At 42.0% G+C, this 288,358-nt stretch overlaps 1 protein-coding gene and 1 non-coding gene across 2 annotated transcripts; one reads left to right on the top strand and one right to left on the bottom strand.

The window, feature by feature from the left end:
• The first annotated feature begins 57,374 nt into the window (after positions 1 to 57,374).
• LOC126335975 (sodium channel protein Nach-like) lies at positions 57,375 to 269,725 on the top strand. The gene is made up of 12 exons (XM_049999452.1): positions 57,375 to 57,460; positions 74,992 to 75,162; positions 86,101 to 86,233; positions 114,067 to 114,106; positions 120,630 to 120,874; positions 134,514 to 134,688; positions 174,197 to 174,342; positions 191,834 to 191,975; positions 203,434 to 203,710; positions 249,255 to 249,414; positions 260,371 to 260,477; positions 269,487 to 269,725. Exons 2-12 carry the CDS (start codon positions 75,045 to 75,047, stop codon positions 269,723 to 269,725), a joined length of 1,782 nt encoding a protein of 593 aa, XP_049855409.1. The 5' UTR covers positions 57,375 to 57,460; positions 74,992 to 75,044.
• Positions 160,748 to 160,820, bottom strand: Trnar-ucg (transfer RNA arginine (anticodon UCG)). The gene has a single exon. It is a non-coding gene; the product is annotated as a tRNA-Arg (tRNA).
• Positions 269,726 to 288,358: the final 18,633 nt, after the last annotated feature.

The raw sequence follows: 288,358 nt of genomic DNA, 5'->3' as shown, positions 1-288,358 counted from the left end.
AGTTTGTAAGAAACAAATTGCAGTAGATGGAATGTGTTACTTTGACACTGGATATTTGGATGTCAGGTAATAAAAAAAGTGTTTTCATTTTGATCGCCGATACCATATAAGAAACGAAATGGCAGTCCAAAAGGTAGGCAAACTGCCCACAGAAGTGGACGCTAGAACAATTTTAATACCAACTCGGTTTGGTTACCGTATGTTAAGAGACAACCCGAGCAGGCATGAACGTGGCAAACGACGTCGAACGTTAATTTAGCTTTTCCTGTCAACTCGGTTTGAAGAAGCTTAGGGTGAACTCAGTTTATGAAACAGGCTAACTTGGATTGAGCTGTTACTTACTTGAGTTGAACACGTGGTATGGCGAGCGACGCTGAGTTGCGGTTTGTTTCGCACCGATCGAACCCGAGTTTATCCGAGTAATTTATCTATAACTTCATTAACCCCCCATGAACCATGGACCTTGCCGTTGGTGGGGAGGCTTGCGTGCCTCAGCGATACAGATGGCCGTACCGTAGGTGCAACCACAACGGAGGGGGATCTGTTGAGAGGCCAGACAAACGTGTGGTTCCTGAAGAGGGGCAGCAGCCTTTTCAGTAGTTGCAGGGGCAACAGTCTGGATGATTGACTGATCTGGCGTTGCAACATTAACCAAAACGTCCTTGCTGTGCTGGTACTGCGAACGGCTGAAAGCAAGGGGAAACTACAGACGTAATTTTTCCCGAGGACATTCAGCTTAACTGTATGATTAAATGATGATGGCGTCCTCTTGGGTAAAATATTCTGGGGTAAAATAGTCCCCTATTTGGATCTCCGGGTGAGGACTACTCAGGAGGACGTCGTTATCAGGAGAAAGAAAACTGGCGTTCTACGGATCGGAGCGTGGAATGTCAGATCCCTAAATCGGGCAGGTAGGTTAGAAAATTTCAAAAGGGAAATGGATAGGTTAAAGTTAGTTATAGTGGGAAATAGTGAAGTTTGGTGGCAGGAGGAACAAGATTTTTGGTCAGGTGAATACAGGGTTATAAATACAAAATCAAATAGGGGTAATGCAGGAGTAGGTTTAATAATGAATAGGAAAATAGGAATGCGGGTAAGCTACTACAAACAGCATAGTGAACGCATTATTGTGGCCAAGATAGACACAAAGCCCATGCCTACTACAGTAGTACAAGTTTATATGGCAGCTAGCTCTGCAGATGATGAAGAAATTGAAGAAATGTATGATGAGATAAAAGAAATTATTCAGGTAGTGAAGGGAGATGAAAATTTAATAGTCATGGGTGACTGGAATTCGTCAGTAGGAAAAGGGAGAGAAGGAAACACAGTAGGTGATTATGGATTGGGGCTAAGAAATGAAAGAGGGTGCCGTCTGGTAGAATTTTGCACAGAGCATAACTTAATCATAGCTAACACTTGGTTCAAGAACCATAAAAGAAGGTTGTATACATGGAAAAATCCTGGAGATACTAAAAGGCTTCAGATTTAGGAGTCAGGTTTGAAATTGTAGGACATTTCCAGCGGCAGATGTGGACTCAGACCACAATCTATTGGTTATGACCTGTAGGTTAAAACTGAAGAAACTGCAAAAAGGTGGGAATTTAAGGACATGGGATCTGGATAAGCTGAAAGAACCAGAGGTTGTACAGAGTTTCAAGGAGAGCATAAGGGAACAATTGACAGGAATGGGGGAAAGAAACACAGTAGAAGAAGAATGGGTAGCTCTGAGGGATAAAGTAGTGAAGGCAGCAGAGGATAAAGTAGGTAAAAAGATGAAGGCTGCTAGAAATCCTTGGGTAACAGAAGAAATATTGAATTTAATTGATGAAAGGAGAAAATATAAAATGCAGTAAATGAAGCAGGCAAAAAGGAATACAAACGTCTCAAAAATGAGATCGACAGGAAGTGCAAAATGGCTAAGCAGGGATGGCTAGAGGACTAATTGAAGGATGTAGAAGCTTATCTCACTAGGAGTGAGACAGATACTGCCTACAGGAAAATTAAAAAAGACCTTTGGAGAGAAGAGAACCACGTGTATGAATATCAAGAGCTCAGATGGCAACCCAGTTCTAATCAAAGAAGGGAAGGCAGAAAGGTGGAAGGAGTATATAGAAGGTTTATACAAGGGCGATGTACTTGAGGACAATATTATGGAAATGGAAGAGGATGTAGATGAAGACGAAATGGGAGATAAGATACTGCGTGAAGAGTTTGACAGAGCACTGAAAGACCTGAGTCGAAACAAGGCCCCCGGAGTAGACAACATTCCATTAGAACTACTGACGGCCTTGGGAGAGCCAGTCGTGACAAAACTCTACCAGCTGGTGAGCAAGATGTATGAGACAGGCGAAATACCCTCAGACTTCAAGAATAATATAATAATTCCAATCCCAAAGAGAGCAGGTGTTGACAGATGTGAAAATTACCGAACTATCAGTTTAATAAGTCATAACTGCAAAATAATAACGCGAATTCTTTACAGACGAATGGAAAAACTGGTAGATGCGGACCTCGGGGAGGATCAGTTTGGATTCCGTAGAAATGTTGGAACAAGTGAGGCAATACTGACCTTACGACTTATCTAAGAAGAAAGATTAAGAAAAGGCAAACCTACGTTTCTAGCATTTGTAGACTTAGAGACAATGTTGACTGGAATACTCTCTTTCAAATTCTGAAGGTGGTAGGGGTAAAATACAGGGAGCGAAAGGCTATTTACAATTTGTACAGAAACCAGATGGCAGTTATTAGAGTCGAGGGACATGAAGGGAAGCAGTGGTTGGGAAAGAAGTGAGACAGGGTTGTAGCCTCTCCCCGATGTTATTCAATCTGTATATTGAGCAAGCAGTAAAGGAAACAAAAGAAAAATTTGGAGTAGGTATTAAAATTCATGGAGAAGAAGTAAAACCTTTGAGGTTCGCCGATGACAGTGTAATTCTGTCAGAGACGGCAAAGGACTTGGAAGAGCAGTTGAACGAAATGGACAGTGTCTTGAAAGGAGGATATAAGATGAACATCAACAAAAGCAAAACGAGGATAATGGAATGTAGTCAAATTAAATCGGGTGATGCTGAGGGAATTAGATTAGGAAATGGGACACTTAAAGTAGTAAAGGAGTTTTGCTATTTAGGAAGTAAAATAACTGATGATGGTCGAAGTAGAGAGGATATAAAATGTCGTGTGGCATTGGGAAGGAAAGCGTTTCTGAAGAAGAGAAATTTGTTAACATCGAATATAGATTTATGTATCAGGATGTCGTTTCTGAAAGTATTTGTTTGGAGTGTAGCCATGTATGGAAGTGAAACATGGACGATAACTAGTTTGGACAAGAAGAGAATAGAAGCTTTCGAAATGTGGTGCTACAGAAGAATGCTGAAGATAAGGTGGATAGATCACGTAACTAATGAGGAGGTATTGAATAGGATTGGGGAGAAGAGGAGTTTGTGGCACAACTTGACTACAAGAAGGGACCGCTTGGTAGGACATGTTCTGAGGCATCGAGGGATCACAAATTTAGCATTGGAGGGCAGCGTGGAGGGTAAAAATTGTAGAGGGAGACCAACAGTTGAATACACTAAGCAGATTCAGAAGGACGTAGGTTGCAGTAGGTACTGGGACCTGAAGAAGCTTACACAGGATAGAGTAGCATGGAGAGCTGCATCAAAGCAGTCTCAGGACTGAAGACAACAACACCTTCATCAACGCACACGAACTGAACATTATCACAAGTCTTTCTTGAGAATTGCAAGCCAGAATACCAAGAATTGCGCCCTATACAGCAACTATCAAGCTCATGATAATATATACATAATCATCGATTGGGAAACCACTAATCCCGGGTTAGTTAACTAAAATCAATTCACTCTGCTCAGACACGAAAAAGAGCATATGTTGAATGTTATCTCAGTTTTTTATATTTTTTCCGTCGCAATTCGGTTTAAATTCAGTTTCCGCAAACTTTGAACCCAGTTAACTCGATTTGGTGTAAACCAGAGTGGGCCAATCACTGAAGTTCGCGTCATGTAAGACGGCAGCCCAATATTCAGCAGTTCTGTGCATCCCCCTCCACTAGCCACTGGCAGCCAACAATGTTCATTCTCTTTCTGAGCGGCTAGCCGAGAGTTACAGCTAGAGAGCGAGAATCTCGCTCCTACACACTGCACTGCTGCCGTACTTTGCGACAACCGCTTTATTCATTCAGCTGTCAATTTTGTTTTTGTTTCCTGTTTTTTCTTGCAGCAGTATAACTGTGAACGTGTATCTGTAAATATTTAAGTGCGATTTAAAAAAAGTCAGGTGACAGCAATAAAGGTGAATTACTTCACGAGCAGGTGACGGAGATTATTTACCGCACTTCTAACTTTTTCAAACATGAATCTGAAAGCAGATCTCCTTCTGTTGACATTTGAAAACACAAGAACGACCTCCAGAGCCATGTGATGTCGGCAAGAGAACTGTAGACGAAAGTGTCAGAGTTGTAGCGACCGTACAGGAAGTTGGTTTCGTGTTGCCTAGAAAGCATCGAAATCGCTAGGAACCTGTAACGTAAATAGATAGTTTTAATAACGATGTCTTAAAGTTCTCCATGTGAATGATGAATGCCCAACATCACAAAAACTTGTTCCAGTTATGCAGCCTTCAGTGGTAAGTGCTTCGTCAATGTAAAGAATTCTAAAAGACGTTGGTTTCAGATATGTTAAGAAGAGAAAGTACCATAGATGCAGCACGAACTATATCCCATATAAAGATTCAGGATACAAGAGAAGGAGGTAGTTCGTGTATTACCTTGATGAAACATGGGCCAGTTAGGATCATTCCAGGAAGATCTGGTGGAAAATGAGTGACGGTACTTGCGGTTTTAAAGTTTGGAATAGGTTCTCGGATAATTATTCTACATGCTGACTCTTCTGGTTTTGTTTATGAGAATAAACTTGTATTTACGTATAAGAAAAACAGCAGTGACTACCATTCGGAAATGAACGCTGTCGGTTTCGTGATGTGATCCACAATTCTTGTCATACCTTGTTTTGAGTTATAATTCCATTGTTACAGAGAAAAAAACCAGAAAGTCGGATATTTTTCCCCAACTTAAAGAATGAAAATATTAAGCATAATATAATCCAGATTCGTGCAGATCTCCTGCAGCTCGTTAATATATACAAGTCATGTCACGAAATGTACAAAGTTGACCTCCTTGCACATGAATAGGGTCACACAGTTTTGCGTTTACTCACGTGTCACTGCCAGTGTAACCCCATGGAATTAATTTGGGCAAAGGGTTTTTAAGGCTATTTAGGATTAGAAAACGCATTCAAGATAACATACGCTGCACTGCTTGGGGGTGAGGCAATAGACAACATCCTACCTGTAGCGTGGGCGCATTCTGTGCGGTATGCTGTAAGCTTCAGAAAGAAGAACTTGACAGGGAAATGATGGTGAATACACTCCTGGAAATGGAAAAAAAAAAACACATTGACACCGGTGTGTCAGACCCACCATACTTGCTCCGGACACTGCGAGAGGGCTGTACAAGCAATGATCACACGCACGGCACAGCGGACACACCAGGAACCGCGGTGTTGGCCGTCGAATGGCGCTAGCTGCGCAGCATTTGTGCACCGCCGCCGTCAGTGTCAGCCAGTTTGCCGTGGCATACGGAGCTCCATCGCAGTCTTTAACACTGGTAGCATGCCGCGACAGCGTGGACGTGAACCGTATGTGCAGTTGACGGACTTTGAGCGAGGGCGTATAGTGGGCATGCGGGAGGCCGGGTGGACGTACCGCCGAATTGCTCAACACGTGGAGCGTGAGGTCTCCACAGTACATCGATGTTGTCGCCAGTGGTCGGAAGGTGCACGTGCCCGTCGACCTGGGACCGGACCGCAGAGACGCACGGATGCACGCTAAGACCGTAGGATCCTTAGCAGTGCCGTAGGGGACCGCACCGCCACTTCCCAGCAAATTAGGGACACAGTTGCTCCTGGGGTATCGGCGAGGACCATTCGCAACCGTCTCCATGAAGCTGGGCTACGGTCCCGCACACCGTTAGGCCGTCTTCCGCTCACGCCCCAGCATCGTGCAGCCCGCCTCCAGTGGTGTCGCGACAGGCGTGAATGGAGGGACGAATGGAGACGTGTCGTCTTCAGCGATGAGAGTCGCTTCTGCCTTGGTGCCAATGATGGTCATATGCGTGTTTGGCGCCGTGCAGGTGAGCGCCACAATCAGGACTGCATACGACCGAGGCACACAGGGCCAACACCCGGCATCATGGTGTGGGGAGCGATCTCCTACACTGGCCGTACACCTCTGGTGATCGTCGAGAGGACACTGAATAGTGCACAGTACATCCAAACCGTCATCGAACCCATCGTTCTACCATTCCTAGACCGGCAAGGGAACTTGCTGTTCCAACAGGACAATGCACGTCCGCATGTATCCTGTGCCACCCAACGTGCTCTAGAAGGTGTAAGTCAACTACCCTGGCCAGCAAGATCTCCGGATCTGTACCCCATTGAGCATGTTTGGGACTGGATGAAGCGTCGTCTCACGCGGTCTGCAAGTCCAGCACGAACGCTGGTCCAACTGAGGCGCCAGGTGGAAATGGCATGGCAAGCCGTTCCACAGGACTACATCCAGCATCTCTACGATCGTCTCCATGGGAGAATAGCAGCCTGCATTGCTGCGAAAGGTGGATATACACTGTACTAGTGCCGACATTGTGCATGCTCTGTTGCCTGTGTCTATGTGCCTGTGGTTCTGTCAGTGTGATCATGTGATGTATCTGACCCCAGGAATGTGTCAATAAAGTTTCCCCTTCCTGGGACAATGAATTCACGGTGTTCTTATTTCAATTTCCAGGAGTGTATAAGCCTTGACCATGTCATCGTAAATTTACAATCAGAATGTTAGAAACAGACTCAAATAGAAGTGATGAGGGAATTAAGATGTAGACTTTGGAACAAAGTAATATTTTTTTAATTTTAAAGATTCGTGGCCGGCCGCTGTGGCCGAGCGGTTCTAGGCGCTTCAGTCCGGAACCGCGCGACTGCTACGGTCGCAGGTTCGAATCTTGCCTCGGGCATGGATGTGTGTGATGTCCTTAGGTTAGTTAGGTTTAAGAAGTTGTAAGTTCTAGGGGACTGATGACCTCAGATGTTAAGTCCCATAGTGTTCAGAGCCATTTGAACCATTTTGAAAGATTCGTGATTTAAAAATGTGATTGTCAACATATCAGCTGCATGCATAATAATGAGAACGTCCTATCCTTTTTGATTAGGACTTCGTATCTTTTTAATTATGCAGACTGTAATGCTTAACATATTGCCCAAGGAGAAGTTAAGCTTTTCCCACCATGTTGTATGTTCTAATAACATGCGGGAATGCAGCTGGATAAATTCGGCAGAAGTTCGATATTGCCGCAAATAAACCTCTGACATTTTCATGGCACGAACCGGATAAGGCCCTAAAATGACAGTAACTGTTACTTGTCGAGATATTTGTGGTTTTCGATGTTATCGGTCAGCATTCCCTGGAGTTATTAGCAGATGACGGTTAGTTGTTTACTCGTCAATGGATTATAAATGCGGTCTGTCACTGTAATGCCGAACACTTTAGTTTACACTCATAATGATCATTAACAACGAAAAATATGACAACTTACTGACCATTTTTACGATAGTCTTTTACATTAGTCTTTTCTACCACTAATTCTTTTTTACATGTAGTGATTACACTTAACTATAGTGAAACAAATCCATACACACACACACACACACACACACACACACACACCTTACACAGTTTTTAAACTTCTATTGAGTAAAAGCAGTTGTCAAGCAAATATAGTGATTTCACATTGTGCTTCAAGTTAATTTTGTAGTGCAGAAAATTTTTACTTATAATGCAGTTCAAACCTCAATAAATGATAATTATTGCAAGCAGTTTCAATGAGCTTGTCGTTAGACAATTGTCATAATTGTCATTTTGAGATAAATAGTACTTCACGTCTTCACAAAGCTGTGTCAGCTGTTCTCGCCTCTCAACGTCACACAGAGTAAATCTGTGAAGCATTGGACGCACACGTCGTGAAGACTTGAATTAATACTTCCCTCATGACAATTGATAGAAATTGGTTTTAATATTTATTATTCCCCTCATAGATTTGGACATATAATACGAAGTACCATAGCCAAACGAGCAGCTACGCAGTTCGGCATCGTAGACTTTGTTTCCCTGCTCTCTGCTACCAAGCATGTGCAGTTCACATCCGCCAAATGCTTCCTTTCCGCTCCCCTCTATGCACGGAAGCGCCGTCCCAGGTGACGCAGGCCATAGTGCCAGCGATGGTGTAAGCAGCTGATGCTGGCTTCCCTCATTACTCTGTAATGCAGGAACAGGACGTTACCGACAGTCACCGCGCCAATCGTCAACTTATAGTGGACAAATTGTACACATCCTCCTTCGGTTCCTTGCTGTAAAACCATATGTACCTAAGTAAAGACAGCACATAGTCGTTTGACAAGGTAAAATTCATATAGTGCGTTTTTGTCTTTCTGAATTATCTTCGTTAATAGGGCGTAATATATGTTACCTGGTCTCAAGACATAGGATAATGCAGCACTAATAATTGCGGTTCGTTCCTCGCTTTCTATTTGTGCATGAATCGTGAAGTAAGTGAATCAAGTGGATTATCTGTAAAGGGTAAATACACAGACTTGTTGCAGCAAGGCTTTTATCTTCGACTATACACTCCATAATGTGAACCGCTTTGAAGAGGACCGCAGCAAGTAAGTCGAAACGTCGGCAATTTAGTTGTCTTAGTAGTGTACAATAACACGCCCCAATGTTGTGAAATCTTACGAACTTATATACTCCGTATTCTGCCTGTTCCACTAAGACAGAGAGTGAAAAATCATGGCTGTACATCTCTTTGCGAGCTGTTATGTGCATGATTTTATCTGCGTGATCTCTGTGGGATAGATGCATCGGGTTTCATGTATATTCGTAGTTTCTGCCCTGAAAGAGCGTTTTTGAAGTTTTGTAAGCAGGTTGTCGCGAGATGTAGTTTCTCTTATTTCGAGGGTATGCATGTTTTGATATTTCAAAGTTTCGATAAAAATCTCTTGCCAGTTGGTCAAGCCTGTGACCATTCGCACTGCTGTTCTTCGTATCCCATAAATACGACCTGATTCCGGTCCCATACAACTAAGAATTAGTGAAGTATGGGCCGTATAAGAATTTCACAAGCACTGTCTTTTATAGACAAAGGGCTGATTCCTTGTATCCTACCAATGAACCGTTTGGGGAAGAACTTCCTCCCTGGCATCTATGTTGTGCATACCTCTCCTTCTTTCCCTTCTGTCTTCTCTGCTGTAGCCCCCTCTGCCGCACTAGGTCACCAGCATGTGTAGCCAGTCTGTGTGGTGGGGTTGTTATGTACCCATCTGGCTGGGATCCCCCTGACAACACAGCGTTCACACTTCTGATACCTGAGCAGTAGGCTCCCCATGCATGCCTAGGAGTGGTTGCTGGTCATTCTGGAGTATCAGAACTCCTGTCAACGGCTGCTGTAGCAGTCAGACCTTGCTGTGGCTGCGTCGCACCAGTGAGGAGAGACCCTGATCAGAGTGGGTGGTATCAGGGTAGATGCTTTGCGTATGAAACATATGACACTTCAAAAAACTGGCCGTTCATCTGTCTGCATCGCTTCAATTAGTAAAGTATCATTGAATGCTACTTCTTATGACCCTGTGGCCTTCCCTTCGCTGGCAGCACCCTGGGAGAAGGGTCAGGCTCGTGGGCACGAAACACTTTTCCAGGTACCAGATCTACACTTGGATGGCCGGAGACACACGCCCTGCCACAGAGCCGTTATTTTTTGTGGAAAATATCGAAGACAAGTTTGGTGAAGTGGAGTCTCTCAGTAAGATGTGGTCGGGTTCACTGTTGATCAAAACTTCTTCTGCAAACTAATCTGCAGCTCTTCATGCCTGTGATCATCTTTGCGATATCTCAGTGCCCATTACTCCTCACCAGTCTTTGAATATGATTCAGGGAGTTATTTTTCACAGGGATCTCATCCTTCAAACTGACGACAAACTCCAAGCCATTTTGGTACAATGGGGCATTCATTTGTTCAGCACGTGCAGATGGATCGTAAGGACAACCACTGGCGCCTTTATCCTTACTTTTGAGGATAATAACCTCCCTAAGAAGGCCAAGGTTATGTGTTACTGGTGTAACATGAAGCTATACATCCTGCCACCTATGGGATGTTTTCAGTGCTTGCATTTCAGACACATGTCTACCTTATGTATGGTGGACCATCTATGTGGAGAATGTGGACAACCACTCCATTAGGGTAGTTCCTGTGTTCCACCACCCATTTGTGTTGTCATGACTATCACTCTCCAAGCTCACCAGATTGCTCAGATTATAACAACTAAAAGAAGATACAGGAGTATAAGTCCCTTGATGGTTTATCCTACACTGAGGCTCTTCAGAACTATGACCGGTTTTACCTTATGTCAGTGACACCTGTTTTTGCCTCTGTTACGTCCTTTCCCCCTCCTCCTTCTTCGTCACCCCAGTCCTGATTCCCTCTCCTCTCCCCCTTCCTTCCTGCAGTTCCTGCACCATCCCCTCCAGGTATTGCTACCCCTCCACACCCAAAGAAGTGTACCCATTCTTCAGCACCTGCCAGTGATGAGGCTCCCTCCCAGGACCCCTCCCCAGACATCTCCCAGACTGGACGGCTGCTACCACAACTCGGCTGTGGGACACACAGTTGTGTGCCCCAAAGTCACCTGTTCTCTCTTGGTTCCAGATCTTGCAGACGTCAGCTTTCCCTCCATGTGCTGCACTCCTCAACCTATAAAAGAGAACAAGAAGAAACAAAAGTCCCAAGACAACGCCCCCTGGTGGCACGTGAGGTGCCATCTCCACCCCTCACAACCTGAGTCTGACCTCTTATTTATGGATGTCACCCTATTCTTGTTGGTGATAGATGATAACCCAGTGGTGTGACTGGCTCCAGCCCATTCGCTTCCCATTTGGATTCCCACTTTGTGCTTCTTAAATGGAACTGTAATGGAAACCTCTGTCACCTCACAGAGTTGCAATCCCTTATTGCCTTTTACTCGGCAGCTTTTGCTGTCCTCCAAGAATCTCATTTTACTGATGCTCACTTACCAACACTTCATTGGTTCTGTGCTTTCTGTCAGAACTGGGTCGGCCATTTGACAGCTTCTGATGGCGTTTGCACTTTGATCCATATTTGATGTTAGCACATGGATCCCACTTCATACCAAATTGGAAGCAGCTGCCATCCCCAGGTCCACTTGGACTCTGCTATTACAGTTTGCAATCTGTATCTCCTTTCTGACAGAGCACCTACATCTTCTGCCCTAACTGCCTCCTTCAGCAATTATCCCCTCCCTTCCTCTTCCTTGGGGGTCTTAATGCCAATCACGCTTAGTGGGGCCATGGTTTTTCAACTAGTCGTTTCTCCTCCTTGGGGATTTTAATGCCCTTTACCCTCTGTGGGGCCATGCTTTCTCATCTAGCCATTGGCTCTTCATTGACCAATCTTCTTGCAGACCACGTCCTGTGCCTTCTTAATGATGGTTCCCCTCTCATTTTAGTGTCACATATGGCACTTTGTCTGTCATTGATATTTTGCTCTCTTCCCCTCGCCTTCTTCCTTCCTTATACTGGTCATCATCGCCCACTTCCCATTCATTCTCTCATTCCCTTTCCGTCTCCTGATGACCAGGTTACCCCTCTGGGCTATCCATCATGCTGTTTGACCTCTATATACCTCCCAGGTCGTGTTTACACCTTCTTTGTCAGGTTGTATTGATGAAGTCTTTTGTGATCTGTCCAGTAAGACAATCCGCACTGCCGGCATTGCCATTCCCTGCTTGACAGGCCCTGTTCACCATTGCCTGGTACTGTGGTGGAGCACGATCATTGCCACTGCTATCATTGCAACTGCTATCATTGATCATCACCATGCCTTGCAAGATCTAAAGGAGCATTACCTTTAAATGTCTTCATGCGAAAGCCCGTTTCATAATCAAACAGAGCAAGCAGGTGTGGTGGGAACGCTTTGTCTCCTCTCTAGGTTCTTCTGTTCCTTCATCAAGGGTATGGGCTACACTCTGCACTCTCCAAGGTTGTCAGCGGCAGTCTTCCATTCTGAGCCTTGCCCTTCTGGGTGGCCTTTGTAGAGATCCATCAGTTCTTGTGGAACACCTCATGACTCATTTTACGATGGCATCAGCATCATCCTCCTATCCAGCCACCTTCCTACTCTGGAAACAATGGGTTAAAGCTTCCCACTTATGTTTTACCCCTTGCCAGGTGGCATTCTACAATGAACCTTTTACTGAGTAGGAGCTTCTTCTGGCCCTCTATTCTTCCTACGATTCAGCTCCATAAACTGATTCAGTCCATAACCAACTGTTTCAACACATCAGTCCTCCACAATGACAGTATGTGCTTCAAGTGTTTGACATTATTTGCCTCCAAGACATTTTTTCCTTCGAACGGAGAGACAGTATTGTGGTTCCTTCTTTAAGCCTAGCATGAATCCGTCGTTCTTGACAGTTACTGGCCAATTGGCCTGACTAATATCTCCTGAAAGTCACCAGAATGGATGGTAGTTCATCATCTCAATTGGTCCTTGAATCTCAGAACCTTTTATCTCCTTATCAGTGTGGGTTTTAGGAGGAACAGTCTCTGATCGATCAGCTGCTTCAATCTGAAACTGCAGTTCGGCAGGCATTTTCTCAGTGCTGCCATCTTGTCGGTGTTTTCTTCATTCTTTGTAAAGTCTACGACACAACTCGGCATATCACATCGTTCGTATGCTCCATGAGTGGGGTCTGTCCCACCGGTCATTCAGAGTTCTCAGCTCTGTGGGCCCAGGAGAACGGCGTACCACAGGGCTCCATATTAAGTGTCTTCCTTTTTCTCATTAGTATTAATGGACTTGTGATCTCTGCTGGGCCATTGGTTACCATTGCTCTGTATGTAGATGACTTCTGTATTAGAGCTAGCTCCCACTCAATGGCCTCTGTGGAACGATAGCCCCAGGGTGCCATCTGTTGTGCTTCCATGTGATCGCTCTCACATGGTTTTCAAGTCTCTCCCCTTAAATCGAGAGTGGCGCATTTCGGTCGGTGTACTATGGTCCATCCTGATCTAGAGCTCTATCTTGATGCCCAACACAGTTCCGTTTCTTGGCTCTTCTTTTTGACAACAAGCTTACTTGGTTGCCCCATATCCATCATCTGAAGGTTGACTGTTTCTGGAAATGCAAGGTCCTTCGTTATCTTGCCCACACCTCTTTGGGTGCAGATTGTTCATTCCGTCTCCACCTTTACTGGCCACTATTCTGCCTTGTTTGGACTATGGTTGTCAAGTTTACAGATCAGCTGCACCTTCCATGCTGCTCCTCTGGGACCCAGTTCACCATTGTGGTACTCTTTTAACCACTGGTGCCTTTCTCAGTAGCCCTCTTGATAGTCTCCTTGTTGACACTGGGTTCCCTCCCCTTTCGATTCAGCGGTCCCATCTCCTGGTTTCCTATGCCATCATAATCTGCTCTTTCCCTTCTCACTCATCCGATTTTATTCTTCTCACAGCTGTGGGCTGTCACCCACATTTACTGCTTGGGCTCCACCGTGCTTGTCTCTGCTGTGACTAACCATCTCCCCTCGCATTCCTCTTCCCCATGTTCTCTCCTGACCACCACTCCCTTGGTTAGTTCTTTGGCCTCAATTTCAGATGGATCTCTTCTGGGGTCCAGAAGCCTCCATCACTCCAATAGTGTTCCATTGTATGTTTCGAACGTCCCTTATGGGAGTTTCAGGATGCCATTTTTTATGCTGATAGTTCTAAATCCACCAGTCATGTGTGATATGTCTTCACGTTTTCTGTTGGCATGGAACACTATCTCTTGTGGTGTTTTTACTGCAGAATTAATGGCTATCTATTGGGCCCTCTGCTTCGTTAGACAGTTCTGACTAACCCAAGTTTTGTTACGTACAGACTCAATAGTAGCCTTCAGGCCATCACTTTGAAATTTTCCCACCTTGCCTTGCTCTCTGACGTCCAAAACCTTCTGGCTGATCTTGTTGATGCTCGTTTGGTTGATTTCCTTTGGGTTCCTGGCCACATAGGTATCCCGGGTAATGAACTGGCTGATCGTCTGGTTGGGGGGCAGCCACCAACCCCCATTCTCCATTACCCCTCTGGGGGGGGGGGGTGGATTTGCGGATTGTCGTCAAATACCCTTTTGCTCAATCTTGGGTTTACTCTAGGGAGACTACTCACTTGTCTAATAAACTTCGTGTAATCAAATAGACTCCCACCATGTGATGTTCTTCCCTCTATCTATCCTAGCGTGAGCCTCACATCCTCTACTATCTTTGTATTGACCATGCTCAGTTGACTCATGCTTTTTCCTCTGCAATGAGCTGCTTCCCCCCTCCCTCTTTGTAGTTGTAGGTATCCCCTCATGGTGATCGATATTTTGCTGGAATGCCCCTGACTTTTGACCTTTCCTACTAAATATGCCCTCCCACCTTCCTTGCCTCGAGTGTCAGCGGAGAACCCTCACATGGTTACGTATTTACTTGGTTTTCTTCATGGAAGTGGTTTTTCCTCTCAGATTTAAGTCTATGAATTTTCCTCTGGAATTTGAGTCCCTCAGTTAGTGTAGGCACTTGTTATGTGGGCCTTGCCCTTGCCTCCACAACAGCCAGGTTCATCCTGCCTTTTTCTCTACATTTTGTCTGGTCTGTTGTAAACTTTTGTTTCCCCTTTTCTTGTGTTTTCTTCCCCTGGCATTGTCCCCATTGCATCATGATAACATTATGGTGTGGGTGTCAGGTCTGGTTGGTGGTGGTGCTTGTGCCCCACTGCATGTAGTGTTTCAGGGGTGTTTCCACTCATCCCCTTCAGTTCATTTCTCTTCCTGCTGCCCTGAGGTTCCTTTTCCCTAACTGTTTGCCTGTTATCCCTTATCCTTGAATCGACTGTGCTGTTTGTGTTGTTCCTCCCTTGATTTCTGCCTCTTAGATCATGGGACTGATGACCCCTCTGTTTGGTCCCCCCCCCCCTCCATCAACTAACCAACTAACCACATCTGGATAACTTCACACTTGGAAGAAACATCTGAAAACTGGAAGAAGGACGAATCCTGACGATTGTACCCCAGGAGTCCAGAGAGGATGTGGTTGACTGCGATCAACTACAATAGCAGATGACCAGTACATTGTACAGGCAAGAAGGAACCCACAACAAACAGCAAGTGCAGTTACAACCACAACCACAATTAACATGACTGCAAGGTATGCAGTCTCACGTTACACTGTGGCATGGCGACTGGTTGGAGGTGGTCTCTTTAACCGATGACCAGCACGTAGTGTTCTATTGACACTCGCACATAGGTGGCACCACTTGTGATGGTGCTAAGAGCATTGGGATTGGACGGACGAGGAGTGCAGCCCTATGCTCTTCTCAAATGAGTGCTGATTCAGTCTCAGTATTGATTCTTGAGGTAACCTCTTATGTTGAGAGGTGGAAAAATATAATGCGCCCAGGAACACTGGCGAACATGACCATTTCGGTAGTCTAGGTATTATTGATAGGGAGGCATAATGCAGCAGAGGCACACTGATCTCCAAACCTGTCAACAAGATACACACACTAGTAAACGTTATTGTGACACTGCACTCTCCTCTCACATGCAACTTTTCGGTGTTGCATTTAGCCCTGACTTCAATTTTATGGATGAAATTGCTCGACAGCAGGGCGAAAAGATCTTGGAATGGTAGGATGTTCGGCCAGTGGACTAGCCCGTCCGTTCCCCCAACTTAAAACCCATCGAGCATGTGTGGAATGGATTAGGGAGACGTACTGTAGTGCGTCCACGTGCACCAGCGACCATCCAGGAGCTGTCAACGGTGCTGGTGGAGGTGTGGAACGCTCTACCACAAGAATTCCTCACCCATCCTGTGGCGAGCATGGCAACACGCTGCAGAGCGTGCATTGCCGTCCGTGGTGACCACACACCCAATTAAGACCTCTGTGTCCCATTTTTTAATGTCATGGGGACTATCACAAATCGCAGTGACTTCAGTGTAGCTATTTTCTTTGAGTAAAAGTATCATTTCTATTCGTCTCAATGCGTATTTCTTTCATTTACTTTGTAAACTATACTGTAGGAGTTCATTCTATGGGTGGTTTAAGGTTCATCGAATATCATGTGGAAGTTACTATCGTCCGTAAGTTTTCCACACCAATTTACGTGCAAACACGTTTTTACTTTCTCCTTTGTATCTTGTTTTTTGTGAGTGCCAAATAACACTAAAAATTATTTTCCTCGTTAAATATTTGTGACATTTCACTGTTGAAACTATTTTCATTAAAACACTGAAGCGCAAAAAAAAAAAAAAAAAATCTGGCATAGGCATGTGCATTCAAATTCACAGATGTGTAAACAGGCAGAATACGGCACTGCGGTCAGCAACGCCTATGTAAGACAACAAGTGTCTGAGACAGTTGTTAGATCGGTTAGTGATGCTACAATGGCAGGTTATCAAGATTTAAGTGAGTTTGAACATGGTGTTATAGTCGGCGCACGAACGATGGGACACAGCATCTCCAAGATAGCGGTGAAGTGGGGATTTTCCCATACGACCATTTCACGAGTGTACAGTGAATATCAGGAATCTGGTAAAACATCAAATTTCCGACATCGCTGCGGCCGGAAAAAGATCCTGAAAGAAAGGGACCAACGACGACTGACGAGAATCGTTCAACGTGACAGAAGTGCAACACTTCCGCAAATTGCTGTAGTTTTTAATGCTGGGCCATCAAGAAGTGTCAGCGTGTGAACCGTTGGACCAAAGATCTTCGCCGTCCGCTGTGGCCAAGCGATTCTAGGGGCTTCAGTCTGGAACCGCGCGACAGCTACGGTCGCAGATTCGAATCCTGCCTCGGGCATGGATGTGTGTGTTGTCCTTAGGATAGTTAGGTTTAAGTAGTTCTAAGTTCTAGGGGACTGATGACCTCAGATATTAAGTCCCATAGTGCTCAGAGCCATCTGAAGCATTTTGAAAGATCTTCGATATGGGCTTTCGGAGCCAAAGACTCACTCATGTACCATTGATGACTGCACAACACGAAGCTTTCCACCTCACATGGGTACGTCAACACCAGCACTGGATTGTTGATGACTGAAAACATGTTGCCTGGTCGGACAAGTCTCGTTTCAAACTGTCTCGACCAAATGGATGTGTGGGAATGGAGACAACCTCATGAATCCATGGACCCTGTATGTGAGCAGAGGACTGGTGAAGGTGGTGGAGGCCCTGTAATGGTATGGGAAGTGTGCAGCTGCAGTTGTATGGGGCCCCTTCTAGATACAACTCTGACAGGTGACATGTATGTCAGCATCCTGGCTGATCATCTGCATCCATTCATGTCCATTGAGAATTCCGGCGCACTTGGGCTATTCCAGCCAGATAATATGACATCCTACACGACCATAATTGCTACAGAGTGGCTCCAGGAACACTCTTCTGAATTTAAACACTTCCGCTGGCCACTAAACTCCACAGACATGAACATTATTGAGCGTATCTGGGATGCCTTGTAACGTGCTGTTCAGAAGAGATCTTCATCCCGTGGTACTCTTATGGATTTATGTACAACAATGCAGGATTCATGGTGTTATTTCCCTCCAGCACTACTCCAGCAATTACTTGAGTCCATGCCATGTCGTGTGGCGGCACTTGTGCTTACTCTCAGGGATCCTACATGATATTAGGCAGGTGTACCAGTTTCTTTGGCTCTTCCGCGTATCTGGGATGCCTTGCAACGAGCTGTTCAGAAGAGATCTTCATCCCGTCGTACTCTTATGGATTTATGGACAGCAATGCAGGATTCATGGTGTCATTTCCCTCCAGCACTACTCCAGCAATTAGTTGAGTCCATGCCATGTCGTATTGCGGCACTTGTGATTGCTCTCTGGGATCCTACTTGATATTAGGCAGGTGTACCAGTTTCTTTTGCTCTTCAGTTTATATTTATGTTCTTAATTATCCTTGATGTAAATTTCGTTTCTCTTGTGGGACAAGACCACTAGGAAAAATATCAGACGCTCGCGAAACCTTTGCAGTGTTTCACAAAAGCAAAGCAAACAACAAAAATACAGGTTAAGAAGACTGAAAAGCACAAAATCCACTACTGTAACAGACGTGTGTTCGGCGAGAATAGGTTAACTTGCGAAGTTACCAGACATCGCAGCAGATTCCTGTTTCTATACATTCGCAGTCTGCAGCGCACTAGCGCACTCAGGATTTTTAACTCTATATTAGGCGCAGTCAGATAATCACAAACGTCACTGTTCCACTAACAATGTGCTGCGTGGACACAACTAGCAGTTGGTTTTGGACAGAAAGTCACTCATGTGAAACAGACCTCAGCGTCAGATGCGCCGAGTACCTAATAGCAAGAATCCACACGCCTCTCCCCAAACCCTTCCTCCCTATGTCATGAACGTCGGCATTAGATCTCAGACATATGCAGAATCAGAGAAATATGTCAACTACAGTGCCTGACAAATTAAACAACCTGAAGGGGAAGAGGAAACGAAATGAAACTTCGCAGAAAGAGAGGATATCTCATGTTTCAGTGATTGCAAAATCACGTCAAATTTGCAAAGAACTTGTTAGTATGAGCCCTCTTATCAGTGTGATGTTGCACCTCCTCTGGTCTGGGTGCGTGCACTGTTGTGCCCTCTACTGGGGCAAACTGGTTCACATCTTTTTAAATGGTCCTTGATATCCTGGGTTCTGGTACTGGGATGGAGTTGACATTCAACACGATCCCATCAAATGTTCTATCAGTGACAGATATGGGGACCTTGCAGGCCATGGGAGTGCCTCAACATCAGCCAAACATTTGATAGAGACATGTGTCAAATACGAATGGGCACTGACCTGTTGAAAAATAGCACCATGATACTGCTGAATGAGAGGTAACACATAATGACAAAGAATGTTGGGTTGGGTTGTTTCGGGGAGGAGACCAGACAGCGAGGTCATCGGTCTCTTCGGATTAGGGAAGGTCAGGGAAGGAAGTCGGCCGTGCCCTTTCAAATGAACCATCCCGGCATTTTCCTGGAGCGATTTAGGGAAATCACGGAAAACCTAAATCAGGATGGCCGGACGCGAGATTGAACCGCCGTCCTCCCGAATGCGAGTCCAGTGTGCAAGCCACTGCGCCACTTCGCTCGGTACAAAGCATGTCTATGAGTTATCATTGTGCTATGAAAGTTCCAGTTACTACCAGGGGTGACATGAAGTCGTATCCGATGGTTCTCTACAACATGATGCGAGGAGTAACAGAGCTGTGCCTCCCCAAATCCAAGGGTACCTCTGTATTCACCAACGATGGCCATTGGGGGGAAGTGACGAATCACGATCCACCACTGAACTCAACGGGAAGCCTTTTATCAGCAGTCCATATTTCCTGGTGATGGTATCACTCTACACACAGCTGTTTGTCTGCTGGTGTTAACAGCAGCTTATGTATAGGATAGTAATTCCCTAGCCTGGTAGCTCCTAATCTCCAACCAGTGGTGTGGAATGACACAGAATGCTGCTGGTAGTCCATTATCTGTTCTTGCATGGCAGACACAGGTGTGAAGAGGTTATGCCATACTTGGTGCATAGTAAGGCGATCCTCGTTTGTGGTGGTCAGATGTTGACGACCGGAACCTTGACAACGAGTATGCCTGCCCTCATATTACCAAGAATATCAACTGTGGACCAGTGTCACATCCGAATGTCCCACTAATCTGGGTGTTGCAGTTTTCGAGCCTTGTCTTCCAGGTGGTTCACTTCTCTTGTCAGGTAGTGTAGGTCCAAACAGAGTTCGAGTGGATTTGCTCCTGCCCTACAAGAGAACCTGTACACCCAGAATGAGGGGGCTCTACCAGTGGTCTACTTCTAACAGTCTACTTCTGACCTCCACACCCTCTGATGGGATCGACGCTACCCAATACTGTCGACGCCATAACACTCCAAGTCTCAGAGTCGTCGGCTTTTGCACAATACGTGATTCATGTCTTTAAAAGGCTGACGAACTTCTCCAGAAACGTTTTCCTCAAATTAAGGCCCACATTTAATACTAGTGGACTTGTGTTAGCGAGGAACGCCTCCTTTCGTCGCTCGGAGTGGGCGCGTGGTTTGAGGCCTCATGTCACGAACTGTGCGGCCCCTCCCGCCGGAAGTTCGACACCTCCCTCGGGCATGGGTATGTGTGTTGTTCTTAGCATAGGTTAGTTTAAGTAGTGTGTAAGTCTATGGGCCGATGACCTAAACAGTTTGGTGCCTTAGGAATTACACACATGTACACATAATGCCTCCTTTACCTGTGCTTGTCTGCTTGTTATTTCCTCTTTACTTTTCCTATCACTCTTGCAAGATGCAGGATTGTTTTGCTTTATCAACTACGTGATCTCCAGTTTGATGTTAAGTTTATCACTTATCACGCTTCTGTTCAGCTGTGGCCAGTCATTGGAAAAAGACACAGGTCACACCCGTCTACGAAAAGGCTAGTACAAGTGATCGACAAAATAACCATCCAATATCCTTTACATCAATTTATCGTACAATCTTAGACCATATTCTGAGTTCAAACATAATGAGGTATCTTGGACAGAATTACCTCCTAAACGCCAACCAGTATGGATTTCGAAAACATCGATCATGTGTAACCCACCTTGCACTTTTCTCACATGACACACTGAAAGCTTAGGATCAAGACTGTGAGGTAGATGCTGTAATTCTTGATTTCCGAAAGCATTTCACTCAATACCACATCTACGCTTATTGTCAAAAGTGCAGTCATATGGAGCATCAAGTGAAATTTGTGACTGGATTGAGAACTTCTTGGTAGGTAGGATACAGCATGTTATTTTGGATGGAGAGTCATCGTCGAATGTAGAAGTAACTTCGGATGTGCCCCAGGGAAGTGTGTTTGGACCCTTGCTGTTCATGTTGTATATTAATGACCGTGCAGACAATATTAAGAGTAAAATCAGGCTTTTTGCTGATGATGCAGTTTCTGTAACGAAGCACTATCTGAAAGACGCTGCATAAATATTCAGTCAGTTCTTGATAATATTTCAAAGTGATGCCGAGATTGGCAAATTGCCTTAAATGTTCAGAAATGTAAAATTTTGCACCTCACAAGTGAAATCGACGATCACATAGGTTCTGTTGTGGGTAAAGCAGGTGGCAGACTTCGGTTTATTGGTAGAATACTGGGGAAGTGCAGTGCATCTACAAGGTAGATTTCTTAAAAATCACTCGTGCGACCTGTCCTAGAATATTGCTCAAATGTGCGGGACCCGTACCAGATAGGATTAACAGGGGATACTGAACGTATACAGAGAAGGGCAGCACGAATCGTCACAGGTTTGTTTAATCTGTGGAAGAGTATCACAGAGCTACTGAAGGAACTGAACTGGAAGATTCTCGAAGATAGACTTAAACTATCCTGAGAAAGTCTAGAAGTAAAGTTTCAAGAACCAGCTTTAAACGATTACTCAAGGATTATACTAAAACCCCATACATATCGCTCACATAGGGATCGTGAAGATATGTCAAAATAATTACTTCACGCACGGATGTATTCAAACAATTATTCTTCCTGCGCTCCATCCGTGAATGGAACAGGAAGAAACACTAATAACTGGTACAGTGGTACGTACCCGCTGCCGTGCACCTCACAGTTATTTGCAAAATATAGATGTGGATGTAGATTTACTCTTAATAAGTATTCTGTGCTGATTAGAATGTTCGTTCCATTCAACAGTTCCTTTCAATCTTCCTCACTTTCTCTGAGGATAGCAAAGGCATCACCGAATCTTTTCATTGACGCCCTTTCACCGTGTATTTTAATCCCACTCAGTAACCATTATTTTATTTCTGTCACTGTTTCTTCAATGAACAGATTGAGCAGTAAGAGACCTTAAGTCCTTTTTGGCGCAAGTGCACCTATCTTGGTATTTTATTCTTAATGGTCGTTTTTGGTTTTTGCACGCCGCCTTTCTCTGCCGCGTGCACTTATTTCTCTGTTGCTTTCAAATATCTTGCACTATTTTACGGTGTCGACACAGCCTATGAAAGGACTGGATTTTTAAAGTGTTTCTGCTGTCATGAAGCGTAACGCCAGAGCTGCACTCAGCGAGGTAGTGCAGTGGTTAGCACACTGGACTCGCGTTCGGGAGGACAACGGTCCAATCCCGCATCCGACCATCCTGATTTAACATTTCCGTGATTTCCCTAAATCACTTCAGGCAAATGTCGGGATGGTTCCTTTCAAAGGGCACGGCCGACAATCTTCCCCACCCTTACGTAATCCGACGGGACCAATGACCTCGCTGTTTCGTCTCTTCCACCAAATCAATCAATCAAAATCAGAACTGCTTCTTCGGTGTCTACACCTTCTCTACAGCCAAACTGATCGCTATGTAACAGAGCTTCAATTTCCTGCGCAATTATACTGTACATTATTGCGTTCAGCAACTTGGACGCATGAGTTGTTATGCTGACAGTGCGTCAGTTCTCGCATAGGGATGAAGCGCCAAAGAAACTAGTATAGGCATGGCTATTCAAATTGACAGATATAGAAACAGGCAGAATACGGCGATCCGGTCGGCAACGCCTATATAAGACAACAAGTGTCTGGCGCAGTTTTTAGATCGGTTACTGCTACAACAATGACAAGTTATCAAGATTTAAGTGAGTCCGAATGTGGTTTGTAATCGGCGCACTAGCGATGGGACGCAGCAACTTCAAGGTAACGATGAAACGGGGATTTTCCCGTACGGCCATTTCGCGACTCTACCGTGAACATCAGGAAACCGCAAAAACATCAAATCTCTGACATCGCTGCGCCCGGAAAAAGATCCTGCTAGAATGAGGCCAACGACAACGGAAGAGAATCGTTCAACGTGACAGACAGAAGGGCAACTCTTCCGCCAATTGCTGCAGATTTCAAAGTTGGGACCTCAGTAAGTGTCAGCGTGTGAACCATTCCAGGAAACATCATTGATTTGGACTTCCGGAGCCGAAAGCCCACTCGTGTACCCTTGACGCCTGCACGACACAAAGCTTTACGCCCCACCTAGGCCCGTCGACGCCGACATTGGTCTGCTGATGACTGGAAACAAATTGCCTGGTCGGCCGATTCTCGTTTCAAATTGTGTCGAGCGGATGGACGTTTATGGGTACAGAGACAACTTCATGAATCCATGGACCCTGCATGTCAGCAGGGAACTATTCAAACTGGTGGAGACTCTGTAATGTCGTGAGGATTGTGCACTTGGAGTAATATGGGACCCCTGATACATCTACACTCCTGGAAATTGAAATAAGAACACCGTTAATTCATTGTCCCAGGAAGGGGAAACTTTATTGACACATTCCTGGGGTCAGATACATCACATGATCACACTGACAGAACCACAGGCACATAGACACAGGCAACAGAGCATGCACAATGTCGGCACTAGTACAGTGTATATCCACCTTTCGCAGCAATGCAGGCTGCTATTCTCCCATGGAGACGATCGTAGAGATGCTGGATGTAGTCCTGTGGAACGGCTTGCCATGCCATTTCCACCTGGCGCCTCAGTTGGACCAGCGTTCGTGCTGGACGTGCAGACCGCGTGAGACGACGCTTCATCCAGTCCCAAACATGCTCAATGGGGGACAGATCCGGAGATCTTGCTGGCCAGGGTAGTTGACTTACACCTTCTAGAGCACGTTGGGTGGCACGGGATACATGCGGATGTGCATTGTCCTGTTGGAACAGCAAGTTCCCTTGCCTGTCTAGGAATGGTAGAACGATGGGTTTGATGACGGTTTGGATGTACCGTGCACTATTCAGTGTCGCCTCGACGATCACCAGAGGTGTACGGCCACTGTAGGAGATCGCTCCCCACACCATGAAGCCGGGTGTTGGCCCTGTGTGCCTCGGTCGTATGCAGTCCTACGCATACGACCATCATTGGCACCAAGGCAGAAGCGACTCTCATCGCTGAAGACGACACGTCTCCATTCGTCCCCCCATTCACGCCTGTCGCGACACCACTGGAGGCGGGCTGCACGATGTTGGGGCGTGAGCGGAAGACGGCCTAACGGTGTGCGGGACCGTAGCCCAGCTTCATGGAGACGGTTGCGAATGGTCTTCGCCGATACCCCAGGAGCAACAGTGTCCCTAATTTGCTGGGAAGTGGCGGTGCGGTCCACTACGGCACTGCGTAAGATCCTACGGTCTTGGCGTGCATCCGCGCGTCGCTGCGGTCCGGTCCCAGGTCGACGGGCACGTGCACCTTCCGCCGACCTCTGGCGACAACATCGATCTACTGTGGAGACCTCACGCCCCACGTGTTGAGCAATTCGGCGGTACGTCCACCCGGCCTCCCGCATGCCCACTATACGCCCTCGCTCAAAGTCCGTCAACTGCACATACGGTTCACGTCCACGCTGTCGCGGCATGCTACCAGTGTTAAAGACTGCCCTCTCGCAGTGTCCGGAGCAAGTATGGTGGGTCTGACACACCGGTGTCAATGTGTTCTTTTTTCCATTTGCAGGAGTGTAGATACGACTCTGACACGTAACACACACGTAAGCATCCTGTCTGATCATCAGTATCTATTCATGTCCATTGTGGATTCCGACAGACTTGGGCAATTCCAGCAGGTCAATGCGACACCCCACAAGTCAGGAATTGCTACACAGTGGCTCCAGAAACAATCTTCTGAGTTTAAACACTTCCGCTGGCCACCAGACTCCCCAGATATGAACGTTATTGAGCGTATCTGGGATGCCTTGCAACGTAATACTCAGAAGAGGTCTCCACCCCTTCGTACTCTTATGGATTTATGGACAACAATGGAGGATTCATGGTGCCAGTTCCCTGTACCACTACTTCAGACATTAGTCGAGTCTATGCCACGTCGTGTTGAGACACTTGTGCGTGTTCTCGGGGGCGCTACACGATATGAGGCAGGTGTACCACTTTCTTTGGCTCTTCAGTGTATCTGTCTTTGGTATTGTGTGGTTGATATTCTTCAAAATGTTTTTTGGTATGTCTCCAGCCTCGTAGGCTCTACACACTAATTTCAGTAACCGTATGACTGCCCAATGATATTAGGAATTCTTGAGGAAGGTAGAAGTGTCTTTTGATTCGTTTGGTCGCTGGTCTTTCAAATCTCTTTTAAACTGTCTCTCACATTGCATCCCGTATGTGCAGGGTGTTTAAAAATGAATATCGGGGTTATAACGCTTTACAATATTTATTACATTAAACTTATAGTTATAAATGATATGTCAAATGAAAGAGCAACTCAAACAGTCTTACAAAGAACCTTATAAATGTTCAATGTGGGCGCCATTTGTCACACGGCACACATCAAGTCTATAGCCGAGTTCTTCCCAAACGTTGATACGTGTGTCTTCAGTGATTGTAGCAACAGCTGCTTCAATCCGGTTTCTTAATTTAGGGAGGTCTGCTGGTAGCAGAGCACGTACACACGATCCTTGATGAAGTCCCAAAGGAAAAAATCCCATGGCGTTAGGTCGGGTGAACGTGGAGGCCATGCAAAGCAAACCCTGTCATTGGGCCCCTTGCGGGGTATCCAGTGCTTGTGCTATAGACTTGATGTGTGGCGTGTGACAAACGATGCTCACATTGCACATTAATAAGGTTCTTGGTAAAACTGTTTGAGTTGTTCTTTCATTTGGCATATCATTTATAATTGTAAGTTTAATGTAATAAATATTATAAAGCGTTAAAACTCCGATATTCATTTATAAATACCCTGTATTTCAAATCGATGCCCATTCCTGCTTCTCATAGAGCGGCGGTTCAGATCGCAGTCCGGCTAACCAGATTTAGACTTTCCGTGTTTTCCCTAGGCCTCCATTCGAGTATGGAGCACAGGAAAAATGACTGTTTAAATACCTCTGCGCGCTCTGTAATTAACCTAAAAAACTGTGTGTGTGTGTTTGTGTGTGTGTACACATGAGCCAGTGTGAAAATGGGGTGGAAGAGGAGGAGGAAACAATATCAAAGGGTTATATGTACAGTGGCAAAACAACGAAATAGCCTACGTAACAATTAAAGCAAACTAACAATTACAATAAATTAAATTAAAACTCTGAAGGCGCATTTACGGTGGTTGTCCTGCAGGAAATTAACAAACATTTGACACACTGTTCTCTAAGTACATTATTTGTCATTTTGTACATGTACTGCTGTTGTGAAAACACACTGTATGGTATCCAGAAGCGCGGATTATCTTCCTGAAAACTGGTTGTTTGATTTTTCTTGAGAGAAATACATTGCAACATTTGCAATAGTGTTTCTATGACACTGTTGGTCGTAATATTGGTGCTGACAGACGGGGTAAGTGTGTTCACCAATAGGCAAAACTGAAAGCCTGGTTTTATAAAGAAAAGCGATGGTCATGGAAGCAGACTGCGTTCTGCTCACGCCCTGGAATTGTGGCCTAAGTTTAGGGAGTGTAAGTTGCACCCTCTTCATTTTTCGTTTCCTGCATTTGCTAACGCAGATCTTGTAGTAGTTGACGTCACACCGCCTGTATCTTGCCAGACCATTGCTGCAAAAGAGACACACATTAATGCCGCCAGCTCATGAAGATGTAACTGGTGAATATCTTCAGATGCTCGAGTTTTAATCCATACATCGCCCGGCTCAAACACGGAGAAAATTTACTAGAGAGATGTCATCAAGATCTCGTTTAGATCCAGAGGTCTGATGAATTGGGGAAAATATAGACATTTTCCCAGGGTTAGGGTATGACCATTCTGACTGGATATGAGGAGACAGGGAGGCGGCGTCGCTCATTGTTTTCATCCCCTTACTCAATATTTTCATCGCATACAGCCAACTGCATCTGAGTGATTGTCGCGAATATCTTATTTTATCTTACTGAAATTGTGATGTGTCTCACACAGAAGGTTAATAGTGAATAGCAGAGGAAAAAAAAAATCGAAGTGATGTGTCAGTCTGTGAAGTAACGATTAATAAGCAGAAATACAGTTTTTGTTTTTCAACAGAGAACCAATAACTGGTCTCAAGAAACTCTTGTACGTCCGAACAATGAGAACTCCAAATACACATCGATAATGCGGCAGAGGTACCCAGTTTCATAGTTCTTGAAACCTACTGGCTACACAATACATCTGCAGCAGCTCTAGCTTTATAAATACGTAGTTTTTTTCTTCTCCCTTCTGTACCAGTCCTCAGGGATTGTATCTTTTCAATATTGAACAGTTTGTGTCAAAAACCAGTTTCGTTATTCAGTCCAGTATACGGCTGGAAAACAGTCTCAAACACGTGCATGTACGTAAGCTTGCACAAGCGATCGTAACTGAGAATCGACCGAGGCTCAAGCCTTGCACAGCTGGTCTGCTCTGGCGGGAAACTACTTTGCAGATGTGTGGTCCGAAGTGGCGTGGTCTGTTCCTTCGGGTGGTGCGGGCAGAGAATGTCAGCAGCTGGCAAGGGTCCACGCTTGCTCGAGAACTGGCCCGTTCTGGAGGAATGTAAACATGTCGCACTGAACGGGGACGCGCCAAAATAGTCTCCCAGTTCGAGGAAAAATAATAAAACAAACGCTTGTGTGGCTCAAAGCTGAATATTGCTCGAGTGTATGGGACATATATCAAGGCAGAGCGGCACAGGACATGGAGCGCATACAAAGAAGAATAGTGTGAATTCTCACTGGCTTGTTCGACTACAAATAGAGTGTAAAATACTCCAGAAGATGATCAGCAAATTGTTTTTCTCCCTAACTATAATACATTTTTTTTGCTAAACGTGTGAGAAGTGATCGCATATAGAAGGTGGACACACGATTTTATGCGGACTTCAGTTAACAATCCAAGTGGGAAGCGGTCCGGTTACCAAAGTTTTCTTGAAAGCGAACGTCCAACGCTACTGAAAGATGTTATTTTGACTGCGATAATGGCTATGTTCTTCCTACATGACAGGGTCACTTGCTCATTCATGACCACGTCACGTAAACCTAATATTCCCCGAAAGATGGAACGGCGGAAATGATCTCGTTTCATGGTCAAGATTCCCATGCCTTGTCACTTCCGATCTTTGCTTGTAGGGACGGTTGGATGGCGAATTCTGCAATGAAAAATTAAACATACGAGACTAATTGGTCGTTTGGATTAGGTACGGCGCTGCCCTCATACAAGAACGCCAACACAACTTAGAAAGAACTGCATGTGATGTTATCAAGAGATCTTGGAAATGCAGTGGATCCGGTGGTGAAATTTATGAAAGTCGACTTGGAGCTTAATCATTTGCCTTTGCTTAAAACCTTCTATGAGTATTCGTTTGGGTTCTGCATCCACATCGACGTCTCCATGACTACCCGGCAATTCACAATTAAGGATCAAACCGCTTTCACACGAATTCTCTACCGTTCCACTTTCGAACAGCTCGCGTGAAAAACAAACTCTCGTATCTCTTCGTGCGAGCTCTGATTTGTCTTATTTTATTACAATGATCATTTCTTCCTATGCAGGTGCGCACCAGCAGAATGTTTCCGCATTTGGAGGAGAAAGTTGGATACTGAAATTTCATGAAAAGATCTCGGCACATCGAAAAATGACTTTGTTTTAATGATTGTCACCCCAACTCCTGACACTATCTCCCTTATTTTGCAGTGATACAAAACTAACTTCCCTCTGGTGTGGCCGAGCGGTTCTAGGCGCTTCAGTCTGAAACCGCGGGACCGCTACGGTCGCAGGTTCGAATCCTGCCTCGGGCATGAATGTGTGTGATGTCCTTAGATTAGGAGCAGCAAATCGCCTATATCACTTCCTTGGTCAACCCCAGATTCCGTTTTACTTGATGATCTTCCGTCAATTAGTACGAACTGTGACCTTTCTTACAGGAAATCACGTACCCATTCGTATAAATGAGATGATACTCCACAGGCACGCCATTTGATTAGAAGTCACTTGTGAGGATCGGTATCAAAAGCCTTCTGCAAATCCAGCAGTATGTAAACAATCTAAGATCCCCCGTCTACAACGTTCATTACTTCGTGAGAATAAAGAGCTAGTTGTGTTTCACGAAAACGATATTTCTAAATCTGTACTGAGTGTGTGTCAACAGATCGTTTTCTTCGAGATAATTCATTATGTTCGAGCACTGTACATGTTCCAGAATCCTGTTGTAAATCGACGTCATTGATGTGGGACTGTAATTAAGCGGATTACTCCTATTCCTTTTTTCGAGTATTGATGTGATTTGTGGAACTTCCCAGTCTTTATATACGGATCTTTCGTTGAGCGAGCGATTATATATAATTGCCAGGTATGGAGCTATTATATCAGTATAATCTGAAAGGAACATGACTGGTATACAGTCTGGACCGGAGGCTTTGCCTCTTTTAGGTGATTTAAGCTGCTTTGCTGTACCGAGTATATCTACTTCTAAGTTAGTCGTGTTAGCAGCATTTCTTCATTTGTATCCTGGAAAATTTACGTCGTGTTCTTTGGTGAAGGAATTTCGGAAAATCGTATTTAATAACTCCACTTTTGGTACGAATATCATCGGTAACATTACCATCGCTATTGCACAGTGCCCTGTCCCTGATGTGCTTCACATGTGGCCAGAATCTCTTTGGATCTTCTCTCAGAATCCGAAAAAGACTTTCGTTGTAGAAACTATTAAAAGCATCACTTATTGAAACCCACACTAAATTTCGAGCTTCTGTGAAGCCTCGCCAATCTTGGGGTTGTGTGTTCTTTTAAATTTTATCGCTGCTTCTGTAACATTATTCTGACCTGTTTCCTCCGTCTTTTATCAGTTTTCTTGGTATAAATCTCTTAATTACTATCGATACTATTTCTCTGAATTTAAGTCACATCTCGTCTACACTTAATTCGGGAGGGATGGAGACTGTCTCTTAGGAAGTTGTGAAGCGAATTTTATCTGCTTTTTTAAATAGATGTATTTTGCGTTTATTTTTGGTGGATTTAAATGTTATGGTATTGAGTCTCGATACAACGACCTTGTGTTCACTAATCCCAGTATCTTGATGCCTCGTATTTGCTTGAGATTATTTGTTGATGAGAGGTCAAGTATGTTTTCGAAACAATTTATATTTCGAGAGGGCTCCTGAAGTAATCGCTCAAAATAATTTTCGGAGATAGCATTTACTGCAGTTTCGGACGATGGTTTATACCTTTGAGATGGCATTCGAGTTTTCTTTGAACCCTTAAGCAACTGTGAGTAAAGCGATCGGTAAAAGAAACCAATTATAATTTATTCCGGTTGTCACATATAACCTGTACCCATACTAACTCACGGAAACTATCTATTTCAATTTCGGTTCATGGTAAACTACATTGGTCTCCAAAATTAAAACAACAAACCTCTATTTCTCCTTCTTGTGTGTAATTCACGATATAAACATACTCGTACAAACTGTCAACCAGATGTCCGTACGATCGTGTTCTGCGTGAAAGGTGGCACTCCGGTCCATGAAAAACCATGCCAGCGATGACGTCAGGACACCTAGGAAACGAGATAGTGTGTGCCAGGTAGCCCCACATCAACAGTCGGTGTGCACAGTTGCAGACGGTGCAGTGTGGCACATAGAAGATGCCTACCAGACTGTCTGCGGTGGAGGGCCAGAGAAAGAAAGAAGTCAGACAGTCGCAAGCTTAAGTGGCCCGATGGCTTAGTGCGATCCTTCTGTTGTTCCATGGATGTGGCGACAGTGTGAAGAGACCGAAACTCTATCCCGAAGACCAGGCCAGATTTTACCACGTGTGACTCTAAGTAGGCTGTTTAGGTTTTTTTTATTGGTAACGCCACGTAGCGCTCTGGATGGTTGGTTGGTTCGGGAAGGAGACCAGACAGCGTGGTCATCGGTCTCATCGGATTAGGGAAGGATGGGGAAGGAAGTCGGCCGTGCCCTTTCAGAGGAACCATCCCGACATTTGGCTGGAGTGATTTAGGGAAATCACGGAAAACCTAAATCAGGATGGCCGGACGCGGGATTGAACCGTCGTCCTCCCGAATACGAGTCCAGTGTCTAACCACTGCGCCACCTCGCTCCGTAGCGCTCTGTATGAAGATCGCTGGCTGTGCAGTGTGCAGTCTGTGGCTGGTTGGCATTGTTGTAATACTCGCCATTGTATATGAAACGTCAGAAGTAAAGCTGTGAGTACCGGGCGTGAGTCGTGATATCAGAGCACACTCCGCTGCAGAGTGAAAATCTCATTCTGGAAACATCCCCCAGGCTGTGGCTAAGCCATGTCTCCGCAATATCCTTTCTTTCAGGAGTGCTAATTCTGCAAAGTTAGCAGGAGAGCTTCTGTAAAGTTCGGAAGGTAGGAGACGAGGTACTGGCAGAAGTAAAGCTGTGAGTACCGGGCGTGAGTCGTGCTTTGGTAGCTCAGTTGGTAGAGCACTTGCCCGCGAAAGGCAAAGGTCCCGAGTTCGAGTCTCGGTCGGGCACACAGTTTTAATCTGCCAGAAAGTTTCATATCAGCGCAAACTCCGCTGCAGAGTGAAAATCTCATTCGGGTAGAGGTTGATGGCGCTAAAAACATATTGTGTGTCAGTTTAAGCACAGTCTTGTATAATTGTTCTAAGGGGACGTTTCATGACTTTAGAAGAGAGGACCGTTATTTGGCTGTAAGGTCACGACGGTACCATCTTAGCTCTAGCTCTTTATGGCAATTGGCATGTGAACTCGCAGCATCCAGTGGACGTGTTGTATCGAGGCAAACGTGTAGAGATGGCTTCGGTAGAGTGGTCTTAATTGTCGGAGACCTGCTGTATGCCCACCTCTGAGACGTCTTCACAGACGGGAATGCCTAAAGTGGAGTCATCAAGCTGCGAGGAATTAGCCGAGCGGTCTACGGCGCTGCAGTCATGGACTGTGCGGTTGGTCCTGGCGGAGGTTCGAGTCCTCCCTCGGGCATGGGTGTGTGTGTTTGTCCTTAGGATAATTTAGGTTAAGTAGTGGGTAAGCTTAGGGACTGATGACCTTAGCAGTTAAGTCCCATAAGATTTCAGACACATTTTGTTGGAGTCATCAACACACAACCTGGAATGTCGAGCAGTGGGGCAATGTTGTTTTCACAGATGAGTCCCAATTTAGTTTGGAGAGTGATTCTCGACGGACTCGCATCTGGAGGGATGTGGAACACAATTTCTGGGCCCAAACATTATGGAAAGAGACCAATTTCGAAGAGGATCTCTAATGGCGGAAGCAGGGATTATGTTTGTCACTCAAATCCCTCTTCATGATATTGTACAGGTGAATCGGTAATGTGCTGTCAGACATCGTGACGATATCTTGGGACCTCATTTGCGGTTGTTGCCAGGTGCTGTGGGTCCAGACTTCGTGTTGATGAACGGCATTGCTCGACCTAATGGAGCAGGTGGTTGATGTTTTCTTGGAAATGGAAGATATTGCACACACGACATGGCCTGCTCGCTCTCCCGATTTGAATCCCTTAGAGCATGTCTGGGAAGCACTACTGAGACGGCTTGAATCACGTCAGCATCCACCAACCACTCTCCAAGACTGCCAGCAGCTCTGCAGGAAGAACGGGAGTTATTGCCTCAGCATGAGAGTGATGGCATCCTTCACAGCATGCCCCATCGTTTATCAGGCCTGTATTGCTGCCAGAAGGGGGTCACACCCAATACTGAGCATATTAACCAGTTTCGGGATGTGTGTGCAAATGCGTTAACTTGGAAAAAAACGAAGAACATTTGTATCTACTGCTAAGCATGTTGCAGTCGTTTATGTTCTGTATTCTTTACATTGTTTCTACTTTACTATCGCCTATTTATACTATACTGTAGCAAAATAAACGCAATATTGCAAAATTTCCGTGTGTTGTTTTAATTTTGGACACCAGCGAACCTGTAACACCAGCACACACGCCGCCGCCTTTCTGAACACGTTGGGTACTTTGCAAAAGTTTCGGTTGAACTTATTTGCATTTTAACAGCTGTATACCCGTAAGCAATAAAAATTGCACACATGTTACATGGGATATTGTACTCGAGTTAGTCTGTACTATTACCTCCTAAAATGTTTGCAGTTCCTCCTGAAACACCAAAACAGCATTATTGCATAGCAATTGTCGTCTTTTCATTTCCTTACTCCCCAAAAAAGCTTAACATTATATGAGGAAAAAAACCTGCAAACAGATAGACTTCACCGTAAATCAAACACACATGATCAACGTTTTTAGATACATATCTGATCTCTTTTTTCCTTGTTGTAATAAAATTTATGTAATTTAGAATAATAATACGTAGTTTTGACACCAATTTTCATTCAAGTGGCAAGAATAAAAAGTAGTGCAGTTGGTGTGATTCGAAGTCACACGCATCTAAGTGCACTACAATCTGAATGACCTGGCGTCTAGCCGCTGCACAGTAAACAAATGTTTTTCCACTCTAGTTTACCTGTAACACATCCAAAATACCGTCTCTTCTGGTTTCTCGGAAACTATTAGGATGCGGGTTCGGTATGTGTAATAAAATTGCGTCATTTTCGCCTGTGTTCTTACTATTCCGCCTGGTCAGAAACGGATCTTACACCATGATCTTTAATTTGAAAACAGAAGCGTTGTGTGATAAGAATTTCACAGGAGCTACTTTCAGTTGGCCCCCAAATAGCATGTCGATCATAGTCGAAATCGGTGGGACAGCCCTCTCCATATTATGTCAAGAAGCCAAGCAGATCAAGATGAATATCCCTCTCGTAACAAATAGGGAAACATCCTCACTACCGACATTTCGCCAGCAAGTAATAAGTGTGACACATGTAGAAAAGTCAGTTTCCCAACACTGGTACGCGAATGTAAACTGGAGAGCTATTCGTCATCATTGGGCTCGTTCGAATGGATAAGACGAAACCTGTATGAAGAGGTTGGGTTGTTTGGGGGAAGAGACAAAACTGTGAGGTCATCGGTCTCATCAGATTAGGGAAGGACAGGGAAGGAAGACGGCCGTGCCCTTTCAAAGGAACCATCCCGGCATTTGCCTGGATCGAGTTAGAGAGATAACGGAAAACCTAAATCAGGATGGCCTGTATGAAGATGTCATGCCTGCACAGAAAGATATGTGTAGCGTTAGGAGTTTCTTTTGGGGACGCTGTCATTGTTTTATGTATTTAAATTCAGCAGCCCGTTGAAATATTGGCCCTAGTACAGTTTCATAATGCTTGGCGTCACGAACTTAGCAACATGCAGTACCTGCCTTTGATCCTAATATACCACTGAAAATCGTTACTGATCTGCCTTAAATGTGCAATCCACAACATATATGTGATGATTTAATCTAAAAGTTAATTAACTGGTTTATCCTCACCTCAGTATACCTACACTGTCCATATAAAAACATTAATAGACACTTTTTCCAGAGACGTTCTGTTGCAGTTTTTCACTTTCTAAGAGTAACTATTAAAAGCAGAGAAATAATTTGGTAATGGTAATTCGTAATGCAACTATTTATCCCTTAGTACAACTACCTTTACTTAGTAAATTGAAAATTTCAGTTACAATTAATTTGTTGTCCCAGATCGAAATGGTTCCTTAGTACAGTGTGATATACTGAGCCACACGCTGGGCGCCAAATTAGCGGTAAACCAAATGATGTTGATCTCCATGCTGGATGCCAAGCTGAGATGTAACTCACGTGATATTGAGCCCTACGCTGGACATCTAACTTGTGGTAACTGGCGTGGTGTATGGAGCTCCAAAATTTTGGTAACTGACGTAATATATTGATCCCCACGTTCGTTTGGAGTCAAGATTGTGATAACTCACCTAATATAGATCCCAGTTTTAGATGCCAAAAAGTGTGTTAACCCTGTTTCATATCGAGCTTTACTCTGGGCCCTAAAACGTGATGGGAAATTTTAGCAGGGATATATGGAAATTTAATTAAATTTTTTTATACTGAGCGCCAAACTCGATCATAATCCAGTTCCGAAAGGTCGATTTCAGTATGTCCATCTCGGTCAAGTCAGGTAGGGCTCCTCCCAGAGTCCAAGGGATTTCATAATATACTATCCGTCACTGACCGAGTGACTCACTGGGTGGAAGCAACGCCCTGAAGTACATAGCGGCGGAAACAACGGCAAGAGAATTTGTTAATATATGGATATCATATTTGGCTGCCTGATCTCTGTCGTAATTAAACAAGGACTTAAGTTCGAATTGGCACTGTTTAATGAACTGTCGCGTTTGCAGCATATGACATTATGGCACAACAGATTATCACCTGCAAAGCAACGGACTAGTGGAGTTTATGCTTAAGGTTGCTCTCAGGTGTCACGGTGGCCACTGGACAGAGTAATTATTTTGGGTGGTGTTAGTTGTACACTCCACTTACAAAGATTTTTGCGAATCCTCGCACAAACGAAAAAATGGCTGACATCGAAGTAAGTGTCCAAGGAATAGAAAAGCAACTGGAATCACTCAACAGAGGAAAGTCCACTGGACCTGACGGGATACCAATTCGATTCTACACAGAGTACGCGAAAGAACTTGCCCCCCTTCTAACAGCCATTCATCGCAAGTCTCTAGAGGAAAAGAGCACAGGTAGACCCAGTCTTCAAGAAGGGTTGTCGAGCAGATGCGCAGACCTATATCCCTGACGTCGATCTGTTGTAGAATTTTAGAACATGTTTTTTGCTCGAGTATCATGTCGTTTTTGGAAACCCAGAATCTACTCTCTAGGGTCAACATGGATTCCGGAAACAGCGATCGTGTGAGATCCAACTCGCTTTATTTGTTCATGAGACCCAGAAAATATTAGATACAGGCTCCCAGGTAGATGCTATTTTTCTTGACTTCCGGAAGGCGTTCGATACCGTTCCGCACTGTCGCCTGATAAACAAAGTAAGAGCCTACGGAATATCAGACCAGCTGTGTGGCTGGATTGAAGAGTTTTTAGCAAACAGAACACAGCATGTTGTTATCAATGGACAGACGTCTACAGAAGTTAAAGTAACCTCTAGCGTGCCACATGGGAGTGTTATGGGACCATTGCTTTTCACAATATATATAAATGACCTAGTAGATAGTGTCGGAAGTTCCATGCGGCTTTTCGCGGATGATGCTGTAGTATACAGAGAAGTTGCAGCATTAGAAAATTGTAGCGAAATGCAAGAAGATCTGCAGCGGATAGGCACTTGGTGCAGGGAGTGGCAACTGATCCTTAACATAGACAAATATAATGTATTGCGAATACATAGAAAGAAGAATCCTTTATTGTATGATTATGTGATAGCAGAACAAACACTGGTAGCAGTTACTTCTGTAAAATATCTGGGAGTATGCGTGCAGAACGATTTGAAGTGGAATTATCATATAAAATTAATTGTTGGTAAGACGGGTACCAGGTTGAGATTCATTGGGAGAGTCCTTAGAAAATGTAGTCCATCAACAAAGGAGGTGGCTTACAAAACACTCGTTCGACTTATACTTCAGTATTGCACAATAGTGTGGGATCCGTACCAGATCGGGTTGACGGAGGAGATAGAGAAGATCCAAAGAAGAGCGGCGCGTTTCTTCACAGGGTTATTTGGTAACCGTGACAGCGTTACAGAGATGTTTAACAAACTCAAGTGGCAGTCTCTGCAAGAGAGGCGCTCTGCATCGCCGTGTAGCTTGCTCGCCAGGTTTCGAGAGGGTGCGTTTCTGGATGAGGTATCAAATATATTGCTTCCCCCTACTTATAACTCCCGAGGAGATCACGAATGTAAAATTAGAGAGATTCGAGCGCGCACGGAGGCTTTCAGACAGTCGTTCTTCCCGCGAACCATACGCGACTGGAACAGGAAAGGGAGGTAATGACAGTGGCACATAAAGTGCCCTCCGCCACACACCGTTGGGTGGCTTGCGGAGTATAAATGTAGATGTAGATGTAGATGTCTGCACCTCCCCAACAGAGATGCCAGATGGCGAGCTGCTCACTCTGCCCACAGACCACCGAACATTTTTCCATAAAATATTGACAGATTGTTACTATATCATGTTATGGCATGACACAGTCTGACTCACACTGCAGCCACCTTACTCTGACCACACGAAGTCATTAAATGAGGTACTAATATTTTCGACGTATTACTACATGGTAAGCATACTAGTGTGGCTGTGAAGCGCCTTAAATCCACATGGATTTGTGTCATGTCACTCATACACATCAACACACACGTCATTTCGGAACCCGATGGTACATCGCCCACTCTGAACACCAGTGATATGCTCGTGGTGAAAATCGACGTGATGATGATGTCGGTTTGTGGATCCCTCAACATTGTGGTCATCAGCGCCCATAGAATTTCCAATCTTTCCATTTGCAGTCTACCGCTACCCGAATGATGATGAGATGATGAGGACAAAACAAACACCCAGTCCCTGGGCGGAGAAAATCGCCGACCTGGCTGGGAACCGAACCCAGGACCCGTGATCCAGAGGCAGCAATGCTAGCTGCTAGATCATGAGCATAAAACTCGATGTACCGCTGTTTGCACTACGTGACATTCAGGTCAAGCTAATAGATAACTTGCTTGTGGTTGAAGGGAATCATGAGGAATGTGATGTCGACCAGCCGGCCGCGGTGACCGTGCTGTTCTAGGCGCTGCAGTCCGGAACTGCGGGACTGCTACGGTGGCAGGTTCAAATCCTGCCAATGGCATGGATGTGTGTGATGTCCTTAGGTTAGTTACGTTTAAGTAGTTCTAAGTTCTAGGGGACTGATGACCTCAGATGTTAAGTCCCGTAGTGCTCAGAGCCATTTGAAGTCGACAACGTCTTCACCACCAGATGTTTCACTTGCGGTTTACAAATCCCCAAGTGACTTAGAGATTCAGCAATGATCATGTTTAGTCTTTCGACTGAGCGTTTTCTCACCATTGTGGTCCCCAGAACACTACAATCGACTACTGCCATTTCTATGCACGTCACCACTCCCTCTACCTTACACACACGTGAAACAGCTTGACACTAACACCAACCATCACAGATCATTCCTCCTATGGCCGCGCACGCCAACCCCTACCAAACTTCGGCCAATACCACCTATGTTCGACGATGCATCATTGAGCTCTCTCTCCAAGGTCACCAAAAAACAGTCCAGCTGTGTCCTACACTTCAGCAAGCCACAGCGTGGTTGTCCATGTGTAGAGGCTTGAAGAGGATCACAGTGCCATTGGCTCCTGACCACCTAGTTCTACAGTGCTCCTCACCCCCCAGGGGGAAGGGTTTGGGGAGGAGTGGAGAGGTGCTCTGTGGGGACTTCCCCAGCGATACTGGCAGTGGAGGAGACAGCATCAGTACAGCAGATGTCGTAAGTGGAATATCTTGATAGTACAGAGTCAATGTGTTCTAAGCTTTACTCTTGTACGAAAGCGTATCGTGCTGTATCATGTACCATGTATCATGTACAATTTATTTGCAACCAGGCCATTATTAGTGGTTGGTATTATCCTTTCCCGGAATAAAATCCACGATTCAAGCATGCAACAGTTGAATAAGACAGGGAGGAAAGCAGTTGGGATGTTATCAAGTCAAACACACTCTAAGACAAGGAAAACTACGCACCGTGAAGGAATTATCCGAATGGGATGGAAATCGACAGATGTGTAGCACATGTACAAACGAGTAAATTACTATGATTTCAGAAAAATTAGACGACTTATTGAAGATAAAGAGCTTCATAAATTGAGCAAGTCAATAACGCATTGGTCCACTTCTGACCCTTATGCAAGCAGTTATTCGGCTCAACATTGATTGACAGAGTACCAAATTCTATTCAATAGGCGCGTTAGGGTTTGGCAAAACGAAGGCAAGCAGCAGAAACCTGTGCCATGTGGGGGTGGATATTATCTTGCTGAAAAGTAAGCCCAGGATGGCTTGCCATGAAGGACAACAGAACGAGGTGCAGAATATCGTCGAGTGCCGTAATGGAGCCGCGGATGACAACCAAAGAGGTGTTGCTACGAAAAGAAATGGCATCCCAGACCAACACTGCTAATTGTCTAGGAGAATGGCAGGCGACAGTCAGGTTGGTACCCAACCACTGTCCAGGGCGTCTTCAGACATGTACGAGGTGGGATCCAAAATTTTCGGGCCTGGTGCTGCCATCTGGAGAGTAGGAGTATTAGATCTTTGCCCCGCTAGGTGGCGAGAGCTGCATATCTGATGAGTCAGTGTGCGGAGTGGCATTCAGCTGGAAGGCTGTTTTGCGTGTCCACAGTGATTTCCGTAATACTCTTTGTTTGGTGAGTGGTGATTTTACGATGGATCGGCGAACATAACAGCGCGTGTGTATCAAATTCTGTGCGAATCTCGGGAAAAGTGTTACGAAGACCCTTGCTTGATTTACGGTTATGACTCAAAGACAAAGCAACAATCGTCCCGGTGGAAGAGCCCGGGCTCTCCAAGACCTAAAATAGCGAAACAGGTGAAGAGTAAAGTGAAGAGCTTGGTCATCGTTTTCTTTGATACCAAAGGAATTGTGCACAAAGAATTCGTCCCACCGAATCAAACAATGAATTCCGCATACTACTGTGACGTTTTGCGACGGCTCCGTGGAACGTGCGGCGACGACGGCCCGAACTTTGGCGTCAAGGGAACTGGCTGCTGCATCACGACAACGCACCCTGTCACACGGCGTTGCTCACCAGGACCTTTTCGGCAAAAAAAAAAAAGGCGGCTGTACACCACCCACCGTACTCGCCAGATTTGGCACCTTGCGACTTAGCGCTATTCCCAAAACTGAAACTCAGGTTTAAAGGCCGTCGGTTCGACACTCTAGAGAGGATTCAAGGAGCATCGGTAGCAGTAATAAACATCCTCAAAGAACAGGACTTCCAGAAAACGTTTGACCAGCGCCAGAAGAGGTGGGACTGGTATGTACGTACGAATGGTAATTGCTTCGAGGGTTATGGTGACCATTAATCCAAAGGTACGGTTTTCAACAGATGGTAGCACCAGTCCCGATAATTTTGGATAACACCTCGTATTCGGCCTGGAATCTATTGACAGCAGTAGAACTGTCTTCAGTGATGAGTCCCACTTCGAATTGAGTTCAGAGACCAGCGAAGACGTGTCTGCAGACGATACGGATAGTGGTGGGATACCAACCTGGCTGTCAATCGCCATGCACCCTGATAACAAGGAATCATGGTCTGGGATGCTGTGAGGCAGTGGGTTAAATATGATAGTTGTTGTATGGTCTTTGTTGTACGCCGTGTTTCTCATGCGAGCCTGGCAACTATTTTGGTGGTCAGCCAGAAAGCGATGGGCAACAAACATACTGACCATAGTTTCCAGTCTGCACGGCCACATTCTGGTCCAGCCCACTGAAAGTAATGTTTCTATTCTCTTTCTACATAGCGTCATCAGGGTTATGATTATAAGTGAAGGTATAAAATTCTAGCTCATACATATATTAAGTAAAGTATCTCTCGCCTAACACTCTAAAGTCACTATGTTCAATTGACAGTAAACTCTGTATTCTAAACAGCACAGCAGTTCAGAGGTGACTTCTACGGTACGTCCATACCAAATTGTCTTTCGCCTTGACTACTGATACTCAAATAAATGTTCGAAATAAATGGTCGCCACAAAAGTGGAAATAATAGCCACCCGTTGCCACGCGGATTTGTAATTATCACGGACGGCACACTAACAGTTACTTTAGCGAAAATCTAAGCGACCCAGAACGGTGTACAGTCCTCGCGAGTTCACTGTTAGTTATTACAGAAAATATGCGTTTAGTCAGAGTTCGTCTCTGACGTCATCAGAGGAAGAGCGCAATCCAACGTTTAACAGACGCGGATCTTACAGTGGCTGAGTGCGAAGTGAACCTTTTTCCTGCCTCTTGGGGGGGGGGGGGGGGGGGGGGGGAGGGAGGGGCGTTGCATTTATATATGTGCCGCAGCGGACGGCCAAGGGAGCATCTGCTGTCATCTGCCTTATGCACACGGCAGCAGCCTCTGAACGACAACTTTCTCGGACACAAAATCTTAAATAGCAAAATCATGAGTTAATTTAGAATCTTCTTAATTTTTACCTGCATTCTGGTAAGTTGTTCGAAATCACAGTAAAAGTTTCAGCTCGCTTGAATAAAAACTTTGCCTTCTAGAATTTTTATAGTGGAACTAACGGTAGGTCGTTACCTCTTAACTATGACTTTAATAGAACTTTTGCTGGCTGATGTTAATGCTAAACTTCTAAAATATGTTATAGCTCTATTATTTTGTAGGCTATATCATTTGCTTTAACCAATATTTTCTATCATTAAAATTACAGGTACTTAATCTACTACAAAAGGGTATATTTTAGTTTTCATTAAATTATTCAAAAACTATAAGTGGTAGCACAATTATACTATTATTTTGAAACTTGCACCACCTATTTATGACCTCCGTAGACACATTCTGACCAAATTCTGGCTTTCTAGCTTTATTATTTAGCGCCACTTATTTTTTTCTGAAAACTGTATTTTATTGAAAACTGTTGATTTAATTACCTTAAGACTTGACATTTAAAACGTTGTTTACGTTAAAGTACGTGTTGACAAAGTCTGAATGTAAAATTTTGACTTTTAGTTTTACACTTAAGTATGGTGCAATACTTGTACGTTACGCGCAGATGCGTTAAGGTGACGTGGCGCTACTAGCAGTGAAATGGGGTGAATCCCGGCACACTCACTCACCTCTGTATCTCACACACGGTACAGCGCTTGTTTCACGTCAGTGCTTTCATTTCGGAAGCAGGATCCCATTGGTTGTCATCCGCGACAGCCTTTCAGCACAGCGCACGATATTCTACGCCCCGTTTTGTTGCCCTTCATGGCAAGCTATCCTGTGCTTACATCTAAGTAAGATATTGCCTGTCCGCCCACGGTATGACTTTCTGTTGCTTTTCTCCATGGTTGCCATATCTTACCGTGCGCAGCATGGTCGTCGGATCTCTTTCCAATTGAGAACATTCAGAACATTATGCATAGGGCCTTCCAACCAGCTCAGCATATTGACAACCTAACGTGCTATCTGGACGGAATTTGACCGAGATCCCTCATAAATCATCCAGTATTTCTGAAATTCTAATCATTTGTTTGTCTGCACATGTAAATCACATCTATCGACTTCCGTCCCATTCAGATAATTCCTTCGTGGCGCATCCTTTTTGTTTTGTTGGAGAATGTGTAGCAAATAGAGTCACACGCGTCTTAGGAACACGAAAGTTAGATCCTAGGAAGCATTGATAACCCCCGGAATAATGGAACTTGTTGATGAAAGGAACAGACTAAAAAACAAAAGTCCTGATCACTATAAAGTAATAAAAAGCAAGATAAGAACAATGTGCCGCTTAGAGAAAGAAAGGTGGCTGGAAAAAATTAGCAAATAATTAGAAGTTTCGGGAACGTACCTTCACCGAAGAGTCAAGCAGTATATTGCTCCCTCCCACGTATATCTCGCGTAGAGACCGTGAGGATAAAATCAGAGAGATTAGAGCCCACACAGAAGCATACCGACAATCCTTCTTTCCACGAACAATACAAGACTGAAATAGAAGGGAGAACCGATAGAGGTACTCAGGGTACCCTCCGCCACACACCGTCAGGTGGCTTGCGGAGTATGGATGTAGATGTAGATGTAGATGCCGATTACGCTGCAGCAGCGGCACACTCAGAGAAAGAACTAAATAAAATGCTTCAGCTTTTAAAATCAAGAGGTAGCAAATCTAAAAATAAATGTTAAGAAAACAAAAATCATGGTTATAACAAGAAAGAAGATGGAGGAAGGCTGACATAAAAACAAGCGGTGAGTAACTTGAAGAAGTATGCGAATTTCGCTGTCTCGGTAGCATTGTGGAGGAAAACAATAGATGCCTCAAGGAAATCAAGTAAAAAATAACACTGGCCAAGAATTCTTCCAAAATAAGAAGAACCTTCTACTGAACAAGCACATGTGCTTCCAACTGTGATCTTTGAGTGGAGTATCCTGACATACGGATGTTGAATATGGAGGTTAGTGAAGCAGGAGAAAACTCGTTTCGAAGCTGTGGAAATGTGGTTCTGGAGGAGAATTACGAAAATTAGCTGGATTGACACAAAAAGGAATGAAATGGTTCTACGGGGAATGGAAGAGAAGAAAGAACTACTGAATGTTATAGGCCAGCGCAAAGAAAACCTTGTTGGACACTTAGTTAGACCTGATATTTTACTACAAAACATCTTAGAAGGCAAGATCGTTGGAAGAAAATGTAGTGACGGCCAAGTACATCCCATTTAAAAAATATGTTCAGTGAGATGGCATGTTCTTCGTACACAGAGATGAAGAATGGAAGATGTGGTTAAGGAAAAAAATCTGAGCTTTTAAAAGGAGAAGTTAACAAATATCTCTTTTTCAAAAATGTTTTTCTTGTTATTGACGGTCCGCATTCTGTATCCTGCCTACTTCAGCCATTATGTTACTTTGCTGCCAAAATAGCAAAACTCACTTTCTAATCTAATTCCGGAATGGGCAGTGTCGTGAAAGGAGGATATAAGATGGACATCAACAAAAGCAAAACGAGGATAATGGAATGTAGTCGAATTAAGTCAGTTGATGCTGAGGAAATTAGATTAGGAAATGAGACACTTAAAGTAGTAAAGGAGTTTTGCTATTTGGGGAGCAAGATAACTGATAATGGTCGAAACAGAGAGGATATAAAATGTAGACTGGCAATGGCAAGGAAAGCGTTTCTGAAGAAGAGAAATTTGTTAACATCGAGTATAGATTTAAGTGTCAGGAAGTCGTTTCTGGAAGTATTTGTATGGAGTGTAGCCATGTATGGAAGAGAAACGTGGACGATAAATAGCTTGGACAAGAAGAGAATAGAAGCTTTCGAAATGTGGTGCTACAGAAGAATGCTGAAGATCAGATGGGTAGATCACATGACTAATGAGGAGGTACTGAATAGAATTGCGGAGAAGAGGAGATTGTGGCACAACTTGACAAGAAGAAGGGATCGGTTGGTAGGACATGTTCTGAGGCATCAAGGGATCACCAATTTAGTATTGGAGGGCAGCGTGGAGGGTAAAAATCGTAGAGGGAGACCAAGAGATGACTACACTAAGCAGATACAGAAGGATGTAGGTTGCAGTATGTACTGGGAGATGAAGAAGCTTGCACAGGATAGAGTAGCATGGAGAGCTGCAAAACCAGTCTAAGGACTGAAGACCACAACAACAACAACAAATCTAATTCTTTTTCTACTGTCTTATTCTTGTTTTAGTTTTGTTAATGTTCACCTAACAACCTCTTTTCAAGACATTGTCCATTTCGTTCAGCTGATCTTCGTGGTGCTACACTGTCTCCGATAGAACTAAAAGGTCATCAGAGAATGTCATAGCCCTTATTTTTTTCTACTTGAGCTTTGATTCCCAAATTTCTCCTTGGTTCCCTCTACAGCTTGCTCAATGTATACATCGAGTAACATAGGGCCTGTCTCACTTCCTGTTCGACTATTGCTTCTATCTGAATCTCATCGACTGTAGTTTGGTTTTTAACTCTTATAACTTGAGAATTTTAAAGAATGCATTTCAGTCTAGGTATTCAGAAACTATCCGTAAGTCTACGTACGCTATAAACGTATGAAGACATGAGCGAGGAAAACGGACTAACCCTCAAATGTAAAAAGTCACCCCTAAATATCACATTAGGATATTTTTTATGGGTTAAATCAATGTCGACTTTGATAGTTCCCGTACACAGAAGCAGAAGGCAACAGTTATCTCTAAGTTTTTACATTTGAGGTGTTAGCCCGTTTTTTTTTTCGTTTCTTCGTATGTTTTCCTTCCATCTGTCTGCTGTGGTACGAACATAGAACATACTTTCAGTGTCCAACTTGGTATCTGTACTGTATATGACGTTTCAGTCCCCGTGTTTTTCCCTTCTACTTTGAGAATAAGAAGAATTTAGTCCAGTCATCATTGTCAAAACCTTTCTTGAGTGAACAAATACTGTAACCATAGATTTGCCTTTCTGTGTCTTACCTTCTAAATTGTAGTGTCAGTATTTCCTCTCGCCTTACTAAGTTTCTCTAAATCCGAAACTGATCTTCCCCGATGTTGGCTTCTACCAGTTTTTCCATTATTCTGTAAAAAATTCCTGTCAGTATTTTTCAGCCGTGACATATTAAACAGATGGGAATATTCACACCTGCCAGTACCTGTCAGCTGTGGTATTGGAATTACTACATTATGCTTGAATTCCGAGAGTTTTTCACCTGACTCATATGTCTTGCACACCAAGTGAAATTATTTTGTCATGGCTGGCTCTTCTAAGAGTCTCAATAATTCTGAGGGAATGATGTCTAGTCCAGGGGTCTTGTTGCTATTTATGTCTTTCAGTGCTCTGTCAAATTCTTCTCTTATTATCGCATCTCCCACCTCGTCCTCATATACTTTCTTTTTTGTTTTATAATATTGTCTTCAAGTTCCTTTGCCGTTGCATAGCCCTCTAAACAGGGTGAGATAGAAGGGTTGATAGCATTAGTGATTCTGAACAAAAAAAAATCGTAAGGACTTTTGCCCTGTTCCGAAAATTTTCCGAGCTAGAAGACATTTAACGTAAATCGTTATTTATATTCTGCATTATTCAAATATTGACACTGTTTACAACGTAGCACAGTAGTGTAGAGAAAGCTGATACGAACAAGTTGATACAAGACATTTCTGATCTATCAAGTCGGAAAACTACCTCAAATTGGGCTTCAAAAATTACACAAGCTACAGCGTATGCACATCGCGTGAGATGTTAAATATTCTCACGCTGCCTTCGCACAAACTATTAGCCCCCAGAAAAAAAATGAATAGGAGCTTTTTTTGGTAAGAAATTTGATGTACAGTAGTTTAATTTTGCATTGCGACACGTTTCCGCTGGTGGTGCTGTTTTCGAGATGTTGAAGGAAAGCATACAAAAGTGGTTTTAAATGTGTTCTTTCTCGGAAACCATTCGGAATAGGGCTTGTATCCATATGAAGTTTTTTGTCCACAATCGGTAATGCTATCACCACTCAAAGTACGTATCTTTGTTCCTGGCTCACACTGTATGTTCCTTCAACCTTTCAGCTTTCCGTCCTTTGCTTGGTATTGATTTTCCATCTGCACTCTTGATATTCACACAGCTGCTTCTCTTTTCTCCGAAGGTCTCTTTAGTTTTCCTATAGGCGGTATCTATCTTTCCCCTACTCATGCATTTTCTATAGCCTTGCATTTGTCCTCTAGCCGTATTTGCATCGCCATTTTTACTTTCTGTCGATCTCACATAATCTATAATGGCCAGTTCGGAGCCTGCTCTGGACACGTATGGAGCGTTTGCTGCGTGGCTAAGTGGACACCGCGCGTGACTTCACGAGCAGCCGCCCGCTCCGAACAAAAGGTCGCGTGAGTACGGTCGCGGTGGCAGCCTCATGAAACATTTACCGCCCTCCACTGGAGCACAGAAAGGTAAATACCGGCCATGGACTAACGAGGCGAGCGCACGCACAAGAAGGCGACTGCTGATCCACACGTCTCTCCGTCACGGCCGCTGCCAACTTTCTCCGCACGATCCCAGAACAAGAGTCCCCCTACACTTCCTGTATATCCACTCACTTACTAGTAGACCACTGTAACGTGCACGGAAAAAGGTACTTTATATTGTGTCCTTTATTATTGTTCATCCCCGTTCCCTTCACGAATGAGGCGTGGGAACAGTACCTTTCTTTGTGCCTATGTACTGTAGACCGATCCAGCTCGAGACACTGACGGCGTTTGCATTGTTGTCGGTTCCAAGTGACGTTTACGGTAAGCGCATGCACGCGCTCTGCACTTGAAATGGAAATGCCGCGTGGCTAGGGCCTCCCGTTGGATAGACCGTTCACCTGGTGCAACTCTTTCGATTTGACGCCACTTCGGCGACTTGCGCGTCGATGGAGATGAAATGATGACGAATAGGACAACACAACACTCAGTCCCTGAGCAGATCTGCTCTTGAAGAAAGCATGTGTATTGAAAATCGTGTCTCTCGCTTGCTATGCAGAATTTTTCGCTTACCAGCATCAGTCGTGCCAACTCGCAACAAATGGTATAAAAATTCACTAGATAATTCGCTACGATTACGGCTAATGCTTGCATTGGTTACGACATTCACGGCAGAACGCTGAGAACGCTATTGAACGCTCATTTGTTGTCGGAGAATGCATGACGTAGACGCGCAGAACAAGCCTAAACTCGACATTCATCGTTCGTTACTCCAACTATAGCCAATGTTGCTCTTACGCTGCTACGTAAACCTACAAGAGTTATTAGTTAAGGAATGGGATACATACACGTTGCTGTGCAGCCTACACGGTAAGCTATACTGTGGGAGTCACTTCCTCTCTGTTTAACCACCAGGGTAGCCACGAAGTTTCAGTTATCGTCTTGGAAAAATGAAGTTAAGCAATCAACTTTTTTTTATAAAAATTGAAATGAGATCGATACAGAAGACTTCCTTAGCCACCTGGTTTGACCTGATCACATCTGAAACACTTTCGCTGCTGCCGAAAACTATTCACCGCAAAATTCTCCATTGTATCAATGCGTTACGCCGTATCGTTTTGGGTCGTGTAGCGGTGTGATTATGTGACCTCCTTTTCGAAGTGATAATTAGAACTCTTATGTCTACCTCTCGCACTTTCTACATCCACATTACTCTACCTACTGTAGTCAAAGCCCAGTCTCCCTCCATAAGTTTTAATTGTAACAAGGTGACAGTGTGTTTATTAATAAACAATAACATGGACCTGTGTCTAGTGAAACGCTCAGCACGTTTCACTCCCCACCACCCACTGTCCAACAGTACACCCGTTATCAGTTCACTTTAGGGTACGACGCTATTCAGAGTACAATTCTGCGGCACTAAACTCAACATCAGATGCACATTGTGCCCTCGGCGAGTCAATCCGAAAGCATGTTCCGCCGCTGATGCAGTTTCAAATGAAAAAGCTATGTGAAGAACCTCACTTAAACTAGAATCATGCTTATTAAGAGTGCTAGTTTGAAGTTTCTGGTCAGGAGCTAGACGCACAAGCACAGACTGAATTAAATATTGGGCATAAGACGTGTTACATTCCGAGCACTGGAAATTACTCTGTCGAGTAAGACTTTATATGTCAGACAACGCAGATTTAGTTGACTGGTTTACTTTCTTTTGACACTGGGAGATCACAGTTAGTCTGACAGCCGCTATGTGCGAGTGCATCTCGCAATGAGAGAGCAATAGAACATGTAAGATATCGAATGACAAGCCAATAGCTTCTAGGAGTAATCATAATTTACGAACCAGCCCGTAAATGTGACTAGCTGAAAACATAACGAAGCAGACTGAATATTAGTAGCAGCGATGTTTATTAGCCTTGGAAAACAGCCGAAACTGTTGGAGATATGTATTCCTAGTTTCCTTCAAAATCATCACACTCAAGAAATTTAGACTCTGTCTCCGATGGCGTAGACCCCAGTGATGTTGATGATTTTGTCCTGCTCTACAATGCTCTTGTCGAAGTTACTCTGCTGTTTTTGTAATAATCTCGGTCTCTGTTTTTGCTGCAGTTACTCGTATTTTTATTCCAGTTCTTACTGTTGCAGCATGGGCGAATAAATCCAGTTACACAGTTCAGTCTCTGTCGTATTTTAGACACCAGCGAAGAGTTTCAGTTCCTCTTCGTTCCATGCTGGCGTGGCTGAGCTTTAGCGGTTACTGCTGTGGACACACTCGAAGGTTCTCACTACTGGATAGGTCTGTCAACTTCCCGCTGGATAACACACACTGGTGGGCAGCTGCAGCTTGAAAAATATGCAATAGCGTGGAATGACACTATAGGCGACCTCTGCAGAGGAATACTGACTACTAGGTTCGCCTGACGTATCTGCAGTTCGTGTCACCTCCCGAGGCTGAAGGGTAGTCTACGCAACAGGGGTTAAGTGTCGGGGTCAGAACACACCTCGAGCCAGATACGAGAGAGACGCAGCATTCTCTTCATTAGCAGCTGCTACAGTTGACTGACGTCGTCCACCTCCGTGCTGACCTCCACCATCTCCCTATTGGGCTTCAACTAGAGAGGAATAGTGCTCCATATCATAACCGAATCTGGTTCATGTGTTTGTGGCGGGCACCCATACCTTAAGTCCTTATTACATACATTGCATTTCCTAGTCTATATATCACAGTCACGTGACATTTCTGAATATGATATTTCCGCGTAAACGTTGAAATACCTTTTCACACATCCAGACCCCCTTGTAACGGTTTCTCCATATTTGCGAGTGCTGCGTGTGAGGTAACGGGCGAGTTGTGGCGCCCTGAAAATATTCTATGTTCGGAGTTGGGGCGGCCACACGGGTTGCTCGGCCAGCCGGGGACCGGCAGCAACCACGTGGTGCCGAACGTCAGCTGAGCAACACGGGTAGCCCCAGCGCGTGGTCCAGGTCGCGTGTCTGGGAATTCCATGTTGACGCTGTGACGAGGAATGTGCTTCGTGTCGAGGAAGGAGATTTGTATGCCGGTAGTGCCAAAGATGGCGGACTTTGTGAAACCATAATGGCAGACATTTCGCAGTTCGTATAGAAATTAATAGTAGCCAGATGAATCATGACACCTCAAAAAGAAACATATACATTTCCATTATCTGCACGAATATTCTGATGGTCCAATCAGATTTTCAATATCCTTATTAGTTTAAAGTTTAGTATCTGACTAAATTATACAAGTAACACCCAGTAACGAATTTCCGAAATCTAAACGGTTCGTCTGATTTTAACGATCGACGTGTCTTTAGAAAGCTATTAGTGTAAATCTAAATTGATATAAATTACAGGCACGTAGTTTGAACAGTACATGAGTTACTGGAGGTTAAATTGGCCGATTACTATCGATCGCGTCAGGCCATAAGTACTCAACAGTTACACGAAAAAAAAAGTATCAGCATGCTTATAAATATATTTATTCGCCTATGTCCTTGTTTATATTCAATATATACTATTCGTGAAGAAATTGGTTAAATATTTACTGTGTTTTAGAAAGCACAGAAGCACTAGGCTACTGGCCTATCTTTTGTTGCTATTCCTTTGATATTTGTTTATTTAATTTGTTTATGTATTTTATAATGTGTGTTAGAGCGTGTTTATGATCCAGCCATAGGAATATTTATTTAATTTCAAGTTTTTTAAATGTAAATCCAGTATTTCGAAGGTGTTTCATTATGTTTGTGTGGATACGTCGGCTTGTAGACATGGAGGGAGCGCTCTTGCCAGTCGCGGCGCTCGTTACTAAGACAGACGTATGGAGGTTGGGGAGGAGCATCGTTTCCGGTGAGGACACGAGGGAACAGTGCGGCGCTTAAGATAGTCCCGCAGGACACGGGGAGCGTGCTGGACGTTGTTTCCCTATTATTCAACTTATATTTTATTTAATTGCTGGACCGTCGACACCAATAAGTGTTTTGCGGAAATATACCACATTCTGAAAAGTACTTCTACTATCGTAGTCATCATTTAAAGTCGTTAAAATAGTACCTGCAGATTTTATTTAATTGAAATCTTTCATTTATAAATTTCTACGTTGCATTCGCAATTTCCGCGTGATAGGAACCTTCGGCCATTCGATTCATGTGTATATTTGTATTGTATACTGTCAACTCAGCATTATCTGGCTTGTAATGCGGCAACTACGTATCCCAGCCCCTAGGCAACGAAACCAGCCAAAAATTTTAATATTGCAACTCTGAGTCTGTGGGTACGTAGTTGAGAGTCATCACACCACCTCATTTCATCATCATATATTAATCTGGAAGCTCGCATGCAAAGCATCTCAGAGGCTGGGGGAGGATCGAGACCGGTGATTGGCTGAGCATGTACACATGATTGGGGTTCACTACACAGCCAGAGTACCGCAATTGGCTTTTCCACGATGAGACTGTTCGAAATGGATTCATACACGCGTTGTTTCAACAGTGACCCACCTATCTGCGTCCATTGCACACGCTAAAATGATCTTGGTTCATAATAAACGCGCAGTTGACAGTTCGCTCAATATTAAACACGGTCTTTCTGCAGGTCACTTCGATAGTGTGAACAGATTAATTTAAATGTTCTGTCTTTACACACCAGCCACGCCATCACGTCACCAACAGGCGTCCTACTCGTCGCCGCCTTAGCACTCGATTGTTCAGTTTCGATGCTCGAAAACACTGCTCTCTTATAGCAAATACACTGAAACATTATGTTCAGGTAAACTTTCTGTGCAAATGGTTCTTAACAGGTCCGTTGCTCTCCTTTGTCATGTTGACTTTGTTCTCTCATTTCGAGATACAATCGCATGTAGCGGCTGTCAGATAATGTTTAGCAATTGAAGGTTCCAAGTTCTAATGGGTAATAAAGTGAACCCTTTAATGAAGCTTAATAATGGCCTTTCGCAAGGATCAGTGCTAGCCCCTCTTCTGTCTCCCTGTATATGGCAGATCTGCCTAAGACAACATCAAGGAAATACAATAACGGTCACGATTGGGCTCTTTCTGCGACCCACGAAGACCTAGGCGTTACTGAACCTGTCTTAAGTGAAGATCTAGAAACTGTCGATAGATATTTCCGTAACTGGAGGTTACAGCCAAGTGCTGCCAAAACAGACATTACCAGCTTCCACCTTAACAACAAGCTCGCAAACAAGAAAATAAAGGTGTATTGTGAAGCGGAACATGGCTCTGGCTCTGAGGACTATGGGACTTAACACCTGTGGTCATCAGTCCCCCTGTACTTAGAACTACTTCAACCTAACTAACCTAAGGACATCACACACATCCATGCCCGAGGCAGGGTTCGAACCTGCGACCGTAGTAGGGCACGCGGTTCCAGACTGAAGCGCCTAGAACCGCACGGCCACACCGGCCGGCAAAGCGGTACAGCTGTGCCATAAAAAAATTCCACGTAATCTGTGGGTCACTCTTGACAGGACACTCAGTTAAGAGGAACATTTTCTGAAAATTGCCGATAAGATGAAGCCAATAAACAGCATCTTGCAGAAACTTTCTGGCACGACATGGAGATCATCATCTGCTCGTGGAATGGTGTTTCCTGTAGCAAAATATTGCGCTGCAGTCCGGATGAACAGCCTGTAGACCAGACTCGTCGGTACAAAGGTCAACCAGACAATACGCATCATCACAGGAACCTCCGGAAATACTCCGGTTTTCTGGTTGCCTCTTCTGAGCCGTATAGCTCCCCCATTTTGCGCCGTGAAGCTGCTCTCAAGCGGGAGTTTACAAAAATAGCTGGTGAACCTTACTTTCCTGTACTCTACTCTGTAAAAACAGCCTTGTCTCCCGCCACCCACCACTACGAGGTGCAAAATAACTTGTGAACGGCGGAGCAACAACAGCAGACCGATGGACAGAACTGTGGCACAACAACGCTACAGCAGAACAGCTGAAGGTGCCCCGCAGTTCGACCAGGCCACTAGGGTTTGAAGAGCATCGCAAGATCTGTCTACACTCAATAGAATAAGGACAAATAGTGGAAGATATGCTGACTCACTGTACAAATGGGATTTAACAACATCGCCCAGCTGTGACTGTGGTGTAAGACGACAAATTGTGTCCCCTCCTAAGTTTAGCTACTCGAAGTTTGACAGCTTCTTTTTCTATGCCAGTATCCGTTATTGTTTCTCCCAGATATTTAAAGCGTTTGACTCTTTCGATACATCCAATAATTGTGTGCAATTCTTTGATTTCCTTATATTTGTTAGACATGAATTTATTTTTTTCTTGTGATATCTGTAAACCAAATTTAGCTGCATGCTTTGCTACGATTGCTATTAATTTAGTTGCGTCTACTATATTTGTGGATTGCACAGCAATATCATCTGCAAAAGCTAGTGCATGTATCGTAAGGCCTTTAACTGATCCTCCAAAAGAAATTCCCTTTACTTTCTGTTGTGTCTGTTCTTCCAATGTCTCCCTCATAATCTTTTCCAAAGTGATGTTGAACAGATTTGGGAAGAGTCCATCCCCTTGTCGCAAACCCGTTTGGATTTTAAAACGTTCAGAAATCTTGCCTCGAAATTTGACTTTGTATTTGGTATCTGTCAGTGTTTGCTTTACTATCTCTCTACTTTTTCTGTCAATTCCAAATTCCTAGCGGACCGCTGGTGGCCGAGCGGTTCTAGGCGCTTCAGTCTGGAACAGCGCGACCGGTACGGTCGCAGGTTCGAATCCTGCCTCGGGCATGGATGTGTGTGATGTCCTTAGGTTAGTTAGGTTTAAGTAGTTCTAAGTTCTAGGGGACTGATGACCTCAGATGTTAAGTCCCATAGTGCTCAGAACCATTTGAACCAAATTCCTCCAGAGTTCTAATGAGGCTTTCTCTGTCTATGGAGTCATACGCTTTTCTAAAAGCAATAAACGTCGACCAGCACGTGTTCTAATTATGTTTTTAAGCTTGATATTTGCTCCGAACAGCTCGTTCCTTTTCTAAATCCGCCTTGATATTCTCCTATCTTTGCATCGAGAACTGGTTCAATCCTATATAGTAATATCTAGGAAAGAACCTTGTATGGATCGGATAGAAGGGAAATCCCCCTGTAATTGTTCACATCCACCCTTGACAATCTTTGGGATCTTGTCGGTTCTCCAAATTTCCTTAATAATTGTTCCGAGGTGTAATGCTACTTTTTCCTCACCTAGTTTCAAAAGTTCAGCTGTGATTCCATCTTCACCAGAAAATTTGTTGTTCTTGAGGGATTCTATGGCTTGCCGGACTTCATTTAGAGCTGGTGGATGTGATTCTGCAGGGATTTTTTCTGGAGTTTTGAATTCTGGTTTCTATGGAGGCTCTTTACATTTAACAAGGTCTCCGAAATAGTATGCTAAAATGTTGCAGTTTTATTGGACATTTGTACCTAATTTCCCTGATTTGTCACGAAAATTTAAACTGGTTGGTTCGTAACCTTTCAGATGTCTTTTGAAAGATTGGTAATAGTCTCTGGATTTGTTTTCAGTGAAGTACACGTGTATTTGTTTAAGGGATAGTCTTTCATACAGTCTCTTTTCGTTTCTGATTGTGTAGGAGGCTATTTTTCTACCTTCTCTGAACCTTTTCAGGTTGTTTTGTGTCGGATTCGATTTACATTTTTGCCATAGCTTTTGTCTGTGTTCCAAAGCTTCATGGCACTTTTCATTCCACCATATATTCTTGTGTTTAGTTTTGGTTTCATTATTTGACACTTCATTTCGTCCTATGTCTCACCTTGCAGTTTTGATTTGAAATAATTTTGAGGATCTGGCTCAATATTTCTGGTTTCAAAATGCTTTCTAAAAGGTTTATTATTATTTCTTCCTGATTTTGGGATGAATTTAATTATAGACTTAACAAGATAGTGATCCGTATCTATTTTGGCTCCTTTCTGTACCTTAATATTTTGAAGTGTCGTAAATTCTCTTCTATAAATGGCTATGTGGTCAATTTGGAACTCTCCAAGGAGTTGATACGGTTCTTTCCAAGTCTTCATCTTCTTGGGATGTTTCTTGAAGTATGTAGTCATAATTTTGAGGTTGAAGATTTGTCATAGTTCCACAAGACTTATTCCATTGTTGTTTGTCCTCTTACGCGCAGGGTATTTTCCAATGATGTTTTTGTATTTCTTATCCTTGCCGAGCTGCTCATTTAAGTCCTCGAGCAGAATGGTGACATTTTCCTTTAGAATCTTCTGAATCGTATCCTCTAGTTCTTCCCAGGAAGTCTGTACTTCGTTCGGATTTTTTGTATTGTCAATATTTGTTGGAGCATGAGCATTCACTAGCTTATACATTTTGTTTTTACATTTTATCGTCAATGTTGAGAGACTGTTGGACGTAGAGCTGAAGTTTGTTACGGACTCCGTTATATTTCTTTTAACAATAAAAGCTGTACCCAGTAGAGGGCATTTTCCAAAGATATACTCTGCTGGTTTTCCTTTATAAATTCTGTAATTGCCCGTTTCAAAAGAATTTTCATCAGTATAGCGAGTTTCTTGTAGTGCCAGAATTTGGATATTATGGTGTTTAAGTGCATGAGTCAGTTCTTGATGTTTTGCTGTTTTGATCAGTGAGTTAATGTTCAGTCTTCCTATATTACATTTATTCTTGAATTTGAGTTTTTCAGGTTCTTTCGATAATACAAGAGCAGAAACTACAGGCTCCCCAGAATCCGAAAGGCCTGCTTGTGACGTGAGGTCGAGAGATTTTACTCCCTGGGGTAATTTGTTTTCTTTTCCACTCATAATCCATAAAATCTGTAAGGTTGGAGTGGTGGAGCTTTCCGAAGATTGGTCGAGATACAACTGGAGCGTTAGTCCAGAGGGTTTGTGTTTGGTCTGCGAGAGCTATTTTATTTCGCTCAAGTCCGCTGGGAAGCCATTGAGGACCCTCCTATCCGCCACATGTGGACGCGCCACGTCGGAGTAGCACCTCTCTGCCTGTTACGTCAGGATATATATATAACGAGGAAAAAAGAAAAAAAAATAATGTTCCATTATAATTTTTTCAGCCATTTGAGTCATCATCTGTGATTACCAATTTACATAGGCGTATCAGCTCCCTTAATACATACATGCATTAAGTTCTCCTTCCTAACAAAGTGTTTGCTGTAAGCGCATAGTCCCATTGTCAGTCAGCATCTGCCCAGCATGCGAAGCATGCGCGCGCAACTCGACGTCCGTTACCGTCGCTGCTCGGTTTCGCGTGTATAATACAAAGTCAAGAGCGCCCGTGTCGTGCGTCCACGTAGTCTTTACTGCACAAAATCGTGAAACTCGTGTTCAGCGGCGTGACAACTGGTTTCCATATCAGTGGCCCGAGGGAAGTATTTCATCTCGTCGCTCACACTTATTCAGTGGAGATACGAGACGTGCATCCGACATCCGCCGACAAGGTAAGTTTCTTGCCGCTTCTACGACGTTGTCGAGCACAGAAAACAATGTTATACGAAGTATTGTCGTTTTTTATCTCATCACGCGCACACCCACAAATCTCATTGGCCCACTTTGCAGGCATAGTATGCTTTTGCTCTTTGTTTTTGAGCCTCTTTCATACCGTTGCATTACACAAAAATTTCTGGAGTGTCCTGTACACATACTATACACATGACAGAAAAATAAATAAAATTACAACTACAAGAATAAACTTATCCTACTCATTTGCTGATATGCCGTTATCGTTGCTTATATACATTGTAGTCCGATTGTCATTTCGTTTTAGTACATTCTGTTAAATCATAATTTCGCTACATTGTTCAGTTCCAATTATATAAGTACAATTTTTGTTCTAGTTAGTTTTACATTCTTTACGTAACATTCATACACTAATAGATCCTTTTCTTGGCATAAACTGACATACATTTCACTTCAATTTATTGTGACTTCTTGTCGGATCATATTTACCAAGTTCAAACAATTAAAAAATGTAAACAATAGTCGCTACAACAGATTCTACGTGCTGCTTATATAACGTATATAACTACACGTGGCCTCGCCTCTCTAGCATTCTCCTGGAAGGATCTACACACTACAGGGTTGAGGAAATTTCGCGGAAAGGCATTTATGTGCTCAGTTACGTCTCGTTGTTGGTCTTAACTGTGTTCCGAAGAACAAAATAGTTTGTTGTTTATGAACACAACCCAAAGCTGACTATACCAATCGTTTCGAATACTTATTCAGTGCTTAGAGTGCACCTCAATATTTACTGATTATGTTTATCTTATAAGGGATAACCGTTTCATTTGCTGAGGTATACAGAGGTGTATTATCAATACTATATGTCAGGTACAATGGGCGTAAAACAATGTTTATATAAGTAGCTAACGTGTTCAAAAAAATTCAATGTAAATCAGATGTTTCACGCTTTCTTGTGTAGTCGACGCTCACAGTAGTTAGGGTTCGACCCCTTGATTATTTGGTAGTGCTCCACCTTAGTTCAGCATGGTGATATGTGACGTACTGCAACTGTATTCTTCTACACATATTTTCATACTATCACATTCATACATATAATAAATTACAACTGTATTTACTTGTGGTGAGGACCTTTCTTATGTTTATATGGCACCTAACACTCGACAAGCATTTATCTTTCTTCACTTTAGAACGTGTCGTTCACACTTATTCAGTGGGGATACCAGCCGTACGTCCAACATCCGCCGACAAGGTAAATTTCTTGCCGCTTCTACGACGTTGTCGAGCACAGCACTGGAAGAAAAAACTTAATACCAACTTAAAACTAAATCTTCATAGGTAAGTGTACAGTGGCTCAATGATCACTAATACCTCTTTCTTATGTATTCATTTACTTCCGGGTGCGGTCGTGCAATCAAACTCATTTAATGTCATGTATGCGTCCCTACCTACCTTGCAAATCTGAAAGATAAAGTGTATTATCAGCGTGGTGCGACCTCTTATTCAGTTCGCACTCATATTGTACTCGCTTGTTTACCTGGAGCAGGGATTTTCTGGCCCCTTTCATTATAATTAGTACGTGTACGTTATATACTTACATTTGTAAATATATAGACATAGTGTGGGGCCTACATAGTAACTTAGCTTCAGTAAATATTTCGTAGTTTAGGATTCCCTTCCGTGTATATAATCCCTCAGTTTATCTTTTGTGTATTGTGTAGATAGCCGGCCTTGTGACCGAGCGGTTCTAGGCGCTTCAGTCCGGAACCGCGCTGCTGCTACGGTAGCAGGTTCGAATCCTGCCTCGGGCATGGATGTGTGTGATGTCCTTGGGTTAGTTAAGTTTAAGTAGTTCTAAGTCTAGGGAACTGATGACCTCACATGTTAAGTCCCATAGTGCTTAGAGCCATTTGAACCATTTTTGTATTGTGTAGATATTCGTAGTTGTAGTATAGACTCTCTCTTAATTTTCTTTGCCCCAGTTTATGTAATAGGCTTTAAAATGCTAGTGCAGGCTGTAGCTTATAGGGCTTGTTGGTTCTGAGTGCTCCATCCCTTTCAGCTGTGCCTGGCGCGAACGCGCTTGCGGTTTGTTGACTTTTCTTCCCACTGCTCATGCGCTGCTTCGCTCTGCTACCACTAACGCCGCGACGACTTGTGTATTGCAGTGCGCGCTACCGTGTTTCACAACTTTGTTTATTCATTTACAACTGGGCTACGCGCAAGGCGTAGCGTTGTGTTTAAAGTATCGCCATCTCTAGACACACAAAAGTAAAGTTCTTCCTTCTATATCCACTTACCTTATCATTTATACATATGACATACAAGAAAAAACCTAAACAAACATTTTCCGTATCAACTAACAACAAACTCTGGAATGTGATTTACCAGCATCCTAAATTTAATGTTAATATACATATGTACAACGAAGAGGTATACAAATGGCTGCATACCCTCTTCTTCAATATATAAACGTTCTCTAAGTCTTTATGTGGCTCTTGTCTTTACCCGTGTTCACTTGTGCCAAACTGTATGCTCCCGGGTAGGGTATTTTTGTAATTATGTATGGGCCGGTGTATAGTAATTGCCACTTACGGTTCAGTTTTCCAGTTTTTGTAGATTTGGGATGTGTGCTAAGTAACACCTTTTGCCCTATGTAAAACTGTGTTGTACGTTTCAGCTTCTTGTCGTAAATTCGTTTCCTACATTTGGCCCAGGTTTCAAGGTTAATTACTGCTTGACGTATTTTATCATCCAGTGATAATTCCGGTATCGGTATCTCGGGTAAAGGTTTCTCCCATTCGTCTACCTGTTTGCAATTGAACATCAGCTCATTTGGTGTAAGTCCAGTGGATGTATGGGAAAGGTTGTTAACAACTTGTGAGAAAGGAGTGACATATTCAATCCACTTGGTATGTTTACGAGGTATATAGGTCTTCACAAACTTGTTGAATTCCTTTAACACCCTTGCTATCGGGGACGCTTCGGGATGAAATTTGGATACTAAAATGTGTTTCATTCGGTTGGAATCTACAAACTCTTTCCATTTACTTTCCACAAAATATGAGGCATTACCTGTTAACATGACTTCTGGTTTTCCTACTCTTACAAAATAATCCTCTTTAATTCGTCTTATTGAACTGGTTGTAACTTTCTGTATAGCATACAGTTTTACATATTTAGTGAAAATATCATACAGATCTACTATATATTTTACTCCCCCTTTACCTCTGGGATATGGTCCCACCACATCTAATGTACCTTTTCTAAAGGTTTCTTAGCCACAATGGGATGTAGTTCTATATGTTCAGAGACGTTAGAATGTTTTGCTTTCGGTCAAACAATACACTTTCTTACTACCTGTAGTATTCTTCGTCTAAGGTTGGGGAAATAAAAATATTTATCTATTTTATCAGTGCATTTTGTTGAGCCATAATGGCCCCAAGCATTGTGTGCGTGTAAGATAAAAACATCCACATATTCCTCTGGCAAACACACGCTCCATTTCTCTAGTTCTGGAGGTTTCCTATGGAACAAAACGCCTTCGTAAATAGTGAAAAACCTTTTTAATTTTTCATTGCCGTTACTTCCAAGTTTTGCTCTTACTTTACTCCAGCATGTGTCTTCTTGCTGTAATTGCTCCACATGTTTGCACATGTGCACAAAGTATGATCGGAATGTTTTGTCCTCCATTAAAACAGCTCTTATTTCACCTTCCTGCCCTAAAAGATCGTTTAATTCCTCTAAGCCTTGTGGTAGTCGAGAGCATTAGCTATTACGTTTTGATTCCCTTTTATGTGTACTATTTCAAAACCGAGTTCTTTAAGATACATACACCACCTGGCTATCCGTCGGTACAGCAATTCACAAGTTAACAAAAACGATATGGACTGATGATCACAGTACAGTTTTGCGTGCTTATCCAAAGCAAATATTCAAACTTTTTAAAGGACCAAATTACACACAAACCCTCTAACTCCGTGACTGAATATGAATGTTCAGCTTAGGATAAGGTGCGACTGGCGAAGCTAATTACTTTAGGGATGAGATTCCTTCTTCTACCATTTGGAAAAGGCATGCACCTAACTGTGAGAAGATGCGTCGGTTCATAAACAAAATTTTTTTTTCATGTCTGGTTGAGATAAAATATTATCATTTAATGAGGCTCGCTTGATATTTTCGAAATCCGTTTGAAGTTGTTTGTCCCATACCCAAGGTCTGTTTTTCCGGAGAAGATTGAGTAAAGCATCACTATTCATAAGTTGGTTGGGAGTGAATTTCCTGAAAAGTGACACTAGGCCAAGTATGAATTTAATTGTTTCTTGTTTTGCGGAATAGGGCAGTTCTTAATGGCATCAAATTTTTTAGTATCTGGCAGTATGACTTCCGAAGAGATCATGTGTTCTAAAAATTTTACCTTTTCTTGTCCAAAATTAGATTTATTGAGATTTGCTGTTACACCATACTCGGAAACACGGCTCAATAATTGTTCAATTAATCTTAAATGTTCTACGCAAGTGGGTAGGTCGTCCACGTATACTGTGACCTTACTCAAAAGTTTGGGTCCTAGCACTCTGTCAAGTGCAGAGATAAATACACCTGCACTAATGTTCAATCCAAGCGGTAATACTTGAAATTCGAAGCTCCTGCCCCCACATACTAAGGCGGTATACTTCCGATATTCTTCATGTAGTTTTATTTGCCAATATGAAGATCAGAGGTCAATTATAGTAAGAAATTTAGCACTATGGTATTTCATAAGCTGTTCCTCAAAATTGTCTGCACGTATTCGTACAGGTACAATAATCTTATTAATACGTCGTGAGTCGAGGACAAAACGCACCTTGCCATCTGGTTGACTCACAGCCAAGATAGGACCACAATAAAGGTAAAATGATGGTTGCATTATGTTCCATTCAGGCATCCTGTTATGTTATTTCCCTACTGCTTCCCTCTTTGTCCAAGGTATACGGTATGAGGTAGAACAAAACGTTTCGTGAGGATACACTTCCATTTTGTACAAGAAATCCTTAATTATACCTGGTCTTTTTTCAAATACATGTACATAAGCAAGTATCAGTTCCCTAAGTTCCGCTTGCTGTTCCTTAGGCAAGCACGTTGATAGGTAAGTGTACAGTGGCTCAATGATCTCTAATACCTCTTTCTTATGTACCTTTCTGTTTATTGTGTTAGAGTTTGTTTGTTCTGCTGACGACTGTTCGCTACTGTATGTGTTGACAAACATAACTATAGGATTTACCAACTGAACTTCAAGATTGTGAGTAACTTCAGTCTTACATCTATTAGTATTTCCCCTGATCAGGTCTATTTCAAATAATAGGTCATTTACAGTGAAATGACATTGGCCCTCGAACCGCGCGACTGCTACGGTCGCAGGTTCGAATCGTGCGTCGCGCATGGATGTGTGTGATGTCCTTAGGTTAGTTAGGTTCAAGTAGTTCTAAGTTCTAGGGGACTGATGACCACAGCAGTTGAGTCCCATAGTGCTCAGAGCCAACATTGGCCCTCTCCTATATCAGTTTGTACTTGGTATGTCCATATGGGTTAACCAATCAGCTATTAATTTCTCTACTATCAAAAAACTGCATCGTACAGAAAGCTGTCCAAATTGTACGGGAATTAAGGCTTGTATCTCGACTGCTTTCGGTTTCTGACCAATGGCAGTTTGTATCTTGCAAATTTGCACTGCCATTTTAGGTATACGTCTACGTTCCTTCAATTCTTGAAAGAATCCCTATGACACCAAATTAGTCGTAGCACCTGTGTCAAACACAATGGGTACTTCAAGATCAAATATTTTGGCTTTAACAGTAGTTTGTACCTCGTCCTGTGTTCAGTTTTTCTGCGTACCCTCAGTACCTTGATACAGATCATCTCTTACATAATTACCATGATCAATTGTCGATCAAGTTCGTGCCCCCACTCCCCTCCAAGGTCACAGAACGGGGCCCCGTGACCGGTTCAAGTTTTCCTGAGTCACGATGGCATCGACCTCTAGATTAGGCGTAACTTCGACTATGTTCAGCCTTGGTGTATGGTTGTCCCGAGAGGCTCTCCACTGAAATGCTTTTTGCCTTTGCGTGTTAGTCAGCATATGTATTTTACTTTGCTGGCCGAATTGCGCTGCTTGTGCGTTATTCGGTTGTCTGTTATTGTTTGGCGCTTGCCAAGCGATCGGCTGATTATTGCCGGAAGCTTATGTCAACATATTGTGAGGCTAGCCGCTACTCGCCCAGTGTAATTGTTTTTGCTAAACTTTTGCCCATTTCTTTTATATCCACCTTTGTATTTACGGCTCTCTCCAGTGCTGTTGTACTTGTTGTTGTTGTTGTTGTTGTTGTGGTCTTCAGTCGTGAGATTGGTTTGTGCAGCTCTCTATGCTACTCTATCCTGTGCAAGATTCTTCATCTCCCAGTACCTACCGCAACCTACATCCTTCTGAATCTGCTTAGTGTATTCATCTCTTGGTCTCCATCTACGATTTTTACCCTCCACGCTGCCCTCCAATACTAAATTGGTGATCCCTTGATGCCTCAGAACATGTCCTACCAACCGATCCCTTCTTCTTGTCAAGTTGTGCCATTTTATATTCTCTCTACTTCGACCATCATCAGTTATTTTACTCCCTAAATAGCAAAACTCCTTTACTACTTTAAGTGTCTCATTTCCTAGTCTAATTCCCTCAGCATCACCCGACTTAATTCGACTACATTCCATTATCCTCGTTTTGCTTTTATTGATGTTCATCTTATATCCTCCTTTCAAGACACTGTCCATTCCATTAAACTGCTCATCCAAGTCCCTTGCTGTCTCTGACAGAATGACGTCGTCGGCGAACCTCAAGGTTTTTATTTCTTCTCCATGGATTTTAATACCTTCTCCAAATTTTTCTTTTGTTTCCTTTAATGCTTGCTCAATATACAGATTGAATAACATCGGGGAGAGGCTACAACCCTGTCTTACTCCCTTCCCAACCACTGCTTCCCTTTCATGTAACTCGACTCTTATAACTGCCATCTGGTTTCTGTACAAATTGTAAATAGCCTTTTGCTCCCTGTATTTCTCCCCTGCCACCTTTAGAATTTGAAACAGTGTATTCCAGTCAACATTGTCAAAAGCTTTCTCTAAGTCTACAAATGCTGGAAACGCAGGTTTGCCTTTTCTTAATCTTTCTTCTAAGATAAGTCGTAAGGTCAGTATTGCCTGTTCCAGTATTTCTACGGAATCCAAACTGATCTTCCCCCAGGTCGGCTTCTACTAGTTTTTCCATTCGTCTGTAAAGAATTCGTGTTAGTATTTTGCAGCTATGACTTATTAAACTGATTGTTCGGTAATTTTCACATCTGTCAATACCTTCTTTCTTTGGGATTGGAATTATTATATTCTTCTTGAAGTCTGAGGGTATTTCGCCTGTCTCATACATCTTGCTCACCAGATGGTAGAGTTTTGTCAGGACTGGCTCTCCCAAGGCTGTTAGTAGTTCCAATGGAATGTTGTCTACTCTGGGGGCCTTGTTTCGACTCAGGTCTTTCAGTGCTCTGTCAAACTCTTCACGCAGTATCGTCTCTCCCATTTCATCTTCATCTACATCCTCTTCCATTTCCATAATATTGTCCTCAAGTACATCGCCTTTGTATAGACCCTCTATATACTCCTTCCACCTTTCTGCTTTCCCTTCTTCGCTTAGAACTGGGTTTCCATCTGAGCTCTTGATGTTCATACAAGTGGTTCTCTTATCTCCAAAGGTCTCTTTAATTTGCCTGTAGGCAGTATCTATCTTACCCCTAGTGCGATAAGCCTCTACATCCTTACATTTGTCCTCTAGCCATCCCTACTTAGCCATTTTGCACTTCCTGTCGATCTCATTTTTGAGACGTTTGTATTCCTTTTTGCCTGCTTCATTTATTGCATTTTTATTTTTTCTCCTTTCATCAATTAAATTCAATATTTCTTCTGTTACACAAAGATTTCTACTAGCCCTCGTCTTCTTACCTACTTGATCCTCAGCTGCCTTCACTACTTCATCCCTCAAAGCTACCCATTCTTCTTCTACTGTATTTATTTCCCCCATTCCTAACAATTGTTCTCTTATGCTCTCCCTGAAACTCTGTACAACCTCTGATTCTTTCAGTTTATCTAGGTCCCATCTCCTTAATTTCCCACATTTTTGCAGTTTCTTCTGTTTTAATCTACAGGTCATAACCAATAGATTGTGGTCAGAGTCCACATCTGCCCCTGGAAATGTCTTACAATTTAAAACCTGGTTCCTAAATCTCTGTCTTACCATTATATAATCTATCTGAAACCTGTCGGTATATCCAGGCTTCTTCCATGTATACACCTTCTTTCATGGTTCTTGAACCAAGTGTTAGCTATGATTAAGTTGTGCTCTGTGCAAAATTCCACCAGGCGGCTTCCTCTTTCATTTCTTTGCCCCAGTCCATATTCACCTACTACGTTTCCTTCTCTCCCTTTTCCTACTACCGAATTCCAGTCAATGATGACTATTAAATTTTCGTCACCCTTCACTATCTGAATAATTTCTTTTATCTCATCATACATTTCATCAATTTCTTCGTCATCTGCAGAGCTAGTTGTCATATAAACTTGTACTACTGTAGTAGGTGTGGGCTTCGTATCTATCTTGGCCACAATAATGCGTTCACTATGCTGTTTGTAGTAGCTTACCCGCATTCCTATTTTCCTATTCATTATTGAACCTACTCCTGCATTACCCCTATTTGATTTTGTGTTTATAACCCTGTATTCACCTGACCAGAGGTCTTGTTCCTCCTGCCACCGAACTTCACTAATTCCCACTATATCTAACTTTAACCTGTCCATTTCCCTTTTTAAATTTTCTAACCTACCTGCCCGATTAAGGGATCTGACATTCCACGCTCCGATCCGTAGAACGCCAGTTTTCTTTCTCCTGATAACGACTTCCTCTTGAGTATTCCCCGCCCGGAGATCCGAATGGGGGACTATTTTACCTCCGGAATATTTTACCCAAGAGGACGCCATCATCATTTAATCATACAGTAAAGCTGCATGCCCTCGGGAAAGGTTACGGCCGTAGTTTCCCCTTGCTTTCAGCCGTTCGCAGTACCAGCACAGTCAGGCCGTTTTGGTTATTGTTACAAGGCCAGATCAGTCAATCATCCAGACTGTTGCCCTTGCAACTACTGAAAAGTCTGCTGCCTTTCTTCAGGAACCACACGTTTGTCTGGCCTCTCAACACATACCCCTCCGTTGTGGTTGTACCTACAGTACGGCTATCTGTATCGATGAGGTACGCAAGCCTCCTCACCACGGCAAGGTCCGTGGGTCATGGGGGGGGGGGGGGGGGCTGTTGTGCTTACTGTTACCATTACCATAGGTCTGTGAGGGGTAAGGTAGCCATCCGTGTTTACTTGTTGGTCCGTAAATCTCTGTGTCGCTATCGGCGTATTAACAGGCTTCGGTTGTACTAGTCTCTCTTCGTATATTAAATCTATTGAGTCCAGTACAGATAGAAAGTATTCAGCGTCGAGTTCCGGAATGGTAATGAGTTTTTCCCTAACGTGGACAGGAAGACGACTCTTTAAAATTTTCAGCACGTTTACTTGAGATACCGGGTTAGTCCACTATCTGGTTTTATTCAAATATTTTTCGAAACAGGCCCTTAACCCATTAAGTCCCAAATTATTTTTTTAATTGATTTTTTTATTACTTAATTATAATGTAGATAGTGTATGAACCACAATAACTACAAAAATAGCTAAAAAATATTTATACGTGCTCATATAATGGCCGTCCTCAAAATAGTACACTGGGATCTAACAGTATCGTTTAACATACTAAACTGTATTCTAGTCTCAACTATTTATTTCTTGTGAAATGGTACAATCCACTTCATACACAGTATTACACGGCATTTAACACAATATGTTTTTGGCTTCCCGTTGCATTTAGCTCTTACACATCTTCTTTGTGTGCTTCTTTTGTCAATCATATGACTAATTCCATCGAGCCTGATGTCTGGTATCACTCTCAACTGACTCGATGGGTATTTCATTGGACGTCCAATATTCGGTTTTCCAGTGTCCAATATCAGATATGTAACTGTAACAGCACTTCTGAAATCCAGTAAATCCTGTGAATTTTTTCCCATGTACTAGTCTGTAGAAGAGTCAGGCATTTACGAGGGCCATTTCCAGCAAACGTGTAATAGGACACAGTACCACTTTTTCCCTCTAATAACCGTCGCATATTTTCCAACTAACCAGTCATGGTGGTCAACACCTCCCATGTACGCGTTATATGACTTCAAAACGGCAGGTTGTTGCACTTGTGTCTTCCTTCTTGCTTGTCTTGGATCTTGGACCTACTGATAACAAACAGACCCGAACTTTTCGACTCTGTAAGTGCAGAACAGGGAATCAGTGATCATAAGGCCGTTGCAGCATCCCTGAATATGGAAGTTCATAGGAATATAAAAAAAGGGAGGGAGGTTTATCTGTTTAGCAAGAGTAATAGACGGCAGATTTCAGAGTACCTAAGAGATCAAAACGAAAATTTCTGTTCCGACTCTGTCAATGTTGAGTGTTTATGGAAAAAGTTTAAGGCAATTGTAAAATGCGTTTTAGAGAGGTACGTGCCGAGTAAAACTGTGAGGGACGGGAAAAACCCACCGTGGTTTAACAACAAAGTTAGGAAACTACTGCGGAAGCAGAGGGAGCTTCACTCCAAGTTTAAACGCAGCCAAAACCTCTCAGACAAACAGAACCTAAACGATGTCAAAGTTAGCGTAAGGAGGGCTATGCGTGAAGCGTTCAGTGAATTCGAAAGTAAAATTCTATGTACCGACTTGACAGAAAATCCTAGGAAGTTCTGGTCTTACGTTAAATTAGTAAGTGGCTCGAAACAGCATATCCAGACACTCCGGGATGATGATGGCATTGAAACAGAGGATGACATGCGTAAAGCAGAAATACTAAACACCTTTTTCCAAAGCTGTTTCACAGAGGAAGACCGCACTGCAGTTCCTTCTCTAAACAAACGAAAAAATGGCTGACATCGAAATAAGTGTCCAAGGAATAGAAAAGCAACTGGAATCGCTCAACACAGGGAAGTCCACTAGACCTGACGGGATACCAATTCGATTCTACACACAGTACGCGAAAGAACTTGCTCCCTTCTAACAGCCGTGTACCGCAAGTCTCTAGAGGAACGGAAGGTTCCAAATGATTGGAAAAGAGCACAGGTAGTCCCAGTCTTCAAGAAGGGTCGTCGAGCAGATGCGCAAAACTATAGACCTATACCTCTAACGTCGATCTGTTGTAGAATTTTAGAACATGTTTTTTGTCCGAGTATTATGTCGTTTTTGGAAACCCAGAATCTACTCTGTAGGAATCAACATGGATTCCGGAAACGGCGATCGTGTGAGACCCAACTCGCTTTATTTGTTTATGAGACTCAGAAAATATTAGATACAGGCTCCCAGGTAGATGCTATTTTCATCGACTTCCGGAAGGCGTTCGATACAGTTCCGCACTGTCGCCTGATAAACAAAGTAAGAGCCTACGAAATATCAGACCAGCTGTGTGGCTGGATTGAAGAGTTTTTAGCAAACAGAACACAGCATGTTGTTATCAATGGAGATCCGTCTACAGACGTTAAAATAACCTCTGGCGTGGCACAGGGGAGTGTTGTGGGACCACTGCTTTTCACAATATATATAAATGACCTAGTAGATAGTGTCGGAAGTTCCACGCGGCTTTTCACGGATGATGCTGTAGTATACAGAGAAGTTGCAGCATTAGAAAATTGTAGCGAAATGTAAAAAGATCTGCAGCGGATAGGCACTTGGTGCAGGGAGTGGAAACTGACCCTTAAGATAGTCAAATGTAATGTATTGCGAATACATAGAAAAAAGGATCCTTTATTGTATGATTATATGATAGCGGAACAAACACTGGTAGCAGTTACTTCTGTAAAATATCTGGGAGTATGCGTGCGGAACGATTTGAAGTGGAATGATCACATAAAATTAATTGTTGGTAAGGCGGGTACCAGGTTGAGATTCATTGGGATAGCCCTTAGAAAATGTAGTCCATCAACAAAGGAGTTGGCTTACAAAACACTCGTTCGACCTATACTTGAGTATTGCTCATCAGTGTGGGATCCGTACCAGATCGGGTTGATGGAGGAGATAGAGAAGATTCAAAGAAGAGCGGCGTGTTTCGTCACAGGGCTATTTGGTAAGCACGATAGCGTTACGGAGATGTTTAGCAAACTCAAGTGGCAGACTCTGCAAGAGAGGCGCTGTGCATCGCGGTGTAACTTGCTCGCCAGGTTCCGAGAGGGTCCGTTTCTGGATGAGGTATCGAATATATTGCTTCCCCCTACTTATACCTCCCGAGGAGATAACGAATGTAAAATTAGAGAGATTCGAGCGCGCACGGAGGCTTTCAGACTGTCGTCTTCCCGCGAACCTTACGCGACTGAAACAGAAAAGGGAGTTAATGACAGTGGCACGTAAAGTGCCCTCGGCCACACACCGTTGGGTGGCTTGCGGAGTATAAATTTAGATGTAGATGTACCGCGTAGCTGGTCCCAAAGGTTCAACTTGGTCAAAATTTGTCTCAATTGTAGAAACGCATCTGTTGTCGTGCCATCGAACAAATAAGTCTTCACCATTTCTGTCGAGCTGGTAATCATAGTTTCCTCACTGTGTCTGGTTCGTTGCCATTCAGTAGTGGACAGTCACCGACTCGATTCTCTCTGACAGTCCCAGTTGTTTGAAAACCCAAATTTGTCTGATGAATCAGAAGATCTCTACTAGTGAAGAATTTGTCAAAGTACACACAATGATTCTCGGGCTTTTCAATGCAGTCCAACATGTTCAGGACTACTCTAGATCCCAATAGTAGGTCATCCCTTGCAGTATCTTCTGGATTCTTTCCACAGTATAAATCAAATTTGAAACAGTAGCCAATTGCTCCACAAAGAGACCACAACTTATAGCCAAAGCTAATAGGCTTGTCTCGGATAAAATGTCCATCTGGAACTGTATTATTTACTAATGGGTAACATATTCATAAATATTCTTACATAATACGCTGTAAATTGCAAAGTAACTTCATATCCTCTAATTTATATATAAAAGAGGGGTCATTACACCCCAGCAACAAAATCTGGAAAAATTACCACGTTCTAAAAAGAAAAAAAAACAGCAATAGCAGAGTTTCATATTGGAACGTGCAGCAATACAAATAACTGAAATGATAACACCAAGTCCCAGTGTCCTATTTCGAGTACACCAAATTTTATAACAATGGAAAACAATGAATGTAACTCCAATTGAGCTAACAATGAAAGTAGTTTAAAAGACACATTATTGGCTATAAATAATGGCAAAAAGATCTTTGCCACATATTTAAAATATTACTAAATTGTCGATAAAGTAAATACCTGTAGTAACGAAAAGTGTGCCTTAGTATTCAATAATGAATTAATGGTAGGATTTATTGCTTTTAATTTCCTCTTAGCATACATTTGTTATAAAAAGCATCAACAAATGACATAGAACAGTAATAGATGCAAATTAATAATTTATTGTGTATTTATAAATAAATAGGACACTGGTACTTAAAGGGAAAAGCTTCCGTACTTGCTGTTGAACGGATGTGGGTTGAATACTTCACGCCTGAGCCTCTCTCGCACTTCCTCAGGCCAATACTTATCCAGAAATGCCCTCTCAAACTGTAGTGCCAACGCCGGCCGCTGTGGCGGAGCGGTTCTAGGCGCTACAGTCTGGAACCGCGAGACCACTACGGTCGCAGGTTGGAATCCTACCTCGGGCATGGCTGTGTGTGATGTCCTTAGGTTAGTTAGGTTTATGGAGTTCTAAGTTCTAGGGGACTGATGACCTCAGAAGTTAAGTCCCATAGTGCTCAGAGCCATTTTTTGTAGTGGCAACGTTCCGCCATGTCCGTAGCCTATAGCATAACGACACCCCGTGTGTTAAAAAAAAAAAACAAAAAAATGGCTCTGAGCGATATGGGACTCAACAGCTGAGGTCATAAGCCCCCTGGAACTTAGAACTACTTAAACCTAACTAACCTAAGGACAACACACACATACATGCCCGAGGCAGGATTCGAACCTGCGACCGTAGCGGTCGCGCGGTTCCAGATTGTAGCGCCAGAACCGCTCGGCCACCAGCGGCCGGCACCCCGTGTGTATCCAACAACAAATCTAATTTTATGAGCTTCGGTCCAGGTACGAGGTAAAACATTTCGAAATGCTCTGATAAAGACCACAGGGTGTGTTCCCTTCCCTTCGGAAGTAAATGTTGGAAATTGTCCCTCATCTGCAAATAATGTTGAAAAACACGTCGCACGGCCAGTGACAGGCGTGTTTATGTTCGCTTGTGGGGCAGCGCATGGCAACCGCGCTTGCTCGACAGGTGCAGCTGCCGGAAAGTGTTGTTGCATTGTGCTACCTTCGCTATTTTCATTCGACGGGCTAACCCCGTATTGTGGGTAACCAATGAAGGTATCTAAAATCATAGGTTTATTTTCCATCATACGTTGTTTTGGAATGTCAGTAGTTTTAGCAACACTGCCTCATAATCTTTCCCCTGCTTCCTTTAAAACCGAGTCTATTTTAGCTAAAATTTGACTTTCTTTCTCTTTTAGAGCTTGTTCTACGGTATCTACGTAAATTTTGCATTCTGATACTACTTTTTCAGCAAGGGTGCATCCCTTATCCAGCATCCCGGCTTCAGCCTTTTCAGTTATTTCCTTTACATCTGCACATAACTTATCTCTCTGTTTTTTGGGAAAATCTGACTCTAACCTTAACTGATCTACTCTTAGACTCAATTTTGTGTATTTCTGTACGTAGGTTTCTGCATACGTCTTACAACTCGCTGACTGCGTTCGTCACATTTTTTACCGACGCATCCACTTGGCATTTCGTCTCCTGAGTTTGAGAATATGCTTCACTAAGGTTTTGCAACTCACCAGCAAGTTGTTCCTGTTTACAATCTACGGATGTTACTTTTTCAGTTAATGTATATTGCGGGACATGTCGGTAATTATTTCTTGTTTTAGTTATTTACCGAGCTCTGTGAACTTACCGGATAATTCGTCAGATAATTCATAGTTTTCCTCACCTCACTGAACTGTTGACTAATACTATTCTTGAAATCGTTAAATGCCTTATTTTGCTGTGTAAACTGTTGTCCTACATTTTCCTGTAATTCTTGTTGCTTTGTAAGCTGTCGTGTTATTAGTTGAATGAGTTGTGTCAAATTGTGTGTGTCACCAGTATTTACGTTGTTTTCGTGAACTGTTTCCTGCTCTTGCGTTCGCGACGTGGTGAGCAAATAGCCAGAGGAAGTTTCGCTGTCGCGCGCTTCAGTTTCACTATTTGGAAAAATGATTCCAGGTGAGAACTGAGAAACTGTCTCATCGAGCGTCATAAAAGTGAGATAATTGGAAGGCAAAGAGATTATTTATTGTGTGAGAGACGGCGCACAACGCTGCTATATAAGCATACAGCGTAGCAGCTTCCTACCTTTACCACTGAAATCAGCTTTCCCGGCGCGTCTTGTTCGTAGGCAGTATTTAATTTTTACTTAGCTCCTTCACGCTGTAAATATTTCCAATCTCACGGACATGTAACAAACGTAACAAATGCCTCATTAGTTTCTTGTAACGACAAAAATGGATCATTTATTCAAAAAAAAATTTATCTCGACAATTTAAAAGTCTGTTCACATCCCACTCGTCGGGTGAACTATAACTGGCGTTAATATAAACAGCCCTTCAAGATTACGTACATATATTCAGTATCTAACATTAGTAAATTTGAGTACATCCGTTTTGTTATCGCTATTATGCTTGGAGATTGGTATGACAATACTGGCTCCGGATCGCCCCTCCTCTGCTCACACGAATTCTTCTTGTTAGCTTCGATCCTCTTGATGCAGGATTTGTCGGCGCGTCGCGGGGATATGAAGACGGGTATGGTCGGCAAGAATGAATGAATGAACTTTACTATCTCGATATGAGTTTTTAATATTTTCTAACGCACAATTAGAATACACACTTCTGAACAATACCAGTGCGGCAGAACTCGTCACACGTCCACCCACTAGATGAATCTAAAAAATTGAAGAACATCTCTGTTTTTCTATATTAAGGTTATCTATGATACAGAATTATGAACGAGGGAAAAAGAAAACAAAGACAAAGTAATAGCAATAATAGTATGTTCCATTATATCCTACGACCTTCTGTGGCTCGTAAATACTTGAAATTTATCAAAATATAATAATGACTTTCCTTCCTATGTGTCAAATACCTGCATATTTATTTTTAAAGAAAAAACATTTCCTTGTGTGATGTGATGCTAGCCATATGCTAAATAGATAAATATGTTTAGACAGCTGTATAATTTGAATGTATAGACATTTAGTACTAAATATAATGAACAGAAGAAAATAATAAAGGAAAATATAATTTATATAAGCTGCTTAGAGGCATACTTTTACACAGAATATCAAGTGACATATTTCAGTAAGATAATGTGAGACCTCACACTGCGGTTAGGAATGTACGGGTCTTAGACTGATCTGCCCAGTCCCCTGATTCATTCACCGCAGCACGTCGGGTATGCAATGGGAAGAGCAGTCTCGATCCAGCGATCTTCATGAACTGGCAGCACGAGTTTCAGGCATGGCAAGAAATTCCTCAGAATGACCTTTGGAGGCTGTTTGCTTCCATGTCATGACGAATGCAAGTATGTCGTCTTGCCAGTAGAGATCACACCGATGCTGATGACGGAAATAAGTTCCGAATGGAATCAAAGTAGTATGTTTTAATACTCGTTACGTGATGAACATCTCCACGAAGGTTGATAAATAGCGGACTGCTGCCCCATGGTAGCTGACACTTTGCATTTCCGTCGAACTATTTTGAAACGTGTTTCTGGCGTCTGTTTGAACTACCTCGCAAACACATTACCGTTCTAAGCCTGTGACAGAAATATTCTGATGTAGCGTCATTACACTGTCGCAATGTCATTTATACAGCACATTCGATAAAAAATAGCAAGGGCCACCCGTGCATGTGTACCAGGATGTACTGAACTACATCTCTACGGTATGCGTTGATATTTGGACTAGGTTTTGTTTAATATCTCGGCTTTAGAACTACACTCCTGGAAATGGAAAAAAGAACACATTGACACCGGTGTGTCAGACCCACCATACTTGCTCCGGACACTGCGAGAGGGCTGTACAAGCAATGATCACACGCACGGCACAGCAGACACACCAGGAACCACGGTGTTGGCCGTCGAATGGCGCTAGCTGCGCAGCATTTGTGCACCGCCGCCGTCAGTGTCAGCCAGTTTGCCGTGGCATACGGAGCTCCATCGCAGTCTTTAACACTGGTAGCATGCCGCGACAGCGTGGACGTGAACCCTATGTGCAATTGACGGACTTTGAGCGAGGGTGTATAGTGGGCATGCGGGAGGCCGGGTGGACGTACCGCCGAATTGCTCAACACGTGGGGCGTGAGGTCTCCACAGTACATCGATGTTGTCGCCAGTGGTCGGCGGAAGGTGCACGTGCCCGTCGACCTGGGACCGGACCGCAGCGACGCACGGATGCACGCCAAGACCGTAGGATCCTACGCAGTGCCGTAGGGGACCGCACGCCACTTCCCAGCAAATTAGGGACACTGTTGCTCCTGGGGTATCGGCGAGGACCATTCGCAACCGCCTCCATGAAGCTGGGCTACGGTCCCGCACACCGTTAGGCCGTCTTCCGCTCACGCCCCAACATCGTGCAGCCCGCCTCCAGTGGTGTCGCGACAGGCGTGAATGGAGGGACGCTTCTGCTTTGGTGCCAATGATGGTCGTATGCGTGTTTGGCGCCGTGCAGGTGAGCGCCACAATCAGGACTGCATACGACCGAGGCACACAGGGCCAACACCTGGCATCATGGTGTGGGGAGCGATCTCCTACACTGGCCGTACACCTCTGGTGATCGTCGAGGGGACATTGAATAGTGCACGGTACATCCAAACCGTCATCGAACCCATCGTTCTACCATTCCTAGACCGGCAAGGGAACTTGCTGTTCCAACAGGACAATGCGCGTCTGCATGTATCCCGTGCCACCCAACGTGCTCTAGAAGGTGTAAGTCAACTACCCTGGCCAGCAAGATCTCCAGATCTGTCCCCCATTGAGCATGTTTGGGACTGGATGAAGCGTCGTCTCACGCGGTCTGCAAGTCCAGCACGAACGCTGGTCCAACTGAGGCGCCAGGTGGAAATGGCATGGCAAGCCGTTCCACAGGACTACATCCAGCATCTCTACGATCGTCTCCATGGGAGAATAGCAGCCTGCATTGCTGCGAAAGGTGGATATACACTGTACTAGTGCCGACATTGTGCATGCTCTGTTGCCTGTGTCTATGTGCCTGTGGTTCTGTCAGTGTGATCATGTGATGTATCTGACCCCAGGAATGTGTCAATAAAGTTTCCCCTTCCTGGGACAATGAATTCACAGTGTTCGTATTTCAGTTTCCAGGTGTGTATGATGCATGCTGATAACCATGTCGTGACGGTAAAGAGCACTTCAACTACTTCAGCAGGCGGATATATCAGACCCGAAACGGTGTCTATATTGCTGAATAAAACATTTGCAGATTATAATGATCAGAGCACTGTTTCCTCCACCATATAATATGCCACCATGTACTGAAACTGTGTACCATAAAAAAACATGCATCCCTAAATATCCGTATATAGCAGCTTTTCACCGCTTTTATCTGTCAATTATTTCAGATCTACCGCGATGAAAGGCAATGACAAGAGACAGTTGAAGACATGGAGGTGAAATGGCCATTCCTACACGGCCTACGCCACAACGACGACGAGCGCTTCACAGACAGAGCGCGCCTAGGATTCGGGCTTTGGTGGTACGGCTGCAGCGGAACCTTCGGCGTCATTTCTACGGTAACTACCAGCAGACATTGTGACATTTGGTGGTGAACAGTTTGGGACATAATGATTTCGAATTTTGTAAGGAACACTTGTACACAAACGCGATATTAGTAAGAAGCATCCTGTCAATGGATGCGAATAGTGTAATACCACAGCTGCACACTTGGTTGCAACGGCAGTTGCAAACAAAACACTGCGTGAGGCCATAACGAGCTGTTGCCTTCGCGGTTATAGTCACTGAATCCATCCCAAGCACCCCTATATTTTCCTTTTTGGTCAGTCTCGTGCAGAAACCGAATGCAACACATAGAAATCATAAATATAAAATTCTGTACTTAAAAATGTATTCTCGCCTAAGGATACTAAAATCCGAACGTTTGTGCTTACACAGATACACTGCTTAGGCAAAACAGTTACCACTTGGTTAATAGTGTGTTTGTCCAACTTCGGGCCACAGATTTTTTTTTCTTTTTTCATGAGCCCTCTTCTGACTGGTTTGACACGGCCCGCTACGAATTTCTGTCCTATGCCAACCTTCTCATATCCCTTCCCTTTGCAACCTCCGTCGTCAATTATCTGCTGGATTTATTCCGGTCTCCGTCTTCTTCTACATTTTGGCCCTCTGCAGCTCCCTCTAGTACATGGAAGTTAGTCCCTGGTGTCATAATGTGTCCTACCATTCTGTCCCTTCTTGCCAGTGATTTCCATATATTCGTTTCCTCGCCGATTCTGCGGAGAACCTCATTCCTCAGCTTATCAGTCCACCAAATTTTCAGAATTTACGTGTTGGACCACATGTCAAATGCTTCTGTTCTCTTCTGTTCTCTTCTGTTCTCTTCTGTTCCGGTTTTCCTGCAGTACATGTCTCACTGCCATACAATGCTGTGCTCCAAACGAACATTCTCAGGAATTTCTTCCTTAAATTCAGGCCTTTGTTTGATACTAGTAGACTTCTCTTGCCCAGGATTGGCCTTTTTTCCAGTGCTATTCTGCATTTCATGTCCTTCTTGCTCAGTCCGTCGTGGGTTATATTGCTGCCTAGGTAGCAGAATCCCTTATCTTCATGTATCTCGTGATCACCAATTATGATGCTAAAAAAAAAAGGTTCAAATGGGTCTGAGCACTATGGACCTTAACATCTGAGGTCATCAGTCCCCTAGAACTTAGAACTACTTAAACCTAACTAACCTAAGAACATCACACACATTCATGCGCGAGGCAGGATTCGAACCTGCGACCGTGGCGGTCACGCGGTTCCAAACTGAAGCGCCTAGAACCGCACGGCCTTTCCGGTCGGCTTATGATTTTAAAACTTTATCTCCTTTCTCATTTCTGCAGCTTTAATTACTGTCGGCTTTCTTCGAATTACTCTCAACTCATATTCTGTACACATTAGTCTATTCATTCCATTCAGCCGGCCACGGTGGCCGAAATCTTCTAGGCGCTTCAGTCTGGAACAGCTTTGCTGCTACGGTCGCAGGGCATTGATGTGTGAATATGTCCTTAGCTTAGTTAGGTTTAAGTAGTTCTATGAATAGGGGGCTGATGACCTCGGATGTTAAGTCCCATAGTGCTCAGAGCCATTTGAACCATTCCATTCAACATCTGCTTTAATTCTTCCTGTCTTTCACTGTGAATAGCAATGTCGTCGGCTAATCTTAACATTAGTATCCTTTGACCTTGAAGCTTATTTTCCACTCTTTAACCTGGCTGATTACAGTGAACTAATATAAGGTGGCGCACGAATAAACGGCCTCGAGTACAGACTGCTTGCCAATTACGCACGATGTGTTGACCGCTACGTGCAGAATAGATAAACATGTAGTAATTAGGCAGTGAACTCCCTAATCGAGTGTCTGGTGGCACATTTTGTAAAGAGAATATGATACTTCTGCAATATTATTTCAGTGGTACAGGGTGGCGCACGAAAAGTCGGCCCCGAGTACTAGACTGCTCATTGTCGCCCACCAATCATCGTCTATTGTTTCGAAGTTGTTGTTCGCATTAGGTTTTTTTTTTATTTCTTTACTGTCTAATTATTACTTGTTTATCTATTCTGTTCGTAGCGGTCAACAAATCGTGCGTAACTGACGAGCAGTCTGTACTCGGGGTCAGTATTTCGTGCGCTACCTTATATTATTTCACTGCGATCAGCCACATAACGCTACAGTTGGCTGACCGAGAGGTTTTGCAGAATCACGAAAATTACAGGTGTGTGAGAATTGTTATGAATAAGAACTCTGTACTTCAGGTGGGAGGCAAGTGCCCCTTCTTGTCCTCTTTCATCCTCATTCACTTATGCTACTAATTTTTCATAAGAGCCATATAACAAAAACACAAATGAACGGTGAACGAGTATAAATGAACGGTTTCCAAAAAAGAGGGATTACTAGTGAACTAGTTCCCAAGGATGAACGAGTTTGCCCATCTCTAGGTGTTCTTACGTAAACAGACTGAGGAAGCCAAAGAAAAATATAAAGAAATCTGAAACGAAACCTACAAAATAGTAAGGCACACACACAGACCCTCATGGGATACATTGATAAGCAGAATATAACATGGCATACACGGTAGACAGGAAGTAGCACAGGCTTATGGAATAATAGTCTCAGTTATGCGACTGGATTCGTGATTTCCTGTCAGAGAGGTCACAGTTCATAGTAATTGACGGAGAGTCTTCGAGCAAAACAGAAGTGATTTCTGACGATCTCCAAGGCTGTGTTAGAGGCTCTCAGTTGTTCCTAAGGCCGGTATTACACTATCAAATTTCTTTGTCAAAGATTTGATCAAAGATGTGATCAAATATTCGTCAAATATATTTGACAAAGATCTTTGACGTGGCGCTAAAAAGGAGTATTACACTGTCATCATACTTTTCGGCAAAGTTCAAGATGGCTGACAACAACTTGTTGTCAACAGCAGTTGCATGTACCACAATTGTTCTGTGTGCACATGCGGAAGAGAAGCGGGGGAAAAAAAGTAAACGTATCTGGGTGAAGGCGTGGGTTTTACGACAACACGATAAAAGCATTCAACAAAACTTGTTACGTGAGCTTGTAGTGGAGGACGTCAAGTCGTACATCAATTGCTTAAGAATGGTGTCTCACGTTGTAAAGCACCTCATCAGCTTCATAATCTTTATTAATTTTATAGATGTCAGTACACACCAATTGTATTTACCGGCAATGTTTATAAAAACACTACAGATGACAGAACGCTGCAGCGATGCTAGCGCTCCACGTGGTAACATGTCACATTGCAGAGAACAGAAGACAAGCAACTTCTTTGATCAAATCTACAGCGATGCCCTAGATTTGATCAAATATTTGGCGACATTTGAGAAAGTTTCCTATTACACCCTCAAATTTCTTTGACAAAGATATTGGACAAATACATTTGATAGTGTAAAACCGGCCTTATCTTCATAAACGATTTAGGAGACAATATGAGCAGCCGTCTTTGGTTGTTTGCAGATGATGCTGTCTTTTATCGTCTAGTAAAGTCATGAGAAGATCAATACAAACTGCAAAAAGATTTAGATACGATATCTGTATGATGCGAAAATGTGAAATTGACTCTAAATAATGAAAAGTGTGAAGTCATCCACATGAGTGCTAAAAGGAATCCGTTTAACTTCGGGTTGCATGATAAATCAGTCAAATCTAAAGGCCGTAAATTCAACTAAATACCTAGGAATTACTACCACGGATAACTTAAACTGCGAAGAACACATACAAAATGTTGTGGATAAGGCGAACCAAAGACTATGTTTTATTGGCAGAACACTTAGAAGATGTAACATATCTACTAAAGAGACTGTCTACTCTACGCTTGTTCGTCCTCTTTCGGAGTACTGCTGTGCGTTGTGGGATCCTTACTGGGTAGGATTATTGGAGCACATCGAGAAAGGTCAAAGAAGAGCCGCACGTTTTGTATTATTGGTAAATAGGGGATAGGGCGTCACTGAAATGATGCAGGATTCGGGATGGACATCATTAAAACAAAGTCGTTTCTCGTTGCGGTGGGAGCTTCTCACGAAATTTCAACCACCAACTTTCTCCTTTGAATGTGGCGCCGACCTACTTAGGGAAAAACGATCATTACAAAATAAGATAAATAAGGGTGTTCGTTTTTTCCGCTCGCTGCTTGACATTGAAATAATAGAGAATTATTGTGAAGGCCGGTCGATGAATCCTCTCCCAGGCACTCAAGTGTAATTTTGAGAGTATCCATGTACATATAGATCTAGATGGTCAGGCATGGACGATGAGGGCCAATACAGGCTGTTTTTTTCCACCAATGGCAAGAAATGAAGCTAGCCTAACACAAATAAAAGATATCTAAACCCCTTATCCTCATCCTATCAGATAACGAATACAGTTTCTTTCACTGGCATATAAGAAATTAACTTTTTCTCATTCAGCATTCATCAAAGATACCATTTGCAACAGCGGTCGAAACTTTAGAGAACGGTGTGGTTGGAAATAAAGTACAGGCTTTGTACTCCGCGATCGCAGTATAGAAACTTTTATTGTTTCAAGATGACCGGTTTGAACAGTCTTATGCTGCAATCGTCTAATCTAAGGGGCGAACACGAAGATAATGAAGGGGGGGGGGGGGGAAGTTAAATTAATTTCACCTATTATAAGAAATAAAAATTTCACGTACCTTATAGAACTTGTTACAAAAGTGCCATGCTACATTACATGAAGTCAAAGCACAAAAGGCACTCCACACATACACATATCTTCATAAAATGTTCACAGCTGATAACAACCTCGTACCGTCCCTTGCACAATCGGCATCGGACATGACTACCAAGTCATATTTACATAAAGGCGGCAAATCCACTACAAAGTTTCCTGTCTCGCCGCGGCGCGCCGTTGGGTTGCGTAAGTAGTATACGCTAAATGTCCACATGGCGTGCTTCCAAGCAATGGATAGGGGTGCACCAAAAATAAAGGTGGATTTGATTTTTACAAAAAAATGTCTGATAAAGCTATACAGAATACCAAGTGACCATAAATTTACAATTACCATGGTCTTACATTTCATATAAAGTCTATAGTCTTACAGTGTGAAAATTACAGTAATATATTTTTTTTAAATTAACCCATATCTTCAAGCAACAAAGCAACACGACGCAAAGAGAAAGTCGCATGATGTGAGCGCGAATGCTAAGCCGGCTTGACCAGGAAGGATCCCGCAAACTATCACGCATGGAAAGGTTTAAGCGTACACAAAAACCACGTGGGGCTTAACTTACTTCAATAATCACCTAATTCAGATGAAAGCCTATTGAGTGCGAGCTGCCCTTTACAGAGTCACTTCGAAATTATGTATAGCATAAAAAGTAATGCAGACAACTACAAAAAAGTTAAAGGTATGAAAAAAAAGTGTGGTGAATAGTTGATGACAGTGCATGAGGATGTCTGTAATCCATGTTGTGTGTCAGAAACTAGTATTTAAACAAATAGAAATGACGAAAACCGAGTAGCTGGCCGGAGTCCGTGCTCCATTTTTAGTATTCTGGCTAAGGGATGAGACGGAATCTGTTGTATCCACAACCATCACATGCTAATACGATTACAAAGGTGCAAATTAAATCACTAGACGGACACATGATAATTGACTGCAATATGAGATACCCACTGCGTAGTGTGTATTGCTTATACACTGAAGCGAAAAGAAACTGGTATAGGCATGCGTATTCAGATACACTGATATGTAAACTGGCAGAATACGGCGCTGCGGTCGGCAACGCCTATATATGACAACAAGTGTCTGGCGCAATTGTTAAATCAGTTACTGCTGCTACAATAGCAGGTTATCAAGATTTAACTGAGTTTGATCGTGGTGGCGATGAAGTGGGGATTTTCCCGTGCGGCCATTTCAAAAGGTTCAAATGGCTCTGAGCACTATGGGACTTAACATCTGAGGTCATCAGTTTCCTAGAACTTATAATTACTTAAACCTAACTAACCTAAGGACATCACACACATCCATGCCCGAGGCAGAATTCGAACCTGCGACCGTAGCGGTCGCGCGGTTCCAGGCTGAAGCGCCTAGAACCGCTCGGCCACAAAGGCCGGCAGTACGACCATTTCACGAGTGTACCTTGAATATCAGGAATCGGTTAAACATCAAATCTCCGACATCGCTGGGGCCGGAAAAAGATCCTGAAAGAACGGGACCACGACGACTGAGGAGAATCGTTTAACGTGACAGAAGTGCAACCCTTCCCTACTAACACTGGACTGATGATGGCTGGAAACATGTTGCCTGGTCGGACGAGTCTCGTTTCAAATTGTATCGAGGGGATAGCCGTGTACAGGTATGGAGACAACCAATCCATGGTCCCTGCGTATCAGCATGGGACTGTTCAAGCTAGTCGAAGCTCTGTAATGGTGTGGGGCGTGTGCAATTGGACTGATGTGGGACCCCTGATACGTCTAGATATGACTCTGATAGGTGGGCCGCTCGTAAGCATCTTGTCTGATTACCTGCATCCATTCATGTCCATTGTGAATTCCGACGGACTTGGGCAATCAGCAGGACAATGCGACACCCCACATGTCCGGAATTGCTATTGAGTGGCTCCAGGAACACTCTTCCGAGTTTAAACACTTCCGCTGGCCACCAAGCTCCCCCAACATGAACATTATAAGCATATCTGGGATGCCTTGCAACGTGATGTTCAGAAGAGGTCTCCACCGCCTCGTACTCTTAGGATTTATGGATAGTCCTGCAGCAGGATTCATGGTGTCAGTTCTCTCCAGCACTACTTCAGACATTGGTCGAGTCCATGCAACGTCGTGTTGCGGCAGTTCTGTGTGCTCGTCGGGACCCCACACGATATTAGGCAGGTGTACCAGTTTCTTTGGCGTTTCGGTGTAGAAGGAGCATTCTGAATTCTAGAAACGTTCCACTGTAAATTATCAGCTCTGAGTTAATCCATCTAATCCAGGTGCTTTTATGTTTTTTTGCTTACTTGACGCCTGTTTTAATTCTGTCACATCTATTAGATTGTCTCTTCCTCTGCTTTCTCTTCCGTAGGAACTTCTGAATCAGGCTTCTACCAGAATTTCATGCAGTGATTTATCCAGTCTTCTGAACGAATGATATTTATATTTGCAGTATTCTTGTCTGTTATTTTTAGCTGCCTGATCCTATTATTCCATAAGCGCGGCCGGCTGAAGTGGCCGTGTGGTTCTAGGCACTGCAGTTTGGAACCGCGAGATCGCTACGGTCGCAGGTTCGAATCCTGCCTCGGGCATGGATGTGTGTGATGTCCTTAGGTTAGTTAGGTTTAACTAGTTCTAAGTTCTATGGGACTAATGACCTCAGAAGTTGAGTCCCATAGTGCTCAGAGCAATTTGAATCATTTTAACCATAAGCGCGCAATTTCACTACAAGCCGCTTGTGAGGCACGGTGTCAATAGGCTTCTGGAAATCTATAAATACGGAATCAGTTTTAAATCCCTTGTCAATAGCACTCAGATTAGATTAGATTAGATTAGATTAATACTTGTTCCATAGATCATGAATACGACACTTCGTAATGATGTGGAACGTGTCAGGTTAATAAAAGATGTCTGTACAAGAAATTACATTACACAAAATATTGCATGACACTAATGATTAAGTTTTTTTTTTTTTTTTTTACTTAGTTTATATCTAAAAATTCAGCCAATGAGTAGAAGGAGTTGTCATCTAGAAATTCTTTTAATTTATTTTTAAATGTTAGTTAGCTATCTGTCAGGCTTTTGATGCTGTTTGGTAGGTGCCCAAAGACTTTTGTGGCAGCATAATTTACCCCTTTCTGTGCCAAAGTCAGATTTAACCCTGCATAGTGAAGATCATCCTTTCTCCTGGTGTTATAGGTATGCACACTGCTATTACTTTTGAATCGGGTTGGATTATTATCAACAAATTTCATAATGGAATATATATATTCTGTGAGGATCCCTAGATCCTTAAATAGATGTCTGCAGGATGACCGTGGGTGGGCTCCAGCAATTATTCTGATTACACGTTTTTGTGCAATGAATACTTTTATAGTCAACGATGAATTACCCCAGAATATGATGCCATGCGAAAGCAGTGAATGAAAGTAGGCATAGTAAGCTAATTTACTGAGATTATTATCACCAAAATTTGCAATAACCCTAATAGCATACGTAGCTGAACTCAGACGTTTCAGCAGACCATCAATGTGTTGCTTCCAGTTTAACCTCTCATCAATGGACACACCTAAAAATTTTGAAAATTCTACCTTAGCTACAGACTTCTGTTCAAATTCTATATTTATTACTGGAGTTGTGCCATTTACTGTACGGAACTGTATATACTGTGTTTTATCAAAATTTAAAGAGAGTCCGTTTGCTGAGAACCACTTAATAATTTTGTGAAAAACATCATTTACAATTACATCACTTAGTTCTTGGTTTTTGGATGTTATTACTATACTTGTATCATCAGCAAAAAGAACTAACTTTGTATCTTCATCAATGTGGAATGGTAAGTCATTAATGTATATCAAGAACAGTAAAGGACCTAAGACCGAACCCTGTGGGACCCCGTGCTTGATAGCACCCCAGTTTGAGGAATCAGCTGTTGTTTTAACATTACACGAACCACTTATTTCAACTTTCTGCATTCTTCCAGTTAAGTATGAATTAAACCATTTGTGCACTGCCCCACTCAAACCATAATGATTTAGCTTATCTAAAAGAATTCCATGATTTACACAATCAAAGGCCTTTGAGAGATCACAAAAAATACCAATGGGTGATGTCCGGTTATTCAGAGCATTTAATATTTGATCAGTGAAAGCATATATAGCATTTTCTGTTGAAAAGCCTTTCTGAAAACCAAACTGACATTTTGTTAGTACTTTATTTTTACAAATATGGGAGGCTGCTCTTGAATACATTACTTTCTCAAAACTTTTTGATAGAGCTGTCAGAAGAGTGATTGGGCGGTAGTTGTTGACATCTGACGTATCCCCCTTTTTATGCAATGGTTCGTGTGAGTAAAGAGTTAATTGTGATGTTTTTTAAATCCGTGTTGACTGTGTGTCAATAGACCGTTCTCTTCGATAATTACGAAAACAGCTTTTTCCACAAATGTATAAGAACTTAAAGCCCGTATTACACCACGTGCCTAAACCGTACACCTATGCACCAACGCCCCTAACGTGCATACCTGTAACTACAGACTGGTTCACTTCCGACCTATGACACCTTCCACGCGGGATATACCTATCGCGCATGCGTAGCAGCAAACTACGCGCGAAAAGAAAGTAGATGTCTTATGTCCTGATGCCTTGTAAAGTCGTTCGTTATACCGCGCTTAACTCAAGGGCGACTGTATGATGTACTGAAGCGTCATACGTTCAAATTATTTGTGAACTCAAGGTTCCTATTTATAAAGAAATTGTTTTCTGCCAGTATGTATTAAGTAATAGTTTTTCTCTAATGTAGGTTAGTACTGCTCTGTATTACATACGCAACAGTTTTATATTACGACATTTGATTACACAGGTATGTGCATATCGAAATTTACATTTATACAGCATATTGCACATGGAGGATCCACTTGTTTTTGGAGCTGTTACCCTGGCAGTGACAGTAAATCTTCGGATTAGGGCAGAACGGCGACGAAAACGAAAAGTCAAACGATGTTGGGTTCGACACTGGCTGACAAGAAGGGTGGAAGGCAGGGAAATATATTCATTGTTAATTAAAGAACTGAGGCCGGAAGATCCACAAGAATTTCGGAACTCCGTTAGGAGGGACATGGCCTGTTTCGAGAAGCTGCTGTCTATGATAGAAGATGGAAACAGAAAATGTGACACAGCCTTGAGGGAGGCTATCACACCTTCTAGAGAGTAAGAATTATATGGTTATGTTTTGTGATCATACCAGCCTATATCACTAATAAAATACCGGTGAATGCCCTGTTATGTTGCTGGCTGGTTGTAACATTACGTTTCCTGGCGAATGGGGAATCTTTTAAGAGACTGGCTTTTAGCCACAATATAGAAGAGCCCACCATCTCAAAAGTTGTTGTAGATGTATGGACTGCAATTTGCAACACATTAAATGACCAATACTTAGGTGACGTTGTGTTATTTTTCCATGTTTGGACTATACTCAGAATTTTACAGTCCTCATCTGTCGCACTGGGCATGTTGAAATCAAGCAAGAGGTGCAATTAAATCAAACCTGAATTTTCGTAAACTAAGGCATTACGATACAAATCGAAAATCATCGTATAACGTTATATGCATATTCCTCAAAAAGAAACGATTTCCGACTACCTTATTATGATACAGTGGATCATACATACACCTTTCCTCGCTGTATGCCTGATTTCAGACGCTTAATTCCTCTTTGCTCCATTTCATTTCTAGAGTATGAAGCTATCAATAGAAAAAATCTTTTCACAAACAGCTAGTATATAAGAGTCTACTGCAAAAAAAAAGTTTCTTTCCTGCATTTGTTGAACCTATTTATTGAAAAAAAAATGAAGATCCCAACGCGAAAAATTCCCAACACAACCGTCTGAAATTAGCCACTAGACGCCTAACAATAACCAAACAACAAGCAGAAAGCACCGTGGTACACCCTTTTGCGCATGCGCGAATTATCGCTGCCTACTGCGCATGCACAGATTGACGGCAGTTTAGAACTGCTCTCTATTCTGCGTGCAGATAATGTGTCTGCTAATTTTCGTAGTTTCACCCGTTCTACCGCTAGATGGGTGTCGCGATAGACCAGTACCGTTCGCGGCGGATCGTCGTGTAATACCGGCTTAAGTCTTTTAGGCTGCAGCGACTGGACACTCAGAGCTCCCTCACTGGCTCTTCCCGCTCATCCCCTCGCATCGCGACTGCGCCGGGCGCTCGCTGTGCTAACTGAATCGCAGTGTTGTGTTTGTTTCCAGGGTGGGCAGCGGCGATGGAGTCGGGTGGCAAGTTCCGCTCTGCGCTGCGGCTGATGTACCTCGAGTTCGCCGCCAACACGGGCATCCACGGCCTCAAGTACATCACCGAGGACGGCCGGCGGCCTTTCGAGAGGTAAAAACAGCGACTCCACACAGTCGTACGCACAAGCTGAGGCAAACACCAATATAAAATCACACTTCACTGCCTATACTGTTTATTTATTGAAAATGGGACACATGTCAGAGACAGCAAAGGACTTGGGAGAACAGTTGAATGGAATGGGCAGTGTCTTTAAAGGAGGATATAAGATGAACACCAACAAAAGCAAAACGACGATAATGGAATGTAGTCGAATTAAATCACGTGGTCCGGGGGGGGGGGGGGGGATTAAAACATGGTTCAAATGGCTCTGAGAACTATGGGACTTAACTTCTGAGGACATCAGTCCCCTAGAATTAGAACTACTTAAACCTAACTAACCTAAGGACATAACACACATCCATGCCCGAGGCAGGATTCGAACCTGCGACCATAGCGGTCGCACGGTTCCAGACTGTAGCGCCTAGAACCGTTCGGCCACAACGGCCGGATGGGAGAATTAGATTAGGTAATGAGACACTTAAATTAGTAGATGAGTTCTGCTATTTGGGAAGCAAATTAACTGAGGATGGTCGAAGTATAGGTGATATGAAATGTAGACTGCCGTTTCTGAATAAGAGAAATTTGTTAACAATGAGTATAGATTTGACTGTCAGGAAGTCCTTTCTGAAAGCATTTGTGTGGAGTGTAGCCATGTATGGATGTGAACATGGACGATAAACAGTTTAGACAGGAAGGGAACAGAAGCTTTGAAATGTGGTGCTACAGAGTAATGTTGAAGATTTAGATGGGTAGATCACATAATCAATGTGGAAGTACTGAACAGAATTGGTGAGAAAACGAATTTATGGCACAGCTTGACCATAAGAAGGGATCGATTGGTAGGACACATTCGGAGGTATCAAGAGAATACCAATTTAGTGCTGGAGGGAAGCGTGGAGGGTAAAAATCGTATAGGGAGCCTAAGGGATGAATACAGTAAGCAGATTCAGAGGGGTGTTGGTTGCAGTAGTTACTCGGGGACTTGCACAGGATAGAGTAGCTTGGAGAGTTCCTGCAAACCAGCCTTTCGACTAAAGACCACAATAACAACAACAGGGTGCATGTGGCAAAATACAGTGCTCACGAGTGCCATGACCCAGTTTCCCGGAAATTTCGGTCAGTGGAAAAAAGTTCAAATAAACTAAAAAGTGTCCTGGCTGATACGTAGATACTCGACCATTTCTGACGAAACGCCCGTCAAATTTTCTACGCAATTTATAAGTCTTTCAGCAGTCGATACACTCAGCCCTAGTAGTGGCATTTAGCTAGCGTCGCGGATTCTCTGTTTTACGTCCCGTCTTCGAAACCCGATTGTAGTTTGTTTTATTTTATTACTCTTTCATTTATCTAGCCATGTCCGTAGAAGACTGCAATACGAATATTTCTTATCAAGTTAGGAGGTACAAGACCCTTATATTAACTGTAAAATTACAACTAGGTTTCGCAACAAGTGCCATACATCTGTTATATCATACATGTGTCCATCATACATGTCAGGAGCTACAATCGTTTTAAATTATCATATTCTTGAATTTTATTCTTACATCAGTCCTTAAGTCATATATGGTATTCTTATTTTTATTCTCCAGAAAGATTTTTGTGGCTTCCCTTGGATTATAACGGTCGTAGAAACATTCAAAACACAGATATTCGGAACACCAGGAACATCACTCGAAGGTAGGTTCGCCACAGCGACATTCTCACCCGGGAAAGAAACGTCAGTAACGTTGCTGAAGGTTTCACCCGTGGGTAAGAATTTCGCGGCAGACCAGACACAACCGATCAGTTTTGGGTAACCTGGCGCTTGTGATTGCGAATCAGGATTCACTGCAGGAATTTCACCTAAAATAGTTTAAAATAATTTTTTCATTCATTTTTTTTTTAATTCATCAACCAGGAACACTATTACTATTCACGAATAACGACAAAGTTATTTCAGTATACATTAGAAAACATTCCTGTAGTAATCTTCGACGGACGTGGATAGATAAATGAAACACAAAAATAAAAGTAAATTAGGGTTGCGAACACGGGGCTCAAAAGTGTAAAGCAGCGACGCTAACTTTTGTGCCACCGCTTCCGTTGAACCATTAACTCGCTCAAAGACATATAAAGTAGCTCGAAAACTTTGACTGTCGTTTTGTCAGAAACGGCCGACTATCTACGGATAAGCCAGGACAGGTGTTGGCTTGTGCCTTTCCAAGCTTTCCCGTCGGATATGTAGTAAGCTGTCTTCACGGGTGTCGTGCAAATTCGACAATATTTCCTCGGAGCAACTGGCCGACATCTTCAGGTGGTTCAGCCTTGCTGGTGGCTAGGTACGACTGACGGTATCCGCAGTGTGTAGAACACGCACGTGAAGAATGCGCAGGCGCAGGTCAGTTATTTGCAGACAGCTTGCGCCATACTGAAACGCCCTCTGCCGAAAGGGGCGTCCCTCCTGCGCATGCGCTGTACACTATATTTACTAACAATGCGGCCAGACGTCACTCACTATAAACTATTCTAGACCAATGTCATGACAGGTCTGTTATCGAAAAATCTTGATTTTTCTCGTCGTGATTTAATAGTAGCCAATGCAGGGTTCCAGGCTGTACTCAGTTGAAATCCCGCGTCCTTGTTGATGAAATTATCAGCTGTGCGCATATGCATTGCCTCCTTAATGACGCAATCCCAGAAAGATGTTGCCGAGGATGAAACTTCTGCCTTTTCACGAGTCATGCGATGTCCTGTATTCACACAGTTTTCCGCAATTGCCGACTTCTCCGGTTGGCGAAGGGCGTGTATGTCGCTGATGTTGTACTGTGGGACGTGACTGCCCCACATTGACAAGGAATCTTGTACACACCATGTTTCTTCGGGCCAAGATCATCCTTAACCGGATCCAACAGGTTCCTTAGTTTTGCAGATGGCCTGAAAACACAATATCATATTCAGAAGAAACCGAAATCACGAAGATTGGCTAAAATTTACAGACGCGCGAGATTTGGCACGGACTTCAATGCGAGATGCCTTTAATAGGTTCCACAACGAAACATTGTCTCGAAATTTGGTAGAAAATCGGAAGAAATTTTGGTCGTATTTAAAGTACACAAGCGGCAAGACACAGTCAATAGCTTCGCTGCGCAGTGCCGATGGTACTGTTCCCGACGACTGTGCCGCTAAAGCGGAGTTATTGAACGCAGTTTTCCGAAATTCCTTCACCAGGGAAGACGAATGGAATATTCCAGAATTTGAAACACGAACATCTGCCACCATGAGTTTTTTAGAAGTAGATACCTTAGGGGTTGCGAAGCAACTCAAATCGCTTGATACGGGCAAGTCTTCAGGTCCAGATTGTATACCGATTAGGTTCCTTTCAGATTACGCTGATACAATAGCTCCCTACTTAGCAATCATATACAACCGCTCGCTCACCGATAGATCTGTACCTACAGATTGGAAAATTGCGCAGGTCGCACCAGTGTTCAAGAAGGGTAGTAGGAGTAATCCATCGAACTACAGACCTATATCATTGACGTCGGTTTGCAGTAGGGTTTTGGAGCATATACTGTATTCAAACATTATGAATCACCTCGAAGGGAACGATCTATTGATACGTAATCAGCATGGTTTCAGAAAACATCGTTCTTCAGCTCTTTATTCGCACGAAGTAATGGCCCCTATCGACAGGGGATCTCAAGTTGATTCCGTATTTCTAAATTTCCGGAAAGCTTTTGACACCGTTCCTCACAAGCGACTTCTAATCAAGCTGCGAGCCTATGGGGTATCGTCTCAGTTGTGCGACTGGATTCGTGATTTCCTGTCAGGAAGATCGCAGTTCGTAGTAATAGACGGCAAATCATCGAGTAAAACTGAAGTGATATCAAATGTCCCCCAGGGACATTTGGGGGAGCAGTTCTCTTAGGTTGTTCGCAGATGACGTTGTAATTTACCGTCTAGTAAGGTCATCCGAAGACCAGTATCAGTTGCAAAGCGACTTAGAAAAAATTGCTGTATGGCGTGGCAGGTGGCAGTTGACGCTAAATAACGAAAAGTGTGAGGTGATCCACATGAGTTCCAAAAGAAATCCGTTGGAATTCGATTACTCGATAAATAGTACAATTCTCAAGGCTGTCAATTCAACTAAGTACCTGGGTGTAAAAATTACGAATAACTTTAGTTGGAAAGACCGCATAGATAATATTGAGGGGAAGGCGAGCCGAAGGTTGCGTTTCATTGGCAGGACATTTAGAAGATGCAACAAGTCCACTAAAGAGACAGCTTACACTACACTCGTTCGTCCTCTGTTAGAATATTGCTGCGCGGTGTGGGATCCTTACCAGGTGGGATTAACGGAGGACATCGAAAGGGTGCAAAAAAGGGCAGCTCGTTTTGTATTATCACGTAATAGGGGAGAGAGTGTGGCAGATATGATACGCGAATTGGGATGGAAGTCATTAAAGCAAAGACGTTTTTCGTCGCGGCGAGATCTATTTACGAAATTTCAGTCACCAACTTTCTCTTCCGAATGCGAAAATATTTTGTTGAGCTCAACCTACATAGGTAGGAATGATCATCAAAATAAAATAAGAGAAATCAGAGCTCGAACAGAAAGGTTTAGGTGTTTCTTTTTCCCGCGCGCTGTTCGGGAGTGGAATGGTAGAGAAATACTATGATTGTGGTTCGATGAACCCTCAGCCAAGCACTTAAATGTGAATTGCAGAGTAGTCATGTAGATGAAGATGTAGATCGTGTCTTCCGAGTACTCTTCCGTTTCTTGACGACGTGGCACCAAAATAGGGCAAAAAGGCCAAAGTGGTGGATGTCTTTGTATCTTCATTCTGCTCCGAAGATTGAACTCGCTTGGGCCTGAATGCATTACTTATCTGTCTCTCAGAATAACTGTCTTGTCGGAAAACTGTCTTCAAATGTTGTATTTCACTCGACAGGCTTTCACGCTTTGTGCAGGATTATGGCCACTTGTGGCCTGCAAATACAGATTTGCATGCGTTGGCTTGTGGTGGACGCTGTGTCCCGAGGTTCCATCTGCTTTCCTTCGTACCAAAACATCAACAAAAGGTAAGGTACCAACGTTTTCCACTTACATTGTGAAGTTTATATTCGGATGGAGCGAATTTAAATGCTGAAGAAACGTAGGTCTTGTGGTCTCACCACAAATGTATCATCCACATACCGCAGAAAACAAGAAGGTTTGAGAGTGCCTGAATGTAGTGCTCTTTCTTCAAAGTGCTCCATTAAATAATTGACCACCACGGGAGACAGATGGCTTCTCATGGCGACACCGTCCACTTGTTTAAAATATTGGTCATGAAATAAGAAGTATGTTGAAGTAAGCACGTGTTTAAATAATGCCACTCTGTCCTCCTCAAACGTGTTGCTAATGAGCTGTAAAGAGTCTTGCAAGAGCAACTTTGTAAATAAAGACAGAAGATGAAAACTTACTAAGAGATTCGGCTATTGCAATCTAAGGCGACCTATGAAATCTTCAGAGTTTCGAATATGATGGTCTTAATTGACTACGTGACGTTCCAATAGTGATGTCAGATATTTGGCAACAAAATAAGTAGGTGCTCCTTTGTTGCTTACAATGGGATGGAGAGACACCCCATTCTCATGGATCTTGGGTAGATCATAAAGTCTAGGAGGAACTGCAGCCTATTGACGCAAACCCTTGGTGACTTGCGCTGAAATCAAGTTTTCCTGATGACTTCCAAAGTCTTTCTTTGGATCCTACCCGTCGGATCACTTTTTAATTTACGGTGGGCATGATCGTCGAGCAGTTTGTATATCTTGCTATTATATTCTGTGCGTGAGAGGAGCACAGTAGCCTTTCCTTTGTCAGTAAGTGAGATGACGATGTCTTTGTCTCCTCTCAGTTCTCGTAGAGCTAATCTCTTCGGCAGCATCCTTGGGAAGTTTCGAAACAGGCTGTTCTATTCCACTAATTACATCACGGATGGGAATGGTCTCCGGTATAGGTGCAAAATTCAGACCCTTTAGGTGCAAAATTCAGACGCTTCCCTAGCACCGAAACTGCAGCGTCGCCCAAAGTCTTCTTCTTGAGATTAATCACAGTACGTCTTCTTGGCAAATCTCCTTGCGTTCGGGCTTCGAGTCGATCGTATTTTGTCATTCGGCGAACCTTAGTTAGTCGTTCAGTCCAACCAGCCAGTGCCCAAGTGGCGCTGTCTACCCAGTTCTAGGATTCCAGTGAGAGGCTCGCTGAAATCTTCAGATGGAGTGATAGTAATTGTCTGGACACCAAGCACAATTACTAACACGTATAGTGCACCCTTCACTCACAAGTGCCACACTTCACCGTTGTTTAATTCTAATTGCAGCCGCAGAGTTTACACAGTCTTTAAATTTAGGAAACGTAAATTTAGCAGACATGTTGGGTTATTTTCAGTTATCTTACAACGATCGAAGTTTCTGCTAAAACGTATGATGGTACCTGCCGAAATCTCGTCAGAGCAATTTTTCCACTCTCTTCGTAGCTCCTTAATGTAGTCCAAACATGTGTCTGTTATTTTGGAAAGGGGAAATACTCAGGATGAGATAAATTTAGTGAGTAAAGTGGATGATGCAAGGTTGACATCTGCTTTCGTACGAGGAACTGACGAGTCACTCAAAAAATTTAGAGAAGTAAACATACAAGCGGCATCTTAACCAACTAAAAATATTATTTTTCGAAAAGTCATAGTTGCGATTGCGAAGAGTTCTGGATGTTGAGAAAGCTATTTACATACACAGCTATAACGTTCTTAATTCTTTAGGCAATAAATTGTAGGCTACTGCCATTTTTCGTGATCTGCCAATATCCTTTTAAGTACATTAGTACATTACAAGCGAACCCCGATTGTTTAAAGAATCGAACACCCATGTATAAAACAGCTTCAAACTTCTGATTACTTTACAAATCTTTTAATGTATGAAATATTTGACTTAAAACATGTAACCGGGAAAAGTTAGGAAATATTTCAAAAAACGCTTAATGTCTGTCAGAAGTCATTAAGTGCTACCGTTATGAAACACTGAATGAATATTATCTGGGTCAATTGCTCTCCATTTTAAGCAGAGCTAATTTTTTACTCATCTCAATGTTTATTGCGTCATATCTCTGAACTGTGTGTCCGCCCGTCGGAATGCCACGCCAAGGGGCCCGGGTTCGATTCCCGGCTGGGGCGGGAGATTTTCTCCGCTCAGAGACTGGGTGTTGTGGTGTCCTCATCATCATTTCATCGCCATCTCCGACGTGCAAGTCGCCCAATATGGCGTCGAATGCAATAAATCTTGCCCTCAGCCGCCGAACTTCCCCGAATGGGGCACTCCCGGTCCACAATGGCGTAGGCTAATTTCCATTTCTGAACTGTGTGTCGTACAGTGAAACACTTATGCAATTACTTTCACTGCAAAGTGTGTTGCGAATAAAGTTAGTAGGAAAAAAGATATAAATTAAAATGTCACGTGCCCTGATGTTGAAGTTTACTGCACGCTATTTTAAGCAAAAGCTATTTAACACGAATCTAAATCCAGAATGAGATTTTCACTCTGCAGCGGAGTGTGCGCTGATATGAAACTTCCTGGCAGATTAAAACTGTGTGCCCGACCGAGACTCGAACCGGGGGCCTTTGCCTTTCGCGGACAAGTGCTCTACCATCTGAGCTACCGAAGCACGACACACGCCCGCTACTCACAGCTTTACTTCTGCCAGTACCTCGTCTCCTACCTTCCAAACTTTACAGAAGCTCTCCTGCGAACCTTGCAGAACTAGCACTCCTGAAAGAAAGGATATTGCGGAGACATGGCTTAGCCACAGGAGTGCTAGTTCTGCAAGGTTCGCAGGAGAGCTTCTGTAAAGATTGGAAGGTAGGAGACGAGGTACTGGCAGAAGTAAAGCTGTGAGTACCGGGTGTGAGTCGTGCTTCGGTAGCTCAGATGGTAGAGCACTTGCCCGCGAAAGGCAAAGGTCCCGAGTTCGAGTCTCGGTCGGGCACACAGCTTTAATCTGCCAGGAAGTTTCACGAATCTAAATGTTTATATCGTCGTGTCTCCTCAACTACTTGCCCCATTTTACCTACATCTACGTCTGCGTCATTACTCTCCAGGCCACCTGATGATATGTGCTGGAAGGCAGCACCGGTACCACTAACTGATCCCCCGTTCGGTGTTCCATTCGCGAATGGCGCGTGAGAAGAATGGTTGTCGGTAGGCCTTTCCATTGGCTCTAATTTCTAGAATTTTCTCGTCTTCGTCATTTCGTTAGTATATGTGGGAAGAAGTAATGTGCTGTCCGAATCTTCCCGGAAAGTGCTTTCTTGAAATTTCATTAGCAAGGCTCTAGTCATGCACAACGACTCTCTCGTCTGCCACTGGAGTTTACTGATATCATTTGAGTGTTACAGACCTTTGATACAACAAATGTAAGAAATGACATATTGCTGTCTCGATAGTAACAGCTTTTTTGAAATGGGGCTGCCTGTAAACCGCAGTTACTGTTCCCCAGTTTTTGCCTTTGTTTTTTTATAGGTGGTAAAAAGGAAAACAGAATAAAGGCAGAGAGAGAGAGAGAGAGAGAGAGATAGTTTCACATATGTTTTCCTAGTATTGTCAAAGACTTGCGCCATCAGTTTGAAAAGATATTAAACAAAATGCATCACATCTGTTGCTGAGACACCATAAAAAACGTGGATCACTGTTACCCGCACTCGGGGCAGGTTTCATCCACTCAGTCATTTGTTCATGAAAAAGGGTTAGTAAAATGTTGGAACAAAGTAGACACGATGAATATCTCTAGAATAGTCATGAACTCATACTGGAATACGAGAAAAAATAATACATTAAATTTTGAAGGTAAGAAGACGAACACAGTGTACAATATTTCAACAATCGTCTAATTCATTTTGAAGTTACTTATTACACTTTGATAATTACGTACAAAAAGCATATACCTTACTATGGATATGACTATTATTACACAAATAACTGAAGCTCTGGTACTTGAAAATACCCACTTTTTGTTAGTCATGGCGGACAGATAATTCTTATCAAATCCTCCCAAGGATAAAAGACTTTCACTTTTTGCTCTGGATATTTGTAGTAGGATTTTATCTTACTCATACAGTTCACTTTAACCCCTTCATCACTCACCACAGTCGCAACTGCGGAATATTCATCTTTGTCGTAAAAAAACTGTATCATATTGCCCAACTGCTAATTTCTCGTTCTACATTTTGTGTTGCTGGCTATCATTTTCAACTTCAGCGGAGGTTTCTGAATCACATCTACATCTACATCGATACTCCGCAAGCCGCCGCACGGTGCGTGGCGGAGAGTACGTTGCACCGCTACTAGTCGTTTCCGTTCATGTTCCACTCGCAGATAGAGCGACGGAACAACCGTCGCCTGTGTGCCTCCTTAGAAGCCCAAATTTCTCGTCTCTTATCTTCGTGGTCCCTTCGCGAAATGTATGTTGGCGGCAGTAGGATCGTTCTGTAGTCAGCTTCAAATGACGGTTCTCTAAACTTTCTCGAATAGTGTGATTCTTGAGTTTCTCCCGGCGTATTTGATAATCAAAATATCCACGGGTGTACTGCCAGTCTATAGTGTCCAACGGGCACAATATTTCGGCGATCAAACATGTCGCCATCATCAGGTGAACTGACGGACTGAGCTCCTGTGAACGTGCCGGCACGGAGATCCGTACGCTATGGCTGCTCAGGGGAAACTGGGTTCGGTCGCGGCGGCGGCCGATTTAAATACCCTCCGCCCGCGGCGCGCTCCCTCCGCCGTCCGCGCCACGGTAGCGCGGTGGAACAGATTGCGACGGCGTCTGAGATGACGTCGGTGTGATGGCTCTGTCCGCCGTGGTCGTCACAACTATGCGTTTACTCGATTTACTCTTGATTAACCCAATCGCTGGTTCCCTAGCCTTGCTAAGATTATAGCCACAGTCACGGTTTATGAGGTCGTCATTGGTGCGAATTTCGATGGCCTCTCTAACAACGCTGTCCCAGTATTTCGACGTCTGTACCAGAATCCTCGTGCGGTCATACTCCATAGCGTGATTTTCCGACAAACAATGTTCAGCGACCGCCGACTTGCTCGGATACATCAGTCGAGTGTGCCTCTGGTGTTCACGGCATCGATCCTCGACGGTACGCATCGTCTGACCAATATAGGACTTGCCACATTGACACGGAATCTGGTACACGCCGGCCTTCCTCAAACCGAGGTCATCTTTGGCGCTCCCCACCAGTGCACAAGTTTTATTCGGAGGACAAAACACAGTTCCGACCCGGTGTTTCTTCAGAATGCGGGCGATTTTCCCCGAGAGTGCGCCTGTGTATGGAATAAATGCAGTGCCTACCTCCTCCCTCGTGACTTCACCCATCTCAGCAGTTTGTGCTGCAGTGGTTGGGCGGAGAGCACGTTGGATCTGCCACTCTGAGTACCCATTTTTTCGAAATACAGTTCTCAGATGTTCCAATTCCTGGGGTAGACTCTCTGTGTCAGAGATAGTGCGCGCCCTATGTACTAGAGTTTTAAGTACCCCTTTCCTCTGTGACGGGTGGTGGCAGCTGTCTGCGTGCAAATACAGATCAGTGTGTGATTTTTTAATTCTAGTGGTAGCTTATTGAAAATGGATGCAGCAGTATACTACACACCTTGCTGCACCGATCCAAATGCAGGTTTTATTTATGCCGAGTATTAACTGAGTGAAAGCTACTTATTCTTAGGAATAAGCTAATATTGTTAACAAGAAATGTCAGTAAGGAATATATATATTGGGAGGCCAATGTCAAAGCACCCAGAATCGTGAACAGGGGTCGATGTGAGGTTCGCGAACTTACATCAGTTATTGCCCAAACCGCCAGTTTCTGAGCTATAAATACCCCTTTAGAATGGGAAGAGTTAACCCAAAATATAATACCATGCGACATAAGCGAATGAAAATAAGCAAAGTAGACTAATTTCTAATTTTCGTGTCAAACGATCACTCACTTCGTATACCGTTCGAATAGTGAAAATGGCAGCATTAAGTCTTTGAACAAGATCCTGAACGTGGGCTTTCCACGACACCTTCCTATCTTTCTGAACACCTAGAAATTTCACCAGCAATGCTCAGAAAATGATTGTTAAATACTGTACATATATCTGATTTATCAGTAACAGAAATATTATTACTGCCAACGGACTTTATACCATCGACCTTGTGCAGCTGACCAGACACTTCCTTCACAACTGACCATATGGTTTTAATTTTTTCCTGTGAATTAGCTATTCTATTTGCATACCACATACTCTTTGCCTTTCTAATGACATTCTTAAGCACCTTACAATACTGTTTGTAATGGGCTGCTGTAGCTTGATTGGGACTACTAACATTTTCTACATCTACATGACTACTCTGCAATTCACATTTAAGTGCTTGGCAGAGGGTTCATCGAACCACAATCATACTATCTCTCTACTATTCCACTCCCGAACAGCGAGCGGGAAAAACGAACACCTAAACATTTCTGTTCGAGCTCTGATTTCTCTTATTTTATTTTGATGATCATTCCTACCTATGTAGGTTGGGCTCAACAAAATATTTTCGCATTCGGAAGAGAAAGTTGGTGACTGAAATTTCGTAAAAAGGTCTCGCCGCGACGAAAAACGTCTATGCTGTAATGACTTCCATCCCAACTCGTGTATCATATCTGCCACACTCTCTCCCCTATAACGCGATAATACAAAACGAGGTCCCCTTTTTTGCACCTTTTCGATGTCCTCAGTTCCCACTTTGTTCTACATGATATCCTTATCACACTAGTCAGCCACCCGGGCTCCCTATCACTGTTAGTACTACGTTTAGAATGTTCTAATGGAAAGCTACTCTCGAAGAGCATGAGAAATGTGTCGAGGAAAGCATTATATTTATCACCTACTTATCGGCACTATAAACATCCAGCCACTCTTGCTTCTTGACAAGGTTTAAAAAAACTCTTCTATTGCTGTTGGATTAACTTTCCTACATATTTTGTAATTAAATGTGACATTTGTATGAGTACTAAAGCCTTTTGGTGTTAAAATTAGTGAATCATAGTTTAATAACAGAATGCCCATCTAGTAATGAAGAAGGAAAAAAATATTCTCTGTAGCTATTCTACTGCTCCCTTGAACCCTAGTTGGAAAAAACACTGTCTGCGTCAGATCGTATGAATTTATGAGATCTACCAACATCATTTTCTTGCACCATCATATATAAAATTTATATTGAAGTCGCCACATATAACTAATTTCTGGTACTTCGTACAAAGTGAATCAAGAACCCTCTCTAGCTCGAACAGAAATGCTCTGAAGTCCGAGTTAGGGGACCTATAAACAACAACAATTAGAAGTTTAGTTTCCCTATATTCAACTGCCCCTGCACAACATTCAAATATCTGTTCAGTGCAGTGCTGTGATAGGTCTATGGCGTCAAATGGAATGCTGTTTTTACGTACATGGCCACTCCCCCACTCCACAAGGTACTCCTTGAAAAACAGCCAGCTAATCTATATCATGGTAAAGGAAGCCTCCGAATTGTCAAATTATTTAAGTGGTGCTCTGATATACCAATAATTTCAGTCAACATCTGTAAGCAGTTCACGAACTTTATCTCTAATACCTCTTATATTCTGATGAAATATGCTAATTCCTTATCTACTTGGAAACATGACGTCCTCTGAAGGTGAGGCCTTAGAGGAACTTCCTTCAAGCATGTATACCTACCACCTGACTTCAGTCTAAAAAAAGGTGCAGCTCTAACACCAACTACTACAGGAATTTTTCCAGTAGTGATCCCACCACCACCCACTAACTGTCACCTATACGTTTTGCCAGCCTCCCCTTCCCATACTTATTGAGGTGCAGGCTATGCCTAGTGATATCTCATCTACTGATAGACCCACCTGGCACCACTGAGATGTGACCCATGCCCTCTGCCATCAGCACCCTCCCCAGGCCCATGTTAACGCGCCTAACAGCCGCATTAAGATAAGGCCATCTTGACGCCGTAACAGTTGCACGAAACGCACATTAGTGCCACCAGTATAAATAGCTATCTTTACCAGGTCACCTCCTACATCATATTCCCCATCCCTATCAAGCATGTTCCCTGCTCCACCCATTCGGATGCAGGCTGAGTTGGCATCCCTTCTCTCCCAGCTTCAGGCAGTGTTGGCTTCGGTCACACAGCTTGAGGCTGTTGCCAATGGGCATCACTGTGGGGGTCCGGATGGGGGTTTGTCGGGGACGGCCAGCTCGTCCCACGCATCCCCCGATTGGACTACGACTGTTGCTGCCCGGGATACTGCCCACATTGAGACTGACCCCGCACCTGTGGTAGAGTGGGAGATCGTCTCGAGGTGTGGCAGGGAGCGAAAGACATTCCGGAGGGCTGAACGGAAGGCCTCTCCAGTTTGTCTGACGAACCCGTTTCAGGCTCTGTCTCAGGCTGATACTGATCTTCGGCCGGACATGGCTGCTTGTCCTGTTCCAGAGGTTGCCCCTCAGTCTGCAAGATCCGGGCGGTCGCAGAGGGTGGGCTTACTGGTAGTTGGGAGCACCAATATCAGGCGCGTAATGGGGCCCCTTAGGGATATGGCAGCAGGAGAGGGGAAGAAAACCAATCTGCACTCCGTGTGCATACCGGAGGGAGTCATTTCAGGTGTGGAAAGGGTGCTTCCGGATGCCATGAAGGGTACAGGGTGCACCCATCTGCACGTGGTCGCTCATGTCGGCACCATTGATGTTTGTTGCTATGGATCGGAGGAAATCCTCTGTCTTCCGGCGGCTATCTGATTTGGTGAAGACTGCCAGTCTCGCTAGCGGGATGAAAGCAGAGCTCACCATCTGCAGCATCGTCGACAGGACTGACTGCGGACCTTTGGTACAGAGCCGAGTGGAGGGTCTGAATCAGAGGCTGAGACGGTTCTGCGACCGTGTGGGCTGCAGATTCCTCGACTTGCGCCATAAGGTGGTGGGGTTTCGGGTTCTGCTAGATAGGTCAGAAGTCCACTACACGCAGCAAGCGGCTACACGGGTAGCAGGGGTTGTGTAGCGTGGACTGGGTGGTTTTTTAGGTTAGATTGCCTCGGGCAAGTACAGAAAGGGTTACAGCCTCAAAGGGTGCGGGGCAAAGTCAGGACATGCGGGAACCAAGCAGCAATCGGTATTGTAACTGTAAACTGTCGAAGCTGCATTGGTAAAGTACCGGAACTTCAAGCGCTGATAGAAAGTACCGAAGCTGAAATCGTTATAGGTACGGAAAGCTGGCTGAAGCCAGAGATAAATTCTGCCGAAATTTTTACAAAGGCACAGACGGTGTTTAGAAACGATAGATTGCATGCAACCGGTGGTGGCGTGTTTGTCGCTGTTAGTAGTAGTTTATCCTGTAGTGGAGTAGAAGTGGATAGTTCCTGTGAATTATTATGGGTGGAGGTTACACTCAACAACCGAACTAGGTTAATAATTGGCTCCTTTTACCAACCTCCCGACTCAGCAGCATTAGTGGCACAACAACTGAGAGAAAATTTGGAATACATGTCACATAAACTTTCTCAGCATGTTATAGTCTTAGGTGGAGATTTGAATTTACCAGATATAGACTGGGACACTCAGATGTGTAAGACGGGTGGTAGGGACAGAACATCGAGTGACATTATACTGAATGCACTATCCGAAAATTACCTCGAACAATTAAACAGAGAACCGACTCGTGGAGATAACATCTTGGACCTACTGATAACCAACAGACCTGAACTTTTCGACTCTGTAAGTGCAGAACAGGGAATCAGTGATCATAAGGCCGTTGCAGCATCCCTGAATATGGAAGTTCATAGGAATATAAAAAAGGGAGGGAGGTTTATCTGTTTAGCAAGAGTAATAGACGGCAGATTTCAGAGTACCTAACAGATCAAAACGAAAATTTCTGTTCCGACACTGTCAATGTTGAGTGTTTATGGAAAAAGTTCAAGGCAATCGTAAAATGCGTTTTAGACAGGTGCGTGCCGGATAAAAGTGTGAGGGACGGGAAAAACCCACCGTGGTTCAACAAAAAAGTTAGGAAAATTCTGCGAAAGCAAAGAGAGCTTCACTCCAAGTTTAAACGCAGCCAAAACCTCTCAGACAAACAGAAGCTAAACAATGTCAAAATTAGCGTAAGACGGGCTATGCGCGAAGCGTTCAGTGAATTCGAAAGTAAAATTCTATGTACCGACTCGACAGAAAATCCTAGGAAGTTCTGGTCTTACGTTAGATCAGTAAGTGGCTCGAAACAGCATATCCAGGCACTCCGGGATGATGATGGCATTGAAACAGAGGATGACACGCGTAAAGCTGAAATACTAAACACCTTTTTCCAAAGCTGTTTCACAGAGGGAGACCGCACTGCAGTTCCTTCTCTAAATCCTCGCACAAACGAAAAAATGGATGACATCGAAATAAGTGTCCAAGGAATAGAAAAGCAACTGGAATCACTCAACAGAGAAAAGTCCACTAGACCTGACGGTATACCAATTCGATTCTACACAGAGTACGAGAAAGAACTTGCCCCCCTTTTAACAGTCGTGTACAGCAAGTCTCTAGAGGAACGGAAGGTTCCAAATGATTGGAAAAGAGCACAGGGAGTCCCAGTCTTCAAGAAGGGTCGTCGAGCAGATGCGCAAAACTATAGATCTATATCTCTGACGTCGATCTGTTGTAGAATTTTAGAACATGTTTTTTGTTCACGTATCATGTCGTTTTTGGAAACCCAGAATCAACTCTGTAGGAATCAACATGGATTCCAGAACCAGTGATCGTGTGAGACCCAACTCGCTTTATTTGTTCATGAGACCCAGAAAATATTAGATACAGGCTCCCAGGTAGATGCTATTTTTCTTGACTTCCGGAAGGCGTTCGATACAGTTCCGCACTGTCGCCTGATAAACAAAGTAAGAACCTACGGAATATCAGACCAGCTGTGTGGCTGGATTGAAGAGTTTTTAGCAAACAGAACACAGCATGTTGTTATCAATGGACAGACGTCTACAGAAGTTAAAGTAACCTCTAGCGTGCCACAAGGGAGTGTTATGGGACCATTGCTTTTCACAATATATATAAATGACCTAGTAGATAGTGTCGGAAGTTCCATGCGGCTTTTCGCGGATGATGCTGTAGTATACAGAGAAGTTGCAGCATTAGAAAATTGTAGCGAAACGCAGGAAGATCTGTAGCGGATAGGCACTTGGTGCAGGCAGTGGCAACTGACCCTTAACATAGACAAATGTAAGGTATTGCGAATACATAGAAAGAAGGATCCTTTATTGTATGATTATATGATAGCGGAACAAACATTGATAGCAGTTACTTCTGTAAAATATCTGGGAGTATGCGTGCGGAACGATTTGAAGTGGAATGATCACATAAAATTAATTGTTGGTAAGGCGGGTACCAGGTTGAGATTCATTGGGAGAGTCTTTAGAAAATGTAGTCCATCAACAAAGGAGGTGGCTTACAAAACACTCGTTCGACCTATACTGAGTATTGCTCATCAGTGTGGGATCCGTACCAGATCGGGTTGGGCCGCATGGGTTTAGCCGAGCGGTCTGAGGCGCTGCAGTCATGGACTCTGCGGCTGGTCTCGGCGGAGGTTCGAGTCCTCCCTCGGGCATGGGTGTGTGTGTTTGTCCTTAGGATAATTTAAGTTAAGTAGTGTGTAAGCTTAGGGTCTGATGATCTTAGCAGTTAAGTCCCATAAGATTTCACACACATTTGAACATTTTTTTTAGATTGAGTTGACGGAGGAGATAGAGAAGATCCAAAGAAGAGCGGCGCGTTTCGTCACAGGGTTATTTGGTAACCGTGATAGCGTTGCGGAGATGTTTAGCAAACTCAAGTGGCAGACTCTGCAAGAGAGGCGCTCTGCATTGCGGTGCAGCTTGCTCGCATGGTTTCGAGAGGGTGCGTTTCTGGATGAGGTATCGAATATATTGCTTCCCTCTACTTATACCTCCCGAGGAGATCACGAATGTAAAATTAGAGAAATTCGAGCGCGCACGGCTTTCAGACAGTCGTTCTTCCCGCGAACCATACGCGTCTAGAACAGGAAAGAGAGGTAATGACAGTGGCACGTAAAGGGCCTCCCGCTACGCACCGTTGGGTGGCTTGCGGAGTATAAACGTAGATGTTGATGTAGATCACTATCACTATCTTCGTAAAATTCCTACGTAACTCCCCTATGCTGTCAGTCACTTGAACCAACCCTGCACTAGGCTTCACATTACTGGTGACATGGTACCCATTCCTCAACACTTTGTGGAACTGCTGGCCCACACCTCTACCATGCGAACTACCTAGCAGCAGAACCTTCTTTCTGTTAGGCTTTGCAGCTGACTTAGATCTCCTAACTGCTGAGGACTGCTGCAGGTTCCCTACATCTACAGCTACACGAGGCTCCTTTCCACTCAATCCTGACAGTTGGTCAAATCTATTGCATATACGCAAAGAAAAACTGTCTGAATACCTCCTCTTCCTAGCTGCCAACTGGCAGTTCCCATTCCCCACCACTCTTCACCCTCCTCAACCTATCTACTGTAGTTCGTCCTTTGCGCGATGTAACTGCACCTGAAGTGCACAGATCTTACTCTTCTGCTCCTCAATCAACTTATTTCTACTACAGAGTCTGCATTACTTCGAAATGATTGTCTTCTTCTGTCTAGGGATTTCCACTTACCGAATCATATCTATAACACTTAACATGTTGATCGCAACTACCGGTAACAAATCTTGCAGCTCACCTCTGAACTGCTTCGATATCTTCTTTCATTCCGACCTGGTGCGGATCCCACACACTCGGGCAGCATTCACGGATGGGTCGCACTAGCGTCCTATTTGCGATCTCCATTACAGATGAACCACACTGTCCTATATGTCGACCATTCACCTTCCCCACCACAGTTCTCACATGCTACTTTCAGGTCATATCGCTACTCAACGTTAAGCCCAGATATTTAAACAACGTGACTGTTTAAAGCAGGACATTACTACTGGTGTATCCGAACATTACGGATTTATTTTTCCCACTCATCCTCATTAACTTACATTTTTCTACATTTTGAACTAGCTGCCATTCATCACATCAACAGAAATTTGGTCTAGGTCATCTTTTATCTTCGACACCTCCTTGTACACGACAGCATCATCAGCGAACAGTCCTATCACACTTCCGAGGGGCACCGCAGATGTTACCACCCCCGTCTCCGATGAACACTCTCCGTCGAGGAGGAGAAGAAGTTGTTGTTGTGTTAGGCTTCAATCCAAAGACTGGTTTGATGCAGCTCTCCGAGCTACTTTATCCTGTGCAAGCCTCTTCGCCTGTGACTAACCACTGCAATCTACATCTCTCTGAATCTGCTTACTGTATTCTTCCTTTGTTCTCCCTCTACGATTTTTACCCCCCACGCTTCCCTCCAAAAATAAATTGGTGATCCCTTGCTGCCCGTGAATGTGTCCTACCAAACGATCCCTTCTTTTAGTCATGTTGTACCACAAATTTCTGTTCTCCCCAGTTCTGTTCAGTACTACCTAGTTAGTTACATGAATGATCCATGCAATCTTCAGCGTTGTCTGTGGCACCACATTTCAAAAGCTACTATTTTCTTCTCGTCCAATCTTTTTATCGTCCATGTTTCACATCCATACATGCTACACTCCACACAAATACTTCCAGAAAGGACTTGCTGACACTTAAACCTATACTCGATGTTAACAAATTTCTCTTCTTCAGAAACGCTTTTCTTGCCATTGCCAGTCTACATTTTATATCCTCCCTACTTCGACCATCGTCAGTTATTTTGATTCCCAAATAGCAAAACCCATTTACTGCTTTAAGTGCCTCATTTCCTAATCTAATACCCTGAACATCAACCGATTTAATTAGATTACATTCTATTACCCTCGTTTTGCTTTTGTTGATGTTCATCTTATATCTTCCTTTCAAGACACTGTCCATCCATTCAACTGCTCTTCCAGGTCCTTTGCTAACTTTGACAGAATTGTACTGTCATCGGTAAACCTCAAAGTTTTTATTTTCTCCCTGGATCTTAATTGATAATCCAAATTTTTATCCTGATTCCATTACAGCTTGCTCAATATACAGATTGAATAACATCGGGGATAGACTACAACCCTTCTCACTCCCTTCCCAACCACTGCTTCCCTTTCATGTCCCTCGACTCTTATAACTGCCATCTGGTTTCTGTGCAAATTGTAAATAGCCTTTCGCTCCCTGTATTTTACCCCTGCCACAGTCTAAAATTTGAAAGAGACTATTCCAGTCAACTTTGTCAAAAGCTTTCTCTACGTCTACAAATGCTTTAAACGTAGTTTGCCTTTCCTTAACCTATCTTCTAAGAGAAGTCTACGGTCGATATTGCCTCGCGCGTTCTTACATTTTTGCAAAATCCAAACTGATCTTCCCAGAGCTTCTATCAGTTTTTCCACTCTTCTGCAAAGGATTCGTGTTCGTATTTTGCAGCTGTGACTTATTAAACTGATAGTTCGGTCATTTTCACACCTGCTTTCTTTAGAATCAGTATTAATAAATTCTTGAAGTCTGAGTGTATTTCACCTGCCTCATACATCTTGCTCAATAGATGGAAGAGTTTTGTCATGGCTGGTTCTCCCAAGGTTATCAGTAGCTCAAACGGAATATTGTCTATTCCCGGGGCCTTGTTTCGACTTAAATCTTTCTGTGCTGTGTCAAATTCTTCACACAGTATCATATCTCCTTCTCATCTTCCTCTGCGTCCTCTTCCATTTCCATCATATTGCCCTCAAGTACATCTCCATTGTATAAACCCTTATATGCGCCTTCCACATTTCTACTTTCCCTTGTTCGAGAAGGACTGGTTTCCCATCTGAGCTCTTGATATTCGTACGGGAGGTTCTCTTTTTTCCGAAGGTCTCTTTAGTTTTCCTGTAGGCAGTATGTATCTTACCCTAGTGATATATGTTTCTACATCTTTACATTCGTCTTCTAGCCATTCCCGCTTAGCCATTTTGCACTTCCTGTCGATTTCATTTTTTAGACGTTTGTATTCCCCTTCGCCCGTTGTATTTATTGTATTTTTATATTTTCTTCTTTCATGTGTTACCTAAGGGGTTCTACTAGGCCTTCACTATTTCAGCTCACAAAGTTACCCATTCCTCTTCTGCTATATTCCTTTCTCCTGTTCTTGTCAATCGTTCCCTAAGGCTTCCTCTGAAACCCTCTGCAACCGCTGGTGCTTTCAGTTTACGCAGGTTCCATCTCCTTAAATTCCTGCCTTTTTGTAGTTTATTCAGTTTTAATCTGCAGTCCATAACCAATGAATTGTGGTCAGAGTCCACATATGTCACTGGAAATATCTTACAATTTAAAATCTGGTTCCTAAATCTCTGTCTAACCATTATATAATCAATCTGAAACGTTCTGGTGTCTCCAAGTCTCTTCCACGTATACAATCTTCTCTCATAATTCTCAAATCAACTGTCAGTTACGATCAAATTATGCTCTGTGCAAAATTCTGCCAGGTGGCTTCCTCTTTCATTCTTTTCACCCTGTCCATATTCGGCTATTAATTTTCCTTCTCTTCCTTTTCCTACTGTCGAACTCCAGTCCCCATGACTATTAAATTTTCGGTTTTCTTAACTATCTGAATAATGTATTTTTCTCATCATACATTTCCTCAATCTCCTCTTCATCTGCAGAGCTAGTTGGCGTATAAACTTGTACTACTATGGTGGTTGTGGGCTTTGTGTCTATCTTGGCTACAATAATGCGTTCACTCCGTTGTCCATAGTACCTTATCCGCGTTCCTATTTTTTTTACCACTACATAACCTACTCCTGCTTTTTTGTATTTATAACCCTGTATTCATCTGACCAGAAGTCCTGTTCCTCCTGCCACCAAACTTCACTAATTACAAGTTTTTTTTTGTATCTACTGACTGGTTTGATGCGACCCGCCACGAATTCCTTTCCTGTGCCAACCTCTTCATCTCAGAGTAGCACTTGCAACCTACGTCCTCAATTATTTGCTTGACGTATTCCAATCCCTGTCTTCCTCTGCAGTTTTTGCCCTCCACAGCTCCCTCTAGTACCATGGTAGTCATTCCCTCATGTCTTAGCAGATGTCCTATCATCCTGTCCCTTCTTCTTATCAGTGTTTTCCACATATTCCTTTCCTCTCCGATTCTGCGTAGAACCTCCTCATTCCTTACCTTATCAGTCCACCTAATTTTCAACATTCGTCTATAGCACCACATCTCAAATGCTTCGATTCTCTTCTGTTCCGGTTTTCTCACAGTCCATGTTTCACTACCATACAATGCTGTACTCCAGACGTACAGCCTCAGAAATTTCTTCCTCAAATTAAGGCCGGTATTTGATATTAGTAGACTTCTCTTGGCCAGAAATGCCTTTTTTGCCATAGCGAGTCTGCTTTTGATGTCTTCCTTGCTCCGTCCGTCATTAGTTATTTTACTGCCTAGGTAGCAGAATTCCTTAACCTCATTGACTTCGTGACCATCAATCCTGATGTTAAGTTTCTCGCTGTTCTCATTTCTACTACTTCTCATTACCTTCGTCTTTCTCCGATTTACTCTCAAACCGTTCTGTGTACTCATTAGACTGTTCATTCCGTTCAGCAGATCATTTAACTCTTCTTCTCTTTCACTCAGGATAGCAATGTCATCAGCGAATCGTATCATTGATATCCTTTCACCTTGTATTTTAATTCCACTCCTGAACCTTTATTTTATTTCCATCATTGCTTCCTCGATGTACAGATTGAAGAGTAGGGGCGAAAGGCTACAGCCTTGTCTTACACCCTTCTTAATACGAGCACTTCGTTCTTGATCATCCACTCTTATTATTCCCTCTTGGTTGTTGTACATATTGTATATGACTCGTCTCTCCCTATAGCTTACCCCTACTTTTTTCAGTATCTCGAACAGCTTGCACCATTTTATATTGTCGAACGCTTTTTCCAGGTCAACAAAACCTAGGAACGTCTCTTGATTTTTCTTTAGCATTGCTTCCATTATTAGCCGTAACGTCAGAATTGCCTCTCTCGTGCCTTTACTTTTCCTAAAGCCAAACTGATCGTCACCTAGCGCATTCTCAATTTTCTTTTCCATTCTTCTGTATATTATTCTTGTAAGCAGCTTCGATGCATGAGCTGTTAAGCTGATTGTGCGATAATTCTCGTACTTGTCAGCTCTTGCCGTCTTCGGAATTGTGTGGATGATGCTTTTCCGAAAGTCAGATGGTATGTCGCCAGACTCATATATTCTACACACCAACGTGAATAGTCGTTTTGTTGCCACTTCCCCTAATGATTTTAGAAATTCTGATGGAATGTCTCTATCCCTTCTGCCTTATTTGACCGTAAGTCCTCCAAAGTTCTTATAAATTCCGATTCTAATACTGGATCCCCTATCTCTTCTAAATCGACTCCTGTTTCTTCTTCTATCACATCAGACAAATCTTCACCATCTTAGAGGCATTCAATGTATTCTTTTCACCTATCTGCTCTCTCCTCTGCATTTAACAGTGGAATTCCCGTTGCACTCTTAATGTTACCACCGTTGCTTTTAATGTTACCAAAGGTTGTTTTGACTTTCCTGTATGCTGAGTCTGTCCTTCCGACAATCATATCTTTTTCGATGTCTTCACATTTTTCCTGCAGCCATTTCGTCTTAGCTTCCCTGCACTTCCTATTTATTTCATTCCTCAGCGACTTGTATTTCTGTATTTCTGATTTTCCCGGAACATGTTTGTACTTCCTCCTTTCATCAATCAACTGAAATATTTCTTCTGTTCCCCATGGTTTCTTCACAGCTACCTTCTTTGTACCTATGTTTTCCTCCCCAACTTCTGTGATGGCCCTCTTTAGAGATGTCCATTCCTCTTCAACTGTACTGCCTACTGCGCTATTCCTTATTGCTGTATCCATAGCGTTAGAGAACTTCAAACGTATCTCGTCATTCCTTAGAACTTCCGTATTGGCTCTTCCTGACTAATGTATTGAACTTCAGCCTACTCTTCATCACTACTATATTGTGATCTGAGTCTGTATCTGCTCCTGGGTACGCCTTAGAATCCAACATCTGATTTCGGAATCTCTGTCTGACCATGATGTAATCTAATTGAAATCTTCCCATATCTCCCGGCCTTTTCCAAGTATATCTCCTCCTCTTGTGATTCTTGAACAGGGTATTCGCTATTACTAGCTGAAACTTGTTACAGAACTCAATTAGTCTTTGTCCTCTTTCATTCCTTGTCCCAAGCCCATATTCTCCTGTAACCTTTTCTTCTACTCCTTCCCCTACAACTGCATTCCAGTCGCTCATGACTATTAGATTTTCGTCCCCCTTTACATACTGCATTACCCTTTCAATATCCTCATACACTTTCTCTATCTGTTCATCTTCAGCTTGCGACGTTGGCATGTATACCTGAACTATCGTTTTCGGTGTTGGTCTGCTGTCGATTCTGATAAGAACAACCCGGTCACTGAACTGTTCACAGTAACACACCCTCTGCCCTACCTTCCTATTCATAACGAATCCTACACCTGTTATACCATTTTCTGCTGCTGTTGATATTACCTGATACTCATCTGACCATCCTTGTCTTCCTTCCACTTCACTTCACTGACCCCTACTATATCTAGATTGAGCCTTTGCATTTCTCTTTTCAGATTTTCTATTTCCCTACCACGTTCAAGCTTCTGACATTCCACGCCCAGACTCGTAGAACGTTATCCTTTCGTTGATTATTCAATCTTTTTCTCGTGGTAACCTCCCCCTTGGCAGTCCCCTCCCGGAGATCCGAATGGGAGACTATTCCGGAATCTTTTGCCAATGGAGAGATCATCATGACACTTCTTCAACTACAGGCCACATATCCTGTGGATACACGTTACGTGTCTTTAATGCAGTGGTTTCCATTGCCTTCTGCATCCTCATGTCGTTGATCATTGCTGATTCTTCCGCCTTTAGGGGCAATTTCCCACCCCTAGGACAAGAGAGTGCCCTGAACCTATCCGCTCCTCCGTCCTCTTTGACAAGGCCGTTGGCAGAATGAGGCTGACTTCTTATGCCGGAAGTCTTCGGCCGCCAATGCTGATTATTTATCAAAATTTAGGCAGTGGCGGGGATCGAACCCGGGACCGAAGACGTTTTTGATTATTACTTTAACCTATCCATTTCCCTTTTTACGTTTTCTAACCTACCTGCCCGATTAAGGGATCTGACATTCCACGCTCCAATCTCTAAAACGACAGTTTTGTTTCTTCTGACGACGACGTCCTCTTGAGTAGTCATCGCCCGAGATACGAATGGCGGACTATTTTACGTCCGGAATATTTTACGCAAGAGCAAGCTGCTTTCTAAAGCCGTGCTATTTGTAGAAATGAGCTTTTCGGTATCTGATCTTAGGGATACTGGTGTGTAATTTTTCGGGTCTTTTCTTTTACCCTTCTCATATATAGGAGTTCCCTACAGTTTTTTTCAGTCGCTTGGCACTTTGCTCTGGTGGAGATAAATTCGCGATAAATACAAACTAAGTAAGGGGCCAATGACATAGAGTACTCTCTGTTCAACCGAATTTGGATTCCATCCGGATCTGGCGACTTATTTATTTCTACTCATTCATTTGTTTTTCTACGACAGGGATGCTTATTATTATCTCATTCATACGGGACCCTGTGCGATGGTCAAGCGACGGTACATTTGTACAATTCTCCAGCGTGAACGATTTCATAAACGTGGAACTTAAAACTTTTCTCCTTCTTTTTGCTATCTTCTACTGCCAAACTAGACTGATCAACGGGTGATTGGATGACAGCCTTAGACCCGCTTAGGGGGTTTACATAGGACCAGTATGTTTTCGGGTTTTCCGCCAGATCCTTAGTCAAGCTATTGTATGCTTCGCGCATAGCTCTTTTCACACACGCGTGAATCCCTACTAATCTTTGCCTACTGCCATTTGTGCGTCCTCTTTTGAACCGAGAGTGCAACAGCCTTTGATTTCTCAGCATTTTCCGAATTTCGTTATTAAGCCGTGGTGCATCTCTTCCGTCCTTAATCCACTTACTAGGCGCATACTTGTCCCTAGCACGGTTTACAATCTGTTTCAACTTTGTCCATAATTCCTGTATGTCCATCATTCTGGAACTAAATGACTGCATTGCATTGTCGAAGTGAGATGCTAACAACTGTTTATCTGCTCTTTCTAGCAGGAAAACTCTCTTAGAGCTCTTGACGGATTTATTAGCTTTCTTAACCATAGTCGCTATGATATCATGATCACTAATCGCCTTCTGGTTTGGCCTGTTTGTAGCTAAAAGGTCCAAGATATTTCCACTGCCTGTGGACTGCAGAACTAGCTGCTCAAGACAGTTTTCGGAAAACGTGTTCAAAAGTACTTCACAAGACTGTTTGTCTTTACCTGCTACAGTGAATCCATACACGTCCCCGTCTATACTTGGTAGATTAAAGTCACCACCAACAAGTATTGCATGATCTGGCTATTTATGCACAACTGATCATAGACTTTCTCCAAATAGCTCTAGAACTTTCACAGCGGAGTCTGGTTGTCGGTAGAAACATCCAACAATTAACTTGGTTTCACCTAGACCTGTTATGCACGACCAGATATCTTCACCAACACACTCAGTTTCAATCTCAACAGAGACAATATTTTTGTCAACTGTAATGAACAGCCCCCCCCCCCCCCTCGCCAACCTACGGCGTCTAAATCTTTCTTTCCAATAACCATTCCAAGACGCGCTAAATATGTCAGAGCTTTATACTTCGGGTTTTAGCCAGCTCTCAGTCTCAAGAATAATCTGAGGTTGAGAACTTACGTGGAGGGTGGTACATTCGGAAACTTTGTTACGAACATTTCGACAATTTACTGATAAAATTTTTACAGTTGAACTGTACTTACTCCAAACGCGGTCTGGTTTTCCTATACGCGTATCGACTGGTGATATACTAGTACCACTTTTTCCAGATTTTGGGGTTACTTTGGCCGTAAGTAACTCTACATTCCTCAAAAATGTGCACCATTTTATTGAAGTGTTAAATATATTATCTAGATTTAATTTCGAACAAACGACAGTTTCTCATCTTGTCACCTAATCTGTCAGAAAAGCAGAACTACACTACCTTTATTTTTAGCTTAACTGACGTGAGGTCTCAAGGCAGGTCAAGGCAGAAGTTATTGGGACGTAACAGTTATTAAAACATTTACGGTCAACATCGAGTGCTGGCAGCACGGTATTATCCTGTGGAACTCATGTCCTTCCAGATCGTTCTTTGCACATTGTGAATGCATACTGCTTTGTTTACTTCACACCAATGACGTAACTTTTTCCGAGCAGTGGGTCAATCTACGCGCGAAGGACAAGAGTAACCTCAGCTTTCTGAAACATCAAAAATTCAATATATCGAAAATTACGTTAGTTTACCTTCAGTATACAATTTTGTAGCCATATATTCTCGCTCTAGTTGTGAGTTGAGGTTCATCTGCGGCATGTGTCTCTTGTAGTGCTATAATGAAATGGAAAAAAAATTAATGACCCCTCTGTCTCTGAAGATATACCCATCCGAAAAATATTGGACCATCTACCAACTACCCGCGTAAAAACCAAGAAACCTACATGGGAAGACGAAGTCCTCAAATTACCAGAAAGGTACGACATAGCAAAGGAATGGAGGCAATACTGGTCGCTGAATAATCACCATCCTCTCATCACTGATTTTGATCCTTCGATACCGGTGGAAGGAATGCAAATGCCCAAAAAAACTTGGTGCCGACTTAATCGTGTGAGGATTAACCACGGCAGGTGTAAGGCCATTCTCCACGGATGGAAACTCAGTGATGACCCACGATGCGACTGTGGTGCAGAAGAAAAAACAATCCCTCACCTGATCTTCGAATGTCCTGCGAGGAGGTTTGAAGGAGAATGGAGGCATATCATGAATGCTACTCCACGTGCTGTTTAATGGGTGACCTGCTTAGACGTGGACTTGTAATAGCTGCAGTGGCTGCCTCCCTAATCTTTCGCATGTTGTTGTTTGCAATCAATCATTTAATAATATATTTGTAATTCGTTTATTATATTAATTAATAGTACGTGTGAAATTTTACTCTGTAGATGCCATACGCTCAATAAATAAATAAACCTTCAATATATTGTCAGTGTCGACATCAGTCAGATGATTTATTGTAACATGAAATACACGACGATAACGAACATTTGTGCCGGACCGGGACTCGAACCCGGATTTGCCGCCTATAGTGAGCGGTCGCCTTACCATTTGACTATCCGAGCACGACTCACGACCAGAACCAAATTTCCATATGTCGTCATTCATGTGTCCACAACCTGTTCTGTACACCTATTATGCGTATTTCCGTATAGGGGAGACATTTACGTGAAACTCGCTTGCGCGATGTCTGCGGATAAATACGATATTGCAGTGCCTGTATTATTCCGAATTACGATGCAAAGTTGCTTCAGACATGCATGCATGTCCGAAGGAACTTTGTATCCGATTGCTTCGGATAGAAAACTGTATTGATGACAGTGTTGTACAGTGTGACTAAGGCTTGTAGGTTTGAAACGGGCTGTCTTCAAAGTGATGGTAGGCACTGGAGTCATGATCATGCGCAAGATTATATTTTCTGTTGAGCGTTGTTTCAATGCCTTGTGCTACAAATGATGTGTTTAATCTGATTTTTGCTGTTTTGTTTAGGTATTGTGAGTTGGGAATAATGGTTGAGACTGTTGTGTTGGTATGTTGGTGGACAAAGAGGCTATGAAGCATTAAAAGAGTAGAGTACTGGAAACGAAGAGCACATCTCCAGTGACAGAGGCAAAGCTACGTAGGTGACCATGGAGTGGTCGAAGATTGGATTTTTCAGGGTAGCATCAAGGTATGAAGCAAAGAGGTAGCGGTTGTTGCGAAGGTGAGAATAATGTGGCGAGGGATTTGTAACAGTGCCATGATGGAATACTTTACAATGCTCTGTTGAGTCTGTAGGGCATGTGGTTCTGTGATTTGTAGATGTCAGTCGCCAGTTCAAGAGTTTTTTCATGCTTGTATGAGGTTGTGGATGTTTCACTGTGAGAATGTGCCACTTTCTGCTGTTGAGGAAGAGTTGGCACAGTTGATGGGACTCCTTTAAAAGGAGCAGATCTTGTGAGAATGTGTGTGCTGGTGAACGTAATTGCGCAAGTAGGGGCGTGGGTAGATATGGCTTGAGATAAGATCTTTTGAAGAAAGGGTTCAGCGAGAGCATGTCTCCTGAGTTTTCTTGGATACTGGCTTTTAATTTAGATGTTGGTGGAGTTCCATCAGGAAACCCCATTGGTTTTTCACGGATGTGTGGTTAGAGGAGGGGAGAAAGATTTGTGGGATGCGTAGTGTCTGCTGAGTATCGTATAGAGGATTGTGAGGGGCTGAACCGAGGAGATTTATAGCGAGGTTAAATGAAATGAGTATAATATCGCGGTTGAAGTTGCTTTGACGATAGGCTTGCCGAAACAGGGAAGTTAGAAAACCTACGTTACCATGATAGTTCGACATGGGGCAGGTTCAAATGGTTCAAATGGCTCTGAGCACTATGGGACTCAACTGCTGTGATCACCAGTCCCCTAGAACTTAGAACTACTTAAACCTAACTAACCTAAGGACAACACACACATCCATGCCCGAGGCAGGATTCGAACCTGCGACCGTAGCGACATGGGGCAGGCTTTGGACAATAATGTCAGCTGTAACATAGGTGGAGACGGTCTGGTCAATGCGGATGATAAAGTCATAGTGTATAGAACGATTGGGACAGATAATTACAGTGGTGGCATAACTCATTCATTGTTAAGTTCCTTGGATAAGAATTGTGTACTCAGCAAGATAATTAAATGGAAGGGGTGCGTTGTTGATGTGCAGGATGGGAATAATAAGTTCGTATCAAGTGGGTGGTGGTTTTGCTTTACATTTGTGACATTTTCCACCAACAGAGTTAGAAATTCATGAAGCCTTCAAAACACACGAAAACAATAAAGGAAGTGATAAAGACTCCATTTCACCAGAATTATTGAAATTGTTAGAACCAAAGATCATAAGTGATCTCCAGTTGCTGTTTGTGAACATCTGGAAAGCATAAAAGATTCCAGTATTGTGGAAAATAACGTCATTCCACCAATTACATAAAAAGGGAGACAAACAAAATGGCAGCATACATGGTGGTGATTTTGTTGGCGGTTGGGACAGGCCGGCAGCTTTCTGCACTTTTGGGTGAGCTGTTAAGTATACTTAAAGCGTTTCTGACATCTGTGGCCCTGTAGTTGGAATCTGGATAGCTATACTCTAAGCCCTGGTGGTAGTTGAAAGTTCTTTTATTTAATGGTCTCTTCTGAGGTGAATTCCTTAAAATATGGATGAGGAAGGTGAGACCAGAATCATTGTGGATATGGAGGACTATACACATTTGAATACTGATGTTGTTGATGTTGTGGTCTTCAGTCCTGAGACTGGTTTGACTCAGCTCTCCATGCTACTCTATCCTGCGCAAGCTTCTTCATCTCCCAGTACTTACTGCAACCTACATCCTTCTGAATCTGCTTAGTGTATTCATCTCTTGGTCTCCCTCTACTATTTTTACGCTCCACGCTGCCCTACAATGCTAAACTTGTGATCCCTTGATGCCTCAGAACATGTCCTACGAACCGGCCCCTTCTTCTTCTCAAGTTGTGCCACAAACTCCTCTTCTCCCCAATTCTATTCAGTACCTCATCATTAGTTATGTGATCTACCCATCTAATCTTCAGCATTCTTCTGTAGCACCACATTTTGAAAGCTGCTACTCGCTTCTTGTCTAAACTATTTAACGTCCATGTTTCACTTCCATACATGGCTACACTCCATACTACAAATACTTTCAGAAACGACTTCCTGACACTTAAATCTATACTCGATGTTAACAAATTTCTCTTCTTCAGAAAAGCTTTCCTTGCCATTGCCAGCCTACATTTTATATTCTCTTCTTCGACCATCATCAGTTACTTTTCTCCCCAAATAGCAAACCTCCTTTACTACTTTAAGTGTCTCATTTCCTAATCTAATTCCCTCAGCATCACCCGACTTAAGTCGACTACATTCCATTATCCTCGTTTTGCTTTTGTTGATGTTCATCTTATATCCTCCTTTCAAGACACTATCCATTCCGGTCAACCGCTCTTCCAAGTCCTTTGCTGTCTCTGGGAGAATTACAATGTCATCGGCGAACCTCAAAGTTTTTAATTCTTTCCATGGATTTTAATACCTACTCCGAATTTTTCTTTTGTTTCCTTTACTGCTTGCTCAATATACAGGTTGAACAATATCGGGGATAGGCTACAACTTTGTCTCACTCCCTTCCCAATCACTGCCTCCCTTTCATGCCCCTCGATTCTTATAACTGCCATCTGGTTTCTGCACAAATTGTAAATAGCATTTCGCTCCTTGTATTTTACCTATGCCACCTTCAGAATTTGAAAGAGAGTATTCCAGTCAACACTGCCGAAAGCTTTCTCTAAGCCTACAAATGTTAGAAACGTAGGTTTGCGTTTCCTTAAACTTTCTTCTAAGATAACTCGTAAGGTCAGTATTGCCTCACGTGTTCCAACATTTCTACGGAATCCAAACTGATTCTCCCCGAGGTCGGCTTCTACCAGTTTTTCCATTCGTCTGTAAAGAATTCGCGTTAGTATTTTGCAGCTGTGACTTATTAAACTGATTGTTCGGTAATTTTCACATCTGTCAACACCTGCTTTCTTTGGGATTGGAATTATTATATTGTTCTTTAGATCTGAGGGTATTTCGCCTGTCTCATACATCTTGCTCACCACATGGTGGAGTTTTGCCATTACTGGCTCTCCCAAAGCTATCAGCAGTTCTAATGGAATATTGTCTACTCCCGGGGCCTTGTTTCGACTGTTGTCCTCAAGTACATCGCCTTTGTATAGACCCTCTATATACTCCTCCCACCTTTCTGCTTTCCCTCTTTGCTTAGAACTGGGTTTCCATCTGAGCTCTTGATATTCATACAAGTTGTTCTCTTTTGTCCAAAGGTCTCTTTAACTTTCCTGTAGGCAGTATCTATCTTACCCCTAGTGAGATAAGCCTCTACATCCTTACATTTGTCCTCTAGCCATGCCTGCTTAGCCATTTTGCACTTCCTGTCGATCTCATTTTTGAGACGTTTATATTCCCTTTTGCCTGCTTCATTTACCGCATTTTTATATTTCTCCTTTCATCAATTAAATTCAATATTTCTTCTGTTACGCAAGGATTTCTACTACCCCTCGTCTTTTTACCTGCTTGATCCTCTGCTGCCTTCATCCCTCAGAGCTACCCATTCTTCTTCTACTGTATTTCTTTCCCCCATTACCGTCAATTGTTCCCTTATGCTCTCCCTTAAACTCTGTACAACCTCTGGTTTAGTCAGTTTATCCAGGTCCCATCTCCTTAAATTCCCACCTTTTTGCAGTTTCTTCGATTTTAATATACAGTTCATAACGAATAGATAAAGAGTCCACATCTGCCCCTGGAAATGTATTACAATTTAAAACCTGATTCCTAAATCTCTGTCTTACCATTATATAATCTATCTGATACCTTCTAGTATCTCCAGGATTCTTCCATGTATACAACCTTCTTTCATGATTCTTGAACCAAGTGTTAGCTATGATTAAGTTATGCTCTGTGCAAATTCTACCAGACGACTTCCTCTTTCATTTCTTGCCTCCAATCCATATTCACTTAGTATGTTTCCTTCTCTCCCTTTTCCTACTCTCGAATGCCAGTCACCGATGACTATTAAATTTTCGTCTCCCTTCACTGCCTGAATCATTTCTTTTATCTCATCATACATTTCATCAATTTCATCATCATCTACGGAGCTAGTTGGCTTATAAACTTGTACTACTGTAGTAGGCGTGGGCTTCGTGTCTATCTTGGCCACCTTAATGCGTTCACTATGCTGTTTGTAGTAGCTTACCCGCACTCCTATTTGGTATATTGATATGGGTATTTATTTCTCATGTGACTGAATCTGCCGTGGTTTGAGTGTCTACGGCCTGAATGAGAGGAGTGGGCAGTGGAGGGAATTGGGTTGTGTTGGTTGGTGAGTATTTAAAAGAGTGAGGGAGGAGGAAGCAAGGATTTCAAATTGGATGAATTAAATTGAGGCAATACTGACCCTACGACTTATCTTAGAAGCTAGATTAAGGAAGGGCAAACCTACGTATCTAGCATTTGTAGACTTAGACAAAGCTTTCGACAATGTTGACTGGAATGCTCTCTTTCAAATTCTGAAGGCGGCAGGGGTAAAATACAGGGAGCGAAAGGCTATTTACAATTTGTGCAGAAACCAGATGGCAGTTATTAGAGTCGAGGGACATGAAAGGGAGGCAGTGGTTGGGAAGGGAGTGAGACAAAGTTGCAGTCTCTCCCCAATGTTATTCAATCTGTATATTGAGCAAGCAGTGAAGGAAACAAAAGAAAAATTCGGAGTGGGTATTAAAATCCATGGAGAAGAAGTAAAAACTTTGAGGTTCGCCGATGACATTGTAATTCTGTCAGAGACAGCAAAGGACTTGGAAGAGCGGTTGACCGGAATGGATAGTGTCTTGAAAGGAGGATATAAGATGAACATCAACAAAAGCAAAACGAGGATAATGGAATGTAGTCGAATTAAGTCGGGTGATGCTGAGAGAATTAGATTAGAAAATGAGACACTTAAAGTAGTAAATGAGTTTTGCTATTTGGGGAGCAAAATAACTGAGGATGGTCGAAGTAGAGAGGATATAAAATGTAAACTGGCAATGGCAAGAGAAATTTGTTAACATCGAGTATAGATTTAGGTGTCAGGAAGTCATTTCTGAAAGTATTTGTATGGAGTGTAGCCATGTATGGAAGCGAAACATGGACGATAAATAGTTTGGACAAGAAGAGAATAGAAGCTTTCGAAATGTGGTGTTACAGAAGAACGCTGACGATTAGATGGGTAGATCACATAACTAATGAGGAAGTATTGAATCGGATTGGGACGAAGAGAAGTTTGTGGCACAACTTGACCAGAAGAAGGAATCGGTTGGTAGGACATGTTGTGAGGCATCAAGGGATCACCAATTTAGTATTGGAGGGCAGCGTGGAGCGTAAAAATAGTAGAGAGAGACCAAGAGATGAATACACTAAGCACATTCAGAAGGATGTAGGTTGCAGCAAGTACTGGGAGATGAAGAAGCTTGCGCAGGATAGAGTAGCGTGGAGAGGACTGAAGACCACAACAACAACAACATGAGAATTGTTCGGAAAATAGTTCATAAACCTTATTATGATAGACTCTCTTAGGAATAAACTATGAGATGTTAAGGTTGGGTACTGTAGTCGCACATTAACCAAAGGCCCCCACAAAACAGCTTAGAGGTCAGAGGAAGGCAAGTGTGACCAGGTCCAATAGGATGAAGTTTGGTGAAACACTGTGGTGTTCAAACCAACTTCGAGATTGAGGACAGCTTTACTACTTTTTAAGGTTTTTTTTTAAATTTTTTTTAGGTGGAGAGCAAGTGGTGTAGGTTCAAAGAACTTGGCGTACATACAGTATAAAAGAACAGGTTGTTGGGTGGAGATTTTGTGAAGTGATAGGTATGGCTCCCATGTACTTAGCACTATCAGATTTGTTTTGTAGCCTTTTTGGTTGCTGGATGCCTTTCGAGATACCATCTCAACCTATCCGTCCACATTTCAAGGACCTCTTTGCTGCGAGGTGTTGTGAACTGTAGCTTTGACCCTGGACTTGATGAATGCTACAATAGCTTCTTACTGAGACACTCAGACAGTCACGTGTGTATCAGAGCTGAGACTAACAACTAACCATACATCCCAACAGAACTCTACTGTTTGTTCCAGGATTGATATTTGTATGATCCTCCTGTGAACTCCAACATGGAATCGTTTTGAATTATGTTTTCTGTTACATTCAGGGTGACCACAGCTGTGCTGCTGGTCATGATGGGTGTTGTAGTGACGTCCAACAACGACTGGTAACACTATTCAGAAACCAGGCACTAACCCTTATTTTGCCGCAAAGTTATTCTTCTCCGAAGAATGCTTTGAAATTTCTCTCCGCAGCTGGTACTGAAGAGCACTGCATTTATGACTGACAGCTATGGTAACACTTTCTGGAGACCTCCAACATCCTCCTGTATCAGGGGCACCGACTGTGTGTCTCGGCACAAAGCAGCAGAGTAGCGTGGCTGTGCTGTTGGCAGTTCGTGGAGTCCCCAGACGAGAGTGGTGGTGTGCGCAGGGTGCTGTGGGCGGTGGTGGTGCTGCTGGGCGTGGTCGGCGCGGCGTTCATGGCCAACAACTTCTGGCAGCGCTTCTCGGAGAGCCCGACGCGCGCCATCGTCGAGACCAACCACTACCCCTCCCACCGCATACCCTTCCCGGCCATCTCGCTCTGCAACGCCAACGTCTTCTTCCGGTCGCGCGCGCAACAGCTCGTACAGTACCTGTGAGTAATACACCAGCCCACTGCCAGCTAGCAATCTTCATTGCAAGGAAAAAAACTTTATTTGGACTGATTAGGATCACGCAACAACTTCAGTTCCTCTATATTGCTTTTTTTATAGTTTGTTTCCAGTACTCAGTCTTATCCTTCTACTCCACTGGTGAATTTCTAAGCAAAATCAACTGATGTGTATACAGGGTGTTACAAAAAGGTACGGCCAAACTTTCAGGAAACATTCCTCACACACAAAGAAAGAAAATATGTTATGTGGACATGTGTCCGGAAGCGCTTACTTTCCTTGTTAGAGCTCATTTTATTACTTCTCTTCAAACCACATTAATGATGCAAAGGAAACACACAGCAACAGAACGTACCAGCGTGACTTCAAACGCCTTGTTACAGGAAATGTTCAAAATGCCCTCCGTTAGCGAGAATACGTACATCCACCCTCCATCGCATGGAATCCCTGATGCCCTGATGCAGCCGTGGAGAGTGGCGTATTGTATCACAGCCGTTCACAATACGAGCACGAAGCGTCTCTACATTTGCCACCGGGGTTGCGTAGACGAGAGCTTTCAAATGCCCCCATTAAGGAAAGTCAAGAGAGTTGAGGTCAGGAGAGCGTGGAGACCACGGAATTCATCCGCGTCTACCAATCAATCGGTCACCGAATCTGTTGTTGAGAAGCGTACGAACACTTCGACTGAAATGTGCAGGAGCTCCATCGTGCATGAACCACATGTTGTGTCGTACTTGTAAAGGCACATGTTCTAGCAACACAGGTAGAGTATCCCGTATGAAATCATGATAACGTGCTCCATTGACCGTAGGTGGGACAACATGGGGCCCAATCATGACATCACCAACAATGCCTACCCAAACTGTAGAGTAACGAGTCGCATGTCAACACAAGCACCGAAGTCAACATTACATTTCTTCAATTGGGCCAACTGGCGGTGAATAGAGGACGAAACTAAAATGAGCTCTAACATGGAAATTAAGCGTTTCCGAACACATATCCACATAACATCTTTTCTTTATTTGTGTGTGAGGAATGTTTCCTGAAAATTTGGCCGTACCTTTTTGTAACACCCTGTATGTTACTAATAATATCGAATAATGTGTATGTTAGTGTAATGTGGATCCTGTATAGAGTCACTTCAGAAGTGCAGTCATTGTAAATAAGTGTTGTAAAATAATTTTTCTATTTTATGATGCACGGCTACACATAGCTTTTTAAGAATTATCACATGCTCCTCAGTGTACTGAACATTTACATTGACCATGAGAAGATACTTATTACCATTTACATGAAAATATACTTATGATATCTTGACTTATTCCACATCCTTGAGAACAATTCCACTTGGGAACCCTGGAACGTGTATTAACATATTTGTTTTTCTTTGTAAATATTTATTGTGTATTATTGTTTTTCTGACATGTTCTACACACTGGAGGACCTCCTCACTATAGATCTCCTGGAACAAAAATACACCTACCCTAATTTATTTATTCTGCATTTATTTCACTTGCCAAGATTAGGGCCTTCAATCACCATCTCACATCAAAGCAGACATCATGAGTAAGATAACATTACAATGTACATACACACATAAAAAAAAAGTTTTGCATCATCCCAGTTCCCAAAACTCCTGAAGATAGACGTTAGCTGTGGATATTGTATCACAGACACAGTCCATTTGACTGTTAAGATATGTCAGTAAACCCGCCCAAAGCTGTTATCAACCATGCATGAGCAGCGCCTATTAGTCGGAGGGGGTCGGCCAGCCGATCAGTTCCAGTCATTCCACCAGGAAGGAGGTACACGGCTCGTGTTGTCTGTAGTTCAACCACGCCTAGACGGTCAATACCGCGGTTCGTTTGCGTCTGCATTGTTACTTTGTGCCAGGAAGGGCTCTCAACAAGGGAAGTGTCCAGGCGTCTCGGAGTGAACTAAACCGATGGTGTTTTGACGTGGAGGAGATACAGAGAGACAGGAACTGTCGATGACATGCCTCGCTCAGGCCGTCCAAGGGCTACTACTGCAGTGGATGACCGCTGCCTACGGACTATGGCTCAGAGGAACCCTGACAGCAACGCCACCATGTTGAATAAAGCTTTTCGTGCAGCCATAGGACGTCGTGTTACGACTCAAACTGTGCGCAATACTCTGCATGATGCGCAACTTCACTCCCGACGTCCCTGGCGAGGTCCATCTTAGCAACCACGACACCATGCAGTGCGATACAGATGGGCCCAACAACATGCAGAATGGATCGCTCGGGATCGGCATCACATTCTCTTCACCGATGAGTGTCGCATATGCCTCCAACCAGACAATCGTCGGAGACGTGTTTGGAGGCAGCCTGCTCAAGCTGTACACCTTAGATGCACTGTCCAGCGAGTGCAGCAAGGTGGAGGTTCCCTGCTGTTTTGGGGTGGCATTATGTGGGGCCGACGTACGTTGCTGGTGGCCTTGGAAGGCGCTGTAAGAGCTGTAGGATACGTGAATGCCATCCACCGACCGATAGTGCAACCATACGGGGAGTATAGACTAGAGCTGCCAGCATGTTCTCCAGACATGAACCCTATCGAACATCCCTGGGGTAGACTGAAATGGGCTGTTTATGGTCGACGTGACCCACCAACCACTTTGCGGGATTTACGTCGAATCGCCGCTGAGGAGTGGGACAGTCTGGGCCGACAGTGCCTTGATGAACTTGTCGATAGTATGCCACGACGAATACAGGCAAGGATCAATGCAAGAGGACGTTGTACAGGGTATTAGAGGTACCGCTGTGTACAGCAATCTGGACTGCCACTTCTGAAGGTCTCGCTGTATGATGGTACAACATGCAATGTATGGTTTCCATGACCAATAAAAAGGGCGGAAATGATGTTTAGGTTGATGTCTATTCCAATTTTCTGTACAGGTTCCGGAACTCTCGGAACCGAGGTGATTCAAAACATTTTTTGATGTGTGTAGTACATTAGCAGTAAGTTAGTAAGTAAATAATAACAGTAATAATAATAATAATAATAATGACAGTGGATAAAGTGGAGATTTTAAAAAAGAAGATCAGCTGGAGCAATTCAGACAAAAAATGAAAGAAACATAATGAATTATCCAAAGCCAAAAGAACCTTCGAAAAGTCTCAGCTTACAGAAAGATAAGAAAATTTCAGCAAAAGTAATACAACAAATCTTACATAAATACAAGAAAATTTCACCAAAAATAATACATGTTTGTACCAAACTTTTAAACACATGCTTAAATGGCACTTGCTTCATAACAGTGCTAGTATGAGCTGCAAAGAGAACTCATTCTGTCTCGTCATTCAAAAAAGTGACAGACTGTTGACATAAAGCGAGAACAGTAATTGAATACTGTGGGACTAACATTGTAATTTCACGCAAGCATATGATGTGGCGTCCCTCTAACGTGTGGAAATGTCCAGCTGCAAGTGTTAGTCCCTAGTCGACAACAGTTGGTGAGCTGACCGCTGAGGAGGTCTCAGTAATAAGGTATTGTGGAAATTACATGTCGCGCGTTGGGTTGCCATTAGGCGAGTTTTGGAGACTGGTGATACCTTCCCAGAAACCGATTCGAATATAACACTCACATAGACAGAAGAATGTTGAATACTATAAGGGGCACACAAATGAAACCTGGTCCATAGTGTAAATTAACGATAACGATTTTACTAACTCAAAAGTGTAGCTATACACAGTACACATACTGAAAAATAGTCCCCGAAACTGTTGGCACATTCATCCCATTGCGACACTAGCCGGTCGATTACATCCTTGAAGAAGCTAGTAGGTTGCTGTCGGATCCAGGCCTGGACCCAGTCACGCACTTCGTCGTCCGTAGCTTGTTTTAGATGTCCAAACACATGAAAGTCACACGGTGAAAGGTCGGGACTGTATAGTGGATGTTCCAGCGTTTCCCACCTAAACTGTTGCAATGTCGTCTTCACCGCATTGGCCGTGTGTGAGCGGGCATTATCGTGCAGGAGGATAACGCCATTTGACAAAATACTTCGGCGTTATGACTTGATGGAGCTAAGGTTCAGTAAAGTGGCTTGATAACGCTGGGCATTGATGGTGGTTCCCCGTTCCAGAAATTCGACAAGCAGTGAGCCCTTGTGGTCAAAAAAGAACATCATGACCTTACCAAAACTGATTTTTTTGGAGGTGATAGAGTCGCATGTTTCCACGGTTGCTTTGACACTCGCTTTCCAGATCAAAATGGTGGCACCATTTTTCGTCACCTGTGACAATACGCGACAGAAAGCCGTATTCCTCCTCATGATAACGTTGCAGACAGTGCCATTCGAGCATTGCGCTGTTTGGCAGTCAGTTGGTGGGGAACCCAATGCGCACAGATTTTTCGAATGTTGATGCATTACGGTGGGGGGCGGTATATGGGTAGCTCAGAGAGGTAATGAAGAGGAGAGGTGCTGAGTCGAGTTGGGGAGAAAAGAAATTTGTGGAAATAACCTTGGTCGTCATTAGCTCCACTGCTGATTATTGATAAGTTAAATAAGAAACCATCACAGCTATATTGGAACAATACAGCTTTTGCAGTTTAAGAAATATACGACGCAACATGAGTGCAAGAAGTAATTGGTTGGCAGAACACACTGAGACATCAGGGAATCGTTAGTTGAATAATGAGGGGACGAGAGAGGTGTAGCAGTCGTAGAGGAACAACAAGACTTGGTTACAGTGAGCGAGTTGAAATGGATGTCAACTGCAGACGGTGTTGTTGTTGTTGTTGTCACCTTCAGTCTTGAGACTGGTTTGATGCAGCTCTCCACGCTACTCTATCCTGTGCAAGCTGCTTCATCTCCCAGTACGTACTGCAGCCTACATCCTTCTGAATCTGCTTAGTGTATTCATCTCTAATTCTCACTCTACGATTTTTACCCTCCAATATTAAATTGGTGATCCCTTGGTGCCTCAAAACATGTCCTACCAACCGATCCCTTCTTCTAGTCAAGTTGTGCCACAAACTCCTCTTCTCCCCTGTTCTATTCAGTGCCTCATCATTAGTTATGTGATCTACCCATCTAATCTTCAGCATTCTTCTGTAGCACCACATTTCGAAAGCCTCTATTCTCTTCTTGTCCAAACTATTTACCGTCCACGTTTCACTTCCATACATGGATGGCTACATTCCATACAAATACTTTCAGAAACGACTTCCTGACATTTAAATCTACACCCGATGTTAAGAAATTTCTCTTCTTCAGAAACACTTTCCTTGCCATTGCCAGTCTATATTTTATATCCTCTCTATTTCGACCATCATAAGTTATTTTGCTCCCCAAGTAGCAAAACTCCTTTACTACTTTAAGTGTCTCATTTCCTAATCTAATTCCCTGAGCATCACCCGATTTAATTCGACTACATTCCATTATCCTCGATTTGCTTTTGTTGGTGTTCATCTTATATCCTCCCTTCAAGACACTGTCCATTCCGTTCAACTGCTCTTCCAAGTCCTTTGCTGTCGCTGACAGAATTACAAACTCATCCTGCAGAAGTTATGTAGAGATAAGAAGGTTTGCACTGGTGAAACTAGCTTGGAGGGCAGCAGCCTAGTCAGAGTTCGCACTGAAGTCCATAACAACAACAACAACATCATCAAGGTGCCTAAAAAATTTGGAAAGCCCTTCTTGTCTACATTACTTTTTGTGAGTAACTCACTCTATTGGTGGTGCTTGCTTTGGTTTGCAGAAGAGACTTTGAGTCATCTGGGCCAAGGCCCGCCACGCCTCGACGCGTGCTGTACATAATGGAGGAAGCCGCAGCTGCCGCAAACCGGACCCAGTTCAGACTCGTCCGGATCCGCTACAGACGCCCTACAGCTCGATAGCGTTAAATTATGCACAGCCGCCGTCGCCACGCTAATGAATATTTTATGGCCCTTGCCAGTAATCACCGCCATGAACTGATGCCGAAGGCTGCTCAGCTGATCCAACAGTCAAAGTGGAAATTTTCCTTTCCTCAGTATTTGGTGCATTCATTTTCGGTTGACCACAGCACATCAGTAACAATTTGGCGCGGCAAATCCGGACGAACAGGGATCATAAAGCGATCTTCTTTTAGTATTCTTTTACTGATTTTTCTATGTACGTCGCCATTGAATTCTAACTGGATACGAACGCAAGCCACTATCCTAGTCATGTCGTTGCTGATCAGCGGTCTGCTCATTATACTCACATCCTAGGTAAATGGGAATAAAGGAAAGTTAAGGTTTAACGACTAGGCCATTAGAGGTGTGGACAGGACGGACTAGGAAGGAAATCAACCTTGCCCTTTCAAAGAAACCATCCCTGCTTCCACCTTTTGTTAAGAACAGACAGCAAAAGTTCGGTCTCCACAGTAATGAGATTGGCTGTATACAGGGTGTTTCAGAAGTGATGGTCAAAATTCAGGGATGTGACAGCAACGATCATTCGAAACAAAAAAAATGACGTAAACATGGGCTCTAAAATGCATACCTTAAGAACTACGACGAATTCTTGATCTTCGATACTGTGAAACAAACCTCTTCAGCTGCAGGCTGTTTGCTTCCCATATTTTGGGGAGTGGTAGCGTGGACCAAAACAAGAAAAAAAGTCCAGCAAAGATGTGCTCTAAAATGCGTACCTTAAAAATTATGAGAACTTGTTCGTAGCGAAACATGTGCTCATAGCTCTTATGATATGCACTTTAGAGCACATGTTTACTGGAAATTTTAGTCCCTACTACCACTTCCGAAAATATGGAAACTAGAGAACTTGCAGTAGAAGAGATTTGTTTTCCACTAGGGAAGATAAAAAAATGCTCATAGGTCTTAAGGTATACGTATTAGAGACCATGTTTACTTCACCTATTTTGTTTCAAATAATCGTTCCTGTCATATGTCAAAGTATTGGCCATCACTTCTGAAATACCCTGTATAAACTATTTACGTTTTAATACGACAGGTGTAGGCCGGAGTGGCCGAGCGGTTCTAGGCGCTACAGTCTGGAACCGCGCGACCGCTACGGTCGCAGGTTCGGATCCTGCCTCGGGCATGGATGTGTGTGATGTCCTTAGGTTAGTTAGGTTTAAGTAGTTCTAAGTTTTAGGGTGACTGATGACCTCAGAAGTTAAGTCCCATAGTGCTCAGAGCCATTTGAACCAATACGACAGGTGATTCTAAAATACTTCTATTTGCTGTTGGCACTACGTTGGTAGTGAAACAAGTCGAGTGCAACTTACCAATGTATCAACTACTCCCGTACAAGATATACACTCCTGGAAATTGAAATAAGAACATCGTGAATTCATTGTCCCAGGAAGGGGAAACTTTATTGACACATTCCTGGGGTCAGATACATCACATGATCACACTGACAGAACCACAGGCACATAGACACAGGCAACAGAGCATGCACAATGTCGGCACTAGTACAGTGTATATCCACCTTTCGCAGCAATGCAGGCTGCTATTCTCCCATGGAGACGATCGTAGAGATGCTGGATGTAGTCCTGTGGAACGGCTTGCCATGCCATTTCCACCTGGCGCCTCAGTTGGACCAGCGTTCGTGCTGGACGTGCAGACCGCGTTGGACGACGCTTCATCCAGTCCCAAACATGCTCAATGGGGAACAGATCTGGAGATCTTGCTGGCCAGGGTAGTTGACTTACACCTTCTAGAGCACGTTGGGTGGCACGGGATACATGCGGACGTGCATTGTCCTGTTGGAACAGGAAGTTCCCTTGCCGTTCTAGGAATGGTAGAACGATGGGTTCGATGACGGTTTGAATGTACCGTGCACTATTCAGTGTCCCCTCGACGATCACCAGAGGTGTACGGCCAGTGTAGGAGATCGCTCCCCACACCATGATGCCGGGTGTTGGCCCTGTGTGCCTCGGTCGTATGCAGTCCTGATTGTGGCGCTCACCTGCACGGCGCCAAACACGCATACGACCGTCATTGGCACCAAGGCAGAAGCGACTCTCATCGCTGAAGACGACACTTCTCCATTCGTCCCTCCATTCACGCCTGTCGCGACACCACTGGAGGCGGGCTGCACGATGTTGGGGCGTGAGCGGAAGACGGCGTAACGGTGTGCGGCACCGTAGCCCAGCTTCATGGAGACGGTTGCGAATGGTCCTCGCCGATACCCCAGGAGCAACAGTGTCCCTAATTTGCTGGGAAGTGGCGGTGCGGTCCCCTACGGCACTGCGTAGGATCCTACGGTCTTGGCGTGCATCCGTGCGTCGCTGCGGTCCGGTCCCAGGTCGACGGGCACGTGCACCTTCCGCCGACCACTGGCGACAACATCGATGTACTGTGGAGACCTCACGCCCCACGTGTTGAGCAATTCGGCGGTACGTCCACCCGGCCTCCCGCATGCCCACTATACGCCCATCGCTCAAAGTTCGTCAACTGCACATACGGTTCACGTCCACGCTGTCGCGGCATGCTACCAGTGTTAAAGACTGCGATGGAGCTCCGTATGCCACGGCAAACTGGCTGACACTGACGGCGGCGGTGCACAAATGCTGCGCAGCTAGCGCCATTCGACGGCCAACACCGCGGTTCCTGGTGTATCCGCTGTGCCGTGCGTGTGATCATTGCTTGTACAGCCGTCTCGCAGTGTCCTGAGCAAGTATGGTGGGTCTGACACACCGGTGTCAATGTGTTCTTTTTTCCATTTCCAGGAGTGTAAATTCATGGCTTGTACGAGGGTTGCGCAGAAAGTAATGCATCGCATTCTTTTTCTTCGTCAATTCTTCACTGAACATAATGAGAATTATACACACGAAAGAATGGTGTTTTATCTAAACATTCTATTTTTCCACGTAATCTGCATCCCGTTCTATGGCCTTCCTCCAGCGCGAAACAAGGGCGTCTCTGCCCTGTCGGTACCAATCCTTGTCCTGGTGGCGGCGCCAGTTCTTCACTGTGTGAATCACCTCCTCATCGCCTTGTCTTCCACGAATGGCCTCCTTTAATGGCCCAATCAAGCGGAAGTCAGTGGGGGCTACTTCAGGGCTGTAGGGTGGATGGGGTAGCACAGGGCCGTAGGGTGGATGGGGTAGCACTGCCCAACCCTGTTTTGCGATGTGTTCAGCAGTCCTCAGACTTGTGTGGGGCCGAGCGTTATCGTGTTGCAGCAAAACATTTACTGGGTTGCTGTGGCGCCTCTTGAGTTTTGTTAATGTGTTGACACATGCTTCTGAATTAATGGCTCCGCCTCTCGGCATGACATGAGTGACAATCACACCTTCACAGTCCCAGGACACGGTTATCAAGGCCTTTCCGGCGAAAGCAGTTGCTTTAAATTTTACTTCTGTGGGAGTGGGAATGACGCCATTCCGTCGATTGTCGTTTTGTTTCGGACTCAAAGTGGTGAACCTAGGTTTCATCATATGCATAATCCGGGACGAGAAGGCCTTCCCCCTCAGCTTCAAAACGTTACAACAAACCAAGACAAATGTTTTTTCAGTGCTATTAGTGATCCACCGTAAACACCGCGGGACCCATCTTGCACACACCTTTGAATATCCAAGAATGCGGATAATTGCTTCCATACTTCCTTTCCTGATTGACAGAAGCAGCGCCAACTGCCGAGTCCTAACGCGTCCGTCCTCGCAAATGACATCAGGTCTCTGCAACATGTTAGGTGTGACAGCCGTGGACGGTCTCCCCGACCGCTGCAAATCGTGGAGCTCCACCGAACCGCCTTCTGGTCACCTCACCCTCCGCGCCCAGCGAATAACTGTGCTTCTGTTCACAGCAAATACTCCATAGGCTTTGCACAAACATTTGTGAATATTCTCCAGAGTTTCATTCACTGCAGTGAGAAATTAAGTATGAACGTTGCTTGTAACGTACATCACCTACAGACGCCATTTTGAAACTGTCCTGCAGCTACGCTATCTGTCAGATGTGACGGACACTTGGCGCCTCACTAAGGAAACTTCCAACAATACATACGCAACGTTTCACATTCGTAGCATTGTTTTCGGCTGAGAAAAAAAAATGGGTGCATTACTTTCAGGGCAACCCTCGTAAAAGAAACTGATGCTAAATCACAATAACACTCCGTTTTTACAGTGTCTGTCACACGATTCAGCTAAAAGTGACATTCTGATTACACGGAGTCGACATGCGATTAATGTCGTTTATTGTTAACAATATGAGCTTACTCCCAATAATCAGCAGCTACCACTGAGTTAATACTAGGCAGGAATGCAGTTTGCATTTGCGTCACATCTCTCTGACTTTTGTGCAGTAAGGTGTGCGTTCCATGTTCAGCAGGCTACTGAATTATTATTTTAAGAAAGATAGTTTTCTCCATTTTGTGTGGCACTCTTTAGTGCTAACTGAAAAATAAATTTTGATAAGAGCAAATTAACTGGAGTGCTGTGCATTAAAAGAAGCAGCTAGATAAAAAAAAGATAAGTTTAAATTATCACGCGGCACCGATAAATTTCCCACTAAGAGAGAGAAAATTAATAATTCAAGAATTTTTCTAACCTGCTTTGATACCATGCAGTGAACTGACCCCGCACATCGTTTGTTGGCCGTATGCCAATATATAACGCGTTATGCACAGAAGTGCTGCCCGGAAACTGCGTTTATAGATCGGCTTAACAGATCTCAGGGATGCACGAGTGGCTGCTGTAAGTTCGAACATCAATGATGTTCGGCAGCGGCAAGAAAACGATATGCCGGCAGTCTTGAGTTCTCCTAGCTGAAACATAGAAATGTTGGCAGACAAGGTTAATGTAGTTGAAATAAAACATTGGTAAACAATAGCAATTATTCATATATTCACGATACTTTTAGGTTGATAAAAACTTCACACACATTGAAAATATCTTTCAAGTACTAAGAAAGAGAGCGATCGACAAGAGCGGAGACATCAGTAGAGAGCGGGCTGCAGGAGGGAGGGGAAGAGTGAGGGAGAGGGGGGGGGAGAGAGAGAGAGAGAGATGGTGGTTGGTTGTTTTAGGGGAAGAAGACCAGGCAGCGAGGTCATCGGTCTCATCGGATTAGGGAAGGACGGGGAAGCAAGTCGGCCGTGCCCTTTCAAAGGAACCATCCCGGCATTTGCCTGGAGCGATTTAGGGAAATCACAGAAAACCTACATCAGGATGGCCGGACGCGGGATTGAACCGTCGTCCTCTTGAATGCGAGCCCAGTGTCTAACCACTGCGCCACCTTACACAGTGATAGTGTAAGTAATTCTGAACGAAAAATGTTATATTAACATAGGTCCGCAAATGCTTCGTTAGGGAGGTATGGGTATTGAAAGGAACTTAATTCTGCAAAATTGATGTGCACAACGTGAAAATATACGCAATACAACTGGACCGTAACGTTGGTGTTACAGAGAAGTACAGTTATGTTACACATTTTTACCTCTTGTTTATTTACTTTGCATTTAGTACATAATGAATTAAAACATGAATGTTACATGTATTCAGTTGAAAAAGACGTACCACGTCTTTTACAAATGGCTTTAACACTTTTCGTACAGATGTTGTACAGTTCACAGAACAGGTTCGAATATACCACCATGATCGTCAATGCACTTTTGCGCTCTAGCGATAACATGTTGTGTTGCTTGTTCAGTTGCCTGTGGTTGGTTCCTAATCAATCCAGCAGCGTTCATGAAGCGATGAAGCAGTTCATCTCGTTTATTTACCGTCAATTTGTGCACCTCTGATTTCATCCAACCGTAAAACAGAAATCTAAAGGTGTGAGGGCAGGTGATCTTTGAGGCCAGTTAGTAGCACCGCCACGGCCAATCTAGCGATTAGGGTAGGCGCGGTTGAGATGGTCCCTCACACCGAAGTTAACGTGTGGAGGGGCACCGTCACGTTGAAAGTACATTCCAGTTCGCTTGGCTAAAGGAACGTTTTCCAATAGTTCCACAAATGAATTTTCCAAAAAATGCAGGTACCTGCCTCCCTCAATCGATGATTGATAATAAATGGACCTATCAAAAGGTTACTGATCATGTCGCACCAAACATTTATGGCAAAACGAACTTTGAAATTGCTATCTACTGAAGCGTGTGTATTTTCCCGTGACCATCGATGATTATTGCGTGTGTTTATTCCATGTCGTGAAAACTGGGCTTCGTCAGTGAATAGTACGTATGGCAGCAAATGACTATTCTCAGTTACCCACTGACAGAACTGAAGTCATTGGGCATTGTCGCCAACGTGGAGATTTTGGACACGCTGTATGTGAAATGGATACAGGTTTTCCTCATGTAATGTTTCCCATACACTTGTCTGTGGGACATTCATACTCAGGGACATTCTTCGTATGCTGGTACCGGACTTCACTCAACACTCGCGATAATTTTTCCTGTTCTTGCAAAGTTTGTTGAAGTGCATGCTCGAGTGAAACAGTCTACCTGGAAGAGAGCCTGTTGCACGCAAAGCGATAAACACTTTGGTAAACACGCTGCGATCAGTCGAGTCGGAAAGCGCCTGTGGTTTTCTTCTCTTGCAACGGTAGCACTACCGTCGCAGAAGCCATAAACATACACCACATCTGCGTATTCCTCATTACTGTAGACGTGTGGCATGTTAGCAGCGCTTGTACGAACACAGTTAACACCATACACTACACAGCTATGCGCAAACAACGGGTGATTGTACTACGTACGTCACATGACCATAATACATGCTAGGTTGGGTAGCGTAAACATGGCATGTACCCGTGAATTGTTTGCAAGAAATCACGTTACGGTCCAGTTATTTTGCTATACGTTCACGTTGTGCATATAAATTTTGCAGAATTAAAGTTCCTTTCAGTACCCATACCTCCCTAACGAAGCATTTGCGACCTATGTTCTTATGACTTTTTTTCAGAATTACCTATACTATCACTGTTTAAAATATTGACATTTCCTCCCCAAACACTCTGTATACATGCAGAAGATAAATTGACTGTCATTTTTCCTCAGTAACTTCTCGTTCTGAAAGCCTCTTGCGTGGAAAAATGTTCGAGAGACTTCGCGGCACTCCTCTCTCGCGAGGCTGATCGCATAAAATTTGCATAATGCACTGCGCCTGCTGCATTATTTGCCAATTCAAAAATACAGTTGGTCTCTTTCGCTAATTTTAACAGCTGTATACTCTCTCATATTTAAGAATTAATTACAATTTTACATTATAAGACAATTTAAAGAAAATACACGGAATTAATACAGAAATACAGCGTTTCTTACGTAGGTTTACATTAAGTATTTTAGTTTTGGGGCTTAAATTTATTTACACATAAAAAGAAGCATTTCACTACAACAAGAATTTAATCTGAGCAGTAATCCTAAAATAAATTTAAAAAATTAAGGTAATTGCTTTGCAATATTGTTGACCATTGTAATATACACTCGGAGCTTGTCATCTCCATACGATCTGTCTATTTTATTTCATGTTAATTGCACTTACTTACTCATTCCATAGCCATAGAATTAGGGGTGTAAGATATAATTTAAAAAATAATAAAAAACGAGTTATAAGTTGTAGCAATATCCACAAAACTCGGACAGAGAGTAGCTTGTACCAGTTGCTCCATGTTGTGATTACGTTGGTGGTGCAGTGTGCTGCATACGGCTGTGGCCTTTGGCAGGTCCAGGGAGAGCAACATGACAGAGGCGGAGTTGTGGCAGGGCCTGGAGAGGCTGCGGCAGCTGGTGGCGCCCCGGCCAGAGGGCGAGCCGGATGCGGATCAGCGCAGGCTGGCGGCTGAGATGCAGGGGCTGCTCGACTCCAGGGGAATCAGCGTCGCGGCCGCCGTCAGACAGGTCAGGCAAGCACTGCCCCATCCTGGGCTCAACACACTGGGTCTTGCACCGTGGGGCACGAGATCTCCACACTGTAGAGTTGTATGGCAGTGCTGCAGGGTTTCTCTCACTCACTCACCAAGTATTAAAAGCCTTAAATAATAAAATATCACTAATTGCTATATTTCCTGATTTTTCCAAGCCGTTCCATTGCATAGCTCAGGCATGGGCAACATCTACTGACCTGTGGGCCTGATTCACATACTTACTTAAGGTCGCAGGGTAGCTGGTCACGTGATGCAACAGCAGCGTTCCTAGTGCATAAAGTCGAAACTATAGCATATGTAATATTAATGTACAGGGTGTCCCATAAATGTTCCTACAAACTTCGAGGGTTTGTAGAGGGTGCTTTGAGTATCGAATCGAGGACAGGGACCTGTGTCCAGAAATGTCATTCAACAATGCTATACAGTGTCGAAATTATAGGTTCCGGCGCCTGCCACTGGGCCACTCCTTCAGCAGTGAACGTGATTTTGTGCAATGACGGACGGAAGGTCTCACACTGTTGTTCATTATTTTGCGAACGCGACTAATCGCCAGTGCAGAAGATGGAGCTAGCTGCTGTGTAGAAAGCTCTTGTGTCCTGGGAATTTGATGCTCTGTTGCCTCAGTGGATGATGGTTTCGTACACGAGTTTCCTGTGCAGTTTGTTTTTCTTCTGAAACCCTCTAAAATCCCAAATGTTTCTCAGTACACGCAACAAAAATAAACTGCAGGGAACCCCATATCCGAAACCGTCATCCACCGATGCAAGAGACCGTCGCTTTCAAAGGAGACAATGCCTGTCTACCCAGCAGCTGTCTACCCAGCAGCTGCCTACATCATCTCCACTGGTGATCGTGGCAATCAGTTGCGGTCACTGAATAACAAACAACACAGAGGCATTCCGCATTTGGTCCATCAGCATACGAAGTTACGTTTGCTGCCGAAGGGGGTGGCTTAATGGCAGACAAAATGACTCTAAGCACTATGGGACTTAACATCTGAGGTCATCAGTCCCCTAGACTTAGAGCTACTTAAACCTAACTAACCTAAGGACTTCACACACATCCATGCCCAAGGCAGGATTCGAAACTGCCACCGTAGCAGCAGTGCGGTTCTGGACTGAAGCGCCTAGAACCTAATGACAGACACCGGCGTCTATAACTCGGACGTTCTGTAGCGTCATTGGATGACGTTTCTGCCTGTTTGCTTATCTGAGTATTAATGTGTTCGCGTACAATGCAGTGTGCCCGAGTTCGACTCCCGGCTGAGTTCGAGATTTCCTCTGCTCGTGGACTGGGGATCTGTTATCATCATCATCATCGTATCATCACTGGCACGCAAGTCGCCTAATGTGACGCCACCTGAAATAAGAGTTGCACTCGGCGTCCGAACTTCCTCAGATGGGGCCTCCGGGCCAACAACGCCACACGATCATTTCATTTCATTTTTTCTGGACACAGGCTCTTATCCTCTATTTGTTTCTCAAGACACCCTCTACAACATCTCGAAGTTTGTGGCAACATCTCTGGGACACCATTTATTCAGGGTAACTCATTGATGTAAATGGCACCTCTTTCCCGCACGCCACGCCAACAAATTATGCTCTGAAACTCACGTTTTTGAGAGTACTTTCATGTTCACCATATCTTCAGGTGTTTACACTTCTTTATGTGTCGTGATCTTTGTTTCTTTACCTACAACATTTTACAATACTCGTCTTGAAAATTTTCTTTGTAAAATTCTGCAATGCCGTTAGTAAAGAAACAGTGTTCACGACACGTAAATAAACATAAACATCTGAAGATAGTGGTATTTTGCAACGTCATCAGGGAAAAATAAACGTCTGTAAATGCAAGTGACTGCAGCTAATTCACTACAAATTACCTTCAGTTTCAACAGTTTCAGTTTCTAATACATCAACAAGAATTATTTACTAACTTAATACAAGGAAGAGCAGAAAAAATAGGCAATGAGACAGGTAGCATGTCTGCAAGCAAACAGCAGTAACTTCGCGATTTTTGGCCACAGGCAGGTCACTGTAGTTTTTGAAGCTTACTGTGTTAATAACAATGAACATTATTACAAGCTTTTTTTTAAATACTTGTGCAAAAATACTTTTTGACGACTGATCGCACGGGTATGGATAGTTTCTGTAACACTAAATAAAAATTTTAGAAAGTTTAAAAACCTAACTCACCCGAACTTAACATATATTGACTGTGTCATACAGAAACCAAACTGAATAATGCGAATTTCCGAAAATGTGTCCCAGACATAGTATAATGTGAGCGCCCTAATATATCTTCCGTGCGCCATATGGAAACGAATTGCAGGCCACATCCGGCCTGCAAGATACCACCAGTTCCCGATCCATGCCATAGATCAGGTTACTCTCTTAGAAAAATTTACTGTAACTTTTAACATTCATAGCTTTACACACAACATGTTTCAACCATGCTTAACAAAAAGTTTTGCTGAATAATTCAAATAATGTAGGTAAGAGAGTAAGTTATAGTGACTGGAGAAATCACAAATTGATACCCACAATGTTCAATTTTGGTCCACTCCTTTCATTTACATATGCGAATGACCTCCCAAAAAATCCCATTAGTGCGAAAGTACCAGAAGAGATTTTTAATGGTTTTTCAATGAATTTATTTATGTAGTTTACACTCTCATTGGAGCACTGAAATCAAATATCATACTATAGAGTCTACAATGAATAAGTTTAGATTTTTGCAATCAACAGTTTCTTCCTTTCACAAAACCTCTTCATCTGGAGTGATCTGGCAGCTTGTTTTTCTGCAGATACCAGATACTTCTTCCACTGTGATGTTTTGAATGTCAGTTGTATGTATCTGTTCTTCAGAAGCAGCTTCTCTCATCTATGTTCAACTTGATGTCTGGTAATGTTCAGTTCATTCATATCCACTTGTACTTTTTTAAACTAGTTGGTTTTTGCCATACTTTTCCAAAAGTAGTCAAAAAATTGTTCAAGCGTCTAGTATTAGATGAGTGAGAAATGTGGGCAAAAAAAATGTAACTCGTCTTTTTTGCATCCCATCAACAATAACTTCACTTTCTTGGTAAAGCACCGAATTGGGTAAGAGTCTCCACTGACCATTAACTCGATTTTTTAAATTGATAATCGTTAGGAGTATTCTGCTGTTAACTTTCTGTAATCTGTCAGCTGTTGCTTGAGTGTTTAGTTTAAATACTGTTTCACTTGCTAATGTTACCTCCAGTTTAACGACAGAGGATTAATGACGAAGTTTAGCATTTATTTAAAGAGATCATTTTTTGTAAGTTGACCACTTAGTTCTCTGTGCTTGTTGTAGTTTTAATGTTCTACTATCTCTTGATGCTCTTTCATCCCAAGTGATAAAATCATGAAGAAATTTAAACTTTTGTACCACCTTAATTTTTTGAGCATTATGTATTATGATATGGGGTGTGTCATCAGGTGTGCATTATTTCCGTCTTCTCAAAAGAAATTTGCAATCTAATCTTTGCCAGTAATCGTTCTACTTCTTCTGTCTGAAATCTTGCTCCATCGATACTGTTTGCTAACAATACCAAATCATCTGAAAATAAAAGACAGTTAAGTAGAATCTTTCTCACAGTCATAGCAGATGGTGGACATATCTTGTTCCATTCGCAAATGATTTTCTCCCGCCCACAGGTAACGCTAATCGAGACAATCCATCACTTTGTTGAAGTCCAGTTCGAATCTCAAAAGATCAGAGGATTCTTTTCTGAACCTTGGTTTAGATGTCGTATTTCGAGTGATGACTGTAGTGAGGTTGATTAGTTTCTGATGTAAAACAAATTCTGTAAGAAGACAGAATTCACGACAGGTACTAGCACAGACTTTGACCCTTTGGTATTTATTTATCCATTTAAGACTAATAATTTGATCCCTCGTAATGTAGCAGATTACACAGGCCAACGACGAAAAACTTTTTTGCTTAAAATACCTTATTCTTATGTTTTTTAACGTGGGAAATCCAAAGATGATACTTAACAAAAATATCACCCACCTTTTCTTCACATTTTACAGTTAAATTTATTAAATTAAGCGATTTTTTAAAGAATTTAACAGCTTTTATATAGTTAAAATAATTTAAAAATGAAGTGTAATGAATGTAGAAGACGATGGTATCACTGCTGAAAAACGTTTGCTGGCAAAAAAAGGTCGATTCTATTTTTGTAGTAACAGGGTGTTTCGTTTACTGTCAGCCTAACCACACTTTCCCGTTTCCTGTACATGTGCTCAGTACAATGTCTAATCATGGTTGTAAAAACCCTGCTGACAGTTTTTGTTATATTTGTGATTAAAAAACATCGAAGAAACATAACAGACTTTTTAAAAAACGTTTATCTATCATACTTTGGATCTAAACGTGGTGGGCGTTGCATAAGGTATGTTATGTGTGTGTTGAAGATCTGAGAAAATGGTTCAAAAAGGAGAAAAAAGCCTTTACATTTGCTGTTCCTATGATATGGAGGGAGCCAAAAAAATCATTTCGATAATTGCTACTTTTGCAGTGTTGATATTACTGGTCCTAATTCGAAAAAAACAAGAAGGTAATAAGCTACCGTAACCTTCCGTCCACCATCCGACCAGTAGGGCATGGTGTAGATGTGCCGGTTCGTGAAACACCAAATGATTTAAATTATATTCCAATAGAAGTATTTTCTGATGTACAATCTGATTTACATGAACCAGATGATGATGAATTCCATTGTAATACATAAAGTCTAGAGCCCAAGTTGTTTACTAAGACCGAGCTTAACGATTTGGTTGAACTTATTGGCAGTTGTAACCAGCATATATATGCACAGAGAAAGAGAGAGAGAGAGATAGCAGCAATTTTCCAAGTTTTTCAATAAGAACGTGATTTAGTGTATTAATTAGACATTCCCAGTCTGTTGAATGGGTTTGGTATTGAATACAAAAAGGAAGATTGGAGGGTGTTTATTGATTCATCCAAAACTAGTTTAAAGGCTGTTTTGTAACACAATGGTAACATGTATGCATATATACCTGTTGGAAACGCTATGAAAACCTAGAAATAGTGCTAAATAAAAGAGACTATTCTGCTCATGGTTGGATGATATGTGGCGATCTAAAAGTAAGATGCATTTTCCTTGTTCATCCAGGTGGCTTTACCAAATTTCCATGTTCCTTGTGTGAATGGGAGAGTAGGGCTAGGGATCAACACTGGTGCAGAAAGCACTGGCCTGTGAGGGAGTCTTTAAAACCTGATGAGAAGAACATTCTACGCAAAAAAAACCTTGTAGATGCAAAAAATACGTACTCCTACCACCACTACATATAAAGTTAGGCCTAATGAAACAGGTTGTAAAGGCTTTGTGTAAAGATTGACCATGTTTTAAGTATCGCTGCCAAACGTTTCCACACCTTTCAGAAGCTAAACTAAAAGAAGGCGTCTTTGTCGGACTTGACATTAGAAAATTGATGTTTGATGTTAACTTTGAATCCACAATGACCTTAAATGAGAAAGAATCATGGGTATTATTGAAGCAAGTCGTTACAAAGTTCTTAGGACATAAAAAAACCAGGAATGTGTTTTTATTAGAGCTACAATGTTAAGGAAGTTTAAAACTTTAGGATGTTTAATGAGGAAAATTCACTTTTTGAACAGGCACCTTGAATACTTCGCGGACAATATGGCAGATGTTAGTGAGGAGCAAGAAGAGCAAATGACGCAAAAAGGGAAAAACAAGTCCGAGTCCGAGAATGTTTCTGTGAACATTTCAATGGACAAGGACCCTTTCATAGCAGCATAGATTCGTAAACCACAGCAACAAGTAGTTGAAAATTAAACAAGTGAACCGCATAATTTATCGTGTATATGCTATTTTCTAAGTAGTGTATTTCTCTACTGTAACTGCTGTTGCAATTGAACTAGAACAATTACGCTGACTGAAAGTTTACATGATGTTATGTCTGTTACGATGGGGTGGTTGGTCTCTCACTATCCTTTAAACAATCAGTTCGCCTAGCTGGATAGGTTTCAGGTTGTCTCCCCGTTAACTCTGCGGTGCTACCACCGCACTGGTTTAGCCGACAAAATCAGCGTGGACGAAAATTCGACTAAATACCTACCACGCAAAGGCCACGTGACTCCAGTCCCTAGGCAGTAGCTGATAGTTAAACTATCGACCGTTCGGGATTGTTGCATCACTCGTTTGAAAAAAAAGACTAAAATTTCAAGTTGGTTTATCGTTTCTAAAACATGGAAAATGGCTATCGAGTCCGTATTTAATATTCCGACATCAATTATGCAACGTTAGTGACTGTCTCTGTTACAAGTTCACACCCGAAAGCAGCCAGAAGGTATTTAGTGCGAGCTGATATTTTTAATGTCCTAAACGGTCACAGACCCACGACTGCTTGTGAGTTGACACATTCAATCGTTCTGTAGACCTCTTGTGAAAAAGTGCTCGCCATACTGTCTCGTAATCAGCACGAAACACGTCACGCAGAGTTTATGCACGACATGAAAAATTCACACGCGAAAATTTTCTAAAATAAACCACTCACAAAGCTCAAACTTTCACGAAATATTCAGTACTAAAGTCGCTTTTCGTCAACGACACGAGGACCGATCAAACTTGCGAATTTATTAATTTTTGAACAAATTTGATCAGCACAGTTTAACATAGGCATTTACCAGAAGACGACCCCAGAGCAACTCTCTCGACTCATAGCTGAGGCTCAAAGCTGGAAAATGCTGAATTCCCATTGGCTTGTATGTTAAGCAGTCAATCAGATCACCTCGCGTACTTTCTATACTCGCGGTATTTCTAGTATCAGCCAATCAGATTACCACAGGTACTTAAGACTAGAAATCTCGGTATTCCGGGAGAAACTAAATAAAATTTGATGAAAACAAAATATGATTCCTTTCCACAAAATAAATTACTGATCAACTCACTCGTACATACATCACAAATTCCCCCATTGCACAACAACCTTCTCATGCATACATTTACGTAGTTTTCATAAAATATCACACTCTCCCTTTACATATGTCATCCATTCGCTCACTTTCTGTCCCTCCAAAAGACTCACACATCGAAAACAAGTTGAAATAACAATTTTCAAAAGTACTTTTAATTACGTTAGAAATCTATGTTGTTGTTGTTATTGTGGTCTTCAGTCCTGAGACTGGTTTGATGCAGCTCTCCATGCTACTCTAACCCGTGCAAGCTTCTTCATCTCCCAGTACCAACTGCAACCTACATCCTTCTGAATCTGCTTAGTGTAGTCATCTCTTGGTCTCCCTCTACGATCTTTACCTTCCACGCTACCCTCAAATACTAAATTGGTGATCCCTTGATGCCTCAGAACATGTCCTACCAACCGATCCCTTCTTCTTGTCAAGTTGTGCCACAAACTTCTCTTCTCCCCAATCCGATTCAATACTTCCTCATTAGTTATGTGATCTACCCATCTAATCTTCAGCATTCTTCTGTAGCACCACATTTTGAAAGCTGCTACTCTCTTCTTGTCTAAACTATTTAACGTCCATGTTTCTCTTCCATACATGGCTACACTCCATACAAATATTTTCAGATTGGGATTGGAATTATTATATTCTTCTTGAAGGGTGCGCGTATTCTTGTTCACCAGATGGTAGAGTTTTGTCAGGACTGGCTCTGCCAAGGCCGTCAGTAGTTCCAATGGAATGTTGTCTACTCCGGGGGCCTTGTTTCGTCTCAGGTCTTTCAGTGCTCTGTCAAACTCTTCACGCAGTATCGTATCCCCCACTTCATCTTCATCTACATCCTCTTCCATTTCCAGAATATTGTCCTCAAGTACATCGCTCTTGTATAGACCCTCTATATACTCCTTCCACCTTTTTGCTTTCCCTTCTTTGCTTAGAACTGGATTTCCATCTGAGCTCTTGATGTTCTCACAAGTGGTTCTCTTATCTCCAAAGGTCTCTTTAATTTTCCTGTAGGCAGTATCTATCTTACCCCTAGTGAGATAAGCCTCTACATCCTTACATTTGTCCTCTAGCCATGCCTGCTTAGCCATTTTGCACTTCCTGTCGATCTCATTTTTGAGACGTCTGTATTCCTTTTTGCCTGCTTCATTTACTGCATTTTTTATATTTTCTCCTTTCGCCAATTAAATTCAGTATTTCTTCTGTTACCCAAGGATTTCTACTAGCCCTCGTCTTTTTACCTACTTGATCCTCTGCTGCCTTCACTACTTCATCCCTCAAAGCTACCCATTCTTCTTCTACTGTATTTCTTTCCCCCATTCCTGTCAATTGCTCCCTTATGCTCTCCCTGAAACTCTGTACAACCTTTGGTTCTTTTAGTTTATCCATGTCCCATCTCCTTAAATTCCCACCTTTTTGCAGTTTCTTCAGTTTTAATCTACAGGTCATAACCAATAGATTGTGGTCAGAGTATACATCTGCCCGTGGAAATATCTTACAATTTAAAACCAGGATCCTAAATCTCTGTCTTACCATTATATAATTTATCTGATACCTTCTAGTATCTCCAGGGTTCTTCCATGTATACAACCTTCTTGAACTAAGTGTTAGCTATGATTAAATTGTGATCTGTGCAAGATTCTACCAGGTGGCTTCCTCTTTCATCTCTTTGCCCCAGTCCATATTCACCTACTACGTTTCCTTCTCTCCCTTTTCCTACTACCGAATTCCAGTCACCCATGACTATTAAATTTTCGTCACCCTTCACTATCTGAATAATTTCTTTTATTTGATCATACATTTCTTCAATTTCTTCGTCATCTGCAGAGCTAGTTGGCATATAAACTTGTACTACTGTAGTAGGTGTGGGCTTCGTATCTATCTTGGCCACAATAATGCGTTCACTATGCTGTTTGTAGTAGCTTACCCGCATTCCAATTTTCCTATTCATTATTAAACTTACTCTTGCATTACCCCTATTTGATTTTGTGTTTATAACCCTGTATTCGCCTGACCAAAAGTCTTGTTCCTCCTGCCACCGAACTTCACTAATTCCCACTATATCTAACTTTAACCTATCCATTTCCCTTTTTGAACTTTCTAACCTACCTGTCCGATTAAGGTATCTGACATTCCACGCTCCGATTCGTAGAACGCCAGTTTTCTTTCTCCTGATAACGACATCCTCTTATCTCCAAAGGTCTTTCTACATAATGAAACTAAAGAAAATTGTATCACATAAACATATCCTCTTCGTTATAGTTTCAGTTGATACTATACATCTGCATCTACATGGATACTCTGCAAATCACATTTAGGTGCCTGGCAGAGGGTTCATCGAACCACCTTCACAATTCTCTATTATTTCAATCTCGTACAGCGCGCGGGGAGAATGAACATCTATATCTTTCCGTACGTGCTCTGATTTCCCTTATTTTATCTTTGTGATCGTATCTCCATATGTAAGTCTGTGTCAACAAAATATCTTCGCATTCGGAGGAGAAAGTTGGTGATTGGAATTTCGTGATAAGATTCCGTCGCAACGAAAAACGCCTTTCTTTTAATGATGTCCATCCCAAATCCTGTATCATTTCTGTGATACTCTCTCCCACATTTCGCGATAATTCAAAACGTGCTCCCTTTCTTTGAAGTTTTTCTATGTACTCAGTCAGTCCTACCTGGTAAGGGTCCCACACCGCTCAACAGTATTCCAAAAGGGTTTGGACAAGTGTAGTGTAGGCAGACTCCTTAGTAGAGTCCTGTCAATGAAACGCAGTCTTTGGTTAGCCTTCCCCAGAACATTTTCTGTGTGTTCCTTCAATTTAAATTGTTCGTAATTGTAATACCTAGGTATTTAGTTGAATTTACGGCTTTTAGATTAGACTGATTTATCGTGTAACCGAAGTTTAACGTGTTCGTTTTAGCTCTCATGTGGATGACCTCATCTGTAAACAATCGAAGACGGCTGCTCAAATAGTCTCCCAAATCATTTGTATAGATAAGGAACAGCAAAGGGCCTATAACATTACCTTGGGGAACGCCAGATATCACTTCTGTTTTACTCGATGACTTTCCGTCAGTTACAATGAACTGTGACCTCTCTGACAGGAAATCAGAGATCCAGTCACATAAGTGAGACGATATTCCGTAAGCAAGCAATTTCACTACGAGCCGCCTGTGTGGTACAGTGTGAAAAGCTTTCCGGAAATCCAGAAATACCGAATCGATCTGAAATCCCTTGTCAATAGCACTCAGCACTTCATGTGAATAAAGAGCTACTTGTGTTTCACAAGAATGATGTTTTCTAAACCCATGTTGACTGTGCGTTAATAGACTGTTTACTTCGAGGTAATTCATTACGTTCGAACACAATATATGTTCTAATATCCTGCTGCATATCGACGTTAACGATATGGGCCTGTAATTTAGTGGAATACTCCTACTACCTTTCTTGGATATTGGTGTGGCCCGTGCAGCTTTCCAGTCTTTAGGTAAGGATCTTTCGTCGAGCGAACGGTTGTATATGATTCTTAAGTATGGAGCTTCGAGGATATTTACTTCTACGTCACTCATGTTGGCAGTTGTAGTTATAGATGAATACATTAGAGTCCCTAACTCAGATTCACAATGCCAGCACGGTTATTGTGTTTTAGGTAAAAATTCATATCTCTCAAAGTATTGAAATTATGATTTGAAATTTTAACAGTATGGTTGTATTATCCATAGAGTTTGATAAACTGAGTATGAAAAAGATAGATTAATATTTAATAGTACTTCTTCAGATTGTGTATGTAACGTACTGCACGCAGCGTTAAGCAAGTACACGGCTCGCTGGGCCCAGTAGCCGGGGTCAGCTGTGCACGTTTGATGACCATCTGCTCTCCTCCCGGCTCCACGGCAAGCTACGCTTTCAATGCAAGAAGACAACTCGGAATAATCTGCTACCTTGCAGTGAGTCAATAACAGTGGCGGTATCTACTTAGACTGGTTACAAAGAAACAGTGAAATTGCGGCGTTACAGCTATTATTAAAAAGCTGTAATATTCTTCCATCACGACGTAATGGATAAGGCTTTCTTTTCCTTTTGGATAGTTGGTATACTCTGAATATTCATCTTGATTAACTATTATTTGACTGCAGGTTCTTCTACCGCAGGCCGAAAAAAAAGAGAGATTTTGCGCAGTGCGAATTCTTGCAAATCGTTAATCTCGTTTTAGTTGGAAAACAAAGTCATGTCGTAATTAATTAAAACCGGCGTATTTCAAAAATGGTTCAAATGGCTCTGAGCGCTATGAGACTTAACACCTGACGTTATCGGTCCCCTGGACTTAGAACTACTTAAACCTAACTAACCTAAAGACATCACACACATCCATGCCCGAGGCAGGATTCGAACCTGCGACCGTAGCAGCAGCGCGGTTCCGGACTTAAGCGCCTAGAACCGCTCGGCCAAAAATAATATTACCTTCGAGTATTACTTATAATATTTCTTGACTGAATTTCTGTGCACTTAAATTCCTCGGTTGTTTTACAATGAGGTCAGAAAAGTCATGGGATACCTTCTAATATCGTTTTCGAACCTCCTTTTGACCGGCGCAGAGCAGCAACTCGAAGTGGCATGGACTCAACAAGCAGTTGGAAGACCCCTGCAGAAATTTTGAGCCATGCTGTTTCTATAGCTGTCCATAATTACGAAAGAGTTACCGGTGCAGGTTTTTTGTGCACGAACTGGCCTCTCGATTATGTCCCGTAAATGTTTGACAGGATTCATGTAAGGGTCAAATCATTTTGTCCAGAATGTCCTTCAAAGCATTTGCGAACAAGTATGTCCCAATGAGATGGTGCATTCACATCCAGAAAAATTCCATAGTTGTTTGGCAACGTGAAGTGCATGAATGGCTGCAAATGGTCTCCAAGTAGTCGAACATAACCATTTCCAGTCAATCGGTTGGACAAGAGGACCCAGTCCATCCCGTGTAAACACACCCTACGTCATGGTGGAGCCACCACCAGCTTGCACAGTACCGTGCTGACAATTTTGTCCATTGCTTCATAGAGTCTGCGCCACGCTCGAACCCTTGCATCAGCTGTTGTCGACTAAAATCGGGACTCATCTGACCAGGTCAAGGTTTTCCAGTCGTCTAGGGTCCAACTGATATGGCCAGAACCCACGAGAGGCGCTGCATGCGACGAGGTGGTGTACGGCTAGGCGCAAATTGAGAAGCGTACAGCACGTGTGACGTGACACGACAATACAGCGCGACACGCACGTGACGCAACGGGTCGCGCGGGTGCAGCGCATATTGCGACGCGTACACCATACTTCGCACGATCTTTCTCAAACGATTTTACAGAAACTATTCACTGAAAATATATGATTTTTGCCTTACTTGTAGCGTTATATGTCAGCTTCGTGACGAAGTGCCCATCACCTCGCTAATGACCATTCTTATTGCGATGTACACATTTTAGGAAGACACTATGCAAAACTCAAAAAGTTTGCAACAAAAATTAGGGGTCGCTATGATTTTGCGTTTTGTGCGTATTACACCATATGTTGCTGCGTATGAAATTTAGCTAACATGCTGAATTTTTGTTTAGACTTGGGAGGAGATCTCTATCTGCCTCCGGTCTCGAGAAAATGGATCCCATGTAGCGCGCTCACTTCCGATCTCACGCCCGCGAGAATGAAATACACGAGAGATTTTCCGAGTATCTCCTAAACCGCTCGAGACATCGAAAATGTGGCGAATGATTGCACACAAGGAGGAGAGTGTTTTGCCAATTATTAAACAAACGGAACTTTCTAATCTATGGTCAGATATCACTACTTATGCTTCTTTTTTTTTTATTTATTTCACTCCAGTGACTGTAATTTTTTAAGAGTTATCTACAGATGGCGAAACAAGAGCTTCCTAGTATGAAAATAAACATGAAATTTCTTCTTTTATGTTACTGCAAACCGATACTATGAGGTTTTTCGTAAGCCATTGAGCTCTGTGATTGCCAATTACTTGTTTAATGAGGCCCTCCGTTTAGGAATTCTGTCTCAATAGCTGCTGTGAGATGAGTTTGACAAATTACATTGTGACAAAGGAAGTACAATTAAACCAGTCACCAAGAGAAATGTGGCCTTTACTCATAAACGGTGATGCTTCTTCGAATGAGAAAAGGTTAACAACTCACACAAAAACAGATTGGCAATTCTGTTGGAATTTTGGTGGAATCCCCGTAACTCATCGTGTTTTTAACACAGAGCGACGGGAATGGAAACTTACCAAAGGATTTTATTCCCTATCTTGATCTGAGCAGTATTAAAATAGTGACGAGCGTTCCTTCAGATGGAATGATGGGCACATGCCAGATACTGTTTACTAACCTAGGGCTTACCAAACTGACGATGCGTGATCGCGAATGAAATAGTTGTTACTGGAAAAATAAACAATCGATCTGTCGCACAACACAATGGTTAGTGTATTGTCAGCAGCGAAGGATAATGCGCGCGACAGGAATGCACAAGCGAGTCATGCGTGCCTTGTGAGATTGAGTTCGAAAAACATTGTTATGAAAGTAGATCTGCCTTTGTCAGCAGCACATTTCAACAAATTAAATATATCTAATCATAACACTCTTTTAGGATATTCCTACTTTCGTAATAATACCGACCATTTTCTTCATTTGTGTAACCCGTTGTTGTATAATTAGTTTATTAATGCTGATAATGTCCATGCAACAACTGAAATGCTTTTTCTCATCACGGCGAACCAATTAAAACATTGTTATTTGTGACTGCTTTTCGACTGTTTCTAGTCTGCAATGGAAATATGTTGTTCACATGCATGTAGTACAGTGTGTCGTATTACATTATTACATCCATATCAGAGTAATCACAGTGAAACTTCTATACTTGGGATCTTGGACGCTTTTTACCACAAGAACAAATGGATCAAACCTGTGAAGATTATCCCTTTCTAAATTTTTGTAACAGATCGTACAAAAAAAAATGGTTCAAATGGCTCTGAGCACTATGGGACTCAACATCTTAGGTCATAAGTCCCCTATAACTTAGAACTACTTTAACCTAACTAACCTAAGGACATCACACACACCCATGCCCGAGGCAGGATTCGAACCTGTGACCGTAGCAGCCCGGCGGTTCCGGACTGCAGCGCCAGAACCGCACGGCCACCGCGGCCGGCAGATCGTACAGGTACGCTAGCTTATTAGGCAGCGAAAATATAACCTTGCTTTAATTTCCTCCCTTAATTATTAATCAAATGATTTTATAATATTCCTTGCTTCCTTATTCACTACCCTCTGTCCCTTCTTGCGATCTGAAAACATCGCGGAGGCATATGCTGCAATTCCAGCGGCCAATGGCTCATCAGTTACTAAAGTATACATTTTTCTTGACAGAAGAAAAACAAAACTATGCAGATATAAAAAACAGAAAAGTATAACGTGCTATCGAAGAAAGCTGGGGCGTTTAAATGGCGAAAAACGAAACACTACCCAAAAGCACGACGAGCGGCGCGAGAAACTGTGCCTCAACCACAACGCCGCGCGACCTGGCGCAGGCGCGTGTCGCGTCCCGGTCGCGTCGCGTTGCAATTTGCGCGGTCCCACTTGAACCTGTGATGTTACAAAAACGCGCGCTGCGCTGCGTCCCGCTATACGCGTCTCCATTTGCGCCTAGCCTAGCAAATGCACGCGCGTTGCACGTCTGCTGCCATAGCCACAACGCCAGATTTCGTTCGTCGTTCATCGGACATCGACTTCTGCCGTTATTTCGCCCAGTGTTGCTTCTCTGTCAGCACTGACAACTCTGCACAAACTCCGCTGCTCTAGGTCGTTAAGCTGGGCGCGGTGGCCGAGCTGTTCTAGGCGCTTCAGTCCGGAACCGCGCAACTGCTACGGTCGCAGGTTCGAATCCTGCCTCGGGCATGGTTGTGTGTGATGTCCTTAGGTTAGTTAGGTTTAAGTAGTTATAAGTTCTAGGGAACTGATGACCTCAGATGTTAAGACCCATAGTGCTCAAAGCCATTTGAACCATTTTTCGGTCGTTAAGTGAAGGCCATCAAGCACTGCAGTCTGCAGTGAGGTGTAATGCTTGAAATCTGGTATCCTCGGCACAGTGTTGACAGTGTGAATCTCGGAATATTGAGTTCTCAAATGATTTCTAAAATGATGTGTGACATGCGTCTAGCCCCAACTACTCTTCTGCATTCAAGGTCTGTTAATTCTTGTCGTGTGGCTATAATCAAGTCGTAAACCTTTTCACATGAATCATCCAAGTACAAATGCCTAGTCGACCAATGCACTGCCCTTTTATACCTTGTGTATGTGATATTACCGCCATGTGTAATGTGCATATCGCTATCACATGACTTTTGTCACATCACGGTATATATCAAAGATTAATTGGATACCTAAAATACAACTACTCAAAAATATGAGTTGTTGCTTGACATTGTCATATCGGAAGACAAGCGACCTGTTGTGTTGAAATGTGTGGATAGAACTCCTAGGTCAATACCGCTAAAACTGTTATTGTTTGCTAGTTTCAGCTCATTGACGATCCACCTTCAAATCAATAAAAATTACTTAATGTTGTGCGTATCAGCCACCGAGCATTGCACATCGTCATAATCTGTTGAACTACATCGCTCTTGCTGTCACGTATACCTTAAGATACGTTATCATGGTTACAAAATGTACAACATTAGCAATATACTGTATATCTTTGGTGCAGCCGTAATACAGCTACTTCCTTGTTCCTGAGCTGGCTGTTGTGGTCGAGCGGTTCTAGGCACTTCAGTCTGGCGCTACGGTCGCAGGTTCGAATCCTGCCTCGGGTATGGATGTGTGTGATGTCCTTAGGTAAGTTAGGTTTAAGAAGTTCTAAGTTCTAGGGGACTGATGACCTCGGATGTTAAGTCCCATAGTGCCCAGAGCCATTTGAACCGTTTCTTGAAAATGGATCGTCAATGAGCTGAAACTAGTAAACAGTAAAGGAGTTTTTGCGATATTGACCTAGGATTTTTATCCACACGTTTTCTCCAAGATATATGTTCACTCATTTCATCACTGATACCGATATAATGCCTATTCGCTTTAAAAATGGTTGAGTACATCAAACGCAATGAGTTTCTGAAAACATCGATGGCGGCAACCGAGAAAGACTTAAGCGCTAGGAGGGTACGATCAAACAGTGAACTGTTTTCGAGTGACTTCCATTGTTGTATTATTACCGCCAAGCAACTGCTTTCTAACAGTGCTTTAACATCCTCCCGCACCCCTCTCCCCCACTGACTGGCCGCGTGAATTAGTACTCCCATTCCACGGCGGTGGACGCTCTTCTCATCAAATTATTCGCTTCATGCCCCCATTTGTGGTGAGAAACTAAACGCACAGGGCACAGGACTTTCAGGTGTGTACACAGAACCCATCTACGTTGTCGTCAATGAATAAGAAGTACGAAGTAATTTGTGGGGTTATCTATAGTAAATTATCTTATTTGTAGTAGGTTATCTTGTTGCCGTTCGTGCTCACATAGCGATTGCTTACCGATGCTGTACTTCTCTTGTACGTGTGTTCAAAGTGACCGACAAACGGCTGAGGCTGCACGGCGAAGAAAACTCTGAGTAACTGTTGATTATCCATGTTGAAGTATGTTTATCCATGTTTACATATCTTGTTGACAAAAAACTCAAGAACGTTGGAATCTATTATTGCTAGCCAGAAGTTGGTACTTTACATGAACAGAACGGTGCATTTGAATACAGATGTATCGGTGTACCAACATTGGTAATAATAAATTATAAGGAAATGCTCATCTAATGATTGAAATTCTACGTCACTTTTTATGTCCTAAATTTTAAGTCTTTGTCTCGCCAGTTTTTCTGATAACCAGTCCCTAAGAGCTGATGATTTTCTTTTAATTGGAACTGACAACTCTAACCAGGACCTCTAATGTTGTCAGTATATATAAAATATCTATAATTTACGCTCAGCAATAATGTCCGACGATGCTTTCGCCTGCTGGGAAGTATTATCCGCCAGATGGCTGTGAAGAAATGAAGATTGACTAGGACAGTATTTCAACTCGGTGTAATGAATGACACCTTCAAAAAATGTCGATAAGTCTAAGATAACGTCCATAACAAACAAAAAACACACTGCAGTGTTAAATTGCTAGGTTAGTGCGTAACTTGTGGAACGTAGCACATCCTATAATTTCCAGACGTGTCATTATGAAGTTATGTAAAACGGATAAGGAATGGAATACAAACTTGTTTGGTGTTGTGTGTATCCATCCTAATTCCCATGCGGATCGAGTCGGAAGATTGCAACAATATCTTTGGGCGATGTGACTGTGGAGGGGGCAGCAGTTGGTATACAAACAACGGAGCAGCAAGTGAAAGTATCCGAGAACGCTTGTGACAGTGAGTGAGTATGGTCTGTGTTCCGCCTTTGTGCTTATTTGTGAACAGTGGAGCAAGAACAATGAATTTGAATTAAAATTGTAAACCGTCGATCTCTGTTATTTGTGTGAGTGCCTCTCCCAACAACTACGTGTTACTGACTATGCGATGGGAGACAGCAAGTACCAGCTTGCCTTTAGTTTTTCAGCGACGTGACGCAAAAACCTACAGGTAAATGCTTTCAGCGCGAATTTAACAGTTTATGGATCAGTTACGACCTTTACCTGCAAAGTACAGCAAAAATACATGTCAGCAATGATGGCGAAATTTACGCCTTTGAATAAGTCGCCGTCGAAGAAACCAATAGTCGCATAACGTCCGCTTGCAACTTGTTTTGAGAAAGTGAAGAGCATCTCTTAAAGATACCGCATACAAAGTGCAAGGGCGACGTATCCTAGAGTAGAAATCCAGTAATTGGTCCGTTACCAAGTATGTCTGCCAGCAGACGACGTAATCCAGAGGTGCTAACTAGGTGGTGCAGCCCATGTGAAAACTTGAATCTGAATTATTAGAAGAACGATGGCGTCGATTTCTTATCCTGTGGGTAAACAGAGTAGCAGTACACGACGTCCGGCTGCCTCTGATATAGAGGAGTGTTCAATAAGAGCTTTGATCAGTGACATAGGAAACATGTGACAAACGCCGTAAGCAGTATGGTGACTATAACGAGATATACTTTCGAGTTTTTCAAACGGGCTGAGGTACAGGTCAGTCTGAGACCACAACAAACTTTTTTTTTAGTATCACATTCGCTAGCTTCGCCAACTCAAAACCAAACTGCTACCTTCCAACCAAACCTATACCTCGGCTAAGCTGTAGATCAATGAATTACCACAAGCAGTTTTATTTTATTTATGTGCCTTCAAATTCGTTGGCTTTGCCAACTAACAACAAAACTGTGACTATATGCACCGCAATTTGGCAACCAGTGTTTTAACTAACACATTCCTTCTGTCAAGTAGATATTGACATCCGCTAAACTATCACTAAGCTTCTGAAGGTAACAAATTAATTTGTCGAAACTGGTAAAGCATAACAACATTAATTAGCAACTGATGACTGAAATTTAACCTGATAAAAAGGACAAGATGAGTCCGAATAAAACCAGTTTAGCATGTTGGCTTTTTTCACTTTATGCTCGTTCTTGTATAGGCAGCTGGGAGAGTAGGAGGACTGTTCACACGACGGAATGTAGTTAAAATGAAACTTCGCAATAATCTGAGTTCTGAAAAGCTGAATGCTATTCTTGTGGTACAAGCAGGGCTTCGACGCAACAGTAGGATTACATGCTTCCACCTTTAATTGTTAACAAAACTGCAACAATCGCCGTATGTAGGACAGTCTACGTTACTACAATGCACAGATGATTTAATTGAAATAATACTAAATGTAAGTTTCATGAACTCAAATTAATCTTCAAATTAGCATGCGTAGGTAGTGATGCATATCATCTGTTATGCTACTAAAATGCAGATCCATTGTTTCCATGGTACCAGGCATATTTAATTCAAAAAGTTTTACATTCGCAGTTAACTGTATTACTGTGCTGCCCTGCAGATTTCAGATTAAAAACTTAAACATAAATTCATGCTGCTCTGTTACACAGTATAATTATTGCAAAAATGAAACTGCATAATATTACACCTTGTTGTATTTCAACTTTTTTGTGGCTTTTTTTTATGAGCACTTTTAGCTTATTCATTCTTTATCGACAACACTAATTTCTTAGGATCTAGCTTGATAAGTTAAAATAGAGCCAAAACATGGGTAAGCTAATTAAAACGCCCAGTTCAGTTTGTTATGCCCTTTAATGCATCTCTGTTTGTGTTGACCTGAAGCCTTGACTTATTCTGCATTTTATCTATCCTTGTGTACTATGGATTTATCTCCTGTGACAGTGTGATTAAAACAAAAGAGTTTGTCCGACAACAAGAATATTGTGTGAATAGGGAACCGTACTTCTTGCAGAAGCCCTTTTGAACATCTTGAAATTCTTACACTCCGTTCCAATACATTTGCTTCTTACTGTTTGTTTCTCACAATAAAAGTAATTTTCAAACTAGACAATGACTTACACAGTGACAATAGGAGTAAAATGAAATCATCAATCCAAAGATTGTTTTGAACACCACATTGCTTTACTAGACGTGGTCCTGTTTTTTTCTAACATACATGAACTTTTATTTAGACATTTAGCAGTTACTTTGGTACACAACAATGTGTTCTGTGATATTAAAAAAAAATCGTTTTGTGCTGTCCGATACAGATCTTTCGCTTTTAAAGTCTTTTATTTGACGAGTGTCCTTTGCCCCCCCCCCCCATGACCTTAATTGAAATTTGTTGTGACAAAAACATTCCTCTGGGGTTAATGGTTCGGATGATAAGTGTGTTGGCCACCCATAAATGGCGATAGCTGACGCGATAATGAAGCTTATTTGGAACGGCAAAGGGTACATTTATGGTATTTTATTACTTTGTGTCTTATAATGCAACAGGAGAGCAAAACTTTTCAGTTGCACAGCATATGGTGGCAGCTGATTCAAAAGTTAGTGTTATTGCTATTTACCTATTTATACATTTCATTTAGAAAAATAAGGGACGTTGCATTTCGATGTTCAGAGAGAAGCCAAAAGAAAAAAAGACTCAAACCATTACAACGAAATTAAGTTTAGAAATGGTGTGCGCGTGCACGAGAGAGAGAGAGAGAGAGAGACGCGCGAGCACATTCTTCCAACTAGCAGCGCTCTTACCAAAGCTTACTCTGTTAAATTCAGATTGCGTAAGCGTTAATGGCATTAAGCGGTATAATGATGTTTGTTATTAATACAGTACACAGTTCCAATTTCACGATGCATTTGTCTTTTGTTAATGCGTACCTTGACTAGTTCCACACCCTTGAAAGTTCTCCTCGTCAAGAGATCTACGAAAGACGATGAATGAGTCAGTTAATATATGAAGGTAAATGTACGCATGAAGGAAGGAAAGAAAGGAAGGAAGGGTTCTTTTTATTTCGTTGAATGGTCTTTATTTATTGTTATGTTTCTGCACAGGTGAATTTGAACATCAAAACTGCGTAAGAGATTAGAAATATCCAAAAAGCAGTAGTTCTCAACTTTTACACGATTTCGTTCTTCTCCCATTGTAATACACTCATAAATAAACGAAAAAATATTTCGACGGTGACAGGACTCGAACCTGCAATCTTCAGATCCGAAGTCCGACGCCTTATCCATTTCTTTAAATTTTTTGTGATTTTTTATTGACGAAAAACGGTAACAATAATGGCTACAATGAAATGACATAAATAAGGTGACAGATAATTGCAGTCATAAATTACAGCATTCAAAAAATGAGTCTTTAGCAGTAGCACAATTTAGCACCTCCACTGTCACCTTCAGCTGGTGTCAGTTCAGCAGCACATTTTCTTCTTCTGCAGCCGGTTCCTCATCATCACTTCCCAGACCCAGATTAATCATTCAGTAACTCCTTGACGTGTGTTCCTTCCAGGGTAAATCACACGGACAGAAGAGAAGTCCCGAACAGCGACATCGCAAAATATTTCACTGCCTTGTTACTTTTATCAGTTCCAGCCTTCTAAACCCATCTGTAGGGAGTTGAAGATTTTTCTTTATATCAGACACCAGATGTTTGTCGCCACATTCTTGTATCTGCTGTACTACTGATTTATTTTTCATGTGTGACTTGCAGGGGAGGTTAGGGTCGGGAACGTGACGCAGTCCATTCCCTCTCTACTAGGAATCCAGTTCCTAACCTATACCCATTCGGTTGAAGACAATTCGGAGCATGTTACCATATTTCTTATTCTGATTCTGATATTTGAGTATTTTCTCGAAATAATTTTCCATATGCATCTTGTATTCAATATGTTCATCGCTCCCAATATTGTTAAAAACATAACTTGTATATTTGCCCATTAACCAAATCACTGCGTTATTTTTTGCCTGAGGGTAGTAACTTTCCTCTAGTCTGAAGAAAGTGTTAGTCGGTACATTGTTTGCTGAAGTTCTTGTTATTTGAGCAATTTTCTCCCTGGTCCACCTCCAGTTGATAATCCGATCTCCACAAGTGTAACGATGAGGCACACTATCAACGAGGTTGCATTTGCTGCAGAGGTTTGTGTCACTTAAACCAATGGCAAAGAGACGCTCATTAGTGCTTATGATGTTATTGACTACCTTATACCATGCTGTTCTCACGTCAGACGAAAGAACATCACTACTGATATTTTTCCAGACAACATTCCATGCTATTCTAGCATATTTGGTTTCTATGTTATTTTTCCTTTCATGTTCCCGTCTTTCAGCTAAAATCGCCTTTGCTGTAACGTTTTTGGAGTTTAAAATCTTTTTGCTGAGATAACTTAGTTCAAGATAATACTCCCTAATGTGTTTCAGCTTAAAACTTATTTTTTGTATATTTACCGGCGGCTCTACACTTTCTGGCCTGACAATATCGTATAGTTTTGCTGTAATGCACCCTGGATCATTACACATTATGCTCCATGTTCGTTTGACATACAATGCCATCGCTTTAGACTTGATGTCGCTTAGACCCATTCCTCCATTGCTTGGATCCAAAACTGCTGTCTTCACCGGCACTCGAAACAATTCCCCTTTCCACAAGAACTTTGCTAAGGTGGACATGATCGTCTTCGCCACCATTGATGGAATGGGAAGAACCTGTGCTATGTAGTAGGCCTTGGATAAAATATACATGTTGATAAACAGTATTCTCTGGAACTGGTCTATGCTACGTTGACAGTTTTCAATCAAAGCTCCCTTATTTTTCTTGCCACCTCCCGCCAATTTATTGCTATCATTTTTAAAAGGGACGTTGTCAATGCCATTCCAAGAGCTTTGTGTTCATTAACATGGTTCGCCCACTCAATGCGTAAGTTAGCAAGCCGCTTTATATTTAGAAATTTACTTTTTATTTTCATTTACCCTCGCACCTGATGCGGAACAGTATTTTGCAAGTATCATCTCTAGTTGTGTCACATCTGTTTGGTCTCTGATGATTACGCCGACATCGTCCGCGTAAGCACCTACCACGGTCTTTGTTCCTTGAATGGTAATGCCTGTCAGCCTGTTCTGTAGCTGTCTCAAGAAAGGTTCCAGCGATATAACGAACAGGAGCATGGATAAGGGGCTTCCTTGGGTAACACCCCTTTTTATTTCAATTTTTTTTGTCAGTTGACAGTTAACGGAGATTTGTGCAGTAACACCCATTGCCATGTTCTTCACGATGTAGATGGTTTTTGGCAGGAAGTCCATTCGGTGCATTGTCTCTATCAAATATTTGTGATTAATTTGATCAAATGCTTTATGGAAGTCTATGAAAAGAAGTCCACATTTACTTGCCTGCGCTAGCGCAATGACATCGCGATACAAAACCGCAGTTTGTAAAATCGTCCTTCTAAAAGCACAAGTCTGCTGTTGGCCTATGATGTCAGCGGTGCATGGTGTAAAGCGCTTCTTAATTACTCGAGCTATAGTTTTATAATCTGAATTTAAAAGCGAAATCGGCCGTAGATTGTTTATTTTTTTGCAGTCTCTGTTCTTCGGGATCAACACGATTTTACATTGTTTGAACTGAGCAGGCACTGGCTTTTCTTGTAAGACTTCATTGACAATTTCGGTGAGTTTTTCTCCTATTAGGGTCCAATATAGTTTATAGAATTCAATGGGCAGTCCGTCAGGTCCTGGGGATTTTCTAGCAGGGGAGCTGCACACGATTTCTAATACATCTTCCTTGGTGATGTCCGAAGAAATGTTCTAGTCATCATCTCGCGATATTCGTGGAAGATATGTACCAAAGAGCTCATCGTATTCTTCTTCGTTTGTTTCCCCTGACGCATACGTACGTTCATAGTACGCTGAGATCTCTTTAATTATTTCCTTCTGGGTGGTGATTATGGTACCATCATCTATTTGAAGTTCATCCATGAAACTACTTCTTCCATTCTTGGCGTGTCTGACAAGGTGGTACAATGCAGCAGTCTCATCTTCAGCGACTGACATTGCTTTGGATTTTATCCTAAGTCCCTCCAGTTCCTTACGTTTCAGACTTATTAACTTTGCTTTTATTTTCTTGAAGTCTTTTAATCTTGTAGGAATTGGATCTGTCTGATCGTAGAGGTCCCTGAGCACGCTGTAGTAGAATTCTACAGTCTGTTTCCTTTCTCTGGCCATATCTATACTAATTTATATACTACATTTATTCCAATACCTCGCCCCGATCCTAATTTATCAACGTCATGTACGGGGATGCCTTCTCTAACTAAAATGGCCGTGCCAACATTCGTTTCAGTGGAAATATTGTAAAAATCAACGTAATTGGAAAATTTTAATTGTGGGAATACCACTTCCTGTAGGAGAGCAATATCCGTCGCTGACTCATACAGTAACTGTTTCAGAACAGCTATTTTAACATCCGACTGTATCCTATTAATGTTTAACGTGGTAACCGTATATGACTGTAACATAGGGGAGTGACCTATCATTTCATGCCGGCCGCGGTGGTCTCGCGGTTCTAGGCGCGCCGTCCGGAACCGTGCGACTGCTACGGTCGCAGGATCGAATCCTGCCTCGGGCATGGATGTGTGTGGTGTCCTTAGGTTTAAGTAGTTCTAAGTTCTAGGGGACTAATGACCACAGCAGTTGAGTCCCATAGTGCTCAGAGCCATTTTTTTATCATTTCATGCCACTCCATGCCAGATACTTCCTGAGAATCTGACTGGAGACCACCTTCACGGTTTGCATTAGAATCTTTCTTTTTTACTTTTCTTGCAGTTTGCATTGACACTGGCCTGCACCGAATGTCTGCTCCCCCTCCTCCCCCCCCCTCCCCCCCCCCCCCCCCCCCCCGAGTAGTTTTCCACGAGGGCGGTGTCGGTGAATCCGAGGGGCAATCTCGTCTGCTAAAGGCGGCGCAGAAGCAGTTTGCAAACATTCTTCCAATGCCCCGTCACTTCTATGATCACTTTCGTTTGCTGTTTGTGTGTTGTTGCTGTAAAACTCCGCTTCTTCGTCTTGGTATTTGGGCTGTGACGTCGCCTGTTGTTGACAATCACTCCTTACTACCTCGTCATGTTTGCTTCCAGTTGCATCCGCGAGTGAATCTGTCTGCATTGGTTGACGTACGGGTTGTGCAGCGCGGGGTTGTGGCGTCACCAAGAGCAGCGCATTGCCATCTATTGGTGCGTCCAGCGCTACAGAATGGGACTGTGATGTCACTTCGACCTGTTCGGGTGATGGTGGCGTACTCGATTTGTCTACTGATGTACTTGACTCAGAGATCGAATCTATGCTGACAATATTGTCTGAAACAGTTTCCAAGTTCGACGTCTCTTGTTAGTGGCTATACTACTTTCTCCAGCGGGATTCTATACAGTATCTTTCCTGAGTAAAGGTGGAAATGCTTCAAGAGTATTTTGTAGCCTGTCGTCTACATTCCCCGTAATACTGGAAACTTCACCGCCCGTCATCTGATTTTCAGTCACAATATCAGCCAGTGTTAACCTTTTACGCTGTTGTAAATTATTCTGCAATACAAACACCTTTTTTGGACAGTTTTGCCGGAGATGCCCACTTTCATTACATATATGACCAGTCAAAGTCTGTCCATTGTATATAACGTGCGCTTTGTAGCCACAAACCAGAATATGAGATGGAATGTTTTGTTTGACATGCATATCGACAGAACGAACACCACTAAAACGTTGCAATCTATGCTGGCTTGACCATCCTTCATTACTAATTTGCCTGATGTCACCGTATTTAGATAATGCGTCTTTTAAGTAGCAGTTTTCTACCTCAGGGGGCAAGTTAAATACTCTGACTTGTTTAAAATCAACATCAGCATTTGAAATGGTAACTGTACTCACCGAATAATCGCGATGGCGGAATTCAACTTTTCTTTCAAATTTCTGCAAAATCCCTTCCAGCACCAACGGGGAAAGCAGCTTCACAAAAAAGCAGCATTGCTCCAAGTCGTAATAAGCAGTGTGCGTCTGATCCGAAGTAATGTCAATAACGTCAACGATCCAGTCATGAATTTCTAGTGAACTTGGTTGAACATTACGGGTTGCTTTGTCAAATTCAAATCTTAGGGTAAGCTTTCTGGGAAACATGGTTGCCATGTGAGCAGTTAACAGCTCGCGAAAACAAGGAAACTAAAATGCTGCATCACCACAATCACAATTTTACACAACACTGTAACGCAGATTCATAAAACCAAAACAAGCGCCACAGCGCGTCCGCTCAGGACGGCCGCAAAAGCCGATATTCTGGTCCCAGATAAACGAAACTTTTGTGTAATTGCTTGTCAAAAGGCTATGAACGATAAAGGACGCCGTTCAAAGCATAACTGTCTGTAATACAACTATCTTTTTAAATTATTTCACAATGCGAACCAAACTGCGATCTCTGTTTGAGCATCAAATAGTGCGTAAGAGATTAGAAACATCAAAAAATGCTGAAGTTATCAACTTTTACATGATTTCGTTCTTCTTCCATTGTAATACACCCATAAATAAACGAAAAAATATTTCGACCGTGACAGGACTCGAACCTGCAATCTTCGGATCCGAAGTCCGACGCCTTATCCATTAGGCCACACGGTCAGATGAAGTTATTATGCTACAGTACTGTATTTGTTCCAGAAAATACTCAAGCTTTAATTCTGTTTTTAAAGTTATTATAAAGATGAAATGTCTGAACCGAAGTACATTTGCATCAAAACTCTTTTCGAACACGTCATGCGATATTCACACTGTTATGAGTAACAGGGTGTTCCAAGAGATTAAATTAGTTAATTTATCAAGTTTCAAAGTCAGACTGACTGCTTATTTAACTGATTACTGCGTTTTCAACTTGAGAAATTCAGGAAGCAACCCATATAAAATTTTAAGGCAGCGTGGCGACTGTCTAAAATTTCACTTTAATTTTAGAAAGTCATCTTACATAAACTGTGTACAAAACGTTTACAGTAATAAGATAAATTGAACTGCACCTCGCGGTAACGTACTTCCAATAGGCTATCCATAGTGTCTTTCGATTGTATTTAATAATTAGTTGTTTCATGTCTTCAGAATTTATTTTTGTATCCAGTTATATGAGAAAATAGCTAAGTGACTTATTACATAAAGATCTGTATTGTACAAAGTAAATTCATATTTTGCTCTCAAATTGTAAACAAAATGTTGATTTCCTGTCAGATAGTACTGATGGAAGGCATCCAGATTGTTGATGTGCAGTTTTTGATTAGTATTTGCCACAGCAAAATTCCCTTCGAAGACTGAAGGACGAAGTTTCTGTGATGTTCAGAAGTTTGTTTAATCTGGGGAAAGTGTCACAGTGATACTGAAGGAACTGAACGGAAGATAGACATAAACTATCCCGAGAAATGCTATTAACAAAGTTTCACGAACCGGCTTTAAATGATCGCTCTAGGAATATCCTACTATCCTCTACGTATCACTTACAAAGGGATCGTGAGGATGAGATTAGAATAATTACTGCACGCACACGGGCATTCAATCTATCTTTCTTCACGCGCTCCATACGTGAATGGAACGGGAAGAAACCCTAATAATTGGTACAATTCGACATACCCTCTGCCATGCACTTCACGGGGGTTTGCACAGTATAGACGTAGACGTAGATGTATCTGTAAAACCCCTGCAGGCTTGCAGGATAAAACTGGTATTCAATTACTTATCTCAGAACGATTGTCAAATGTTGACAATAAAATAACCTGACCACTTAGGTACAGACTGTAACAATAGCAGTAAGAATAAAACATTAAAATGATGGAACGTAATGTAATAATATTAATAATAATAATCATAATCTATTTGACAGACGCATCATGTAGACTGGTACAAGACACTCTAAATAAGAACCACACAGCTCAATGAACTAAAACAAAATGAGAAACAAATGAACAATTTTATTTGTTTGTAAATAAAAATGCCTTCTCTTGCTGCACTGTATTTTATTCTGCCAAACGTGTTTGCATTTTTTCTCTATAAAGCATCATCAGTGGGATCTATAATTTTCTCTATAAAGCATCATCAGTGGGATCTATAATGATACAGTTACGATACACTTTTATTTTGATATGTATTATTTATAGATCATAAAATTTGATTCCCCAGTCTCTTGTTGTCTGACAGCTTCTGGTATCAGGTGAGGCTGAAGTGTAAAAGATGTGAGAAAAGTGTATGTAATAACAATAAAAACAAGAAAACACATCATTGATGCACAACACAACACAACGCCACCACTCCTGTCGAAAAAGTCTCAAAATTAATAACTCTCTAAGCAAATTCTTCCTATTAATTTTAAGTTGATATTGTGTCAAACAATAAAAACGAATAAATGCAAAGCCTACCTGCTCCAGTACACTTTCACAATTAATGTAATTTCATGTGAGCAATCACTATAAAACATACAACGCACAAGCTGAAGTTTTTTATGTGCAAAATAAGAAAGAAGTCCATGAATGTTGTATAATATTTTTGCTGTAATAACTCGAAGTCCACAGAAATAACACATAGGTGTTGAAACATGTTTGGGTAATAGACCAAAGAACAACATTGTTTTTTGCAGAAGGCAGAGTTTAAAATCCAGAATACCCTCTTGTCACTACACGTTGTAGAATGCAGAGATAACTTCTGGCGCAAGGAATACCGTCACTGGAATCATGAAGTTTGGGAAACGATCACCTGTAGTGATGGGTAGCCTGTGGCAGACTACAAGCTCATCGATAACCACGCAGAGCAATGCATTCCGCTTGCAGGAAGGAAACGGCTCATAAAAGTGGTGGAAGTATTTCCGTGTGGGGCAGTTTCACGTGGAATGAAACGGCACCCTGAAGGCGTTAAGCCGAGTTCACACAGGCGACAAAAGTATCGCCACTGCTAATGGCGAACTGCAGTTGCTTTGTAGTTGCATGTGTGAACTCCTAGTTTTCGGTGACGCCATTTAAGAAACGCAATTTTTGTCACGCCTCAAAAAGTTAAACTTGGTTCTACTTTGTTGCGCCATTTTGCCTTCTCCACAATCGAATGTACCTTTGTAGTGCGTATTCGTTCGCAGATAGTGCTTTTTGTTTGTGCATTTGCTATTAATATGTCGAAAAAGTGGTCAACGGCGACAATTATGAGATTCTTGGAGGTGTATCTAGAACGAGAATGCCTTTGGAACCACAAAAGCGAATCATACAAAGACAGAAATTTGAGAGATGCTGCATTAATTGAAATAGTAAACAGCATGCGTGAATATGTACCTGGAATTGATGTAGCTACAACAAAATTAAAAATTCGAAGCATTCGAAATGCTTGCATGATGAACATAAAAAAGTACTGAAATCACTTATAGAGTGGTGCGTCTACAGACGATATTTATAAACTCAGCCTTGCTTGGTTTGAAGCTGCAGACTGGTTCTTAAAACATGTAGCCGAGACAAGAGAGACGAGAAACACTTTGCTAAGTAATATTTTATATTTCTTATGTTTCCAAAACATGTTATTTAGTAATATGTACAGCTGTTAAATCAGCTGAGACAGGTGACGCCATTTTGCAAACTGCGCAATTACGAAGAATTTGTGGCGTCCTGTGTGAACGGTAGCTCATAGCGCCACTCCAGAATGACTTGATTAGTGGCGATACATTCGTTGGGTGTGTGAACCCAGCTTTACTCATACTGATGCAACAAAATCACGTTGTGACCACCGCCCAGGCATCCCTGCGACGTTTCTGCCACGGCAACTACGCCGCTGCACTTAGCATGTCAACGTACAGACAGGAACTAAATCCTTATTAAACGATTTTAATGAAGTGATTCAGTAAAATTGCTTTTCTTTCATATGTTGCAGCCTCACATCGCTAAATGGCAATCAACTAGCTATCTTTTCATTGTTAGTGACAGTTACTATAACGTTTCGGATTTAACTAACCCATCTGTCGACTATTGCATTGAAAAATGTCGTTATTGGCTACAGTACATCTGGTGCACTGTACGTTATATTGAGAAATGTAGCTATCACATCTAAGTTACTTTTAAAATTGAAAGCAGAGACACAGTTTCCAATGTAGACAAGAAATATTTTAAAGACTTCCTCACACTGATAGGGTTTGACTGCTGGCGAAATTTACTGCGATGGTATAAAAGCACGGAAGCTTTCATTCCACTGAGGTTTCATCAGCGATATTTGGTGCGGCAGCACCACAGCTGAGACACTTGTGGTCATGGTGAAATATCCTCTGCAGTTATCGTCCACGAGACCACACAGTTATGTTACACTGCTCAACAATATTTTGTCACAGAACATACAACTATTTTCTTTATTACAGTTGTTGAGTCGGTATTCAAACATGAACTAAGTTTCTACATACACACAATTTTCCTTCGACCCATTACCTCATGTCTATAGAACTCCTTGGAAACACTTCACTTTTGTTATAATGATGACAATTTAATGATTCTGCATGTGTAACTGTTGAAAAACATACGCATTGTTTACAAGAAATTCTCATACATGACCCTTAATTCAGTAATCCATCACCTGAAATTGACGGAGGTTTAGCAACATTCCTGATTAGATGGGTCAAATGCTTTGTATCCCTGTAAAAAGTAGAACTTCTTTTTAAAATTCAATGTAGAGTTGGCTCCTAGAGTAAACCTCAATCCTCTTGTAAAGAACTGATACAAACTTCATTCTGGATATAAGTGGTGACCAGGACAAGAAACAGTCTCCGAACGTACAAGCTGTGTAATGTCAGTCATGCGACCAAACTGCCGCCTGAGAGATCGATCTGCCGGATGCGATTCTCTCGATAAACGGAACAGAAGAACGGCAGTGCTGGCCAAAGAGTACACAGCCAGTCGCAGGGTTTACGCTCGCCGCTAGGCCACTTCATGTACAGCAGGAGTGTAGTGCAGTTGTATCAGTCTACAGTTCGTATCTGCGCTCAGTGGTCAGCCAGCGCCGATGTTAGTCATCGGCTTCAGCTCAGTCATTGCTGCCATCAAGTCTTTTTGTAGCTCCGTTCCAAGTTTGTCTTCAAATTCACCCGATTCGACATTCAAGATTACGAGTTATTAATTCGTCACTGCAAGATTTGTGACTTGTAAATTATGTCATTCAACCAACTGATCATGGACTACAGCAAAGTTAAGGTATAAATACTTTCTTATTTTGTACTCCTGCTAATTCCGTTTTCCTGTCGTAGCTGCCAAGCAGTCTTGGCATAGTAGAACCCACGTTTCCACCTCCTTGGCTACCTCATATTTGCCACCTCATGTTGATGGATTCGATTACGGTAGATGATCGAGAGCCATCATGCTGTTTCACATGTAGGTAGGTAAAACGAATCATACCTGCCGTTCTTTTTGCTATTACGTTCATTTGCAGAAGATCACCAGATGGCCCTACAGGTTGTCATTTTCGCTTCACAAAAATTGTTGGAATCGCATCAAAGCAAACTAGATCTTGGTCTCTGTACCAACGTATCATTTGCCATGACATCTATTTGTCACTGTGAACAAATATCGGCACATGTGATTCCTTAGAAGTTACAGTGAGTACAACAAGAAGCGAGTGACGAGTACATGCAATACAGAAGGATTTCTACATGCTAATGCAACATTTCATAACCCACACTCTCCACAGATTTAGAAAAAAGTCACAGTTATACAGAAACGTGGCCTAACAGGATTGAATTACTGCTCATACTGAAAAATTAATATTATTAACCGTAATAGTAAATGAAGAACCGATAATGGATCGACTCATTTATGTGGGAGACGTTTCGGCATCGGAAAAAAACATGTGAGTAATTTGAAAGGTTCGCAATCAACGTTGAGGACTTTTTCATGACGGAAATTTAGAAAGATACCAATACCCAGAAAGTATGGTCATGCAACACGTTAATCTAGATGAGAAATGGCATTGTATTTAGTTCAGAATGACCTGTGACTACTTGAAATGAAAATATAATTAAACACATTGTAACTTTAATATGAGAGAACTTCATTATGTTATGTCACTTTAAATATCTATTCCATCATGTAGTCGAAAGCTGGATTGATTATTTGCAAATAATACCAATAAAAGAAAACGCAGTTCTACATGTTCATATCTTCCAATGTATTTTTTTTTTCTTTCGTGTTATGTCCCTGAACGTAAAGTGCTAATACTTGAAGTTAGCAGAGATGAACTAAATAAAGTAAGAGAGCAAGTGATATGCTGTTCTTTCAATTTGAGCTCCATCATTGATTTTCCTACTCGGATAACAAAGAACAGCAGTACATTGATAGATAACTTTTTTATAGACCAAGATAAGTTTTAGGACACAAATGCTTATCCTGTTGAGAATGGTCTTTCAGATCATGGTGCGCAGCTAGTTACAGTATATGACATAGCTCTATGCAGTATATCAAATCAGAATTTCAAAGCAGTGCGTTCAATTAACAATATAAATACTGTAAACTTTAGGGAACACCTAAAGCAGCTAGACTGGGATGAAGTGTATATGGAACACGATGCAAACTTGAAATATAACTTATTTAACGATACATTTTTAAGGGTATTTCAAAATTGTTTTCCCAAGAAAATAGTTAAACATAATTCCAAGAAAACATATAAAAAACCTTGGCTAACTAAAGGAATAAGAATATCTTGCAACCATAAAAGAGAACTGTATCTAACAGCAAGAGGTAGTACTGACCCTGAAATTGTTCAATATTATAAAAACTATTGTGCGGTACTAAGAAAAGTTATTAAAAAGTCCAGAAGCATGTGTATCATGTCTGAGATCAGTAACTCTGATAATAAAATTAAAACAATTTGTAATATTATTGAAAGGGAAACAGGGCAACCAAGAGCACAGGAAGACTTTAGTGCCATAAAACTGAATGACAAGTGTACTAACAAACAATCAGAAATTGGAAATATTTTCAATAATCATTTTTTTAATGTTGTGGAGAAAATAGGATCTAGATCTTCACTAGAAGAGGCAAGGCTTCTAATAGAAGAGGCCATACCTGTGCAGTTTGAAAGAACTGTATTTCCACCAACCTCTCCCTCTGAAATCAATAAAATAATAAACTCACTGAAAAGTAAAAGCTCTTACGGAATTGATGGCATTTCCAACAAGATACTTAAAGCTTGTTCCCCACAGATAAGTAAGATTCTCAGCCACGTATGTAATAGCTCTTTGGAGCAGGGTGTTTTCCATGATAGACTGAAATATGCCATTGTAAAACCATTGCATAAAAAGGGGGATATGTCAGATGTCAACAACTATCGCCCAATCTCTCTTCTGACAGCTCTATCAAAAAGTTTTGAGAAAGTAATGTATTCAAGAGTAGCCTCCCATATTTGTAAAAATAAAGTACTAAGAAAATGTCAGTTTGGTTTTTGGGAAGGCTTTTCAACAGAAAATGCTATATATGCTTTCACTGATCAAATATTAAATCCTCTGAATAACTGGACATCACCCATTGGTATTTTTTGTGATCTCTCAAAGGCCTTTGATTGTGTAAATCATGGAATTCTTTTAGATAAGCTAAATCATTGTGGTTTGAGGGGGGCAGTGCACAAATGGATTAATTCATACTTAATTGGAAGAATGCAGAAAGTTGAAATAAGTGGTTCATGTAATGTTAAAACAACAGCTGATTCCTCAAGCTGGGGGGGGGGGGGCTATCAAGTACGGGGTCCCACAGGGTTCGGTCTTAGGTCCTTTACTGTTCTTGATATACATTAATGACTTACCATTCTATATTGATGAAGACGCAAAGTTTGTTCTTTTTGCTGATGATACAAGTATAGTAATAACATCCAAGAACTAAGTGATGTAATTGTAAATGATGTTTTTCACAAAATTATTAAGTGGTTCTCAGCAAACGGACACTCTTTAAATTTTGATAAAACACAGTATATACAGTTCCGTACAGTAAATGGCACAACTCCAGTAATAAATACAGACTTTGAACAGAAGTCTGTAGCTAAGGTAGAATTTTCAAAATTTTTGGGTGTGTCCATTGATCAGAGGTTAAACTGGAAGCAACACATTGATGGTCTGCTGAAACGTATGAGTGCAGCTACATATGCTATTAGGGTTATTGCAAATTTTGGTGTTAATAATCTCAATAAATTAGCTTACTATGCCTACTTTCATTCACCGCTTTCGTATGGCATCATATTTTGGGGTAATTCATCGTTGAGTAGAAAAGTATTCATTGCTCAAAAACGTGTAATCAGAATAATTGCTGGAGCCCACCCCTGTCACCTTGCAGACATCTATTTAAGGATCTAGGGATCCTCACACTATATAGATTCACTTAACGAAATTTATTGTTAATAATCCAACCCAGTTCAAAAGTAGTAGCAGTGTGCATAGCTATAACACCAGGAGAAAGGATGATCTTCACTATGTAGGGTTAAATCTGACTTTGGCACAGAAAGGGGTAAATTATGCTGCCAAAAAAGTCTTTGGTCACCTACCAAACAGCATCAAAAGCCTGACAGATAGTCAACCAACATTTAAAAATAAATTAAAAGAATTTCTAGATGACAACTCCTTCTACTCATAGGCTGAATTTTTAGATATAAATTAACCGAGGGAAAAAAAAACTAACTTAAACATTAGTGCCATGCAATATTTTGTGTAATGTAATATCGTGTTCAGACGTCTTTCATTAACCTGACACGTTCCACATCATTACGGAATGTCGTATTCATGATCTATGGAACAAGTATTAATCTAATCTAATCTGTATCCTGGAAATGGAAAAAAGAACACATTGACACCGGTGTGTCAGACCCACCATACTTGCTCCGGACACTGCGAGAGGGCTGTACAAGCAATGATCACACGCACGGCACAGCGGAAACACCAGGAACCGCGGTGTTGGCCGTCGAATGGCGCTAGCTGCGCAGCATTTGTGCACCGCCGCCGTCAGTGTCAGCCAGTTTGCCGTGGCATACGGAGCTCCATCGCAGTCTTTAACACTGGTAGCATGCCGCGACAGCGTGGACGTGATCCGTATGTGCAGTTGACGGACTTTGAGCGAGGGCGTATAGTGGGCATGCGGGAGGCCGGGTGGACGTACCGCCGAATTGCTCAACACGTGGGGCGTGAGGTCTCCACAGTACATCGATGTTGTCGCCAGTGGTCGGCGGAAGGTGCACGTGCGCGTCGACCTGGGACCGGACCGCAGCGACGCACGGATGCACGCCAAGAGCGTAGGATCCTACGCAGTGCCGTAGGGGACCGCACCGCCACTTCCCAGCAAATTAGGGACACTGTTGCTCCTGGGGTATCGGCGAGGACCATTCGCAACCGTCTCCATGAAGTTGGGCTTCGGTCCCGCACACCGTTAGGCCGTCTTCCGCTCACGTCCCAACATCGTGCAGCCCGCCTCCAGTGGTGTCGCGACAGGCGTGAATGGAGGGACGAATGGAGACGTGTCGTCTTCAGCGATGAGAGTCGCTTCTGCCTTGGTGCCAATGATGGTCGTATGCGTGTTTGGCGCCGTGCAGGTGAGCGCCACAATCAGGACTGCATACGACCGAGGCACACAGGGCCAACACCCGGCATTATGGTGTGGGGAGCGATCTCCTACACTGGCCGCACACCTCTGGTGATCGTCGAGGGGACACTGAATAGTGCACGCATGGTACATCCAAACCGTCATCGAACCCATCGTTCTACCATTCCTAGACCGGCAAGGGAACTTGCTGTTCCAACAGGACAATGCACGTCCGCATGTATCCCGTGCCACCCAACGTGCTCTAGAAGGTGTAAGTCAACTACCCTGGCCAGCAAGATCTCCGGATCTGTCCCCCATTGAACATGTTTGGGACTGGATGAAGCGTCGTCTCACGCGGTCTGCACGTCCAGCACGAACGCTGGTCCAACTGAGGCGCCAGGTGGAAATGGCATGGCAAGCCGTTCCACAGGACTACATCCAGCATCTCTACGATCGTCTCCATGGGAGAATAGCAGCCTGCATTGCTGCGAAAGGTGGATATACACTGTACTAGTGCCGACATTGTGCATGCTCTGTTGCCTGTGTCTATGTGCCTGTGGTTCTGTCAGTGTGATCATGTGATGTATCTGACCCGAGGAATGTGTCAATAAAGTTTCCCCTTCCTGGGAGAATGAATTCACGGTGTTCTTATTTCAATTTCCAGGAGTGTATTTATTCAGTCCAAAATAGGTTTAACTCCGTTCACATGAAGTCATCGGTAGCCAATGTCTTTGTGAACTACTCAGCTAAATGCAAGAACACCTGATCTCGTATTGAAACGTTGATGGACTGTTCATAATCAAATTACTAAACAATGTTCACCATTATGCATGCGAGGTGGCTGAGAAAAGTTATGAAACTGACAACACTACGAGCAATCCGGCATCACTTTGTTGTTCTGCTTATGTAGATCGATGCTTTCGTCCGTTCCAGTTGCTCAGCCCGAGTTTCAGTTCATACTGCCATCAGTGAAGTTGTGTTTTTGTTACGTATTATGTAAATGGAACAGCGGAATTTAGAGCAACGTTATGCAGTTACGTTTCGTGTTAAACTTGGGGAATCCGCAAGTGTGGCCTTTGAAAAGCTGAAACAGGCCTATGAGGAACACAATTTTGTCGCTGCCACAAATCATTTTTGGAAGGGCAAGAATACGTTGCAGATGAACCTCGCTCAGGGAGACCTACAACTTCAAAAACCAACGAAAACGTTGAATGTGTGCTTGCTCTTGTGAGATCAGACAGACGTTTAACAATAAGGATGACTGGTGACCTGTTAAACTTAAAACACTTTCATTGTAACTAAGATTTGCAAATGCGAAAGGTTTGTGCTAAAATGATGCCGAAAACCCTCGCATCTGAGCAGGACAGTCGAAGAAATGCGCACATAGATCTTGAGAGGATTGCCAGTGACAACAAATGGTTGATTCGTGTAATCACAGATGATGAACCCTGGATTTATAAGTACTGTCTTGAGACTAAGTAGCAAAGTGAAGAGGGGCACACTAATACGCCTCCTCGACCAAAAAGGTCTGAATGAGCAAATCAAAGACCAAAATAATGCTGATTTGCTTTTTTTACAGTACGGGTATCGTTGATGAAGAATTAGTTCCTCCAGGAAAAACTGTCAGCAAAGTGTTTTACAAAGATATCCTTGAAAGGCTCAGGAAAAGGGTGAATGGAGTGAGACCAGACACTGCAGTTAAGTGGATACTGCAACATGACAACTCCCCATGCCTCACGGCTACTTCCATCACGGAATTTTTTATCTCAAAAAGCGTTGCTGTGGCACACAGCCCCCCTATTCATTTGATCCGAGTCCTTACGACATCTTTCTTTTCCCGAAATTGAAAAAAAGTCTTAAAAGGACGTCGTTTTGGGACTGTGGAGAAAATTGAAATTAGTGTGACCGATATGTTAAAGATCCTAACGTTTGAAGCCTTTCACTGGTGCTACCAAGTATGGGAACAATGACACCACAGGTGTACAGCTACTGAAGGGAACTACTGTTTAATGCCCCGTCGACAATGGAATCATTAGAAATGGAGCACAAGCCCGGAATGGAATGATTCAGAGATGGGGAAGGAAATCGGCTGTAGTCTTTCAAAGGAACCATACGAACATTTGCCTGGAGCAATTTAGAGAAATCACGAAAATCTAAATCTGGACTTGAACTGTCTGTCGCGTCCTAAACGTGAATATTGTCGCGGACTGAGTGACAGGGGCTCGAGTGAATTAGCCAGTTAGCCTACGTGAGAGTGAGTCTTGACCTTGCTGTTCCTCCTTGCAAAACGGGATGAGGACTGGAAGATAGTTTGCAATGATCTCCACAAGAAGTGCCTTACAATCCTTAGTTTTTCCTGAAGCGAATTCTCTTCTGCTAATCGTACTGGTTGGGCTTAGTACCCACAAAGAAACCAAGTCTTTGTACAGAGACAGTGATTTGATTTCACCGTTCCGTCCATATTGAATGTCTCTCTTAACTGGTATTGTGCCCACTCTACGACAGAGTTCCTGACTCTCGAACACTGAATATTTCTGCACTACGCTCAGCCTTTCCTACTCTCTTGAGGTGCACCAAGCTCCCTAATTTTCTTTGACGTTTCACCTTCATTCTCATCTGTCTCTGATATGTGATGCTGAAGGGATGTTGCCTCTTCATTGGATCTAATTCGCACTGGGCCTAAGTGACTTTCCATAGGCTGGGTAGAGAGATCTGAGCATATATTGCGCTTCTAGCCTGTCGTTGGCTTCATATGACATATAGATTCACTTTCCAAAACACCTCTCTCTGCCCTCTTCCACCCCTGTACTCGCTGTTACTTTGGAAACCCTTCCGCCCCTTATTTTGATCTAGATGTGTACTGAGTGTACTTGGCAAGGATATGATGTAATGCTGCTGTGTTCACATCCAATCCAGTGGTCGCTGGCATCCTGGAGCCAGCTGTGCACTCGCCATCAAGTAAGGCCTGAAACCCTTCCAATTCCTGCTACTCCTCTGAATCTGACTCACTTTTTTTTTTACAAGAGTTGACCCTTTTTTTCTCTGTGGATACAATATGTCATCCTCCCAAATAGGAGTCATTTTGCTAACCACTGCGTCGCCTCACTCAGGGTCAGATCCAAAGAGCTACCAGCAGTTCAGAATGTCTTACAGTAGTCGAGTAGCTCAAAAGCAACACATTTCTGTAGTCATAGGCGCCACCAGCATTAATTACTGGGGTAGGGGGGGGGGGACGAATCAATAGAGTATAGATAACAAGAGGGTCAAAATGAGATATGCTCTTGAAAAACATTGAAAATATTAGGACCTAAAACCACTTTTTGGAGCATTCTGGGTGCCCAGACCATATATGACAATGACTTTTAAAAGTCCTAAAGTCTGCCAATGTGTGCCTAGATTACAACATATTTTGCAATTATCAAGTATAAAAACCTTGTATAATATTAACTTTTAAATTTAGGACACTGTGTGTATGATTATTATGTATTGTGTCCTAGACAATCGTGGAAATTATTTTCAGTTGAATTGTTTTTCTCACAAAATAAAAGCTTCTTTCATACAATATTTTGGCTCTGTTAGTTGAGTGAAGCAGTAACAGACGAAGTCTTCTACATTTTGAAATACTGTACTAAAAATAATCCGCCAGAAAAGACAAAGTATTCCTTTGTTTAAAGTAGAGACCTATGCTTTAAAACAGGGAAAACACTGGAAACCTATTACTTTGCAAGAATACCCTCCAAAAATTCACAGTGCATTGTTTTCATTTACTGGGAAATGTGACCACAGCCGCAATGTGTAAATTGCTAATTTATTATAAACCTTTTTTTGGGAAGAATCAAGTGAAAATAATATGTAACAAACTTAATGGACATCTGCAGAGATCCAATGTAAAAGCTTGCTTTGGCGAATTCCTGGAGAACATTACCCACCATCACCTACAGTGTCAACTGTAGAATATAGAGCAGGTTGTGTTATGGTATGGGGATTTTTCGCGGTTAATGTGTGGTCCCATTACTTTGCTCAATAAAACACAAAATGTGGATGCATTTTACAGCGCCATGTACAGCGTGGAGTGGAGGAACAGTCTGGTGGTGATGATTATTCATATCAGCATGACAATGCAGCCTGTCATTAAACTGAATCTGTTAGGCAATTGTTTGTGGACAATGACAGTCATGAAGTGGAATGGTCTCCCCAGTGCCCCGAATGGAATATTTTTGCAATGAGAGAATCATCTACCCTCCAGAACCCAGTGCTCAACACCGTTGCCTTCTCTGGTTTCAGCTGTTGATGAAGAATGGGCTGCCATTGCCCCACAGACATTAAGAAACGTCACTGGACGTGTCTCCAGCAGAATTCAAGCCATCTTAAAGGCGAAGGTGGACCCACCCTATATTAATACCCACTGATAGTTGTCCAGATACTTTTGATCAGATAGTGTATGGTTGTGTGCAGATGAGCCAGCCGTGCGACCAGCTGCTGGAGGGTTGCAAGTGGAAGGGTGAGGAGACTTCTTGCCACAAGCTCTTCACTATGCGACTCTCCTACCTCGGCTTCTGCTGCTCCTTCGGCTACCGTGGAGATGTCCGTGTCACCGACAGGTAGGCATTATAACTTACTGCCTGCCGCCTCCAGCACGTATCCTACTGTTCCTGACACATTCTTCCCAAACTGATGTTCTGTTGTCATTACAAATAACCGGTTACTATATCTGGCACAGGCTAACATATTGACCTGGAATTAGGATCGGACTTGGATGCTTGAAATATTGTAGTCAACACTTAAAATTGCAACTCAAGCCATTTTGTTTTCTTGGGGTACTAATTCTAAATTGATTGAACACCTATATTACCTGCATAATCGGACATTCCAGACCAATTTTTTTCAGTGGTGTGCATACCGCCGCAAGGGAAGCCAGCGTAATCAGAGTCTACGGCTTAAGACCATTCCTAATGCAGAGCTGATTTTGTGGACAGTCTGAAACGATTATTATTTTATGCTGCTTTTCGTGTCGGGAATCGTGCAGTGTTACACAGTGAGGTCTTAAAAGGTTATACACTGCCTGCTGAAAACGTGAAGCACCTGGGAGACGTGGCTAATGTCACTGTAACGTCATACTTGTACACACCAATGGCAGGTATGTAAATGATTAGAGTTGCAATTATCTGTGGCAGAAAGAGTGGCCTCCAGAGAGCAGTAGTATTGCTTGTTTTTATTGTTGTTTCCAGGCCTATTAGAGTACATAAGAGGCGTTAACAGCGTCAGATATCAAGTTATCAGCGTGAGAAACGGAGATGCTGTGTACTCATATGAAACAGCGTTATTAGCATCTGTCAGAGTTGAAAAGGAGCCTCAGTATGGGCCTCAATTTGGCCGTCTGATTGGGTCATTCAGTATGCAAATTTGTGGATGTGACAGTGGTCCAATTTTAGACTACATGGAGTGTGAGGGTAGGCTCGTACTTGTAAAGGTTCTGGTCGACCACATCTGACCGGCGCTAGGGAGGATCGTCACATTGTGCACCAAGCACATCATAACCCCTTCACATCTGCACCTATCATTTAACAACAAATAATGGACTCCCTGCAACATTCCGTTTCAGCCTCCACCACTGCTTGTAGACTATCACCAGCTGAACTAGAGAATTACAGTCCCGTGCATAGACTGCCATTAACACCACAACAGAGATGGCTGCATTTGGAGTCATGTCGTCATGGGCAGCATGAATTGTTGATGAATGGTGTTCCATTGTCTTCAGCAATGGATCGCATTTCTGCACTACCCCAGATCATTTTCAGCGAGTATGCTGATGACCAGGAGACTGTTCCCATTGTTCCAATGTCTTTGAGAGGCTAAGCAGTGTTACTCCTGTTGACACGGAGTGGGAAGCCATTGGGTACAACTTAAGATCATGGCTGGTAGTGACTGAAATCAGTGACACACAATTATATGTCATAAACATATTGCTTCCTCAGTTCTTACCTCTGGTGCCACAGTACCGTAGTGCAATTTGCAGCAGTAGAGTGACCGTCCACACATGGCACGTGGCTCTATGAACTGTCAGTGTGATGCTGAGGTACTGTTGTGACCAGCAGGATCCCCAAATCCGTCTTTGGTAGAAGATTTGTGGGACTGACTCGGATGTCAATCCTGTTCCTGTGCCATTATCAAGGATATCGAGGGCCAGTTGAAACAGTTGTGGGCCAGCTGTACTCAGGAGAGGTACAATGGGGTTATGGCACCATCCTTAACCGAATCAGTGTATGCGCCCCGGCTAGAGGAGGTGCAGCATGATACTCATTGTTTCTAAATTTTGCTTGATTTTGTAATTACCTAAACATCATCAAATAGCTTCTCAGTCTGTAAAATTTAATTTTGTTTCCTCCTCCCCTTCCTGGCGCTTCCCTTTTTTGTCACGCAGTGTATACAAGAAGAGAGGAGAGCCAGCATAAGCAATGCATTTGGCTCAGATTCGATGCTTATGCAAACATGTTTACACGGACAGACTTAAACGTTTATGATTTTATTACTATGGAAAAACGACTACCAGTCCAGTCGGGAATGATGTGATATTACATGGTGAGATTCTACACGCAAATCAGTGGGAAACGTACGTGTCTACAGACATGATGTACAAAACTCCGTATTTGCTTAGACACAAAAGGAGCATTTATTCGAACTGCTGTACTATGTACACAGTAAGAAACATACATTAAGCTCGAAAATACTCTTCTAAATCGTGAAAGAGTGCCTTATTGAGATTTCCTGGGAGATTGAAACTGAGCGCTGCTCTGGGACTCAGTATTGCTTTCTGCAGGCAATACTCTTACCAAGTGGGCTATCCGGGCACGACTTAACGGCGTGATCTTGTAGCTTAATTGTTGAAAGTACCTTACCCCATGCCCCAAAAGTTTCAGAGGAAAGCAGAACTTCTGTCCAGTTGACAAGAAGGAAGAGACACTTGGAAGTGAGGATGGGTCGAACAGCTCAGTTGTGAAAACCGTTGCCCAAGGAAGGCAAAATGTTGGGTTTCAGTCCCAGAGCACCACTCAGTTTTAATCTGTCAGGAACTTTCAAAGAAGTGCACACTCGACTGCAGACTGGAAGATCCATTTAATTTCATTCACCATAATCGATGTTTTTGGAAAGCCAACGTCTGTATCAGTCATAATTTCAGGAATAAAACACTGAACCAGTTACTTCTGTAATGCATAGCACGACGTGTATTGAGAATTTATTCTCAATTTCAAGTGCAAATAATTTCATGGTAGTTTTTTTGTGATGTTTGCATGTGTGTTGTGCTACTCTTCCCACCAGTCGTCTTTTTTGGTTTTTCTGAAATTGAAAAATCGGAAAATATAAATTTTGTGATCGTTATTAGCTAATGATAGAAAATACACTTTTTCTGTCTGTTTACATTTAATGTGCCTCCTTAAATGTGCAAATATTCACAAATACACCAAACATCAATCACACTGTTTCTTTATGGGTAGATCAATATATGGTACAAAAATATTACAACAGTGTGTCTTCTCAAAGAGTTTGGGTACATTCAGAGATGTCCCATTTTTTGTGGATCACATTATCACTTCCAGTAATCCCTCAAAATTTCTGTACTATTGTGGATTACATTATCACTTCCAGTTATCCCTTACAACTTCTGTACTAACACAACTGGCTGTTTAAATTTATTCTTTATATTTTATAAGATTTTTGTTGTAAATATTGAGTGCAATGTATTAAGGAATCAAAATATGTATAGATTTGTCATAGTATTATATACAGGAGAAACATTTGTAGAAACAAATCGATTCTGTATATAGCCTGTCATTCAGGATTATTTCTTATTGTTTTATGCGGTATACAAAAATTTCCATATCCTCTATTAGGTCTGTGGGTGAATTCTTTACCTTTGAAACTACCTTTATAGCATTTGTAGACTTAGAGAAACCTTTTGACAATGTTGACTGGAATACTCTCTTTCAAATTCTAAAAGTGGCAGGGGTAAAATAGAGGGAGCGAAAGGCTATTTACAATTTGTACAGAAAGCAGATGGCAATTATAAGAGTCGAGAGGCACTGAACGGAAGCAGTGGTTGGGAAGGGAGTGACACAGGGTTGTTGCCTACACCCAATGTTATTCAGTCTTTATATTGAGCAAGCAGTAAAGAAAACAAAATAAAAATTTGAACTACGTGAAAGGTCTCTGTTGGATTCCTTTCATGTTAATTTCTTAAATATGTTGGCATAAATTCCTCTTCTAAATTTACTGTGCTGTTTCTGAATATCTGGGAGGAGACTGAGCAGTGGAACGTGTTACTTTTACACACAAAAAAGAACGATTTGTCACACTACTACGCTTTAAAACACAGTTTATATGTAATTCATGTCACACAGTCTCACACGGAACCTACATCCGCCTTCTTTTATATACTGTATATGATAAGATACTGTCATCTCCCTTCCCTTCTGTGTGAGAGGATGAATAAGCAAATGTATTTCTAGTTGCATGCTTGATGGTAGCAGACAAGCCTGTCTGCTAGAGAACAGTAGGACCAACGTCTGAACAGGGAGCTACGCTTTCTAAAAGCAGAGAGGTTTCTATTCTTAGTATGGTCCTGTCTGTCCCTTGTCATGTTGGTATAGGAAGCTGCCTCTCTGGTCACTTCCGTTTGAATCTGTTAAGCACATTCGGTAGGAGCCCAGGTCAGTCTGTCCGCGGCGAGCGTCTGAAGTGGTAAGATCTCCAGCTAAGCGCGTGTCTGCTAAGTCCGTAGGACAGTAGATTTCTTAAGTTCAGCCTAACTGAAAATTTAATCACCTTTATTTCAGGTTTAGCTCTAAAATATCTAATGTTATCTTAAATTGCAACGCAGTGTAATTCGAGTGTGAAGTTCAGAATATCTTCCGGTAGTTGCTTTGTCACTACTTTGTGAGTAAATTGGAACCACATGTTGATCAGTAACTCTAACTAAGATCATCAATCTTAAATGCGAATGTGCGTGAGATTATAACGTCTTGTCTTGACAATATTTTTCAATATAGCAACTTTTCTTTATGTTCAACCCACATGAGGTGTACTTTGTGAGACCACTACCACGTCCTTATATAATTGTTTGATCCATCAGGTTAATAGTAAGACAATAGTAACCAGTTCGAGGCTTTTCTTTTTTTGTAAATTACGTTTCGATGTAATTTATTTTAATTATCAAAATTATTTTGGAGTTACGCTCTTTGTGTAAACCAAGTTGACCACTTGAAGCTTGTGGTGTAAGCATCAAAGTAGCCCTCAGCTATTCTTTTCGGGAAGTTTTCACAGAGAGTTAGTATTAATTTAGTATAGCAGTGTGTGGTAATTTCATGATGGACAGGATTGCGCTACGAATGTAACTTCTTTGGGTGAAAATTGAATCGGTTGGTTGTGGTTAATTTCCTCTTGCATATGTTTCAACGTTCATCATGTGCTACTTTATGAATGCAGTGTTGTATGTAGTCTCCCAATCTTGGTTCTCTATTTGATGTGTTTCGTAACATTACAAACTCACATTTTCACAATCCTAAATAAGGCATCAGTTAAGTTATGAATCAAATTTGATATGCTGAAATTTTAATGGAACAATGATCAATGTTAAAACTATTGTCCAAATATAAACTATTTTATTTCTTTTTATTTAAATTGTCTTTATATATATATATAATCACCAGTTATCATAATATGAGTACTAAGAGATTATAATTAGTGTTAATCTGTAGCGAATTTGGTAAGCTAAACTGGATGCCTGTTGAAACAGTTGCGCAGTAATGCAAGGTTAACTTCCTCAGATATCTCACAGCTTTTAACCCACTTTCATGGTCTTGAATATCAGCTGCGCTTTCAGAACAAATTAAAGCAACAACATTACATACGAATTTAAATCCATGGAGAAGAAATAAAAACTTTGAGGCTTGTCAACGACCTAATTATTTCAGAGACAGCAAAGGACCTGTAAGAGCAGCTGAGTGAAATGGACATTGTCTCAAAAGGAGGATATAAGATGAACATCAACAATAGCAAAACGAAGATAATGGAATGTAGTCTAATTAAATCATGTTATGCCGAGGAACTTAGATCATGAAAGTGTTTCTGAAAGAGAAATTTGTTAACATCGAGTATAGATTTAAGCATCAGGTAGTCCTTTCTGAAAATATTTGTGTGGAATGTAGCCAAGTGTAGAAGTGAAACATGGACGATATCTAGTTTAGACAAGAAGAAAATAGAAGCTTTCGAAATGTGCTGCTACAGAAGAATGCTGAAGATTAGATGAGTAGATCACGTAACTAAGGAGGAGGTACTGAATAGAATTGGGGAGAAGAGGAATGTGTGCCACAACTTGCATAGACGAAGGGATCGGTTTGCAGGACATGGTCTGAGGCATCAAGGGATCACCAATTTAGTATTGGAGGTAAGCTTGGAGGGTAAAAATCACAGAGAAAGCCCAATAGATGAATACAGCAAGCAGATTCAGAAGGACGTAGGTTGCAGTAGGAACTTGAGATGAAGAAGCTTGCAGAGGATAGAATATCATGGAGAGCTGAATGAAACGAGTCTCTGGACTGAAGACCACACAACAACAACAACAACATGAGATTCTTTGAAGTGATGAAGTATCTTGAGATCATCCACAGAGTGTGAAAATATTTTGTTGGCGCCCACCTACATATGTAGGAATGATCTTCATAATAAAATATGAGGAATCCGAGTTCACGCAGAAAGATTTAAGTTTTCGTTTCTTTCGCGCGCTGTTCAAGAGTGGAACACTAAAGAAATAGATTGAACGTGGTTCGATGAACTCTCTGCCAGGCATGTAACCGAGAGCTGTAGAGTAATTACTTAGGCGTAGACGTAGTAATTTACAGAACAGTTTGGTAAAAGCTGTCGCTTAACATGAGATTGCGATTTATCGTTGCTCGACATTGTTTCTCGCATTGTTTGGGATCACACAACAGTCGTGATAATAAGAAAGCAGTCAGTTCAGGAGGGCTATACTCAATGCCATGTACCCTGTCACTGGCCCAACGGCTGGGGAGAGTAGACATACTGAATGCACGGCCGCGCATGGTCGTATAACCATGTCACATACCTTGTGTCATAAGAATATCCAGACGGACAATGGGATGACGTCTGGAGCGCAAACAACAGCAGCACAGCGACCATCATCGCCGCTTTCTTTGATGCAACAGCAGAAATTAGATAAATGGGGATTAGATATACTTTTCATTCCATTAGATCCATAGCGAGCAGATCATCCAAAATGTAGAACATATCAGAAAAATAAAACTACAGAATAAATGTTTACAAAGAAAAACAGATATGCTAATGTACCTTCCACAGACTGCAAGAGAAATGGCCGCCATGGACGTGGGATAAGTAAAAAAATCTTAAACATACACACATCAAAAAAAAGGTTTTCACTACCCTGGTTCCCAGAATTCCTGGAGACAGACGTTGACTGTGGATATTGTATCACAGACACTGTCCCATTGACTGTTCAGAGAAGTCACTAAACCTGCCCAAAGATGTAAACAACGATATATGGATAGCACCTATTAGACGGAGGAGGTCCTACAGCCGATCAGTTACAGTCATTCCATCAGGAAGGATGTACCCGGCTCGTGTTCCCTGTTGTTCAACCATGCCTAGATGGTCAATACCACGATTCGATAGTCTCCACATTGTTACTTTCTGCCAGGAAGAGCTCTCAACAAGGAAAGTGTCAAGGCGTCTCGAAGTGAACCAAAGCGATGTTTTTCGGACATGGAGGAGATACAGAGAGACAGGAACTGTCGATGACATTCCTCGCTCAGGCCGCCCAAGGGCTAATACTGCAGCGGATGACCAAAACTTACAGATTATGGCTCGGAGGAACCCTGACAGCAACGCCACCATGTTGAATAATGCTTTTCGTGCAGTCACTGGACGTCGTGTTACGACTCAAACTGTGCGCAATAGGCTGCATAACGCGCAACTTCACTCCCGACGTTCATGGCGAGGTCCATCTTTGCAACCACGACACCATTCTGCGTGCTACAGATGGGCCCAACAACATGCTGAATGGACTGCTCAGGATTGGCATCATGTCCTCTTCACCGATGAGTGTCGCTTATGCTTCGTCAGAGACGTGTTTGGAGGCACCCCAGTTAGGCTGAACTCCTTAGACACACTGTCCAGCGAGTGCAGCAAGGTGGAGGTTCCCTTCTGTTTTGGGATGGCATTATGTGGGGACGACGTACGTTGCTGATGGTCATGAAAGGCGCCGTAATGGCTGTACGATACGTGAATGCCATCCTCAGACTGATATTGCAACCATATCGGCAGCATATTGGCGTGGCATTCGTCTTCATGGACGGCAATTCGCGGTCCCGTCGTTCACATCTTGTGAATGAGTGGAACAGTGCCCTGACGATCTTATGGATAGTATGCAATGACAATACAGGGATGCATCTATGCAAGAGCACGTGCTACTGGGTATTAGCAGCAATCTGGACCACCACCTCTGGAGGTCTCACTGTATGGTGGTACAACATGTAATGTATGGTTTCCATGAGCAATAAAAAGGGCGGAAATGATGCGCTTATGTTGATCTCTACTCCAGTTTTCTGTACAGGCTCCACAACTCTCGGAACCGAGGTGATGCGAAACTTTTTTTGATGTGTGTATTTTTATTTAAAAGATAAAAAAAACTTGTCACAAACATGTACATTTTCAGTACATTCGGATGGATATGATAATTCTTAGCCTATTGTAACCATGCATCATCCATGCAGAAAGAGGGGGGCCAACACTGGTTCGTGTCATGACAACAGTGGACACTGGAGCAGCACCACATCGTCCTTTCAGACGAGGCCACATTCTATGTGGTGGATGTCTGTCTGTGTGTGGAGGCTTAGAGAATAATATAAGTTGCCAGATTGCATTCGTCATCGTCATACAGGCCAGCAGCTGGCGTTATTGTATGGGGTGCCATTGTGGATACAACACGATCAGTAATGGTTCTCATAGCTGCTATTTGGAGAGCACCTGGTCTTTGAACAAGATAATTGAAGATCAGATGTTGCCTGTGCTGTCCTAATCTACCTCAGTACAGAGCATATTCGACTATTGGGCTGGCCAGTACATTCACCCACTGAGAACATTTGGTCATGGGTTGCCAAGTGAGAGGTATGCCACCACTTGCCAAACACTGTGACAGATGTGTTGAAGTACAGAGTTGAAGCATAATGAAATGACACACCTGTAATTGCCATTCAAGATCAGTTCGACTTCAGGCCCATCCAGGTCACCGCCATTGTTGCTGGCGGAGGTGGCAGCTCTGTGCATTCGATTTTGCACCCTGTATAATGATAAGTCAGCTGCAAATGTAATTATGTATTGTTCCCATTACAGTTTAAACACGTAAGTAAAAGCCCGCTATTTGCTCTGATGGATATCGTAATTTTTCGACCAATAGTTGGCAATTGTATATACAGGGTGAGTCACCTAACATTACCGCTGGATATATTTCGTAAACCACATCAAATACTGGTGAATCGATTCCACAGACCGAACTTGAGGAGAGGGGCTAGTGTAATTGGTTAATACAAACCATAAAAAAATGCACGGAAGTATGTTTTTTAACACAAACCTACGTTTTTTTAATGGAACCCCGTTAGTTTTGTTAGCACATCTGAACATATAAACAAATACGTAATCAGTGACGTTTGTTGCATTGTAAAATGTTAATTTCATCCGGAGATATTGTAACCTAAAGTTGACGCTTGAGTACCACTCCTCCGCTGTTCGATCGTGTGTGTCGGAGAGCACCGAATTACGTAGGGATCCAAAGGGAACGGTGATGGACCTTAGGTACAGAAGAGACTGGAACAGCACATTACGTCCACATGCTAACACCTTTTTATTGGTCTTTTTCACTGACACACATGTACATTACCGTGAGGGGTGAGGTACACGTACACACGTGGTTTCCGTTTTCAATTACGGAGTGGAATAGAGCGTGTCCCGACATGTCAGGTCAATAGATGTTCAATGTGGTGGCCATCATTTGCTGCACACAATTGCAATCTCTGGCGTAATGAATGTCGTACACGCCGCAGTACATCTGGTGTAATGTCGCCACGGGCTGCCACAATACGTTGTTTCATATCCTCTGGGGTTGTAGGCTCATCACGGTACACATTCTTCTTTAACGTACCCCACAGAAAGAAGTCCAGAGGTGTAAGATCAAGAGAACGGGCTGGCCAATTTATGCGTCCTCCACGTCCTATGAAACGCCCGTCGAACATCCTGTCAAGGGTCAGCCTAGTGTTAATGGCGGAATGTGCATATACGTCGACGCGTTTCCAGTCTCCTGAACCTTCGCCGTTGTACTGACGTAGTACCTACAGAGTCCACGTCTGTAGCTGACTGGTCACGGGCTCCGAGTGCCGTGGAGTGGATTCAGGTTCAATTTCCGGCGCTGCCACGATGTTTACCTTGCCAGGAGGACTGAAAGTGGACCTGATAAGTCTCGTGACGCCTATTTAGGAACTATTTCAGTGAGAAGTAGCGGCTACAGGGTCTGAGAGGCTGTCAACAACCAGGAGAGCGGCGTGCTGGCAATACACCCCCTGCACTGCTTCTGGATGACTATATAGCACCGGATGACACGGTAGTTAGTCAGCATTAAATGGTTCATCAGTCGGTCTTCGGCATGTGAGCGGCGAGGACGTCTTGTTTGTGTTCCATCTACTGAGTCGCGAGCATGTGTAGTTGGTTTACTTCGTCGTCACAACTAGTACTCGAGTCCATTGAAATTGAGTTGCTATGGCTCATTCTTAGAGAAAATCCATCAAGCTCAACTTCCAACTCGACTGTAATCGAAAGCTTTATCCGCTTTATCAACATCGGCTTACACAGATCCTGTTAGGTGAATCAACGCAACCCCCATACCATTACAGCTCTTCCCCTCAGTTACACAGGGCTGACATGGTCGATCATCATGGCAGACAGCAGACCACTTGGAAGACAGGGAACATCAGACTACACAACCCTAGCAAACTTAGGATTGACCAAACCATGACAGAGTCTTCGCAGATTAAGGGAGGTCGCCCATCAATTTCGGAGGGAGATACAGATGAGAGAATGGAATTCGACAAAGGGTTGTACTGACCTTTGCTTATATCCCTGAAGATGATGCCGTGAAGGAAACACACATCATTCAGACATGGAGACCCATCTAGGCAAACAGAGGGCGCTGAGGAAACACAAAAAGCGATGCTGTACACGCTCTGATGAGTGCTGACTGCCTCCTGCAGATATCTACTCCAGCTGACAGCCGGACTGCCAACAACACAGAAAACATGAACGACACAGGCTCTTATGCATGTTGCCTTTGCTGACTTGGACACAGCTCTTTCTGGTCCCTCAGACAAACAGATCTTGGGCACAGCACCCATCACCATTACACAGCAGGACGCGACTGAGGTTGTCACCTTGGGCAGATGACCCTGAGGAAGACTGTATCCGACATGGTATGTGAGAGGGGGGTGGCTTCTCATATCTCAGCCCCTCCTGAGTAGCAGCACACGACAGTTTGGACGTAGCCTGTACGTGACAGGCAACAACATTTATGGCGATACTGACGGCGGTCTTCGTTTCTGCAAATGATCTACAGACCTATCGCTTAGTGACTATCAATGTTAACACCATTAAGACATGTACGAAATTGTCGCTGCTCCAAGTCATACCAGGCATCGACATTGTCTTTCTCTAAGAGGTCTACGTCGACTATTTCTGTTGTATGTATAACTATACTGCTCAAATGTCCTCCCATGCCTCGCCAACGAAAAGCAGTGTTGCAGTTCCCCTCAGGGAGGGCCTCGAGGTAGACAAAGTAAGATGTCTCCCTGACGCTACAGGAATGGCCGTAATGGTGCTAGGCGTCCAGTTTATGAATGTGTACGGCCCTTCCGGAACAAAACGACATCTCTAATGAGCACTCCTCTTTGCAGAAGGAGTAGCGTTGCTCTTTCAGGTAGGCACGACTGCTTGATGCTAGGGAGCGATTTCAGTAGCGTCCAGGCGCCCACGTGTCAGCTGCCACGCCATTCATCTTGCCCCAAGCGACTTCAAGCTGATATATATATGGGAAAATATCCATGGAAATTGGCTGGAATCCACTCATTTTACAGGTCTCTCGTCTTGTCACATTGATAGGCAACAGTGAGCGATGCTGAGGTGTAGCCTGTGCCTTTTCAGATAACGAGTCATATACATGTAATGTTACCCTTAGTCGCCAACTGGTGTGGCGCAACCGCCATCCCTGGAAGCTCATCTCCCTTCTATGATCATCTTGCTTTCCAGATTGTCAGCATTCCATCGAGGATGCATGGAGTACGTGCGTCCGCCACCTCCCAACACATCCAACGTCGGTCAGTTGGTGGTTAAATTGCAATAAGCTGGCCCTACAAGGAACCTTGATTACGACTCGCGGCTTGGAGGCGACAACCTAGATGTCCGCAGCTCGTGGTCGTGCGGTAACGTTCTCGCTTCCCATGCCCGGGTTCCCGGGTTCGATTCCCGGCGGGGTCAAGGATTTTCTCTGCCTCGTGATGACTGGGTGTTGTGTGATGTCCTTAAGTTAGTTAGGTTTAAGTAGTTCTAAGTTCTAGGGGACTGATGACCATCGATGTTAAGTCCCATAGTGCTCAGAGCCATTTTGACAACCAAGATTTTTGTTTCACCATCCTTAGTGAATGTGCCTCACTGCCACCAACGCTGGAATGACGGATGGCAGTCCACTTTGTGAAAGCATAAATCTTAGCTCATATGTACCGTCACCCAGAAGCGACGATCGTCCGAGCGCGAACACACGACACAGTAGAAAAAGAATGACCCATCAAGTACCACGTCATTCGAGAATGTAAACAACGACAATGGGCACTAATACAAGCCATCACTATTACGGACAGTCGCCACCTCACCACGCAGCCTGGTATTGGTGCAGCCTTCTTCAGCTGTTACACTAAACTCTATTTGACTCAATATTCCGACCCAATGATGTTGACAGGTGTTCAAAAAAAATGGTTCAAATGGCTCTGAGCACTATGAGACTTAGCATCTGATGTCATCAGTCCCCTAGAACTCAGAACTAATTAAAGCTAACTAACCTAAGGACATCACACACGTCGATGGCCGAGGCTGGATTCGATCCTGCGACCGTAGCAGTCGCGCTGCTCCGGACTGAAGCGCCTAGAACCGCTTGTCCACTTCGGCCAGCCTGTTGACAGGTGTCTCGCAACTAGGTTACGGTACTATTCCGTAGGATTTTCAACTGAGTTGTTGGACAAATTACAGAAGGAGAAGTTATCGACACCATAGATATAGGAGTGTCAAACATTTGTCCTGTCCCCGACAGACTTCCCGTGGAGTGTTGTAGATAATTTTAGTATTTACTGGCTTCCAAGTTGACAGGTTTCTGTTAGAAGCTTATGTCCCCCACGGTACCGCTTCCCACAACTTTCGTCGAAGGAATGATTATACCAGTCCACAAAACGACAGGTGGCGCTCGAGTACGTGATTACCACTTACTGAGATACCTCAAGTGTGACATGAAGATATTCGTCAGATCGATAGTGACCCATATATGGCCGACCCTTCCACACATCATCTCACCAGATCAAGCTTTCCTAAAAGGCATCAGTAACACAGCACAGCACTGTGTCGATACTGTGGCATAATAGCTCTAGCGAGGGCACACTGCATCCCAGGAGTACAGGCGTCACTAGATTTTAGCCAGGCTTTTGATTGTGTGGATCATGTGTAACACATGCAATACCCACAGCAATTCATAGACATCCTGATGCACCTCCTCCAGTGGTCGATCTCCTAGTTACTCATCAGTGGACATCATGCAGTCCATCCCGATTTCCAACTCGTTGAGTCAGGACTGCCTCTGTCGACCTAACTCCGTGCCCTGGCACTGGAACTGGAACTGGAACTGATCCTCTCTGGCCTCCATTAGTGCCTCGCTGGGCTTACGTTATGTGGCATCACATTTTGCTGTATAGCATATGCAGATGATTTGGTGCTCATCCTCCGCAATGTTAATGATGTAACCATCACACTAGAATGGATTGCCACATATGGAATAACTTCTGGCATCTATCTCAATGTCACCAAATTGGTCACCTCAGCGTGTGTCGACCCCCTATAACACAGTGGTACTATCAGATGCCTTGTGGTAGAGTTTCACGATAACATATGATGCACTGCAGCCCTTTACTACCGCTGCTCGTTACAACGAATTTGGGTCAAGATCGTCAACCTTCATCTATGGGTGCTCAACATTCTTCGAAGGATGCGCTTTCTCAACATTTTTCTAACATCACACATTCCACACATAGTGCGTGGATTTCCATTACCATTACTGAAAGCTTGGCATATATTAGCGGCATTTGGAGCCTACCGGCATGCTCTTCTAAATCAGTTATGAATTGCTGACACTTCCCTCAGATAAAGGAGGTTTTGGCCTAGTCCACATCCACACAAAACAGTGGCCTTTTAATCAGCTCCCACATCAAGCTGTGGCGCCACCGCCCAGAAAATTTGACAGATTTGCTGCTGGAGTTCCTGGCTCCACCCTCCCTTATGCCCCTACTGATGTTGAGAGATATTCCCTTTCACTTCTACTATTTTGGTCACTTTCTCCTGGATCACAGTTATGTCCACATCACATGACCAGCAACAAAACAAGCGACGGCGCATGAGCTGTATAGAGTTCTACAACGAAGGTGTCCACCAAATGTCGTGGAGGCAAGGAACTCTCATGTTAGCTGAATGGAGGTATGACGGGCAGTAAATGCAGTTAAACTGGACACAAATATCCAGTCAACATGTTACATCGCAGTTAACAGTAAACAGGTCACCTGATCGCGCCTCCACAGGTTAAATATGGTGGAATCGTCTCTATATGTGAATTGTGGAGTAATGGACATGGTTCAAATGGCTCTGAACACTATGGGACTTAACTGCTGTGGTCATCAGTCCCCTAGAACTTAGAACTAATTAAACCTAACTAACCTAAGGACATCACACACATTCATGCCCGAGGCAGGATTCGAACCTGCGACCGTAGCAGTCGCGCGGTTCCGGACTGAGCGCCTAGAAACGCTAGACCACCGCGGCCGGCTAACGGACATGGACAAGCAGTATATCTGCTGTGGTGCAACAGAAGACATGTGGCACTTGGTGTGACAAATTTTGCAATTACAGCAGCGTCTCACGCTTCTGCATCATGATACGTACCACACTTACGTTTCCCCGTATATTAAGTCGGTGTAGCATAGTCCTGGGTTTGTTTTATTTACTCAGTGCACAATGTGGTGCTAGTAGCATGTATTTTAGTTGGGGTAAAAAAATAAAAATAAAGAGTCCCACTATTGATTTCCCCTCACCATTCCTAATCTCTTCGCAGCAAGGGGGACAGCCTGGCCAGGTCTCGGTTTATGACTCCTGCTGACTTGACCTCTTCCACTCGTGCCGCCTACTTTAAACATAAAAAAAAAGATTTGCCAGGGACAGTGTGTGCAGCTCATTGGAAAAAGTACCCAGAGACCTAGTATATAGACATCTATGAAACAGACAATGGCCTTAATATACACTACTGGCCATTAAAATGGCTACACCACGAAGATGACGTGCTACTGACGCGAAATTTAACCGACAGGAAGAAGATACTGTGATATGCAAATGATTAGCTTTTCAGAGCGTTCACACAAGGTTGGCGCCGGTGGCGACACCTACAACGTGCTGACACAAGGAAAGTTTCCAACCGATTTCTTATACACAAACAGCAGTTGACCGGCGTTACCTGGTGAAACGTTGTTGTGATGCCCTGTGTAAGGAGGAGAAATGCGTACCATCACGTTTCCGACTTTGATAAAGGTCGGATTGTAGCTTATCGCGATTGCAGTTTATTGTATCGTGACACTGCTGCTCGCGTTGGTCGAGATCCAATGACTGTTAGCAGAATATGGAATCGGTGGGTTCGGGAGGGTAATACGGAACGCCGTGCTGGATCCCAACGGCCTCGTCTCAGTAGCAGTCCAGATGACAGGCATCTTATCCCCATGGCTGTAACGGATCGTGCAGCCACGTCTCAATCCCTGAGTCAGCAGATAGGGACGTTTGCAAGACAACATCCATCTGCACGAACAGTTCGACGACGTTTGCAGCAGCATGGACTATCAGCTCGGAGACCATGGCTGCGGTTACCCTCGACGCTGCATCACAGACAGGAGCGCCTGCGATGGTGTACTCATCGACGAACCTGGGTCCACGAATGGCAAAACGTAATTTTTTTCCCGATGAATCCAGGTTGTTTTTACAGCATCTTGATGGTCGCATTCGTGTTGAACGACATCGCGGTGAACGCACATTGGAAGCGTGTATTCGTCATCGCCATACTGGCGTATCACCCAGCGTGATGGTATGGGGTGCCATTGGTTGCACATCTCGGTCACCTCTTATTCACATTGACGGCACTCTGAACAGTGGACGTTACATTTCAGGTGTGTTACGATCCGTGGCTCTACCCTTCATTCGATCCCTGCGAAACCCTACATTTCAGCAGGATCAAGCACGACCGCATGTTGCAGGTCCTGTACGGGCCTTTCTGGATACAGAAAATGGTCGACTGCTGCCCTGGCCAGCACATTCTCCAGATCTCTCACCAATTGAAACGTCTGGTCAATGGTGGCCGAGCAACTGGCTCGTCACAATATGCCAGTCACTACTCTTGATGAACTGTGGTATCGTGTTGAAGCTGCATTGTCAGCTGTATCTGTACACGCCATCCAAGCTCTGTTTGACTCAATGCCCAGTCGTATCAAGGCCTTTATTACGGCCAGAGGTGGTTGTTCTGGGTACTGATTTCTCAGGACCTATGCACCCAAATTGCATGAAAATGGAATCACATGTCAGTTGTAGTATAATCTATTTGTACAATGAATACCCGTTTATCATCTGCATATCTTCTTAGTGTAGCAATTTTAATGGCCAGTAGAGTATTTTGTGTGAAGCTCACATAAAAACCTCACTTTAACATATTTTATGAGGAATCCACCGAAAATGACTGGTATTTCTTCATGTGCAATTGGGGTGTCGGTCCACCTGATATTCATAAAAATGGAATCATCATTTAGGTTCCACGCACAGAGCTATATCTTCTATCCAAAATGAATTTTCACTCTGCAGCAGAGTGTGTACTGATTTGAAACTTGCTGCTAGATTGAAACTGTGTGCCAGACCAGCATTTGAACATAGCCCATCTTCACTGCTTTATTTCCACCAGTACCTCCCTTGTACCTGCCAAACTTCATTGAAACTCTCCTGGATACCTTATGAGACTTGCGCTACTGGAACATAGGGTATTGCGCAGATATGGCTTAGCCACAGCCTGGGTGAAGTTTGGAATGCAGGAGAAGAGGCACTGATGGAAATAAAGTTGTGAGGAGGGTCGATCGATTCAGCACTTGCTCATGAAAGGCAAAGGACCCGAGTTCGATCCCCAGTCTGCCACACAGTTTAAATCTGCCAGTAACTTTCAGTTCAGCGCACACTTCATTTGAGGGTAATATTTCTTCCTGGAATCAATTCTCCAGTGGCTAAATCATTTCTCTGCAACATCATTTCTTCCATGAGAGCTAGTCCCTCAAGGTATGCATGTGGACTTGTGTGAAGGTGGAATGTGGGAGATGTACTGGTGGAGATGAAGTGGCGAGGGTGGTTCGTGAGTCATGCTTGGGTGGTTCTGTCAGTAGCGCACTTGTGCACGAAGGGCAAAGCTCCCATGTTCAAGTCTCTGTCCAGCAAACAGTTTTAATCTGCCAGGAAGTTTTATTTCTTGTAGCAATCATCCAAACACCAGTCATCCAAAGCCATGTCAATGTTTCCTGTTCACTAAAGAGTAAATTAATTTGAAAGCAGTTTTGAAGCTGAGACCTGAGTGATGGAGCTGTGGTAGATACTGAACATAGAAGGTGGCAGTGAGCCACAGTGCTGCGTGTTCTGTTGCAGATCTGGAAAGGCACAGGTGGTTCGCTCCAAACAGCACCTGCACTACACGCGCTACTACAGCCACCGCATGGGCCTCACTGCGCTGCTCAACCCACAGCTGCACGACTACTGGGTCAACTCACTCTTCTCCAGTGGTGTCAGGGTGCGTACTACTCCACTGTTCAGCCTCATAATAGGTCCACCTACGTCCAGCACAGCATAACTTTGGTAGTATATATAGGAGTGGGGTTTCTAGAAAGGGTCAGCAGTGTTTCAATCACAATAAAAAGGCTAGGGCTTAACTGGGCCATCAGCATTAGGCTGGAAGTGTCTTACACGATGCTACTTTAGACATGGTTGCTGCTGTCTCAGCAGCAGCTGACTGTCACGGTTGTACGACACTGCTGTCTGAGGTTGTAGTGCCTGGGGCATTTGTGAGTCAGGGAGGCACAGGTAATACTGAACCCCAGACCACAGTGCACAACCAGCAGCCGATTAACCAATAACAGCTTCCCAGCAGATTCTGAATGGATAGATTATCCAGCCACATGGGGCTGAACAGTTCAGTCCCAATCAATGCCACGCATCACATGCCAGCTGTCTGAGTACAGTGGCCATGTGGCTCAGTTGAATGGTGTGTGCCAAATGGTGGAAGGTTACACAGTCAGACAACTCTACATTTAATGCTGACTAATCATATATAAATAATACCTTGGTGACAGTGTTCTGCTGTCAGCCATAATATCAGCTAGTGGTGGTTGGCATAACGCTGAATTATCGCCTTGTGTGATGGCTTTCTATAAGACCATTGCAATATTGGTAGCGATCAGTGCACCAGTACTGTAATCGGCTGTGAGCGAACTTCAGCAGTAGGTGTGAGAAGTGTGTGTGACTGGTGTGTCACACTGCAACATTTCAGATGCTACCTCAGTCCAGGTGACTTTCTGCATAAGTGTGAGAAGTTGCAGAATGCAGCAGTTGGCAACAGTTTTACATGTTCGAAATTTCGTACTGAATGTTGGTAACCGATCCATTACTGATTTTCACTTTCTCCACTGTCGCCTCAATGGTGTTAAGTCTGTCTCCACGCATGAGGATTGATTCACAGTTAGATGGTTTGCCACTACACTTTTTTGTCATCCACACTTGTTTATATCTGCACCAACTAACCACTGTGTTTTATGATAGTGCATTATTGCCGTACACTTCTACTAACTCAGCATCGATTGTTGTTGCATTATTCCACGTCGAGTGCAGAAAACGAATTACCACATGAAACTCCTTTTATCAAAACGGTGAACCGAGCTGGATGGCACAGTGTTTAGCACACTGGGGTTGTATTCGGGAGGATGACGGTTCAAACCTGCATCCAGCCATCCTGATTTAGGTTTTCCATGATTTCCCTAAATTTCTTAAGGAAAATACCGGGATGATACCTTCGAAAGGGCACGCCCACTTTCCTTCTCCATTGTTCCGCAATCCGAGCTTGTGCTCCGACTCTGATGACCTCGTTATCGACAGGACTTTACACACTAATTTCCTCCTCCTTAATGCGCTGCACTGTTTTGTATTGTCTTCTCTAGCAGCATTAGAGTACCTGTGGCACAATAATGTGAGACAGGCGCAGAAAAAAAAAATTGGTGAGATAAGTTTTCCTCATGATAATTAACACTTTATGACTGCACCTCGTACATCACAACAATACATCATAGTAGTTGACAACAGTTGTTTTAGATTGTTTGAGGAAGAAAGGTAAATACAGTTTAAGACAAAAAAAACGACGAATCTCGACGGAGTTATGTACAATGGTCACAAACTGCTATTCATACAAGTGTCGAATGAAACTACAACACTGAAAACTTTGGCAGCTGATGGATGAATGTGTGACTCTGCAGTGTAATTTCACCACACAGGTGTCAGGGATAGTAAACAGGGTACATGTTGCGCAGTTTCACCACACAGGTGGAAGGGATATTAAACAGGAGGCATGTCGATACCAGAGCACAAAGACTGACTATTTCATTTTGTGCACTCAGCTGGACATTACGCCTTACAGACAGGAGCGTGAACAGTATACACAGCCGACCGCGGTGGTCTCGCGGTTCTAGGCCCGCAGTCCGGAAACGTGCGACTGCTACGGTCGCAGGTTCGAATCCTGCCTCGAGCATGGATGTGTGTGATGTCCTTAAGTTAGTTAGGTTTAAGTAGTTCTAAGTTCTGGGGGACTGATGACCACAGCAGTTGAGTCCCATAGTGCTCAGAGCCATTTGAACCATTTTTTGAGCAGTATACACAGATGTCAGCATTTGAGAGTGGACGTCAGTTGGGCTCAAAGAAGCCGGTTGGAGAAATCGGCGAAACGCTCGACATTTGAGTAGGAGGGATGCTACCGTTCGACGATGTTGGCAGGAATAGGTGTACCATGACCAAACACAGTGTCAAGAAGGAAGCGGTCGGTCTAGAGAGGTGACAGAATTTGAGGACCGAGCAATCGTCAGAGAGTAGTACTCAAAGCCCTGAATTCGTTATTACCACCGATCTGATGTGCAGTGGGTGCTTCAGTGAGATCAAAGCGCCACTTGCGCTGACTACCAACCTCTGTACACCAAAGAGCCCGTTTGCAGTGATGTTCAGCACATTCAGTCTCGAATCTCATTGACGGGAGTAGAATTGTCTTCAGTGCTGAATCACGCTTCAAATTGAGCTCACATGACTGGAGACAGCCTAGACAGCAGTGGGACACCCACCTGACTGCCGCCTGCCACACAGCCCCACAACCAGGTGTGATGGGGTGGGTGCCATTTCATCGCAGGACACGATTGGTTGTTATCTGATGCACCCTTACAGCACAACAGTACGTCGACAATTCGATAATATTCTATGCCCCGTTTTGTTGCCCTTCACGGCAAACCATCGTTACATTTCAGCACGATTATGCTCTCCCCCCCCCCCCCCCATAGACAGTGGCAGTTTCTATTGCTTATCTACGTGCTTGCCAAGCCCTGCTTTGACGAGAAAGGTTGCCAGATCTCTCCCGAGCTGAGAACGTTTCGAACATTATGAGCAGGGCTGTCCAACCAGCTTGGGACTTTGACCATCCAATACGCCAGTTGGGCAGAATTTGGAACGAATTGCATCAGGAGGACTTCCAACGACTTTGTCAATCAACGTCCCATTTGGATACAAACACATCAGAAAAAAGTTTCGCATCGCCTTGGTTCCGAGAGTTCCGGAACCAGTGTAGAAAATTGGAATAGAGATCAAAATAAACATTATTTCCGTTCTTTCTATTGCTCATGAAAACCACACATTGCATGTTGTTCCACCATACAGTGAGACCTTCAGAGGTGGTGATCCAGATTGCTGTACATATCAGTACCTCTAATACTTAGTAGCATGTCCTCTTGCATTGATGCATGCCTGTATTCGCCATGGCACACTATCCACAAGTTCATCAAAGCACTGTTGGTCCAGATTGTCCCACTCAATGGCGACTCGGCGTAGATCCCTCAGAGTGGTTGGTGAGTCACGTCGTCCATAAACAGCTCTTTTCAATTTCTCCCAGGCATGTTCGATAGCTTTCATGCCTGGAGAATATGCTGGCCACTAGCTGAGCGATGTTGTTATCCTAAAGGAAGCCATTCACAAGATATGGACGATGGGGGCGCGAATGTGCTGCCAATATGATTCAGCTATCAGTCGGAGGAAGGTATTCACGAATCGTACAGCCGTTACGGCGCCTTCTAAGACCACCAGCGGCGTACGTCGGCCCCACGTAATGCCACCCCAAAACAGCAGGGGACCTCCACCTTGCTGTGCTCGCTGGACAGTGTGTCTAAGGCGTTCAGCATGACCGGATTGCCTCCAAACACATCCACTAAGATTGTCTGGTTGAAGGCATATGCGACACTTATCGGTGAAGAGAACATGATGCCAATCCTAAGCGGACCATTCGGCATGCTGCTGGGCTCATCTGGACCGGGCTGCGTGGTGTGTTGGTTGCAAAGATGGACCTCGCCATGGATGTCAAGAGTGAAGTTGGGCATCATGCAGGCTATTGCGCACATTTTGAGTCGTAACACGGCGTCCTATGGCTGCACGAAAAGCGTTATTCAACAAGTTGGCGTTGCTGTCAGGGTTCCTCCGAGCCGTAATCCATAGGTAGCGGTCATCCACTGCAGTAGCCCATGGGCGGCCTGAGCGAGGTATGTCATCGACAGTTCCTGTCTCTCTGTATCTCCTCCATGCTTTGGTTCACTCCGAGGAGCCTGGACACTTCCCTTGTTGAGAGCCCTTCCTGGCACAAAGTAAAATTGAGGACGCGATCGAACCGCGTTATTGACCGTCTAGGCATAGTTGAACTACAGACTACGCGAGCCGTGTAACTTCTTTCTGGTGGAATGACTGGAACTGGCCAGCTGTCAGATCCCCTAGGCGCTGCTCATGCATGGTTGTTTACATCTTTGGACGGGTTTCAAAAATGGTTCAAATGGCTCTGAGTACTATGGGACTCAACTTCTGAGGTCGTTAGTCCCCTAGAACTTAGAACTAGTTAAACCTAACTAACCTAAGGACATCACAAACATCCATGCCCGAGGCAGGATTCGAACCTGCGACCGTAGCGGTCTTGCGGTTCCAGACTGCAGCGCCTTGGACGGGTTTAGTGACATCTCTGAACAGTCAAAGGAACTGTGTTTGTAATACAATATCCACAGTCAACGTCTATCTTCAGGAGTTCTGGGAACCGGGGTGATGCAAAACTTTTTTTTGATGTGTGTATGTACACTCAGCGTGATCGGTCAGAGGGTTAGCTGCCCTCTGTAATAAAAAGAAGTGACTGCATCAACAATGAACTTCAACGAGTGTCGTGGGACTCCGCCACAAACAAATGTAAAGAACAATAACGAACAAAATGAGATAAAAAAGTGATCAGCGTGATTGACTATTTTGTCCGGATCCGGATCGATTCCCGGTGCTGCCAAGGATTTTTCCTTCGTGGGTGATCTGGAACGGGGCCACACATGATCGTGATTCAAGAAAAAAGTACAAAAGTGAAGCTGAAACGCATCCACACTCAGCACTACCGTACAAAAATTTGCGACTGCACAAATTATTTCACACACTCCAGCGTTTTTGGTCCTCATTGACTGGCCTTGTTACGGTATCGACTTAGTCTAGCTTTTATATATTGTAAGACTGACATTTGTGTAAATTTTACCTAACAATTTACTGACATGCAATAAACAATTACTTCATTATATTCGTTAGGCCTTCTGACTAGGAAACTAAAGTGCTTATAAGGGTTAAGTCCGGATCGAATTGCCAAAGTAATTAGCTTTAGCAACTGGAGACATAATAGTCCAGTCAGTAGAGAACAAGAAAGGTCGAATATCGGGAATAGTTCATATAGTCGGAAATTTTTTTACAGTGGTAAGGAGGAGTGTCGCGAACAACATACTATAAATCTTATGTTAAATTCCCTACAAAAAGATTTTCTTCATTTTTGTCTGTAGAACTAATAGTTTGAGCGTGGCGAAAGAGAGCATACGAAAATATCGCGTGTTGTTGATATAGAATTACGGGGCACGGGTAGGTGCAGCTGAATAACGCTATATATGAACAAGACACTCTGATATTTATATGTTTGTAGTGATTTTCGTCTTTGTGCGCTTTTAACCCTTTTGTCTCCATGCACACCCGGTTCAATCAATACGTTGTAAACATGATTTGCTTGCAAACACAATCGCCAATCTGTGAGAGTCCCTGAATGCTGTTTTGATCGTCTGAATGATACTCAGAATTGGCCATCGGCATTACTGGAAACTGTAGAAATATGCATTTGATTCGCATGACGTAACTCTGACGTGGAGCATATCTCCGTAGAACACGTCATGCAGCTGCCTTTTTATTTACAGACTATCGTAAGAATGGACGGTATTTCACGCAACTGTTGAAACAACACTCTTATTGACTCATCCCTACTCTGCTCGCCATTAAAATTGCAACGTCAATAAATAAAACACATGTGGTTACATCTCAGTGATTACACCACTCTTACTAGAATCTAATCATGACAGTCACTGCGGTAGTAAGTAGACTAACTGAAGACTCTCCAGAACTGTCCACAATAGCCCGCCTTCCACTGACGTGGCTTCTTTTATTATGATGGCTTATGACGTAATCTCTACTGCGGCAAACATGCTGTACGTCAGAATTGCGTCATGTGAAATGCATACTTCTGCAAGTTTCAGGAACGCCGAAGGCTAGTTTTTGGTATCATTCAGTGACTCAAAACAGCACTCAGGGACCCTCCAGATCGGCGGTTGTGTTTGCACGCAAATCCTGTTTATAACGTATTGACTGAACCGGGTTGGCATTGGGAAGCAAGGGTTAAAAACGCACAAAGACTATAATATCGCTACAAACATATCAAAATCGCTGACTTCAGCTAGCAAGTGTACAAATGAACGAATTAAGAGATTATTGCAGTACGACAAATAATTCGACAAGTCAATCGTTTATTACTGAAAGCGGAATGGGTACAGAATTACGCAGAAGTTGCAATAGAGGGAGTCATTTATTTTCACCTGTCTCGTAGACCTTTTTTCTTTTCCCAAAACAGCGGTGGTGGGCGCAATTTCACTTCACTAACATGCTAATGCAGCTGTAGTTGCGACAGAATCCATGAACAGTCTACTATTAATCACACAGTTGACGAGACGTAAGCAAATACTTTTTGAGAAACTCATTCTCGGTATAAAAATAAAAAATGTGATTTCTTCATTTATGTTGTTACAAACAGATACTAATTCTCATTTCACCAGCTATCGATGGCCCATCGAAGAATTACTGTACATATTTCACTGAAAAAAATCTGTAGTCATTCTTTATCGTATATTGCACACACGAAAAGCTTGTGCTTGCTATAAAAACAAAAGTGTGATTCCTTCAATTATATTGTTACAAATACATACTAATTCCTATTTTACCAGCTATCGATGGCCCTTCAAAAATTCATATTATTTTATTGAAAAAATCCTTAGTCACTCATATATCGGAGTAGATAAAGTCAGCTATGCGGCAAAATGCTCTCCGCTTTGCAGTCATTCACTTGCCAAAAATTCGCTTCCGTATTTAATCGTTTATGAGACATGGGGAATGAAACGAACATTTCACTTCCACCCTATCGTTTGCGCACACGATCGGAAGCCGGCCCACTACATAAATCCATTTTCTCGACAGTGGCGATAGACATAGATCTCGTCTCACGTTTAAAGAGAAATTCAATGTGCTAGCTCCATTTTGCACGTAGCCATCTGTGAGCAAATATGCAACAGGTTCAAATTCATCGCGACCCCTATTTTTCGTTACAAACTATTCGAATTTCTCCCAGTAACTTACCAAAAATATAGAAACATCGCAGTAACCATGACCGTTAACGAAATGATAGGCAGTTCATCATGAAGCTGATGAATGATTTCTTTAAAATCATTTGAGAAACACTGCAGTGCACTCGGTGTGCAAGCCTCCATCCCCACAGTGTATCCAGGGAAGGCAGAGGATGTTACGTTCGTAATGGATGGGGCACATAGCACAGCAGACGACACTGCACCTTTGGAAGAGAGGTGGCGAACTCGCCAAGCGCTGAGAATAAGAATGCCTTTCAGCACACAGACCAAGTAATTTTGCGCAAGCTCTAAATGGCAACACTGGGGTGACAGTTACATCGGGCCACTGTTTCTGTCACTGACTCGCTAGATGAATATGTATACTGAAAAAACTTACCCGACTGCAGCCTGGTGGCACCCTCGGCAACCCACAATATTTCGGCAGATTATATTCAAGGCACATATGCAATGAGAGAGCGCTCAGCAAGGAAATTAAAATCTCACTATGTGGGGGGCATATGCTGAAAGGCAAAATGTGCACACACACACACACAAGCGCGTACCCTGCCAACACTAACGCGAACACACAACCAAAGAAACGCCACCACACAACCAAAGATGACCATTTTAGCGATTGTGAATATTAATCGCCAAAGGGTGAGGTAGCAGCAACCCGTCCCTGTGTTTGTCTGGCGAGAGAACAGGATTCCAAGAAGATTTAAAACAAACTTCCATCTCTATTTATAACATCACTTGATAATTTAATCTTACTGCTTCCTTCATAACATTATCCCAATAGAAGTTCATACCAGAATCTCCATATTGTTACACACCACAGGATAACTAGTGCTAACGTTCTGGAATAGCAGACTTGGTCGGCTGTTGGAAGCATGTGTGACACTTATGCTCAATGCACTGGTCCCCCATGGTCCTAATGGTCTGACCAATGTGTGACATGCCACAACCTCAAAAGATATGGTCCATACCCACCTTGAGCAACCGAGATCGTCCTTTACAGATCCTAAAAGGGCCTACTCTAAGACGGTGGTCGAGAAACAATTTGCACATCATATTTCCACACACTACGACCAACCCTGTTTGAAATGCTCCCTCCATGAAGCAAAAAGACATACACTTTCGTGTCACGTCAGTATTATTATCACTCACCCGATGCACGGTTGGTCGACAATGCAACGCACAGCAAATGTGTCATGCACTATAACCATTCTCATGACAGATGACTTCAATGTGGGCTAACTCAGCTGGTAAACTTTCAGGACCTGAGATGACGTGGTCTTATGAAACAAGGAACGAGTACCCCTTCACACTGAGCCCAATGGTGGAAACCGTCAATGTGAGAATACAAATCATTATTAGTTGGCTTCCTATAAATGGTATGTCTCGATGTACCACCAACCTTCCATTTGGCCAACACATCAAGGAATGGAAGGCAGCCACCTGTTTCCACATCTATCGTGAATTGAATATTCGGTTGGATTGAATTCAGATGTTCTAAACATCCACTTAAATTCTCACTTCCTTGAAGATAGACAATAAAATCATCGTCTTCACATCTGAAAAAGCATGCAGATTTGAAAGCCACCAAGTCCAGGGGACATTACTCGAAATATTCCATAAACAGATTGGCAGTAAAAAATGACATGGGCTCCCCATCGCAACTTCATCTAATTGTTCATGGAAGTGATTACTGAATAAAAAGTAAGTGAAACTCAACACATCTCGAAAAGTTTTGTCAAATTTATATGTTCAGAAAACTATTGTTGTCGTGTCTTAGGCATGGTTATGATTGAGGTGATGTGAGATGCAATGCAATATGTTGCAATTAAGGTCATGCATAGGACGTTTATCTATGTGACACTCATATTGCCACAGGAGTGATACAACAAACAACAAGACACAGCAGGTGTGGCACATCGCTTTCTGCCTCGTCACAAACAACTTCCAAGTATGCCATACATCTAGTAAACACAGAAAATAGGTATGACTCTCCTTCGAGCATTAAAAGGAATTTAGAAATGTTAGCTGCATTTGGCATGCAGCATAGTATTACCTAAAATGCACCAAACATAAATTGACCAGCGACTACATTTTTTGCTGCAAAGCTTTTAAAACTGTTTGGTATGTATTACTTAATTATAAAGTATCACAATAACTGTGGGGAACAGCGAAAAGATTATCAAGCTGTGGCAACAGACTATAAGATTAAAAAAACATTTTTTATGCAAAACAGTTTCCTCAAAATTGAATGGAAAAGATTGCATAGCAGGGAAGACGTGCCACTGCCAAAACAGTGGTCTTTAATTTCTTACACTGACAGTAAAAGTTTTACTGAGTAAGCAACTACAGAGATGGATGTGACATTTCTTCAACCAAATAAAGCAGTTCTTTTGAGGCGCATCAGATGACTAAATTTCCTTCCCCATGTATAGTGTGATGCAGCTGTATGGAGCAAGCTGCACTTTGTATTGCGCCGGCCAGTATGGGAGGTAATTCTATCAGTTCTGTATGGCTGTCTTCCCAGCACAGGCTAATTAAAGTCCTTCAAGTAAGTTTCTACTTGCTGTACCAATGTGGGTTACTTCTGCATTGTATCGCTAGTCGTATCACATGTGGTATGACATATTGTATTACCTCAGTGAAAATTGCAATTTAATGTAACACTTGTTGTGTTAGCTTTATACCAACACTAATCAACGACTGCGCTACTGGCCATTAAAATTGCTACACCAAGAAGAAAGGCAGATGATAAATGGGTATTCATTGGACAAATATATTATCCTAGAACTGACATGCGGTTACATTTTCACGCAATTTGGGTGCATAGCTCCTGAGAAATCAGTACCCAGAACAACCACCTCTGGCCGTAATAACGGCCTTGATACGCCTGGGCATTGAGTCAAACAGAACTTGGATGGCGTGTACAGGTGCAGCTGCCCACGCATCTTCAACACAATATCACAGTTCATCAAGAGTAGTGACTGACGTATTGTGGCGAGCCAGTTGCTCAGCCACCATTGACCAGACGTTTTCAATTGGTGAGAGATCTGGAGAATGTGCTGGCAGCAGTCGAACATTTTCTGTATCCAGAAAGGCCCGTACAGGACCTGCAACACGCGGTCGTACATTATCCTGCTGAAATGTAGGGTTTCCCAGGGATTTAATGGAGGGTAGAGCCACGGGTCATAACATATCTGGAATGTAACGTCCACTGTTCAAAGTGCTGTCAATGCGAAGAAGAGGTGACAGAGACGTGTAACCAATGGCACCCCATACTATCACGCCGGGTGATACGCCAGTATGGCGATGACAAATACACGCTTCCAATGTGCGTTAACTGCGTTGTCGCCAAACACGGATGCGACCATCATGATGCTGTAAACAGAACCTGGATTCATCCGAAAAAATGACGTTTTGCCATTCGTGCACCCATGTTCGTCATTGAGTACACCATCGCAGGCGCTCCTGTCTGTGATGCAGCGTCAAGGGTAAGCACAGCCATGGTCTCCGAGCTGGTAGTCCGTGCTGCTGCAAACTTCGTCGAACTGTTCGTGCAGATGGTTGTTGTCTTGCAAACGTCCCCATCTGTTGACTTAGGGATCGAGACGTGGCTGCACGATCCGTTACAGCCATGGGGATAAGATGCCTGTCATCTCGATTGCTAGTGATACGAGGCCGTTGGGATCCAGCACGGCGTTCCGTATTACCCTCCTGAACCCACCGATTCCATATTCTGCTAACAGTCATTGGATCTCGACCAACGCGAGCAGCATGGTCGCGATACGATAAACCGCAATCGCGATAGGCTGCAATCCGACATTTCTCAAAGTCGGAAACGTGATGGTACGCATTTCTCCTCCTTACATGAGGCATCACAACAACGTTTCACCAGGCAACGCCGGTCAACTGATGTTTATGTATGAGAAATCGTTTGGAAACTTTCCTCATGTCAGCACGTTGTAGGTGTCGTAACCGGCGCTACCCTTGTGAGAATGCTGTCAGTTAAATTTCGCGTCTGTAGCACGTCCTCTTCGTGGTGTAGCAATTTTAATGGCCAGTAAGTACTTTGGCTATACCTGAAGTAGCTTGTAACACTAAATGTTCAACGTATTCACTATGGTCAGACACACCACACTGCCCCTTGCCACTGTACGCAGCACCAGCGCGCCCACCTTGTTTACGTGCAGCGAGTGCTGCTGGTGCGGTCTTGTGCAGATGCTGGTGCACGGGCCGGACGACTTCCCTGAGGAGTCGCTGCTGGAGAAGGTGCTGCCCCCGGGCCGCGAGCTGCTGCTGCGGCTGTCGGCCACGTTGTCGTACTGCACGCGCGCCGTGCAGTCGGTGGCGCCACAGGTGCGCGGCTGCGTCTTCCCCGAGGAGCGCCACCTGCAGCTCTTCTCCAGCTACAGTGCTGCCAACTGCCTGGCCCAGTGCCGCGCCGATGCCATCGCACGCCTCTGCCACTGCATGCCTTTCTACTACAGCAGTGCCGGTCAGTATCTCCCCATCCTCTGTCTGGGAGACCGAGGATGAACCGACGACAAATTAACGTTCCTAAACCACTGAGTGTACGGAACTGGGTATTACATAGCTGGAAAGAGCAAATCAAAATGTTACACTGGTTGGTGTAAGTGATATAATGCATGCATCAAGAGTAGCGAGGACTGTACAAGCATAAGTCATTTAACGACAAGACTTTCATACATATACTGCTGAGCATAAATATTACGACCTCGGTATCTATACTCTGCAAGTTGCCTTGCAGTATGCGGCGGAGGGTACTTTGTGTACCACAATCACTTTCCCTGTTTCATGTTCCAGTATCAAATAGTTTGTGGGTAGATGGATAACTGGTAAGCCACTGTGTGAGCTCAGATCTTTCTAGTTTCATCTTCATGGTCGTCTCACAAGATATACGTAGGAGAATGCAATACATTAGTTGATTCTTCTAGGAATGTACGCTCTTGGAACTTTAACAACAGACTGCACCTTGATGCAGAACACCTCTGTTGTAGCTTCTACCACTGTAGTTCGCCGAGCATATCCATAACACCTTCGCACTTACTAAATGAACCTCTACCAAACATGCTCCTGTTCTTTCGACCTTCTCAATCTCATCTATCAGTCGCATCTGGTTCGAATCCCAGAATGACAAATCATCGGTCATACGAGTGTTCATAAACTGCTTCATTTCTTGACAGACCACACTTCCTGAGGATTCTTGCAATTAATCTCAGTCTGGCATTTGCCTTACCCATGATTAATTTTATGTGTTCATTCCACATCATAGCGCTTTGTACGCATACTCCTAGATATTTTATGTAAGTAACTGCTGCCAGTAATCATAAAATAATGGGGCTTTCTGACTATTCATGCGCAGTTCATTACATTTTTTTTTTTTAAGCTAAGTCTCAACTATCTGTTCCAAAGCACCGATCCTTGACATTTCGCTACAAATTTCTCCAGTCTAGTCAAACAGCTGGTCTGAAATTTCATAACTCATACATCGTACGCATACAGTAGGAGTACAAAGTAATCGGACACCCCCAAAAACACAGGTTTTCATATTAGGTGCATTGTGCTGCCACCTACTGCCAGGTACTCCATATCAGCGACCTCAGTAGTCATTAGACATCGTGAGAGAGCAGGATGGGGCGCTCTGCGGAACTCACGGACTTTAAACGTGGTAAGGTGATTGTGTGTCACTTGTGTCATATGTCTGTACGCGAGATTTCCACACTCCTAAACCTCCCTAGGTCCACTGTTTCCGATGTGATAGTGAAGTGGAAACGTGAAGGGACACGTACAGTACAAAAGTGTACAGGCCAACCTCATCTGTTGCATGACAGAGATCGCCGTCAGTTGAAGAGGTTCGTAATGTGTAACAGGCATACATCTATCCATACTATAACACTGGAATTCCAAACTGCATCAGGATCCACTGCAAGTACTATGGCAGTTAGGCGGGAGGCGAGAAAACTTGTATTTCATGGTCGAGTGGCTGCTCACAGACCACACATCAAGTCGGTAAATGCTAAATGACGCCTCGCTTGGTGGAAGGAGCGTAAACATTGGACGATTGAACTGTGGAAAAACGTTGTGTGGAGTGACAAATCACGGTACACAATAGGGCGACCCGATGACAGGGTGTGGGTAAGGCGAATGCACAGTGAACGTCGTCTGCCAGCGTTGTAGACCCAACAGTAAAATTCGGAGGCGGTGGTGTTATGGTGTGGTCGTGTTTTTCATGGAGGGGGCTTGCACCCCTCGTTGTTTCACGTGGCACGATCACACCACAGGCCTACATTGATGTTTTAAGCGCCTTCTTGCTTCCCACTGGTGAAGAGCAATTCGGGGATGGCGATTGCATCTTTCAACACGATCGAGCATCTGTTCATAATGCACGGCCTGTGGCGCAGCGGTTAGACGACAATAACATCCCTGTTATGGACTGTCCTGCACAGAGTCCTGACCTGAATCCTACAGAACCCCTTTGGGATGTTTTGGAACGCCGACCTCGTGCCAGGCCTGACCTACCAACATCGATACCTCTCCTCAGTGTAGCACTCCGCGAAGAATGGGGTGCCATTCCCCAAGAAACCTTCCATAACCTGATTGAATCCATAATCTGATTGAACGTATACCTGCGAGAGTGGAAGCTGTAATGAAGGCTAAGGATGGGACAACACCATATTGATTTCCAGCATTACTGATGGAGGGCGTCACGAACTTGTAAATCATTTTCAGCCAGTTGAACGGATGTTTTTGATCACATAGTGTATTTCCCGACACACCTTGCATTGTTGCTAAATTTCCTGCCCAATCTCCCATCCCTCCTCACGCCAAGATGTAGATGTGGCAATGTCGAACTGACATAATGGCAGGAAATTTAAATTTTTGGCAGGAAACAGATCAATTGGACTACCTCCAGTACCCTAAGTCCCACCACCCATCGCCCCAGTCCTATGATGTCAAGTCACTTCAGAGACATAGAGCTACTGTGGTGCTCATAACTCTTCTGAAATGCTGAGTGGGCTTAGGTTATTTTCACTGATGGAGTCGCAGACGTTAAGACAACTATTTTTTATTTTCCTCACTTTTCGAAGCATACTTCTACAGCAGTAAACTCACACTGTTATCTAGGCACAGATGGGAAACACTGAACAATTACATATCTAAAAGTTCATGGCATATTTCGAAACCCCACAACAGATCGCAAAAAAGGAAAGACACAAGAGATCGAATGTCTAAAAGATTCTCTCAGAACGTGTTGTACAGATGAGAAAAATGGCTGGAATTTTTGGTGAATTTCCAGTGTCCTGAAAATGCTAGTCTGGAGATACTCTAAAGCTCTAGTGATGAGTGGGGGACAGCATCCAACCTGTCTGAACCAGAGGAGGCTGGTCTGTTTGAATGCTCGAACAGAACTTTCTGTAGATGTCCTGTTCTGCCCACATCAGTAGGGGGACAACCTATGTGTGGCACCACTGACATCATCCAATGCAGCGGCCGTGACGTCACTTGATCACGCGAGTACGTGACGTCAACTGATGACGTAATTGTCGTCCAAGATGGCTGCTGTGACGTCAACTATTGACGTGAGTACCGTTATCCAAGATGGCGGCGTTTGGCGAGTAAGAACCGCGCTCCCCTGGTGGGAATTTCGAATTTTGGAGGGAAGATAGGTCAATTGGGCTACCTCTACTAATCTAAGAAAATGGCGGGAAAAAAGGCGCTTGGACTACCTCCACTAACCTACATCACCCGACAGCCACCTATTCCTGGGAACTGGTCTGTGCTGGACATAAGTCTTTATTTTCAGTCTTTGATTAAGCAATTACAGGCAGTACCACCATCAACTGTGTTCGCCATTGGGTCCTGGTGCGTCATCCTCTTGGAAAATGGGCGGGAATTGCGAATTTTGGAGGGAATTTTGCTCTAAGAGCTTACTGCTGCAGCTGAGTAGAGTTAGTATGGTGTTGCCCCCACTAGAGGCTGCTCATGATGACGTTCAATTCGAATATAATTTGTTTAAATTTGTACATATTTTTTTAATTTGTATAAATTTGTTTAAATTTATTATCCACCTACACCATTAGTGTCATGTAACCGCCACAAAAGGTTGAGATATCAGTTGTTGGTGTGGAACGAGTGTGATGTCGGCCAGGGGGTGTTTTAATAGCTATATTACATGCACTTATTCAGCTGAGGAATGGAAGCTAACATTAATGCTTGAACATATGAAGTGGATGCAGTAAATGCTTTACATTAAAGATGCATTACACAATGCATGGAAAAGTCTGGCTATGCTGGAATCGTCTGTCATTTCTAAAACCTACGTATAAGCTCGCACCACACAAGACACAATTGCTTCCGATTCACCAGACTAAAGAACTGAGATAGTTGGCGAGTTCACCGCTAGAGGGCGCCGCGATAGGTCACGTGAACGTGCAGTACAGACCATAGGAGCATACCATCATGATGATGTGACATATTTTCCTCATCTGTACGTCTGCCCCAGTCTCCTCATCCCCCCCAGCGGTCTGGAGAGGAAAACTGGTGGGAAATGGAATCAGCCTGCTCTGAGCTGCTGGAGACAGGAATGAGTATACTTTATTTATTTCGTGAACAATTTATTTAGGGGCAGATTTCACCTAGTTTATTCATTATGCTGATACAAAGCAGTAACTCTGCCGGCGGTCTGGAGGGGGAAAATTGGTGTGAAAAGGAATCCGCCAGTTCTGGGCTGGAGAGAGGAAGGAGTGTACTTTATTTATTTTTGGAACTGTTTAGCGACGGATTTCATCAAGTTTATTTATTACGCTGATGCAAAACACTCACCCTGACATGCTTGGGGGTCAGAATATGCAGTTTGCAGATTTGGAAACTACTCGTAAATAATGCATTACGCTGATGTGCGGAAACGCAAACAACTCGTAAATTACCGAAATAATCCAGTACACACAATACAGACGTGCAAACTACTCGTAGATCACCTAAATAATGCATGCAAACAGGCTCACAACGCTTAAACACCCGAAAATAATTCAGTGAACGTTAAAAACGCAACTTATCAGCGACTCGAACCCCGATTCCACTGGATGGACAGCCCAAGTACACCCCCCTTTCACATGGGAACTGTCCAGATGTGGGAGAGGAATGTTACGTTAGTGTACTTTATTTATTTTGCTCGGGAAACTGTCGCAAATATCCATCCTAATTATGCAATTAATCAGAAAGATTGATCCTAATTACACAACTATATGCATAGTGTTGCACAAGGACAGCCTAAAATCGCAATATATCGCAAAAAATGACTCTACCATACATCTGGTGTAATCCTGCTGGGAAAAATAATTCCCAATACCACTCCAAACGTACCCAAATATCGAACCTAATTATGTAATTAATCACAAAGATCGGACCTAATTACATAACTATATGCATAGCACTTCACAAGGACGGCAATACTCCACAAAAACTGACGATAGCATACAACTGGTGTTATCCTGCTGCGAAAAAAATCTCACAATACCACTCGAAACCAGCGACAGAAACACTCAAACTATACCCTACTCCTACAAGCTAGGGGGGAAAAAAGGATGGGATGGAAGGTACAATCCTTATTCACACAGTTTTAATCTGCCAGAAGTTTCATAATCCTTATTCTTTTTGGTGGGAAATACGTTCAACTGACTAGAGGCTGATGTTGGACAGAGAGGAGTTAAAAAAGTATATTACCTTCAAGCATATAGCATCTTTCACTGTTTGACGTCAGAGTTCACTGCACATGCCTACTAAAAATCAGCCTACAGCCCAGCTAACCGAAGCCAATACACGCTGTCACAGCTGATGGAAAAAAATGCATCACACTTATAATTACACTTCGTAATCGTCCCGAAAAAAAAAAGAAACCAGCACTTGCATTGAATGGGTCATAATGCATCACATGCACTGGAGAAAATCGGCGCCCTAAAAGACTGCAGTAGAACATGTGTTCTCCTCCATGTACGATCACAAACTACCGAAAATCAACCTATGTGATGGAGCAACTCAGTCGACAGCCTTGCAGACCACGCCAGCCGCCAAACGCATAGATATGATCATGCTTCGGCAACGTAAAAGCAGGTACAGTTAACTAGGAGATAAAAGGGCAGCATTCCCCAAATGTGTCTTGGTCGTCTAAGGTATAGTGGCGCAGCCATCCCTAGTGGCTAGGAGGCGCTGCTGTCATAGACTATACAGGTCCCCAATGCCTCTCGTTCTGGAGTGGAAAACAGTTTTGTTTAATGTCATGCAGGACGCTCTGGCAGGGACTGCCTGAAGGCCACAGTATCGAGGAGAACTCACCTGCCATTCTGTAAGAGATTATTTAACATCAACTCGACTCATATAATAAAGCAACATTAAAAAAAAATTCGTTAACGTAATAAATGTCCTCTTTCCACATAAATAGACAAAGTCCAATTTCATTTAGTTTTAAGAGCAAAATCAGTATAGTTTTTTACATTCGACTGAGAAGACATTTATGTGGTAACTCGAAAAAGAAAACAGAGGAAACCAATATCTCCACTCGCGAATACCGACATCAATGATGTAGCACATTCCAAATCAGCCCTATAATTTACAAAGTCAAATAAGGTGTTTGTCAATCTAGAGAACCAGCAAACATGTCTTGCACCTGCTAGATGCACACACCACAATCGATCTTCTATCAACTAAATAAAGATGTGAAATGCGAAGAATCAGTCAACGGAACAATTTACGTGGGAGGGAATAATGGCCCAGCACTAACACACGTCCATATTGAATCATCTCAAATTTCCACTTGATCACGAAAGCTGTCCAATACATACTAAGTGTTAGTTCGCTATTCGGCCATCTAGAGGACTACACGGTTAAGTCAACTACATTCCTCCATTGCAACAGCCCTCTCCATTTGGACGACCCCTACCATTAGCGAGAAACGTGGATCATTCCCGCCACAGGCCACGCGTAGACAGAATCATCCAACAAAATCCATCACACATATGTTTGATGGCTATACTTACAATTAAATGTTACGATTGCGGTTTCAGTTGAATGACATTGGAGATTGAGAGAAGTATCGGAAATGCACCCTGATGATGGCTCTGGAAAGAGAAATATCTGTACCATTCTTATGACTTGTCATACTCTTCCCTTTGCTGTCACAGTATTCCACGTCAAATCCATACCTTCCTTACTCCTGGACATAGTCATCTTCTTTGCACATGTCGGAACACAAACACATACTTTATAAACCTGATGCTCATGGCGAACCTGTCACACATCCCTTACTACTAAGTATAATACGACATCAGTAACTGATTGCTGACGATACGAAATAATACTGACTGAAAATCAAACATTGGTGAGCATGTCTCATAAGTTTTTCTTGGAAGTGGTACCACTGTGTCTTAGAAAGAGAGGCATAATCGTCTTACAATCAGTCAGATTTTCAAATACACAACCATATTACCATCACAAGTGGTCTTGGTTCTACAGGTGCATACAAGTATCCATAGTAAAAGCTATACTGGCTTTATAAATCAAGGTATGACATTACCTCTGAATTAGGTAGCTTTTTGTTCAGACAAATACAGTGACCCTGAATATAGACGGTGATTGCTGGAGTATATAGTATCAGACCAACAGTGCGGTTACACGTAGCCTACAGTGCAACCACATAATAAAATTACCCAATTTAGAAAGTGGTTCGGCTAAGGAACGTGGTATGAAATCGGTACTGGCAACTCCCTCACACTGCCACCGCTATATATTTCTCCAGTATTTGTAACACTTTTACCTCGATGCCATGTCAGAGGTTTGGTGATATATCGACTGGTCATAGGCAATGTTTGATTGAGAAGGATCACAAACAGTAGATTGTGTGCTGATTGAGGTCGTATGAAATGTACCCTAGCTTTTCAGATCTCTAGTGCTACGCTCTCCTCTAGAAATGCTGTCTGGGATTTGGAATCAAGTCCCCCCATTCAAGCATACACCTGTATTGGATCCTATCGAGAAGTCCTTTACTGATTACAACCATCAGTGTATCATATTTCTGGCACCCTCATATCTCGAAACGAGTCACCTTTCAAAAACCTATCTGCTATAGTAAAGTCCTACCTCGTTTTAGGTGTTCCCTAAGCGTCTTGCAACTGCTGCCATTTCTGCAGGTTTACGCTTCTGATCGTTCCAATTTAAGTCAGAATTGATTAGGAGTCGGAGGAAACAACCATCTGCAACCCATGTAGAACCAGGCTAAGCTGGGTTACTGCAACAGGACTGTGATTTGACCATTCGATGGAAATGGGACTGGGAGAAGGACGAGGATGTTTGCTACTGCACTGTGGTGCGTCCCCAAACTAAATACAGGTACTACAGATCCGCTTCCATTCATATATACCCCCCCCCCACCCTCCCCAACCCGCTATCTTCGTTATTCTGTACCGTCCAACAGAGAAAAATTACGAACTATAAAAGATCCACTAATTTCATCCGATAGAGAACTCTATGAGATATTTACCGCATCTCTTTCCTCCCATATATAGGAAACAAATACTGCATACATGCAGACATCGAGCACATGTGACGATCCTATAAAATATACAAGTACTGATCAACTTCACTGATCAGTTTAAGATTTCATCACCTGTACTGTAGGCGGATGATCGTATCCTGCAGACTATACTGTAAGTCACAAGAGACGGTCCCCGTGACCCTGTCTCGTTGTTTGAAAAATTGTTTTTTCTGCTCTCACTCGCTTTGTAGACTGCCAAACATTCTTTTTCCGCCAAGACTTCGAGAACTGTGTCAGGTCCTAAGCTGACATCAACATATTCTGATCCACCATCTCCCACAGAAAACCAGACGTCGCATGGCGTAAACCATGTTGTTACTGCTGCTACCATAACACACCACACACATTGGATGGTTTTAATTAAAAGTCATTTACAATATAAAGAAACTGGAAGAGTTTTGTGGCGTTGTGTAGAGTTACCAAACTACAGTCCGAAGGTGATTCACGACCTCCACTTTTAAACTCATCTGTCACAGTGACGGAATAGCTGATGACTCTGCATTATGTTTCGACTGATTCTCCGTATTGTAGTTATTTACGCGATCACTGTCTCGCTGCTAGCCATCCCCAGAAGGTGTCGCCCCTCCACAAAACTCTTTCTCCAATTCAAACAAGCGTTGTCAGTCAATCATAATGTTGTAACCAATGGCGTGGCGGTGGACGGATGGGATGGAAAAGATACCCACCAATGTACTGGAATAATAGTGCAGATGACTGTGCTGTACATCCATTCGTTGCTAATTCACGAACATATACATCAACAAAAAATACGTGACAGCGATCTACATATTTATAACTCCGCGAGCGTAGTGCGTAATTTACGATCTGTCTCTATGCGGATGGGAGTTGCAGGACATTCTCGCATTCTTAGGATAAAGTTAGACTCTGAAAGACACCCTCATTATGTCTTTGACCAACCCACCCTGAATCACCGTTACCGATTTAATCTGAAGTTCACCAGGAGCAGACTGCTACATTCTGCGTCTCGTGAATGAATGCATCTTGACGAGTCCGTACCCATCTAAGAGCACAAAATTTCTCCAGATTCGCGCATGTCGAGGAGGTTAGCATCCCTTATCAGTGTGAGTCCGTACCCATCCAAGAGCATAAGATTTCTCCAGATTCGCGCATGTCGAGGAGGTTAGCACCCCTTATCAGTGTATAGTAGTAGATTTGAAGGTGTTGTGACGTAATAGCGGACGGTTAAGGAGAACAAGAAACGGGTGGTTTCCATGCTTGATGGGGCTCCAGACAGATGAAGTATGTTGCATTTTACGTATATCAACTACGCTATCAATTCTAAAGTATTGTTCTAGTGTCTGGAATCAGTACCAGGAAGGTATTGTTAAGAGAGAATATGAACACCTGCACTCTTAAGGCTACAAAGTTCTGCACTTAAAACAGGATATAATGTTACATCGCTTCAGTTTCCAATCTATTAGTCATGTGGAATGCAATGCTGTTCATATTACAATGTAGTAAATATATTTCCAGTGCATGACACACACCCTTCTTGCAGGTTTCTCTACGATAAACTATGGTAACAAACTGTAAAATGGAAAAACTACTTCCTTAAAACATCGGTTCTGCGTCATATATGCACAATATACACTCCTGGAAATGGAAAAAAGAACACATTGACACCGGTGTGTCAGACCCACCATACTTGCTCCGGACACTGCGAGAGGGCTGTACAAGCAATGATCACACGCACGGCACAGCGGACACACCAGGAACCGCAGTGTTGGCCGTCGAATGGCGCAAGCTGTGCAGCATTTGTGCACCGCCGCCGTCAGTGTCAGCCAGTTTGCCGTGGCATACGGAGCTCCATCGCAGTCTTTAACACTGGTAGCATGCCGCGACAGCGTGGACGTGTACCGTATGTGCAGTTGACGGACTTTGAGCGAGAGCGTATAGTGGGCATGCGGGAGGCCGGGTGGACGTACCGCCGAAGTGCTCAACACGTGGGGCGTGAGGTCTCCACAGTACATCGATGTTGTCGCCAGTGGTCGGCGGAAGGCGCACGTGCGCGTCGACCTGGGACCGGACCGCAGCGACGCACGGATGCACGCCAAGACCGTAGGATCCTACGCAGTGCCGTAGGGGACCGCACCGCCACTTCCCAGCAAATTAGGCACGCTGTTGCTCCTGGGGTATCGGCAAGGTCCATTCGCAACCGTCTCCATGAAGCTGGGCTACGGTCCCGCACACCGTTAGGCCGTCTTCCGCTCACGCCCCAACATCGTGCAGCCCGCCTCCAGTGGTGTCGCGACAGGCGTGAATGGAGGGACGAATGGAGACGTGTCGTCTTCAGCGATGAGAGTCGCTTCTGCCTTGGTGCCAATGATGGTCGTATGCGTGTTTGGCGCCGTGCAGGTGAGCGCCACAATCAGGACTGCATACAACCGAGGCACACAGGGCCAACACCGAGCATCATGGTGTGGGGAGCGATCTCCTACACTGGCCGTACACCTCTGGTGATCGTCGAGGGGACATTGAATAGTGCACGGTACATCCAAACCGTCGTCGAACCCATCATTCTACCATTCCTAGACCGGCAAGGGAACTTGCTGTTCCAACAGGACAATGCACGTCCGCATGTATCCCGTGCCACCCAACGTGCTCTAGAAGGTGTAAGTCAACTTCCCTGGCCAGCAAGATCTCCGGATCTGTCCCCCATTGAGCATGTTTGGGACTGGATGAAGCGTCGTCTCACGCGGTCTGCACGTCCAGCACGAAAGCTGGTCCAACTGATGCGCCAGGTGGAAATGGCATGGCAAGCCGTTCCACAGGACTACATCCAGCATCTCTACGATCGTCTCCATGGAAGAATAGCAGCCTGCATTGCTGCGAAAGGTGGATATACACTGTACTAGTGCCGACATTGTGCATGCTCTGTTGCCTGTGTCTATGTGCCTGTGGTTCTGTCAGTGTGATCATGTGATGTATCTGACCCCAGGAATGTGTCAATAAAGTTTCCCCTTCCTGGGACAATGAATTCACGGTGTTCTTATTTCAATTTCCAGGAGCGTAGCTTTCCAGAGATGTATAGTGTCCACTGTTCACATCTGATCACAGTTCAGAATTTATATTATGCCCGCATTAGTCCTGTATAAAATGATCGTTAATAATGGAGAATACCTCTTACAAGGACACAGATAAATGCATTGCAGCAGCGTTTCACATGTGAAATTACACGTCTTGCTGGCACTAACTCTGTAAACAGGTCAACTGTCAAGTAAATGTATACACAGGGATTGCAGTGCCTCAGAAGCACCTATCGCTAATTTATAATCATCTTAGTTATGAAACTGAAAGCCCGATTTCATATCCAAGATGCGACAAGGGAATGGAATAGATCATATAAATCTACGTTCGTTTAGGGGAATGTGTCGAAATAGGATGGTTAATTTTCATCACACGAGATGGAAGCCCTCTGATGACCAAGAGGTTTGCCCTTAATGATCGCAAGTAGACAGTGCTCTAAGACACACACAGAACACGTGGTTGTATACAAGCAGAATGCAGGCTATGTCATACAACTGATATATCCTGACAGAACATCGAAAAAAAATATGGTCAAATGGCCTGAAGCAACATCTCCCTCTCTCCCTCTCTCTCTCTCTCTCTCTCTCTCTAGAATGCATTATCAGTCTACCATTAAATCATATTTTGTTACAACTTCATCTCAACTGATCATTCCATCCACTCTCTGTCATCCTTTAATGCAAATGCAAGCAATTTTAGAGGCAGATGGTTCTGGGAAAGCATCAAACACAGCATTCAACTCATGTGTATCACTATTACCTCAATAGATATACAACAGAAGGCTGCCTTGACGAAAAAAATTACTGTTTCCCTGGTTCACTTGAGGGTCTTCTGGTTGGTGCAGAATTCTTGTACTCGGGAACGAGTATGCGACAGCAAGAGGGAAACGAGAAAATGTTGACATCGAAGGTGTGCCCAGTGAGTAAGAGTGCTTTGTGGCATGTTCTTACTGCACTTAGTGACAGCTGCAGACTCCTTTGGCCTATTGTTGCTATTTTATTTAGGATTTTAATGCATCCCTGGCAGACTATTTCAATGTGTGTATGAAAGTTTTGCTTTTCGTCAATGTTAACTCCAAGGTACAAAGGGTGTTCAAAAAGTTTGCCACAGTCATATATTTTTTTATTTTTTGCAGAAGGAGAATGAAATTTTTTGTGAACATATTTGCAACATTTAGCTATAAGTTGGTATATAAAAGTATTTTATTTACAGGTGAGCCATAATGAACCATGAAGTAGATGTCAGGTTGCGAGAACAGTCGGTGATGGAGTTCCTCTTCAAGATTGGCGATGACTCTGCCTCGTCGATTCACAGGAAGTTGCTCCCTGTTTATGGGAAGGACACAGTGTATAGCACCAGTGTCCAGCGGTGATTGAAAAGGTTTAAAGAAGATGATTTCTCTCTACTGGACAATCCACGATGCGGTAGACCATTGACAGCAGTGAGTGATGTGAATAGGGAGACCATTGATCAAATCATCCAAAAGATTTTTCTGTACGCTAGTGACTGTACCAACGATACCACACTATCCTGTGACAAACGAATCACTTCAGCAAGCTGTCGTGTCGTCACTCATCTATTATTTTGGATAATTTGATCAATGGTCTCCTTATTCACATCACTCACTGCCATTGATGGTCTGCCACATTGTAGATTGTCCAGTAGAGAGAAATCACCTTCTTTAAGCCTCTGCAACCACCGCTGGATACTGCTGCGATCCATTGTGTCCTGTTCACCAGGACCTAACCCAAACTAAAAAACAGCAAATAAACAGTTCTGCAGGCAGTATCCCTAAATCTACTAACATTATACCTAACTATAGTGCTAAGATTATGTTTCTTGACATACAGGGCTTATTAGATAAAACATATGCATTTCATGTTCTGATCGAGGAAAAGCAAATAGAAGTCCTTGGTTTAGCTGAACATTGGATGAACCCTGATGGTATCTGATGGTATCTGATTTTAAAGTAGCCTCTTACTTTCTCCGTAAAGCTAAGAAACGAGGTGGCTCTGCCATTTTAATTAAGAATCACCTAGTTTTAGAGCCACTACCTAGTGTAACAAATTTATCTGTGGAGGAAACTTTTTGAAATATCTGCCTGCTACATTTTGATTTATGAAACAGCCTTTATCTGTATTTACAGAAACCCTGTATTGGAAAATAAGAGAGAATTTTTTGAAATGCTGGACATCTTATTAAACACATTGTTTTTAATGAAAGTTAATGTAATTCTAATGGCTGATTTTAATATTAATTTCGACTCCAGTACTTCTGACAACTTGGATATAAATAGCTTAGTTAAAAGCTATGGGATGAATATCATGCTGAAGAATATAATCACCAGACCTGGTAGTGTAAACATGGGTACTTGTATAGAAAATATTGTTACAACTTTTCATTCTTCGAAATACAATACAAATGTGATTGACACCCTTCTTTCTGATCATCATGGAAATATTATTCATGTAAACATGGAAGCAATGATTTTTAATGTCACCAAGCCTTCTATGATTTATAAGACAATGTACAATTAGTGACTGTAATACATCTGTTTTTTTTTTTAAATGTCTCAGAGAAATTAATTGGGTATGTGTGTATGGTGACACTGGAGCAGAAAACCAGTTCAACAACTTTCTTGAATTATTCATATGGGCAGTTAACATTGGCCTGCCACTAAAGAACAAATGTGTCAAAATAATCAGGGTATTGACTATCAATAAAAATAAGTGGTACACACAGGAACTACGAAAACTTAAAGATCAATGCAACAATTTCTACTAACTGGCAAAGAATTCATCTTGTATTCATGCCAAAGTAAGATATAAAGAATGCAAATATCAGTACAGAATGGATATTAAGAAAGCTGAATTAGAATATAATTGCAAATTGATTGCACAAGCCGTTAATAAACCAAAAGAAATGTGGAAAATCATTAATGAGAATCTAGCATCGAGTAGCAAACAATTTGTATCTAGATCCAAAATTAGTGCTGATAGTTTTAATAATTATTTTGTAAACAGTGTAGATAGTGTAGTTACTAAGATACCTGATAGTAAACATGAACCTAGCTACTATTTGGATGTTGTCTATAAAAACCAAAATGCTATGGAAAATGTGTTTTATTTTGAACACATTTGTGTAGAAGCTGTGCACTCTGTTATTCTTTCTCTTAGCAAAAGTGATTCACTGGATATTTACAATATCAGCTCAAAAATATTGAAACTTAGTAGTCATAATATAGCAGAGGTCCTCTGTCATATCATAAACTACTACTTTGATGAAAGTTGTTTCCCTGAAAAATTAAAAGTAGCCAAAGTAATCCCAGTCCACAAAAAAGGTGACAATAATTTGACTAGCAATTATAGGCCAGATTCTCTTGTACCAGTTTTATCCAAGGTCATTGAGACACTAATGAGTATTCAAATAATCTATTACTTTCAAATAACCAGTTTGGGTTTAGGAAAAATCTATCAACATGTGATGCTGTTATGATCTATGAATGACCTACCTAGCAATGTAATAGATGATACTACAAACTGTTACTTGTATGCAGATGCTATCAGTTTAAGTGTTACAGTGCCTACAAACAATAACATAAGTAACTCTACGTCACTCAAGGTAGATATTCTTTCTGACTGGTGCAATGCCAATATGCTGTCTATGAACATAAATAAAACGCAGGAATTAAACATTTCTTATAACAATAGAATCACCTTAGAGACAGTTTCTGTAAAGTTACTTGGCATTGTTTGGCAAAATAATTTAGGCTGGCAGGGACATGTGAATTATTTAACACCAAAAATTTCTAAAGGAATATTTATGCTCAGAAAATTACAAGCAACAGTAGATGAGGAAATTTTGCTTTCTGTCACTCTCATTTAACGTATGGGACAGTCTTGTGGGGAAATAATTGCTACTCGAAGTGCTTATTTACAGCCCAGAAAAAAGCTGTTAGACTGATATGTAAAGTACCAGCTAGAACTCACTGTAGTGAATTATTTATTAAACTTATTATTATGACCTTGCCATGTGTATATGTATTTCAATGTCTCTTGTACATTAAAAAGAACTTGTCTAATTTTGATCTGAATTCTGATGTACCTAGTTATAACACACAACACTGTAATGATGTAAGAAAAGACTACTGCTCATATACCAAAACTATAAACAGCTTCAAACACATATGTGTAAAGCCATTTAATAAACTACCAGAGTCAGTTAAGAGTCTGGAGCTGAAAAATTTAAGATATTTGTAAGAACTTTATTAATTGAAAATTGTTTTTATACAATGGACGATTTCTGTGGCATAATTTCTAACATAGATTAATTATTTGTGTATTTATTGTCATTGTTGTTTGTACATTTATTGATGTTGCTTATACAAGCTTTACATCCCTGTAAATGTTTTGTTTTGAAGCAATAAAAATCAATCAATCCTATAAACACGGAGCAACTTCCTGTGAATCGATGTGGCAGAATCAACGCCAGTCTTGAAGAGGAACTCCATCTCCGGCCGTTGTCGCAACCTGACATCTACTTCATGGACCATTATGGCTCACCTGTAAATAAAAGAATACTTTTATATACCAACTTATATGTTCACAAAACATTTCATTCTCCTCATGCAAAAAATAAAAAAATAAAGACGACTGTGCAAAACTTTTTGAACGCCCTTTGTACCTATATATTTCTTTTCACAGGTTGATCATTTATTCTGATTGTGGGGTTTCTTGTTCTTGGTAATGTTACTTTCAACAACGTATCAACTGTTTTGTATGCTGCTGTCGTTAGTTTGCTTTCTATGCACCAGTTGCTTTGTCTTTCGTGAACTACCCTACTATTTTCATCTAATGTAGCCCTCATGTTAGCAGATACTGTGTAGGCGATGCACCCTCTAGTGCAGTTGTGGCTCTGTGCCCAGAACTCTGGAGAACAAACAGAGCCCTCTGGACAGCTTTTGGTGATGACTACCGCAGTTTTGTTTCCAGTACATTCTAATTCCACCTGCCAGGCTGTGAAATAATTTCGTAGACTGTTATAGTGACATGTGGGATAGTCCATCTGTTTCAGTCTTGTGAACAGGGCAGGCCACCACAAATTATCAAGTACCCCAGCTATATCAATAATTATGCCTATAACGTACTTGTCGACTAACACGTTCACAGTATTCATTGGGTGATTTATAGCATCCTCAGTGGATTGCCCTTTCCTGAAACCATACTGCAGTGTGCTCATGCCTACTACCTGTTAGTGGTCCTTTAGGCGGCAGCACAGAACCTATATTTTGGCTAAAGCATTTATCTAACAAATCGGCCTGTAAGATTTCGGTGTACGACGAATAGCATCCCATAAGCTCTCATTCAGTGCAGAGAAACGTGATGTGACATTGTTTTGACGTTTTACCTGGTTTGAAAACAACGTCATTTGACAGTAAAGGCACCTGACTTTTCGTTTTGTTGATGACTTCTAAGAACTTGATAATATACCGTTGAAAATTTCCTTTTCTATTCCATTCAGTCACAACACAAACACAGTCAGTTTATCACTGCAGCTCTCACTTACCAACCTCATTACAAGCTACGTGACAAACATGGCTTCACACGACATAATATACATTTCTACAACAGTTACATAATTATTTTTCATCGTTGTACATTTCATAACAATTACTCGTATTACTACTGTATCCAATAATATTTTGCGTTATTGAATTCTAGTATCAAATGTTGTTTCGTTTGTAATCTTAAAACTTTTTGTTTTCACAAGTCGGTATTAATATTGCTAAAATGCAAATGTATGAATTCCTTTCGACTAAGAAACTTCATATTAGATTTTATATTATCAGTAATTAGCATCAAAACTGTATTACATATATTCAGTAATTTGACATGGTACTAAATTCGTAAATAATCTGCTTCTTTTACAAAGGACCTATAATGTACACAAAATTTGCCATTTATATGCTACATAAATAATGAAGTAGCTCATACTTGCATACAGATTTTTCTGTCATCACACCTTTTTGTATTTACAGACAGCAAATTCAAGTAAAGTGAGAACCTCTCATAAGCCTCCAAAGATGTTAACTATCTATCAAAGCCATATGCAAACGCCATATCATTTGATTTGTCTGAGACAATTAGATTTCAAGGGTCTGCCTTCTGTTAAGCACAGTTCTTCTATACACATGTGTTTACACAAATATGTTTCACCATGGTTTTAGCATCCAAATTGGGTGTTTATTTATTTTCTCCTCATATTGCATTAGGTTTTTCAATAACTGCCTACCTATTTCCGCCACAGACATGTAATCAATGAAGCATGTCAATATTGTTGTAGAGGACCTACTCTGAGCCTTGAGCAATTAATTTGTCTTATTACATCTTTATATCTTGGCAATAACATACTTTGAAACAGTCTAGAAATTGTGTTGGCAGTTGGCAAATGAATAACAGTAGAATACTGTGAACAAGCACAAGGAAAATACCTTCTATGTAATCTACTTGATACTGTAATTTTTGACACACATCCTACTACTGTTGCTCTTTATAACATCTATAATGATAGAAATCAGACTGGATGGTCTGTAGCACTCATAATCACAGATCATATGTAAAACTGTCTTCATTTGAACTATTGTCTTCAGTTCAGGCTCATGAAAAAGTCGTTAATTACACTCCTGGAAATGGAAAAAAGAACACATTGACACCGGTGTGTCAGACCCACCATACTTGCTCCGGACACTGCGAGAGGGCTGTACAAGCAATGATCACACGCACGGCACAGCGGACACACCAGGAACCGCGGTGTTGGCCGTCGAATGGCGCTAGCTGCGCAGCATTTGTGCACCGCCGCCGTCAGTGTCAGCCAGTTTGCCGTGGCATACAGAGCTCCATCGCAGTCTTTAACACTGGTAGCATGCCGCGACAGCGTGGACGTGTACCGTATGTGCAGTTGACGGACTTTGAGCGAGAGCGTATAGTGGGCATGCGGGAGGCCGGGTGGACGTACCGCCGAATTGCTCAACACGTGGGGAGTGAGGTCTCCACAGTACATCGATGTTGTCGCCAGTGGTCGGCGGAAGGTGCACGTGCCCGTCGACCTGGGACCGGACCGCAGCGACGCACGGATGCACGCCAAGACCGTAGGATCCTACGCAGTGCCGTAGGGGACCGCACCGCCACTTCCCAGCAAATTAGGGACACTGTTGCTCCTGGGGTATCGGCGAGGACCATTCGCAACCGTCTCCATGAAGCTGGGCTACGGTCCCGCACACCGTTAGGCCGTCTTCCGCTCACGCCCCAACATCGTGCAGCCCGCCTCCAGTGGTGTCGCGACAGGCGTGAATGGAGGGACGAATGGAGACGTGTCGTCTTCAGCGATGAGAGTCGCTTCTGCCTTGGTGCCAATGATGGTCGTATGCGTGTTTGGCGCCGTGCAGGTGAGCGCCACAATCAGGACTGCATACAACCGAGGCACACAGGGCCAACACCGAGCATCATGGTGTGGGGAGCGATCTCCTACACTGGCCGTACACCTCTGGTGATCGTCGAGGGGACATTGAATAGTGCACGGTACATCCAAACCGTCATCGAACCCATCGTTCTACCATTCCTAGACCGGCAAGGGAACTTGCTGTTCCAACAGGACAATGCACGTCCGCATGTATCCCGTGCCACCCAACGTGCTCTAGAAGGTGTAAGTCAACTACCCTGGCCAGCAAGATCTCCGGATCTGTCCCCCATTGAGCATGTTTGGGACTGGATGAAGCGTCGTCTCACGCGGTCTGCATGTCGAGCACTAAAGCTGGTCCAACTGAGGCGCCAGGTGGAAATGGCATGGCAAGCCGTTCCACAGGACTACATCCAGCATCTCTATGATCGTCTCCATGGGAGAATAGCAGCCTGCATTGCTGCGAAAGGTGGATATACACTGTACTAGTGCCGACATTGTGCATGCTCTGTTGCCTGTGTCTATGTGCCTGTGGTTCTGTCAGTGTGATCATGTGATGTATCTGACCCCAGGAATGTGTCAATAAAGTTTCCCCTTCCTGGGACAATGAATTCACGGTGTTCTTATTTCAATATCCAGGAGTGTACTTACACATAGAGATACATTGTGAAATTGGGAATAGCAGAACGAAAGTCCTTTATTATTCACTAGTTCTATAAATTTTCTACCTTATCTTGTTTCATGGACTGTGTTACTAGTCCAATAACACTCCATTCATAGTTACACAGCACTTTCAATAGTTATCCACAGACTTACAACAAATGCCAGTTTAGTACTATAACTGGAAAAATAGCAACTGTTTCCAGCGACCATCTATCGATTGATATGTCTATTTATGTTTTCTGTCCTCCATTTTTTGTAGTAAAAGGGTAAGAAAACTTCTCTTGCCTGATGTCAAACAGACAGTGGTAGTACTGTAATTGACTGTGGGCTGCAGTCAGACTAAGAAAAAGAAAGGCAGTTTGTAAGAACAGTTCTCTCCCCCGTTGTATTCTGTAACACTCTGCACGTCCTTGAACGTTCTGCTTCATATTTGAGCTGTGAAACTTTCTTCACTATAAATGAAGAGGGAGGTAACCGACATTTTTCATGAAACTTCCTGGCAGATTAAAACTGTGTGCCAGACCGAGACCTGAACTCAGGACTTTCACCTTTCGTGGGCAAGTCTATCGGCAGAGCACTTGCCTATGAAAGGCATAGCTCCTGACTTCGAGTCTAGCTCTGACACACAGTTTGAATTCGCCAGGGGGTTTCAGCACACACTTCTCCACAGAGTGAAAATTTCATTCTGGAAACATCCCCCAGGCTGTGGCTAAGTCATGCCTCCACAATATCCTTTCTTCCACGAGTGCTAGTCTTTCAAGGTTTGCAGGAGAAAAAATGGCTCTGAGCCCTATGGGACTTAACATCTGAGGTCATCAGTCTCCTAGAACTTAGAACTACCGTACTTAAACCTAACTAACCGAAGGACATCACACACATCCATGCCTGAGGCAGGATTCGAACTTGCGACCGTAGCGGTCGCGCGGTTCCAGACTGAAGCGCCTAGAATCGTTCGGCCACACAGTTTTCAGGAGAACTTCTCTGAAGTTTGGAAGGTAGGAAGTGAGATATTCGAGGAAGTAAAGCTGCGAGACCGGGTCGTGAGTTATGCTTGGGTAGTTCTGTCGGTAGCGCACTTGACTGTGAAAGGTAAAGGTCCCAAGTTCATCTCAATCCAGCACAGAGTTTCAATCTGCCAGAAAGTTTATTATGAGCACAGGCTGAAAATTTCATTCTGGATACATGTTTCATTTTAGCCATTTAATCTTTGATGATTGCCATAATTTAGAAGTAAAATATGGAGAGTTTGAAAAGAAACATTATAAACCGGAGGACAAGAAATTTGTTTCCTGAAATAAAGTTTCATTGTGGAAACCAGAATAGACTAATTTCTTATAGTCCTAAATTAAATTCTGTTTGTAACACAGACCGCGAGGAAGATCAGCCATACATACATACTAAAGGAACCCTATCCTATGGTAAGTCAGTGTACAAATACACTTCTTGGTGTATTTATTTGGCTGCTATCATACATGACAGAATTTTAAAAAATATTCTTCCATGTACTATAATCACACAGCCTACACAGAAGAAGGTTCTGCCACTAGGTAGTTCGCACGATAGAGATGTGGGCCAGCAGTTGCAAGAAGTGTTGCGGCGTGAGTACCAGGTCACCAGCATTGTGAAGCCTAGTGCAGGGTTGGCTCACGTGACTGACAGCATAGGAGAGTTGTGTAGGAAGTTCATGGGAGAGGATCATGTAGTGATAGTGAGTGGGGCAGGGAACAGTCTCTATAGGGAAGGGGAATATGATGTAGGTGGTTACCTGGTAAAGATAGCTACTCAAACTGGTGGCATTAATGTGCATTTCGTGCAACTGTTTCAGCATCATGATCGGCTACATCTTAATGCAGCTGTTAGGTGCGTTAACATGTGGTTGGAGAGTGCACAGATGGCAGAGGGCATGGGTCACATTTTAGTGGTGCCAGTTGAGTCTATCAGTGGATAGGGTTTCACTAGGCATAACCTGCACCTCAATAGGTATGGGAAGGGGAGGCTGGCAAAGCTTATAGGTGACAGTGTAGTGGGTTGTGGTGGGATTACTAATGGAAAACTTCCTGTAGTGATTGGTGTTAGAGCTGCACATTTTTTAGATTCATTCAGCTGTTAGGTGTATCTGCTTGAAGGAAGTCCCTCTAACTAAGGGCTCACCTTCACAGGGCGTCATGTTTCCACGTAGAGAAGAAATTAGCATATTTCATCAAAATACAAGTTGGTGAACTTCTTATACATGATGACTCTGAAATTATTAGTATTTCGAAGAACCACTTAAATAATATGACAATTCAGAGGCTTTCTTTACCAGGATACAGATTAGCTGGCAGGTTTTCAAGAAGTTCTTTGCAGAGTGGGGGAGTGTCTATGTACGTAAAAAACAGTATTCCATTTGAGTCCATATATGTATCACGGCACTGCACTGAACAGATATTTGAATGTTGTACAGGGGCAGTTGAATTTAGTGAAACTAAAAATCTATTTGTTGTTGTTTATAGGTCACCAAACTCTGACTTCAGAGCATTTCTGTACAAGCTAGAGAGGGTTCTGGATTCACTTTGTAGGACGTACCAGAAATTAGTTATATGTGGTGACTTCAATATATATTTTATATCTGATGGTGGAAGAAAAAGGATGTTGGTAGATCTCCTAAATTCATTTGATCTGATGCAGACTGTTTTTTCCAACTAGGGTGCAGGGAAACAGTAGCACAGCCACAGACAATATTTGTATTCATTCTTCATTACTAGATGGTCACTCTGTTAGTAAAAGAGTGAATTTACTTTCAGACAATGATTCACATATTTTAACACTATAAGGCTTTTGTATTCAAACAAATGTCACATATAATTACAGACTATGTAGAAAAGTTAATCCAACATCAATAGAGAGTTTTCTAAACCTTGTCAACGAATGGGAGTAGCAGGATGTTTATAGAGCTGATAACATAGACAATAAATATAATGCTTTCCTTAAAATATTTCTCACGCTCTTTGAGAGTTGCTTTCCATTATAACGTTCTAAATGGGATACTAACAGTAATAGGCAGTCCGGGTGGCTGACTAGGAAGGATATCTTGCAGAACAAAGCGGGAATTATATCAAAATTTTAGTAGTAGTCACAATAAAGCTACAGTAGCCCATTACAAACAGGATTGTAAAGTGCTTAAAAATGTTATGAAGGCAAAGAGTATGTGGTAAGCAAGTAGCATAGCTAATTTACAGGATAAAATTAAAACCATATGATCAGTTGTCAAGGGAGTGTCTGGTCAGCAGGACAAAGTCTACAGTTCGTAGTAAAAATATTTCTGTTCCTGATAAATCAGATATATGTACAGTAATTAATAATCATTTTTTGACCATTGCTGGTGAATTAAATAAAAATTGTGTAGTTCGTGACCTAAGTTCATATCTTGTAGAAAATAAACTAACTCTAAATCAGAGTAAGACTCAGTTTTTACAGTTTCTAACACATAATTCAACAAAACCTGAAGTTTTAATTTCACAGAATGGGAATATGATCAGTGAAACTGAACAGTTCATATTTGTATGTGTTCAGAGGTTCCGATGAAGCTCTTATCTAAGTGTCTTTAGTTTCGGAAACGGAACAAGCTTCAGGGTCGAGTGAATCTGTTACCCTTTCTGATACAGCATCAGAGTTGGGTGAAACTGTTGTGATCCAAGATTGTGAGCCGAATAAAGGCTTCAAAAGTGATCATGAAGAACAAACCGCTCATATAAGCGATACATTTACAGACTTAGATCCGAGAAAATTGGTATTTCCAGTAACAGATTCCATCATCATGATTTAATTCTAAATTGCCCCCAACAAAACTTACCGAAACCTGATGAAAGCTAACCCAAATGTGCAAATAAAAGACATTTTACTAAATTTCATTTTATTAGAAAATGAAGTAATGGCGAAAAGCAACATCGCAGATGGGTATCTTACTACATATCTCAAGAGAAAGTTTATTGCTTTCCATGTTGAATTTTTTCACATTTACAAACACAGATGGTAAGAGAAAGACGCTGTGACTGGAAAGATCTGAGTAGGATAATGCAAAGGCATGAAGTCAAGGACACATGGATTGCATGATTTCTGTAAAGGAATGAAATACGGAAAAACAATAAATAAGGAAAACGAGAGACTGATTAGGGAATCGTAAAAGTATTGGTATAACTTGTTTGAAAGATTGATCGATATTGTAAAACACTTAGCTTCACACAATGTGGCGTTTGGAGGGAATCGAGATTCCCTTGACCTGAACGATAGCGGTAAGAGTGGAAATTTTATAGACCTATTTAAATTGTTATCCAAATATGATCTAACACTAAAAGGATACTTGCAACTTATTAACGAAAATCAACTTTGTCAGCGTCATCTGAAACACGACATTCAAAATAAATTAATTACATTAATGTCCAAATCTGTTATCAAGGAATTTATAAGCAGAGTCAAATAAGCAAAATATTATACCTTCATGCTCGATTGTACCAGGGCTTCAAGCCGTGTGGAACAAATGTCAATAACATTAAGATTTTGTAATTCCTCAAGTGCAGAGATAGACAAACATTTTGTTGGGTTCATTGCCATCGCAGAAGAAGCGGGAAAGTCTTTAACAAATGCTATTTTAAAGGAAATAGAAAATAATGGCCTAGGAATCCAAAACTGTCTAGGACAGGGATATGATAACGGTGCCAATATGGCTAGCATTAATAAAGGTGCTTCATCAATAAGTTTATGTGCTTTTTACAAAATCAACCAAGCGTTGAGATCTTACTGAATTGTAATTGACATTGAAACCTCTGTCTGAAACACTATGGCAAAATAGAACTGGAACTGTAAAAGCGGAATTTTTGCAATTTGATAATGTCATCGAAAATGTGAGTGATCTATAAAACAGAACTGATGATTCCAAAACTCTTAGCGACTGTAAAGCAGTCTTGAAGGAAATTTTAACTTTTGAGTTTATTGTTGCAATACACGTGTTGTATGAGCTTTTAGTACGTGTCAACAATGAAAGTAAACCATGGCAATCGGTTCAAGTGAACTTGAAAGTCGCTGTTGATACTTTACGTTCATTTCGTGACTGCGTTCAAGAATTCCGTAACACAGGTTTTTAAACAACCATTGTAGAAGACTGACTGTTTGTAGAAAAAATAGTCACGAAGTTGAGTCTGAGAACAGCACAGAAAAAACGAATATTCGATTATGAACAAGTTGATGAACCTATACAATCTGCTGAAATGCAGTGCAGAGGTATCTTTTTTAATACAATTATAGACGCTATAATAGCCGACACTGAATGTCGATTCAAAGCTCTCAACGAATATTTTGAACGATTTGGTTTCATGTACGATACGAATTATTTGAAATCGTTATCCAAGTACGACATTCTCAAACATTGTAGTGATTTAGGTACAATACTTCGAGAAGGCGACAATAGCGACATACAGCCTTAGCATTGTGTGTAATATTGTACACATATATAAAGATAAAATACCTGATAAGAAAAGCAATTTAATAATATTATTATATCAAATATCAACTAGTACTGGTAAAAAGAAGTGTTAGGGAATTATGTAAATACGTATATCATAAGGCTAAAATTGACGTGTCTCCTGCACATCATGAGACGAATAAAATACAAATACACATATACAAAAACGAGGAACTCCAACTTTTTAATTCAGCCTATACGACTCAATCAAATACGCAAAATAACTTATTTAATACATGTTAGAAAATAATTTGGAAGAAGAATATCCATATCTTGACATAATAATCGAACTAATGCTCACAGTTCCTGTCAGTACAGCTTCTGCCGATAGAAGTTTCGTAAAGTTAAAATTGACTAAGACATTCTTAAGAAGCATGATTTGCCGAGAAAGACTATGTGTGTTGTTAGTACTATCAACTGAACTGGAAATAACGGCTTATATTAAATAGGACGTGATCTAAAAAAAATCAGTGAAGCAAAAAGGCGGAACTCTCGTTTATTTTAATGTGTGTTTGTTTAATGTAATTTTTGTTATTGCAATAATCCCTATATATTATAATAATACAATTTGTGTGTGATTATCATTAATGTATAGTTCAACTCTTGTAATATAACATTTTCTTTCCGACAGGAAAGTTAAGGTGCCTCGGAAAGCTGATTTGCCCCCGACGTTCACTATTCGCTTAGTGCCGCCACTGAGGAAGATTTCCCCCTCTGCTCTGAGTTGCATTCTAACTTTGGAGCGATTTTTGTTGTAGATAACTGAACAAATTTTCATTTATTTCAGGTGACCACAGGGAGTGTAATTTACGTGACATCCCCTGTCTAAACAAGTATTATTGTGAGTACATATTTATTATTTAAAATGTGGCTTTTGGCAAGTTGAACTAGTTTTAAGATCCCAGTTTTCTGAGCGAATGAGAGCTACAGCTACATGTACATCTACATCTATACATGGCACTAAACAAGTATTATTGTGAGTACATATTTATTATTTAAAATGTGCCTTTTGGCAAGTTGAACTAGTTTTAAGATCCCAGTTTTCTGAGCGAATGAAAGCTACAGCTACATGTACATCTACATCTATACATGGCACTAAACAAGTATTATTGTGAGTACATATTTATTATTTAAAATGTGGCTTTTGGCAAGTTGAACTAGTTTTAAGATCCCAGTTTTCTGAGAGAATGAGAGCTACAACTACATGTACATCTACATCTATACATGGCACACTAGTGTGAAGTGTGAACACAGGGTATCCTTAGTTGTACCATGTATTAGAGTTTCTTCCCATTCCACGTGCGAGTGGAGTATAGAAGAATGATGCTGAAACACCTCTGTGTGCACTGCTACTTAGTCTGACCTTGTCTTTGTTATCCCTACAAACTAATATATTGCTAGACTGCTCATTAAATACTGATTCTTGAAACTTTGAAATTAGTTGGCGTCTACCATCAAGCGACTGCCACTTCAATTTTTTAGCATCTCTCTTATGTCAGACAAATTTGTGACCATTTGTGTTGCCCATTTTTATTTCTGTTCAGTAGCCCCTATAAGTCTTACTTGGTATGTATCCCACACGCTTGAATAGATTAGAAAATTTATTCACCTGTGAACATGTTCACATGTAACTGGAATCGTCATATTATGCTTTATAGTTACAGCGTTACAGTTATTTTACAATTATCCTTGCCTAATTATGTTGAAAGGAAGCTATTACACAAGTAACTACCTCATAAAAGTGCATTGTAACACATACTGATCATTCTTTGCAAACCAAATACAGTGTGCCATAATGAATCAGCATATCATGATAGTCTCTTTGTATCTAAATAATCTGTACACAATTATAATAATCATAAATTTTATCTCTATATTGTCCTATAAAATATGGCACAGTGTATAAACATACCACACTGGTAGCTTCATAAAATATTACAATTTATAATTTAGTGTAGTCTCATCTGGAAACTCCAAATCATCTGTTACACATTCTTATAATTCTTTCACTGTATAGAAGGCTGTGCTTTTTGCCAACTTCATTATTACACCTTTGAAGTTTTTCAGGGGCACTGAGTGGGCATTTTTAGGTAGTTTCTTAAAATATGTGACACCAAGATATTTATAGCTATTGTGGATCTTTGCTAGTCTGGTATGGGGCTTGTCAATTGCATGTCTCTTTCTAGTGTTATGATGGTGTATTGATATCCTAAGGTCAAAATTATCCAGGTTTTCTTAATGTATTCTAGGCAGCAATAAATATATCAACTAGGTACTGTCATAATATTCATTTCCTTGAAGTAGTGTCTACATTATTTTCATAGTGTGAGTCCTGCAATGCACCTAATGGCGTTTAAATACAATCTTAGATCCAGGGGACTTTGCCCATGTTAGATGGAAATTGAAGAAAGTGAAGTGTGCGTAGAGCAGCAGAGTTTCACTTACTTGGCCTCTCAACTTATACACCAGATAAATTGCACATGCAAGTCTGGAGCATAACTTATCTCTATGTGTACCCCTGCTTAAACTTTGATCAATATGGAAACCAAGAAGTTTCACTGATTTATTTTCCTTCTTGGGAGCTTTTAGATTAAATACAATGTTCTGTGTTTTGCTGTTATTTATTTGTAGTGTATTAGCCTGAAACTAGGAGGTACACACATCTACTGCTATTGCTATATTCAGCTGTAATTCATCCATGTAAGTATTCTGAGCCATTTATGTAGTGTCATCTGCATATAGTACCATGTAACAGGACAATATGGAAGGCAGATCATATGTATATATAATGAACAGAAAGGGCCCAAGAATGGAGCCCTGTGGCACTCCTTTTTTAACAGATAAAATATCTGATTTTTTATTATTCACAAACGCTAACTGATTTCTATTACTTAGGTATGACTGCAGCAGTAGGAGGGCCTTCTCCCCAATTCCATAGTACTGTAGCTTTCTTATTAGGATAACATGGGACACTGTATCAAAGGATTTCTTTAAGTCAAGTAGCGTTGCACAACTTACTGACTTATTTTCAAAACAGTCATATACTTTTGTTATAATGCTGTCAACTGCTTTCACAACATTCTAGGATGGGTGGCATGAGTGTTTTGTAAGCAGTCTTCTTTATAAACTAACTATATTTTCCTAGTAGTTTGCTAATGAACCAAAGTCTGCCACTTGCTTTACCTATGACTATATGATCATTCTATTTAATACTCTTGCAAATTGTTTCGTCCACTCCACCCTGACAACTCCCCATGACCTAGAATCATTACTGCACCACAGAAGATAATAGATTGGAGCATAAGTTTGTAGCGTTTTCGTTTTGCACATTGTTATTGTGGTTGCTATGGATTTATTTATCAATTTTTGTTTTTTGTTTAGAGTTCATGGTTGCTGTGTTTGTTTACATAGCGCCATTTTGTAATTTGGAAATGTAGAGTGGAGCTGTGGACGCTAGAAAATGGAGTGTCAAGTAGAGAAATTGGAACATTTCTGACATATTCTTCTCTTTGGGTTCAACAGAGCGGTGATAGCAGCAGAAGCAGCCCAGATCATTTGTGTCATTTATGGGGCTAATGCTATTATATTGGACAGAGCATGACAAAAAAATAGTTTTCTCATTTGAAGGAAGACTGTTTTAACATTAGTGACTCTCCACATTCAGGAAGACCTTTTGGGTTTTGATACAGATCATTTAAACACATTAATCCACATGATCCATGTTAGAGTACTTGGGATGTGGTAAATGTGATAAACTGTCATCATTTCACCATTGCACAACATCTGCATGCAGTGGGGAAGGTTGAAAAATTGGGTGTATGGGTACTGCATCCTCTAAGCTAAAATCACAAAAATCAGCAGGTGACCATAAATGCACCAATGCTTGCTCATCATCAGTTGGCTCATGAACAACACCATCCACTGCTATCCTCTATCATTACTGGTGATGAAAAATTGAGTCCTTATGCTAACATTAGGAAAAGAAAGAAATGGCTGAGTACAGACGAAGTAGAACTCTCCGTATAAAAATGTGCATGTATCCACAAAAGATAATGTTATGCATCTAGTGGAACAGCAGTGGTGTATTACGAATTGTTTCCCTCAGGTGTAACCGTCACCATTGACATTTATTGTGAACAAATGAAATGTCTTGCAGAAGGAATCCAAGAAAAACTACGAAGAAGACAGCTTGAAGTGATGCTGTTCCACGATAACACCAGCTGCATTCTGCTAGAGTAACAAAAAAACACTATACAGGAGTTGTGTTGGTAAGTTATTCTACACACACCTTATTCACCTGATATTGCACCCTCAGATGTTTACCCTTTACCACTCTCTATTGACCAGCCTCCAAGGAACTTCCTTTCCGAATGAAAATGTACTCCAAACATGGCTCAATGAGTTCTTTGCCATGGAACCATGTTATTTCTGTGATAGCAGCATGAAAAATTTACCTGAGCATTGGCAAATTATTGATGGCCATAGTCTTAATTATGTCTATCTGTTGTGTTTATAAAACATATGGAAAAACATTATGAATTTATGCAGCAGCCCAGTACAATCTTTTTCATCGAAACCATCCTCCATAATATCCATCCCTTAAAGAGACCCTTTATCAAGTCCCACTGACTGATCCTTCCCTACTTCACGTACCCTCCCGCCCAATAGCCTTGTCTGATCTCACCCCAACCTTATCATGTGCAGCTTATCTAAACCTACTGGAACAAATCTCCTTGACAAATATAAGCCAATCCTACAACTATATCCTAACCCTCAAAGTAAAATCTTACAAATTCTCTTCTCTAATTTCTTCATTAGGTTCATATCCACATCTTAATTTCCCTCCCTTTTGCCTCCATCCCAAGAACCTGACTGTCTCAAACATCCAAACAGTATTCTTCTGTTGGTATAAAAATGTAAATTCCATATGGCATCGTTGCTGAGATATCCCATGAGGAGGGAGCAGGCACCTGTTGAAAAAGGCATTCTTGCTCTGCTCACATTGGCCCAATGCTGCAATGTATTATCTTCTGTGGTGTAATAATGGCACTAGGTCATGGGGAGTTTTCAGGGTGGAGTGGACAAAACAATTTGTAACAGTATGAAATATAATGATTACATAGTCATAGGTAAAGCAGGTGGCAGACTTTGGTTCATTGGCAGACTACTAGGCAGTATTGTGGATATGTGAGAGGTTATGTTTATGTGTGGATAGTAGGTCAGTGTAATGGCTGCATATATAGAGCAGTGTCAAGGTTATGCTGTATGACAATGATAAGATAAGGGAGACCTTGAAATCAGGTGCCAGCACATAGCCTACTTCTCTTGAATAACACCACAGGGTCTTCCGAGCTTAATGTCCCCATCTGACAGACAGATCACCTTGAAACAGTGTCATGTGGTGTAACTTCATGAGATATTGCAGTGAGGTTTGGAATTTAATCCAGGACATTGGTGCAAAGATTGTTGATCAGGAATTTTATGCCACAATATCTCCTCTCCTTGCCCGCTAAATATTGGCAGTGAAAATTTCTCCCAGAGTCATGATTCAAACAGGCTTAGCACCAACTCAAGTGCCACCACACAGCCATGCATTAGTGACATCATCACCAACCAACTTGTCATCAATGCCACAATGGTGACCTATAAAACTGTTATTGCCACATTTAAATCATCATTCTTATTTAGAGCCGTAGCCACAGAGTCGAGCCCATGCACCAGTAACACTAGTTTCCATTTTGTTTATATGCCTGGGCCACATTTATATGCAGACTATCTATGCTACCACAGAAATATGATAAAAAGTGCCTTTATATTAACAGAGGAAACAGTCTAAATTTAGGTTACCATTTACTTTTTTAAGAGAAACTCACATTTTCTTGAAAATAAATTAAAGAATATTGCAGTAAGCAATACTGTGAAGTGTTCAGCTTTAAACCATTATGGTAAAATTCAAGATACTTTCACTATTTTATTCATATTTTGGACTTAATAAAGGTCAAAAAAGGCAATACAGTTCACAGTCACCACCAGAGATGTGCACAGCATGTTAGGGGTCCAAGCCACTCGTAGCAACAGGGCCAGGCAGGCAGGCCATGATTCAGTCTAGTAGAGTCCATTGGATGAATAACTATCAGTAACAAAGTTCTGCTTATTAGATTTTGACCATGTGTTCATCTGGACTTTCTTGTTCTCATATTAGACTTACACTCCATGTTGTGCTCATTGTTCCAAAATAGTGTAAATGGATAAACTAGAAACACTTTTCAATAAAGAACTTCTTTGAAGCAGCGCTATTATATTTTTGACACACTTGATAAAACATATCTTGATTGCTCACACTTTTCGTTCATTGATAATACTTTTTTTCATACATTTCAGATATATGCAATGGAGACAAGTTACAGCCTTTCCTCCCCACATATGTCTACCATAAACAGTCAAAACAGACTTCCTTATGCTCCATTACCACATTGTTGTTGTTGTGGTCTTCAGTCTGAGTGCCCCCTTCATCACCCAGCATCACCTCAGACTGGAAGAACTAAACCATATCCTCATCAGAGCTTTGATTACCTATCATCATGCTCTTAAATGAGGGACATCCTACCCAAGATCCTTCCCATCCATCCTAAAGTGGGGTACCACTGCCCGCCCAACCTCCATAACATCCTATGCCATTCCCAATGCCAACCCTTTGCCTGTGGAGGAACCAAGTGCAAGACCTGCCCAGTCCACCCATCCAGTACTTCCTATTCCAGTCCTGCCACAGACATAACCTGCTCCATCAGAGGTCAGGCCACCTGTGAAAGCAGCCATGTCATATACCAGCCTTGCTGCAGTCATCGCACAGCCAAACCACCTGTCCACCAGGATGAACAGCCTCCACCAAGCTGTGGCCAAGAGCAAAGTAGCCCACCCTGTGACACTTAATGTAGCTGAACAAAGGATCTTTGATTTCAATGGCTGCTTTACTTCCTGAGCCATCTCAAACATCATTCGTCTCTTGGTCTCCCTCTATGATTTTTAATCCCAATACTCCCCACCAGTACTAAGTTAGTGATCCATTGATGTCTCAGAATGTGTCCTGTCAAACAATCCCTTCTTCTAGTCAGATTGTGTCACACATTTCTTTCTCCTTAGTTCTATTTAGTACCTCCTCATTAGTTATGTGATCTACCCATCTAATCTTCAACATTCTTCTGTTGCAACACATTTCAAAAGCTTCTATTCTCTTTTCGTCTAAACTGTTTACCATCCATATCTCACTTCCATACATGGCTGCAGCCCATAAAAATACTTCCAGAAAAGACTTCCTACCACTTAAAACTATGTTTGATTTTAACAAAATTCTCTCCTTCAGAAATTCTTGTCTCACCATTGCAGACTACATTTTATATCCTCCCTGCTTCAGCCATCATCAGTTATTTTGGTGCGCTAATAGCAAAACTCATCTGGTACTCAAGTGTCTTGTTTCTAATACAATACCTTGAACATTGCCTGATTTAATTCCTTGTTTTGCATTGATATTCATTTTGTATCCTGGTTTCAAGACACTGTCTATTCCATTCAACTACTTTTCCAAGTCCTTTGCTGTCTCTGACAGAATTAAAATGTCAGCAGCAAACCTCAGAATTTTTATTTGTGCTCCCCGAACTTTAATTCCTACTAGACATTTTTCTTTTGCTGCCTTTACTGCTAGCTCAATGTATATACTGAATAACATTGGGGGCAGTCTACAAGACTATTTCACACTCTTCTTGACCACTGCTTCCCTTTCACGACCCTTGACTTTTATAACTGCCATCTGGTTTCTTTACAAGTTGTAAATAGCCTTTTGCACCCTGTATTTTACTCTTGCTACCTTCAAAATTTCAAAGAGGGTATTCCAGTCAACATTGTCAAAAGTGGTCTCTAAGTCTACAAATATTATAAACATATGGTTGCCTTACCTTAATCTATCTTGTAAGATAAGTTGTACGATAAGTATTGCCTCATGTGTTCCTACATTTCTCCAGAATCCACACTGCTCTTCTTCGACACCAGCTTCTACCAGTTTTTGCATTTATCTGTAAAGAATTCGTGTTGGTATTTTGTGACCATGACTTATTAAACTGATAGTTCAGTTATTTTCACATCTATCAACAAATGCTTTCTTTTTTATTGGAATTATTACATTCTTCTTTAAGTTTGATGGTATTTTGCCTGTCTCATATATCTTACACATAAATGGAAGAGTTTTGTCATGGCTGGCTCTCTGAAATCTGTCAGTAGCTCTGAAGGAATATTGTCTATCATGGTGCCTTGTTTTGACTTTGGTCTTTCAGTGCTCTGTTACACTCTTCTCACACTATCATGTCTCTTATCTCATCTTCAACTATGTCCTCTTACATTTCTATAATATTGCCTTCAAGTTCATTTTCCTTGTATGTAACCTCTATATACTCCTTCCACCTTCAGCTTTCCCTTCTTTGCTTAGGGCTGGATTTCCATCTGAGCTCTTGATATTCATACAGCTGGTTTTCTCTCCTCCAAAGGTCTCTTTAATTTTCCTGTAGGCAGTATCTATCTTTCCCCTAGTGAAATATGCTTCTAAATCTTTTCATTTGTCATCTAGCCATTTCTGCTTAGCCATTTTGCACATTCTGCCCATTTCATTTTTTAGGCTTTTGTATTCCCTTTTTGCCTGCTTTATTTGCTGCATTTCTTTCATCAGTTAAATGTTTGTGAGGGCCAGGTGAAGGTCACATCTCCATCCCTATCACATCTCCATCCCAGAACCACCTCTGCTCCCTCCACAACATACTGCTACTGTGGAATACCTGGTACATGCATCACATCTCTGAAGCTGAATAGCTTGCTCTCCATCACCGGAAAGAACATTCCAGACACCACCTCCATAAATTATCCACCCTGCTGACATCCTACTGCTGCCTCGGGGCACCACTGTCCAACCCCTATCCTACCCTCAGTGTTCCTCCTTGTCAAGCCCTCATAGCACCCAGATAGTGCCTAGCTGACCATTTCAGCTTCCCACATCCTCCAAAACTCTCTACCAACACTCCACCAAATACAGAGCAGAAACATTTTCTTAACATTGTTGTTAATCTTTCACAAAAACCCTCTCAACCCCACAGAAGTTTCGGTGCTATCCAAACAGCTCACCTTTAGCCCTACATCCAAAATTAACCATGTTGTACTTGTCAAATATCTACTCTCCTTTCTCCAATCTCTACAATGTAAACACTTTTACACCATCAATCCTCCAACCAAAGCCAACTTAATTCCAGATCATATCACCATTCAACCATGATCCTCCCCTCCCCCTCCCACTTAATCACCATTTGGTCACCTTCTAGGAATTCCTTGCCTCCAACTTGGTCTCACCAACCTTCACCAGGCCCCTTCTTCAAAACACCACTCTTTCAGCAGAAGAAAGGACAGGCATACACAACCTCTAAACAAATCTTGACCTGATCATCTTACCTGCAGAGAAAGGTTCCACCATTGTTGTTATGAAGTGCAGTGGCTATCTGACAGAAGGCCGCTGTCAATTTCAGTCTGTTCCACCTATAAATTCTGGCAGACTCATCCCCTCCAATCCCTGATTAAATCCTTAGACACTTCCCAGAACATCTCCCCTGAATTCATTTCCCACCTTATCTGTATGACACCTTGCATGCTCATGATCTACATGCTTCCCAAATTCCACAGACTCAACAATCCTGGATTCCCCATTGTAGTTGGTTATTGTGTCCTCGCTGAAGGAATTTTGGCCCTCTTTGACCAGGAGCTCCAACCAGTTGCACATAATCTAGCCACCCACGACAAAGAGTACCAACCAGGTCCTTCATCGACTCTTCAACAACCCCGCCACTTTATCTCCTGATCCCTAATCATTACTGTTGATCTCACTTCCCTATACGCCAATAACCCTCATGCCCATGGTCTTGCCACTATTGAACACTACCTTTCCCAATGAACTTCAGACCCCAAACCCACTACCTCATTCCACATACAGCTTGCTAACTTTATCCTAATGAACTGTCCTCTGAAGGGAATGTATACAAACAAATCTGTGACACAGCCATGGACAACCATATGACAACCTCCTATGCCAATCTGTTTATGGGCCATCTAGAGGAGACCTTCCTAGCCTCCCAAAATGCCAAACCCCTAGTCTGGTTCAGGTTCATTGATGTTATCTCCATGATCTGAACTCAGAGCCATGACATCCTATCCACATTCCTCCACAATCTCAATGCCTTCTCTCCCATCCACTTTACCCGGTCCTCCTGAAGCCAGTGTGCCACCTTCTTGGACATTGAACTACTCCCTATGATGGCTCCAGCCACACATTTATCCATATTATTCCCACCAAACACCAACAGTACCTGTCTTTTGATAGCTGTTATCCCTTTCACACCAATAAATCCCTCCCACCCAGGGATAGCATATCTGCAGTGACAGGATCTCCCTTGCATAGTATATTGAATGTCTCACTAAGGTCTTCAAACAGGCACTATCCCCAGACCTAGTCTGTAAATAGATTTCCCGTGCCATTTCCCCACATATCCCCAGTCGTCCCACCACCTCCCAGAAATGCCCCTTTCACCACCCAATACCACCTCATATTGGGACAACCAAACCATATCCTTCATCAGGGCTTTGATTACCTATCATTGCGCCCTTACATGAGTGACATCCTACCCAGGATCTTCCCACATCCTACAGTGGTGTTCCATCACTATCCAATCTCTGTACAATCCTAGTATACCATTCTGTCACTCTCAATCCCAATCACATCATATTTTGAGAAAACATCATATTTTGAGAAAACAAAATATTATTTACAGATTCTAAAAAGCCACCCTTAAATTGTGAGAGCAGAGAAGCATTTTAATTACCACTGATGCTGAGTGAGAATAAAATATACACAAGGAAGGAATTTCAGATAGGGGTGGGAATGTAATCCCATTTCAGTTCCAACTCCTCCCCCATTCTTATGTACATAAATTTACAGTTTTTTTTCAGGAGAGCACATGGTTCATGGAAATAATAAAAGAAATGAGTAACAAGAAATTCTAAATACTTGGTATATATTGTACCAATCGACTGGAAGATTGCTAAATAATAACTTAATCTTCTACATCAGGAATGCACACCATTAAATTAAATGAGTACACATGAAAAACAAACATAAGAAAGATCAGTATTACATATATGTAAATAACCTAATATTTCTCATTCCAATGTGATATTTCACCACTTTCTCCAACTTTCACCAAACTGACTACTGACAGATGAGTCAGATGATATATATATATATATATATATATATATATATATATATATATATATATATATATATATATATATATATATATATATATATATAAAATTCTGTGTGTGTGTTTGTGTGTTTTGTTCATGTGCCTGTCTGCCGGCGCTTTCCCGCTTGGTAAGTCAAATGTGGCACAGTTCTCTCCCTCACAACATTTCTACATCTTGTATTTACATTTCAGTTTCTTATAATTTTCCACATATGCTAACAAATAATACTTGGAGATCCATATAGTGAGCAAGAAAATCTACTTAAAATTCCCAGGTATAGAAATCATTTTCATTAACATCATTTACTCACGCAAATCACAAATTCAAAGGAAAGAGCTTCCTTTTTTAGAATATATCAAATAAAGATACTGTCCATTCATAAATAGTTCTTATTGTAAATTATTTGTTTAATGTATCTCAGAGTGTTGTATTGTATGTAGTTCTCAGGTTCAAAGTGTGAATATTAATTATTTTTTTCTGCAGTAACAACTTATTTTCATTTAATTTCAGTGCCATAAACTCTTAGTCAGACAGTTCTCAAGGTTTATGCTTTGTTGTTAATTATTTATAGTCAGCTGCTTCATTGAAATCATCTCTACATCTCCAACATTCTAGCTGTTTTTATTCAAGTTATTCTTATGTCAGCCCTGTGAGATTCCTAATCAAGATTTACATACCAACAGCAATTACTTATGTAACTCATGAGCTTAAGCATGATCAAAATTTTACTTCAACAAATAATACTAATCCACTAATACATTTTTTCTTAATAATACACAGCATACAATCATGAACAAACATAATATTAATTACAAAACAGAGCAACAACATGCCTCTAACATATCCTCAGCCTAGCATCATCATTAACCCTAATGTCATTGCAGTATACATCACAAACATCATCTCAGTATTCCCTGTAAACCTCGTCACCGTAGTGTCACATAAACCACAAAATACATTATCAGTTCTCTTCATAGTGCCATACACATCATCCTCATAAAGTTCTAATCGAATAACACTCTGCATATAGTTTACATACCTCACTCATGTTTATACCACATACTTTTACTGAAGAAATACATTACATAGCAACTGATTTTTCAAGCATCTCACTATATTCATATTCACTGGATCTGACAGTACTCCTCCTCTGATAAACTTCTTTCTCGCGACAAGCATAACTTCACAGCCAACATAGACTGCAACTCTATCTGCATTGTGACAGTAAAGTCTGTTTTCAGTCTGACTCCCCACACTCAATGTATCAGAAATTCAAAGGTGTTTACCTTCTATTAATTTTAAGATAGGTATTATACAGTATAATAAAAACTTTATGTCGGCAGATAGGATCAGGGGTGTATTATGTTCGAATAAAGTGTAAAAATTCTTCGATTAGCTTCATAAACAGAAAATTTCTTTACAGTCGATATGGTTTCATATTCTGGCAGTTTATATGAGCATTAACTACATATTATCTCCTTCAACATTACTAGCTGTTCTCAAATGTTATCATTTGCACTTCAGCACAATTTTTATTAGCACTGTGAGATCAACATATTAACTTATGACTTCAATGGAATTACTACAAAATTATTTATACAACATAGAATAAGATATGATGACATTAGAAAATAATCTAGTAAAGACAAATAGGTGAGTCAGAGAAAGACATAGAAGCCGAGACCTTAGAAATAATACTGCAAGAGCGTCAGTGTCCCTGGTTTGCCATACCCATGTCACACAGAGTTCTTGTGACCCAGTTATGGTATATTTACAGTCTTTTTTTCCAGAGACTGCTGACAAATGAGCATTGGAAACATAAAAGACAGTAAGAAAAAATATTTACATATCACAGGGATCTCTTCCTCTCAACATTCCTCAAAGCATGTCTTCTATATATTCATTCTCAAGAATTCCACCAAATAACATTTGGGTACTTCAAGTGACAGTAACAAACAGAAATTGTTTGTGGCTTGTGGTGACAGGTTTGGTTTCTCACACAGATAAATGGTAGTTTATTGAAATACTTTTTTTTTTTTAAATGTAATTTTTGTTTAAATAGTATAGTTCAGATAAAAATTATGTTTTAGTCTAGGAGTACATTATGTAATAGGCACATAGCTCAAAATATCGGCAAATCCTGATTACAGAGAACCAGATCTCCATTTTTCAGTCGGAAACAGTATGATTTTCAAGTTCTGAGAAAAGTTTACCTTATTATCTTGAAAAGTTATATCATTTTTAAAAAACCAGAAATTCTTAGCTTTAAATGAAATTTCTTTATTCTTTCTTAAATTTCTAGATGTTGAATATATATTCCCATTTTTTATTTTCTATAATTTTCTTTCCACTATTTCCTTCTAAAACAATTGAATCATTTTATTTATGTATATCAACTAAAAATTTCTCTTCTTGATTTTTTACTAATTTATTTTGTCTCCCAATGGCTCCCTAATTTTTACTGCCATTCCTGATTTTATTCCTAAATTCCTCTTAAATTCAACAAGTAGGACTCCCGGTATCAGTTATGCAATTACCATCTCACTGAGTTACTTCGACTTTAATAAAGGACAATCTAATTCCTTTTCACCGTTCTTCTCTTTGGACTACTCAAGTCCTTTTCATCTTTCTTCTCTTCAGAAACTTCATACAACAAATCAATTGTAACATATTTAAAATTTCATTCCATTCTCCCCCTCCCCTTTCAGTTTTCATTGTATCTCCATCACTAGTACTAAAAAGCAGGTCACTGTTAGTTTCATTTTTCACCCAGTTTCTTTTTTGTATCATTCCACCAATTTGGGCATAACATTATAGTGATTTTTGCTAATTGGTTCCAAAATAGTTCTCTGTCAATATTATTCCCATATCTGGATTCCTTACTTGTTTTCCGATACACTTATTTTGTGATGGATTACTATTCCTTGTGGCATCCCAAAACTTTTTATCGAAACTTATATGATTTATATGATGCCCACTATGCTTAATCTGATTCTATTTTACATAATTATTCTGTAGTTTTGGTTTCCAGTATAAGTTTCCAGGGTAATCCACATACTACACTTGATTGATGTCACATAATATGATTGTTTGAGAGCAGTAACCTAACACTGAAGTGACCAAAGTTTACTTCTGGAAAGTAAATCATTAACACAGTCACTAATTACAACTGCCCTTCCAAGCAGGTAGTCATATCAAAATGAAAACACTCTGCACAGTGAACATCATTTAGAAATAACACAGTTCAGAGTCTGATCTTATTGTCACAGCAAGCACTATTGAAGATTAAAACAGTTTGTGAAACCAGTTATTAGTTCACAGTCAATCATTGAAAAACAATCATTGTATAAACTCTCAAGAATAGAATTGAGATGAAACTCGGCACATTGCATGAGTTGTAATTTGTGCTAATTCAACTGCACTTTTTAGTCACAGGTCTCGCTTGTTTCACAACCTGCCGCAGACCAACTAAAATGGTTCCTAGACGCTCTCTTGTGTAAGATTAATAATTAAGACTACTTTTAGCGATTGTTGTCTGCTGTCTATTTGCAGATTATAGTTAAAGATGTATTGACAATATAATGTAAGTGGATAGATAAAAAATCTACTCACCCTGCTTCAGCACGGGAACACGCACACAAAAGGATTTAACTTTTACAAACTTTCAGAGCCAGTGGTTCCTTCTTATGGTAGAAGAGTTAAAGCGGAAGGAAAGAGGGGTGAAGGAAAAGGACTGGAGAGCTTTAAGAAAAGGGATACAGTTCGGAAAAGTCACCCAGGACCCCAGGTCAGGGGAGACTTACTGGACGGGGTAAGAAGGAAAGACTGACTGGTGGGGACTGCACAGGATGAGTCTTGAAAGCCTGAGAGCATAAAGGTGAAACACAGGGTAATATATAAGACAGAGATTACTACTAAAAGATCATGCACATGTTAGTAAGAATGAAAAGCCAAGTTTGTGCTTCTGACAAAATGAACAGCAAGGGAAACTTCTTCTAAATGCAGGATTTTAGATAAAACAGTAATTGCTATTAAATTCTGCTGTCTTATATACTAAAATATGGTAGTCTGTTTCAGTAACAATGTTTTAACTATAAATGTTAATTATTCTCAAACTAAATTAGTGCAAAAGTTGCTGACATATTTCCAGCATTAGCTGTATAAATGCCAGAATTATTTATCTGTATTTTTCCTCTATTCTATCAAAAAGTTAGTAACTGGGTATAAGTTTACATGTGAACAATGAGAATGAAGTTTTACATTACTAGTATCTTGCAGTTAGCACAGTTTTTATGTGAACTTATTACACCAATGGCTTCTAATTAACTAAGTGAATGTACTGAATAATAAAGTCAAGTTGGCTAAGTCCTGAGTAAATATTCAAGGTTTCTGGTACTGTACACGTTGTCACGTAGATAATGATCTCAAAGATATTTAAAAAAAACAAAAATAAAAGTTTTGTTGCAAAGAAAATGTAACATGGGTTAAGAACCCACCTCCATTTTTATACCCTGTTGTACTGACACAGTTTGCTGCCTTTGCTGCACAGCCACCCCCACTGCCCACACAGTTCTCAGCCAGGCCGTGGGTTGGCCAGCCTTGGGTTCACAGTTCCAGATCTGTCAGTGGGGTGGTCTGTTGTTTAATGCTCCTTCCACCTACCTCCCCCCACCCCCTGCCACCAGCACTTGCATAAAACTTGGACAATTATGTCCATATATGCCAATTTTTGGGGCAAGGGATTTTATATCCCCTCAAATGGCCAATATTGACAGTACTGAGAGGTACTCCAGATCAGAATCAACAATCACCATCAGGGGCATGTGTGGCATATCATGTGGGCTGAGCCACTCGCAGTAGTGGGGATAGGCTGTCAGATGTGATGCAGTCTAGTACAGACTGTTGCATGAGCTGCTATTAATCATACCATTCTGCATATTGGGTTTCAACCCTGCATTGTATTTGAACTTTCTTGTTCTCATATCCAGCTTCCATCAGTGTTCTGCTCTTGACAAACTGGGCTCTGTTTGTGGATTAGGCATTCATGTTAGGAGCAGACAGGAAACTTAGTATTAGATGTTTTTATTGTTTATAAATTTAATGTGTTATTATTAGGAAGTTGTTTCATGTTCAGGGTGAAGTTTTAACAAAATTGTGGTGTGTCTACTTTACGTAAATCAAATGATTTAGATTAAGTACATTATGACACTAATAAAACAGAATTGACTAGGAGTGTATGCCTAAAACATCTAAAACATACAAACACACACACACACACACACACACACACACACACACACACACACACACACACACACACAGAGAGAGAGAGAGAGAGAGAGAGAGAATGTTAAATCCGTAGGCCCACACTATACTATTATTAAGTATGTCTCGGTCAGTGCACAGTCAGATATGTGCGAGCCTGAAAATAGACAAATGTGCATTGTTGTAGGTCCCAAAATTGCCGCTGTGGTGGCTTGATATAACATTGTAAACATATCAAGAAGACTTGTAGAAATCTTTGCCACTGTTAGTTGTTTCACATCATGTGAAAGTAACGAGTATGATCTGCTGACAGTTCCAGAAAATATCCTGATAGCCCCAGAAAACTAGTACCACAAATTTTTGAAGTGATGTATTTTTTTAATCTCTTAAATACTGTGTCCAGTGAATGGGGAGGCACACAGTACACAAATTCCATCCCTTGCAATGTAAATGTTGCTGAGTGTGTTGACATCTCATTCACAATTACTGCAATTCACAAATGTAGCAGCGAGTCTCTCTTCTCCGTAGCCAAGAGGAGATGAAAAATTGGAAGACATAAATGAGAAATATAATTTTGTTCTAAAAATATTCTTACAACATTGTCAATTCAGTTTTCCCGTACAGTGGGTCAGGCACATTTTCAGTGGAAGACAAGAAAGTGAGTGGCTAACATCTGGGACCAAAATATCTTTTGCTAGGAGGAGAAAACGTTGTTTACTGCAAAGAAGTAGCAAAATCTTCAGCATGCCAACAGGAAGGCAAAAATCACATGCTGTGCAAAAATAATTCAAAATTCAAAGAACAAGGGATGGACTGTTTGGAGCATTATTAGGCACAAAATGAACAAACTCAGCAAGACAAATGATACTGAACTCTGTGGTGGCAGTAGCAGCAAAACAGATGGTACAGAATTAAAAGCACTGGCTACTGAATTCAATGAATTCTTCATAACAGTAGCTGATAACAGGGAGACAAAAAATTTTCCATCAAAAGAAGATATACTAAACTTACTTAAACAGTTAATGCTTACTTCACTGCCACACATTATTTTTGACAACTGACCTGTTAGAGATTTCACAAAAATGACAAGGTCCTTAGACAGTAGTAACTCTTCTGGGCATGATGGCATGTCATCTAGGGTACTAAAATCTTGTGGTGACTTGGTAGTACCACCCTTGAGTTACCTTTGTAATTAGTCAATGATTCAAGGAATATTTCCTGAAAGGTGAAATATGCAGTAATTACACCTATATATGAAAGTGGAGATAAGAAAGTGACTTCTAATTATAGACACATATCTCTCCTTGCTGTATTCTGAAAATGTTTGAGTCAGTTACTTACAACAGAATACTGAATCATCTTTCTGTGAACAACATTTTAACTGCTGTTCATTTTGGCTTCCATAAAATTTTCTTCACTGAGAATACAGTATATGATCTCATGAACTTAATTCTAGTAGAACTAAACAATAAAAATTACCCTGTTGGCCTTTCTTGTAGTTTTGCCATGACCTTTGATTGTGTAGATCTAAAACTTGTAAAAGTAAAATTAAATAGTATGGTATTAAAGGCCTTCCCCTTACATGTATGTAGACTTATCTTAACAACAGGAAACAGAGGGTTACATTAGCAAATAATACAACAGGAGTAAGACTGAATTTAGAGTGGGAGAAACATTAAATTCAGTGTACAACAAGGTTTTCGTTCTTGACCCATGCCTGTTCTTGGACCACATAAATGATTTACTGAGGACATTGGAGGATTCTTCAAAAAGTGTAATGGTTGCTAATGACACAAGTATATTGATAAAAGAACCAAACATGTCCACATTAGATGCAGACAAGAGACTAATGGAGCGATCTTACACCTTAACCACTAATCTTTCAAAAACTCATATTAAACAATTCCAAACAAAGAAAATTGACTTACAGGTACCATACGTAGAGATCAGTATGAAGTACCTGGGTGCCAGACAGATACACTATGCGATCAGAAGTATCCAGACAGCCCAAAAACATATGTTTTTCATATTAGGCACATCGTGCTGCCACCTACTACCAGGTACTCCATATCAGCGACCTCAATAGTCATCAGACATTGTGAGAGAGCAGAATGGGGCACTCCGTGGAACTTATGGACTTCAAATGTGGTCAGGTGATTGGCTGTCACTTGTGTCATACGTCTGTACGTGAGATTTCCGCACTCCTAAACATTCCTAGGTCCACTATTTCCAATGTGATAGTGAAGTGGAAATGTGAAGGGACACATACAGCACAAAATCGTACAGGCCGACCTTGTCTGTTGACTGACAGAGACTGTCGACAGTTGAAGAGGGTCGTAATGTTTAATAAGCAGACATCTATCCAGACCATCACACATGAATTCCAAACTGCATCAGGATACACTGCAAGTACTTGACAGTTAGGCGGGAGGTGAGAAAACTTGGATTTCGTGGTCAAGTGGCTGCTCATAAGCCACACATCATGTCGGTAAATGCCAAATGATGCCTCGCTTCGTGTAAGGAGCATAAACATTGGACGACTGAACAGTGGAAAAAAATTGTGTGGAGTGGTGAATCATAGTATACAATGTGGCAATCTGATGGCAGAGCGTGGGTGTGGCAAAAGCCCGGTGAACGTCACCTATCAGCGTGCATAGTGCCAACAGTAAAATTCGGAGGCAGTGGTGTTGTGGTGTGTTTTTCATGGAAGGGGCATGCACCCCATGTTGTTTTGCATGGCACTATCACAGCACAGTCCTACATTGATGTTTTAGGCACCTTCTTGCTTTGGGGATGGCGATTGCATCTTTCAACACGATAGAGCACCTGTTTATAATGCATGGCCTGTGGCTGAGTGGTTACACGACAATAACATCCCTGTAATGAACTGGCCTGCAGAGAGTCCTGACCTGAACCCTATAGAACACTTTTGGGATGTTTTGGAATGCCAACTTCATGCCAGGCCTCACCGACCAACATTGATACCTCTCCTCAGTGCAGCACTCCATGAATAATGGGCTGCCATTCCCCAGGAAACCTTCCATCACCTGACTAAATTTATGCCTGCAAGAGTGGAAGCTGTCATCAAGGCTAAGGGTTGGCCAACACCATAGTGAATTCCAGCAATACCGATGGAGAGCACCACAAACTGCTAAGTCATTTTCAGTCAGATGTCTGGATACTTTTGATCACATAGTGTAGTAAACTGGGTTGGTGTGAGCATGTGGGCAAATTAATCAAAAAGCTCAGCACTGCCTGCTTTGCACTCAGAAATCTCCCTCACTCTGCTTACCTGTGAACAATATTGCTAATGTACTTTTGAACACTTTCACTCTGTTTTCTCTTATGGCATAATGTTCTGGGCACTGAGGCTAAGGTGAAAAAAATATATATTTATTCTACAGAAGGGTACAATAAGAATATTGAGTAAAGTTGATAGCAAAACTTCTTGCAGATACCTATGGATTCTACATTTACATGCCAGGTTGAGTTAGTGGTTAACAACAAGAGTGGATTTAGGATGAACGCAGCAATTCACAGTGACATTGCTGGAAGTAGAACTAATTTCCATAAGGACTCTGCAACATTTTCTAAAGTTCAGAATGAAGTTTTATGTTCTAGTTCAAAAGTCTGTATAACAGGTTGACAGTGGACATCAGGTAGGAAACTGAAAAGTCTCCCAAATATTTAAACACAATGTAAAAGAATACCTCAATAGCAACTTCTTCTGCAATATATCTAAATACTTTGACTCAGGAACATACATTCTGAATAAGTCTAATATTGGTATTAGATGTGTCCCAACTTTGACAGTATGCAGATAGCTAGTAATGGTCTGTGATAAGTTAAAATGATGTACCATAATTATCAGTTGAGTAAATTAGCAGTAGTCATAATTTATTGTTAGTACACTTAACAGAAGTAGTCAGCTGTGGTGGCCCCTGCTGGTTAGTGAACAACTTGACTCATTCCACATTGCTGAAGGCTCTCTTCCATTATTGGATTGACAGAACTTGATGTGTCAGTGAAATGAATGAATGAATGGATATACATGACATCAACAGAACTACAACAGCTTCCTTTCTCAAGAGAATGCACCATTCATGACTTGTACTTACAAACCACTAATCACATCTCAGGTGCGCAGTAGTACATAACACTTTTGTATTCCAGATATGCTGCGAACTCGCCGTCACCTGGATGAGAGTCCATCGAAGCAAATGAATGCCTCAATTGCATGTCACTGCCCTTCGTTGTGCAATGTTGTAGAGTATGATGTACAGTACTCGAGTGGTGACTTCGAAGCCAGTCAGTTCATGCCTGATGAGTTCTTGTAAGTATGTGTTAGCTGTAACTTGTGTATTGCTAATGTAGAAATGGAAGTTAATAACAGAAATTAAGTGCATATTTTCAAAAAATTTGTAGAGAATCCAGTGCTGAGTGATCAGTGTATCTCTCCAGTCACCCACTACCTCCCAAAGTTCCACCGTCCAACCACAGAGGAGCATTCCCCTCAGGACTCAATACCACCCAGGGTGGGAGCAACTGAATCACATTTTCTGCCAGGGTTCTGACTACCTCTCTTCATGCTCTGAGATGAGGAAAGTCCTACCCTCTATCCTTCCCACCCCTCAGACTGTGGAATTCCACAGCCCAACAAACCCAGACAATATTCTTGTCCATCCCGACACAACCCCTGGTCGCAAGCCCTTGTCTCATGGCTCATATCCCTGTAATAGCCTAGATTCATGGATGCAAGACCTGTCTTGTACATCCTCCCACCACCAGCTACTCCATTTTGGTCGTAAGCATCACCTATCCCATCAAAAGCAGGGCTGCCTGTGAAACAAGTCATGTGATCTACAACCTAAGCTGTGTCCATTGTGCTGCATTCTGTGTGGGTATGACAACCAACAAGCTGTCTGCCTGCACGAATGGCTACAAACATACTGTGTTGAGGAAACAGCTGGATCACCCACTTGCTGAGCATGCTGCCCAACACATGTTAATGACTGCTTCACAGACTGTACCGTCTGGATCATTCCTACCAACAGCAACTTTTCTGAACTGTGCAGGTGAGAATGCTCCCTGCAATATGTCCTACATTTCCATAACACCCCCCTGGCCTCACCCTTTGTTAGTCATTGCCCTTCACTCACATATCACCTTCCCTGTTCCCACTCCACTTTACCGTCCCTCACCCCTATCTTGCTATCCCTCGCCCTCCCCACCCCAGTCTCCTCCTTATCCTCACCAGCCAGATTGCTTCTCTCATCATGGGCAGCTGCTCATTATATGGCTTCAGCAGCAAGAGATGGTGGTAGTGTGCATTTAAGTTGTGTTTGCGTGAATATGTGTGTGTGTGTGGATGGAGGCCTGTTGTCTAAAAGCTTGTTTCTTAACAGTCTTTTTCTTGCGCTATGTCTGTGACTCAACATCTCCGCAATATGATGAGTAGCAATCTATCCTTTTCATAATATTAACGTATGATTTACAACGACAAAAATGTAAGAAGGTAGTGCGGATGGAAACATCACTATTGAGTTATAAAATTTTTTTAAAAGTATTGTGTAGCTCAGCATATTGACTCTTCTGCATTTACTACATTTGTATCATATTTAATTTCAGGTTTTCTAGACAGAAATATAGTACTAAAATTGCGTTACAAGAGGCATGCTGTACCTTCCTTCTTTTTCTTATTTTTAACAAGCTGCTTCCTTTAACATTTCTAAAAATGTTGGGAGTAGTACTGTGGAGCATATTTTGTAGTGATATACATGATATGTTCATACAGCTTTAAACAAAATTTGCAATACACACACACACACACACACACACACACACACACACACACACACACACACACATGGCTGAGCATATTTATTTATCTGTAAGAACTCCAACCAGGTCCCTGGACTGAAGTGGGCCAAATTTGACATATTAACTCCTTGCCATGAGAGGACCAACATAAAGCAGTTTATAGTACTCAAACTCTAATATTTACGGAGATACAGACATGTGTGTGTTTCCAAGCCCCTGTTGCATAGGCTGTCCTTCACAACAGTTTTCTTGTGTGGGAATAGTATTGATTTGCCAGTCCGCCCCGATAGCTGAATGGTCAGCGTGATGGATTGCCATCCTACAGGCCCGGGTTCGATTCCTGGCTGGGTCAGGGATTTTCTCCACTCAGGGACTGGGTGTTGTGTTGTCTTCATCATCATTTCATCCCCATCTGTCGCGCAGGTGTGTGGCATCGAATGTAATAAGACCTGCACCAAAGTGGCCGGACCTGCCCGTAAGGGGCCTTCCGGCCAATGATGCCAAATGCTCATTTCCATTTTCCGTTGATCTGCCTTCTCGACCTACTTTGCAGGGCAGCCTACATGTCAGGAGCAAGTAATTGTTTTCCAACCCCCATGTCTAGGCTGCCCAGCACAACATGCTATTGTGTTTGAGTCTGCTTTATTGATCTGTTTTTTGAGGTCTATATGTGTGATATGAGCATGGTTGCGGGAAGGTTCAGATTGATACAGAAGAGGATGGACAGAGAGAGCAGGCGGGAGGGGATGGATAGGGTTCTAAGGGAGCAAGAGAGGATGCACAGTGAAGGAAAGCAGGATGCGATGGACAGAGAGAGGGGAAGGAGGAGATAGAGAAAAAGGGGGAGAAGGATATGAACAGGATGGGAGGGTGGAGTAGGAGATGAACAGATAGAGAGAGAGGGGGGAGGAGTAAATGGACAGGGCAAGCATGGAAGAAGAGACAAACAGAGAGATGGGGAAGAGGATATGGACAGAGGGAGGGGTAGTAAGACGTAGTTGGAGAGGGGTGGGGGCAGAGGAAATGTACAAAGAGAGGGAGGAGAAGGAGATGAAGAGACAGTTGGAGTAGGGAGGAGGAGATGGGCAGTAGGGGTGGGAGAATAATGTGGACAGAGGGGAGAGGGAGGGGATAGAAGTGGTGGACACAGAGAGGAGGCAGGAAGAGATGCTTGCAATATATGTGTCAAATGCATATGTTATCGAAGCCTTGAGATAAAATCTAGTTTGTATATAAATTAACTACAGATACAGAAACTTAAGAAATATGTTTTAAGTGATAAAAAGACTATTTTTACATGGATAAGACTAATAACCAGCATCGATAATACACAATATAAAATGGAAAACAATCTTTGGAGTAAATTAGTACTAATACACAGCAGCAGAAACACTGTTCTCCTCTCAGATTACAGATTCTATTTTTCTGTTATCTTAGCATTTGCTTGATCTTCTTTTCTAGCCACCTCAGGATGTTGCTTTCTGTAAATGACCAAAAAGAAAATCACAAACATTTTCACAAAGTAACCAAAGCTTATACTGAGTAGTTGCTTACTTTGATGAATATATTATATGGTTTTATTATGAATGTTTAACATCCAGTTCCTGTATTCTTTTTAATACTGTATGGAAACAATGAACCTAAATAAGCTTTTAATTTATTTTTAATAGTATTTTCCTCTCTAATCTATGTTTTCATGCTGCTTGGAAGCTTTTTCTGAAAAAAGTGACCAGCATTTATCAGAATATTGCCAGTTAGATGATAAGTGTGTATACATCAAGTCATGGTACATTGTTGTGTAGCTGAACATGTATCTCCAGTCTTAAGAGTGATGCCATTTGATTGCTGACAACAATTTGCTGTAAAATTTTAGAACATATTCTGAGCTCGAACATCAGGAATGACTTCCTCCTTGCAAACAGCATGGATTCCGAAAATAAACAATGTGTACAACTTTGCTTCCACCGTTTTTTCCCCCAACATTTGAAACTTTAATGAAGCTAATTGGTTACACATGTACCATTCAAAGTATTTTCCATCACTGGACACTACTTTCTCCCATCTTTTGGGCAGTGTACGAATCCCACGTTGAAAAAATTGATCGTCTTTTGAAGTGATCCATGAATCAAACCAATTTGTGACTTCTTCATGAGATCAGAAGTGTTGGTCAGCCACGCCATGCGCCATTGATCTGAACAGGTGATAGTCAGAGGGAGAAATGTCTAGAGAATATGGTGGGTAGGGTAGGACTTCCAATTTTAATGTTTCCAAGTATGTTTTGAACTCTTTTGCAACGTGGGGTCGAATGTTGTCATGCTACAAAATCACTTTATCGTGCCTCTCATTGTATTGCGGCCATTTGTCTTTTAATTCTCAATAACGAGAACCTGAGATTGTTTCACTTGGTTTTAACACCTCATAGTACACGATGCTAAGCTGGTCCCACGAAATGCAGAACAAGGCCAGGATATCCCCATGATTTTTTGCATTTAGGGTTATTTTAATGAACCCATTTTTCATCCCTGGTCACAATGCGATGCTGAAATCCCTTCTGTTTTTGCCTCTGAAGCAACTGTTCACAAACACTCAAACACCATTTGAGGTCTCTTGGTTTTAGCTCCTTCTTTGTCAATCATGCCCATAGCCTTGAGACATTTTGAAACGGCTTTCCATGTCATTCCCACTAATCATGCCAATTCTTCTTGAGTTTGATGCGAGTCTTCACTCAGCAATTTCTCCAATTCTACATCTTCGAAAACATTCTCTCTTCCACCGCTATGCCAGCCTACGACGTTAACATCACCGTTCTTGAAGCATTGGAACCACTCATGACATGTTGTTCCACTAACAGCATCCTTACCACACATACTTGAGAGCAATCAATGAGACTCAGCTGCTGTTTTCTTCATATTGAAACAAAACAGTAACACCTCCCACAAATGGCGAGAATTAGGCTTGTCAACAGACATTTTCAATCAACAACAACTTTATGATGCATACACAAACTGACTAATGTTTGAATGAGATTATGTTGACCAAGGTCCAAGATAACTGCCTGATGTCTGCAATCTGTCTCTTTCGACCACTACTTACTGTTGTCACCACTTATTGACAAACGGTGGAAGCAAAGTTGTACACCTTGTAGATAATGTGAAGCCCAATTCCCACTTTTCACACATGACGTGCTGAAAGCTTTGGATCAAGACAGTCAGGTAGATGCAATATTTCTTTATTTCTAAAAAGCATTTGACTCAATAGCACTCCTATGCTTATTGTCAGGTGAAATTTGTGACTGGACTGGGGACTTTTTGATAGGGAGGATGCAGCATGTTATCTTAGATGGAGAGTCATTGTCAGATATAGAAGTAACTTCAGGTGTGCTTCAGGGAAGTATGTTGGGACCCTTGCTGTTCATATTGTATATCAATGACCTTTCAGACAATATTAATTGTAACCTCAGGCTTTTTGCAGATAATGCAGTTATGCAGTTATCTATAATGAAGTACTGTTTGATAGAAGGCATATAAGCATTCAGTCAGATCTTGATAAGATTTTAAAATGGTGCAAAGATTGGCATCTTGCTTTAAATATTCAAAAATGTAAAATTGTGCGCTTCACATAGTGAAAAAATATAGTCAGTCACTGTTGTAATTGACTAACTCATGCAAATAGCAGGGTGTAATACTTTGTAGGCAAATGAAATGGAATGATCACATAGACTCAGTCGTAAGTAAAGCAGGTGGTAGACTTCGGTGTATTGGTAGAACAAAGGGGAAGGGCAGTCAGTTTACAAAGGAGATTGCTGACAAATCAATCATGTGACTGGTTCTAGAATATTGCTCAAGTGTGTGGGACCCATAACAAATAGGACTACTAGAAGATATTAAAAGCATACATAGAAGGGCAGCACAAATGTCAGAAGTTTATTTGATCCATGGGAGAGTGCCACAGAGATACTGAAGAAACTGAACTCGCAGGCTCTTCAAGATAAACTATCACCAGAAAGTCTACTAACAAACTTTCAAGAACCGGCTTTAAATGATGACTCTAGGGAGATACTACAACCTCCTACCTATTGCACACATAGGGGTCATGGGGATAAGATTAGAGTAAATACAGCACCCACAAAGGCATTCATCAATCATTCTACCCATGCTCCATATGTGAATGGAATGGGAAGAAACCCTAATAACTGGTACAATGTAACATACCCTCTGCCTCACTTATGGTGGCAGTTTGCAGAAGATAGATATAAATGTAGATCTAGGGTTTAATTGTTTTATTTGCATTCAACTGAATTTATGTTATTTTACAGCTTTTATAAGTAGTTGTTACTAATGCATATGTTTGTAAAAGTTATGTTTCAAGAAATTCTCTCTTCCAGCTATTCTCTTATGAGAAGACAGATTGTTATGAGAAATGTGTCGTCTCCATATGTGATTAAAATGCCACTAACTGCTGAAGGCATGATGTGATTCTTCAGGCTTTCCCAGTGGATCTCAGATCTGCCACGGGATCATGTTTTGTGTATTCCACAATATTTCCTCAAATCATCTGTACGAGATTGGCAAGTGATGGCCACAGTGTAGTATAATGGTCTTCTCATTGAGTCCTCATCTAAAAAAAATAAATGCATATGTGTGACCACATTGATCCCAGATGGCCTATCTTTCAGAACAGCCACTTTGTCAGAAAAGTGTCTTACAGGTTTGAAGCCCAGCCATCAGGCTATCAAGATTGGATATGAATCATGCTTTGTGAATCAGAGCAGGCAGTACACAGTCATTGTGTAGAGTAGTGATAACTTCTAGTCTCTGCTTCGTAGAGCACATTTGGTGTCCGATGCCATGTTCTTATGTAGATCTTCTCACAGAATCATATCTCTCATATCTTCATACACTTCCTCTTCCCTTTCCATAATATTGTCTTCCAAGTTAATTTTTTGTGTGTAATCCCTCTATACATATTCTTTCCATCTTTCGTCTGCTCTTATTTGCTTAGTATTGACTTGCTATTTTAACTCTTGATATTCATACATCTACTCTACACCTTTTCCTGTAGAGAACCTCTATCTTTCCTACTGTCATACAAGCTTTTACAACTCTGCATTTCTCTTGTACCCATTCTTGGTTTGCCATTTCATACTTTCTGTAAATCTATATTACATAAATATTCAAACAATGGAAACTCCAGGTTGGAATATCAACAATGTAATGAAAAAGAAAGACTACTGCTTAATATAAAAATGACATGTCAAGTTGCAGACAGACACACCTAAAAAGACACTTACACATTAGCTTTTGGTCACAGCCTTCACCACAGAAAGAAAGACACATACATTTATTCACACCTCACTCACACATGACTGTCATCTCCAGCCACTTGGACCAGTCCATTTATATTTTAATAGAATCTAATGACAGCCATAGCCAAACTTAGTTACTAATTAAATTAAAACTGAGATCTTGATGGGAAAGTGTAATCAAAAAGTGTAAAAAATGATCATGGACACTTATTCAGATTTAGTCTTCAGTTGACTTCTGACTTCTGTATTCTGTACGGAGAGATCAAAAAATCAATTTTGTCAATGCCACCCATAAATGCACAGTAATCCTTTACGGTGGCTGGTCTTGTGACCTCCAGATGTTGCGTCTGTGCTGCACTCAACCTCTTTACTGTATTAATAATGTCTGCACCCATGTATGAGGAAGTGAGGCTGACTGCACTATTATCGAGCCAGTGAACGACACAGAGATCTTCTTCTGTGGTCACACAAACATTGACAGATCCTCTTCCTTCCTTCTTCATCTCAGACTCAGATTTCAGTGGGCATTTTTGTAAATGGCTAGCTCTGATGGTCCCAGTGTAAATGGTTTTCTTTTTCAACAATTCATGAACCAGTGACAGAGATGTAAAATAATTATTGAAATATAGTGTGCACCCACAGCCTTGTGGAATGTGTTCCACTCAGTGGCATCGCAACAAAACCACCAAGGCCCAGGTGCTAGTGTTCATTTCAAATTCCCATACTTGTGCCTAGATATATTTCAAAATCATGTACAATTCTGGAAACTTCACAAGGAACAAATTTTTTTAGACCAACAAGTTCAGTTTACCATGAACAAATTGCTTCATTCCAGTCCTTCCTCTGAAAGGGATCATTTGCTGGTCAATACTTTGCCTTTCTTCTTGTTTCAGACTGAGACATGTTTTCCTGATTATATTTCGCAGTGGTCTCACCTTTTGTATCTGAACTGTATCTCCAGTGTTAAGAGCAACACCATTTGATCCCTGACAACAATTTGTTGTAAAATCTTAAAACATATTCTGACCTCAAACATCAGGAATGACTTCCTCCTTGCCAAGCAGCATGGATTCCGAAAACATAGATCGTGTGAAACCCAACTCACACTCTTCTCACGGCTATGGATCAAGGCAGTTTGTCTTCCAGAGAGCCACCTTCCATATTGTTGATAAATGAAGATGATTCCTCTGTCTGAATATTCTATTTACAGAAAATGTGTGTAAAATCAAAGGTATTCTGGTGTGAGGCTCCCAAAACATACAAAATCTGGGAAATCCTAATGTATCCATCAAAATATGTACTCCAGTCAGTTTTCGTATTTCAGAGCTGGTACATCTCACTGGCACTCTATTTTTCTGCAATGAACGTAAATTTGTTTGTTCCAAAAGCAATTCCAGAAAATCATTGGTGAGTATTCTGAAAAATATTCAACAGGACTTCTTACTTCTTCATCGGACCACTGAAAGTAGTGACAAGGCATGTGAAAGGCATTTTTTTCCATTTGAAGTTACCTCACGACTGTTCATTTTCTGCTTGTAGAACTTCTTTTTCAGGTTCTAGAGCGTCTCTTTCATGTTGTGAGATCTGGCACACCCATTGTGCTTCTTCATTCCTTGTATCTCCAATAGTTTCAGGTCCAGAATCATCACTATCTGAGAGCTCTGAAAGCTCACTGTCATTACAGAGTCTGAAAAATTAAATTTTTTTCTGAAATGAATTATGTGATGTGTGAAAATAATTGGAATATCCATTAAATGTGTTAAGAATGGTTAGCTTTCAAAATTATTTCAAATGAACATCAAAAGTATTACCTACAAAAACGAAAATGTCCATGCAACATGAACGCATGTCATCACAATGGTGTTAAATGACAACAACCAGATTTGAAAAAAAGTAGCTAACAATATAATAAAAAAAACATTTACCAAAATAACGCGTAGACATAATAACCTTGTAACACCTTTGTCTTCTATAAATCTTCGACAGGCTCAAAACAGAAAGGAAAAAATTTGAAGCATGTTCCACACACTACAGCACACGTAACACAGCATGACAAACATTTGACTGTTGACTTCCCTATTCAAAGGAGATGAAAGCACTCCATGTGGGACATGCCTGTACTAAATTGTTGTCACCCCCACCAGTGTGATGAAATGCAGACATTTTTTGTTTCCACTCTGCAGGCGGTGAAACAGGCTGCTGAAAATCTGGTGAAAATGCAAGTCACCCAGAGTGAAATATTTGGAGGATTCTGGAGTTTTGGTTTAGAAAAATTGCTGTAAAAAAAGTAAGGCACAGTTTTTGGGAGCACACACCCTTTACCAAGAGGTGATTGGACTTGCCTCAAGCCCTGAAGGGTGGGAGAAGCAAAAGTAATTCATCCAGAAAAATACTTTTTGCAGGAGGTAGCATATTCACAAAATTATTTCCAGCATTGTTACTAGGCAGTTGGCAAGGGAGGAACCAGTGTGTAGCATAATAATACCAAAGTTCATACATGTCTGTAAGAACAGACACTGTTGACGATCTACAGCTGTGCGAAATATTTTCAAAATTAATTTGCTGACTGTGAATTTCTTTACATCAGCTGTATTATGTAGATCTATTACCTATATAGATCTACTACCTAATAGTGATGTATGAAAATTTGCACCAGAAGGTACCTGTTGTGGGTATCTAATTAATGTTTTGATTATTATGTGATGAATTTAGTGTACTTGATATGAGGATGTCGACAGTGAGACATACGGAAATTTGGGTCAGTTCAAGGAGTGAGCAGGAATAGTAGGAGCGGTTAAGGCCAGCACTTGCAATAAGCAGGAAATCCAGGTTTGGGTCCCAGTCTGGCACAAATTTTCATATCTCACTACTGTGTTCTAGAGCCATACCTAATACAGTTGATGTCTAGGAATTCACAGCCAAAAAATTAATTTCAAAAATATCAAGATTGTACAAATTGGGAAAAGTGACAAGTCTGACATCACAGCGGGCTAAAATGTTATAAACAGGGGTCACAAGCCATTGTCTGAGGCAGGAAACAATGGTTACTGACTGAGGATGGACCTTCAGCTGATGACAGTTCCACAGTGACACAATAACATTCTGGTATTTTATTTGATATTTTCAAAGTTGCAATACGAACAGTCATTTAGGAAGTGACGTTAATTGGTGTTTCAAAGTTATATTTTTGACTCAGAGGAACAAAGTTTACCCTATGTTATTGTATCATACTGTAGCTCATGTTGCTGAATACTTATTATATTGTAAACTCTCTCAATTCTGTATTAAACAGTTATTGATGGCCTTTGGTCATGATTGTGGGTGAAAGAGGGAGCAAGACTCAAAAATACACATTTCGACCTCAGAGATCTTAGGAAATTCCTGTCAATTATTAATTAAAAGTAATCAGCAAAAATGCTGCTGATGAATACTCATCAAAGTGATAACACAGGAAATAAACTTTAAAAATATTTATTCACCTTATGCTTCATATAACACTACTTGCTTACAAAATACATCTGATTACGTTAATGGAGTTATTGCTTGTTTTCATGATTTCTATTTTTTAAAGTTCACTGCTATAACTACAATTTAACCATCTGACAATCTGCATCCCAGCTCAAAATGGAAATGGATCACACGGAAAGTACTGAATCAGCTTTGTCATAATGTGACACATTCTTGAGACCAGTTCTGCAACATGTACTGTACCTTATGCAATGAATTACAAGAACTGTCCATCATTTTGTAGCAAGGATGATTAATTTTTTTCAAGAAACATATGCAGTCAACATATACTAATTATATCCACAATTTCTGTAAATATCATTACACTTGATCAACAATTATAGTACTAGTTGCAGTTTAGTTGGTTCATTATTAATATAATATATTTTATGCTTCTAATTACTGTAATTATCTTCTACAATTACAATGATATCTTTGATATGAGAAATATATAAACTATATTTTCAATGAATGTGTCTGCTAGCCCAGATGGTAATAGACAAACTTATTTTGCCATAAGTAGTACTATTATTTATATCTGGCTTCTACTTCGAATTAAGTATAACAGGTCTGATTTTTATGTTTAAAGCACTTATGAAGTCATTAACATTTTAATATTTGTTAAATATCTAAATAAAGTTTCTTTGTGTTTTGCAGTTCTGGCAAAAATGTTACAGGGAGGATATTGTTCCACTTTTACTTTGGCAGTCATGTGTCAACTCGGACCAGACGAGACATCATAAGTTCCTGGAATGATTTGCTTTGTAAGTTCCTCAATATTAAATAATACATGTATGCTTCTTATCTGCATATTTGACACACACTGATGAGATAAACATTATGATCATCTGCTTAACACCTTGTTTGTCTGTTTTTGGAACGAAATACATCACTAATTCTACATATCAGAGATCTGACAGTTTGCATATCAGGGATCTGACAGTTTATTGGTAGGTTTGTGGAGGTATGTGGCACTAAATCATTATGCACAGGACATGTAATTTGTGTAAATGGAGGTATGTGGCACTAAATCATTATGCACAAGTCATGTAATTTGTGTAAATAATGGGCCACAGACTCATGACACGGTGGTGACACATGATAGTGGACCAGGTGGGTTCCATAGGTTTTATGTCAAGCAAATTTGGTCACCAAGACATCAGTGTTAGTTCACTGTAATGTTCCTCAATCCAGTGTAGCTTGGTTCTGGCTCCAAGACAAGGACAATTACTGCTGAAAGCTGACATGAAGCATGATGGTTTGCAGCTGTCAGTATGTCTTCCATCATTACCATGGGTCCCACGCAACTGCAGGAGAATGTCTCCCAAAGCATAATACTGCTCCCACCAGCATGCATCCATGGTGCACTGAATGTTTTGAGCTGTTGTTCACCCCATTTGTGGAGACGACCATCGACCTAGTATAGCAAAAATGTGATTCTCCTGAAGAGCTGCCATGTTTCCATTGATCAACAGTTAAATCCGAATGGTCCCCTATGCCCACTGCAGCCATAATTGAAGATCACTGCAGCCGTAATTGAAGATATCATTGGGTCAACAAGTCGACCAGCTTCGACATTTTTGTGATACTTGTTCACAGGCTCTGTGTAGTATTAAAATGCCCTTTGTTTAAATTGCTCATTTCAGTGTATTTCCCCATTTGTAGCCCATATCTTTGCTAGGGTGATCCCCCATCCGTGCCTGCTCCACTTACATACTTGTGTTATCATGTGACATGCCCGCAATGCCACCAGACACCATCCAATGTCGCAGTGGGCAGTGGTCATACGTTTTGGCTGATCAGTGTAAATATGCCCAATATATGGCAGCTAGGTTCAAATGCAAGCCAACAAGAAAATCCAAAAAATTACTAGGACAGTCCCCAGCCTATCCCACCAGTGATTCGTCAGTGGTTAGGATGATAAAAACAAGTAATAGAAATTTAGACTTTGGTGAATCATCTCAGAACCTAATAGACAAAAAGAGGCAAGAAAAAATCTAGAAATCAAATAGAAAACTGATTTCTTGAAATACCAAAATCTACCCAGAGGTGTGCTCCAAAATTTCTTCTCTTGCTGATTTGCTGATTGATATACTAACTTCACAGTGCACCTATTCCTGACCACGCTCCCCCCCCCCCTCCCCCCCCCCCCCCCCCCCCCCCCCCCCCTCTTCACTTGCCATCATAATCACACAAATTTTGGTTACCGAGATACTGAAATATGTAATAGTAATGGCCTATTTTAAAAAATGAAGATAAATAAGTGGCATGTAACTATAGACCATTTCCCTCTCTCTTGTGTTCTCAAACATTTTTCAGCAGCTACACTACTACAAAGTATGGAACCACTTTTCTGACAATAACTGCTCAGTTTGGTTTCTGTTGAAAATCCTCAACAGAGAAAGTAATACATAATCTGATATGCTCAGTCTAGTAAAACTAAACAAGAAAAATTACCAAGCTGCTATTTACTGTGATCACTTCTGCCTCCACTTGTCCTCATGACAGGTATGTCTCTCTGATTGATCTCTCCTCCTTTCTAATTTTCCCCAATATATCCCTCTTCCCTCCATGATGAAGGAACTAACGGTTAGAAAAGCTAGGATAATATTTCGTACTTTCATATTTGCCTATCTTTAGTACTTGGAATTGCAGTCCCTGAAGCTAGGTACTGGCCAACATTCTCTTTCTTTCTAACTTTATTTTTTCTCAGGCGAATTTTCCATTTAAGACAAACTAATCAAGATGTTCAGATCAGTATGCTTTTCATTTAAAGTGTGTTTCATTGTGGTGGATAGTAGATAAAAATAATTTTTTTTCCTGCAAATTTCACTTACTGTTGTCACATGGATTTATTTTCTGAGGCTAACAGCTGAGATATAATAATTATTTATCCACCATGAGCTGTTTAAATGGGTAATTGTAATTATACACTCTCAAACCTTTTGGATCAAACTGAAACAGGTGATATTGGTTTTACAACCACTTATATTGAGATAGAGAACCAGTGGTCAGAAATGCTTCTTTTTTGTGTTTTGGACATACACGGCTTACACAGCATAACAACAATGTAGCTCGAAGCAATGACCATGAGTCTCAGTGCATGTATTGCAATGGTGCGTGCAGTCGTTCCACATTCTCACAAAGTTTCTGGGTGTCTGTTGTATACTGGAACAGGCAATGGCTGATAAACAGTTACACTTCTGACCAGAAAACAGATATTTTGTACACAACTTAGCTCATAGCACATGTATCATCAAGTTCTTCCATCTCCTTATTCTTCTCTTATAAAATAGCCCATGGTTCTGTGTAGGAGCTCTTCCATCTCCTTATTCTTCACTTATAAAATAGCCCATGGTTCTGTGTACAGCTTTTGTGAAGATATGTTAGAGAAACTGTGTTCTTTTTATAGATTCCGGCTTGATGTCAAACTTGCGAAATCACATGTCTGGTGAAACAGTTTTCTTGAAAAAGACTGAATGGAGCACTCTTTTGTTACTGAATCAACTGCATCTTTAGCCATGACACTGGGTGTTTTGCAGTGTCAATCTTCCTTTTTGTAATTGAATTCACCAAATTTTCCTCAGACAAGAAATCATTGTTTGTGATTACAGTGCCATAAAAGGGACTTTTTTCTTGACTTGGCAATAGTATCACATCAATCACCAAAATAAAATGTCTGTTGTGTTTTGTTGCACTTTTCTATTGAGGCAAAGTCACCACCACTGGTGATATAGGAATGACTACTTTTCATGAACTTTTGATCTTTGATTTCAGTATTATTCTTTTCACTTAAAACTAGTTTCATAACTGTCATAGCATCCAGTTCCTGTTCTGTTCTGTAGAAGTATCACTGTACGTTACAACATGTTTTGTGGCTGGCACTCTTGTTTCAAAGTGTTTGGCCAAACAGACACCAATTTCTTGGGAAACTTGCAATCCAGTCACTTCATCCCAGCTGTACGTGAAAACTAAATCTGATGACAGTTGATGGAAACCTAAATTGTAAACACATAAATTATGTTTGTAATAAGCTACTTGACATTTCGTTCTAAGAAAGGATAGAGACTTTTCTAAATGAAAGAAAAGGCATAGTAAGAGCTACCATAAACTGATTTTTTAGCATCCACTTTCATGAACTCTCAGGCTTTTCAACCTTACGTAGGTGCAATTTGTGGTCTTATTGAAACTGTGCCTTTTCTTGCTTATCTGTTGAATGTTTGAGTTTATTAGCAAAAGTATCACTTTGCGCACAAATGCCCTTCTGAGGAACATGGAAATGCAAGATGAACTCACTGTTACACATTCTTTGATAAATGTTTTCTGCAACTTTTATAAGATAATTTGAAGTCAGTTTACAAGTTCCAACAGATTTATAATGTCAGTTTACAAGTTCCAACAGGCTTATAATGCCAAAAAGACTGTTTGTTTTGTGAATTAAGTGAAAGACAAAACAATTCCAGAGGACACTATTAGACGGCATGAACACCTACACTAAGACACCTATCACAGAAACTGTGGAAATTAATAGGAATAATCTGATACGAAACACGTCAGAGGGCGGGTGAAATTTTTGAACATTTGAACTTGCTAGAGTTCATATTGGCTTTTATTTTTTTATCTTTAACAACAGGTTTTTAATAGAACACGAAAGTTTAGCCATGGAAAATTAATTATCAGGTATTGTGGCTGAAGTTTTTGTGAGTAACATAGAGATAAAACATTTATAGCTCTTTTCCAGAAATGAAAGAGAAGATGATTTGTTTCAGACAGTATGTTGATGACTTCATTTTGTTGTTTAAAGGGAAGAAAATTAATGAATATAACAGAACTATTAAATGAGCAGCATCTGAAAACACGATTCATATTATGGATTAAAATGAATTAGACAATTTTAAATTTGACCGTAAATAAAAAGAGAGAGGAAGCCATGCTTTCAGAATTGTCAGAACAGATACTTGCTAAGGTAGTATTAAAGGAGAGATCTCATTCCACTCATCCCAACATAAGAAGCATTTCTTTATGCAGTACACAACAGAGACCTCAGACTGTAGATGAATTACAAAGATAACTAGTTGTTAAAGAAGTAGCAATAGCAAATGGATGTAGGACACAAGTTGCATTGCTGTGACAGACCAAAGTGAAGGGCATATGGTGCACACTTTAAGTTATAAATCCATCATGTCAAAAAAGAATTTATACAATAACTCTGTGATGTACAATATTAAATGTGCAAAATGTGATAAATATTATATAGGCCACTCTGGACGAAACTTTGAGATCCAGTACATGGAACATTGTAAGCACAGTAATCAGACACAGTGGAGTGTATGTGAAAATAGCAAACATTAATTTAACAATGTAGGAAATGATAGATTGCTACTTACCACAAGGAAGACACATTAAATTTCAGACAGCACATGAATTTAGCACAGTAAATTAGCTACTGTAGATAATACATAGAGCTACAAAAAGTTTTTATCTGAAAGTGCTTGAAAAACTGGAGATTTACAACCACCAAATAAAAACCCCAGAAAAACTGCTGAATGAACAAAGTGGTTTTACACATAGGAATTATTATGAACTTTGTAAATACATGTTTTAGCCTTACTAGATTTGAGATAGGACGTTACCAAACTTAGCAGCAGCAGCCTGCAACACTCTGACGGTGGCAAATTTGACACAACGAAGGGAACTTAAATGTGCTGTTGCTTTCAGCCTGGTGCTTACACGGCTCCTTCTACAGTCATCCAAAGGCAAGAAAAGAAGACACATTTTTTAAAGTTTTAAAGGTTATTGAGGTTTTTCCCATAACAAAAATATGAAAAATATGTTTGTAGAGCGAGGAAGTCCTTATCAACATCTTGTGTATAATGCCTTAGAATGTTTCATGTATTAATTATTTTTAATCCACTTAGAGCAGTGGTGGGTACAGAAAAACCTCAAGGAGGGGGCACTAAAGATATCTTGAGCTACTTTTACTTTTACCGTGATAAAAAATAATGAATATTTTTACTGAGGAATTACTGTGAATTACTATTATTAATACTTCACCATCAGCCGACCACTCTCACTCTTGACTAAGCTTCACACTTGCACTTGCTACAACTAGGACTTTTTACTTATTCATTTTCAGTCTTAATATTTCTGCATCTGAATATAAACTAGCTTCCAATTCGGTGAATAGTCCGTATTTATAACTCTATGTATCGAAGGTTCTCTGTACAAGAAAACAGTAGAATAATTGCAACTTTTCTCAAACAAATGCCAGACAGAATAATGTTTTGAGATCAATAGAATGGCCGCGACTTTTCTTGTAGGTATGTGATAGCTATCCATGCACCAGACAGAAACATATAATATACGATTATGCGAATGCACGTGCTACATAGGAAAGTACAACTACTCGATAATTCGATTTAGTCAAGTTGACTGACTGGTGGGGACGGTGCGGTTGGCAATGCGGGCGGTCCTGCAAGGGGCGGGCGCACGCCCCGCGCATCCCCCACATGTGTTCGCCACTGGCTTAGAGGCAAGTCTTTAATGCTACATGCATTATGTATCAATAGGGTTCTTTTAAAAATTTAATTTATATATTTTTTTTTAAATTTTAATATGTTTCCAAAGCTAAGAAATCCTCATCAGTGTTCTAAGTAAAACTTAGGAATGATTTTACGTATCAGTTACACTACTTTGCAAAACGTAAGGACAAGATTGATAAAATAACATAACATGTTAGCAACTTAGTTGAAATGGATGAAAGTGTAGGAGCATGTTACTGGAGGTCTTCCACTCATGCACAGAAAGCTGGACATAACATGGCATGAGGTCAACTTGACTGTAGTGCCAAATGGAGCTGGCTGCACAACACGAGGCTGTTGACAGGGCAGTAAATGATAGTTTGTGCCACTCAGTGACCAGCTATGGTGCACTGTGTTGGTGTTATTCATTACAATAGGGCCTAGAGAAACATTTGGATGACTTCACACATTGGAGAATCGTCAGGAAACTGGAAGATCAGGGGAGTGTAACAAGTATATCCCAGGAGTTTGGTATTGCCCACAGCATTCTTCCACAGGCACAGAACATTTTGAACAGTAGGCACTGCTACCTGTTGGAGAGTAAGGGTCAACAAAGGTCAATTAAAGCAGCACATGATTGCCACATTGTGCAACAGGCAAGAAGGGAGCCCTGTCAAACAGTGGGTGCAATTGCAACCACATTCAACAGAAATATAAAACACGCAATGTCACTGTCAACAGCGACATGGCCACTGCATGGGGGTGGCCTCTGTATTTGATGATCAGTACATTGTGTTCTGTTGACTCACACACATTGGTGGCACTATTTGCAATGGTACTGAGGGCATAGGGACAGGACCATCGAGGAGAGGGTTACAGGTTTTATTGGTTGACAGCAGATTCAGTTTGAGTAGGGATCCTGGACTTTTCTCATATGGCAACAGTTGGGAACATGTAATGCACCCAGAAACATTTTCGAACATGAAACTTCCTGGCAGATTAAAACTGTGTGCTGGACCTAGACTTGAACTTGGGACCTTTGCCTTTTGCGGGCAACTGCACTTTTAGGAGTGCTAGTCAGCAAGGTTCGCAGAAGAGCTTCTGTAAAGGTTGGAAGGTAGGAGACAAGGACTGGCAGAAGTAGAGCTGTGAGGACGGGGCGTGAGTTGTGCTTAGGTAGCTCAGTTGGTAGTGCAGTTGCCCGCGAAAGGCGAAGGTCTCGAGTTCGAGTCTCGGTCTGGCACACAGTTTTAATCTGCCAAGAAGTTTCATATCAGCACACACTCCACTGCAGAGTGGAAATCTCATTTTCGAACATGATCATTTTGGTAGTTCAGATCTTATGGTATGGGGAGATCATCATTGTATCATGTGCGTACTGACCTCAAGTCTTTGAAAACATGGTACACTCACCAATCAGTGGTATTGTGACACGGTACTCACTCTCTGTGCATGTCTTTTCAGGCCCTAACTTCAGTTTTATCAATGATAATGTGCAACCATGTCGAACAACACATGTGGAGGAGCTCTTGGAACAAGGGGGTATTCAGTAAATGGACTTGCCTGTCAGTTGTCCCAACTTAAATCCCATTTAGTATGTGTGAGATGCATTGGGGAGACATACTGCAGCACTTTCACATGCACCAGTTGTCATCTGCCTGGTCATCTGCCCTGCCACAAGAACTTCATACCAACATTGTGGCCAGAATCGGAGCATGTTGCAGAACATGCATTGCCATCCTTGGTGATTGCACATCCTACTGAAAAACATATCCCTCCTTTTGTAATGTCCAGGGGACTGTCATGGATCAGGGTGACCTCAGTGTTAATTACTATCTTTAAATAAAAGTGTTATTTGTGTTTGTCTCATTGTGCATTTCTTTCAGTTACCTTAAGTACTATCCTCTAGCAGTTCTTTTTATACAATGTCCTAGTTATTTGACAGTGACACATCATACGAAAGTTACTTTTCTCCTTGAGGCTTGCACACCAGTTTATCTTAGTATTAAATCCATTAGTACTGATAGAGAGCACTCTTTAATGATACAGACATTCACACCTGTAGTGCAAGTGTTCATTTGGGTGTGATATAATTGGAGGTATGACATGGTGTGGAACAATAATATTCTTAATTGCATGAGTATATACACAATAAAAGGTACACATCTGTTCTGCTTGGAAGCTAAGAACGCATCAAAGTCTGTGGCCAGGTCACAGATATTCCACTTATCTTGTGTCAGCAATATATATTAGAGTTGATGTTGCCACAGAGCTCCCTCCCATCCCCAGCTTCACCCCCACCCCCCACCCAAACCCATAATGTGGAGTGCCTAAGAGAATGTGAGAGTAATATTGCAGCAATGGGTGCTGATGTGAACAACTGGTTGTGCCATGGCTGGTGGCTTCGCAAGACACAACGCAACCATTTTTCAAAGTTGCATAGGGCATGGTATGAGCACTGAACCAGTGGGAAGTGTCTGGTGTGTCCATACAGGATGTTGGCAGTACAACCAAAGAGATGGAGATGCAGTGTCAGTGGCAGGGATGTTGGCATGTGGAGGTCATGTGGCCAGAGATATCTTGATTCGATCAAAGTGACAGCATATGTTGAGGGATCAGTGCAGTTGACATGAGCCAGCAATTTATCTGCCAGACTGAACATCAATGGATGTGACAATCATAGGGGCCATCTGTGTTGGAGTGGGGGCAGTGGGTAGGCAGGAACACAAGGTATCAATCTATTTCAAATTGTAATCAAAGTTGATGTAGACAGAGGTGCAATCATACAGCCTGGAATTGTTGTGTAGACCTCCTGTTGGGAAGAGGTGCCAAAGTTGTCAGTGACAGGTGGAGGCAAATTGCGTGGTTGAATGTATTCAGAAACATGTCATGTTGTGTTTAGTTCCTCCAATGTGTCTGTGGTTTCCAGTCACACAGTTTACCACTTGGTTACCAAGCCTATATGACCAAAACAGACTAAGACAGTGACCTAATGAAAAGTGTTTGTATGATATTAGAGGAAAGCTGGTACTTTGAGGAAAGCTGTTTATATTAAGTAGCCTTAGTTTATTTCCTCATGCTAGGTTAATGAATGCATGATCACATTGCTGAAGGGAGGGAAAGAGAGATTCATATTTTCACAGACATAGAGGCAGTTGAATTTCTGGTATGTGACACTTAATATAATAGATACATCTGCATAAAACTGAAATAATTAATAACTATGATATGAACTGCATGGATTTTTTTCAGCTTCACTTGGAGGAATCTTCAGCTTGTTTCTGGGCTGCAGCTTCATGACAGTCATTGAGCTACTGTATTTCTTCACACTGAGGCTGTTTCTACACATGAGGAGTTTCAATACTGTTGCTCCAAGACCCAGGAAGAAAATGAGAGTGGTGAATCTCAGCTCAAAGGCAGGCCAGCAAGATGTCTTCACCCTACCAGTCCCACTGGACAATGACAACACTGTGAAACATCGTTTCTTCTGACTGGAAACACATCACTAATTTATTTTTGTGTAACATCTGTGGTGACTAAGAGAGTGAGAGTGAGAGTGAGAGTGAGAGAGAGAGAGAGAGAGAGAGTGAGAGAGAGAGAAGAGTGTATACTGTGATTTTTAATTCAGTACTGAGTGTGATAATTATTGTACCTGCATCTGTGATACAAAAATATACAGAAGAAATAAAAATCTGATTAATGCATATAATGCAAACATAATACAGAAGCTTGTCTCAGTCAAATAGAAACTGATATAGAATGTTAAAAATAAATGGTACTGAAAAAGTCTTGTGTTAAAAAACTGTGCCATCAAGAACAGAGTTCATGGCTGATTTACTCACGTGTAGTGTCACAAAGATATCATAGTACAATAAATTATTCAGAGATTAGTCAAGCAGTACAATAGAAGAGAGAAATATCTCTGTATTACAGTAACAAATAAGGTTTATTAATGATAAACTAATAACGTTATCAATACAAGAAATGAGTTGTACACTATTCAAGCTAAAATGCTTATAAATAAATATTTTAACCAAGAGTAGAGTTGCTACTTTGATTGAAGTGGGCACACTTTTAGTGACAGCATACAACAGCAGTCTAGCCACTGCTGTGTACCTCACATTTGTTGTATGTTCCAGAATTTCTCCTGGACTACACCTTGGTTACCTTCGTTTGCACATAGTAGTTTTACATGAATATCACAGCAGACATTATGTAAATAACTGTGTCATCACTTTCAAACAATGAAAACTCCACGATGGAATTTACCAACATTATGAAAAGGATAGTTGCCACTCACCATATAGTGGAGATGCTGAGTTGCAGATAGGCTCAACAAAAAGACTGTCACAAATAAAAGCTTTCAGCTAGTAAGGCCTTTGTCAGAAATAGACGACAGACACACACACACTCACACCAATGCAACTCATACACACGACTGCAGTCTCAGGCAACTGGAACCACACTGTGAGCAGCACCACCTGTCATGAGAGTGGCGACTGGGTGGGAGTAAGGAGGATGCTGGGGTGGAGAGGGGGAGGGATAGTAGGGTATGGGTGGCAGACAGTGAAGTGTTGAAGATCAGATGGAGGGCAGGAGAGAGGTGGGAAGGAGGGGGCGGAGGGAGCAGAAAAGGAGAGAAGTAAAAGGACTGGGTGTGATGGTAGAATGAGGGCTGTGTGAGGAATGTGAACAGGGATGGGGCTGGATGGGCGAGGACAGTGACTATTGAAGATTGAGGCCAGGAGGGTTATGGGAACATAGGATGTATTGCAGGGAAAGTTCCCACCCGTGCAATTCAGAAAAGCTGATGCTGGTGGGAAAACTCATATGGCTCAGGCTGTAAAGCAGCCATTGAAATGAAGGATGACATGTTTGGCAGCATGCTCAGCAACAGAGTGGTCCACTTGTTTCTTGGCCACAGTTTGTTGATGGCCATTCATGTGGACAGGTAGCTTGTTGGTTGTCATGCCCACATAGAATGCAGCACAGTGGTTGCAGCTTAGCTTGTAGGTCACATGACTAGTTTCACAGGTAGCCTTGCTTTTGATGGGACAGGTGATGTTTGTGATGGACTGGAGTAGGTGGTGGTGGGAGGATGTATGGGACAGGTCTTGCTTCTAGGTCTATCACAAGGGTATGAGCCATGAGGTAAGGGGTTGGGAGAAAGGGTTGTGTAGGACGGACAATTAAATTGAGTAGGTTCATTGGAATACTACTGTGGGAGGGGTGAGAAGGATAGTGGGCAGGACATTTCTCATTTCAGGGCATGATGAGAGGTAGTCGAAATCCTGGCAGAGAATGTGATTTAGCTGCTCCATTCCTCGGTGGTACTGAGTTACAAGGGGAACGCTCCTCTGTAGCCAGATGGTGGGACTTTGGGAGGTGGTGGGAGACTGTAAGAATAAGGCATGGGAGATTTGTTTTTTTACAAGGCTGGGAAGAAAATTACAGTCCTCGCAGTGTGGTTTCAGTTGCCTGAGACTGCAGTCATGTGTGTGAGTTGCATTTGTGTGTGTGTGTGTGTGTGTGTGTGTGTGTGTGTCATCTATTTCTGATGAAGGCCCTACTGGCCGAAATCTTTATTTGTGACAGTCTTTTTTGTTGTGCCCATCTGCGACTCAGCATCTCTGCTATATGGTGAGTGGCAATTTTCCTTTTCATAATATTGTGTCATCACTTTCTTTTATCTTAGCTCCTCTTTCATGACTCCTAATTTGTTAAGAAAATCAAATGATGGAAAATCAAGGATGTAGTAATGACAATATTATGAAAAGGATAGATAGACTACTACTCATCATATAGTGGAGATGTTGTGTCACAGGCAGGCACAGTGTTTTTGTTGTGCCTGTCTGCAACTCAACATTTTCACTGTATGGTGAGTAGTAGTCTATCTATCCTTGTCTAATTTCATAAGATTTATCTTTTCTTCTTCCTAGAACAGAAATTCCTTATTGAACAGTGTTTGTGATCTTCTGCAATTCATGAAATGATGTAATTTATGTACCAACTAATACAACAACTTATTTCTTCATAAACCACAGCAAGCTGGCACCAAAAAATGTGTGCAGGCAGAGAACATCTTTGTTTAGAAATAGGTCATTATTTTGTTGCTACTCATTTGATTCCTCAATGGGATTGTTACAGCCTTTTGATGTAAACTGATTGTTTTAAGACATAACAGAAATATGACAGAATGTCAGCACAGAATATGCATAACAATATAGGAGACTATCTCTTGAAGTCATCAATCCTCTCGTGGTTGATGGGACACATATGAGGTTTGTCCAGAAAATATGTATAAAAGTTGAATAATAACTTTATTTTACAATTATTCAGGTATTACAATTTGCTCTGCTTCAAAGTACTTGCCCTGAAATGTGATACACTTCTGCCAACGCCGTTTGCACTGTTGATAACATTGCTGAAAGTCTTAAGTTGTGATGTTGTTTAGTTGCCGTGTCGTTTCTGCCTAGATGGCTTCCACATCTCCCAAGTGCTGCCCCCAAAGCACCATTTTGCATTTTGGTAACATGAAGAAGTCACACAGGGCTAAATCAGGTGAATAAGGCGAGTGGTCTGTCACGGTGATTGAGCTTCGGGCCAAAAACTCGCGCACAACGAGCGACGTGTGAGCGGGTGCATTGCCCCCTTTTGCCAACTCCGGTCGAACTCGGGCCACACAAGCTCTGAGATGTGTCAGAACTTCAATGTAAAAATTTCCATTCACTCTTCAGCCCTGAGGGATAAATTCCTTGTGAACAATGCCACTAGAATCAAAGAAAACAATCAACATTGTCTTCACATTGGACTTTGATTTTTGCGATTTTTTTGTTCTTGATTCTCGTGCTAGTTTCCATTCCTTGCTTTGAGATTTCAGCTCCACATTGAATTCATAAAACCAGGACTCGTCTCCAATGAAGACTCAGTTGAGAAAGTCCCTTCGTTCCTCTGCTTCCAACCAATCCTCACAGCACTCAACCCTCTTTGCTTTCTGTTCTGGCGTCAAGAGCTGCGGTACGATTTTCGGACACAATTTCTTCATTTCAAGTTTTTGCGTCAGGATTTTTTGGGGATTGACAGCTCATCAGCAATCATTCTGACTGTCAGTCTAAGTATTTTCTGGACAAATCTCGTCTATCCCTGTAAAGTAATGCAGGTTTGAGGGTTGGAATGTCTCTGCCTCATACTGTCTAGTCCTACCATCCAGTGAGATCTTTGAGAAAAATAGTACAGGCCTTGGGCAGGATATATAGAAGGCTGTGAGCAATCAAGTGGGGTGGCAAGTCTTTATAGCTGGCAGAGTGCAACTGATTCACAAAAATGATTTGAAATCACCACTTTCACCATTCCAAGAATGTCTGAAGTGAGCAACTGTGTTTCCTATACACTATAAAGATTGCTTTGTAAAATTACTACACTCCTTAGTAACTCAGCTGATTTGTACATCATTTGTAGTTAGTGCGATGTATATGCCCCAGCAAACAGAATGTAGAAAACATTGGTATGTGATATGTCAAAGCCATCTTCAAATTTTATGTCTAAGATCTGCAAGCAATATTTCATAGTTTTTATTATCATGGGACTTCATGTGGTATGGTACTGATTTTAATGAGGGGTGACATTTTCACATCGAAGATAAAAGAAATCCAATGTTTGACAATATGTAGAAACCGAAACATTCTATGATCACAAATATTTGTTATATTCAATTATCAGTTTCAATCATGATTGTCATCATCAGATAGATATGTCTCCTTGAAATTAATAAAAGAGTCAATGACAAAATCCATTACAGTTCTAAAAATTATTTATTTCTGTAAAGGAAAGCACTGCTTGGTTTCAGGACATATACCCCATCTTCAGATGCATATTAAAATGTGAGTCCACAAAGGATGGATAACTGAGGTTAAAATAAGTTAAAATAATGCATCCCTGGTACATAGCATGCAAAAGAATATCTTCTTCAATCCTACGTCTGCCAGAAAGTCTCTTACAGAGGAGGATAATGGTCCAGTCTTAGGATCATGCCACACATGGATCTGCAAGAAGACAGGCAGGAGGTATTTCAAACACAGTGTTACATACACACACATCAAACCAGCACAAAGCAAAACTCAAGAGTTGATTTCCAACTTTGGATTGTGCTTTGTACTGGTCTGATGGGTGTCTGTGCAGCATTGTGTTTGAAACACTGCCTATCTATCTTTGTACAACTGTATCACTTTTTTTGTTGACAATGAATAACAGTAGCGCATGTCCTGTCAAGAGAAACATATGTTAGTAAAACAGGTAAATAAAATTTAAAAGTCATAACTGGCATCATCACATAGTATAAAACATAATAAAGTTGCAATAAACACTCATGATTTGTTATGTAGGGTTGTCACAGCTGTACACACAGTATGCTAACAATAGCCTTACATCAAGAACCATGGTTGTTTATTGTAATTTTATTATGTTTTTATACTATGTGATGATGTCTATCATGACTATAAATTTTATTTGCCTCTTTTATTAACTTCAAGGAGACAGATCAACCTGGTGATGATCATACAACTGATCCAATCATTGAATAAAACAAAGTTTGTGCTCATAGACTGTTTTGGTTTCCACACATTGGTACTGATTTTGTTACACCATTCTGATCTTTAAAATAGGTCAACCTGATTATGAAGGTAGACTGTTTATAACCTTTAATTTATGAAATGTGTTTAAAATGAGTTTTAACCATAAAAGGGCAATACCATCATATCAGTATAGATTTGGAGGTCTTTAGCCTCAGATTGCTCCCTTTTTTCCCACCTACATGACTACTATATTTTTTGAAAGATCAGAACTGTCTGCTGCAGCAAGACTCATGCTTGAAACTGAGCACTTACAGTGTGTTACAGTTAAATATGCCTACATTCCATTTGGTCCCTTCACTCAGTTATAAAATAGGAAGGAACTATTGCCAAGTTGAAGCTTTAAATCACACCATGAGGAATGTTTGAATGGTTCTCTTGTGACATTGTACAGACACCAGACACGATAAGAGAAGTAACACCAACCATGTTTTATTCTGCTTCCACATGAAGAGATTCACAATAACACTGAATGAAGTATAGAACAGTACAAAGTCTCATAACTATAGACCACATCAATACACAATCTCATAGGTGAGCATACAATAAGTAAGTAAACAAGTGTGGCCAAGGGCCATATGTGCCAGTTTTATATTGGACTGTTGTGTCCACAGCACAACGTTTGATTCGCCATCTGTCCAGGATGGAGGAGAGCTCTCTAGGCCGGCCATGGGGGCACTTGTATTGCATGCTGTTTGATTACACATGATGGCAGTACAGAGTTAGAAATTCCTTGCCCCCTTGGGGAGGGTGTTCACTGTGGAGATGTCTCTGTCTTGTATCGGTAAGTGACAACTGCTGGAGCAGATGTCATGCAAGCGCAGAAGAATATGATCTTAAATGGCACAGACGTGGACAGGACAGATGCCCAGAGCCCTGCAAGAGGCCATATGGGAGCACTGTTAATGACAATGTATCCACATCCACATCTGGGCAGGCACTCAGCAATGGAGGCAGCAGAGAAGACAGCTGTAGAGGTGGCAACAGGGGCTGCAGAGATGGAGGTGGCCCGGCACTGACTATTCCAACTGACAGTAGCAGCACCCAGGATGAAGATGGCACAGAAGCTAGAGGAAGCATCGACTGTGCCACGGGGTCCAGTGCAATTAGCGGAGGTGGCCACGAGGGCTCTCCAATGCATGGTCACTCACACATGGATGGAGCTGGTCGTAGTGTTGTGACACCAAGCCCTCAGACGTGTGGGTGACACAGAGGTAGTGGCTTTGGCAGCTGTGGACTACCACGGGTATCCACTTAGGGTGCAGACAAACCCATAGACCCACACAGAAGAGCCCGGATGGAATCACTGCAAGGTGGGCACCAGTGAGTTTCTGGGTGTCATCTGCAGCAGATGAAGCAGTGCAGAGGGCTGGCGGCTGTGAAGCAGATCCACCAGACTATGGTCACCAACTAGAGTGAACCTATATGAACTCAAGAATTTATTGAGGGCTTCCTTGGGAGAAGATTGAGCAATATATTTTTTCATCTGGGTTTTGAATGGGTACGGTCCAGCTGCTCGGTCTCTCCATTGGACTGGGGATGAAAGGGATGGGCCGTAACATAACAGTTGCCACTCTTTGCACAAAAATCCTCAAAATCTTGAGACACACACTATGTGCCATTGTCTGTCACAAGCATTTATGGCTCTTTTCGAGGGCTGTGAATATAGCTTTCGTGGACATGGATGGGCAATGAACCATGTAAGGAAATTTTCAGAAAGCTTGCAAGCCAAAATGAATTGAGGAAGGGACTCGCAATCAGCATGAATACACTCCCAAGGGTAGTGCAGGTTTGGGGGGGGGGGGGATTAGGCCACGGAGAAAGATAGACCAGTGGCGCCGGTTGATGAGCGATGCACTGTGGGCAGACTGTTACCAGCACATGTGATGTCATTGTCAATACCTGCCCAAAACATGTGGTGGCAGGTCAATTTTGTAGAAGGACCTGTGACATTGGCCTGCTTTACTTCTTCAATGATAGTGCTTGGTGTCTACATACTGCATTGTTATCCTGGCTGAAAAATTGGGGGTGGAAGTTCAACACTGACTACTGTAAATGATGTAGCTGACAGTTGCACAGTTGCATTTCACAGTTCTTTACTTTCACTGTTCACAACCTCCCAATATTACACAGTTATATGGCCAATTCACTGTAGGTTAACTTTTGATAAGCCTCATTAATATGTTAAAGGCAAACATCAGCATACCGCTACAATAGTTTGCTGCTGAACATCTATGAGCAGTAAATACCTAACCACACAGTTCTTGAAGAATAATAAGGTGCATGTGACATGATTTCTCAAATAAATTGAACATACACTGTCATCGTTTTAACACATGGCCTATTGGTGTTACACTAATTCCACTGTTAAGTTAATGCATTATTGTTATGCTAACTGATACAGACTTCCCGTCTGAAAATTGGGTGTGGATTGACTGTCTTGAGACCAAAAATTGGTCCTTTATATATCCTCATAATAATAGGCACTGAAACTATACAATGTTCAATATTTAATTTCAGAAATTACAATTAAAACATAACTCATGCAGTTAACTGAATACACCAAAAATTTCTTCCTGTTTAATAGATTCTTCTAGCACAATGGATTGGCTGAATTATTTTTTAAATAATGAAATTAATAGATATAGTTATACAAACAATACTTTTTACAAAGTAATTATTTTGGAATTAATTAAGAGCTGTCTTTGCTAATATGTTTTTGAATAGAGCCAAATAAATACTTTAAGAATCCCAGTAGTTTTTCTTCCAAATGTTTATAATTAGTACATGATTTATACTAGTTTATAAGTCAACAGTAGAATTTAAGTCATGATACAACAACTGATTTCATCCAATAACAAAAGTATTAGCTAGGAATGGTCAAAATGAATTAGGAAATTAAATACATACACAAAACTAAGCACAAAATTAGATCTGATGGATATTCCTTAAGACTGAGTGCCAATGTTTGTGTTTTATGAAAATGCAGATTACACTCATGTATGTTAATGGCAACTAGGAAAAAATGAAAATAAATTGAATTTAAGGATACAGATGGCAAAGCAAAAGAGGAAGTAAAAAGATCCCAGCTTGCTTCGTAAGAAAACGTCCCAATGGTCCAGGTGGAGGTGGCACATAATGTCCCACAGCAGTGTGTACAGTATCAAAACCCCAGGTGCCAGTTCTTCAGTAGCCAACAGAAACACACCATCAAGCAGTGTGAGGTGATGACAGAGAGCATAATAATTATGGAGAGAATCTGATGTTCAGCCCAGCGATTTATCCAGCCAGACACAGTGGACAAATTGAACAATCTGACATAGGGCAGGACCGGCCACAATAGCTGCTGAACCTGAAAACTGGTACCGAGAAAATCATCCACGGTGTTTTGGGCTTCAACGTCTCAATAGAAACACAAAAGTTAATACTAATCAAATGCTGGCTCAGGGCCAGTCGGCAATTGAGAAAGACCATCCACGTAAGCTTGTTGTGCTGTGCAATGGAAATGAATCTTGTAGTTACAGCATGACAAAAACAGATCCCATTATTGCAGGTGGTATGCCTCTTCGTCCAGCAAAGATGTCAAAGAATTGAAAAAAAAAACAGAGGTCTATGATCAGTAATCAAATGAAATTTAGAACATATAGGAGAATATGGAACTTTTTTATTTTTTTATTTTATTTTATTTATTTATTTATTTTTTTAACGCATCTTCTTTTTCTATCTGCGAGTAGTGCTGTTGCACCTCTTTCAGAGTTTTGGAAGTGCACACAGTATTCTGAACTGGTCCTAATCAAATGCTGGCTCAGGGCCAGTCAGAAATTGAGGAAGGGCATCTACGTAACCTTGTTGTGCTGTGCAATGGAAATCAATCTTGTAGTTACAGCATGACAAAAACAGATCCCATTTTTGCAGGTGGTATGCCTCTTCGTCCAGCAAAGATGTCAAAGAATTGAAAAAAAAAAACAGAGGTTTATGATCAGTAATCAAATGAAATGTAGAACATACAGGAGAACGTGGAATTTTTTTTTAATGCATCTTCTTTTTCTATCTGCGAGTAGTGCTGTGGCACCTCTTTCAGAGTTTTGGAAGTGTACACAGTATTCTGAACTGTCCTCATATTTGTGTATGAGAACGGTCTCAAGGCCATACTGGGAGGTGTTTGTGACCAAAACAAGATGTTGAGCCCGCAATTTCGTGGTCGTGCGGTAGCGTTCTCGCTTCCCACGCCCGGGTTCCCGGGTTTGATTCCCGGCGGGGTCAGGGATTTTCTCTGCCTCTTGATGACTGGGTGTTGTGTGATGTCCTTAGGTTACTTAGGTTTAAGTAGTTCTAAGTTCTAGGGGACTGATGACCTAAGATGTTAAGTCCCATAGTACTCAGAGCCATTTTGAACCAAGATGTTGACCTTGCTGAAAGGTAACAATGCAAGGTGCCAAGTTTAATTTTGAGCTTTATAAGGTAAAAGCAAATACACAGTTGGGCGACTAGCAAAAAGGAACAGAGAGTGCGAAGTGGCTGGGCCAATGTGGCTGAACCAGGAAGAAATGTATGATAATGCACAATCTTTCCGAGAAAGGCTTTCAGCTCTTTGACATTGGTAGGATGTGTCAAAGCTATAATGAGATCGAAATGCTGGCATAAAGGATTGACGCCAGCATGTGAAACTTCAAAAAACTGAGATAAATGATAGATAGCAGAAAAAACTGTGATTTGTCCAAGTTACATTTCAAACCAGTGGCCTGCAGCACCATGAACAAGGTATGAAGATTCCACAAATGTTCATCTGTTGAGGAACGTGTGACCACAATATCATCCAGGTATTTAACACATACCAGAACAGGGACCATGAGTTGCTCCAAAAATTGTTGAGAAATGGCAGGGGTATTACCCATGCTGAATGGCAGGTGCTGGTATTGATATAAATAATCCCAGGGAGGTATTCCCTACAAGGACATGTTTAGTATCATCATCCAGAGGCAGTTTTTAAGTAGGCTTCTGACAAGTCTATTTTGAAAAGATATTGTCCCCCAGAAAGCCATGCTAAGAGTCAATGCTGACTGCATAAAGAATAGATATTAATAACAGACTGTGATTTTACAGACACTTTAAAATCATCACAGAGCCAAAGGTTGCTGTCAGGTTTTCTAACAATTACCACCGCCATAGACAATTCACCAGAGGAGACAAGCACGATAACATCCAATTCACCCCAAAAACACACTAAACCTTCTGAAAACAGGGAGGAATATTCTCAGCAGAGCATGTCCAGTTGTTGGTAGAGAACCTGATCCTAATACCACATTCAATTTGTCAGAATTAGAGAACCTAAATATTTTGGACGTGTCTAACATAAATAAATCTTCAGTATTGGCATCACCCACTAGCAGAAAGGTCAAAGAACAAACAACTGCTTTGTAGTAGAAAACTGCACTAATATGGGTATTTGTTATTTCTTGTATTTCACCAACTGATGAGAGACAGCAGACAACACTATGGATCCAATATCCACTTAAGTTTGGGAATTAAAGTCACTGGTGTGCCCATGTCAACTTGCATTTTTAACATCTTGTCCTTCACATATACTTCAATGTAGAGTTTGTTTGGGGTTACTATCACTAGTGAAATAGTGTTCACATCCATTTTCATTTCTGGTGAAGAATATTGAGTGATGCACAGAAGATACAGTATGTTCTTTTCTTTTCACATTGGTTGCACATCACCCAACACTTTGGGCACACATGTTGACAAAACAACAAGTGCACAACCGAAGACAAGCATGCAGTCAGTGTTGTGATGCTGACTGCTTCTGCTGCTTAGTGCAGTACTGCCCTATGCAGCATGGAGGCCTCAGTTTCTGGGCTGTGATGTTGTCTTCCCCTCATGAGTTAACCAATGGTGGCCAAGCAGGTGAAGAAACAATGGCAGCTGCTTCACACCATGCTTCTCTCTGATTTCCTGTTATCCTAGATACTTCAAAATAGTGAGCAATGTTCAGAGCTTCTGTAAGAGAGGTATTTTCATAATGCTAAGCATGTTCACAAACATCCCTGTCAGGAGTGAGGCCTAATGAAGCATCACAAACCACTAAATCAGCATATGAGTCCTGGTGGGCCTCAGTAACAAACTGTCAATGATGGCTAAGCCCATGAAGTTGTTCCTCCCAAGCAATGTACAACTGTTGTGCCTACTTTTTGACAACAGTAGAACTCAGTGTGAGCACCAATAATGTGTGTACGTTTGCATTGATAATTAGAGAGCAATTTACATGTTTCATCAAAAGAGAGACTGGTACATTCCAGAAGAGGAGCTAACTGACACAAAAGGTGATAAACATGAGAAGAAATCCATGCAAAAATAAAGTCTTATGCAAGCTGGGGTCGGCGACTCCAAAAACCTGGAAGTGTTCCCAAAGACATTTTTCATGTGCATCCGAATCTTCTGCAGAGTTATGATATGGAGGAAACAGTGAAGTTTGTGTCAACTGTGGTAGTATCTGGCTGCCAAATTGTCTAGTGCCAAGCAGAGAGAGCCTGCTGCTGGTTGATGAGAGCTCAATGTTGTTCAACAAGAGATTGAAGAATTTCTTCCTTTGACATTCTGGCTGTAAATCAAACCAAGAAATGAAGCATGTAGAGTAAAATATTGCATTCTTCACCAAGTATCTCGTAGCATTGTACAGATACAAATTCAGAAGTAACACCAACAAAGTTTTTTTTCTGCTTACACATGAAAAGATTTGCAGTAACAATGAATGAAGTATAGAATGGCATAAAGTCTCACAACTATAGAACACACCAATATGCAGTTTCGAAGGTGAGCATATGATAAGTAAACATAAGTGAGGCTGAGGCCCAGTGTGCTGGGCTTATTTTGGACTGTTGTGCACACAGCACAGTGCTTGCTGTGCTGTATGTACAGGTTGCAAGGCAACCTTTTTAGGCCGGCTGTGTATTCACATGTATCACATGCTGTTTGATTATGCACATTCATGCTATATGGCTACAACAGGTTTAGTCAACGAAGTACTGTTATTGCCCAAGAGATGTGCAAATCTGAATTTGGCATATTCTTCAATTTCACAGTGAATTCATGCAGCACACATTTCAATGCTGTGTAAAAGTTTTTTTCTGGTCTCTTAATTGCAGCTTGCTCTCCTGATGTTGTGAAGTGTCCTCCATACTGTTGTGACATGAGTCACAAAAATTAACAGTTGATCAAGGAATTATGCATTTCTGAATAGAATAAAGGATAGAAAGCAAAATATACTAATGAAAATCCCAAAGAAGAGAAGGAAGAGAGTCAGTAACATTACTTTCACAATACAGACATAATCAATTGCCAAACTGCAAAGATCATACATTCTTCTGTAATAAGTGTGTGTGAAATTCAGTTAACATTATTACAGGTCAAAACAGAGGTAAATAAATAAGAGGTTTTTTTAAAAATAAATAAGTAGCTTCTTTTTAAATCAATTTTATTACTATATAGTAACTTGAACCTTAATATATTTTTCAACATAATGTTCACCAGTATTAAGGCACTTATAATCAATAAGCAATTTTTGAATTCTACTCTCATAAAAGTCTGTCAGCTGATTCGTTCGCCAACTGCTGCTGTACAGTTGTACTGATATCATCATCATTGTCATGGTGCTGATCACCTAAATGTTTTTCCAAGTGCAGGAACAAGTGGTAACAGTTAGGCACATCATGTGTTTACTTGAAATTTTACATTAAACTACTGTACCAAGTCTTCAGTAATGGCATATGACGACCCGTTTCACACTCCATCTTGAATATTAGTACGACCATATTTAAATATTCTAACAAGTTTTCTTACCATTACATTGCTCATACTGTCTTCTCCATAAGATTCACCTATCTGCTGATGAGTTTTGATTGCTTTCACATGTCTTGAACATAGAAAATTGGTCACACCATATATTTCACATTCAGTGGGATTTCCAGGTTACAGAGTGTTTTAAGTAAGCACAAGCAAACATAAATATGGACAAATTCTACTGTTATATCATCTGTGAGCCATCAAAAAGTAAAGTATCGGGCACTACTGAACAGAATAAAGCTCCTTTCATCAGAAGAGATTGCTTGGTGCCAATAACCAGTGATGTAGGTACAAGCACCTGCCCTTGAGTGTCAGGGGTGGGAACAGGTGACAAGCAAACAAACTTCCTCATCAATGCCTCTACAGTAAAGGACATTATATTGTCAAGCATACCAAAAATGTAAGGGCCAATTGGTGGTCTACAGTAATCAGCTTGCACTTGTGCAGTAGAATGGGCAGTTTCCAAACTATAATGAGACAATAAGTTTAAACTTTTTTGAAAATAAACTTTTCCTTTGTGTGAACTATGGTAGTGATTTGATTTCTCACTGCAATAATGCGGTTGAAACTCACTGAACTCTGTGGCAGTTATGGCCTTCAACACAGTGAGAAGGAAATGAAAGGCAGTAATGTTACAGAGTAAGAAATGGTGTACAAATTGTAATATATCTCTTCTGGCCATGCACTAGCATCATCTTCTCAACTGTTGGGAACTCCAGAGGCAGTTTCCATCATCTGGCGGAAGCAGCGCTTTGTCCAGTCTGGAGCCAATGATTGGCCTTTCTGTAATCCATCTAAAATGGTTAGTAGTCAGGGCCTGATAGGCTGGTATAAGGGATTGTGACTTTAGGGGCGAGGAGTAGGTGGATGGAGAAACGGGGTTGGTGCAAAGGAGGAGGTGGACAGAGAGAGGGAGAAGGAGGATGTATGTGTAATATACAAGCTGTACACGTGAGGCCACTGATAATATCTGAATTTTAGCCAGTGAGAAGATAAGGGGAGGAGATTACAAATACTACAAATAGAGTTCAGTTTTGCCATAATACCAATTCTTTAACAAACAGGAACTTTTTTGTGACAGACAAGAAATTTAATTCTTTCTTAACAAGACTGTGAATCCAGTTTTCCTCAAAAAGTCAAGGAAATTGCAGTGGAAGGTGATACAAGGATGCCTCACATCTGACATCAAAGTGTCTTGTGCCAGGAAGGCAGAGATTTATCTAATTCAGAGGAGTATCTTTAATCAACTTTAAAAGATGGACAAGGAGTACTGTAAAATTCTTCACCTTGTCATCAAAAAGACAAAAGGGATATTCCATGCACGAAACATTCAAAATTCCAAGAACAAACTGTAGAACATTTGGAGGCAAAAACCATGTGCCATGCACAAAAAAATTCAAAATGCCAAGAACAAACTGTAGGAAATTTGGAGCATAATTAGGCATGAACTTAACAGACTACTCAAGGCAAAAGATGTTCAACTTCCCAATGAAAGTAGTAGCATAACTGATGACATTGAATTCACATCGCTGACCATTATATTAAATTAATTCTTTCTAGCAGTAGCTGGAAACACAAGGACAAAATGGACCATAAAAAATAAATCATCAGATTTACTTGGACAGGCACTACGTATTTCACAATCACCAAGATGCTGTATCTTGTCAGGGTATGATCTCATCTCAGCCAAAATACTAAAATTTTGTATTGACTTGATAGTGTCACCTCTTCAGTTACCTTTGTAACCAGTCGATGAGTAAAGGTGTATTTCCTGAAAGACATGTGCTATATGCATTAGTAACAGTCATTTATTAAAACATATGTAATAAAGTTACCTCTAAGTATAGACTCAGCTCCCATCTCCTCATGTCCGCAAAAATATTTGTTAGACAGAAGATCATTGAATCATTTTTTTATCTTTTTGTGAATAACCTTTTAACAATATCTCAGCTTGGCTTCTGTAAGGGCTCTTCTATGGAGAAAGCAGCATACAGGGGCAGCCCATCAGAAATTTTGTGATATAATTTTATTTGGCTTTTTTTTTCAGTGTTATGTCAAACAGTTTGAACATGGCATGACTTCAGTGTAGTACGAGTGACACAGACCAGACACAATGAGCTCCAGTTTCCACTGCTTCGTTGCAGACACACAATGTTACTCTGAGCTGCCGGTAGCCATGTCATTTGACCAGCACCAGGGGCCAACGACAGGTGGCCCATACTCCTTCGTCACCCCCTGCTCATAAAACTGCAGTCAAAGTGGTGTGACCAAGCAGTTTCCCTTTCTCTGCTTTGTCCCTTGCTGGGTCAGCTTGAATGGGCCCACTGAATGAACCAGCTCATGCACTATACCTCCCTTTCCCCACACCCCAGTGAATGTGGAGCCATAATGCCATAATATGTCCCCTCCCCCCTCGTCATCCCAGGAAAGCTCACTTTTTTTTCTGCACAGATATAAGACATTTTGTAATTAGTAAAGTAGATTTAATAAAAAGAAAGTGTTATTGAAGAATATTATTTAAATAAACTATACAAATGAAAATATTGCACCCAATGAATTAAATGTATCTGTGTAGTGAATAAATAGCAAATTGTCCAGCTTTATAAAATAATTGGAAGTAAAACAAAATCTACACCTTAGTGATTGTGATGGGTACTGTACATTGATTTTATTGTGATGTATAGTCAAGAACAGATTTTATTTGCTCCTATTGAATTATTAACAGTGTATGAATCATTAACAGGAAATAAAGACAAAAGGGCTATAATTGTGCATTGAGAACAAATTCCTTTCCGAATAATTGCATTCTTATTATCATTTTACCTTCGATTTCCTTGCTTTGAGGATGGCAGTCTCATTGATAATGTCACTAAAGTCAAATTTAGTAGCTGTGTCATACTCTATTGACAAGATAGCTGAATTTGACAGTCTGCTTCACCTACATTGACCATAAGTAGTTTTTTATCATCCTTAATTTGCTGAAAGTGCATTGCAGTCATCATAAATATCCCCACTGTTATTTTGATGTTTGCATAAGCATACATCAAAAACAAAAAAAATTCAAAGTATCCAAATGGCAATCTGTGTTACTGCTCTTCATCAGATCTTTCTACTGGAATTTGAAAGCAGCTGTTTCATTAACCATCTCTGCTGTATCAATGTTCCTGTTATATTTGACACCAAAATCTGCTGTGTATGTCTTAAAATAAGATACAAAGCTCTCATTGAATGCTTTCCTGGCAGGAAATTAAAGAGATGAAATGACGCGTTACATGTTAGATCCATTTACCATTTCACTTATTATTCTGTAAAATATTTTGTAACAGTTTAGCTTAAACAGTCTCACTCCAGTCCTTAGATTGCTCAAAATAGCAAAAATGGGAAGCCTATCTTTAAATGGCGTATTATTATTTGCTTCAGCATCTGGTTGCCAACCTTTGATATCCTACAATACTGTAGTGAAGTACCACCAAAAGCTCCAGTTTTGAAATGAGCTAGCTGTGTAGGCAGCAGCCATATGAATTAAGCACACTGATGACATATGACCAAAGTGTCACATGTTCGCTTCTGCATTCCAAATACTTTCCCCCACCCTTACTGTCATTCGTCAACAAGAAATGTTGCAAACAGCAAATGGGCCCCATCTCTCAGTAGTGTTCCATATTCTGGAGCTGTGTGGTTGAAACTTGAGTATTCTTACAGTGATTTTAAAATGAACAAAGTTGACTATTTACTGAAACTGCCCTTTAATTTATTAATGCAATTGGCTACATAAAAAATCTACTCACCAAGTGGCAACAGGAGATCACACATATACAGAAAGGTTTTATGTATGCAAGCTTGTGGAGCCAGTGGCTCCACCTTGCAGAAGGGTGGAAGGGAAAGAGAGACAGATGAGGGAAAAGGACTGGAGATGTTTAGAAAAGAGGGTATAGTTCAGAAAAATCTGCCAGAACCCCAGGTCAGGGGAGACTTATTATCGGACAGGATGAGAAGTATGTATGGAAGAGAAGCTATAAATCAAGCTTTGGGGTACACATCAACCAGCTAAAATATTACACACACAACATAAAAAACATAAACAAAAATTGAGTTCATGTCTTTATATACTTTGTTATTAGCTACAGAATTCCTTAGATTAGGCCTATAATTATAACTGTGTAACTACCATATTTACCATTTTCTGATGCTTTTAAGCAGTATAATATAAATGAAGGTTATATAACAAACAATTTGGAAGAATTATATGATAAAGTTTATTGACTAGGAAAACCAAAATCAGGTTGGCTGGACAGAACAACTCCATCCTCCCAAATTTGAAGTTAATGTCTTACAATCTCACTGCCTCATTCTGTAATTCTGGAATGAATAATGTTTCTTCATTTATGCATAAATTGTTCCATGTAACATGCAACAGGAAACATCATTTTCTTCTTAACTGCCCATACACTGACACCTGCTGATGATTCCTGGACTGTTTCCAATCACTTGCTATGTAAAACATAGTCCCACTCTTCACTGTCAGTCACATTAAGGCACCCACTGTTGGCCCCTGGACTGAGAAGCTGCTGCTGAGCCCCTCAACTTATATTCAACTATTTTTTACTGTCCACCTGAAAAACTAAGCCAACGGACATTACTATCATGCATTTGACACATGATCCTTGTGAAAGCAGTAAACCATAATCAGCTACTGCAATGTGACAAGATGTTGCAGTTATCCCCTTTCATTACTATCCACTACTCTGGGGCCTCTACATAACCTTTATTTGTGTAATATGCAATGTTTGTGATAAATGTTTTAGCTACATTTTTTAGTAATATTTTTCATTTCCTTTGGCAGTTTATTATATGATTTAATCTCCTGATATATAATGCTGTTTTGAGTCTTTTAGTTGTTTTTTCTGAGTAAATGTAATCCCAAACTGGGTGTTGTTCCATGATTATGTATGGAACTATTAGTGCAGTATTTATTAATATTTCCCCTGATGTTCACCACAGGTTGGTATAGGTACTGACTTGGTGCAGTATGGATGCCCAATTTTTAAACAGCCCAGTGAGCCTAACTACTACTTCCAGTTATTAGTCTTGTGGCAATGCAAGAGGCTGAACAAGTAGCTGAAAGTGTGGACTATCTTTATAGATGAATTAGCAGCATATTTGTTTATATGTTCTTGCTTTTGTAAGATCATTCTGTTTTTGTTCCAGAGTATTTTGCTCTTTGATTTTAGCTGTCCATTAAAGTAACAATCTCATAAAATTTTGTGACATCAGTATTCAGTTGTGGGGAGTAGTTTCCACAAGTGGTGATGCAGCAATGGCAGATGCTAAATGAGATAATTTCACATAGTGACATGGAGACTACACCTCCAAGATACTTATCAGATGCTTCAGAAGACCTTCAGACTATTCCACAATTGATATTAACTTCTGAGCAAGTGCCATACACTTCACATTGTATGCAGCTCACAGAAATTTTGCCATCAAGCTGCATCATGCCTTCCACACCGCACAATAAATTCATCACACCACCGTGCATGCTGCAACAGCCTTGTCTTCAGTTCCAGCTCTTGAACTTTCTTTGAGGCCTATAGCATCTCAGCTGATAACATGCAAGTCGTCCTCACTGTTGGACCATTGGACTCACAAATT

The sequence above is a fragment of the Schistocerca gregaria genome, chromosome 2, assembly GCF_023897955.1.
Source record: "Schistocerca gregaria isolate iqSchGreg1 chromosome 2, iqSchGreg1.2, whole genome shotgun sequence".
Classification (NCBI taxonomy): Eukaryota; Metazoa; Arthropoda; class Insecta; order Orthoptera; family Acrididae; genus Schistocerca; species Schistocerca gregaria.
Note: the sequence above shows the minus strand (reverse complement) of the source record. Positions and strands in the feature narration are given on the sequence as shown.

Coding starts and splice junctions, on each gene's coding strand:
- LOC126335975 (XM_049999452.1), top strand. CDS start 75,045: ATGGCCATTCCTACACGGCCTACGCCACAACGACGACGAGCGCTTCAC. Junction 114,107..120,629: donor TGGTTGAGACTGTTGTGTTG/GTATGTTGGTGG, acceptor TGCTGTTGGCAG/TTCGTGGAGTCCCCAGACGA. Junction 260,478..269,486: donor TTCCTGGAATGATTTGCTTT/GTAAGTTCCTCA, acceptor GATTTTTTTCAG/CTTCACTTGGAGGAATCTTC.